Here is a 249,054-nt window from a genome sequence, read left to right as displayed (position 1 = left end):
CCGCCCGCCCCGGGACCAATAAAGAGCGAGCGGCGCCGGGCGCCGTCTCTTCTCTCCTGATTCCGCTGCTGCTCGGGGAGGCCCCGAGAGAGGCGGGCGGGCCCCGGGCGGGACTGTCGCTTCGCTCTAACAGGGACAGGAAAGGGTGTGAGACCTTTGTGCCACACGTGACCAGAGAGCTTTCTAGAAGCTTCCATCTCTGTCGTGCGCGGCTTGGGAAGGCGGGTGAGGTTGGCCTCAGCCCCTCCCCCGCCCCTCCCCCACCTCAGCACCCCCCCCCCCCCGCCCCCAGCTGCTGGCCTTCTCCTGTCGCTCAGGTCAGACTGGCCCCTCCCGCGTCCCATCTCTGCCCCCCAGGGTCAGCGTGAGCCAAGGCCAGGTCCACCAGTGTCCCCTGCTGCCTGAGCCCAGGTGGGACCCCTGACCGCCCAGACGTGACATTTGTGCCACCCCCGCCCCCTTCTCCGTGTGGGTCACTGTCTGCCCAGCATGTGTCCGCACACGGCTGTCCAGCCTTGGTGCCCACATACAGCCACGCGAGGCTGCCGGGGGCGCGCCCGTGTGCGCAGGTACATCCGGGGCGGAGCCCTGGCCCGGACACCCCGCAGGGCCGCCGCCCACCCGGGACCAGAAGGAGCCTGTGGCTGGGGTCCACTCCGGGTGGTCCGGGAGGGTGCAGACACGCCTCCACAAGGGGTGGGAGCCCCACGCCCACCCGCTGGCCCCTGACCGTGCCTGCAGCCACCAGGGGGCTGTGGTGGCCCCAAGAGGAGGGCTTCCACCGGGGAATGGCACGTCACCAGGTGGCCACCTGGGCCACCAGAAGCCTGTGTCTCAGGGGACGCCTCACACCGGGGTCTGCCGGATGGAGCTGTGCCAGGACCCGAAGCCACACCAACACCACCCACCCCCAGAGGGGACTCGGGGGAGGGGCGTCCCTGGCAGGGTTGTGGAGGCCTGGGCCCCCACCCCTGTGCCTCCTCCTCCTCCCTGGCCCGCGGGAGCTCCGGGAGCTCCGGGAGACCCAAGTGCCCATGCCCTGCTGCCCCCGGGAGGGGCCTTGACGGAGCCCAGCCTCCCCAGGGCCAGCACCACCTGAGGGCCCCACACCCACCTGGGGCCCGGAGCCTGCAACACGGGCCCAGCCCCCAGTGCACACAACACACGAGCACGTGTGCACACAGCACACGAACACACATGCATATGAATGAACACGCGTGCACACATGAACACACATACACACCACAAATGAACACATGCGCTCGCCCGCACGCACACCCCCCCCCCAAACCCCGTGCAGCTACTTGGGGAGACGTGGTGGTGGGAGGTCGATCCCCACCCGGCGCTGCCCTGCAGGGCCCCCAGAGGCCCCGGGAGCTGACACGGCCTCTGCCCGCAGTGACTCACGGGTCAGAGGACAACAGCACTGACCCCTCCCGCCGAGACTCACCGGCGGGCGGCCCCAGCACTTGTTCTGGAGCCCGCTGGCCTGCTCGGTGGCCGCCCTGGGTGCCCGCGGCAGGGGACCGGGCCCACTGAGCCGCCCACACCCAAGCCCCAAGCAGACGGCCACGCACGGCCACAGGGGGGGGACAACCGACAGACCCCCACAGGAGGAACTGAGGCCCCGTCCTGGGACCCGCGACACCCTCTGGCCCAGGCCCTGCTCCGCCCAGGCACAGACACGCCCCTGGGCGGGCAGGCTCGCACCCGCAGGGCCCAGCGCTCTCCAGGAAAACGGTCACGCTTAGCCGCGTGGCATCCGCTCTCTGCACGTGTTTCCTCGGAGTCCTCCCCGCCACAGGCCTCCCTCCCCCCACCAGACCGGGCGCTTTCTCAGGGGACGCCAGAACCGTGGCCCAGGAGGTGTGCGTGGGAAGCGGGAGTACAGGAGCCACGGGGAGCATCTTCCAGGAGATGCAGCCGTTTGCACCGGGTCTCCGAGACCAGCAAGGTCAAGGTTGCCATTCCAGAAGGTCACCGAATGCACGTCACAGAAAAGGCTTGCGGACCGGAGGGGGGGCGTGGGCCAGAGGGACGAGCAGGGGGTGGGGGGGTCGGGGGGCGGGGAGGCACCTGTGGAGCAAAGGGGAGGGTGGGGGCTGGAGCTTGAGCGCGGGGACCAGAGATGGGGGGCAGCGGCCCTCCCCAGCTGGCGAGGGGGCGGCGCTCAGCTTCTCGGGGCGGGGGGGGGGGGTGTCCCTCTCCCTGCGTGCGCCCTCCACTTCCTCCGTTAGAGGCGAGACGCCCGCTCGGAGCGGAGGCGGTCCAGACCCAGGCGCAGGCCGCAGGCCCAGTAAGTCACAGTGGGCCGCGGGGGGCAGCCCCGCCCCCGCCCGGTCTGAGCGGCAGGTTTTCCTGCTTCGGCCTTCTGGAAGGTTCACCGCGGTGGGCGGGTCCCTTCCCGGTGGGCGGGTGGGCGGCGTGACTCCAAGCCTGTCCGCTGCGTGTTCGGAGCCGCGGGGAACGTGGACCCCGGTGCCTCCAGGTCGAGGCCGGGGCGCCACACTCCGAGCTTCAGACCGAGGTCGGGCGGGGGGAGGCAAAGCCCGACGGCGGGGGCCACGGAGACGCACGTCCCCGAAGCGCCACAACCCGAGGTGACGCGGCGCTTCGCCGCCAGCCCCCAGGCCTCCAGCGGGCGGCGCTCTGGCCCTGGAAACGGCCCGGCCGGGAGGGGCGGGGGGGCGTCGGCTCCATCTCCCTGGGGGACGCGGGTGGCAGCGGCAGCAGCGCCCGCCCGGGGCACTTGGAGGCTCCGGGCCCCGAGTCCGAGGAGGAAGAGGGGGCGGGGTTTCAGGGCTGCAGTGGGCAGGGCCTTTCCTCGTGCCCTCGCCCGCCCGCCCGGCCCCGTGCGTGCGCCACGAGAGGGGACGCGGTTTCCCCGGCGGCCGGGGCGGGACCACGCTGGCCCCGCCGAGGGCTGGCCGGCGGGAAAGTCGGGCCTTCTCTCGGGACCGCACGCGGGGCGTGGCTTCCCGCCCTGGGGTCTGGTTCTTCTCACGGAGCCTCCTAGGCTCCGAGGTCTCCCGACGTGATTCCCGGACAAGAGACAGAGTGGGGGTCTCTATCTAGGAGGGGCCTGGGCCGGGAAGCCCCTCTGAAGATCCCCGCCCCGCCCCCGCAGGGTGCTGCAAACACCCCTCCCCCCACCGCCCAGCCTCCGCAGCCCGGACAGGTGCCATCTGGTGAGCTACTCGGCAGGGCCTCGGCGACGGCCTGCACCCACAGGTGGGTGGGGACCAGCGCAGTGACCCCTCGCTGGGCCCGGAGAGCCTGGAGCTCTGCAGCCGCTGGCAGGTGGCTGGCACCCAGGTGCGTCGGCATCCCCGCTCACCCGCCTGCCCCGCCCAGGTGTTTGTGTCTGTGCCCGGCACCGCCGGAAGGACACAGGTGGGAACCCCGAACAGGGAGCTCCTTGGGGTCTGTGGCTCGGGCGCCCCGAGTCCTGGGCAGCGGACTTGACGACCAGGAGGCAGGGACCTCCCTGTGCTTCTTTCCATCAGGGCCCTGCGGCCAGGGCCGAGGGGGCCCTGCCTGCTCCCCAGGGCAGACTCACCCAGGGCTGGTCCCAGAGGAGCGAGGGAGTGAGGGGGCAGGGGACGGCCTCTGCAGAGGGCGCCGATGCCACCCCCCCCACTCGGCCTTCCCTTCGGGGGCTGCGTGCCCAGCCGCGGGCAGCCGGGGCCGAGAGGAACCGGGTGGCTTTGGTCCTGGTGGTCCTGGTGGCGCCACACTGTCATTCTGGGCGTCAGCTGTTCCGGGGGCACGCAGGGCGGAGCGTCTGGTGGAAACTTCATCTGGGGCCTCAGGTCTCTCGGCTGCAAAATGGGGACAAACCCGTCTACCTCTGAGTCTGCCCTTCGTGCCCATGAACAAGACGATTGGTGGAAAGCGTCCCGTCGGGGCCCACGAAGGGGCTGTGCGGAAACCGTGCACGCGCAGGACGCAGGGCGCACCCGGGCCACGGCCCGCCTGCGCTCCCCGAAGGGACCCCGGACAGACAGATGCCCGACGCCCCGGCTCTGCTGCCGCGGTGCTGAGGGCGGGTGTGTGTGGTGGCTCGGTTGGCTGGTTTTTAGCCACGCCACGGGTTTAAGAGCTCAGAGACCTCGCAGGAGGGACCCTGTGCCTGTCCCTTCTCACGAGCTGCCCCCGCCCATTGGGTGAAGAAATCCACAGAACGTGCTTCTCACACACCCTCCGGCCCCCGCGGGCTCTCTCCTTCCTGCTTCCGAATGGGGAGCCGCTGTGGGCGGACGCCCGGCCGAGCCCGTGTCCTCGGCCCCAAACCGGTTCCCGCGGAGTGTCAGCTGGAGAGACCAGCAGCAGGGCCTGCGGAGACACGGAGACGCCCTAACTGCCCTGACTTCCCCGTGCGCCCCTCCCCCCTTCCCGGCACCCCTCCCCCGCCCTCAGGAACAGCCCAGCAACCCCGCAGAACCCCGCCGAAATGGAAATTAGGTCGTTTGCTAGTAATTGCCACACTTGCAGAATGTTATGGGGGGGGAGGAGAGAAACCTCCTTTGATACTTTGGCATCACGATAACCCACGTCACCGCGGGAACCGGGACGCCAGGAGTCAGGTCCCAGGGCCCCGGGCAGGCCTGAGGGTCCGCGCCCCCGCCCCTCTGGGGAGGCCCGGGCCTTCCGCCCCCACTGGTGGCCCAGGAAGAACCGAGAGGCAGTGCTGGGATCTGACAAAGCACAGCGCGGAAAGGGCCACCACGGACGCCCCGTTTTCCTCGCCGCCCCGTTGGGAGACGGGGTCCGGGAGCCCGGGTGTGAGCTGTCGGGGAGCGTGGGCCCGGGGTTCGCTGCCTGCCACCCCTGGGGGCTGGGCGGGTGCTTCCGGCGGCACCAGGGCCTGGAAGAAACCTTCAGCCTGCCTCCTCGGAGCCTGACCGGGAAGGTCCGGCTCCCCTCATGCAACTCAGGGTCCAGTGCCGACGGGTGGAGTGGACATTCCTCGGGCAAAGGCCCCGGAACCTGTGCTCCTGGTCTCCTGACCTGTGGGTGACACCCCACTGGGACAGCCCCCTCTCTCTCGGGAGGGTGGGGACAGCGGGTTCCAGCGGAGGTGGCCAAAACCTCGACTGTGAGCCTCTCTCGAACCCTACGGGTCTGCCCTCGGGGTGGACGGATGCCCTCGGCCTTCCGGCGGGAGAACGGGGGTGGGGGTGGGGGGCGGGGGTCCCACACACCCTCAGCCCTGGGCCGAGGGTTCACCCCGCCGCCGGCGTGTTTGTGTTTTTTTTTCCTATCGGACTTCCCACCAAACCGCCGGTTACTTTTCCTCTAGTCCCACTTCCGTCGCAGGCTCCTTCTCCAGTTCTGTTCAGACTGTGAAGAAAGTACATCGCTCTGGTGCCAAGATGAACAAAACCTGGCTCTTTACGATGCTGGGAATTGACTCAACAATTCACAGATTTAAAAAAAAATAAAGGCAAGGCTAATCAAATTGGAAGGAGCTGCACATTCTGTCCGCTGATGGTCTCGCTGACCCCGCAGGCCCGTCCCTCCCTCCACCCGCCCGTCCGGGGAGTTGTCGGAACGGATACAAACCAAACCAGGCCTCCCGCCAGCCCCCGTGGTTGTGTCCCCTGCCCGGACAGTGCCTCCCCGCCCGCAGCCCTTCTGGGTGAGCCGCCGTGTCTCAGCGGCCACCCCTCCCCCCCGCCGGCTGGGGCCGGGCGGGTGCTGGCCCAGCGGTGGTCAGCCGCCTCGCTGCCCAGGGCTGGGGCCCGGGGGCCCGGATCGGAGAGCTGAGCTGGGCGGAGCGAGGCCTCTCGGGAGTTGGGAAACACGGAGGCTGATCTCACTGGGGTGGGAGACGGCGCCGGAAGGATGCGTCTCTGAGGGCCAGCAGGGGGTGGGGGAGGCGTGGGCCCGGAGCGGGTGGACAGATACGCCGTGGGATGTCCCGGACGCAGGGGCGGGGGGCTGGCGGAGAAGCCCTGCGAAGAGGCGGAGGGGGCCCCGAGGAATCAACTGTGTTCAGGCGTGCTGGTAGCGGGCCTGCGAGCCCCGAGGCTAAAAGTGCAAGACCACCTGTCACTGCGCAGAAACCGCAGGCACGAAGGCACAAGGGTCGCCTCGTATCGAGTTGGTGCAATCCAGCAAGTGCTCGCGCGGCGTCAACGCGCCCCGTGGACACGCGCGGACAGCTCCCTTCCGCTCTCTCCCAGCGAACGAGGCCCCTCCCCCCGCCCCCACCCCGAGCGGGGCGGGCGGGGCTGGGGCGTCACCGGGTCGGGGCCCTTCTCCGGCCCCAGAATATGTCACAGCAGCAGCGGGGCCCGCGGCTCGCACACCGCCCAGCCTGGCGTGTCCCCCCCCACCCCCCCCCCGCCCCAGCGCGCTTTCCAGACCCTTCCTGCGTGCCGCGTGTCTGTCTGTCGCAACGGCAGGCAAACCAGGGGTCCCCTCAAAGTAAAAAGTGCGAGTAAAAATTAGTGAGAACGCGCGTGAGACAGTGTGGGCCGAGGACACGCTGCGGTGGGAGGAGCGGTGACCGACCCAGACAGGCCGGAGTCCCCGCGTGTGGCCGTATTTAGGAGGCTGTGACCTTCAAGGGTCCCTGACCGGCTCTGGGTGTCCCCGCCCTAAAGGAGAGATGAAAGGCCTCAAGATTTTAAAACCTTCCAAACGTTTTTCTTCTTTGGGGAAAGCCCGGGTTAGGGGCCTCTGCCTGCTGGCGTCACGGCAGCCTCTGCCACGGGGTCCGGGATCTCAACGCCATAGCAACGCCCTAGCAACGCCGCTTCACGCTGTTCCCTTTCCTGGTTCGAAAGGGCCGGGGGTGGAGCCTGGCGTTGCCCTTCTGTCCTGTCTGTCCGTCCGCTCACCGACTGCAGCCTAGCCCCGCGGGCCCGGCCACGCCTGCCCTGGTCGCCGCTGGCTCAGCTCGCCAGGCCCTGGCGCGGTGCGTGCCGTGCGGGGGCTGCTCAGTGCCGTGGGGGTCGGCCCGCCTGCGCGGCAAGTCCGCGGTGACTCGGTGCGCCAGCCAGCGCCGCCGATGCACGCGGAAGGGATGCGCCACGCGAGGGATCGCGACAGCCTGCGGGGCCTCCCCGGTGAGTGTGCCCGCCTTCCCACGCGACCGCAGCCCGCCCCGATCCGCAGGGGCGCGCCCGGATGTGAGGTGGACGTGGTGCGGGGGCCTCGCGGAGTCCCCTGGGCGCCTGTCTCACGTCTCCCCGCGTGCTAGTGTTTTGCACAAACGGGCAGAGTGCAGAGTGCGCAGGCGACAGCCGTGCGTCCCGGAGGGACACGGGTGCGGGTCACGCCCTTTCACCCCGCAGGCCCCTCGCAGCCCCGTGTCCACAGGTGCGGCGTCCGAAGTGCTTCCCGTGTGTTCTCCGTGTCGGTCCTCGTGCCCCGTGTCCGGCGGTGTCCGCCGCTCGCAGGCCCTGCCGTCAGGCCGCCCCGCCCTCCCGGGGGAAGCGCTCAGTGACCGCGTGGTTGCTGTACCGTCCGGGCTGGGGCAGAAGCAGAGCCACCGGGGTGCCCGCAGCTACATGCGCGCACATTGGCGGTAGGAGCTGGCCCCCGTGCTGGCGGAGCCCGAAGGCCCCGCGGCAAACTGCCCCGGCGAGCTGCAGGCCCAGGCGGGCTGGGGGCGGCCTCCAGTCCAGGTCAAGGGCGTGAGGACCCGCAGGCGGCGACCGAGACAGGGTGGAGCTGGTTGTCCCGGCTCAGGTGGGGCGTCCGCCCTCGCTCTGCCTCCAGTTCCGCTCTGGCCTCAGGGATGGACGCCGTGCCCCTGCCCGGGGGGCCTGGGGGCGAGCCCGGCTCAGTCTCCCGAGTCACGGCCGCCCTGCGCCCAGTCAGACTGCCACGGGGAGCCACCATCACGGTGGCTTCACCTGCTAAGAAGTTAAGACCTCTCTGTGACCGTCGCCTTTACCGCGGTTACTGTCCCTTAGCAGCGTGGTCACGGAGCCGTAAAGGGTTTGCGAAGCGTGCTCCCTCGGGGACTGTCCACGGTGTCCCCAGCGGCCCACACCCCCGTCCCCAGGTCACCAGCCTGCAAACGCCTCCTGCGGCCACGTCTGTCCGCCTCCCGCGCCTGGGCGGTGCCGCCCTCCCGTCCCGTCCCTGTTTCGGCCCCTGTGGCCGGGGACTCCCGCCAGCCCTGTCCGTGGGTAGGAAACCTGGATCCCACAGGTTAGGTAACAAGCCCAGAGCTGTACGATGGACGGAGTGAGGTTCGGAAAGGCCTCGCTCTTGACGCCCATGTGCTCCTGCCTCCATTTTTCTCACACACACGCACACACACACGCACACACGCACACTCACCCCCAGCCGTGAGAGGGAGCCGCCCTTCAGCCCCCCGCAGGTTTGGTGAACAGCCTTCCGCCGGAACAAGCTGGGTCTTCCCTGCACCCCGGCCGCCCCGCAGGGCGGAGACAGGGGGGCCCGTGTGGGTGCCTCCCGCTTCCTGCCGCCCACCAGGCAGGCCCTGAGCTCAGCGGGAAGGTTTGCGTGGGCGTGGGCTTGGTAACACGTGACCCCCGTCTGCCGGGCTCCAGACAGGGACCCTGGTGGACGCAGGCGCCCTCCAGGAGGCCCCGAGCTGCGGGCGCTCGGTCGCCCAGCCCGGTGGCCATCCACTCTGTAGCCAGTGTCCAGGCACGGCAGGACCTGCAGCCGCTTGAGGGGGGGGAGAAAATGCACATTTGGGAGTCTGTCCCCGTACGCACCCCGTAGAGACGTGTGCTGGGGGGCACACGGCGTCTGCCTGTCCCTGCTCCCCTCCTCCGAGTTCTGGGAGGGGGTGCCTGCCTGTCCCCTGCCACCCAGGCTTTTAAACAAATGCTCATTCAGCCGCCGACGCCTTGCATGGCCGGGCCAGCTGGCCGAGGAGACGCCCAGCCCGCGGCGGAGGCTGAGCTGCGGGCCCAGCAGCAACCTGGGCTCTGGCTTCTGGCGCTTCCCTGGGAACCTCAGCCCCGGAGTGTCCCGGGGCGCCGGCCATGTCCCGCAGCTCGGCCCGGCCAGAAGGCGCGCCTGCCAGACGTCCTGCCAGCGTGTCTTGGGAACACACCCCCAGAGCCTTGCACGTGTGTGCACACACACACACTCACTCACACGCCCATGAATCAGAGCCTGCCTGCGCTATCTCCCTGGCGCGGCCAGCCGGAGACGCCTTGCGCGGGGCGGTCCGCGGCGTGTGAGGGCCGAGGATGCTTTCCGAGGGCCGGGAGGCCTCTGTCCGCTGGGCTCCCGCCAGCGTGAGTCACCGCCCGCCCCTCCTCCTGCACTGGCGCCCGGGGAGTTGCTGGTGTGGCCCTGGTCAAGTCCAGGGAAATTAATCAGCCTGCGTCTCACCCTCGAGGCACAGAGGGACCACGGCCAACCCCCCCCCCCCCGGCCCTGGCACTCGGACAGTCGGAGCCTCCCCGCCTTTTTCTTTTTTTTTCCTTTTTCTCTTTTTGAAACGGGTCTGCGATTTCGCACATGCTCAGCACGCCTTTCTCCCTCCATCTGGCACGTCCCTCCCCAGTGTTTTCTTCTGGAAGCTTTCCCCGTTGTTTTCCCAACCAGTGCAGCTTCTCAGCCCCAAACACACCGTTCGTCTCCATAGAGCAGCTCTCACCAGCGGGCTCCCAGCAGGACTCGGGCACCCGCCTCCCCGGACGCAGCCCCTGCACCCCGGGCGCCCCTGTGTGGTCCCGCAGCCCTGACCCCAGCCCGCCGCAGCCCGCCGGAGACACGGCCCCTCGTCCACGGTGGCCAGTGCCCCCTACTCCCTGCCTGGAGTCTCTGCCCAGCCCAGTGACAGCCCCACCCCCCGCCCCGCCCCGTAGCAGCTCCGAGTGCACAGCCTCGTCTTCTCGTCTGGGTGGTCTTGGTCCGTTCCCACACCCTCCACATCTGGACGAGCCCCACTCCCTCAGACACGTGCGGGGCAGGCGTCCCTCGGGCCCTGGGCCCCCCGCCGCTCTGCCGGGTTCGTCAGGGGCCTGCTGACCCCGTCCGGGAGCCGTTCCGTGTCTCTGGGTGGCACGCTCCCGTGTGCCGTGCATCCCTCTGACCCAGTCTGCGACACTCTGGGGACGTCATCCGTGACTCTGTAGGTGACCTCCCTCGGTGGCTTGAGGCCAGACAGGGGGGACTCAGGCCCCCCAGGCTCTGGGTCCCCCTGGGCCAGCCGGGGCCCTGCAGAGCACGTGTGGCACTGAGTCCGGCCTCCAGCCCCAGCCTGGCCGTCCCCTCGCCGCGTGTGCCCAGTGGCCCCCCGCTCTCGCCTGCTGTCCTCGGCCTAGTCCCCCTCCTGGGATGGCCTCCTGCCGTTCGCTCCTGGCCACGCCCCACCCCTTCCCAGGCCAGCCGCGGTGCCCCCCCCCCCCCTTCCAGGGAGCCTGCCTGAGCTCCGGGCTCCGTTCGGCTGTGTGCCCACAGCCCCGCGCACTCTGCACGCAGGCGTGGGCGCCGCATGGCGGCCCGTCTCCCTTTCTCCCCACGAGGCCGAAGCAGCCCCCAGGCGAGGATCCCACCCCCAGCCCCAGCGCGTCCCGGGCCCAGCCGGCATCGCTGCACCGGACGGGTCTGCCACACCGGCCAGGGCAGACCTCGCAGCGTTTGCACGGAAGCGCCGTGATGCCGCCCGCTGTGTCGTGTGTCGAGTGGAGGGGACGGAGGGGAAAACACTGGAGGGAAAGGCAGGCAGTCTCATGGCCACCCGGCGAGCGGCCGGGGCCAGGCAGAGGTCGCCACGGATCTGCCCCGTCTGTGGAGTCTCCTCAAGATAGACAGACCCCCCGTGACCTGGGGTTTCTGCTCGCCGTGCCCTGGCCGTCCTCTGGGGCTGGTGCTCAGAAGGGCCCAGCGTGCCGGCTGCCTGGTGGAGGGTCGCGGCAGCGGGGCCCGTGGGTGCCCTCAGTCGATGGGAGTGAGCAAAGAGGTGTGGACACGGGGGTCACTGGGACAGTGGAAGGGACTCATGGTCCCCCCGGACACCGGCCACAGACGGAAACCGTGGGCCCCTGCCTGTCTGATCGCCTGAGAGAGAAGTCGGTGAGGGGCTCACCGAGGAGTCAGAGCGGCTGTGAGGACAGACGGGACAACCAGCTCTGACAGTGGGACCCCCGTCCTGACGCCGCCGTGCGCTTACGCGAGAGTGGGGCGGGCGGGCGGGCATGGGGAAGTGTGCCGGCCACGGCACGCACGGCACACACAGCAAGATGCCTCCCCACTGTCCCAGGAGCGTGCCATGCCTCCGGGGGGCTTCCACGGGCCAGGACGCCCAGACCCCCGGGGCTGTGGCCACTGGAGCTGGCGGTCTGCGGGAGCTCAGCCCGGCTCTGCCGCCGGAGCCCCCAGTCAGGCGTCGGAGCTCTGGGCTCCGCCAGCAAAGGCAGCCGGGAGCCTCAGGCCCAGGGAAGGAGGAGAGCGCGTCGGAGGGCCCCTCGGAAGACGACAGCGGTGACAGCCGTGCAGACAGACCCACCCGCACCGGGACCAGACGGGGCTCCGTGACGGAGTGCGGGTCCCCGCAGAGCAGGGCACAGGCAGGAACAGCTCCGGCCTCTCACTGATGGGGCCGCTCACTCCCAGCCACGTTGGGGTCACGAGTTCCCAGCCTTTCCTTGGAAATGCCATCAGTTTAGGGGGTGCTGTGTTGTGGGAGATTCTGTTGTCCTGACCCACTGACAAGAAACCGTTCCTTCCAGCTGCCGGATCTCGGAGCCGTGGGTCTCTCGCCAGCTGTGCTTGGAAGGAACCCGTAGTTACCAGCCGATCTCTGCGCATGCTCTCTCCATCCAGCCCGGCTGATCGCCAGGCCCCCAAATGCCGATCCTGTGCCCGGGGTCTCGGCAGGTTCACGCACCCACGGTCTGCATCTCCCGGAGTGTTCGGAACCAGACCGAGTGCTACAGAGATGACTTGTTCCTTCACGGGGTGGGGTCGGCACAGGACGCATCCCGTCCGCGGCTCCGAGGGCTCCTGGTCCTGTTCTAGAGCCGTGGTCCCTGGGGGCGGTTTCTCCCCAGGGACGTTTGGCAACACCCGGGGACAGTGTTTGTCATCACACCTGGTGGGGGGGTTGTGACCTAGCAGACGCGGGGTGGGGGCACTGCTGACACCCCACAGTGCGTGCAGGACGGACCCACAGCAGGGGGGACCTGGCTCAGGGTGCCGGCAGTGCTCAGGCTGAGACAGCGGCTTGGGGGGACCCGCGCAGCCTCGGACGAGCTGAGTTCCGGTGAGCGGGGGCGGTGGGGGGGGGGGGGCGTCGACGGCCGGTCTCAGCTCTGTCCCCGCCTCCGCGCCCCTGCCTCCGCGCCCCTGCCTCCGCCGTCACACTGTCCGCGTGTGTGTCTGCTGACGGGGGCTATTCCCATTCCCGTTGTTTCTCCCTGCAGTTTCCTCGGGCCTCTTCACAGTCACAGGTCGTGGACTCAGGGTGGATGTTGTTTGTCTTTTTACACGCCGGCATTTCAGACCTTGAGACCCGCCCCCAAGCCCCCGCCAACTGCCGCCACGGCCACATTGCTCCTAATTTTTTGTGCGATGTTTTCAACACCCTCCAGCCTGAGGCATATTCTGCTACTCTCCTCACTCCCTCCCCACCCCTCCCTCACCAGGGACGTGTTTTTCGTCACCCCACGGCCGGGCGCCTGGTGTACATTTTTGTCCCAAATGTGTGCTGGGCTGCCTGGTGGCCGGAAGGAGGCCTGTGGGCCGGCGGCTCTGTTTGCCGATGTTTGGTGCGTCCCGTGGACACTCAGCCCGGGGACGCGTCTCGTCCCGGTGTAACAGGGTGCAGCCGAGAGGGGGGCCTCAAACAGGGATCTGTAATAAGATCCAGAAGAGCCTGGAGACAACTGGCTCCACACCACAGGGCCTCACCTGCCCAGAATCCGGCAGCTGTAGCCAATTGTGAGAGGAGCCGGAAATGGGGCTTCAGAGGAAGATTGGCGCTGGGATTTAAACCGAGACACGGTAGCCATTGGGGGGAGAACCATGCGCAGGCCCTGAGGGAGAGAACCACGCGGCTCTGGCAGAGTGGGGACTCCCGGGGTCCGGGGAGAGAGGACCACGTGCCTTTGCCAGAGCAGGGACCCCACAGCTTTAGGAGATACGGTACTCTGGACTGGGCAAAGGGGGAAGGAAGGAAGGACTGTGTCTGTTTGTGGGTGCTTTAAGGGACTTTAGGATTTTTGGTGAAGACATTAGGTCCCTACTTGAAGTCTGTATAGCATTAAATAAACGTTTCCTTTCCTTTTCACAAATCTCTGGCATTGAGAGATGTCTTTCCTCTGGCAGCGGACATAACGGACCTGGGGGCTTCTTGCAAGAATAGTATATCGTCCCAGGTCCTGCTTGTTTGTTCTGTAACAGTTTCTGGCCATCCCAGATGGCACGATAGTTGTCCGAGGCAGACCAACCCCCTCAGGTGCGAGAGAGTGAGGCTTCGGAGTTTTCCCAGTCTCGAGGATTTCTCCACACTCCTCCTGAGGGCATCGGCCACCTATCACGCCTGGAAAGGTGAAAAGGAAACGAAACGGAGAGAGAGCAGAGACGTGAAAGTGTTTTGGTTGAAAACTTGGTATCTGAGTGCTTTATTTTTGGAATAATGGAGCGGGAATTTTGGATAATGGATCTGGAAATACCTGGTCTTTACGCCATCTGTAACCTTTGCTTGCTTTGTTTGAACTTCTGCTTGCTTTGTGGGAACTGTGAGAGTAGTTCTGAGCCAGTCCCTCAGTGGAGCCCATTGGGTAGGATCCTAAGGGATTGGGAGAACTGCTGTGCTAAGTCGACATCCAAGATTCCCTTGACTAAGCAGTTAATGGTTTATTATTGTATCACGGTGTGGCCAACTTATGTTTTGGGGGATGGGCTGAGATGGCCCGTGAATGGTTCTTTGAGTGACTGCATCATTGCTAGACTGAAACAGTATTGCGGGCGGTGTGAACTATCGGGAGAGTTACACTATCTTAATGCATTTATAATACTGAACAACAGCTTTGTGCCAGAGACAGAGAACCGTGGGATGGTCCAGAAGGGAAAAGTGGTCTCAGAACCCCTCCCTGATAGTCGACCACAGGAAGAGAGAGAGAAGGAGGAGATGAACCTCATTCATGCTCTGAACCCAGGGAACGGGAGCTCGCAGACAGGGGGAACTCCAGTGGTGCTGCGACCTCTCCAAGAGGTGGGGGCCGCCACGACTCCCCAGCCCTTGCAGGTGGGAGAAGTCTCCACCACAGATTCGCGAGTTGCCTCCTTTAGCTATCCTCAGCAGCATATGGGAGGGGACCCCTTGGCTCTCGAAACCAGAGCCGGCTGGCCGGCGCCATCTTTACAGGTGGGCGTATCCTGTGTTCTGCCGCCACCTTCACAGGTGGGAGGGGCCTGCACACCGCCTGCCTGTGGGGCACCCCAGCCCCAAGGGGTGGGGGTCGGCTCTGGAGTCCCAGTGCCCCAGCAGGTGGGAGGTGCCTGTGCTTTGCCTCTGTCCAGCCCCCTGTGGGTGGGGGGTGTCTCCGCGGGGCACCACCCTCTGCAGGTGGGAGGAGCCTGGCCCCCTCTGCAGGGCGAGGCCTTGGGGCACCACCCTCCACAGGTAGGAGGGGCCCCTGAGGGGGCACCACCTTCACAGCTGGTGGAGGTTTCTACACCTCCAGCCTCACACGGGATGAGAACTACCACTGCTGGGGTACCTGCCCCTGCACAGGCAGTGGGAGACACCTCAGTGCTGTCTCCTCCCGTAAAGCCAACTGCTCAGCCTCCACCTGCTGAGCAATGGGTCTCAGCCTCCAGAACGCGCCAGGGCACCTCCTATAATCGGGGAGCCTCCATAGGTGTAGCCAGCCAGGACCCTTTGGGGCAATACCCGATAGGCAGAATAAATGGAGAAGGCCAGCTGGTTACTATTGGGCCCATACTCCGTTGTCCACTTCCGACTTGCTGAACTGGAGGAATGCCAGTCCCTCATATAGGAGTGATCCTCAGAAGATGGCAGATCTTATTGCCTCTGTTTTTGCCACTCACCACCCAAAGTGGGCAGACCTACAGGCCCTCCTGAACATTTTGCTAACAGCAGATGAAAGGCGTTGGGTTCTAAGTAGGGCTGATCAGGAGGCCCAGCGTCTCCGCAATGAGGACACCGAGGGAATTCTTAACCCAGTGGAGGCAATGCCTCGGGTAGACGCCCAGTGGGGCCCGAATAGCAGAGATGGCTTAACCTCTTTAAGACACTAGAGAAAGTGCATATTGGAAGGACTTAGGAAAGGAGTGCCCAAGCAGAGGAGTCTGAATATGATGCAGACTCTGCAGCAGAAGCCAGATGAGGATGCTTCTGAATTTCTAGAGGGGATCTATCAGGCCTATAGGAAATACAGGGACGTTGATCCAGAGGCACCAGAGAACGTGAGAATGGTAAACATGGCTTTTATTGGGCAGGGCGCTCCGGATATCAGGAACAGACTTCAGCGTGCAGACGGAGTACTGGGGATGAGCTCCTCCCAGCGAGTGGACGTAGCCTTTAAAGTCTACAATGCCCGGGAAGCAGGGAAGGAAAAAGGGGCCACAGTGTTTTTGGAGTTAGCCCAGGGAAACCGAAAGCAGTGGGGCCCTGGGGCAGAAAAGGGAAACTCAGTGGGTGCCCACCCCTGGGCCAGAGGCAAAAGGGGCCCCACGGAGAAGAGAGGCGCCCTAGGCTGTAATCAATGTGCCTGTTGCAAGGAGGAGGGGCACTGGAGGAATGAGTGCCCCCATCGCAAAAGGGGAAAGGAACCAGGGTTAAAAGAGAATTATGGTTAAATCTGGATGCGAAAATTATGTGTAAAGGTTGTGAACGTTTTAAACCTGGAGGACGGGAAACCTGAACTACTTGTTTTATGGTTTCATGGAAAAAGAGCAAATTTCTCACATTGGTTTTGTTTCTGATCAGAAACCTGTACTTTGAGACCGAGGAAAGTTCCCTGTAACCGGTCGGGGAGAATGCCTTGGCCACTCGGGACCCAGGAAGGGTCATTTGGGGCTGACGAGTGCTTCAGCCAGAGGCAAAGGGGGCATGTCTCTGCCAAGAGACCGGACCTGAAGGAGCATGTCTCTGCGAGGCACCAGTGGAAGCATTGGGGCAAGAGAATGCTTCTACCTGTGTATTATTCTGGAACTCTGTGTGTTTGGGATTTCGCTCTGTATCTGCTCTGAAAAGACAATTGAGGATTCCAGGGAAGGTTGAAACTTTATACTCTGTAGGAAAGTTTTGAGAAGCCTGGTGGAGATCAGAAGGAAAAGGATTTTCCTTCATGCTTTGTATTTTTCTCCCTACCCGATCCCTCCAGAATTTGGCATTTTGAAGGAGTGAGCGATAATATAAGGTTTCTTTGCATAAAACCAATAAGACCAATCACTAATAGTGGTTTTGTTCACCAAGACTTTGACTGGAACGTCACACCTGAGGGAGGCATGTATGGGTTCTGGTCGTCCCCGGAAAGCCCTGGGGAACTGGGATTGACTTGCGAAGCTAGCGTAAGCCCACGAGAAAAGCCTGGTACTGTGGTTGGTTGTGTGGTTCCTGGCAGTCTTTCCAGGGAAGGAACGAAGGTTGCTTTCCTGAAAGATGGCCAAAAGGAACCTGTAGGCACAACGGAAGCCTCAAGGATCTGAGTGAAACAACTGGTACAGGCGACGCCAGATGGCGGATGTGTGGCTGTGCTTCTGAGCCCCGAGGGGTGGACTGAGAAGTCAATCTAAAGGCTGCCTGTGTGAGTTCCAGCAAAGCAGACTTAAAGATCATAAGTGATCCAGGCTGCTCTTGGTGTGTTTATGCAAACAATCAAAATTAAAAGCGGGACTCAAAGTAGTCCCTTTAATAACAGTGAGGGTGATCTTAAGGAGAAAAATTATGGTTTGAGGAAAATACAATACTCAGTATTAAACATCAGAAATGGCACAACTGTCTTGAAAATTTGCTTTTCAAGCTACAGGCACAAAGGATCTGTCAAAGAGCCACTGTTGAATATCCTTGCAGCAAGCGCCTTGTAACAAGATGTCTTCCCAAAAGACGGTCTCCCAGGCACCGAGACCGGCTTGGGAATTTTTGTGTAAATTAACCTGTGTGTTCTTCTGTGTGTGTAGGGCATATGCCTATGACCTCATGACCTGAGTGATTGACGGTCATACAGGCGTCACTTAAGGAGCCCATTTTCATCATCGCCCCCTGAGATTCAATGGTTTGGCTGAACCTAAAGGGCTGGGTTGGTGAAGGGTTTGGGCGGTCTGTGGGCTTCACTTTAGAACTGATTTCCCTTTTCTGTCTTGATGGCTTGGACAGAAGGGGCCCCGAAATCTGAAAGGAGGGATACCCCTCAGCCTGAGTGAAGTATGGTGGGCCACAAGGGTTTTGGATAGGTGGAGCATGCCTTGTACACCTTCCACCAGACAAGCCATTCTTTACGTAAGTCCCTGACTTTTATGATTTAATTGTGCTTTCAACTTTTTCCAAATCTGTCACCTCCAGAATATGACCAGGACGCCAACGGTCCAGTAATGCCAGCCTTTGGGCACCGAGCCTGAGACTTCCTGGTGACAGCCAACTGGCCAGGATTCTGTAAGGTCCTTCCCCTTACAGGAAGGCCTCCCTCCGTGCTGCACCCCCCACCCCCTTTCAGGGCACCCCTGACCCCTGGGTGGGTAGAACAACGTCCATTTCCAGCCGGAAGCAGTTACAAGAAGATGAGACCGTCGTCCATTGTCCTTGATAAGATTCTAAAGTGGGTGTAAATCTGAAAGGAGAGATTGGAACAGGGTGCAGCCAAGAGGGGGGCCTCAAACTGGGATCTGTAACAAGATCCAGAAGAGCCTGGAGATCATCGGCTCCACACCACAGGGCCACACCTGCCCAGAATCTGGCAGCTGTAGGCAATTGTGAGAGGAGCTGGAAATGGGGCTTCAGAGGAAGGTTGGCGCTGGGATTTAAACCAAGACGCAGCAGCCATTTGAGGGGGGAGAACCATGCGCAGCCCTGCAAGAGAGAACCACACAGCTCTAGCAGAGTGGAGACTCTCGCGGCCCTGAGGGAGAGAACCACGCGGCTCGGGCAGAGTGGGGACTCCCGTGGTCCAGGAAGAGAGGACCACGTGCCTTTGCCAGAGTAGGGACCCCCACAGCCTTAGTAGATACGGTACTCTGGACTGGGCAAAGGGGGAAGGAAGGAAGGACTGTGTCTGTTTGTGGGTGCTTTGAGGGACTTTAGGATTTTTGGTGAAGACATTAGGTCCCTACTTTAAGTTTTATAGCATTAAATAAACATTTCCTTTCCTTTCCACAAATCTCTGGCATTGAGAGACGTCTCTCCTCTGGCGGCGGACATAAGGGACCTGGGGGCTTCTTTCAGTCATAGTACATTGTCCCAGGCCCCCCTTGTTTGTTCTGTAACACTGGGTCCTTCTCGCTGAACATCTGCTAATTCGCCTCCGGCAGCTAATTTGGATTCGATGGGGCTGAGCATCATGGGGCAGAGACGGGGGGCTCTCGGCCCTCTCTCCCATCCTTGGGCTCCCCCCAGTGCCACTCGCCTGCCCCCCGCCAGGAACCTTGGGTGCCCAAGTCCCACCTGTCACATCGCACCACCCCTCCCGGACACACCACAGGCCACGCCCTGGGCCACCCCTCCCTTGTCACCAGGCCGGGGCCCTGACTGCAACCCCCCAAACCCGGGAGGGGCCCTCGGCAGCTCCCCTTAATGCAGCGGCTTGTTACCACTGGTCCCTGGGGGCAAGGCCGCCCACCCGGGCTGGTCCAGCGTGTCCCCACCAGCTCTGGGAAGTGCGTCTCCTACCCTGCTATCTTCATCTCGACACAAACAAGCACCACAGACGCACTCGCCAGCCCCCCGGCTCTGCCGCAGCGGGTGGGATGGTGGCGCCCCCCCACCCCCGATTCCCGTGCACCCAGAAACTGGGAGTGCGCCCGAACACGGGTGTCCCTAAGGCACGAATCTCCAGGGGAGGTCGTCCTGGACGCAGGCCGGGCCCGAAGCCCAGTGAGCCGCCCCTCCGAGGCAGAGGAGACACGGAGACCGGAGAGAGGCCGCGTGAAGATGGAGGCAGAGGTGGGGTCCCCCAGAATGAGGGGCGCCTGCGGCCCGGGACGCTGGAAGAGGCCGGAGGGGTCCTCTCCTGGAGCCCTCAGAGGGGCAGGTCCCTGAAATGCCCCGGTCCCAGACTTCCGACTTCCAGAAGGACGGGAGATGAACTTTCTGTTGTTTAAAGCCACGGGGTTCACGGTCATCTGCCGCGGCAGCTCCTGGTCGCCGTGGAATCAGGGGATGTGAACCCTACAATGGCCTCCCCTCACTTGTTTCCAAAGCGTTCTGGCCATTATATTGTGGGGCCTGAGGAACCAGCCGCCCGGCCCCGAAAAGCCGCCAGAACGGTTGCGGAGGTTCGCCGAGTCCCGGTCAGTCGGAGGGGACTCCCCTCCGAGCGGCGCCGAACCTCCTGGTCCGTCCAGGACGCCCAGGCACGGCCTGCAGCCGAGATGACCTTCTCTGACTCCCGTGTGTCGTGCGCTTCCTGCCGCGCTGGTCTCCCGCACTTTTGTCAAACTTACTGCAGGGCAGTTCGGGCCTCCCCGCCACCGAAAATCCCACTGGTGGGAGCTTCAGCGTCCCTGGGGCCCTCGGCCGCGTGCACGCCGGCCGACCCGCGGCTCTGTGGCCATGACCGGCACGCAGCGGCTCGGGCAGCTCTGCGGGGGGCTTTTGGGCCGGGGGTCCGCTGCCTGGGCGTCCAGTGGCCCTCCTTCCTTCCTCGCCTGTGCGAGCATCGTTGCTTCTGGCTGACCTGCCCGTGCTGACCTGCCCGCGGAAGGGCCCCGGGGATCCTTACGGCCGGGACGGCGAGCTGTGAACGGCCGGTGCCGCGGTAGCTGGGGGTCTGGCTTGCTGGCTCCTCTCTTCACCCATCCAATACTTCGGTGTGGGGGCCGGTTGGGGACCCCCAGCCCCCCACGTGGCTTAGCTCCCAGGGCCGTCCTGAGGCGTCTGGGGAGGCGTTTCCTCATCCACGGGGTCCGACACTCAAGCCAAGGAATCCCTGGGGGGGAGGAGGTGGGGGTGGGGCTGGGCATGAAGCCCAGCTTGGGGACCGCCTTAGGACCCCCGTCCCAGCCACTGGGAGCCAGGCCGTGCCAGCGCCCTGAAGGCACCTGCCCCTCCTCTCGGGGACCCGGGGAGGGGACAACGAAAGCCCAGTGTCGAGTCAGGTGACAGAGGCCTGCGGAGCCCACCTTACCGACAAGGGGCTGGCCAGGCCGTGGCCCCTGGTCCACTGCCAAAGGGACCGCTCCTGGGGGACATGGCCCCTGTTGGCCACAAGCAACCCCACTTGTGCTCAGACACTGCCAGGGTCTCCTGGGGCCCCTGTGGGTAAGGGCTTAACCTCCCCCACGTCACCCGGGTCCTGGGTCCCGGGTCTAGCCTGGGCCTCAGTGACCGGGGCCTCAGTGACCGGGACCTCGGTGACCGAGGCCTCAGTGACCAGAGCCTTGGTGACCAGGACCTCGGTGACCAGGACCTCGGTGACTGGGACCTCGGTGACCAGGGCGATCCAGATGCCAGCCCTTTGTTTAGTCCTGGGCCCCAGCTGCACCCAGGGTGCTCCCAGGGCCGCGAGGGCAGCAGGCAGGGGGCCAGCGGGTGCCCCCGGACCGGAGCCCTGCGCTGTGCTGCCCTGCGCTGGGTGGGGGGGGGGCAACACCGGTCCCTGCTCGAACGTCTCGTCTGCATGGGCACCCGGAGGTGCCGGCTCCTCGTCCTCTCCGACGGCCGGTCGTGCCCACGGAGTCCGGGCGCGCTCCCCTGAACGCGCCGACCTGCCCGCCCCCGTCACGCGGGGCTGGCTCTGCCAACGGAAACACGGCCGCTCACGGCCCCGCGTCCCACGTGGCGCTCAGCGCGGCCCGCCCACCCCCCGCCGTCCCGCCCACGGTGCTCACGCCCTCCTGGGCTCCCCGGGCTGAGGGCGCCCTCGGCTCCGTTTTCCCAAGGCTGGGCCTTCGGGTGGGGCGTCCCCACTTACCTGGTGAGCTTCCTCTCTCTGCCGAGGCGGCGTGGCGGGTGCGGCTGGTCGGCAGGGAAAGCACCGGAATGGGCGGGGCTGCCGGTCCCAGCTCCCAGGCAGACAGACACGGCTGCTGAGCCTCAGGGGCCCGGGAGGTGGTGGGGGGCGGTGGGCCCGTCTGAGCCGCGGCTGCGGGGCAGCGACTGCCACACGGTTTCGGTTCTGCACATGAAGTCACGACATCAGGTGAGCGCGACCCCACGGAGACGGGGGCAGCTCCTCCCCGTCTTGTGACCTCGGGGAGCCCCCGGCCCTGCGAGGCCTCCAGGACCAGTCTGTGAAGGGGGCACCGTTCCTGCCTCTCTTCGTTCACAGCGCGGCGGCGGGGCATGTGAGGGGGGGTGTGTCAGCCCGAGGCTCCGGGTCCAGCTGCGGGGACCCCGCAGGCTCCTGGCCCCATCACGGGGGGCTGCCTCCGTCCGCCCAACTCTGGCATCCGGCCGAGCCGTCCTCCACGCCGCCGCCAGAGCAGGACATCTGACCTCCTAATTCCTTTTCAAAACAGCCCGACTGTTCCCTGGACGAGGGTGCAGTGACGCTCCGAGAGAATTTATGTGACCAGGCCTTCCAGGGGAACCGGGGCTGTGAGGGTTTGTTCACGGGAGGAATCGTCAGGCGGGCCTGACCGCCACCTCGGCTGGGCTGGCCCGGCCCTGATGAGGCTCCCTCCCTGCCCCCCAGACCTGTCCCTTGGCACCCTGCCCAGGTGGCCCCCGCCCGGCCGGGGAAGACCGACAAGGACAAGGGACGTGCTGTCTTGCCGGTCTGTGCCGCCTCCACCCGGAGACCAGGTATTTTGCACGACCCGGTAAAGGTGCCTCCCAGACCCCCGGGAAGTGACTCGGTGACCTTCGCAGGCGAGGCGGGGAAGCGCAGCCTGCTCTCAGTGCTGGGGGGGTGGCCCGCGCTGGGGGGGTGGCTGGGCACTGCCGAGGAGCCCGGCACTGCGGCCGCACTCACGCGGCTGGGGGCAGGAGCGCTGGGGCGTTTTCAGGGGGCCTCGCTGGTAGAGTCGGGGGTTTGCACCCACCTGAGCCACGTCTCTTTGACGAGTTAGAGTCGTTCCCCAAGCTGCGTGGAGCGACATGGGGAGTGGGGGCCGGGCTCTGGGGGTCCGAGGGCCAGAGCACAGCGTGGGACCCGGACACGGGGGAAGGGGGGGCCCCAGCCACGTCTGCCCCTCCCAGGCCGGCCCCTCCCCTCTGCCCCCCACCGTGTTACCTCCTGGGGTTCTCCATGCTGCGTCTCTGCACCCCCCGCCTTCAGCACTGTGCAGAGGAGGGCTCCTGGCTCCTGCCGCGTCTGGGGGTCCTACCACCCCCCAAACCACCTCAGCGTTCACCAGTGGCTTGGTACCCCCAGCCACGCCAGCACCCAGAATGAGTCAGGTGCCACCAGGCTGCACAGGGGCTGACCCAGTAGCTCCACTTCACCTCGCTGGAGCGAGGCAGGAGAGGGGTGGGGGGAGGCAGCTGGCGGGCCTCGTCTGGGTGGGTGGGGTGGGTGGGAGAGGGACGCACGGGGTCCGTGCTGCCCCAGGAAGGCGGGCCCTCCTGTGTGCTGGCCTCGTCCTGCCCGCAAGCAACCCTGTGATTAGCTTCCTTGCAAAAAGAACTGCATTTTCCCTGAGCAGCCAGAGGGCCCGGACGCCCACCCCTGCCCCATCCATGGGTCCGTTGTACGTCTTTACTTGCACCTGTCACCCCCTCCCTGCAGGTCACCTGCCTGAAGAGGCCCAAGGCAGAGGTGGGGCTGCACCCAGGGTTCCCACGCCCTCCCGGCCAGGAGGCAGGACACTGAGCCACAACCCCCTGTGCTGGACTCTCCTGTGCCACCTGGTGGCTGCCGTCGGCAATAGCCGCAGGCCTTGCCCTCTGCCCTGGGGGCTGCCCATTGGGCCGCAAGGCTGACCTGGGCTTTCCTGCTCCCCGGGCCTGAGTGGAGGCCGTGCAGCTCTTCTGCGACCGGGGCCAGGCCCGGCTCTGGGTGGGGGGTGGGGGGGGGGTGGGGGGGCGGGGGGTGCTTGTCCTGGAGCTGAGACTGTCTATCTGTCTGGAAGGCCTCTGGCTCTTTCCACCATCTTGCTCAGCCCCTGGGGTGCTGGCGCCCCTCCCAGCCCTCGTCTGCCCCCCGCCCCCGGGGCATGCCCTGAGCAAAGGGGCCCCGAGTGCCGCTGCCCCTCGCACAGCTGAGCCCCTCCCTCCAGGCAGCAGCCCCCACCCCGGCCAGAGGGCACCGTGCTTCTGGGCCCAGGCTACCCAGGGCAGCCCAGAGAGACAGAGGGACATCACCCACCTTCACTCACACTCTTGTGTCTCAGCCAGCCGCCGGAAGCCATCCACCTCATCCTGTGAGGCCCCCGAGCGCCTGGCAAACACAGCTCCTGACCCCAGGCCACAGATGCCCCACCCTCTGGGGCAGGACTCCGGTGGGTGCACCGTCCCGCCCCCCCGGGGCCCTGCGGGGGGTGTGGCCACGTCCTGCCCAGCAGCCTCCCCTCGCCAGACCTCAGCAGCCATGCCATCCCGCAGGGCCCTCTGGGCGGGTCTTCCGCTCGGGCCCAGGGACCCCAAGCTCCCTCAGCCCCTCCAGGGCAGCTGGGGTCTCCAGTCCCCTGGCAGGGGCAGGGGCAGGGGCAGGGGCAGGGGCAGGGGCAGGGGCAGGGGCAGGGGGCAGGGGGGCAGGGGGCTGGGGGCAGGGGGCAGGGGGCAGGGGGCAGGGGGCAGGGGGCAGGGGCAGGGGCTGGGGCAGGTTCTGGGGAGGTGGGGGGGGCACGGCAGGTGCACAGCCACCAGAGCCAGAGGCGGGCAGGGAGATGCCCAGCACCTGGGGCGGGGCCTGGGGCGGGGCCTGTGTGCTCCCGTGGCCGGTGCTCCCTGTCCCCACAGGCGGGCGGGAAGCCCAAGCCCCTGGGATGCACCCCCCCCCGCCCCCGCAGGTCACGAGGCTTGTGGAAGCCGGTCACCTGACTCTTGGTGTCCAGCAGAGGAGCGTGTGACCCAGCTGGCATCTTCCAGGACCCTGCACGGTGCTGCCCGGGGCGGGTGTCGGGGAGCTGCCATCTCCGGAGGGATGTCCCCACACGTCAGCTGGGTGGGAGGGGGGTGATGAGCGCTCCGGCTGCCCGGGAACCAAGGAAGAGCACACCCCTCCGGTGGCCCCTCGGGGCAGCTGGGGGTCTGCCTGTGCTGACCAGCAGTGTCCCCTCCCTGCTGTGGCGGGCCAGCTGGAGGCTGAGGCTCACTCCTGGTGCCACAGACCCGAAGTCCACACCCCAGGGCACACCCAGCTCGGGGAGGGCCCTGTGGCCTCTGACCCCCAAGCCTCCCTCGGCCCCGAGGACAGCAGGATCACCAGGCCACTCAGCAGGCGTCCACGATTCGGTCTGCAGAAGAAGGCCACCGCCCACTTCGCCCCGGCAGCCGCAAGTCCCTCAGATCCATGATTCTGACCTTTAATTAAAGATAAGAAAGAGACTTTCTGCTCTGTGACGCCAGAGTGGCCTCCCCACGAGTCACCACGGGCAGGCACCCGTGTCCGCCCCACCCTGCGTGTGCGGGCGGTCGGGCGGGCCCCGCCTTTACGTGCGCAGACTCAGACACGCGTGACTTCGAGCGGACCACGCGCACCGAGTGCACAGCAGCACCCTCCTGACTCAGGATGCGCGGGACCCAGTGACTGACCTGGGCGCCCCCGGGCCCAGCTGGGCTCTGCAGTGAAGGTCCCCGGGGGGCCTGGGGACGCCCCGCCGGGCACACCAGGAGCGTGGTGCCGGCGTCGGGAAGCTGCTGCGGCAGGTGACTTCCAGAGCACACCCGCTCCGTCCCTCCTCCCGGGTCCGGAACCCTGAGCAGGAAGACATTTTCAGGAAACAAAAAGCAGAAGAGAAAATCAGGGTGAGTGAGAGCCACCGGGCTTCTGAGCCCAGCCGATCCGAGGGCCTCGTGAGCAGGGGGGAGGGGGCGGGGGAGGGGGCGGGGGGGGGGAGCGGGGCGGGGGAGCGGGGTGGAACGGGGCTCACGTCATTACCGGCAGGAAGGGAGCGCCCCCCGGGGGACGCGGGCATCCGTCACAGGCCTCCGTGACCCTGTCCAGACACTGAAAGATTCCTGGATCCCAGAAAGGCCGAGTAACTCCCGCGGCTTATATTTCATTGGAGACTCCACAGTTATTTACTGGAAAAACATCTTTTCTGCTCAGGGGAAGGAAGAGGACCTTTCTCCTCCTCCTCCTCCTCCTCCCTTGTCTCCGAGACGCTTGGCGAGGAGCTGCATTCCATCTGCATCCCAGGTCCCTGGGGTGCTCCTCCGGGCGGGCGAGGCTGGGACCGGCCCCCGGGCCCCCTCTCGGAGGACACCCCCGGGCCGCGTCCCCAGGGCCCCGAGCCGTACCCCGTCCGGCTCGGGAGGGCCACCCGGAAATCGTTCTTCCCCGCAGACATGCCGGCCTACTTATTTTTGACTTGGGTTCATTGCACTCACAGCAGAACAATACGATGACAAAAATCTAATTTAAAAACAGGCACAGTTCCCCCCACCCTAGCAAACTGTGTTCATTTTTCCCCTCCCTTCCGGCACACAGATAACTAACTGTCCCCGAGCTCTAACCGGGCACCAAGGGGCGTGTGCTTTGCTGCGTGAAGTGAGCCCCCCTCAACGCTGTCCCGGTCTCCACGTCGTCGTTGTGATTGTTCCGGAGAACGGGTGCGCGCCCCACCCCCCGTGGGGAAAGGCGGGGTTCTCGCCCTACCTGCGCCCTCGTGCAGGCTTGGGGCGATCCCGACCTCTTCCTGCACGGCGGGTGTTGGGTGCACGCGGACCCTTCGCTCGTGGGCGCCAGTGTCGCCGAGGGAGTTGGGGTCGGCTCTGCCCGGCCGTCGCGGCCCCTCTGCGCACTCTGAGGACAGAAGGACACCGTTTAGGACTTCTCTTGGGCACAGGAGGACACGGCACCGATGGTGTTTTCGTCATTCTTTCGCAAATGCAGACGGTGGTGACACGGGCCCCACGCGACATGAAGAGTAACCGCGGGGTGGTGTCCGTGGGAAGGCCGGCCAGCGCGAGGACCTCCGAAAACCGCCTCGACGTAAGCGAGCACGAAACTGGCCAAATGGTCAAAATCGGTTTTTCAGAACCGGGAAGTTAGTCAGAGACTTGCGGCGACCCAGGGGGCGCTTCTCCGAGGGAAGCGGCTGAGTCTCGGTAATGGCGGCAAACTCTGGGGGGTTTCAGGGGCCCGTTCCCGGCGCCCTGTCCCTGGCGCCCAGGCGGCCGAGAAGGCCGCAGTCCTGCCGGCCGGGGGAATGCGCCCTCGGCAGCCACTGTCGGTGCAGGGTGGGGGGCAGGACTGGGGCGGGGGGCGGGGGGGGGCGCTCTGAAACCCCGCTGCGGAGCAGCGTCAGCCCTCAGCCCGTCGGCCCGTGTCCTGGACAGCGTCTGCCGTCGCCGCAGCAGTCTGGGGTGGCGGTACCAATGAGGACACACAGCACAGTGACCGGAAACGTGGCAGGGGCAGGTGGAGAGGTGGACCTCCAGACAGGGCTCTGAGAGTCTCCTGTCCTGTTCCCGGGACCCGGGAGGTCACGTGTGGGTGGGGGCCGTGTGAGCACCTGGGGCGGGGGGGGGGGGCAGAGGAGGCCCGAGCTCTCCCCCTGGCTGGATGGGGGCCCCGTGTCCGCAGGAAGTGAAGGCTCAGAGTATGCGGGTTGTGACCCGCTTGCCCGACAGTTAAAGGGTGGCCCCCGTGTGCAGACACAGATTCTCAGCCAAGCCTGGGAGACCCACCGGTGCTGGGAAGTTCTGCCCACACCCACCCACACCCACCGAGCGCAGACTCGTGTGGTCCCACCCGGCCAAGCACACGGCCTTAGCTCGGGAAAGTCCCCAGACACACAGCCGGCAGCTACTGCGACGGGCCCGGAGGGAAGGGAGTCTGATTTCAGGAGCTGCCGCCGCACCATGCTATGCAGGAAGTGCTCGGTTTTCCACAGAAAAGGACGAGGCAAGCGAAGACTCCAGGGTGGCGCGTCCAGGGGAACAGAAGCAGTGGGTGGACCCTGTCCCTGAGGAGCCCTGGCGTTGGACTTACTGGACGAAGAACTGAAGTCACTACTTTATTTTTTTAAATATTATTTATGTATTTATTTTTAGAGAGAAGGAGGAAGAGAAAGAGAGGAAGAGAAACATCAATGTGTGGATGCCTCTCGCACGTCCCCTACTGGGGACCTGGCCCTCAAGCCAGGCCTGTGCCCTGACTGGGAATTGAACCGGTGACCCTTTGGTTCCCAGGCCAGCATTCAACCCACTGAGCCACACCAGCCAGGGCAAAGTCAGCTACTTTAAATATGTTTAAAGAACTAAAGGAAAACATGAAGACTTTGTCTCACCAAATGTAGAAGATCAGTTAAGAGAGAGATATTATTTTAAAAGAAGAACCGTATAGAAATTCTGTAGTTGATAACTAGAGCAACTAGAATAAAAACTTCAAGAGAGGGACTCAACAACACATTTGGGGGCTAAACTGAAAAAATCAACAAGCTTGAAGATAGGTCAACGAAGCTTTTTCGGCCTCAGAAACAGAAAAAAAAAATGGCATAAAAATGAACAGAGCCTGAGAGATTTCGGAGACACCGTCAAGCATACCAACATTTACAGAGGGGTCCCTGAAGGAGAAGAGAAAGAGGAAGCAGAAAGAACATTAGAAAAATAATGGGCAACACTTCTAAACTTGCTGAAAATCCTTAATCTACATGTATATGAAGCTTAATTAAGTCCAAGCAGCTTAAAGGAAAAGAGACCCACACCTATTAAAATTCAGTTGGTATTTACCTGAACTAGATCGCTGTCCATTAAGATGTTCATTTTTATCCTCACGACAACCACTAGTAAAATATCTTGAGAAATGTGTAAGAAATGTGGGACTGAAACTGTTAACTAGCTCTTTAATACACAAAAGAAGGCAGACATGGAGAAACAAAAAAAGCACAATATGGAGAAAGGGCTAAAACAACTCAACGGGGAAATGATGGTGACTTCCACAGATGGTGTGGGGACGATTGGACAACCGCGTGCAAAGAATAAAATCATACCCCTACTTCATCGCATATATAAAAAAAAATAAACTAAAAGTGGGTTAACCTAAAACGGAAGACCTAAAACTAGAAAGCATCTACAAGAAAATACAGGTGCACATCTTCATGACTGGATTAGGCAACGGTTTCTTAGCTGTGGCACCAAAAATCATAACCAACCAAAGAAAACGATCAATGGAACTTCATTAAAATTTAAACCTTTTGTGATTCAAAGTACACAATTAAGAAAGTAAAAAGGCGACCCACATAATGGGAGGGAATATTAGTAAATCATCTGCCTGATAAGAGACTATTATCTAGGATATATAAGGAATTCTTACAACTCAACAATAAAAAGATAAATAACCCAACTTAAAAACTGGTCAAAGGCTCTAAATAGATATTTCTCCAGAGAAATATGGCCAATAAGCACATAAAAAGATGTTCAACATCATAAGTCATTTGGGAAATACAAACAAAATAATGCTAAGATACCACACCTACAAGGGCGGCTACATCAAAAAGATAGACAATAATAAGTGTTGGCAAGAGTGTGGAAGAATTGGACTTCTGGCCAAGGTGGAGGTATAGGTAGATACACTGTGCTTCCTCGAACAATTCAAAAGGACAACAAATTTAAAAACAAAAAAACAACCAGAACTGCCAGAAAATCAAACTGTATGGAAGTCCAACAACAAAGGAACCAAGAAGAAACCAAGTTAAAGAAGAAACATTCAATCAGACGGGTAAGAGGGGTGGAGACAGGCAGCTGGTGGATTGGGTGATCCCACCTTCACCTGTAGATAAACCAGGAGGAACAACTGGGGAGTGAGACTGACCACACAACCCAGGGCTCCAGCACGGGGCAATAGAGCCTCTGAACCCTGACTGAAAACACCTGTGGGGCTGACGTGGCAGAAGAAACTCCCAGCCTCACAGGAGAGTTTGTTGGAGGGAACCACAGGGTCCTGGAACATACACAAACCCACCCACCCAGCAGTCAGCACCAGAAGGGCCCAAACTGATTGTGGGTAGTGGGGGACTGAAAACCGGCAGAGAGCAGAGCAAGTGGTATTGTTCCCTCTTAGACCCCTCCCCCACAGAGAGCGCCACAATGCAGACTCAAGGGCTGCCCCACCCTGGTGAAAACCTAAGGCTCCATGCCTTAAAACATAACAGGTGCACTGAGAGAAAAAACATATGGCCCAAATGAAAGAACAGATCAAAGCTCTGGAAAAAATGCAACTGAGCAATGAAGAGACAGCCAACCTATCAGATGCACAGTTCACAACACTGGTAACCAGGATGCTCACAGAATTGGTAGAGTATGGTCACAAAATAGAGGACAAAGTGAAGGCTCTGCAAAGTGAAATAAAGGAAAATGTGCAGGGAACCAACAGTGAAGGGAAGGAAACCGGGATTCAAATCAACAGTTTGGACCAGAAGGAAGAAATAAACATTCAACCAAAACAGAATGAAGAAACAAGAATTCAAAAAAATGAGGAGAGGCTTAGGAACCTCCAGGCAAACTTTAAACATTCCAACATCCAAATCCTAGGGGTGCCAGAAGGAGAGGAAGAGCAACAAATTGAAAACTTGTTTGAAAACATAATGGAGGAGAACTTCCCCAATCTGACAAAGGAAATAGACTTCCAGGAAGTCCAGAAAGCTCAGAGAGCCCCAAAGAAGCACACACCAAGGCACATCATAACTATATTAGCCAAGAGTAAACATAAGGAGAGAATCCTAAAAGCAGCAAGGGAAAAGGAGACAGTTACCTACAAAGGAGTTCTCATAGACTGTCAGCTGATTGCTCAAAAGAAACCTTATAGCAAGAAGGGGCTGGAAAGAAGTATTCCAAGTCATAAAAGGCAAGGACCTACATCCAAGATTGCTCTATCCAGCAAAGCTATCATTTAGAATGGAAGGGTAGATAAAGTGCTTCCCAGATAAGGTCAAGTTAAAGGAGTTCATCAGCACCAAACCCTTATTCTATGAAATGTTAAAGGGACTTATCTAAGAAAAAGAAGATCAAAACTATGAACAGTAAAATGACAACAAACTCACAACTCTCAACAAGCAACCCCCCCCCCAAAAAAAACAAACTAAGCAAACAACTAGAACAGGAACAGAATCACAGAAATGGAGATCACATGGAGCGTTATCGGTGAGAGAGTGGGAGGGGGAGAGAGGGGAAAAGGTACAGAGAATAAGAAGCATAAATGGTCAGTAGACGGGGGGAGGTTAAGAATAGTTTAGGAAATGGAGAAGCCAAAGAACTTATATGTACAACCCAAGGACATGAACTAAAGGAGAATGCAGGTGGGAGGGGCTGTGCAGGGCAAGGGGAATAAAGGGTAGAAGAAAATGGGACAACTGTAATAGCATAATCAATAAAATATATTTAAAAAGGAGTGTGTAAGAATTGGAACTTTTATACGTTGCTTGTGGGAATGTAAAATGGTGCAGGTACTTTGGAAAATAAAATATGAAGCATGTAGTCACCATATGACCCAGACAAATTTTATTCATATGTACATACCCGAGAGAGACTAAGACATGTGCACATGTAAAGTCTTATCTGGATATGTTCATAGCAGCATTGTTCATAACAGCCAAACAGTGGAGAAAGTGTGACTTGCCATCAGCTAAAGAACAGGTAAACGTCTCCAGACTTCTGACCAAGACAGAGGTGTGGGCAGACACACTGTGCCTCCTCGCACAACCAAAAGTAGGACAACAATGAATTTAAAAACAAAAACCACCAGAACTGCCAGAAAATCAAACTGTATGGAAGTCCAACCATCCAGGAGTTGAAGAAGAAACATCCATCCTTACCTGTAGGAGGGGTGGAGACCGGCTGCCGGGTGGGGAGGACTCGTGGCAGGGTGGTGGCCGGAGCACCAGGTGGTCCCGTGTTTGTGTGCAGATAAACCCGGAGGGACAACTGGGGAGCGAGACTGACCCCGCAACCCAGGGCTCCAGCACGGGGCAATAGAGCCTCTGAACCCTGACTGAAAACACCTGTGGGGCTGACGTGGCAGAAGAAACTCCCGGCCTCACAGGAGAGCTCATTGGGGAGACCCACAGGGTCCTGGAATGTACACAAGCCCACCCACCCAGCAATCAGCACCAGAAGGGCCCACTTGGCTTGGGGGGTGGCGGGGGAGTGACTGAAAGCCAGCAGAGAGCAGAGCAAGCGGCACCGTTCCCTCTTGGACCCCCTCCCCCCACACAGCGCCACAACGCAGCCTCGTGGTTTGCCCCGCCCTGCCGAAACACCAAGGCTCCGCCCCTTATTAGGTAACAGGTGCACTGAGAGAAAAAACTGTGGCCCAAATGAAAGAACAGATCAAAGCTCCGGAAAAAATGCAACTGAGCAATGAAGAGACAGCCAACCTATCAGATGCACAGTTCACAACACTGGTAACCAGGATGCTCACAGAAATGGTTGAGTGTGGGTGAAAAATAGGAAAAAGTGAAGGCTAGGCAAAGTGAAATAAAGGAAAATGTACAGGGAACCAACAGTGAAGGGAAGGAAACCGGGACTCACATCAACGGTTTGGAGCAGAAGGAAGAAATAAACATGCAACCAGAACAGAATGAAGAAACAAGAATTCAAAAAAAAAAAATGAGGAGAGGCTTAGAAACCTCCAGGACACCTTTAAACATTCCAACATCCAAATCCTAGGGGTGCCAGAAGGAGGAGGAGGTGCAAGAAATTGAAAACTTATTTGAAAACATAATGAAGGAGAACTTCCCCAATCTGACAAAAGAAATAGACTTCCAGGAAGCTCAGAGAGTCCCAAAGAAATTGGACCCCAGAAGGAACACACCAAGGCACATCCTAATTACATTAGCCAAGGTAAAAATGAAGGAGAGATTCCTAGAAGCAGCAAGAGATAAGGGGACAGTAACCTACAAAGGAGTGCCCATTAGGCTATCAGCTGATTTCTCAAAAGAGACCTTGCAGTCAAGAAGGGGCTGGAAAGAAGTATTCCAAGTCCTGAAAGGCAAGGACCTACATCCAAGATAACTCTATCCAGCAAAGCTTTCATTTAGAATGGAAGGGCAGATAAAGTGCTTCCCAGATAAGGTCAAGTTAAAGGAGTTCATCCTCACCAAGCCCTTATTCTATGAAATGTTAAAGGGACTTATCTAAGAAAAAGAAGATCAAAACAGTAAAATGACAACAAACTCACAACTCTCAACAACCGACTCCCTTAAAAACAAAAACAAACTAAACAAACAAGTAGAACAGGAACAGAGTCACAGAGATGGAGATCACATGGAGGGTTATCAGTGAGAGAGTGGGAGGGGGAGAGGGGAAAAGTTTCAGAGAATAAGAAACATAAATGGTAGGTAGAAAATAGACAGGGGGAGGGGGTGTTAAGAATAGTTTAGGAAATGGAGAAGCCAAAGAACTTATATGTAGGACCCACGGACGTGAACTAAAGGGGAGGTGGGAATGTGGGTGGGAAGGGGTGTGCAAGGTGGAGGGGAATGAAGGGTAGAAGAAAATGGGACAACTCTAATAGGATAATCAATAAAATATATTTAAAAAGGAGAGTGTGAGAATTGGAACTTTTATATGTTGCTTGTGGGAATGTAAAATGGTGCAGGTACTTTGGAAAATAAAATATGAAGCATGTAGTCACCATATGACCCAGACAAATTTTATTCATATGTACATACCCAAGAGAGACTAAGACATGTGCACATGTAAAGTCTTATCTGGATATGTTCATAGCAGCATTGTTCATAACAGCCAAACAGTGGAAAAAGTGCGACTTGCCATCAGCTAAAGAACAGGTAAACGTCTCCAGACTTCTGACCAAGACAGAGGTGTAGGTAGACACACTGTGCCTCCTCGCACAACCAAAAGTAGGACAACAATGAATTTAAAAACAAAAACCACCAGAACTGCCAGAAAATCAAACTGTATGGAAGTCCAACCATCCAGGAGTTGAAGAAGAAACATCCATCCTTACCTGTAGGAGGGGTGGAGACCGGCTGCCGGGTGGGGAGGACTCGTGGCAGGGTGGTGGCCGGAGCACCAGGTGGTCCCGTGTTTGTGTGCGGATAAACCCGGAGGGACAACTGGGGAGCGAGACTGACCCCGCAACCCAAGGCTCCAGCACGGGGCAATAGAGCCTCTGAACCCTGACTGAAAACACCTGTGGGGCTGACGTGGCAGAAGAAACTCCCGGCCTCACAGGAGAGCTCATTGGGGAGACCCACAGGGTCCTGGAATGTACACAAGCCCACCCACCCAGCAATCAGCACCAGAAGGGCCCACTTGGCTTGCGGGGTGGCAGGGGGAGTGACTGAAAGCCAGCAGAGAGCAGAGCAAGCGGCACCGTTCCCTCTTGGACCCCTCCCCCACACACAGCGCCACAACGCAGCCTCGTGGTTTGCCCCGCCCTGCCGAAACACCAAGGCTCCGCCCCTTATTAGGTAACAGGTGCACTGAGAGAAAAAACTGTGGCCCAAATGAAAGAACAGATCAAAGCTCCGGAAAAAATGCAACTGAGCAATGAAGAGACAGCCAACCTATCAGATGCACAGTTCACAACACTGGTAACCAGGATGCTCACAGAAATGGTTGAGTATGATTGCAAAGTAGAGAGAAAAATGAAGGCTACACTAAGTGAAATAAAGGAAAATGTACAGGGAACCAACAGTGACGGGAAGGAAACCGGGACTCACATCAACGGTTTGGAGCAGAAGGAAGAAATAAACATGCAACCAGAACAGAATGAAGAAACAGGAATTCAAAAAAATAATGAGGAGAGGCTTGGGAACCTCTGGAAGAACTTTAAACATTCCAACATCCAAATCCTAGGGGTGCCAGAAGGAGAACAGGAAGAGCAAGGAATTGAAAACTTATTTGAAAACATAATGAAGGAGAACTTCCCCAATCTGACAAAGAAAATAGACTTCCAGGAAGTCCATGAAGCTCAGAGAGTCCCAGAGAAGTTGGACCCATGAGGAACACACCAAGGCACATCCTAATTAAGTTGCACAAGATTAAAGATAAGGAGAAAATCTTAAAAGCAGCAAGAGAAAAGGAGACAGTTACCTACAAAGGAGTTCTCATAAGACCATCAGCTGATTTCTCAAAAGAAACCTTGCAGGCAAGAAGGGGCTGGAAAGAAGTATTCCAAGTCCTGAAAGGCCAGGACCTCTATCCAAGATTGCTCTAATCAGCAAAGCTGTCATTTAGAATGGAAGGGCAGATAAAGTGCTTCCCAGATAAGGTCAAGTTAAAGGAGTTCATCAGCACCAAACCCTTATTCTATGAAATGTTAAAGGGACTTATGTGAGGAAAACAAGAAGATCAAAACTATGAACAGTGAAATGAAAACAAACTCACAACTCTCCACAACCAAACCCCCTAAAAAACAAAAACAAACTCAACAAACAACTAGAACAGGAACAGAATCACAGAAATGGAGGTCACGTGCAGGGGTATCAGCGAGGAGGGCTGGGGGGAGGATGGGGAAAGGCACAGGGAAGAAGAAGCACAGATGGCAGGCCCAAAGTGGATGGGGGTGCTAAGAATAGCACGGGAAGCGGAAAAGTGAAATAACTTGTATGCACGACCCAGGGACATGAACTAAGGTGGGGAATGGTGGTGGGAGGGGGGTGCAGGGTGGAGGGGAATAAAGGGTAGAAAAAATGGGACAACTGTAATAGCATAATGAATAAACTGTATTGTAAATAAATAAATGAAATGAAACCACGAACAGGTCAACAATACGTGGTCTCCCCATACAACGGAATCTCAGGCCACCCTGCCCGGGAGGGCGTGCTTACCCGCGCTACAACACGCGGGGGCTCGGGGACTCGGTGCCACGTGAAACAAGCCAGGCACCGAGGGCCACGGGTGGCGACTGCGTTCCTGCAGGACGCCCACAGTAGGACGGCCCACAGTAGGACGGCCCACAGTAGGACGGCCCACAGTAGGACGGCCCCCAGAGAGGGAAGTGCAGTCGGAGGCTGCGGGGCTGGGGGAGGGGCATGGGTGTGCGGGCTCGTGTGTGTGAGTGTGAGTGTGAGTGTGTGTGTGTGTGTGTGTGTGTGTGAGTGATCGCCCGGAGGGTGGGCCCGGCCTGACGGCCGGGGCTCGGGCTGCAGGGCTCTGTGGGGCACGGAAGCCCGCGGGACCGTGGTGAGGTTGTTTGGGTGAGAACGTCCGTGCAGCACAGTCTCGCTGGGGGACAAATGCGCGTGTGTTACACATGTCACAGAAAGATCCGCGGGGACACGGGACGAGCCACGGACGGGGCAGTCCTAGGTGACGGGAATGTCACGCTCCTAGCTCCTTATTGTCATGTTCTAACTTTCTAGAGGGAGCATGCCGTGCTTTGTAAAAAATAAAAGAGTAATTCTAATTAAAAACAAATGTTACTGCAAAAAATAATTACCAATCTAATTCCTCTGTAACCAAACAGTGGAGCACTGTCGGCCACGGGTGTCTCCCTCCTGTCTGCCCGCCCGTGGGGCGGCCACGGCCCTCACTTCTGAGGTGGCCGTCCTGGCTTTCCTGCTCGGTCCCCGGACTGCACCGAGGGCCTGGTTCGGACTGCTCGCCGGGGGAGCGGCGGCGCCCGCGCGTCCCGGGCCTGGTCTCTTCACTCCTGTTTCCCAGCCACCCTGGGGCGGGGCCGCAGCTCCTTAAGTTTGTCCACTGAACAAATCCGCCGCGATGTATCCATCCCTTAGGCACCGAGGCGCTTCTGAGGGATCACGAAGAGTGCGCTGAGAAGGTTCTGGAACAGCTTCCCACTGCCCGGGGCACAGCATCTCTGGCGTGTAGGCATGACGTGGCAGTTCACAGGCGCGCACCCCTCCGGCTTCCTGGGACACCCCCACGGCGGGGTGGGCGGGCAGTCCATACTCTCAGCCGTGCACGAGCCCCTTTTGGGCCACCCCCTTGGGGACATTGGGCATCGTCATGCTCTTTTATCTCTGCCGCTCGGGTGGGGCCTGGCGGTGGTCTGAAAATTCTTAGCATGCTCCAGACACGAGTCCTTTGCAAGGTGTGTGAGTGGCAAATGCCACCTCTCACTGGGCGGCTTGTCTTTGGCTCCCTCGTGGCACCTCGGGACGGACCGCAGGGCCCCGCGCAGACTGCTGACACCCACATCCCGTCACGGCTGTTTTTCCGTGCATCGTGATTATTTTCTACTCCGAGGGCGTGCGCACAACCTCCTACACGCCCTTCTGAAAACTTTGCAGCCTGACTTCTGTTTCAGCTCCTGACCCGCCTGGAGCCGACTTCTGCAGGTGAAGGAGGCCGGGCTGGTCCCGGCGCCAGGGCTGGGGAACGGGTCCCCCGACGTGCCGGCCCGTGTGGCGCTCACCGACCTCGTGGGTGAGGCGTCCACAAAGAGCCAGTGGCTGAGGGTTTGTCCTGCCGAGCCTGGGTCTGAGGACCTCGAGAGGGCTGGCCCCTTAGACTGGCCACTGTGGGCGAGGGGCCGCGCCCCGGGCAGGCCACTGTGGGTGAGGGGCCGGGTTCCTGGGCCGGAGGCTGCAGGCCGTGGGTCCGAGCTCTATTTTCACGTGTGGTCCGGCCGCTGTGTCTCTGCACTTCAGTCTCTCACTGCTCAGCAGGTAACGGGAGCACACGTGGGGTGCACTTGGCCGCCAAGGGGGTTCATCTGTTTTCAGCTGTGGAACCCAGTCGGAACCGGCGTCCGGCTCGGACGGAGATGGGGCGGCAACGGCGGAACGACCCAGTTTGTTTCCACGTCTTCCCCGTGCCTTCCCAGAGGCGGCCTGAGTCGTTTCCAGAGTGGGTTTTTGTTTAGGGAAAGAACAGTCTCAAATGCTGCAGACTGAGGCTGGAGGGGGCCGAACCCTCGGGGTGACCGCAGCAGCAGGTTCAGCGCGGCCCACCCGGGTCGTGCCGCGGCCGTTCGGTTTGTCGGGAAAGGCCACCTTTCCTGAGAAGGGACGCCCGGGGGCCACCGAGGCTGCCCGGTGCGGGGCCACGAGTCTGCCTGTGACCAGCATCTTGAAAAACACATCTTTTGTGCAAACAGCGTTCATCTTCCGCTCCTTTCTGAACAAGATGCAGATCAAGCCCACTCACGCGAGCTTTCACCGACTTTCCCTGGGCTTTATCGGCCCAGAGCAGCCCCCTCCAGGCGCCCCGGCAGTACACAGGGGCACACTTCATCAGTATCAGAGGAGGGGACACCCAGAGAGGGCCCCCCGCCCCTCCTCAGGGCGAGCAGACCCAGCTGCGGGGCCCTCCCTGCCAGCTGAGCGCCCCCCCCCAGGCAGCTGCCCGGCGCTCGCGTGCAGCAGGTCCAGCAGGACCAGAGACGCAGGTCTGACGTTGGGGTTGGAACCATCGGTGTCTGCGGGGCTGAGGCCCCCCTGGCCAGCGACCTCCACAGCACAGGGAAGGGGCGGCAGAGTCCGGCCAGGCCTTCCCACATCCGCCATCCGGGAAAATCCGCCGGCCAGTGCAGGTGGCCTCACGGGACACTTGGGCAGGGGCTTGGCATCCAGAACCTAGCAGGCAGGTGGGGGACCGCCTGGCATGTGGCCCACTGTGGGGCCGGGACCCCAGGATGTCACCACGGAGAGGTGGGCAGTCCTGGGGGCCACACTCAAAGCCCACGTGGTCCTTGGCAGGGGTCTTTCTCAACCTGTGAGGAGGTGGGGGCCTCCGCATTTCCACCCGAGTAGAGCCGCCCGCCCCCCCTCTTGCCAGCCACACCACGGCAGGGGACACGGGGGTCCTGACCCCCAGGGGTCTCCAGGGGCTGGCCCAGGGCCCCGCTCCGGGAGATGCTGCAGCGCTAAACACTCACATTTCCCGGGGCTCCTCCTCGGGACGGCGCGTGTTTTGTCAAATAGGAATCGTCTAATTAGCCCTCTCCTCTCTCTCAGCTCCAGCAAACCTGGGAACCCATGAGCCCGCCTGCCCATGTGTCTGGAGGAGGGGCCCTGCCAAGACTCCCAGGGCGCGGGGCCTGGGGGGGGTGGGTTGGGTGGCCAGGAGGGGCACAGCAGGGGGCGTGTGCCCTGGAGGCCCCTCCAAGGCTCCTCTGACTCTGGGCACGTCTCGTGGGACTGGTTCCAGGCTGGTCCTTTTTGACTGGAAGCAGCTGCCCTCTGTCGTCTCCTGCCCCACACCCTGCGCCCCCAGCCCCCCAGCCCCCCAGCCCCCCAGCCCCAGGCTCAGGGGCGAAGAGGGTTGGAGGGAACTGTGTGGAGCCGGGCACGACCCTGAGGAAGTCGGTGTCGCCTGCAGGGGCTCGGGCACCTGTGGCATTTCCCAGTTGAGCCTGGGGACAGTCACCTGCGTGGGACCAGGAAGGAGGAGGCAGGCCATTTTATGACGCATCAGAGGCCCACGCGCCACCCCTCACCGGCCTGGTTTCCGGGGAGGAGGTCAGAGGGGCGGCGGGCACCCCCGGGGCGGCGGGTCTTCCAGGTACATCTTGACCCCCGACCTTGTGAAGTATGTCCACTCTGCAAAGCTGAGCATCGCAGAACGGTCCATTAACAAGGCCCCTCCCACCGCCAACACGACCCGACCGTGACCCACGGGGGAGGGGGAGGCCGGCCGGGGACAGCGGGGCTCAGGAACACAAGGGGCCGCGTGAGGCTGATTTCTGCGCCCGCTGAGTGGAGAGAGGGCCCACACAAAGAAAACGAATCCCAAACAAAATAGATGTTGCAACTGGAGGAAGAAGCAGTTTGCAAGCCCAACGAGAGCCTAATTAGAGACTTCAGCTGGAGGTTTGCAAATGAATTATTTACAATTCTTCAGAGGGAAATGGTTATAATAACAACCTTCGCAATTCCAAAATTAAGCTTATTATGCTCTTTTCCTCTGCTCTAGAAACTCTCCGAGGTCTGTCATCAAGCAGAAAGCGAGAAGGAGGGGGGGCGAACAGCGCCCGCCCCCCCGGGGGCGGCACCCTGGGCCAGCCCGGCCCTGGCTCGGCCCACGGTGTCCGCCGGTGTGGACCAGCGTCCCCGGCGATAGAAGGGGAGGGCGTCTAAGTGCCCCAGCCTCTCCCCTTCCTTCTTTCCCCTCGGCTGTGACTTAAGGTCACTGCGCCCACTCAGTCGGGGCTCAGAACGGCAGAGGCTAAGGAAGAAATCGGCACCTCCGCGCCTACCACAGGCAGGCCCTGCCGCCGCCGGGTTTCAATGCAGTGCCCGGGCGTGACAAGGGCGCCCAGACCCGCGGGGCGGCGCAGCGGCAGCTGTCTGGTTGGGAACGAAGGGTCTGTCTGTTTAGGGTGCGCGTCTGCAGAGCCGTGGCAACAAAGGGCCCGGGAAGAGCTGGCTTGTCCCACACGCCCCCGCGGGCAGCGGAGGGTCAGCTCAGCCCCCTGCCACTCAGCCCTCACCCTGGGCCCGCCTGTGGGCGGGGCTTGCTGGGGGCGGGCCCTACTCGGGTCTAGCGCCTGCCCTGGGCCTGTCCCGGGGCGGCGGGACCACTCTCCAGGTGGCCCCCCCGGCGCCAGCTCACGCGGGCCACCGGAGGCCGTCGGAAGGAGCGGGCACAGCACCACGGTAAGGGGAGCTGCAGCCAGAGCTGCCCGATGCCACCACCAGGGCCACACCAGGCCAGCGGTCCCCTCTTCCCTCACTCCCTTCCTGCCTTCCCTCCCGAACCTGCCCCCGCCCCCCCCCCCAGCAATCCCCCATCCAGGCTCCCTGTCTGTCCACCGGCCACACGTGGCCAGGTCTCCCCCCGACTCCGCGTGGCCTGCAGAGGATCCCGGAGAACCTCCCGGGACCCTGTCCGCTTCTCCGTGTCCGCCCCGCCCCCAGCGACGGCCTCCACGGGGTCACCCCCCGAAGCCCCAGGTGGGGGCGCTGGCTTTCCGGACTGCAGTTCTCCGGCGCTTGTCACGGATCCCAGCTCTCATCCTGGGGCTGTCCCCTGGCCCGGGAGGGGAGGACACCTGCCCACGGACACCTCCTCCCCCTGCCCCCCACCTCCACCCGCGTCTCTGAGCTGCCCTTCCCCAGCGCCGGTGCCGTCCCATCTTCCCGGCAGCGGTGTCCCCTGTGGGAGGGGTCACCCTGTGCTCCCTCCCGGGGGTGCCGTGGGGGTAACACGGGTGACCATGACGAGCGTGTGGTGATCACGTGGCCGTGCGGATGGCCGCGGTGAGGCGCCGGAGGACGTGGGGGGAATTGGTGCTGGTGCGGAGCTGGTGGCCCCCCACTCGTGAGCTCGTGAAGACGGAAACGGGAGGAAACGGGGACACGGGGAAGCCAGGGGCCGTGGCCTGGGGGCCCCTGAAATCCGTACGTTGACCTCTAATGCCCAGCGCGACGGGGTTAGGAGGCGGCTGGGAGGTACTTAAGCCACGGGGGTGGCCCCCCCACTATCAGGCCCAGCACCCTTCCAACAGCGGCTTCTGCGAGCTCCCGGGGCCCGGCCACGCCGGGAAGCGGCGCTGCTGCGAACCGGCAAGGGGTCCTCACCGGCTTCCCAGCAGTCCCTGCTGCCTCTCGGCCCCCCGCCCCGGGGCGTTTGTGATGACAGCCCCGACGGGCGGAGCGGACGCTGCCCGTTCGGCGCCCCGCACCGTCCGTCGCCGCAGCGCCCCCTGCAGGAACGTACATGCGAGGCCCAGCTCCGGCGCCGCTCAGCCCTCCGGGCCGCTAGTGGGCGCTGCTCCCTCACCCCCCACTCCGAGCAGCCTGGGTGGGCTCATTCCTTGTTTGTTTTGGGTTTTATTTAGTTTTGTTTTGTTTTTTTTTTTAACACAAGCCTCAGGCTTGCAGAGGGCGACCCGGGAGACTGGCGTTCACGGCGAGCCCCAGCCCGGCAGGAAGAGTGGGCAGCCGTCCCCTCCGGGGAACCCGCACGGGGACCTCGGCGACTCGAGGACCCTCGTGACCCCCGCTCAGCCGCACACTGGGACACGTTTCGGTGGGAAGCTTTCTTCGAAAACGCATTACTCCTCTCACCTCGAAGGGAAACCAGCCGAACAGTGTCCTTTTCTGGGAGGACCCCGGATCCCCAGCACCCACGCAAGCTGGACCGGGACACACCGCGGCGATGACCTCAGGGCAGACCTGGGTGGGGGAGGGGAGCCCCCCTCCCGCTCCGGATGCGTCTCCCCGGGAAGCGCACGGCGAGGTGTCCAGGTGGGCGACAGGAGCGTGGGGCCCTGTGGCAGTCTCTGCCTTTACGTACGTTTGTGAATTTTCACGAGAAGTTTTTGTCTTTCCCGCCTGGCGTGCCTTCCCCTGCTGCCGCGGGAGAGCCGCGGTGCCCGGCTGGTCGGACGTCTGCGGCTGCGGTTTCCAGCACCCCCGCCTCCCCGCCGGCTCCTTCCGGTCCCCCGGGAGCCGCGACTGGCACAGGCCACAGGCTGCCGAGGGAGGGAGGGGTCCCAGGGCCTCCCCCAGCTTGCAAGGACTCCAGCTGGGCCAGGTGTCCCGACCTCCTTCCTTGCGGCAGGACGGAGGGGCAGGGAAGAGGGAGTGGAATGCCCGAGGTCTGGGCGGCCTGGAAAGAATCCACGAGGCTCCCTTTAGAACCGCGGCGGGGAAAGGCTGTCCAGCCACCACCACACGTCCGGGTGCAGAGAAAGAAAATGTGCGATTGAAGGGAAGTTTTCAAGATAAATGGGAAACCGAGGGCAAATGTTTGCAACTCGGGCCGCAGGTAACAGACTGCTGGGAGGAGCTCTTAGAAATCCGAGGGAAAGAGATGCACAGAGCTGCTGGGACGGTGGCCAAAGAGGGGCGCCGCTACATCAAAGTGAAACAAATGGCAGTTAAAACTGGAGTAGCTGCCATTTCTCCTCCGGTGGACTGGGGGAGAGTTGGGGTTTGGTAGCCCACACCATTGCTGAGGCTGAGAGGAAACATGCACAGACACCAGTGGTGGGAACGCAGAGTGGGTGCCCTTCCACGGGGGGGTTGGGCAAATATCTAACAAAACTGTGTACCCCTTTACCTTTGACCCAGCAACCCCGATTCCAGGAATTCACCCCAAACAGCTGCCCCAACCATTCGAACATATATTTATAGAAACGTATTCAGTAGAGCAGGGCGTGGCTTTCTCTGTAATCGCGGATTCTCGGGAACAAGCCGAGTGCCCGCGCACAGTGGGTGAGTTGGGTGAGCGAGAAATGGAGGAGCTCTGCGCGGCCTCGGGCGGAGGGGGGTCGCCAGGAGCCGATGCGGGTGACTGTCACGGCGTCGGGGGCCGGGAGCCAAGTGCAAAGGAGCCTGTTTCGTGGAAGTGAAAACAGGCACATGCACCTATTTTTGCAAGAAGAAACGAAGGTGAACCAGGAACTAATGAAATCAATGTCCTAAGGGGAGGTTGGGCTGGGTTGGGTTGGGCTGGGCGGGGCTGGGGGGATGGTGTGGGTGGGCCTGGGGGGGCTGCCATGCCTCTGAGTGCCCCACAACCCTTTTGTAGAGTTTCTGACTTTTGAAATCAAGTTAACGGTTTTATGTACTCAAGACTTGAGTCAACCAAGAAGGAAGGGAAGCCCGAGACTGGACACAAACAGAAACGACGACCCAACTGCACACCCGGTGGGTGGCGGACTGTGCCTGCCGCACACGCCTGTGCCCGGCCCCGTCCCACACCCTCTGCAGCGGCACAGCCCCGCGGAGAGGGGACATCTGGTTCTCCACCCCGGCACCGGGAGGGTCCCGTGACTTCCCGGGTGAACAGCCTATGGGGGAGGAGACGCCGGGCCGGTGCCGGGAGCTGCCCCAACCGGCCCGGCAGCCTCCGCGTCCCCTCCCGGAGCCCCAAGCCTCCAGCACAGAGTGCGGGCTGCTCTGCTGAAGAGGTGGGCCGTCACGGGGACGAGAGACACCAGGCGCGAGTGACAACACCATCCCGAATGCCCAGCCCCGGTGGGGGGACCCAGCCCCGGCCCCCGTCTGGCGGGAGAGAAGCTGTGATGGTTCCGGGCGGGGCTGAAAAATGGCCCGGCCGCTCCCACTCTGTCCCTCTCGGGGCTCAGAGCTGCTGCCGGCAGAGAGAGGCCAGCAGGGGCACACCTGTTCCCGCCCTGTCACTGGTGCCATGGAGGATGGCCAGCCGGCCGAGCCTCTGCAGGACCGCAGCCTCCTCGGCCGTCCGACTGCATCACCCACGGAGACGCACCCCCCCGGCCCCGAGAGCTGCGCGGCTGAACGCAGTCAGCCCCAGAACGGCCGGTCGGGGGGAGTAGGAAACGCCGTCACCCCTCTGAGTGTTGGGGGCCTGTCGCACGGGCAGTCAGGACCGGCACTTGGAGCAGAACCGCGGAGAGGGAGAGAAAGAACTCGGTGACTCTGGAGGAGGGTGACCTCGGTCCGGAGAGGAAGACAGTTTTGCTGGGTATAAACCTTAAACATTTGGGGCTGGAACTACTGAGTGTGCATCCGCAGTTGTGGAAGTGAGTGGTTGTACCGATGTGGGGGGGAAGGGCAGAAACGAGTGTGGGACCGTGCGAGGCCAGGAAGAACCCCAGGGTCGGCCTGGTCTGAGGAGTGTCACCGTCCTGCCGTCTCCTGGCCAAACATGCACGCATGGGTCAAACCCAAAGGAAGCCGGCGGACAACCAAGACAGAAGGACATTCCACAGAACCAGTGGCTTGTACTTTTCAAAAATGTTCACGTCAGAAAAGACGAAGGACACGCCCATGGCGGCGTGATCGTGGACAGCACCCAGAGGTGGAAACAACCCAAGAAGCGACAAACAAAATGTGGCCTGTGCAGGGAATGTTATTCAGCCTTAAAAGGAGGGAAATTCTCTCACAGGCTGCAGCGTGGGTGAGCCTCGGGGACCTGAGGGGCGGGTGAAGTGCGCCAGTCACGGCAGAGCAGACACGGGGGCGGGGGGGGACCCACCCGCGCCCGGCTCCCGGGGCGGCCGGAGTCCTCAGAGACGGAAGGCACAGCCGCTCACCAGGGGCCGCCGAGCGGGGGCGGGGAGCCACCGTCAAATGGGGACGGACTGGCAGTTTGGGACGGTGGCAAGAGTCCTGGAGCTGGACGGCTGCAACGGGGGTGGGGCGGGGGCGAACCTGGGGCCACTCAACTGCTCAGTGAAAATGGTTAAGATGGTAAATTTAGACGGCCAAGACGGAGGTGTAGGTAGGCACAGGGTGCCTCCTCGCACAACCAAAAGAAGGACAACAACAAATTTAAAAATGAAAAACAACCAGAACTCCCAGAAAATCGAACTGTATGGAAGTCTGACAGCCAAGGAGGTAAAGAAGAAAAGTCATCTGGACCGGTGGGAGGGGTGGAGATGGGCAGCCGGGCGGAGAGGACACACGGCGAGCCGGCAGCTGGAGGACCGGGGCGGGCGAGGCGGCAGCTGGAGGAGCGGGCAGACCCACATTTGCGGCAGACAAACCGGGAGGAACCACTGGGGAACGGGACAGACTGAGCAACCCAGGGTCCCAGCGCGGGGAAATAAAGCCTCAAACCACTGATGGGAAACACCTGGGGGGTTGAGGCGGCAGCAGGAGAGACTCCCAGCCTCACAGGGGAGTTCCTCGGAGAGACCCACAGGGTCCTAGAACGTACACAGACCACCCACCCAGGGATCAGGACGAGAAGGGCCCACTTTGCTTGTGAGTGGCGGGGGAAGTGACTGAAAGCCCGCAGGGAGCGGAGCAAGTGGTGTGGTTCCCTGTCGGACCCCTCCCCCACAGACAGCGCCACAGCATACAGCGTGGGTGGCCCTGCCCTGGTGAACACCTGGAGCTCTGCCCCTTGCTACGTAACAGGTGAGCTGAGACCAACAACAACAAAAAAGCCCCAGTGAAAGAACAGATCAAAGCTCCAGGAAAAATACAACAGAGCAATGAAGAGACAGCCAACCTATCAGATGCACAGTTCACAACACTGGTAACCAGGATGCTCACAGAAATGGTTGAGTATGGGTGAAAAATAGAGGAAAAAGTGAAGGCTAAGCAAAGTGAAATAAAGGAAAATGTGCAGGGAACCAACAGTGATGGGAAGGAAACCAGGACTCACATCAATGGTGTGGACCAGAAGGAAGAACAAACATTCAACCAGAACAGAATGAAGAAACAAGAATCCAAAACAATGAGGAGAGGCTTAGGAACCTCCAGGACATCTTTAAACGTTCCAACATCCAATTCATAAGGGTGCCAGAAGGAGAAGAAGAAGAGCAAGAAATTGAAAACTTGTTTGAAAACATTCTGAAGGAAAACTTCCCCAATCTGGTGAAGGAAATAGACTTCCAGGAAGTCCAGGAAGCTCAGAGAGTCCCAAAGAAGTTGGACTCAAGGAAGCACACACCAAGACACATCATAATTACATCAGCCAAGATTAAAGATAAGGAGAGAATTCTAGAAGCAGCAAGAGAAAAGAAGATATTATCTACAAAGGAGTTCTTACAAGACTGTCAACTGATTTCTCAAAAGAGACCTTGCAGGCAAGAAGGGGCTGGAAAGAAGTATTCCAAGTCATGGAAGGCAAGGATCTACATCCAAGATTACTCTATCCAGCAAAGCTTTCATTTAGAATGGAAGGGCTGATAAAGCGCTCCCCAGATAAGGTCAAGTTCAAGGAGTTCATCATCACTAAGCCCTTATTCTATGAAATGTTAAAGGGACTTATCTAAGGAAAAGAAGGTAAAAAACATGTATAGTAAAATGACAGCAAACTCATAATTATGAACAACCACACCTAAAACAAAAAAAAAAAAAACAAAAGAAACTCAGCAGTCAACTAGCACAGGAACACACCCACAGAAATGGAGATCACATGGAGGGTTAGCAGCAGGGGGGTGGGAGGAGGAGAGAGGGGGGAAAGGTACAGAGAATAAGTAGCATAGATGGTAGATAAAAAATAGACAGGGGGAGGGCAAGAATAGTATGGGAAATGCGGAAGCTAAAGAACTTATGACACATGGACATGAACTAAACTGGGGGAATGTGGGTGGGGGGGGTGGGCAGGGTGGAGGGAGTGAGGGGGGAAATGGGACAACTGTAATAGGATAACCAATAAAATATATTTTTTTAAAAAAAGAACGCAAGTCATTGTTTTCTAAGGGTGACTTTCAGAGCTTCCTCCGGTGCTTTCTTTATCCTTGTGCGACAAGCCTGAGGTTTTATTTCCACCAGTTTCACCGCGGTGGGGGTGGTGAGGAGTGTGTCCCCGGGGTCAGTCCACTTTCCCCCTGGCTGGCTTTCTGGAGATGCTGTCACCACATCTCGAGGAGCACCTTGTCTGCAGACTCCAAGGAAGGGGTGCAGCAAACCTGTGTGTGTGTGCGTGAGGGGGGGGAGTCTCTAATACAGGCAAGGCCACTCATCACAGCTAAGGTCTGACTTCAATGTTGTACGTTTTCTTTACCTTCAGTTTTTTTTTAAATCTATATACATGTCTCTCACCCCAATTCCGCCCATACACGAACGATTTCAGGGGGACTCAGCTGAACCCCCCATCGAGGAGCCAGCCCTGTCCTGAGCGGGGCGACAGGCCCAGCTTGATGCCGATGGAGACGAGTTCTCGATGCCGCGTGGCCGTGGGTTTCTCCGAGGTGCGGTTCCTCTCCTCTGCCTCCCGGAAGCCTGAGGTCGCCGTGCCCTGGGGAGTCTCCGCGTGGTTCCTCAAGCCGACTGGCGGCCCGTGTGGCTCCTGAGGCTGAGGCAGGTCGGCCACCACTCTGGATGCTGCCAGGGAGGCCGAAGCGACGGGCTGTTTCCTTCCATGAAGCTTCCGCTGCCTCCCAGGATTCCTCCATTCTAGCGGGACGAGCTTCTGTCCATCCTGAAAAAAAGGTGTCAGCAAGGACCCTCAAATATTTTATTCCCACTCTCAGACCCTTGGCACCGGAGTGAATTCCATTTGCCAGTCCTCGAGGGGCACTGTCCTTGGCATTGCTTTCCTTCTGTCCTTTGATGGGGACCTGTCTCGGGGTGGTTCTTCCAGCACACAACACACCTAGCAATGACTTCTCTTACGGCTCTAGAAATCCCGGGACCCGTGAGCCACGGTTTGACGGAGGTGGTTAATGAGTCTCTCCCACAGTGTGTGGCCTCGTGCAGGTGCTTCAGGACCGGCTCCGCTGAGAGCAGGGGCTGAGGGGCGCTGTGGGCGAGGCGGGGGCTGCCCTCAGACCTTGGGGAGCAGCCGTGCCCGGGCTACGTGGGGTTCCGGACACAGGGGCTCGGAGGAGACCAGCTGAAGTGGGTCTCAGACTCTTCAGGAAGACATGAAGTCATTACTCTCAGTCTGTATAACTTTTAAATAAATAATTCCTTTCCTTTTCACCAATCTCTGGCATCGAGAGATGTCTCTCCCTGGCGGCAGGCAAAGCGAACCAGGTGTGGAGGGAACCCCCTGGAGAAAAAGGGGGTCCTTTCGGTAATAGTATGTGGTTTACCCTCCCGGGTCTGCTTGGTAACACACGTGCCGCCCACACCCCATTCACATGCTGTTCATGCACCGATCAGGTGCCGTTCACCCGCTGATCATGTGCCAATCATGCACTGATCACATGCCATTCACACACTGATCATGCGCCAGTCACCCACTGATCACGTGCGGTCCACCCGCTGATCACGCACTGACCACGTGCCGGTCACCCGCTGATCACGTGCCACTCACGCACTGATCACGTGTCACTCGCGCGCTGATCACGTACCATTCACACACTGGTCACGTGCCGGGCGCGCGCTGATCACGTGCCATCCACACACTGGTCACGCGCTGATCACGTGCCATTCACACACTGATCACGTGCCGGTCACGCGCTGATCACGTGTCACTCATGCGCTGATCACGTGCCATTCACACGCTGGTCACGTGCCGTTCACCTACTGATCACGTGTCGTCTACGCACTGATCACGTGCCATTCACCTCCTGATCACGTGCCGATCACCTCCTGATCACGTGCTGAACACGCACTGATCATGTGCCATTTGCCCGCTGATCATGTGCAGCCCATGCCCCATTCGTGTGTCGTCCATGTATGATTCACATGCCTTTCACATTCTGATCATGTGCTTTCCCTTCCCCTTCACACGCTGCTCACATGCTGATCTTGTAACAGGGTGCAGCCAAGAGAGGGGGCCCCAAAGAGGGACTTGTAATGGGGTCCAGAATTCAGGGTGTTCAGGAAATAGTAGAGAATAATACATATAGGATGTCCTCACCCCTTCCCACCAGGCTGAGCTGGGGGATGGGGCACGTGGAGCAGGGCCACTGAGAGCTGTTTTGCACAGGCACAGCTTTGCAGCTGACCGCTGGCATGGTCGTTTAACACATCTGCAGCCTTTAACTGGCTTCACGCATATGTGAAACAACTGTGGCCACGCTCTGAGCCAGGGGCATGGGAGTGACTCCCACCCAGGTTGTGTAACTGGGAGGCAACTCCCCCTGGCTACAGCGCCTGCGTGAGAGCTTGGAGCTGATTGGCCCCACGCCACGGGCCACAGCTGTGTGCACTCACTGCGGCAGCCCGGGAAAGCTGGACGAATGCGGGAATGCTGGCAGGTGTGACTGATTGTGGGCGGAGCCGGAAGAGGGGCTGCAGAGGAGGATTGGCGCGGGGATTTAAACCCAGGCGTGGAGGCCATGCAAGGGGGGACCCTGCGGCCTGGGCCAGAGTTAGGGAGCACACAGCTTGGGGGTGCTCCCTTTTGCCACGTGGGTTAGGCAGCAGGAGAGACTTTGCCTGGAAGAAAAGGGGTGAAAGGCTCTCGCTGGCGGGCCACGAGAAGGTGCCACGTGGCTCTGGATTAACTGGGGACCGTGGTGGTGACACAGCTGATGGTGCCGGGAGCCTGAATCACAGACTTCTACTTCCTTTCCTGAGACACGGTGCCCCGGACTGGGCAAGGGGAGAAGGAAGGACTGTGTGCGTCTGTGGGTGTTCCAAAGAACTTCAGTATTTTAATGAAGACATTAAGTCACTACTCTTAAGTTTGTATAGCTTTTGAGTAAATAATTCCTTTCCTTTTCACCAATCTCTGGCACTGAGGAAAGTCGATCCCTGGCGACAGGCAAAGCAAACCTAGTTCTGGGGGGAACCCCTGGAGGAAAGGGGGATTCTTGGGGTGACAGTTTATCATTCACACACACCCCCGTCTGTTCTGTAACACTCGTGCGGTCCAGGCGCTGTTCACGTGCTGTTTGGTGGGGCTGAGAGTTGGAGAACTTCCGTTTAGGTGGTAGCTGATAGGCTCCGTAACCCACGCCTGTACGAGCGCAGTTCCGGCAGCTGAGGCGGGACCCGCCGGGACTCCGGGAGCCCGCGAGCAGTGCCGCCCGTGTGCCCGCGGGCGCCGCAAGCCGCGGAGATGGGCTCCGAGCCGCCTGCTCCGCAGCGAGACGCCACCGCCCGGGCGAGAACACTGCAGCGTCTTAATCCAATGAACGTTTCCCTGAGTTCCAAAGCCCTTACCTACGCTTTGTTCTTATAAAAAGGGCCATTTTGAGATGGAACTTAGGACAGTCTGTGAGGGTACGAACCCGCCCTCTTCTCAGGTCGCCAGCCAGCAGCCTGAACACAGCGCCCGGGAAGATCCAGTCCCTGTCTCTGCTCACGGGGTTCGGGGGTGGCAGGCAGCCCCCACGCCGGCGTCTGTTCCGGCCTCACGAGGACGCCCAGCTTTGGACGAACGGTCTGGTCGGCCCGGCCTGTGGAACCTCGGCGCGAACACGCTCAGGCACGCGGTCCGAGCCGCGAGAGGAGCCAGCGCCAAACAGCCAGGCCAGCACTTCTGCCCGCGCGCCCGGCTGGCTGACGCGGGCCGGCGGGGTGGCGGAGGGAGCCCCAGCGGCTCCGGACGCCGGCGCGCACGTGGGCTCACCCTGCGGGCTCAGCAGCTCCGCCGCCCTCGGACCCGTGCGCCGCCGCCCTCCGGGAGCCCGGCCTGAGCTGCGCCCGTGGGGGGCCGGGGGCCCGGCCAGGTGGGCCGCGCCCGGTGCCTGCGGTGCTCCGAGGCCAAGGGCACGTGCCTTGTGGCCTGTCTGCTTTTGCAAACTCTTTGCTGACAGGCGCCAGGATTTGGGGGGAAGGAGGGCCTTGGACGGAGCTTCTGCGAGTTTCCGTAGGATTAGGGGGGTTTTGAGTCGGCGTTAAAGATACGGTCTCTCCAGAAGCACAGCCCCTGGAACCGGCCCGCGGCTCTCTTGCCCTGGGAATTGGGGGCGCGGTGGGGGGGGCCTGCACAGCTGGAGCCGAAGGCGACCCCAGGTTGGCAGCATGTGCAGTGCCCACCCCGCAGACGGCTCTCCTTCCAGGGCGGCCCAGAGACGCCGAAGGCTCGGGCACCCCTGCTGGGGAAGAGGGACCCCCAGAGGGAACAGCGGGCGCTCCGGCACAGGGGGGAGGGGCGTGGGGCGGGGGGTGCCCGTGCTTGGCCCAGGTGCAGTAGGGGCCCAGGTGGCCGCCATGAAGAAGGGTCTGATCCAGGAGGGGGGCCGGGTTGGCGGGGGGAGGAGCCAGCACAGGCCTGCAACGGATGGGGAGGGGTGTTACAGAACAAACAAGGGGGGGCCTGGGACCATATAAAGAAGCCCCCAGGTCCGTTATGTCCGCCGCCAGAGGAGAGACGTCTCTCAATGCCAGAGATTTATGAAAAGGAAAGGAAACGTTTATTTAATGCTGTACAGACTTAAAGTAGGGACCTAATGTCTTCACCAAAACTCCTAAAGTCCCTTAAAGCACCCACAAACAGACACAGTCCTTCCTTCCTTCCCCCTTTGCCCAGTCCAGAGTACCGTATCTCCTAAAGCTGCGGGAGTCCCCACTCTGTCTAGGCCACGTGGTTCTCCCTCTCAGGGCCGCGAGAGTCTTCACTCTGCTAGAGCTGTGTGGTTCTCCCCCCTCAAATGGCTGCTGTGTCTCGGTTTAAATCCCAGAGCCAATCTTCCTCTGAAGCCCCATTTCCAGCTCCTCTCACAATTGGCTACAGCTGCCGGATTCTGGGCAGGTGTGGCCCTGTGGTGTGGAGCCAGTTGTCTCCAGGCTCTTCTGGATCTTATTACAGATCCCTATTGGAGGCTCCCCTCTCGGCTGCACCCTGTTACATAGGTAGGCACAGGGTGCCTCCTCGCACAACCAAAAGAAGGACAACAACAAATTTAAAAATGAAAAACAACCAGAACTCCCAGAAAATTGAACTGTATGGAAGTCTGACAGCCAAGGAGGTAAAGAAGAAAAGTCATCTGGACCGGTGGGAGGGGTGGAGACGGGCAGCCGGGCGGAGAGGACACACGGCGAGCCAGCAGCTGGAGGACCGGGGCGGGCGAGGCGGCAGCTGGAGGAGCGGGCAGACCCACATTTGCGGCAGACAAACCGGGAGGAACCACTGGGGAACGGGACAGACTGAGCAACCCAGGGTCCCAGCGCGGGGAAATAAAGCCTCAAACCACTGATGGGAAACACCTGGGGGGTTGAGGCGGCAGCAGGAGAGACTCCCAGCCTCACAGGGGAGTTCCTCGGAGAGACCCACAGGGTCCTAGAACGTACACAGACCACCCACCCAGGGATCAGGACGAGAAGGGCCCACTTTGCTTGTGGGTGGCGGGGGAAGTGACTGAAAGCCGGCAGACAGCGGAGCAAGTGGCGTGGTTCCCTGTCGGACCCCTCCCCGACAGACAGCGCCACAGCATACAGCGTGGGTGGCCCTGCCCTGGTGAACACCTGGGGCTCTGCCCCTTGCTACATAACAGGTGAGCTGAGACCAACAACAACAACAACAACAACAACAACAAAAAAGCCCCAGTGAAAGAACAGATCAAAGCTCCAGGAAAAATACAACTGAGCAATGAAGAGACAGCCAACCTATCAGATGCACAGTTCACAACACTGGTAACCAGGATGCTCACAGAATTGGTTGAGTATGGGTGAAAAATAGAGGAAAAAGTGAAGGCTAGGCAAAGTGAAATAAAGGAAAATGTGCAGGGAACCAACAGTGATGGGAAGGAAACCAGGACTCACATCAATGGTGCGGACCAGAAGGAAGAAATAAACATTCAGTCAGAACAGAATGAAGAATTAAAAAAAATGAGGAGAGGCTTAGGAACCTCTGGGGCAACTTGAAATGTTCCAACATCTGAATCACAGGGGTGCCAGAAGGAGAAGAGGAAGAGCAAGAAATTGAAAACTTATTTGAAAACATAATGAAGAACTTCCCCAATCTGTCAAAGGAAACAGGCTTCCAGGAAGTCCAGGAAGCTCAGAGAGACCCAAAGAAGTTGGAGTCAAGGAAGCATATACCAAGGCACCTCATAATTACATCAGCCAAGATTAAAGATAAGGAGAGAATCTTAAAAGCAGCAAGAGAAAAGGAGAGAGTTACCTACAAAGGAGTTCCCATCAGACTGGCAGCTGATTGCTCAAAAGAAACTTTACAGGCAAGAAGGGGCTGGAAAGAAGTATCTGAAGTCATGAAAGGCAAGGACCTACATCCAAGATTGCTCTATCCAGCAAAGCTCTCATTTAGAATGGAAGGGCAGATAAAGTGCTTCCCAGATAAGGTCAAGTTCAAGGAGTTCATCATCACCAAGCCCTTATTCTATGAAATGTTAAAGGTACCTATTTGAGGAAAAGAAGATCAAAACTATGAACAGTAAAATGAAAACAAACTCACAACTATCAACAATGGAACCTAAAACAAACAAAAAAAAACTAAGCAAAGAACTAGAACAGGAACAGAAACACAGAAATGGAGGTCACATGGAGGGGTATCAGCGGGGAGGCGGAGGGGGAAGAACAGGGGAAAAGGCAGGGAATAAGAAGCACAGACGGTAGGCAGGAAATAGATGGGGCGGGAAGCTAAGAATAGCATGGGCAATGGAGAAGCCAAAGAACTTATATGTACGACCCAGGGACATGAACTAGAGGGGGCGAATGTGGGTGGGAGGGGGTGTGCAGGGCGGAGGGGAATAAGGGGGGGAAATGGGACAACTGTAATAGCATAATCGATAAAATATATTGAAAAGAAAAGATGGTAAATGTTATGTCATGTGTATGTTACCACAATAAAAAATACTCTGAAGGGCGAAGGAGGGCGAAGAAGACAGTAGCACCGTGTACCTCCGGACGGGGGGGCGAGGCGCTGAGGACATCACCAGGACACCTTCAGCCTGTGGCCGGGCCGGCGCCGCGCCGCGCAGGTCAGAGCGCGGCCCGCCCCCCGGAGGCCCCCGCTGACTCTGAAACGTTTCGGCAAATAATAACAATAACAATAATAAGTTTACACACACACGTGTGTACACGGAGGGAGTGTGTCCAAGCATTAACAGTGGAGAATACTGATGAACCTATACAGGTTTGTATTTCCTACAGGTTTGATGTTTTTTTTTTTTTCCAAAATAAAAAGTTGAAATGAAAACAAAACCCAAGAGGAGGAAGAGAGGAGGAAGGAAGGAGGGGCGGACAGGGCGGCGGGGCGTGCCCCTGAGCCCAGGCTGCCTTCCACGGGCTCGGGGCCTGGCGTCCGCTCCGAGGGCCAACCCGGCCAGGCCCCTGGGGGGCAGGGCCCCGGGCACAATGCCGCTGCCTCGGCAAAGGTGGAGGGCGGTCTGTCGGGGAGGCGGCCCCCCTGCACGAGGGGACCGGCCCCGACTGGATGCACGCAGATCGGGCAGGGGAGCACCCAGGGGAGAGTCACAAAAGCAGCGCTGGACCGCCAGAGCGGGCGGCAGTGAACTTGGCCGCGGGCGGCGAGGACCGGCTGGGCCGGCGGGAAGACACCACCATCCCGAGGAGAAGATGCGACGTGGTGAACGCAGGGGGCCTGCTGTCGTGGCCGTGTCCCCCCCACCCTCTCAGGGACAGAGACGCCCCGTGACTGGCTTCCCCAGGGTTCATGCCAGGGACGCGGGAGCTGGAAGAGGAAACCAGCTCCCACGGGGAACAGGCCCCCGGACTGTCTGCAGCTCAGGATACGCCCCGGGGCCTCCCCTCCCAAGCCAGGCCGGGCCCAGCAGGACAGCCTCCCCCGGCCCGCGTCCTGACGTGGTCCCCCACCCCCCCTCCCTGATTTGTGACCCCCCCAGGGGTCAGCAGTCAGCTCTCACGCTGGGCGCATCAGGAGCTGTCGTCGGGAGATTTTCCAGGGACGCTTCGGGTGATCCCTGGTCCGGTGGCCGCTGCCCTCGGGAGGCTGCTGCGCTGACACTCTCGTCTTTCCATCGGAGAAGGAAGGTCTGTGGGTGTCACCTGGGGACCCCGTTTTGCTCGTTGTTGCTGTTGTGCTGCCGGCTGTCCTGGCAGGTCTGTGCGCTTGGACGTCCCGACCCACCCTGGGTGGGGGGAGGTCTCTCTCTCTCTCTCTCTCTCTCTCTCTCTCCCTCTCTCCCCCCCACCCCCGATCCTGTCTGCCTAGCGGGTCTGCCTTCCCACCCGACCTCCCGGCCCGCCGTGTACCGTTCCACAGCCCCGGCTCCACTCCCGCCCCGAGGAGGAGGGGGCCCACCGCAGGCACGGTCACGGGCAGGTGGTGCGCACCGGGTCTTGGAGAGGGGGCTGCTCCCCGCACCGGCCTGGGTCTGCACCGCTGCGGAAGCACCCACCCGGACTTTAGGGCGTGGGGGGGCGGGGGGACATCTGAGCAGAGAGCCGGCCCCTGTCTGCTCCCCCCCAACCCCCAGGTCCCAGGCGGGGCTCTCTCGGTCACCGCTGGTCACCACCTCGGTCAGCCCCCAACCCGGAGCACCGCACCCCCCCGAGTACCCCCCCCAGACACACACACACGCCGCTCTGCGTCCCGTTTCAGTCCTGTTGTGCAGCGTGGCTGTGACGTTTAAACTACGTTTTACCGACTGGGCGCTCTCCGTCTGGGGGCGGGAAGAAGCCGCACTAATTCACAAGGCCACGGCGGCCAGAAATCCGGAAGGTTCCTTTCTTTGTTGTCTTAAATCACCTTAAACCAACTTTGAGCCCCACCCTACGGGCCGGCAGAAAAACGCGCCCCCTCCCTCCCCAGGATCTACCGGAACCAGACGCTCACGCCTGCTGCCCTGGGGCCCCTCCCCGCTGCGGCAGCCGCCACCCCGGGCCCTCGGGGATCCTCCCCAAGACGACAGCCCTGTGCCCCGGTCACCCCCGCCCGGGGCCCTGGTGGTCCTTTCTTCCCGTCCCCGGCCGCTGGGCCCGCTCCGGCCCTGGGCCCTCCGGGACCCCCCCTCCACCCCTGTCTCCGCTCCTCCCAGGCCCGCCCCGGGGGTGCAGGGTTTATGAAGCGGATTTAGGTTTTTACGAAAGACAGAAAGAGCCTTTGGCTCACGCGGCGTTGGCTCCTCACCTGGGCAGCATCCCCGAGGCAGGAGCTCAACCGAGCTGGCCTCTCCCGGGACTGGAGGAAGGAGGGACACACAGGAGACACTGCTCTGAGGTGAGCAGGGCACAGGCCGAGAGAAGCCCCATGCCCTCCCCGGGCAGCGCCCTCGGGGGCGGGCGCTCACCAGCCCCGGGCACCTGGAGTAACGCGCCTCACCTGCCCAGCGAGCGTCCTGCCGTTTCTTCCCCCTCCCCGGAAGTCCGGCTCTTTCCTCCAGTCAAGGTCAACCGTCAGGTGGCTTTCAGGGACCAGCCTGAAGTCAGGTCTGCCCCGGGACCCTGCCCACCCAGCGCCCTCCCGAAGCCCCGCCCCCGCCCCCGCCCCACCCCGCCCCCCTCTGAGGGTCTGGGAGTCCGGACCAGCTCACCCTGAGCCCCGAGTCAAAGTCGGCCAGAGCGGGCGGTGCGGCGGAGCCAGCAGAGGCTCGAGGGGGGGGTGCCCCATGAGCCTCGAGGACACAGTGGCCGTGGGCTGAGCCTGACCTCTGGCCTTTTGAGGACAGACGGTGGTTCTTGGCGGAGGGAACGGGCGAAGCCCACAGTGGACAGTGGGTCCCGGGGGAAGAGCGGGCTGCCCCCAGGGGCCAGGGAGGCTGGGCAGGCCGTGCCGTGGCAACGGTGACCCAGGCTCGGGACCCACGGCCGGGGCATCCTGGCAGCAGCCACGTGTCTGTCCAGCAGGAGCCCGAGGCAGACCCCGGGCCACCCCCTGTGCCAGGGGCTCCCTCAGGCTGCTAGTCGGGGCCCTGGACGGGGTGTGTGCGGCTGAGCCGGCCGGTGGCGGGAGACCTCAGGGTCCCTGCGCCCCGCTGGGGAGGCCTGGGGGCGCCTGCCCGCAGATCCGGGCCCGATGTCATAGCCGCCCTCGGCCAAAGCAAAGAGAGTGACCAGCCAGCGCCACTCCTGGGCAGAGCACCAGCAGGCCGCCCTGGGGGTGGACGGGGCTGGGGCAGAAGCTCCACCCCCTGCACCAGGCCACCTGCCTCTCCCAGCGGCGGCGGGAGGGCTGTGCCGCGCCCAGGGCTCTGGGGCCTCCCGTTCCCCACGTCCTCGAGGGCGAGCCGCCCACCCCGGCCACTGCGGGCTTGTCTCCCTCCAGCCGCTTCCCCGGGCTCAGCCAAGCACCCCCCGCTCTGGGATTCGGGGGGTCCTGAAGGAGAGAGACCCCCGCCCTCTGGCCAGGATGACTGTGCTGCCGGCCTGTGACTCGTGCGAGGAACTCCAAACCCCGGTCCCTTTTCCGCTGAAATCGGGGGTGAAGCGGGGGCTGCAGGTGACTCCCCGGTGCCTCCTCTCACCCCTCAGGAGCAGACGCGTGTTTGGCTGTTTTTAAAGTGGCTTTTAAAAAGTGATGGGGAATGCAGAGCGTCGCAAAGCTTCCACGAAAGGCTCACAGAGCGGGGAACCGGAAAGAGCGAGCCAGCAGCAGGAAGGGCCGGCCGTGCGGTGCGGACGGCGGTGTGGCCGTGCCAGCGGCGCCCCCCCACCCCGTCCTCGGGACGGGCCGCCGGGTCCACGGGAACCAGACGGAAACCCCCACGGGGGTCGGGCCCAGGCGTGGGCCCCCCGCCCCCGACCGCTGTCCGGGGGGAGACGGAGCTTTGCTCACGTGTGCGGATCTGAGGCAAACTCACTCCCAAGTCCTTCTGGAACTTTCAGGTCCGTGCTCCGCCGCAGCAGGAGCGCACGGTTGCGCCTCTCACCGGAGGAGACCAGCGGCCGGGACCCTGCAGTCCAAGGTGCCGCGGAACTTGCCCTTCGGGGCGGGTCCCAGGACCACGGCCTCCAGCGCCGCTCAGGGGGGCTTCCTGGGGGAGTCGGGTGCCCACTTGTCACCAGAGGACCCTGACCGGCTTCGATGGCCCTGCTCCCTCCCTGTGGACGAACCCCACACCGGCGACAGAGCAAGGCCACGGCCCCCCCACCCCCCGCCGGCCTGGGCCGTCAGTCCACGCTCCTCGGACCCGCGAGGGTCTGCCGGGAAGCCCCCAGGGGCAGCCCCTTGTGCTCCTTGACTGTCCAGCTGGCCGAGGCTCCTGTCTAAGGGGTGGGCCCCCCGCTGGGGCAGGGGGAACCCGCGGCCACGGCGGGACGTCGGCGGGGCTGCTCGCTGCCCCATGGAGCCCGTGCCTCCTCCCTGGTGACAGGGGGAAATGGGCGCGGGGACACGCTGTGAGCAGACACTGTGGTCTGCATGTCCACGGCCACTCCCAGCCTCTCTCCAGGGACGGCGGCTGGTCCCGGTGGCAACCGGGTCCAGTTTCCCCAGGAGGTCAGAAGTGTGGCGGGACCCCGGCAGCCCCTTGGGCCCGGCCCCGCCCCCACTCCATCCCATCGCATCACATCCGCCCCCCGGGCGGCTGAGTCAGGGCCCGGCTCTAATGCCCCAGCAACGGGGGCCCAGCCCCACGATGTGCTTGAACATGAGGCCTGGCCCTGGGAGGCGTCCTGCCCCCCCCAGCCACCTCCTCCCACTTCCTCGCCATCCTGCGAGGTTCCCGCCCAATCGGCTCTCAGCCGCTTATCTCTGCAGAGGGCTGGGACCGCCTGGCGGTGAGGTCACCGCTGGGCCCAGGCCTCCACGTCTGACACTCCCCAGCTCTGACCCTGCAAACACTCACGGAAGGGAAGGCCAGTCACATCTGTGAAGCACCCCCGTGCGGGGGTGGGGGGCACGCCTCCCAGGCCAGCTCCGCCTCCCACGAGGGAAGGGCGGGCCCGCTGCTTCCAAATGGCCCCTGCGCCCGCCCCGCAGCGCCTGCACCTGGGGGCAGACGCTGAGCAGGCGCTTTAGCTCCCTGGTTGCCGGGGTTGCCACGAGGCCCTCTCCCAGGGAAGCCGGGGACTAGGCAAACCCAGACCCGCCCCTGCCCCCACACCATGCAGAGAAGGGGGTCCGAGCACCTCTGGGGGGGGTCTCCGAGTCCGTGCCCTGGGCCCTGCCTTCTTCTGAGGGCCCCCAGTCCCACCGCAGAGAGAAAAAAGCCCCAAAGAGAGGGTGGGCCCAGCCCCCACCCGCTGCCGTGCCCTCAGCGCCAGGGTTCCTGCCCCGGCAGGGCCGGGGGAGGGGCGAGCAGGGTGGGGACACATGTGGCGGCTGAGGGGACAGCGAGGACAGCGTGGGGTGCGCGCCAAGGCCTCTGTTGCTGGGCAAGAGCTGTTCTCCTGGGGGGAGGGGCACACGGACCCCTCTCTGTGGGCAATCCACCTCCAAAGGCCCCGGGGGGGTGTGGGGGCGCTCGGGGGCCCGTCCTGTGGGTGGGGAGGACGGGAAAGAGCGCCCTTGCCCCGGAGAGACGAGCAGCCTCTGGGGACCTGTCTCTGCTCCTGCGGCTCCAGGGGCTCCAGGGAAACGTGCTTCCCTGGCAGGAGATGTCACACCCTCACACGCACACGCACACAGGCACGTATGTGCACACCGGCCTTCACATGCAGGCCTTCACACGCAGGCACACACAGGCACATGTATACGCGCAGACCTCCACACGCAGGCACACACAGGCACATGTATACGCACAGACCTCCACACGCAGGCACACACAGGCACATGTATACGCACAGACCTCCACACGCAGGCACACACAGGCACGTATGTGCACACCGGCCTTCATGCAGGCCCTCACACGCAGGCACACACAGGCACATGTGTGCACGCAGGCCTTCACACGCAGGCACACACAGGCACATGTATACGCACAGACCTCCACACGCAGGCACACACAGGCACGTATGTGCACACCGGCCTTCATGCAGGCCCTCACACGCAGGCACACACAGGCACATGTGTGCACGCAGGCCTTCACACGCAGGCACACACAGGCACATGTATACGCACAGACCTCCACACGCAGGCACACAGCGACATGTGTGCACGCAGGCCTTCACACGCAGGCGCAGGCACACGCGTGCACGCACTTTTCAGCGCGCCCTCACTCCCAGAAAGCAAACCTTTTCGGGTCAAAGCCCCCCTGGGCCCCATTCCCCCCCTTCCCGCCCCCGCCCCCTCCCCGCGCTGATTTATGGCTCCCGGGACGGCCCCCCGCAGAGCGTGAAGAAGCCCAGACTCCCCGCGTGTCCTCACGGACTTCGCTTCCTCGCCAGGAAAGTTCAAGGTGGGGTCAGATGCCTCCCGTTCCCACTCTGCGCTGAGCGTTCCCAGCCTCCTGCCCGGCGGGGTCCGGGGTGTCCCTGGGGACAGGCAGGCCCTCGGGGGACAGGGTCTCAGGACCACGTCCCCTGCACGCCCTGCGGCCGAGTCCCGTTCCCTGGGGCCGGCACACCCAGGCCGGCGCGCGTGTGGGGGGCAGGGGAGGGGTGGGGGCCCGCCCGTGAGTCCCTCAGCAGACATTTCTGAAGCCCCCCCGCGCCAGCCCAGACGAAACCCTGGGCACGAAGACGGACGGGCCGGCACGCGCGACCCCGACCCTGGGGCGTCGGGGTCTCTGCCAGGGACCACCCGAGCCCGCGTCCACCTGCCCCCCTCCACGGTGGCTGCCCTGTGCGCTCTGTCCCGGCCGCACCTGGCGGCCCCTGGGGCTGGAGGCAGGCTCCCCGGGCACCGCCCCGGTACGCGCCGGGGTCCGGGCGGCCGTGCCCAGTGGGAATCCTCCTCCAAGGAAAGTCCTCAGAGGTCAAATCCGAGAGCCACCTGGGGGCGGCCCGGTTGGACTTTGCCCGTGAACTTCGTCCGGCGCCAGGCCCTAGCTCCGCTGGGGCCTCGTCCGAACCCTGGTGGTTGCGTGTTCACTAGTATTCATTTTCCTTATTAACAAGTCATAGGTGCTTAGGAAGCACAATTAATAAGGGGCGATGAGAACCCTGGCACCGGCTCATCCGGCCCCGGGCAGGGGTTAGCGCCGTGGCGACGAGGCCCGCACACCTGTGGGTTTGGAGGCCGCTGGCTGTGACTTCAGTGTGAACCGGCCTTCGGTGGGTGTTTAACCCGCTCCCACTCGCTTACTCCGAGGAGCCAGGGGCCAGTAAACGCCCCCGGGGGCGGCTCGCGGTCCAGGTCCTTACTGGTTCCCTTGAGGACGGTCCCAGGTGCCACGCCGCCCAGCCTCTTGTCTCCCTTCCCGGGCGGTGAGGGGCCTCACCCCTGCCCCGAGGACGGACCCCTCCAGAGGCAGGAGGCTGGCTTCCTTAGGAGCCGAGCGCTGCGTCCCCACAGGCCCCAGGGAGTGGGCACTCAGGAGGGGAGGGGTCCCCGGGGGCGGAGACGGGGACGTCCCGTTGAGACCACCGTGCCTTTCCACGCCCCCCCTCCCCGAACCCATGGAGATGGCAGACAGCAATGCAAGTGAGAGCCAGCCCGTGACTGGGCTGGAAACCACCCCACGCCCGCCTCACAGGACCCCGAGAGACCAGAGGCAGGAGCGGACGGGACCGGCCTGGAGGATCACCGGAGTCCCCCACCCGTGTTTGGGGGTCCCCGGCTTCTGCTTCACCTTCCCCGGGGGGCCAGCGGAGCGTCCGCTGCCTGGGCCACCTGGGGGTCCCGGGACCCGAGACAGGCGCACGTCGTGTTGAACGGCAAGGCTCGGTTGTGTGTGCCCGGGCACCTGCTTCTCCGGGCGGTGTTTGGGGTCCGTTGTCGCTCGGCCCGTCGCCAGAGCTCGCCGAGGCCCCCCACGGAGCTCCTGGATCTTCCCGAGACACCGGGTCGACGGGCGGGCAGACGCACCTGTGACCAGGACTGTGCACGCACGCTGTGTGGGGAGACGTGTGCCCTGGGTGTTGGCACAGACCGGGAGAGCACACCTGTCCGTGTCAGTTACTTGTCGCGGAACCTCATCTCAACACCCGCGTTCCGGCCGACACTCACGCTCACCCGGACACGCGCGGCGAGTCCGCCCCCAAGAAGTGGAGCCGTCTCTCGAGAAGGCCGGCGGTTCCTCTCCCTCAGCACCGTGGTGAGCCGCGTGCTGACAAGTGGGGTTCAGAGGAGTTTTGCTGAGTCAAGGCTTTTCCCAGATGATACTCATCCTCACACGGCCTGGGAGCCCTGTGGTGCTTTCCCCGGACGAGAATCTGCGCCCGCTGAAGAGCACCGCCGGGAAGCCCCGCCCCCCCTTCCAGAATCATCATCTCCCACCGCACTCCGAGCTCCAAAAGGCCTGCCGGCTCCTCCTCGGTCTCGCGCGGCGTCCCCGGCAGCGGAACCCGGGACCCGCCCGCCCCAGGCCCCGGGGAGGAGGCTCGCAGGGCCCGAGTGAGCGGCTGCCAGGGGGCCGCCCAGCCAGGACCCCCTCCTCCCACCAACGGCGCACTCCCCACTGAGGGCCCCCTCCGGGGGCGGCTGGGGCCAGGCGGAGCCCCCCGCTGCGGCCCCCCTCCCGGACATTGCCTGGCCGCAGCTGGGAAGACACTGGGGCGGGGCGGGGCGGGGGTGGGGGGGCTCCGGCTCGGCAGCTCCCCCTGGGACACCAGCCCCGCGGCCCCCACCCCGCCCTGAACAGCTGATTCTCCACCGAGAGGGGTCTGGGGGCTTCTGGGCTCCCGCAGAGGGTGGGGGCAGGGCGGCGGCGCAACTTTCTGCCGCTTCCTGTGCTTTTTGTCAAAGAGCAGAACACCTCCCCACCTCCATCTGTTTTCCTTTCCAGATAAAATCTGTTTTAGGGCAGGAGTATTTTAGGGCTGTGCTCCACCCCGCGCGCCTCCCCCAGCGTTTAGACATTTGGATACGGCCCCTCCGTGGGTGGCTGCAGCTGCGGCCGCGCGCCCCTCTGCAGGCCCCGGGCCGGGCAGGGGTCAGGCCCCGGGGCGCCTCCTGCTCTGGCGAGCCTGGGGAAGGCCATAAAAACCAGGAGTGTGCCTGCAGGTGGCCTGCTGCGGCCCAGTGTCCCCACCGGTCTCCCCAAGGGCCCCAGAGCCACCCCGGCCCACAGTCCCCTGGGGAAGTCCCGGGGGCAGCGTGCAGGCTGGAAGCCTCCAGGTCCCGCCCTGCCGGGCCACCGTCTGTCTCTGTCCCCCCAGCACCCGTGCAGACAGGGCCAGGATTTCCAGTGAGTCGGACCTGGTTGTGACCGAAATCACGCGTCTTCAGGGCTTTGCGACAGGACAGACGGATGCCGTGGGGCCCCAGGCCAGAGGTCGGGTGCCCTCTGGCCCGAGATTTGTGGGGAGAGGCCGGTCAAAGCTGTGTGGAGAGCTGGGCCCCGCGGCCTCCAGCTGAGCCGGCCGCGTGTCCTGGCGTGCTCTCAGGACAGCGTGGGCGCGGCCAGGGCGCTCCCCCACTCCGTCAGCGCCCTCCCATCCCCACTGCCACGGCCCCTGAGCGGCACTGTGCAGCGAGTCCTGATGCTCAGCGGGCTCGCGCCGGCCACACTCAAGCCCAACACCCAGTACAGCCCTGACGCCCGCTCGGCCGGCTGAGTGGCCTGGAGCAAATGGGGACTGGACGGTGACAGGAAGAGGAGACGCCAGCTCACACGGGGCAGACGCAACGAATCCCCCCGTCGTCCAGCCCTGGGGACGTGCAGGCTCCCAGTCGGTGCACGAGGGCTCCCCTGAGCGTCTGGCCCCGGAGGCCATCAGCCACCGGAAGCGACGTGCACTCAGGGCAACGTGCATCCGCGCTGACCGGTGTGACCTGGCCCGGTCCAAGAGGCAGCGCACCCTGAGGTCGGGGTCGGTGCACTCCAGGGCCACCAGCCCACGGCCCAAGCAGGCGGCGTGTCCGGGCCGCTGGGTTGAGCAGTAACCCCCGGAGCGGCCCAAGCAAGCGCCGGCACCAGAACCCCCGAACCCAGCCCACAGCTCCAGCCCCGGGGCTCTGCGGGCGTGTGGCTGCCCCCCACCCCCGCCCCGCCAGGTGACTGTCCCCAGGCCCCAGAGAACAGAGCTGAGGGCTGCGGTCTCTGTCACACAGTCCCGGGAGGTCGGAGCGCAGACCTCAGGGCTTGGGGACCGGCGTGCTGGCGGTGGGGGCGCCGCTCTGCAGGGAGAGGCACCGATTTAAGGAATGAATAAGCTCTGTCGGTGTCGGCTGGCGGTCACTGTTCTCAAGGAAAACGGCGTTGTCAGTGAACTCTGCCAGCACCCCGCTCCCCGAGGAGGAACCCCAGCACGGAGCCCAGAGCAGATGGGACGGGGGCGGTGACACCCGCCTGTGGGTGTGGCAGGGCGGACGGGTGTTTGACCAGCGCCTGGAGCGTCTGTGATGCGGCCTGAGAGCGGCTGGCCGTGTCTGCGACGGGGCCGGGCTGACAGCCGCGGCCTGGGGACAGCGGCCATGCATGGAGGGGGGGCAGGGCTCCCAGTGGGCTGGCTGAGAGGGGAAGGCCAGAGAGAGACACTGGCCTTGGCAGCTGCGAGGACGCAATGCCCTCGGGCGAGCGAGGCTGCAGAGAGAGGCTGTGCCGCCCCTGCTGCCCCCGCCCCCCCGTGCAGAAGCACCCTGTCCACCCGGAGCTGGCAGCGGCGTTTCACCGCAGCCCCTCAGCTCCCCAGCAGAGCGCCAGGCTGGGCGTGGCGGTGGTCTGGGGCCCCCATCACCCTGGAAGGTCGCAGGGGTGATGGATGGATGAGGTCCTGCTGGGGCTGGAGACCCAGGCCCTTCCAGCTGCCCAGGCACGTCCCACCTGTGCAGGCCGACTTCTGTCCCCTCCCGGTGCCCAGGAGGATTTGTATCAGGAAAACGGGGTCCCACGTCACCTGGAAGACAAGGCTGGGTCTGCTAATGAACCCGTTTAAGTGTTCGCTCGGCGATCGCCGTGACAGGGCCTGGGAAACCTCAAGCGGCAGCTTTGTCCGGTCCTCGGGCCCTCCTCCCGGCCCCCTGTCTGGCCCCGGGCGGGGGACGCCCGCCTTCTCCGTGTTTCGTGCGAATGGGGTCCTCACAGCACAGCCTCCCGCACAGGACTTCTTCCACTGAGGGCGACGCTCACCGAAGCTGGGGCAGCAGGCAGCCCGCCGTCCTCCCTGTCCCCGCACACCGCCGTGTCGTGGGGACGCACCTGTCCCCACGTGTCCGATAACACGTCCGTTGGCAGACACTGGGTTGCTTGGGTCTTTGGGGAACAATGCCGTTTTGAGCATTCTTGCAGACTGGGGGGTGGGGGGCTTAGACACAACAGCTCTGCAGGCTGGAAGTCCAAGATCACGGTCCAGAAGCTTGGGGTCTGGGGAGGTCGTCCGCCTGGCTCTAGACGGCCATATTGCCGTGTCATCACACGGGGGGGGGCCCCTTTACTAGGCCACCGGCCCCACTCACGAGGGCTCTGCCCTCAGGTCCCACCGCGCCCCAGTGCCATCGCCCGGAAGTTTCGACTTCAACACATGCATTTCCAGGGCCCGTCGCTCAGACGGCTGCAGGCACCTGCCCGGGAGAGCGGCCGCGGGCTCCCTCGGGAGGGCGGCCGGCTGTTCCCACCACGGCTGCCCCGTTGGCCCCGGCAGCAAGGGAGGAGCCAGGGCTCCGGTCCCTGGCCACCCGAGGGGCCATCTCTCTGGGGACAGCCGTGCCGGGTGGACGTGACGGTGGAGTGCGTTGACCCCTGTGACCCTTTCCCATGCGTATTCGTCACCTGTGCATCTTCCGTGGTGATTATCTGTTTGCGTCTCTGACCCATTTTCAGTTGGGTTGTCGGCCTTCTCGTCAAGTTGTAGCAGTTCTTTGCGTGTCCTGGGTGCACGCTCTCTACCAGGCACAGGCCTTGTTTCTCGGTCCGGCTTGTCTCCTCATTTTCTTAATGGTTCCTGGCGTGCCAGCGTCTTTAACCTTGAAGGGCAACGTACCCGTTTTTCCTCTCATGGACCCACCTTTAGTGTCACATCTAAGGTCGCTTTGCCCGTCAGACGCCCCCAAGTCTCCTCCTGGGGTTTCTCCTAAGTGTTTTAAATCAGGCCCGCGACCCACTAGAGTCCATGTCGGTGGGCGGGGCAGGGTGAGGTGAGGGGCTGAACCCACCCTCCCCCCGTGCAGAGCCGAGGGCCCCAGCCCCATCTGCAGAAAAGACTCTTCTCCTCAGCGCCTTAGCTGAAGATCAGGTGGTTGAAATGGGAGCACTAACTCACGACCTTTGCCTTCTACGCCCTTGACCCGTGCGTCTCCCCGGGCCCAGCAGCCGCGGTTACTGGGGCTCCAGAGCAGGAGCTGACATCAGGCCGCATGGATGCTCCAGTGTTTTCTTTCCAGTGAGCTGAGGTGAGGTGAGGTGAGGTGAGGTGAGTGAGGTGAGTGAGGTGAGGTGAGGTGAGTTGAGGTGAGTGAGTTGAGGTGAGTGAGGTGAGTGAGGTGAGGTGAGTGAAGTGAGGTGAGGTGAGGTGAGTGAGGTGAGTGAGGTGAGGTGAGTGAGGTGAGGTGAGTTGAGGTGAGTGAGGTGAGGTGAGGTGAGGTGAGTAAGGTGAGGTGAGGTGAGGTGAGTGAGGTGAGGTGAGGTGAGTGAGGTGAGGTGAGGTGAGGTGAGTGAGGTGAGGTGAGGTGAGGTGAGGTGAGTGAGGTGAGTGAGGTGAGGTGAGGTGAGTGAGGTGAGGGGTGAGGTGAGGTGAGGTGAGTGAGGTGAGTGAGGTGAGGTGAGTGAGGTGAGTTGAGGTGAGATGAGGTGAGGTGAGGTGAGTGAGGTGAGCTGAAGACAGAGGCCAGCAGCTTCCGTGTCAGCCACCAAGGGTCTCTGCCCCCTGGTGCTGGTGCTGTCGGCAACTTCCTCCTCCAGGTGTGATGGACTGTCTGGCTTCTAAGTTACAGAAGTGGCAGGACTTCTTGGGAGTGACCCACATCCCTCCCCAGTTCAGGTATGAAGGGACCGTGGCTCTGTCTCTCAGGGGCTGTCCCTCAGGTGTCCCTGCATCACTGGCTCTAGGGGTGGCATCTGCCGGGCCATCGGGCCACCTGAGGACAGCACGTGTGGAGAGGGGGTGAGGGGAGGCGGCTGCACACCAGAAAGTGTGAGCCCAAAGGGCGTCCCTCCCGTTGAGCCGCTGAGCCTGATGGAACCTGAGACGACTTAAGCTGTTGTCATTGCTGAACCGCCCCGGCCCTCACCCACAGCAGCTTGTCCTTCAAACTGCCAGCTGTTGGGGTCACTTGCTATGCAGCAACTGAGCACTGATACACCGTAAGCAGCAAATACTCAAACCGAAACAGTGCATATTCCCACGTCGCTGCAAGTAGAAGTATGGTTACCAGTGCCTCCCTGCTCTGGGACACGGAGCTCCTTCTCCAGTCAGGGCTGGTGCAAGTGGGAACTGGCGCAGCCACTGGGGGAGCCACTGCTAACAGAACTGACTCTCAGAGACACAGATGAGCACCAGGAGACAAGGGCGGAGGGGGTGGGGTGGGGTGGGGTGGGGGGGTGCTGGTTCAGTGCAATTTGAACAGCAGCACCGCAGTGGCTGGATCATCTATCAGGAGGGCCGGGCTGTGGACCTGTGGTCAGCAGTGACACGGCACATGGCAGGGACTAACCTAGAGGGGTGAGCGTCTGTGTGGACGGATCTCAAGAGCACTCATCAGGGATCAGATGGCAAGAAGCAACATATTATTTATTGTGTGACAGACACCATGTACTATAAATATATACATGTCAGAAACACTAAGATTTAGTTTTATAAAGTTATGTGGCAAAAATGAAAAAACATGGACCAGAAGTCCACACATCGCTTTCAGGGCAGGTTCCTCCTGGGGTCGGGGGGAAGAGCCTGGGCTGTTGGCAGAGCTGCATCTGCCAGATGTCCAGTACCGAAATGTTTAAGGTGAGGTGTGAGACCCAGCCAGGCTCCATGGTGGACACACGGCCTGAGTGTCCCTCCTTGATGTGATTGCAGTATTTATTTTCAAAAGGTAAAAAAATAATCAATGCTTTGTAACATACATTTAAAAAGTCACTTTCAGATAGAATTATCCAAAAGATGTGGCAAACACCTTTGTTCTAATTAAAATGGAAGAAAATTGGCCCTCAGGAACCTACCTCCTGGCCCTAGAGCTAAATACTTCCATTGGTTTCAGAAATGAGACCTGTTAGAATAAGATCCTCTCCCTTGGGGTAAATTGATACACATATTCTCATAAATGTCCACCTTAAGCCCAAAGAGGCCCTGGGTACACTGTAGCCCTTCACCAGCTGCCATCCCCATGTCTGTTGGGTAGACCACATAACCACCCCCAGTCCCCCAACCCCCGACCCCAGCTCCCCATCTCCAGTCCTGGCTCCAGTTCCAAGCACTCTGGACTCCAGGTTTGCAGCTGGGCAGCTGTGCCATCTGGCGGTCAGCTTGCATGGCCATGCTCCCCACGCCTCATTCTGCAGCCCCGGCATGGGGGTCCCAGGAAACAGACTTGAAGGGGGTTGTGTGCAGGATGCTCACTGAGTGCCCTTGGGGTGGCAGCTATGGACGGAAAGCACAGACTTGGCAGAAGAGGCTGTGAAGGGGGTGGCCAGCACCTTGGACAGCCCCCCAGGAGTGGCTAGATCCCAGTGAGCCAGCCCCGGTGGCGGTCTTACCCATCTTTCAACCTAGTGACAAGTCATGGGACAGGGGAGCCAAGGACAGTGGAGTGGTCTGGGGGCGGCAGCATGTTGCCAGGACGGGATCGCTGCTGGGAGTTTGCGGACTCCCTGTCTGGGGGGAGCATGCTTGGCGGGGGGACGATGGCTGAGCCTGGGCCCTTCGGCCTCGTCCTCCTCCATGGCCATTTCTAGCCCCTGTCACTGAAGCTGCAACGTATTTTGGGGGAGAAGACAGTACAAGGACTTAAATTATTGGACATTTAAAATGAAGACACTGCTGTGGGACCTACTTGTACACATAAAGGGTGACAGGGCCACCCGCTGATGGTCTGGATCCCAGGGGCCATCCCCATGGTTCAGGGTCCCCACCCCAACCCGGGGTACAGGCAGAGTAGCCCCGCGGGGTCCCAGGTCCATGAGAGCCAGCGAGGACAAGAGCACACAGCAGAAACCGGAAGTGAGAGGGCAATGAACGCTGTCTTTATTGACACCACAAGAGTAACAAGTTGTACGAGGTACAAAATACTGGACTCCAGGTGCAGTGGAAGTGGGGTTGGCCGTCAGAGGACACCGTCAGCCGGTGCAGATCCACCCAACACAACAAAACAAGAAAACCAAGAACAAACCTCCAACCCCACCAAGCAAAAGAAAGACCCACTGGAAGTTCCAGACAATCGGACAACTGAATTAAATTACAGAAGAAACAGGCGGCTGCTACCAGTGGGAACCCACCCCAAGTGGGAACAGGCGTCAGGAAGGATGTGATGTCGTCACAGCTTGGATTTCACATCACCTGGCGTAAGCTCGGGTGAAGAGGGTCGGACCCCGTTACGTGTCTGTGCTGTGGGTGTCACTCTCATCAACTGGACACGAGAGCCTCCACCAAGGAGCACGTGCCCCCCCCCCCCAGACAGACAGAAACTGTCACTATCTTCTCTTTCCATAGGAGACTTTTACTCGCGTCAGAGATAAAGTGAGCCGAGCTAGCAACAAGCCCGGCTTCGTTGTAGGAAGAAATGGGTTGCTTTCGTTGCAGTGTAGGATCGGAAACCACAGTGCTCGCACAGTTCATGACGGCGTAGTGTGAAGTGAAATCTTAGCCATACATCATCTGAAAGGAATAAAAAGTCAACGCAGCTGTGCGGGAAGGGGCTCCTCGGGGCCCACTGGGTCTCCATCTGGATAGCCGGTCCTCAGGGCCGCACGGGCCGCCTTGCCTCGCCTCGCCCGCTGGCGCAAAAAAGATAAAGGAAAAAAGAAAACAAAGCAAAACAAAATTCCTCCAAATCAAATGAAGAGACAGGCAGTTCACTTGAATTCTGCTTAGTTCCCCTAAAACACTGTTTCCACATAAATACAATAAACTCTATTGTTGGTATGTCACAAGTGTTAAACTTTTTTTCTTAATATGACAAATGTTTAAGTAGTCCTTTTTATTTTTCTTACGAGAAAAAGTACAATTCCTTAAGAATAAGTTCATTAAGATGCAAACGTTCCCCCCCTCCTTCAAGGGTGTGTGTTACAGAAAAATCTCCGTCTCTTGAATCAGCAAATGTCGCGAGGGGACCGCAAAGGCATTTTCTCCTCCCCCAAGCTGCCGAGTTCGGCGTGCAAATCCGTATACAATAGAAAGACATGCCGGCCGTACAGTCATGCAACCTCCGGGTGTAGGAAACGTAAAAAAATAGAGTCATATATATTTATATGTGTATTTATATATGTATCAATGCCCGTAAAACACGTGGGCCCAAAAGTCTACAAAAAGAAGAATGGAATGAGCACGCGGCTGTGACCAGGAAAGAAGGAATGTTCTGATGGAAAATAGAAAACCACCAAGTCCAAGGCTGGTGCTCCAACCCAGACTCGCTGCGCGTCAGACCGCCACAAAACGGTCCTTCCTCTGGAAACAGACTCTTAAAAGAAAGAAAAGAAAAACTGAAACGTGTTGACAAAGTGGCCCTTTGGAAGGCGGGCGCGGTCCCGAACGGCCGCCTGCTGGTGGGGCTCGGCCGCGTCGTGGCGGGAAAGCCGGAAGGGCCGGGCTGACACCGAGAGCCCCGCGGCGTCACGGGGCTCCCCGTGAAAGGAGATAAAGTGCTCACTTGCCGACCCCCGGCCTGTGCCCCAAGGCCTTTGCAAAAGGGAAGAAAAGGCTGAGGTCCAAGGACCAGAGAGGGAGGTGTGAGGGGCCCTCCCTGACGCGGGGTGCCGCCCACACTGGGCGGGCCCCTGTCGTCTGCCCTGGACGGGTGGCCTGCAGAGGGGCCGAGTGTCTTCACAGGAAAGAAAGGCTACACGGCAATGCTTCCCGCACGTCTGTGAAGCTGGAGTGAGCTACAAAGGCCTGTCTGCAGGGTGTCCTGTGAGAGCAGAAGTCAATCAATCCCCCAGTGAGAAGGTGGCCACCAGGAGGCCCATGCCACCCGTCATCTGTAAAAATAGCAGATGATGGGTTCCTTCCCAAGAGCCACGGCTGACAGAAGCAGGCAGGCGGCAGGGGGTCCCTGCCACCCGTGGCACCACACTGGGAACAAGTGGCATTGTTCCCACAGGAGCCCCTCCGGCCACAGGGGCCTCAGAGCAAAGAGTGACCAGGAGGGAGGAGAAAGTCAGACCACTGCCCCAGACCTGAACAGCAGCATTCCGATGACCGAGCTGATCCAAGAATTTGGATTCATTTGGTCACTACCCAACTGCGTCAGTGGCTCTCTCGGAAGCTACCCTGTAAATGTCACCAAACTCCGAAACTTGGCTCGGGGCTCCCTCGGGTGGGCACGCTGTGCCTGAACTTCCTCCCACAAGTCTGAACTCAGTACACACTTTGGAATGAAGTAGGTGGCTTCAAGTGCTGAAAAATAAGTTACCAGTAAAAAGTGATGTTCATTTCTGTCAAAGAAGAGAAAAAGAGCAAAGGCTGGCTGTTCTGTCCGGGAACCTGGTGTCCCTGCAGGCTCGCCAGGCAGCAAGGGCCCTGGCTGTGCGGCTGCAGCAGAAAGACCCGGAACGGTGCCGGGCCATGCATTGCTGACATGCTCAAAGGTCTTTGGAAAACTGAAGCTAGAATTCTAGTCTGACGACGTGGTCAGAGAAGTTCAAACACAAGTTTCCTGAACACTGACAATCCGTGGTGTCTGGCAAGCCACCCAGCTCAGTGTCACGAGGGACCCTCTCTACCCCCACCACAGTGCCGGCAGGGCGGGAGGAAGCCCTCGCACCTGGGTGCTGCCCCTTGGCCAGCACAGGAGGGACACACCCCTGCAAGCCGACCCCAGGGCCACGACTCACGATGCTCTTTCTGAAAATAAACTCTGATGGCGACAGTCTGTACACACAGAAAACTGCTCACTGTACAAATAAACAAAAAGGAACACAATTAAAAACACCTCTGAAAGTTAAAAAATGTACAAGCAAGAATTTAGAAAGAAAAACGTTTTAGACATTATTACCATTCAGAAAACCGCTAAATGGCGAGAAAAAATGTGTAATTCAGAAAACAATGCATATTCAGGATCTTTTTGTGAAAAATTCATAAAAAAATCAACAGCAAATTTATATTCTTTGCTATAAAAACTCATCACGTATGTGCATGGAGGCATGGAGCAGGAGGGGTTGTTAGAAAACAATTAAAATGAAAGTACAAACTCGCGGTAGTTGCCAGCGGCGAATGCGCTGGCGATCTGAAAGCGACCCGATCTGGACCGCAGCAACACGTGCTTCCCACTAGATCCCTTTCCGTAAGCACCTTGATAGCTAATTCACAAGTCATCCGTTCGCCAGGGACCTTGACAGTCTGCATTTATTTTTTATATATATATATATATACTTTTTCTATAAATGCATTATAAATATTTTATCAAGATTTCGTAAGAATCAAGTTTCTTAGCTTGGAATACATTGGAATATATATTATACATATATATTTATTTATACCTAAAAATTTAAGCAATACTTCATGCTACTTGCTTTTAATAAAAGCATTCCGACCGTAACACTGAGTGTACCTAGGACATGCTTCAAACCAGACGGAGATGCTCAACTGGTGTGTGGTGTGTGAGGAAAGAACACTTTGGATTCATTTAAAATTTGTTGGACTTCAAACCCCCCAACAGTACTTGCCACTTTTTGGGAACTACCTCCGTTTTTCTTACACAGCAATGAAGCAGAGCGAGGGCTACGGTAGGCCCGCGGCCCCCAGAGCTGCCGGCTGAGGCCTGCGCTTGCTCACGGAGCCCCGGCCAGCCCGGCAGCTCCTTCCCGCGGGCACCGCCGGCCCCACCACCCACAGGCCACGGTCCCACCCATTCCTGCTGTTTATTTTTTTCTTAAGGCATTGTTCCTCAGACTTCAGAAAACCCAGCCACAAAAATCCATCAGAGCAATAAAAAAAAGGCACAAACTCGCATCTTCCAATGGCTTTGAGACGACAAAGCCGGCTCCTGCAGGCTCGCATTTCCATTTTTTGTCCAGTTTTTTCTTCAACGCCGTCCACTCGGTCCCCCACCCGGCTGCAAACCCTCACCGCACACCGCTCTGGTTCAGAGGCAGGCCAGAGCCGTAGAAAACGTCCTCCTTAAAAAAGTAAGCTACAAGATGAGTGGTTTACAACGGAGACTGTGGAATTGTGGGTAGTCATCAAACTTTAAGCACCAGTTTTTAATCAAGTTTGTTTTGTATTGTGAGATCTTTGATTTTCATTTTCTTTTCCTCGTGTCAACTAAATCGGGCGACTCTGCACGAGCTGCCACAGGCTTCCTCCCTCCGTGGCTGCCCTCGTGGGAGCCGAGAGAGCGCCTGGCACCCTGTGTGTCGGTGCGTCCGCGCATCCTGGCGTCCGCCCCGGGTTCCTGTGAGGCGGCCCCACCCGGTGAGCCCCGGGGTCGGCCCCGTGCTCCTGCCGACTCAGAGCGAGCCCCCGGCAGGACGCAGAGAAACAGGAACTTTTCTTGGCAGAACTCTGAGACGGACAAGCGAGAGGTCGCAGCTGCAGGCGAGGCTACAGGGGCGGCCCCTCTTCCATGGGCTCCTCGTCCGGCCTGCGGCGGCGCCGGGTGGGGTTGGGGGTGGCCGGGACCCACAGGTGCACGGCGGGGGGGAAAGGAGGCACGGTTAGTGGCAGCGCCGCGGCGGCCTCCCTGCCCCCGCCCGCTGTCTGTCCCTCGTCCTCCAGCACGACTGCGGCCACTCCTCCAGCCCCGCCCGCCTCCAGCTGCTGGCTCCTGGCCAGGTGTTCCCGGGACCACCTTACTCAGGGCTACACACTCCCCCCGTTCCAAAGGGTCCTGCACATTGGAAATACATGGCCACGATGCCCAGGCTACCGAGCTGTTTGGGGACACTTGCCCCCTCCAGGTGCCCTCCGAGGGCTTCCCACACAGGAGCCAAGATGCCAGCCGCCCTCGGCGCGCGTCAGTCAGGCCGGGCCGGCAGGCCGGGGCGGTGCCCCGGGACTCACCTCCTCTCCGCGGGCTTCACCCCCACAGAGAGGGAGGCCATGGCAGTGACGGTCTCGGCTTCTTCGCTCTCACGCTTCTGGGCCTCGACCAGGGAGTAGGCCGCGGGGGACGGCAGGCGCTGCAGGGAGCGCCAGTACTGGCCTGGGGGAGGGCAGCGCTCGGTCACGGGTTCTGTGGGGCCGGGCCCCCCGCAAGCCCTCCGGGCCAGCCCCCCCGACTCTGGGAGTGTGCGCGCACGGGAAGACCATCCCCCCCCCCGGTGCTGCAGGGGCCCTACTCGGACCCTCCAGGGTGACTGGGGGTGTGGTCTGGGGCCTCAGAGTGAGGGGACCGTGCTGCAAGGGGGGGCATGACCCATGGGCAGCCTCTCCGTGTTCCCTGGCACATGGGGGCTCCTCCCCAGGGAAGGGGATGCAGCTCCGAGGCTGAGAACCCAGACGGGACCCAGACTGCCACCCCCCTAGATGGGCAGCCTCTAAGATGTGGGCCAATCTGAGGGCCCCGGACAAACTGGGCTCTGTGACAAGGACCAGGCACTGCCGGCTCACCCGAGTCCCCTGCTGGGTGCCAGCTCCCTCGGCCCCCAGGCCTGCCGTTTGAGGGGCGGTGAGAGGGGACGGGGCCCGCACCCTCCCCTGGGTCTGGGGCGGGGGGACTCCCTGGCCAGGGGAAGAGACCAGACTCAGGGACATGGTTCCCACCCCTGTCAGCTGGGGACCTGGACCACGTGGCTTCACAGACCCCTGACACCACACTCTTCTGGCCTGTGCTGACAGCGCGTTCTAGCGTTGTGGGGAGCTCGTGGGGGTTCGCTGACAGTCCTTCTGGGCTGTCAGACCTTGCTGAAAGCGAGGCCTCTCCTGCAGGCCCAGGGAACAGCCAGCAGCGACAGAGAGAGGAGCCCAGGGCTGGGGACACGGGCGGGGGCAGAGGGCGCTCGGCCAGGCGACTCACTGTGGATCTCCACGACCTTCTCCATGGAGCGGACGGCATTGGCGTTGGGCCTCCGCTGCAACACCTCCTCCGGGAGAGGCTCGAGCTGCAAAGACGGGCAGGTGCCGGTCAGCGGCCACACAGGACGCCAACACGACCCCCGGGCATGTTCGGGCGCCGCTCACGGCCGGCACCCGCGTCCTGCACGCACTCACTCGCAGAGGAGGATGGCTTTACAGGACCAGTCGAGGCTTTGGGCCTCATCACACAGACTGGTGCAAAAGTAGGTTTACCCTCCTTGGGAGACTCCCGGGGACACGCGTGGCCCCCCGTGAGCAGGGTGACAGTGGCCAGCAGGGCCCGTGGAGACCGCCGGGGAAGAGGAGGGGCAACGACCGCTTGCACGTCCCTGGTACTGTGCATGGGGACGCTGGACTCCGCTCTGGCCGCAGCGTCCCTCTAACAAGAGACGTGGAAGGAAGTAGGCAGAGTGGAGGGGCCCACAGCACCAGGTGGCCCTGGGTGCCGGCCGCACACGGAGTCCGCCAGAGGGCCGAGGGGCAGACGGGGGTGGCTGCGACGCAGAAGGAGGACACAGCTGCTGACAGCCCTGCAAACCCCGGGAGGCAGGCGCGCAGTCGGCACGCCCGACCGCGCATCTGCAGCCGAACGGAAGCGGTTTCGGTTCCCAGCCTCGGCTCTGGGCAGCAGCTCAGCACAGTCACTGAGGCTCTGCCGGGCACCGAACAGTGCGCCCGCAGACCGCGTTCGCAGCGGCTGCGCTCTGAGACTCGGCACGGCAGCTGTGAGCCCTCCCGTGGGGCCCATGCCCAGGCCAGGCTGCCAGCTGGCTGCCAGCTCCGCTCCAAGCGGCAGGACTGCCGATCGTCAAGCCCAGCAGCCAGCCAGCTGCGCTGGGGCCCGGAGAAGCACCCGAGGTGCCTGGCACCGTCCTCTGGCGAGGACACCAGAGGCGGGCGTGTGTGCTGTGACCCCCACCCAGCTCTGTGGGGCTGCCCCCCGCACCCCGTCACACCAGCAGAGGTCAAAGGCGGGGCTGTCGGTGGCGCAGAGGCTCGTCACCCACTGCTGTGGGGGCCACGGGACAGACGCTCTGCCGTCCCCTCCGAGGCGAGGGAAGGTGTTTCCCGGGAGCCTCCACTCCCACCCCTGCTGGCGCTCACCCCAGAGGCCCAGCTGCCGTGGCGACCGCCAGCCCAGCCCAGCCCAGCCCTGAGAGTCCCCGGGGGACAGCAGTGCCCCGAGGGAGGCCGTCCTGGCGCAGGCCGAGAGGGGCAGAGCCCGGCGCAGCCTCCAGCACCCTGGTGCTCAGGTCCCAGCCCTGGCGTTTTGCTGGAATCTCGTTTCACCGCTTTTGAGAAAGAAATTGCTTTAAAAACTAACTCGTCCCGTGAGTGGTCAGTCGTTGTGAAGCGGAGGGCGCACCGGAGCACGTGTGTGTGTGCTTGGGAGGGAACTCCCGGGGGTCTGCTGACTCTGAACCCTGCTTCTGTCGCTCCCCCACCCCCCACCCACCCCCAGGGGTCTCTCCAGGACCCGTCTCCCCAGGGGGGCCGGCACACCGTTGGGGGTGGTCCTCCAGGGCCCTGTGTCACCCCCTTGCCAACACGCTCAGCCACGGCCGGGTCTCGGCACTGTGGCCGCGTCACTGCCCGTGCCCCCCCCCACAACCCCAGTGAGGCGCCCCATGGCTGTGAGCACACGTGCAAGCATGACCACGTGTATAAGCACAACTGGGAGCACGTGTGAGAGTGAGTGGGGACGCTGGCCGCGAGCAGACTGAGTGGGTCCAGGGTCTGCGTGTGTCTCCCCCTCACCTGACGGCTTTTTTCACCAAGGACCACACACACCTGACCAAGGACTGCACGTGTCCAGGCTGGGGATCGAACCTGCGACCTCTGGTCACAGGATGAAGCTGCTGTGAGCGGAGCCGCCCGGCCAGGGCCACACACGCAGCTTTCAACCGCCCCGCACTCCGTCACAGCCACACCTCTCCGGACGCTCAGCAACACGACCGGGTTGCTACGTTCCCCATGAAAACCCTTTCTCCTGACACCGCGACGCCCCCCCGGTCCTCCCTGAGCTCCTCGGCTAATCGCGGGGTCGGTGGAGCGAAAGGGTGGCCTTGACCCCTGCAAGGCCACCTGATTAACCAGAAAGCTGGCCCGAACAAAATGCTGCCTTGGAGGGGACAAGTGGCCCGAGACACGACGGCTCCACCGGCCCAGCAGTTCCTCCCGGCTCACCCCAGCGCCCCGCCCACTGGGCCCCCCGCACCCCGGTCCGCTCCGCACGGCTCCCGAGAGACGCCTCAGCGACACTGCACTGTTGTTCTCGCCGCCGGCAGCTGCACGCGCAGCTGAAGCCGTCACACGCAGTGGCCCCTGGGAGCAGCGCCGGCCTCGGCCGCCGTGCTGGTCTCCGACGGCAGCCCCATTCCAGCCCCCGTCGGCGGCCGCACCCGCCGCAGCTGGCCGCTCGCGCTGCGCGCCGAGTTGTCCAACACGCCGTCCATCAGCCCTCATCAAAGGCCGTGGGGCAGAGGCATGGGGCCCCATCCGACTTCCTTGCATTAAAGGGATTTTAAAAGGCCTTGATAAAACCACCGCTTCCTGCTTTTTGATGTACGTAAAAGAACGTTTTCTGTTACAAGAGCAGACGTGTCAGGCAGCAGGGACGGCCCTGGGTGAAAGCTCATTTCTCCGTTGTTACTTTAGAACGACTTGAAGAATCAAAAAGCTCCGGGACAATCTAAATACATAAGTCAGTTTGCTTTTAACTCCGGCAAAAGAGGGAAGACCGTCTCACGTGAAGACAAAACACCGGGAATGCGGTGGACGCCTTGAAAAGCACCGTATCCGGGGATGCGCGACCCAGCTGGCCGGACACGGGACACACGGCAGGACCAGCTCTGGTCTGCTTGTGACCCGGCTTCAGAAGGACACCACCCGTGACCAGCAGGACTGTGAGGGGAACAGCGCCGCCCGGTGCCACACGCCCACCGCTGGCCGGTGGCCCTGGCGGACGGCTGTGGGTGGGGGCTGGGCTGGCCGCCACGGGCCTCGAGGTTTGAACTGCAAGCCGGCCACTGGGGCCACGTCCCTGTCCCGGGGCCCTGAGCTCCACCATCGAGACTGCAGCCGCAGGAAGTGGACGCTGGGCACCAACCCCCACCCGGGACTGGGCTCAGCTGGTCACCGCCCTGCCTGGGCCCGCTCACAGGGAGGACACACACGGCCTCCCAGGGATCGGTCCCACGCAGGTCACTGTCACCCTCGGCTGGGCTGAGGCCCGGACCTGGCTGCAGACCGCACCTTTGCCTCTGCATGTCCCTGTCGTCCCCATCCCCAAGCCTGGCAGGACACTAGGCACACACCTCCTCCTCCTGCGCACAGCCCGCCTGCTGTCAGTTCACGCGAGTGAGGCGGCGATGCAGACTGGGAGCCGCGTGGGGACGGAGTGCTAGGTCACGTCACGGGAGACCTGTCCACACCAGCCGCCCCACCACAGTGTGGGGGGTGCAGACTGAACACGGGGCGTGGCTGCCTGCCCGAAGGCGCCCGGGGTCCTGCCGCGGGCTGTCCCCGTGGTGGGCGTCTCCGAGAGCAGCCGCAGACGGGCCAGGAGGGGACCCCACAAGGCAGTGAGCAGGTGAGGTGAGGTGCCGCACCCAAGACGGAGCTCACACTCGCGGTGTGACTGGCCACAGGGCGGGTGTGGAGACGACAGGCCCCAGACAGGACCCCCAGGGAGCCTGACCCGGCCGAGGGGAGTGAGCCCCAGGGGACGCAGGAGAGCGGAGCCCCTGCTCCCGCCCCAGGGCTCCCCAGGGCCCTGCCTGTGGCGGTCCGGCCTGTGATCCAGGGCACCTGCCCCAGCTCCCCCAGCGCCAGCCGGCTTGTTTCCAGAAGCCACACGTGACGTTGCAGCAACCGGAGAAAGACACGCTGGGGGACCCGGGGCGGCCCCAGGCACCTTTCACGGGGTCAGGGCCCCACAGCCAAGGCCTGCGGGTGGACTTCAAGGTTTCGGGAAGAGCATCTTTTTGAAACTGAGAACAGAAGCTGCCAAACCAGTTTCGTGCCGGGAAGTTCATACACTCAGGGGGCTGAACACCGTGCAGCCTGGGCAGCCCCGCCTTCCCGCCCTCCCCACCTGAAGCGGCGGTGGGAGGGAGCGGATGCTGCCCCCCCCCCGCCCCCCGCCAGGAGCTCTCTCCCTGAACCCTCGGAAGTCCCGCCCCACCCGGCCCAGGCCCTGGAGACCTGTGTGCGCGGCCACTGCATCTCCCTGGCTGTGCTGCGGCCTCAGAGAGGACAGCGGGCAGAGCCAGCCCAGGGTGTCAGAGGCAGAGGCCCCCCGCCTGGCCTCACAGACCCACACAGTGACCCCCTCCCAGAACTCTGCAGGACACTGGCGGCCTTGGAAGCAGGCCACTGTGAGAGTGGATGCTCTCCCGGTGACCCTCACGAGGTCCAGAACCCCAGGTCCTGAACCATCTTTCTAGGAGCAACTCCCTGACAAGCCTCGGCTCACTGCCCTCCGGTCACGAGGACCAGCTCTGCCAGCCGTGCACCGGCCTGCTGGCTGGGCCCGGGGACGTCGGACACCCAGTGGGCGGCTGGGGAGGCAGCCCACGCCGCCCTGGGCCTGCACACGGTGGCCTGCAGCTCCGGCCCTCCTACCTCATCCCCCAGCAGAGCAGAGACGCACGCTTCCGAGGCGTCACAGATGGCCGTGAGGTCGTGGCCCCCCTCCAGGGCCAGAACGATCCGGCCGCCAGCCAGGCCCATCAGCTGCTTCGTCAGGTACCCGAAACCTGCAACGGAAAACGGGGTATGAGGTGGAGAGCAGGGCGGGCGCAAGCCGACGCTGGCAACACATCAAAGCGCCCGGAGACGCATTACATCACACGCGGACCCCAGGGGCCGGGGCACCGCGGCACATAATGGAAGCCAGGTTCGGCTGCAGTGATTCGTCGAAGCATTTCGGTCTGCGATTCTGTTTGATCTGCGCGAGAGCAGGAGTTACGGCTTCAGGGCTTTGATTTTATAATGCCGCAAATCATCTCGTCTCGGGGGACGGGGCCCAGGGCTCTGGTCAGTGGGTGTGCTGGACACACGTGCGCGTGCACACGTCCCGGCACACACACCGACGCCGCACGTGCCCCTCCAGGACTCTGACACTCGTGTCTGGAGCGCCTGGCTTTCACCAACAGCCACGGTCCCGCCGCTGCACCCACGTCACCCTCCCACGGGCAGGAGCGCCTGACGGGTAACGGTAATCACCGCCCGAGGCCACAACAGCCTGACACTTACTAAAGAGCCGGTAAGAGCCCCGCCACACTGGCCAGCAGCCCCGTCGCCAGCTGGCCGTCAGCAGGCCAGCCCCACGCCGCAGGTGCTCCCCGGTGGCAGTGGGCACCGAGAGGCCGTCCCCTCCGGAAGCCCCGGCTGGTTTCTGATGGAAACTGGAGCCGTGAGGACCATGAGAAGGAGCCCAGCCTGGGCTCGGTGCTGGGCACCGAGGGGCTCTGAGCACAGCAGGCATGCCGGCCTCGGTCTGGTCACTTCCTCAGCCGCTGAGCCACACGGCCACACCACAGTGCCACAGTGGCCCTTTGCTTCTCTCTTTCTTCTAGTGACCCACCCACTTCCTGTGGGAGGGGAGGGACAGGCAGGCTCTCCTTGGCCATCTGTACCCTTGGGGTCAGCACTGGGGGCTGCCAGGGAGCCCCAGAGGAGTCCCAAGACTTGACTACGCTGACGGCTGTAGTGCTGGACGGTGGTGGGGCACCCAGGCCCTTCCTGTGGACCTGGGGTTCCATGCCAGCTGGTCTCTGTGTGACCTGCCCCGTGGGCAGGGCAGTTTTCACAGCCACTGCTTTCCTGTGGCAGCAGCAGGGCCGCCATCTGACACCAGCCCCTCGACATGGCAGGGAGACGGCAGCCTGGGGCTCCCCCGCGACTCTGAGCTGCACCTGCTCTCGGCTCCGTCCCCACACCGTCTCCAGCAGGGTCACGCCTTTGGTGAGACTTGAAGAAACAGTGTCCTCCTGCTGTCGCTGAGGGTGAGACCTGAGACACAGAGCAGGGCCCCGCGTGTGCTCCGGACACCCAACTCACATTTGGCAGAGAGGTTGTAGCCGCCCAGAGGCGTGGGGTGGCCCTCCACGGCGTCGAAGCCCGACGACACCAGCACCATGTCGGGGGCAAACTCGGTCGCAATCGGCATGACCACCATTCTGCAGAGGACAGGAGGAGGCGACACGGAGTCAGCGAGGGACACAGGTGCAGAGGAGGGCCTCGCGGTCTCCGACTGCACCGGCCCCGGCTCCCCTCGAGGTCAGAGGCCGAGGGCCTTGGGGGGCTGGGACCTCACAGTGCCTGAGAAGTCCTGACCAGCCAGCCCCGGGGGGCGCTGAGAGCCGCACCTGCAGTCCACAGCAACAGTGCACCCCACGGGGCAGCGGGGCAGCTCCCAAGGGTCCCACCCGAAGGTGCGGGCGGCTCCGCTCAGTTTCCCACTCACTCCCACCAGCCCTGGGCCCAGCAACAGGGCCGTGTGTGGCCGAGGCGGCAGCTGAGCCCTCTTGCAGCCCCCAGCCCAAGGGACTGAGCCCTCTTGCCCACCCCAACTCACCCTGGCTGAGCGCAGTGCACTCACTTCCTCGGGACGCGCCCCCCGCCACCCGGAGTCTGTGCTCTGGAACGTCCGACAGGCCCCGGGGGACGAAGCCTGGGGCCGGAGACTCAGTGTGTCGGGCTCCAGGCCACATGGCGCCTGCCGCCACTGCCCAGCACTGCGCGGCTGTGAGCGAGCAGACACGCACGGGGGCGGGGGGCGTGCAAGAGCAAAGCTGTGTCCCAGCACGGTGTCACTTAGAAACACCCGACGCATGTGGCCCGAGGACCCCACTCTGCCAACCCGTTGCAGACCCGTTGCTATGACTGTGGTGCCGGCCCCCGGCCTGAACACGTCCAGTCGTGCCCGCAGGGACGCGGCAATCGAGGCCACGGGCTCTGTGTACACAGTGCGCAGTGCAGTCCCCTGCACGCCTGCTCCCGCACAGACGCAGCCCACGTGAGCAGCCCCGGCCCGGCGCCGGGGGTGGAGGGCCTCTGAGCCCAGGAGAAGCCGGAGCCTCCGCCTCGGACGCTGGAAGGCGCAGGGTCTGCCCTGGGCTCCTCAGGGCCGCACAGGCAGCACGACCCACACCGGCCCTCGGCCTACAGCCCCTCGAGGTCTGTCCAGGGAGACGGGCGTTCAAGGAGCCATGCTGCTGCGTGGGCCTGGAAGCCGGGACACGCACGCTGGGAAGCACAGACACGCGAGTGGGCGCCAGCTCGCCCTGGGCGCTGCTGCGGGAGGGCCCGCCCTGTCTGGCCAGCCCGCCCGACTCACGACAGCAGCCCCACCCCAGGGCCCGCGGAAACACAGGGTGCAGGCAGCACGGCGGCCCCGTGAGTGCGGCTGCACGGGCACGCTGGGCCCCCACGCGCAGCCGGGCGGTGCATGGACATGTGTGCTCGCGGCTCGCCCTGGCGTGGGGTCTCTACGTGGTCATCCCAAACACTGGCTCAGCGGAGAAAACCCGGAGCGGCCCGAAGGCCAGGCCGGAGCCTCGAGGGTCTCCAGCACCGACCGCGGTGTCCAGCCCAGGATGTGCCGCTTCCCCCGGTGGACTCTGCTTCTGCCCGAGCCGAATGCCGCGACTCCTGAGGGCCGTCCAGCCCCATCACCACCCGCCCAACCCCTGTGCGGGGCGGGGGTGGGGGCGGGGGGGGGGGAGCTGAAAGAGCGTCCATCAGTCCTTCATGGACGCTGCAAAGGAAATGGCAAACTGGTCCCGTTTCACCTCTAGAATAAAATTGTAACAAACTTCGCCTATGCAATCGCCGCAGGCCTACCATCACCTCAGTGTTTCTACGGGGCCGCCCAGGGCCTCCTGCAGGGCCCTCCGAGGGCAGAGGGGTGGGCTGCACCAGTCCCACGGAAGCAGACGGTCTGTTAGCTATGCCCCTGGCGGTGAGCGCGCCGCGGGTCTCCGAGGGGAGAGACAGGCGAGTGCGTGTCAGCGGTGCGCCCCTCACGCAGGAGAGGTGTGAGGAGGCAGTTGCCGGGAGCAGCACCCCCGCCCCAGGGAGCCCGGCGCCCCGCAGGGCGCTGGCTCTGGCAGAGCCGCGAGGGGACGAGCAGGCAGACCGCGGGTCCAGGGCAGGGGCAGCTTCAGGCCCCATCTCTGGAGACAGCTGCCAGAGCCACTGTGTGCGCCCGAGTCCCCGGGCCAGCAGCCGGAGCAGCCGTCCCCATGCACCTGACCTCTGCTGGGGGTCCACACCGGAACCGACAGGCACCTGCCCTGCCCCCGTTGCTGCACCCCTGCAGCCCCCGCCTGTGTTCTGAAACTGGGGTCCCCCGTGCCCCCAGAGGTCACCCTGATGAAGTGGGGGCATCCTCCCTGGGCTGGTGCCTCCGACTTGAACCTGTTCTGTCCCCCCCTCCCCCTCCCCACCGTGTCTTCATGCCTTGCTCAGTCACTTTCACGGGTGTGGCCGCCTGGCTCTGCAGCTGCCACCCCCACAGGGGCCCTTGGGCCCACGCAGTGCGCCCCTCATCCCCACAGCCCCACTGCCACCACCCTCAAGGCCACCTGCACTGCTCTGGCCCTGCTGCTGTGGGACGCTGGCCAAGGCCCCTGCCTCGGTGTCCCTGTGCTCTCCGGGGCTCCCACCTCACTCCAGGCAGGTCCTCAGAGAAGCAGCACATCTGCTGTCTCTCGCCCCACCCCCATGCACTCTGCCCTTTCTGTCCTGACCTCCACCGACTGTCCCCCAAGTTGCCAGTGGCCCCCAGCTGCCCAAATCAGAGCAGCATTTTCCAGCTCCTTCCTGAAAATCGGCTCAGACACCACTGTCCCCAGCGGACCACACTCCAGGCCGCCCAAACCTGCTCCTGCTGTTTCTCTGCCCGGTACCCCCACCCCACCTCCCACCCTGTGCCCGGCCCCGGTCAGGGTCAGTCTCCTTCCCTGACCTCCCGGTGCCGCCCGCCCACCCACCCACTTCCGCTGCCAAGCTGCCCAAGGTGGCCCGTCCGACAGGCCGTGCACGGTGCCCGCTCCCCGGGTCACAGCCAGGGGCACGCATGCCCGTCAGGTTGCCATCACACTCCCTGGAGGCAGCCCCCACCCAGATGGCCCTGCACCGGCACTGGCTCCTGTGGGAGCGCCCAGCACCCCCGAGCCCCGTGGCCCCCACTCCTGGTCCGATGAGCAGGCAGGCCTCCTGGGCCGCACCGCCTGCTGGGGCCCCGGGGTCCCGGCTGAGCCCCCCGAGGGGGCAGGCGCTGCGTGGGCCGTCCTTCCTGGCCCCACCGCCACCAGGGCAGGTGCGCGGAGGGCAGTGGACACGAGCCCCCACGGAGCCCAGCTCTGTCTTCCGCCTCTGAGACGGCCGCAGCGGGTCCGCGGGTGAGACCCCCACGGGGGTGGCGTGGAGACCCCGTGAGAGGCGTGCTGGAGAGGCGGTGAGAACGCAGGGTGCTGCGGACATGCCAGAACACACGGCGGAGAGAGGCGAAGCACACCACACGGGCGCGCTGGCGCACCCCCACCTCCGTCACGCCCGGAGGGTGCCTCTGCTTTCGCTCGGCGGGGAGCGGCCTGTGGGGCGCGCCAGTCCACGGCCGCCCCAGGGCACAAACACCCCGACGCCGCCGTCCTCGCTGCCGGCAGGTGCCCACGCGGCGCAGGCACGCGAGGGGTTAAGGAAAGTGCGCCCTCGTCTCCGCGGGCACAGACCCCGGCCTCCTGCGCCAACTTCAAAGCCTCGCCCGCTGGTTTGAATTAAGCCCCCCCCCCCCCCGCCCAGGAGAAAGCGCCCGCTGCTCCTGGGTTTCATTAGGGGCCGCGTTCTTATCTCCTCCGCCGCCGGTCCGTCTCCTGGGACGGGGCTGGCAGGCTCCGAGGATCACCGCCGCCCTCCGAGGCGCGCGCTGTCCGCCGCCCCGGGTGGAGGGGGGGGCCCCAGAGAGAAGGGGAAACGGATCCTGACCCTCCTCCTCCTCCGATCATGCCCAAGGAACTGTAAATTGTGAACTTCAAAGGGCTATTTTACATTTAAATCAATATAAAACCCTGAAACAATTTTCCTTTTCAAAGCGGCGGCTCAGGCTTCACGAGGCTCGTGTGATAAGGTGTCATCGTGCTGTGCTTGGCAGGAGATTAAAACAGGACGTCGGCCCCGACTCCCCGGAGCAGGGCCACCTTAAAGGGACGAGCCGTCCCCGGCCCCCAGGTGGCCCCACCCCGCCGGCGCTGGCACAGGCCGGAGGCGGCGCTGGCAGGCATGCCCCCCCCAGGCCAGAGGGCCCCACCTGGCGGAACCACGGCCCGAAGGGAAGGCCTGCCAGTCTCACCCCTCCGACCCGTCTGAAGGAAGCTCCGCCCTCTCTGGTCTCGCCCACGCGGTGCCCCTTGTCCCCTGGGTGGCACCAACGTTCACTCGGGCACTGCCTGCGCCCCTCACCGCGGCACCGGGACATCCATTTGCAGAGGAGCCTCCTGGGGGGCCGGTCCCCGGGGGGGCAGCCAGAGTTCAGGTCTCACGAAGCTGACGTTCAGCCGTGCACGTGAGCACACTCTCGGACGCTCTGCCCGGGAGACGTTCTCTAACTGGGCAGGGCACCGACCCACGTTCCACCGCGTCTGATGGAGCACGCAGATTCAGTGTAAAACACGGAGACCAGCGGGAAAAGTGACTCAGGTGAACACCTGGGCGGGCCCTCCAGGAGGCGACCGACGAGTACTTCCACGGACCGGTCCCCTTGTTGGAGCAGCGGACCGAAGGGCTCCCCGGCGCAGACCCCGAGAAACTGCTGGGGTCGGAGATGGGGCCCCCTCCGGAGGCGAGCGAGCAGGTGCTGCGAGGGCCACGTGGCTGCTGCAGGCCGCACAGGAACCCGAGGCACATCTGCAGCCGCAGCCTTTGCGGAAGCTCGGCCCCCAGGATGGGCGGCGGAGGGACACCACAGGACAGGCCATGGGACTGGTTCCTGGCGCTCTCTCGCCAGGGCTCAGGGCGGTCAGACTTCACCCTGAACAGCCCCTGCCTCTCCCCCCGCCCACCAGGCCGCCCGCGCTGCTGCGGAGCGCCCGGATCAGGGCCAACAGTGGACCCGGAGTGGGGCAGCCGGCCCCGCAGCTCTGCTCTGGGGGCCCAGCAGGAGGCACAGGAAGCCCCTCAACGGGCACGGCCCGCCCCGCCCTCAGCAGAGGAGCAAGATGCCTTGCGGCTGCTGCCTCCTCGTGGACGTTTGCAGGGAACGGGTCAGCAGACGGCAGCCCTCCAGACCCAGGCGCTGGCTCTCCACGCACACCCCAAGCTGCGCTGCCAGGGCAGAGACGCCCCCGGTCTCCGGGGCGAGGGTGCACGGGCAGGGGCGCCGCCGACAAGCCGGGGTGGGGGGGGGGGCAGCCTCGGAGACCCCGCCTCCGGCTGGAAGGAGGGACTGGGACCCAACCCCAGGCCCCAGGGCGCCGCTCCTCCAAATGCAGCGACAGAAACCCCCATCTCTGCACGTGCACCCCGGGGCGGGCGGGGGGATGGGGGGCTCCCTGAGGCGGGTCTGAGGTGCTCAGACAGGAAGGTGGAGGTCAATGCCAGTGAGAGCGGGGGACACAGGGGTGGGGTTCGGAAAGGTCCCAGGGTGCCTCGGGGACAGGAAGCCAGACGCTCACCTGAAGGCAGCCAAATACTCGGCGTCTCCCATGGGGGGGTCCAGGCCGCCGGTGAAGGCCATGTTGACGTTGAAGCCCACGCCCGGTCCTGCGCCCACCTGTGTGAAGCAGAGACACGCACGTCGCAGACCCTCGGCCCGGGAGCCCCGGCACCCTGCGCCAGCCTCACTCGTGAGTCGCCAGGCCCCACAGCCCGACACACCGGCAGCGGCACGTCCCCAGAGCTCAGGGGTCCCCCAGCCTGTCCTCCTGACCGGTGGGAGCGGGGGAGGGCTGCCCCTTCCGCTGGCCAGGGCAGGGCCCGCAGCTCCCTGCTGAGTGACAGACACAGGCCACTCTCTCACCTTCCTTCCAGGAAGGGAGCGGGGTGGAAGCCCCACCGCAGGGCCTCTGCTCGGAGTGCGGTGGGCTTGCCTGGGCTCAGGGTCTCACGAAGGCTCTGAGCCGCTGTCCCCGGGGCTCAGGGGCGCAGGCACCCGGCACAGGGCCGGGGAGCTTGGCCCACGCGGGAGGGAGCCTGCACCGCCTCTGTCTGCCTGGAGCCAGCGCGTCAGGACAGCTGGCCGCTGGGCACACACGGGCTGGGACCGCAGCTGCCTGCCTCCAGCCGCCCCCTGGGGGCTCTGTGAGCAGGGGACCCCGCCTCGACCTCGTCCGGAAGCCCCCCCACGCCCAGGAGGCCCACACACCTCATCGGGCGCGCCGCTGCCCGGGAAGAAGTTGCCGTCGTCGTAGCGGTGCAGGGAGACGTAGAGGACGCCGGGGTCACTGTAGAAGGCCTGCTGCGTCCCGTTGCCGTGGTGCACGTCCTGTGGGCGAGGGCTGGCTCAGTGCCGGCCGTGCCGGGCCGTGTCCCAGCGCCCCTGGGGCGGGGGCCCGGGGCCCAGCAGGAAGTGAGTGGGGCCGGGTGCGGGTCCCCAGCACCGGAGCAAACTGCGGGCCTCGGCAGTGACAAGGGGCTGGCCTCTCAGCCCCACCTGAGGGAGGCCACGGTTTTCCAACCACGTGGCTGACTTCTCACCTGCTGTGTCCATGAAGGATGAGCCACCCCCTCCACCCTCTGACCCCGGCTGCTCGTTGTCAAGCACGGGGAAGGTGCCCGCTCCGCACCGACGCCGGGATGCGGCAGGGGACCACCCGCAGGGCGAGGGGCAGGCGCACCAGGCGCACAGCGCCAGGCCCTGGCTCCACGCCAGGTTGGCAAGCCACCTCTCCCAGTCCCACACAGGGGCAGCTGGGCCTCCCCCAGGCCCGAGACCTCGTGCTCTCGGGGCAGGACCTGGAGGGCCACAGGGAGGGGGCCTGCCCCCACAATGCGTGGGCGAGGCGCTGCTCACATGCCAGCGACCGGGGAGCCAGGGGGCCGCTCGAACCCTCCCGCCCTGTAAAGCCACCCGTGGCTGCGAGAGAACACGGGGCCGCTGTGGACGGGGCGGCAGGCACGCCCCGCTGCGCCTACGGGACGCGGCTCCACCTGCCTCGGGGGGCTCCCTGAGGCGTCTGGACAGGTCCCTGGCTTTCGCCAGGTGCTGCGGCCGCACCTGCGTGGTGCACACTGTCCCGCCGCGGGGCACTCTCACGGTGTGGCATCCCCCGCACGGCACCCGGCACGCCCCCGGTGTCCCCCATCACCCCTTCAGGAGCCACGGAAGGGCTCGGGGTGGGGGTGCCGGGCACACGGCCGCTGGCGACTTGCTCCAGGGGTGCGTGCTCCCTGAGTCACGCCGCCGGGGCCACCTTGGGGCCACTGGGCCTCCGCGACCAACACCCACCCTGGGTGCGTGCTGGGTGCTCTGCGCTGTGTTTCTGGGTTTTCTCTTCTTCACCAAGAAGAGCTCTGCATCAGAAATGCTATCCCCCTCCCAACCTCATGTTTTCCTTGAGGAATTACGAAGTTAACAGAAATACCAAAGAGAACGCCCCTCACTCCCCCCTCTCGAAAAAACGGAAAGTGAAATGACAGCCAGCCCCGCCCCCCACCTGCGGCGTGGGAACGGGGAGCCCAAGGGAGGCCCCGGGGGCAGCGGAGCCGTGAGGAGCAGCACCCCTGCAGGCACAGGGGCAGGCGGCAAGGGCAGCGCACGCTGTGTGCCCTGCGCGGAGGCCAGGGGGGCGTCTGCGGGGGAGCGAGGCCCAGAGCAGTGGCCAAGGAGAGTGTGGCTGCACACTCAGACGAGGGGGTGGCCACCGGCAGCCCCGCCACCTCCTGACCTGCCTCCCAGCGAGGCGTGGCCAGCAGTCGCCCTCAGCGGCAGGGGCACCTCTAGGCTCACATGTCGGGTGCGGACCCCACGCAGCAGCTGCTGTGAAACAGACCTGCCCTGCTTGGGGCTTTGTTTCCGCATCCTCGACGCAGTTCCAGTGGGGGAGGTACCCAAACCTCAGCGTGAGGGAGCCCGAGACCCCCGCCCGCCCCTCCACATGGGGCTCGGTGCACCCACAGGAACCGCAGCCCCAGCCCCGCCCCCGCCCTCGCCCAGGGGGCGGCGGCCCTCACCCAGTCCACGATGAGCGTCTTGCTCACGTTCAGCCTCTGCTGCAGGAGCTTGGCTGCGATGGCCACGGAGTTGAAGTAGCAGAAGCCCCTGCAGGTGAGAGTCGGAGGGAAGACACGGGTTCAGACCAGCTGTCACACACCTTCCAGCAGAGCCGCCCGGAGCCCAGGCGAGTCCGAGAGGGTCTGGGGAGCGCACAGCTTCCACACAGGGGCCGGGGAACCTCAGGGGACACTCACGACAGACGGACCCACGGCCCGCTGCGTGCAGACGGCCCCGCCCCAGTACGGACACCCGTCTCTCTGCACCAGCGCCGCCTCCTTGCTGGCCTCTGGAGAGACACCACGGGCCGCAGAGCACGGGCGTGGCCTACTGCGCTTGGCCCTGCCCACCTGTCCCTGTGCTAACGCGTGCCACAATGACACAGGGTCACCCCAGCGACTGCCCGCGGCTCCAGTCTCCCTCAGGAGAGCAGAAAGTCAGAGAAAGTCATCGAGACAAAACGAAGCTCTTCTCCGTCTGGACTCCCACAGAGCTGAGTGGCCTGCCTGTCCTGCTTCTGGAACCCAGGCTGCACGCCGGGAGCCCAGCCTGGCCCCAGGCTGTGCACCGCCGCCCGCGGCGCGGTGGAGGCGCGTCCCCAGGAACCCTCCCCCGCAGCGCACAGGGGCCTCTGCGTGTGCTGCTCAGAACGTGCGACCACTGAGGCCCTGGGGGGGAAGCCGCTCCGGAGCCACGGCACCCGGCCCTGCTCCCCACTGGCCCGGACGCGTGCTCTGGGCCCGGGGGTGCCCAGTGACGTCTGGGCGTGGCTGCAGAGACTGCACCCACAGTCCACCCCGGCAGTGGTGAGCGCCCTGTCTTCCTGTGACTCCTGCGGGTACCCGGGGCTGGCCCTGCCCCCGGGGTCATCTTGTGCTGTGCCAGCGTCTCGTGGCTTCTCCGTGCGCCCTCTGCACTTCCCGGCTCCACCAGACAGAGGTGTGCGCACGCTCCCCGCTCTGCCCGGTGACAAGCCACCCCGTTCTCCGGGCACAGCCCCGACGTCACCTCCTCCTGACTCTCCCGGCAGCGCGGGGGGGCCTGTCTCCCGGCCCGGGGAGCCCGTCGTGTCCCCTGGGGGGGCCTCCTGGGCCAGCGACACAGCCCCTCCCCCCAGGCAGCAGAGGCACTGGGCACAGCAGCCGAGGGCAGGAGTCAGCCCCGAGGCTTTGGGCCGGGGGGCGTGCACCTGCCACCAGCTGTCCACAGCCACGGCAGACCGGGGTCCCCCCACACTCCACGTGCTTCCCCGGCCACCACCTCTGACGTGGGCACGCACGTCCACGGGGTCCAGAGCCCGACGAGGGGTCCCGACGGCTGCCGACGCCGGGCTCAGCCTCGTCACCCCCGACCGCCAGCAGGTCCCCCACGAGGCCGCCTCGGAAAGCAGCTGAGGGCGGGACCAAGAACACGCGGTGCCGGCGCTGGCGGGCTCAGCTCCCTCCCCCGCGCTCTCCCAGCAGACCCGACGCCTGGGAGACGGACGGCTGGCACACTCGGCGGGGTCTGCGGACCCTCCCTTCCCTGCCCGTCTCCAGTTCTCCTCCGCGCCCCCACCCACCGGCAAGCCGGCCTCTGACCCCGAGCGGCCCCTGCTACAGCGCAGGGCACGGGGCACACCCTTCCCAGCGCCCGAGGGCGTCAGAGCCGGGCACCGGCACCGCCCCCGCCCACCCTTACTCACATTGGCGTGCTCTCCTCCGCGTGATGTCCTGGGGGGCGGACCACCGCAAAGCCGTTCTGCACGAGGCCCCAGGTGGGGAGACGGGGACAAGAGACAGGGGCGTGTCAGTGAGGACATCGTCACAGACGGACGTCCGCAGGTTCAGGGGGCCCACGAGGACGTGGCTTCACGCTGCGCCCAGGCCAGACCCGGGACTGGACAAAGGGCTGTCTGTGGGTGTGGCTAAGACGCGGCCCCTTAAAGTCGGCTGGCGATCCGTTGCTAAGGGAGCACCGTCCTTGACTTTCCACGTCTGCCAGCCTGCTGGCCGGGCAGAGGGGCTCTGGGAGGGCCGGGGGGAAGCCTCGGCCCCGCACGATCGGGACGGTCTCCCCAGGGAGCAACCTGACGGGGACCACGGGTGCAGATGAAACGGAGGGGCTCGGACTGGGACAGACGTCACGCCCAGTCCGACCCTAACGCGAACTGCAGCTCAGTGCTCAGGGAGAGGGCAGTGAGGCGAACAGACGGCCCGTCACCTCCCACGAGAAGCATCTTGGCGGCCACAGGGAGCAGCACCCGCCCACCCTGCCTGTGGAGGGGTGCCCTGCAGCTGCTGCGTCCAAGGGACGCGTCCAGCACACGCGCGCTGTACCACCGAGGGGGCTGCTGGGCCAGGTCTGCAGCAGCCCACCCCCCCGCCCCCGGGCCAGGGCACGTCCCCACAGGAGCCCCGCCCACCCGTGCCCAGACTGTGCAACGGCGCTTGGCATGCGGGCCCTGGGTCCCTGCTGTCACAGTGGCCCTCGTCTCCCACTGTGGGGACACGCCGGGGGTCCCCGGCGGTGTCGCGGCAGGAGCGGGGCCGTGGCCCAGGGACACACTGACGCTCAGCAGAGCTTTCGCCACGCGATCCAGGCGTGCGACAGAGCAGGGCGGCCAGCAGCCCGCAGGAACGCTGCTCGGGGGCGCTGCCAGTAAACCGGGTGCCCGGGTGCGCCTCAACAACCGCCGCCCCCACCCCCTGCCTGCAGAGCGCCCCCCCGGACCCGGACCTCTGAGGGCAGCCGGTGGTTCCCCAGCGTGGGGATGTGTCCTCGGGCGCAGCAGCAGCTGACAGAATAGGGGCCCCCTTACGCCCGGGCGGGAGCCGTCACCCCAGTCACATGACTGTCTCCAGGGCGTCTCGGTGGCTGTCCCCTCCCCGGCCCCACCCCGAGGCGCCCAAGCACCCGTCCTCGTGGGAGCCCACGTCCTCGGCGTCCGCACTGACTGACCTTCAGCTCCCCCGTGGCCACCTTGAAGACCAGCTCCACCACGCAGCCCACGGCCAGGCGGGCCGCCCCCGATGAGTGCACCTCGTTCCAGATGGTGTCGCTGTCCACCTGTGGGGGCAACGCGCTGCGGTGAGCGCCGGCCGGGGCCTGACCTCCGACACCCGCAGAAGGGGCGCCGGCCGCCTCTGCGCGGATTCTGGAACGTGCCCCATGAGTCCCCGAAGGCGAGAACAGAGCAGCGAGCGCGCCGACGGGAACACGCCGGGTGCCACCCCGTCCGCACGTGGAGTCTCCTCTCCGGCACCCGGCGCACCGGGGCCAGGAGCAGAGAGCTGAGGCCACCTGGCCAGCCCCCGCTTTTCACTCCGCACACCGTTCAGTCAGACTGACGAGCAGCCAAGAGAAACACCGGAACGAGGCCTCTCCGACCCCGGTCCCACTTTGTGCTGGATTTAACGAGGAGCAAACACTGGGTGGGCCCCACAGGAGCGGAGGGGGCGGCATGCAGGCGGACGGCGCGTCTGCCCGCTCGCCACTCCACTCCGAACGACGCGGCGTGGCCTGGTGACTTCTCCGGGTGTGAGGTTTATTTGCTGAGGCGCATCCGAGTTTTTAAAGCTCTGGTTATTAGTGCAGGAGAGAAAGCAGACAAACTTCAGCGACCAGTTCCGCGAGAGCGCTTCCTTGCGGGAGGGCGCAGGTGGGCGGGCGGTAGGCAGGAGCCTGGGCCGCAGGCACCCGCCAGGGACAGGCAGCCCGGTGGGGGTTTGGAGAGGCGGTGCGGTGAGGCAACTGCCTGCCTTTCATGGGGTGTTTGCACAGCCTGCCCGCGTGCCTCCTCCCCGAGTTCACCTCCTCTTCGGGGCGCTGGAGACACGGCCACAGCAGCTGCACTCGGCGTGTGCTGGGGGTGCTGCCGAACCTGCCCCTGCCCCTGCCCCTGCCCGGCGGGTGTGTCTGGGTGCACTGCCCCTGCCCACCCGACAGAGACGCTGACCGTCACGTGGGGCAGCCAGGCGGTTTGAAGCGCACAGACGCAGGGCTGGAGCCGTCGTGGGGCGGGTGTCACACTGTGAGGGGAGGGTCACTCTTCCCAACGACCGAGCCGCCGTGTCCTGTAAACAGTCCCCGAAGGCCGGAGGAGCGCCGCGCGCTCTGCCGGCTCTCCTCGGCTCTGGTGCTCCGCTCCCGCGGACGCCGCCCCCCGCTGCCCCGCACCCGCTCGCCGCGGGGCCCTCAGTCCAATGTGGGGAGGCCCCAGACGGAGAGCCGGCAGGGCGACTGCCAGCCGCCTGAGCCTCCCGGACACCAAGGCCACGGCTGGGCCAGCCCGAGGCTGCACCTCTGCGGACTGCCGGCTGTTTGCGCACCACCGCCCAGGCTGCCCCTCTTCCTCCGCCGCGGACCTGGGCTGGAGGGCCCAGGGGGCAGTGCAGGGACAGAGAGCGAACCCGCATGCCACGTGCTCGGAAGGTCTTTGTGCCCTCCCTCTGTGCACTCAGGGTCCCGTAACACCCTGCCCAGAGCCAGGGACAGAGCCTGCCCCAGAGGGACCCCAGGGAGCCCAAGACCTCCCACTGTTTCAGGTCTGGGCTCTGGGGAGGGGGTGCAGCCCAGACACAGGACCCACCGGGCGGCAGCCCAGCTCAGGGTGAGGCGGCTGTGTGGCTACTAGTGCAGGGCAGGGCCCGAGACACACTGTCCCGCAGTGAACACGGGCATGGACTGAGGGGACGGATGGGCGGCCTATGAGGAGGCAGGGCACCCAGGGCCGCCAGGGCACCCAGGGCCCGCCGGGCACGGACTCTCCAAGCCTCACTAAACGGGAAGCCTGTGGCAGTGAGGAACCGAGCGAAACAGCTTCTTCTGTGTAAGTCTCAAAACCGGGCAACCAGCGCACCCGCCCTCCCTCAGTGCAGGAAGGACGACCCCCACAGCGGAGCCTCGCTCAGGATGTCAGAAAGGGCAGAGCAGCCTCTTCTCGCTGCTGCATCGCTTTCGTCACCCGCACGGGTGTCCCCACCACCCTTGGGCTCCTGCGGCCTGCTGTGCTCCCCGGGCTGGTCCCCAGGCTGCCCCTGGGGCCCTGCCTCCTGCTGCAGGCAGCCACGGGAGCAAGGGGGAGAGACACGCTGGGGCCCCCACTTCTAGCTGATCACCCCGACAGCATCCCGGCCCAGGCCACATGGGGCGTTTCCCACGGCCGTGCTCGGCGCCCCGGCTGCGTGGTGCCCGGGTGTGGGGCGGGTGCTGCTCAGCCGGCGGCCGGTCTGCACTCACGCTGGGGAGGGCCCCGGCCGAGGTCCCTCTCAGCTCTCGTTTGCAAACTGAAAGTCCCACCGTGCCCGGCGCTGGCTGCAGGGCTGTGCAAGCGAGTCCGGGCTTTTTCAAGTCTGGCCAAAAGTTTGCCCTGAATTAGGAGACTGCAGCCCCCTTACAATTCAGGACGAAACAGCTCTAGAAGGGCTTGGTGGCGGATGAATAAATGCCGCGGATCCCCCTTCTGACGGGATAATTTTCAAAGCAGCGATTTTTGTAAAGACTCAGGAAGAAGACAATTTTGCTCCATTTCCATAACAGACTCCAGACCGCGGGCTTCGCCCTGTGATCTGTAATTACGCGCACACCCCGCGCTGCGCGCCGGGCCCCACGGCTTTGTGGTCCACGCAGTCACCCCCGGCCTCCGCTCCACCACGAGCGAGGGGCTCTGGCTGGGGGCACGGGCCCCTGCCCTGGGGGCGGCCAACACTGCCCGAGCGTCTGCCCGACCTCGCCTGCCCGAGGGCGCCGTGGCCCTGGAAACGCCGGAGCACCACCCAGCCGCCGGCTCGGCCCGCCTCACGCGGCCCCGGCACCAGGCTTCCGCACGCCAAGCCTCGCGGGGGCTTGGAGCTGGAGGGAGAGCGGGCAGGACCCACACTCGCCACCTGCGACGGACGCGCAGACCGCGGCCTGCCGTGAGGAGACCCGCCGCACACCGGACCCCACTTCCTAGGGCGGCCAGGGTGCCAGACGACCCTCCCCGAGGAAGGTGCCGGAGTGCAGCCATCAAACGCTTCCAGGCTCACGCGGCCTTTGAAGCCACACGTGTGAGTGAGGGGGGCGGCCCCACCGCCAGCCCGTTCATGGAAAACACCTGGCAGCCATTATCCACTCCGCGGAGAGCAAGGCGGCGGCTTCTGTGACCGCCGGGACCCTGAGAACAAACAGGACGTTATTTACACATTAAAGAGACACTTACCCCGACACCACCACAGGGCAGCCTGACGAACATGGACGTCAGCGAGCCTGCCGGGAGAAGGAGAGCCGGAGTCAGAGGGCCGAGGTCACAGGGCGCCCGAGCACAGCACGGGCTCTGGAAACGCTCGGGCACCACGGAACACGAGTCACGTGTCCACCTCGGAGGGCGGACTGGCTCCAAAGGTACAACCGCACCCCCCACGGCCAGCAGGAAGGACAGCACCCGGTGGGCAGTGGGCCCTGGGCTCGCCCTGCCCTCCTCTTGGGGCAGGGGAGGCCCCACAGGGTCTCCGCTCCCGGCCCGAGCAGGTGCACCTTGCACGGAACAACCCACGCTCCTGACGGCTGCGCCCACGCGTCCGCACAGACCTCGCCATCACCCAACCCGACCCGGTGCCACGGTGAGCCTCACTGCCAACCCTAAGCCTGGGGAGAGTCTGAGGGCCCCAGCAGCCCCCACACTACAAAAAAGGGAAAGGGGCCAGAACACGGGGAGCCCTTTGGGACACGAGGGGTCTTTCTGGAATGTGAGACGGGACAGGCCACCCCACTGACAGACGTCTCCGTTCGCTCGGACGGGGCGTGAGGCTGCCTGTCTGGGAGGAGACGCCGGGCCCAGGCCTCAGGCGCCAGCCTCCACGTCCCTTCCAGGTGTCACCATCAGAAGACAACCCCTCTGACTTCCAGGGACACTAGGGGGTGACCGACCAGCACCCCCTCCCCAAGGGTCCGCAGTGCACCCCACCAGCCAGGCCCCGTGTCCCCGCTCATCAGCTACGCAGGTGTTACGTGGGGCGGAGACACCTGCGGGTTCAGTTGGAAGAGAAAGGGAAGCACAGAACAGTGTTTGGACACCCAGCGAGGGTCGCTCCGTGAGAGGACCACCGCAGCCGATCTGGGACCCTCGGGCCGAGGGCGGCGGCGGGTCCTGGCTCGGCTGCCCCCGTAAGGTTTAAAAGCAGATCCCGAGCAGAGAGAAGGGAAAGCAGATCCAGTGCCCCCACAGCCGTGTGGACGGACTTGAAAAGAACCAACTCCAGCGGAAAAGGAGTATCCGTGGTGTGTATCGCTGACCTGCAGATGCCACGCGTGGGGCGTCGCCCTGTGCCTGCAGAGCCGCCCCGGTTCCCCGAGCGAGGACACTCCGGGCAGCAGGCGGGGCCCCCGCTGGAGGATCCCGGAGACCCCGGGGTGGGGCGCAGCCCGTCACGCTGCGCGGCTGTCGCCCGCGTGTGGCCTCCTCGCTTCCCTCCTCCCGCTGCCCTGGTCCCTGAAGGCTCCTTCCTCCAAGGCCCTGCTTGCCTCCAGGCCAGAAGCCCTTCCTCTGGGCCCCCAGCAGGCGCTGTCTGGCCTCCAGACACACCCTGCACGCTCCGCTCCAGCCTCCAGGCCCTCGGCACGCCCCGTGTCCACCGGAGCCCTGGTTCCCCACCCTGGCACGGACTTCCTGCCTCCTGCCCGAGCCCTTCTCTCCAGGGGAGGGGCCTGGGAATGCCAAGCGCCCCCCAGCTCGGAGACAGAGTTGCCTCCTGGGGGCAAGCAGGGGGTCAGCCCCACAGCAGGGTGCACAGAGCGCCCCCACCCTTCCCCAGCGGGGCAGTCCCTGCGCTGCCCTCACAGCCCCGCCCCCTGCGCCGCACAGGAACCACGGCGCCAGGCTTCGAACCCCGAGCCGAGGAGCAAGGGCAGCACAGGACAGAGGAACCCCAGGAGGGGCGGCCCGCAGACCGGGACAGCAGGGGGTCTGGTCCCACGCTGCCCGCGGCTCTCCCCAGCGTGTCCTGGGGAGCAGAGCTGTGGGTGGACCCAGGCGGGTGAGCCCCAGCCGCCCCCCACCCCCCACAAGCAGCGCAGGTCTGGAGCGGGGTGAGGAGCCGTGTGGCTGGGGTGAGAGGAAGTCACCGGGGCCGGCTGGTCCCCACCCGCCCTGGTGGGCGGGGAGCCGGGGTGTTCACCCTCTGCTGTGTCCGGCTCTGCGGGACCAGTGGTTCCCAGACCAGCTCCTGCCCTGCACACAGACACACGCAGGCCACCGGCGCCCCCCGGATGCTCCACCGCCTCCTGAGAACCTGTGTGGCCTGCAGAGAGGGGCCCCCGCCTGGCCACCCAGGCAGAGCCCGGCGGGCGACACTCACAGTTACACCCACAGCCTGAGGGGCCACGAGCAGGTGGTGGGGCTGCCCCGGGACCCCAAGTGGGGCTACCCTGAGGGAGCACGGGGCCGGAAACCGCCCCGGACGGGAAAGGTCAGAAGGCCTCCCAGTACCTAGACGCTTCTTACTGTCCAGTTTCTGCCGGTTGAGGGGGTTGGTGCCATAGAGCAGGGCGTGCGCCTCCGAGTGCACCGTCTGCAGCTCCTCTAGGGTGGCCTTCCGTCCGCGGATGCTCTGTGGGGACACAACGCCAGAGGTCGCTCGCATCTCCCGCAGGCACAGCCTCGGGTTCAAGGGAACCCCCCCAGCCCCCACGGAGGAAACTGAGCTGTGCACACGCGTGAGCAGAACGTCATGTGGTGACTGCAAGACAAGAGGCAGACACCCCCAATGCCCTGGTTTAATGTGTCAAAGCACACAGGGACGTCCAACCTGCAGCCCGACACAGAGTCGCGGGTTTACGTGAAACACTGAGTTTTTTTGTGATGACTTGTCACAATGTATTTAATGTGTGGCCCAAGACAACTCTTCTTCCAGTGCGGTGCAGAGACGCCAAAGGCTGGCTGCCCATTTTAGAGAGCTCACACTTTGACGGTAACTTTGAAACACGCCTGAGCAGGTCACTCCAGCCTTCGGTGCCCCAACCCTCACGGTCACACGACGACCTGGCACTGGTTACGGCCCCGTGGCCTGCTGTCGGGCGGGGGCTGCCTCCGTCGTCCCGCCGAGGGGAGCTGGGACCAGGGCCCTGAACGCCGCCGTGTCGGGAAGAAGCGACCTTCCCATGAGACCAGAGAAGCCCGAGGTCAGCCTCAGAGCTCCAGCTGCCTGGATCTTTTTTTGGTTTAAAAATTTCTCAAATCGAGATTCCTGGGCTGTTTCCTGATTTCCCCCAGAAATCAGCACACAAACTACTGTTCTTTAGTCGGCTCCACTCCACTCCCCTCCCAGCAGGAGGTGCTTTGGGAGGTGCCCGAGGCCGACAGCGCACACCCCAGTGGCCCTCCATCGGGGAGCAGCACGGGCCCTGGGTGCTGGGTGCCCCAGGCGATGCGTGAGGCCAGCAGCGGCGCTCACCCCTGCACCCTCCGAGGGCCGGGCTGGGGGCCGCTCCAACAGGGCTGCTCCCCCAGAGACCCTGCTGCAGCAGGAGTGAGAGCAGTGGGGGCAGGTGGCAAGCTGCCTGTGGCCCTGGGTTTGTGGTTCCACCCCTGCGGGTCGGCGAGGAACAGCTGGGAATGCGCGAGACAGAGACGGGAGGAGCCGGACGGTGTGATCCAAGTGCCTTTATTGGATGCTGCGCTTACAGGCGGGCTGAGTCTGGGCCAACTGCAGCCCCGGGGGAGTCAGGAGTGGTCTTGGGCAGGCAGGGGAGGAGTTAGTCTCTCGTTCTTCTGGGCGAGTGTCTCAGGGTTCCAGGATGTGAGCTGGGACAGTGGGTCAGGTAAAGGGCGGGCTGTTCCCAGGACAGGAAGGTCAGCCTGACCGCCGGCCATCGTGGCTGGCGCCCGACGTCTGCCGTGCGCGGCGGGGGAGTGTCAGAGGAACGGTAGACTACTGAGCGAGTGGGACACCCGAGTCGTGGGCAGTCCAGCGGGTGGGGACGAGCTCCCGGGACAGACACGCCCACTCCGTGGGGCGTCGCTCTGTGCTGAGCCTGACGTGGCAGCTCCAGGACAGGCACCCACCCTGTGGACGCCCCCACAGCCGTCCACCTGCAGCGAGGGGCGCCTGGGAGCTGGACGGCCCCTCGCACACCTGTCGGGAGCCAGCTGCTACAGCTGTGTGCTGTGCGGGGCCCCGTGCTCTGCCACCCAGAGACCCCACTGGGAGCCAGGGCGAGAGGTGGGGACAAGGTCACTGTGGCCCCTTGGGCTGCACGAGTGCCACACACCCATCAAGGGTGCGCCCGCCTGAGCCCCCGACCGAGTGTTGTGTGGGGGCCGTCCATTCCAGCCCAGCCTCCTCCCCACCACCCTGCCGACTCGGCTCCGACCCCAGGTCCCAGGGGCACCCCCGCAGCCATCAGCGCGGACAGGTTGGTGCCCCCCAGTGCCAAAGAAGGTGGAGGAGGATGGGGACCTGACTTCCCCCATTTTCATGCCTCACCCCACTTTGCTAGTTCCCTTTTCTGGCTAAGAAACTACTGTGAAGGCCTCGGGCCCCAGTGACCCTTCCGGGGAACAAGGAGAAGAGACAGGAAGCTGGTTGTGGAGCTTCACATGCCCCCATGGAGGAGCAGGGACAGGGCGGTGGCAGGAGGAGGCACCGAGGGTCACAGCCGTGTCCGCCAGGGCGACGCTGCCCTCCAGTGGTGAGCGCTGGTGGGCGGGGAACAGGGCCTGGACTCCCCTCCACACCGGCCAAGGGGTCCCTGTCCCCCCGGGGGCACTCCAGGACAGGGTTCTCTGCTCCCCTTTCTCCTCCAAAAGTCACGCGTCATCAAAAAGCTGGTGCAAACGGGGGGCCGAGGTTCCCAGTTCCTCAGCTTCCAGAGGAGGAGAAGGGAACTCAAGAGGGCCTCTGGGTGCCGGCTCTCTGGGGCGCGCCCGCCCTGGCGGTGACGCAGGGGCACGGACATCGGTCCTCACCTGAGGGTCTCGAGCTTTGCAGAGCCACCCTGCAGAGTGCCCGGTGTCATGGGTTTCCCCAGCAGGCGTAGGGACGCAGCAGTCCCCACCGAGTGGGCACCTGGGGGCTGGGAGCCCGCGTTCCAGAAAGCCCTGGAGGCAGGTGCGGCCCGCCCCACCCCGCGCACGAGGACACTGAGGGCGCCCCAAGCCTGGGCCACCTCTTGCACTCACCCCACCCCCGACGGCCACACCCAGGGCCCAGAGCACGAGCTCATCCCTTAGTGGAAACACCGTCCCCCCGCCAGGACGGAAGAAGGTCCTTCACGTCGCTCAGGACCTCCCTGTCCTCACAGGCCGGGGGCCGCTGCAGCCACATGTGGGGCGGCTGAGGACCAGCCGACCCTCTCACTGCACTCGGCAGGGCAGGGGCGCTGTGCTCCTGAGCCGGAGTCCGACCAGACCAAGACTCTGCTCCCCACACTCGCTGCTGCCCCGTGGGAGCTCGGCTCCCGAGGGGTGTCTCAAACCTGACCCTCTCCGCACCCTGGGCGGGACTTCGGGGAGGAAGTGCGAGAAGACGGAGGGAAGAGCAGCAGGGCTCCTCCCCCTGGGGGCTGGCCCCGTCCCCGGGCGGGAGCCAGAGCGAGGCCTGTGTGTGCTGGGCGAGCACAGCCTCAGAATGGCACCTCCCGGGGAGTGGCCAGGAGCAGAGTGGAGGCCAGGGCTTCAGCAAGCACGGCTGGGTAGGAGCTAACCAGCGTGCAAGCTGGGGTGCAGGAACACCGAGGGGTGCAGGGAGGGGAGAACCAGTAAGTGCAGGGTGGAGGCAGGCCGTGCCCCCGGGCGCCTCCTGGGAGGCAGGACCGCACCTCAGTCCTCACCATGGACCTGCTCATGACCCCTCGACGGCCCGAGCTCAACGCCAGACCCTGCAAGGCCCCGTGAGCACCGCCCCCCGCCGCCCCGGGCCCAGCCCTACCTCGCATTTGCCTCGGAGGCCCGTCTCCTGCAGCCGGGACCAGATGCTCTGGATCCGGCCGGCGTGCTCGGGGTGGCTGTTGCTGTTCCCGCAGACGCACTGGTGCTTCAGCATCAGCGTGTCGTACACCAGGCCTGCAGTGGGGCGGGGCACATCTGTCAGAGCTGGGGGTCCTGCTGCCGGGGATCCGCCCCCACGGGCTGCACACCGCCAGCCCAGAAAGCTGCCGTCTCGGTGCCAAACCCCCGTCTCCTACGGAGGCCCCGGCACGCCCCACGCTGCAGGGACGGTCCCTGAGAAGGCGGGAGTTCGCGGAACCCCTCCAGCGCAGCTCAGAGGAGCGACAGCGGGGCGAGGCCGAGCGGGCGAAGCGGCCCACAGCTGCAGTGCACACCTGGCCGGCGGCCAAGCCAAGACCACCTGGGAGGGGCGCCCAGAGTGGCCTGCGTGGCGGGAGCAGGAGGAGGAGGAAGACTCGGAAGGCAGGCCCCCCGCTGGGACGTGACCTCAGGGGGGCCGTAAGCTGTGTGGCAGAGGCCACAGGGACCTCCAGAAACGAGACTGAGGTCCGAACACCCCCGCCTACCTGCCAAGGCCCGTCCCTCTGTGCAGCGTGTGCCGTGACTGCGGGCCGCTGGGCCCGAGCCGAGGCCAGGCCGGCCTAGCCGCGCTCCCCACACGTCCTGGCAGGGGCCAGGCCTGCCGCACTGCCCGCTGGGGGAGGCCGGCCGTCTCTGCTAGTCTTTCTGAGAAGCAGCTATTCCATTATTTCAGGGTAATCACTACTTAGGTTTTTCCCTGAACGTGAATGCTACCCTCCCAGGAGCCGACGAAGAGGACTGAGCCCCGTTAGACACGACCAGGGAAACAGGAAGTGTGTCACGGGGACTGTCTGAAGATGAGCAGAACCGCCCTGGGGCGTCTAGACGGTCCCTTTCTCACACGGCACTGAAGAGACCACCACATGGGAACCGTGCTGACAGCCCTCCTGGCCGCCCACGCCCAGCACCGCAGACCCCGCAGGGGCTGGGCCCAGCCACCCAGGCCTGGTTCCTCGCTCGAACTCGGGGTGGGCAGCCTTCTAGGCAGAAACCAAGACCCCTGCCACGGACGTCCCCAGGTGGGGGCAGGGTGCGGGGGCCAGCACCGCGGCACCAGTCACGCCACGTGTGACTGCAGTACGCGATCACACCTGTGAGTTGGCTGGGCCCCACGGCCACGGCCCTGGGTGTGGGCTCGGGCCCACCAGAAGGGGCTGGAGGGGAGATGGCACATTCCCCAGCCCTGCTGACCAGGATGGGGCAGCCGCCAGCCGCACACTCAGGCTGCCCTGGCGCTGGGCTGTTCTTGGGGGACAGGGTGTCTGGAAGGGCAGGTGCGCCTCTGCACCCAGGAGAACCCCCAGGATCACGGGAGGGGGCAGGGGGTGGGAGTTTTAGGGGTCTGTCCATTTCTTTCTGTCCCGCCCCGCTCCCCCAGCAGGAGGCTGGGCCGTGTGGGAAGCTGGCCAGCCCTGGACAGGCCCGTCTTGGAACCCGCGTCTGGCCTGACACCGCCCTCTGGACGGTGCAGGCCCCAAAGCGCACGTCCCAGACCCCTGCCAACACCTGCCACCCTGCTAGGCAGCCCAACGCCAACCCCCACCCCAGCCCCCGCTCACACTACCTGTGGTGAACCTCGGTTTGCTGGGGGGCTCCTGCACGGACACGGGGAACGTGGCGGACGCTGGGGAGGACTGGGCCCGGGACAGGGGCCGGTGGCCGCCGAAGGACACGGGGATGCCGGCGGCCTCCATGGAGGCCTGGTAGTTCCGCAGCTGGTGGATGCGCTGCTGCTCCAGCAGGAGGGCTTGCTGCGGGGAGACAGCGTTCGCTGCGTCAGAGGGAGAAGCCACACTTCCTCCGCGGGCTGTGCCCGTCCTTTACACCACGCGTCCCTCGGCCCACCCCCCTCCCCACCCGTCCACCGCACGGCGTGCCTGGTGGCAGCCAGGAGGACCGGGACGGCTGCCCGGGGCCCCCGCGGCCCCCGGCCTGCGGGCCGTCCCCCTGTCCTGGCCCCCTGCCGCCCCACGCCCTCCTTCGAGGACGGGAGGGAGTGCTTTTGCGCAGATGTGCTGCCAGGCTCCCGAGGCCCAGGGCCCACCCAGCCCGGTAAGGGGCCGGGAGGGCTGGATGTGCCTCTGAGAACGTGGGGACCCCAGAGGTGACCCCAGGACCCCCGAGGGGCACCTTTCGGCACAGATCACCAGCGCAGAGAGGGCCGAGTCAAACACAGGCTGCCGCGGAAATGTCTCTGCAAGACTCGTGTTTCCACCCGAGGGCTGGCCCCTGTAAGAGCACGGGTACTGCCGGGGCCGAGAACCCCAAGGATGGCAGGTCTCGGCCCTCCCGGAAGGCCGCCGGGCCTGCGTGCCAGCCCCGCCCACCCGCTGCCAGGCCAGCCGGCAGGGGACGTGAGGAGGGCCACTCAGCAGGGACCGCAGAGGCGGACAGGACAGAGGCGCTCGGACCCAGGGCCACAGCAGGTCCAAAGGGCTGGGTCTGCGGGGCATGGGGCCGCTCGGCCGGGGGCTTGAGGGAGGCAGACCCTGATGGGACGCTGTGGCGGCGGCGCAGGGCCGGAGGGAGGACGGGCAGGTGTGAGCCGGGGCCGGGCCTGGCCAGCCCCACCGGGATGGCAAGGGGCTGGGGAAAGCAGAGCTCCTCGCCCCCGCCACACCCACTGCCAGCTGCACCTGAGCGCCAATGAACACATCTCCGTGCCAGAGGGTCTGCCGGCCCCTGGGGGTCAGGTGCACGGCAGGCTGGGGGGCAGGGAAGAACAGCCGGAGGCCTTGGGAGGTTGGGACAGGAGGCTCCCCTGACCCCAGGGCACTGACTCACCCCCAGCCTCACAGCCCCCGCCACCAACCAGCCCTCTTCCGATGCACTGTCTCAAGTCTGCACCTGCAGACTGCTCCTCGGGCCCCCGAGGTCCCCTGACGAAGGCTCCAGCCCGTCATTCTCCAAAGAACACGGAAGACACGTGTTTCTAACGGTCGTCTCGGGCTCGGAGCACGAGGCCGCTTTCCTTACGTAAATGCTGGTGGCTTCGCCACCTACGAGACGCTTGCCCTCGTGACTCCAATGGGCATGTCCCAGCCTCACACCTACGTGCGAGCGCCACACTGGACCCCGACAGTGGGAGGCCCGCTCCCTGCCCGAGCTCCCGGCCCCGCACCGAGGAGGGCGCAGAGCCCCGCGGGCTGTCGGGCAGCGCGTGGAGCGCAGCAGGCGGGGGCGGGGAGGGGTGGCCTGCTGCCCACCCGAGGCCTCTAGAGGAGCCCAGGGCCTGACTGGGTGTCCCAAGGGCCCTCTCTCCAGGCACGCCAGTGGAGGCGGGGGAGTGGCCGCATGCCCGGGCTGTCTGGAGCTGTGTGGCGCGTGGCCAGGTGGCCAGCACGACATCCAGTGAGGAGGGAGGGACAGGCAGGGCCCGCAGGCGGCCAGAGCGCCACTGCTGCGGGACACGGGCAGGGCCCGCCCAGGGCACCCTCGGGCCTCTGACACCCGGTTCCCGACCCAGCGGCCTGCCGGCCGAGTGGTGTGCGGACCCGGCGGGTGTGCTTCTCAGTGAGAATCAACACACTGCTCGTGAGATGTGCTCGCCAGCCCCTTGGGGGTCTGGTCCGTGTGCCGGCGCCCAGAGCCCTCCCCGGCTCTGGTGTCTGGGCAGCCCCCTTCTCTGGAGGGCCCCTGCCGCCGCCCAGGCCCCAGAGCTCCTGCCTACTTTTTGGATCAACTAAGAAGTTAACCTTCCAGCCCCACCTTTAGCGATCATGCTGAATCCCCCACACGCGTGGGGTTCCATCACTGACCCCGCCCCACCCCCCGCCAGACTTGAGAGAAAACCGGCCCAGGGGTCTGGGCGGTGACACGCCCGCAGGGGACGAGAGGCCAGTCCATGTAGACGCAGTGAGGGTGGAGTGGACGTGGACCTGAAGCCACCCCAGCGGTTCCCCAGGGAAGATGGGAGTGGGAAGGGGGGCCTTCAGGCCCCACCCACCGCCGGCCACGGAGCGCTGCCCACCCGGAGAGAGGGCCTCCCTCCTCCCGCCCGGCCCCTCCCCGACCTGTCGGAAGAGCAGCTCCTGCTCCGTGGGCGGGTGCGGGCCCGGCTCCACCTCCCGCGGAGCCGCCGTCTCCTCGTCGTCGCTCTCTGGGGGCTCCTGCTTCACCTGCACCCCGGCCAGCTGGTGCGCCTCCCTTGGTCCCGAGAGCCGGTCCGGGCAGGACTCCTCCAGGAGGGCCTGGTGCTCCCGGAGCTCCTCCTCCGTCTCCTCGGGGTGGCTCTCCGGCTGCCGGGCCGGCTCGCTGGGCTTGGGGATGATCTGCAAGGGGGAGGGGGAGTCGGCATAACCGAGGGCAGCTGAGGTCACCGGACAGGTGCGTCGCCAGGTCAGCATCCCAGAACAAACAGGGACGGATGGCTCTGGGGTGCAGCCTCACCCTGAACCCAGGCCAGCAGGCGCCGGGCGCCGTCCGCGGTGCTGAGCAGCAACACACCTGCGGCAGTCAGGCCTGTGTGGGGTCAAATTCATGGACCAGTCTGTGCCCCGGCAAAAGGACAGTGAGGACAGTCCCAGGCGTCCGCGCACCTCTGCACCTGGGCACAAGGGGGCGAGGCCAAGCTCCGCCCCCTCCCCCCTCAGCCCTGACCTCCGTCTGTCCGGGATGTCCCTTTTTCCAGTCCTTCCCAGCGGGGCCGAGGACCTGACCTTGACGGGGATGGGGCTGGACACCAGCACCTGCTCCAACCCCCAGCTTCCTCGCCAGCAGACCAGGCCCAGCCCGTCCCTGGTCCCCCCCCAGGACTGAGAGTCTGAGCGCTCAGCGCACCGACCCAGAGGCAGGGGGACGGAAGGCTCCCGCGCCATGAACTTTGCCCTCCAGACTACAGGCGCGAGAGTCTGTGTTGTCTCCAAGTGGGTGCCCCACCTGGCCTGTGCCACGGATAGGTCCCAACGGCCAGATTGAGGACGGAGACACTGGGAAGTGACTTTGGGGTTCGGCAGGACACAGCGGAAGGACCACGCTGGGGCCGCTCCAGGAACAGAGCAGTGGCCGTAGCAGGGCTGGCTGCTGGTGCGCACAGGAGCAGGAGGGCGCAGCTGCCCGGGCGGGAAGGGCAGGGAGTGGTGCCCCAGCTCCGAGGCGGAGCTCCACGTGCCCGGCGGGCCTCGGAGGGCGGCCGTGGGCAGAGGGAGGAGGCCAGGGCCGCCGGTGGCCACGGGCAGCTGAAGCCTCAGGCACAGCAGCAGCGCAAGGCTCACGGAGCCTGTCCACAGGGCAGAGAGGCCCCAGGGACACAGGGAACCTCGGAGAACCCGCCAGCCCAGGAGGGGAAGGCAGGGCCAGGGAGCCGGGGGACGCCGCCCGGGGCAGGGCTGGAGGGCAGCGGGCGCCTGCGGGCTCAGTCAGCTGCTTGCGAGGAGGCAGGCAGGACCGATGCCCACTCGGAGACGCCCCCACAATCCAGGGAGACAGCTGTGGGAAGGGCCTGCCAGACGGGGGCAGGTGTGAGGCGAGCAGGCGGCTGCGGCTGCCTGAAGGGGGAGATGTGAAGGTGGCCCCACAGTGGGTAACTAGGAGCTGGGCCTCTGCCCGAAGGACCCAGAGCCCACTCTGAGGCTGCAGGACGAGCGCCCTCCGAGCTCCCAGGAGGGCAGCGCGCAAACATGCCCGTCAGTCCGGGGACAGATCCGGGAGACCGCCGGCTCCCGCTCCTTCTGCTCCCGACGCGCCACCTCTGCACAGGTGCTCCCTGCCTCCAGGCCCCCCACCCCTACTCGGGGGACGCCCCAAGGAAACGCAGCGCCGAGCTGGCCAAGGAGGGGAGTCAAATGCCAGTGACACTGGGGAGGGGGCGGGCGTGGCGCACCCCCGTGGTGAGCAAGGCCCTTTCTTGTCCCAGCAGGGCCGTGTTCGGGGCTGCCCACGCCGACCGCTCCATGCAGTCCAGCCGGGAGAGCCTGTGGGCGGGAGCCCTGCCCAGCGCTGGGTGGGCAGAGGAGCCTGGGCGTGGCTGCCCCAGGCGGCTGCCCCTCGGGAGCGAACGCCCAGGACTGTCTCACAGGACACAGCGTGTACTGGGGCGGCACAGCCGCCGTGCCCGAGGGAAGCTGCTCAAGGCGCCCCACGGCCTGGATGTCCGTGAAATCCAGGCCTGTGGACCCCATGGGGGGCTGAGCTGGGGTCTGGGGCCAAATAGTCCCAGAAAGATGTGCCGTCACTTCGACAAGCAACCCCGACAAAACCTTATTGGCCACTCAGCTGGTGCTGTGGCAGGCACCTGGGCCCCCCAGGGAGCGGCAGACCCCGTCTTCGTGGGCGGACACCCCCCCGGGAAGTCCATGTGAACACAAGGGGTGAGGGGTGGGTGCAGGCACTGCTGACGGCCGGCGGGGTGGCCCAGGTGACAGGACTATGGGGCGCAGGAGTGTGGGGTGCAGGGCTGGTGCCCGCGGCGCAGGGCTGCCCAACCAGCTGCAAGCAGGCCTCGGCCCCAGGAGGGCGGGCCTCCCCGTCCCGTTCCTCCTTCACACTGGGTGGGGGGGGCGGACCTGAGTCCAGCCCCTGACCCCGGCCCGCCTCCTTGCTCGGGTGGGCAGACGGGACAGCCTTCCTGTGTGGCAGGCAGCGCGCCGGTGACTGCGATCCCCTAGAAGAGGAGGCACCACGGGTCAGCCTCCCCGGAAAGAGACACGGAGAGGGTCAGACACACCCGTCCCCGGTCCGCCGAGTTCCCTGAGAGTCGCCGCGGCCACCTCTGCAGGCCTCGTCCCCTTCTCCCCGAGCAGCTCCCCGGGGGACACCAACTCCCCCGGGGACACCGACTCACGGGCCTCGGGAGCCACCCCCCAGCCGTGTGACTCGCGCGTGGCTCGAGCGGGAACAGAGCTGCACAGCCGCCCTGGCCTCCCTCTCAGCACGTGCTCCTCGTCTCGGGAGGAAGCGCCGACAGCGCCGGCCACCCCTTTCCTCCCCTGCGCCGCATGCTCCACGCTGGTGGTGCTGTGTTGCGGGAGCCCGTCCACAGGCCGCGAGTGCCGGTGCCCCTGGCGCGGTGCCCCGGGGCCCGGCAGGGCCTGTTCTGGCCGACCGTCCCCTGCGCTGTCCCTGCACCCAGCCAGCGAGCCCCCGTGCGGTGTGTGCTGCCAAGGCTCCTGGCTGCAGGTGGGGCTGGCAGGGGGCCGCTGCGTCTGCCTCCAGGGGAAACGCTGGACCGTCGCCCCCAGACCCCCCTCCACTCTCCGACGCTGCAGACGCTCGTTCCGGAGGCCAGCATGGAGGAAAGATGCCGGGAACTGCCGATCTCCAGGCTTGCGCCCCTCCGCCCTCCCCCTCCTGCTGGCAGAAACCCTGCCACTGCCGTGACTCTGGGACTTCGCTGACGCGAGCCGTCGCCCGGCGGCCTGGGCGTGACCCTCCAAGGCCGTCACTCCGATGCACAAGCACACCGCAAGCGCCAGGTGACTCACAAACGTGGTTTCCAGGACTGCAGGGCACCGTGGAGTCGGGGGCTTTCTGTTGCGAGTCTGCTCAGAGAAGGTACGCAGCTCACGGAGCTCAAGACGACGGAGCTCAAGATGACGGTGCTGACCGAGGAGTCCGCACAGAGCAGCACGGACGCTCCCCGCACCCGCGCAGCCCCGGGCACCCACCTTGTTCATGTGCAGCTGCTGCTGCTGGAACTGCTGCTTGTGTTTCTCCAGGAACTGCTGGTGCTGCTGCTGGATGACCAGGTGCTGCAGGGCCTGCGCGCTCTGAGGCAGCGGGGCCGACTGCGTGCGCCCCAGCGGGCGGTGCTGCCGCAGCTTGTGCACGGAGGGGGACACGCGGTCCGCAGCGACCAGAGGCTGTGCGTGCAGGGGCAGCGCGCCCAGGCCTGAAAGATACCAGTCTGAAGATAACACGGAGGGAACAGCAGAAGGGAAGAGGAGGAGAGAGGAGGGAGAAAGGTGGTTGAGTGACGGACGGAGGCACCGGGCGCCTCCTCCCCGAGCCCACGCCAGCACCCGGAGCTGTCCCCTGGAGGCCACCGCCTCTGACCCCGGGGCCACTGCCATCGGCGGGAACTCGGCATGACAGGCCTCAGCGCGGCTCGGCCCGCGTCCGAACGGCACTGCGGCCGCACAAAGTGGCGGTGCGAGGGGGCTCCTGCGTCACCGAGACGGAGTGCAAGGACAATGAACTGTCCTCGGGCGTCAGACTCTTCCCGGGGCCTCTTAGAGCACTGACTCCACACGCAGAGAGCGCTGACACCTTCAGACATCCTGACAGATGCTGCCCAAGTCTCTTCCCACAGATGTCTAAAGGTCGTGCCCATTACAAGCCCACTGGCCACCAGGAGGGCAGCGGCCCCATGCCAGCACCAGGGCTGAGGGCCCCACGCCAGGGTCTGCACCCACAGGAGGCTGTGTAGCTTCACGTGACCTCTCCCTGAGGACCCAGGAAGCTTAACGTTTCCCCTTCCACAGGCTTTCCATCCACCTGGTTCTTCTCCTGCAAACTGTCCTGTGGGTCGCTTGCCACCTTCCCAAGGTTCTGCAAGCAAAGGAACTGGCAATCCCCTTCCCTGCCGGCTGGACACGTGCCCCCACCAACCCAGGGTGAGCAAGCACCCAGCACCCAGCACCCGTCTGGCTGAAAGTGGCCCCGGGTCACGGTGTCCGGCCAGGAGAGCGACAAGCGACCTGAGCGCACCAGCCCTCGGCGGGCCTGGGCGTCACCGGAAGCTGGAACGACCCGCCGCCGGCACCGCACCTGCCCTCTGCTTGGCCTTCCTCCCACCTGCCCGCCCGGTGCGCTCCGCCTCGGGTCTCAGCAGCGACGCCGCAGCCCCAGGCGGCCTTCCCGAGGCTCACCTGCCCGGGCGCCCGGCCTCTTGCCCATGCCTGACCACCCAGCTCTGGGGTCTGCGTCTGGGTCTGAAAGTGCCCCTCACCAGCCGCCGCGCCCGGCGGCGCGGCCGGGCCAGGCAGCGCCCACGGCTCTGTGTGGAGCGGCAGAGACAACGCAGGGCCCTGCCAGAGGCTGGCCTCCACGCGCCCCCCAGGCTGCCCACTTGGGCCCAGCCTCTGGGGTGCCGGCGCCCTGCTCTCCCAGGGCAGTGGCACGGAGTGCGGAGCACCTCGCCAGGCAGCTGGGAACTGAAAGCGGGCGAGGCGTCTGGAGGCCGGGCACCGCGAGGCCTGCAGGAGAGGGGCGGGGCCAACGGCCAAGACCCCCGCCTCGCTTGCCCTCCGGCCTGGCCGCCACTCCTCCTGCAGGGGCCTGTTTCCAGAGCACGCGGGAACGGAGCTGGTCTAGCTCGGTCGGTCTGGCTGCCCGTGGAGATCACCAGCAAGGAGGCAGGCCTGTGGGCCGACCGCTCGGGGAAGTGCCGCCAAACCGACACAGGAGCCACGGGACCCCCACTGGTGCTGCTCAGGCGCGGCCAGAGACTGCGCCCCCACTGAGTCCAGTCCGAGACGTGCGCCGCGGCCCTGCTCGCTGCGGGGAACGACAGGGCCTGGCTTCCGGAAGGGGGTCCGGCAGGGCAGACGGAGTGGCCACGGGAGCTGACGCAGAGCGAGCTGCAGGTGTGGGCAGAGCCCACGGGAGCAGAGGGCGGGGACGTGGGGACACAGGAACAGGGTGCCTTGGGGGGAAGGAGACCCCTGGCGGACGCCCTGGTGAGGTGCGGGGGGAGGGCCGGGAGGCCCAGAGAGGCCTGTGTCCATTGGGAGAAAGCCATGGCCTCTCAGGCCAGCCGCCCAGGCCACACCCACCACCACTCGAGCCCTCGCTGTGCCCCGAGGACCAAGGTGACCGCTGCCCCGTCCTGGAGGGCACTGAGCCAGACAGTGTGGGGACCTTCCAGGCCTCGGGGCCCCTGGGGGCAGCCCGTGGACAGGACGGAGAGGCGGGCAAGCTGTCAGAGGCGCCCCCCCACAGGGGCCCTGGGGCCCTGGAGGGACACGGGCCCGAGTCCAGCCCAGCCGGGGACCCTGAGAGGGACAAAGCAGCACAGAGAGAGGGAGAGGATGGAACACAGCCCGCCGGTGCAAAGCCGCCCGTGCCTGCGCCCACGCCCACGCTTGCGGCCCCGTCACCAGTAACCCCCGCGCGTGCCGCTGAGACTGGTGTCAGAGGTCTGGAGGGGCGGCTGGGACACTGCTGCTGGTTTTGCGTCTGCGCAGAGAAGCGCCCGGAGCCAAACACGAAGACGGTGCCCGGTGTGAAGGCGACCGCACAGCTCCTTAGGGAAACGGCGCACAACTGCAGCTGCGCAGACGCCACCAGAGATTCCGTTGTCTCCAAAGCAGAGCCAAGACTTCAGATGCGCACGAGTTTTATGAGATTCACCTCCGGCACGCGCGCTGACCGCCCAGCCCAGTCAGGGCTGCGCTTCCGCCACGGGCCCAACTGGACCTGGGTGGGGACTCGCGTCAGAGGGGCTGCCGCCTCCCCCGAGGAAGGACAGGACGTGTGACCGACGTGTCGTCACCCAGCTCTATGAGGGGGCCACGGCGTGTCTGGCCCAAGCGTGGGGGGCGGTGGGGCACGGGCAGGCGGGGCGCTCACCTGTGACGAGGGGCGTCTGCGCGGGCGGCTGCTCCAGGAAGACCATGTGCTGCAGGAGGGGGCTGTGGGCTGCCCCGCCATCGCGCTCCAGGGGCGCCGAGCTCAGGTAGGGCGAGAGGTGGGTGCCGGGGAAGAGGGCCAGGCGCTGCGGCAGGGCTGGGAGGGCCAGCCTCTCGGCGTCCTGCTGGCCGGCCGCCCCCTGGAGAGGCACAGCTGGTGACGCCCGGGCTGCGGGCCAGGACAGCCGCCCCTCCCACGGGGACCCCCCAACCCCCGGCGGCCTACTCACGGCAGAAGGGCCGGTGGCGGGAAGCCCCAGCGTGATGTTGGGCAGGGATGGCGACGTGTAGAGGGGCAGCGGGGCCACGGAGCCTTCTCGGGCCGCCAGTCTGTGCGCCAAGCTGGTCTGCGGGCAGAGCGCAGAGGGGCCGTCACGCCCGGTCTGCCCTGGCCCGCGTGGACAGCCACCGAGGGAAGGGCGGCGGGCACCCCTCCCGGGTGGATGGTGAACCAACTACACAGCAGGCGGGTGGGCGCACCCACCGCCTCAGAGAGGGCGGCAGGCAGGAGAACGTGGGTTCACGCTCCGTCAAACGCTCGTTTTCAATCCAGTTGCCTACTCACGGCAAAACTACCAAACGAGAATAGAATCTACGATAATGTACTTTAAAATATGTTCTTAAGGGTCAGGAACGTCTTTCCAAACTAACGTTAGAGGCAGGAACCAAAAAGGGTGACGTTGATGAAAACCCCTCACACACACAGCAGGACGCAGAGGGCGGGACTAAGGCTAGTGCGCCCAGAGCTCCGGACCCAACCACAGCCGTGGGGCGGGGGTGTGTGTGTGTGTGTGCGCCAGAGGCCCGTCCACACTCGGGACACCGACACCGGGAGGTCGGGAAGAAGCCCGCAGGGGCCTGCGGCCTCGTTCGGGGCGTGTCCCCGAGTCAGAGGCAAGGGGCCGAGCACCACACTTGGTGAAAGGCGGCCTGGGACCGTTCCAGGGCCCAGCCAGAGTGCGGCGCAGGGCACAGAGACGGGGCGAGCGGCCGGCGGTCTCCTCGGGGTTGAAGCACTGAAATGCCAGACACCCTCTGCTGCTAGAACGAACCTTCTCTGATACAGGAGGCTGTTTTCCCTGCACTGCAGACGGCAGGGCGGGCGTGGGGAGATAGTCTCCCCCCCCCCGTCCTCCCTCTAAAAGTGAGTGAGTGACCTCTTTAAAACACAATACAGGGCATGGAGCAGCCAGCGGCGGGGGGCCGCGGAGCCCCAGGAGCCCTGGGCTGGTGTCCTGCTCCTCAGCCTCCCTCCCACGACCCAGACAGGAGCTCAGGACCCGCGGGCTGCAGTTGCGAATGGCCGGAAGGCAAGACACTGACCTCGACCGGGAGGCTGGGGACGGCGGTGGGTGGGATCCCGTTCTCCGTGCTGATGCTCCCGGAGCTGTTGTTGGGCGAGCTGGGCGCAGAGCCGGGGGCGCTGCTGCAGGCCGAGTCTGTGGGCGGGGAGACAGGCGTGTAGGCCCTGGCCGTGGCCCCCAACAGCGCTGTGCGGCCCCTCCTGGCCAGGCTCAGCTCCGCCCACCTCCTGGCTGCATGAGGCCACCCCTGAGCACCAGCCCTCTCACCCCCGCTGACGCTCGGACCGCCCAGGGCCAGGACTCCTGGAAAAGGCCCCGTGACTGACAGCAGGGCAAGGCCCATGGGGTCACCAGGAAAGCCACTGCCGTCCATGCCCACTCTGAGCTGAACCCTCTCCGCCTTCCCGAGCCACGCCGAGGTCCGGGGAGAGCAGGGCGAGACAGGCCAGACCCAGCCCCGGTCGCCGTGCAGACACGAGTCACTGCACCTGCCCATGGGGACCGAGGAGAGGACGCTGTCCCGCCTGGGTGGTCTTTTCAGTCCCAGGGGGGCGGCCACAGACACAGGGTTTGCCGTCTCTGCCCCCACCTCTGACCGTGGCCACCAAGGCCCCATCTCGGACCTTTCTGCTGCCGTCCTGTCCCCAGCCACACGCAGAATTCCTGCAAGTCTCCCTTTAGAACACGCCCCTCCCAGTGCTGTCGCCAGGCCAGGGCTCCAGTCAGTACTGTGGGGACACCGGGACGGCTCTCTGAGGGGACAGGGGAACACGTCCCTAACTGTCCGCCCCTTTACAGCTCGGTCATCCTGGGCACCCCCAGGCCGCCCCCGGAGCCCGGTCCGAGGAAGCGCACGCAGGCGCAAACTCCCGGCAGTGACAAGTGGAGTGCGCTGCACGGGCCGCACGGTGCGCGGGAGGAGCGCCCAGGGCAAGGACACGGGCGTCCGTGAGGTCTGGGCTCAGCCGTGCGCAGGGGCAGAGGAGAGACCGCGTGCGCGGCTCGTGCACCGACAGCGAAGTCCTCCGGCCGCGTGCAGGCAGCTGGGAGCGGCAGGTGTCTCCCAGCCACATCCCAAGGGTCTCGGGCCCAGCCCGGCCTCCTCACCCCCGTCCTCCGGGCTCCTTGCACACACCCTGACCGGCTCCCGCAGGCCAGGGCTCTCTCCCGCTCCGCTGGAGAACTTCCTGACCGGCCCCTAGGGCGGGCGGGGTCCCCCTCCTGGGAGAAGCCCCTTCCTAGAACGCCTTCGTGTCCTCCGCACGGAGAGTCGGCTCTGCTCCGAGCACTCTCCCCCCACAGCTGGCGGGGCCTGCGCTGCCCGGGCCACGCGTCCCTCACATCTCTGACGCCTGCACTGTCCTCCAGCTTTTCCTGGCCCCACACAACCTGCCCCCACCCCCGGTCCCAGCTCCCTCAGGTTCGCTCTCCATGGAACACGACCTGGTGTCCACCAGGTGTTGCACCTGTTGCGAGGGTGGCTGCCTGTGTGCGGCTTCTCAAATTAGGGCAGGAGCTCCAGGATGACAGGGACCGAGTCGCTCGTGCCCAGCCTGGTCCTGACTCCCAGCCTGGTCCGGACTCCCAGTGGCACCAAGCAGTCACCGCCGACAGCGTGACACTTGCTCCAACGCCCAGAATCAGCCTGGAGACGACTCCACGTCGCCAGCAGCATAGCTAGAGATGCACGCCAGGGCTCGCCCCTCCCTTAGTGCCCCCGCCCCCAGGTGGGCAAGTGCTGTAACGCATAGGACCCCCAATTCACACGGACACCCCAGCTGGTGAGACCCGGGTGGCTGCAGATGACACTTCCCCGTCTCCCCAGGCAAGGCCTCTCCACCCCATGCCAGCCAAAGGCCCTGTGCTGGGAAAGGAGGACGGAAGTGGGGTCCCCAGACTTCTTACACCGGCCCCGGGTGTGCAGGGGCAGGCCTTGGGCTGGAGCTGCCCCAGCCGAGGGTCCTCAGGCTCCATGGGGGGATGGGCGCCGGCGGCACCCATCTCCCACCGAGGGTGCTGGGACTCGGAGTGCGTGGCTGCCCACACTGGCACGGCCGGCACCGAGGCCCTGCTCCTGCTCCGACAGCCTTAACTTTGAAACCAAACACTGAGCTTGGTGCAAATGTCTCCCCCTCCTGCTTCCAGGCCTCCTGAGCCATGCCTTTGCCCCGCGCTTTCCAGGATGCAGACGCGCACCCTCGTGACACAGTGCGCCCCGGAGAGTGGAGGTGCCCTCAGGACGAGGTGTGGCTTGGGGCGGGGGAGGGCCATCTTAGGGGAGGGGAGGCACCCTTGGGGGGGTGCTCCTGAAGACTGGGGTGCACTAGGGACATGGGGTACATGCCTGTGAAGAGGGTGCTCCCTCAGGAGCAGGCTCTGCCCACTGGGCACGTTCTGCATGTCCGCCACTAGGTGGGGGCCAAGAGCAGCACTCGCACTGGGAGGCAGAGGCGGTCCTGAGCGCCCACTCCCCCCGCCCACCTGCGGACCCTTTCAGAGACAACTCTGTGCCCCAGCACTGGGCCGGAGCAGGGCACACACGTGTGACTGACCGCTGGCAGAGCAGGTCAGTGAACCCCCCTTCAGAGCAGCCCCGACCTGAGCTCCTGCGCCAGCCGGGGGCCCTGCGCCGGAGCAGGAGGGCTGTTCGGGGACGGGTCCCCAGGGTCCCCACACTGCTGGCACCTCGGGGACCAGGGTGCAGGCCGAGGGGCCATGTGGGGCCAGTGGGCGCGGGCCTGACTCTCCTCTAGCGCACCTGTGACATCTAGGGGACGCTTCTTGAGCGCGGCGACCACGGGCCCATCTTTCCTGCGCAGGAGGGGACTGCTCCGCCTCTCGGCCACTTTCTGCTTCAGCCGGGACCGTAGCTTCAGGTTGGGCTCCGAGGCTGCGGGAGGAGGAAGCGCGGTTACCGGCCGGCAGACCCACCCAGGCCCAGGCCGTGCATCCGGAGGTGGTACTGCCCCAGGGCTGAGCAAGGGCACGGCCCCCGCGGCCTGTGGGCAGAAATGTCCTCTCACAGAGGGTGCAGGAAAGGCAGCTGACGCCTTTGGCTACTCTCTTCCGACAAGGTCACAAGCGCACGGCGGGGACCTCGGGAACAGTGGCGTCCGTATGCTGCACTGGTGGACAGGAGGTAGTGGCCGGAGGGGGCTCAGGGTTTTGCCCCCTGGACACTGTGACCCCCCATCTCCGGTCCGCCTGGCCCAACCCAGAGGTCCGGGGGTAGGTGCCGGCGTTTGCCCCTGCCAGGCCTTCCCCAGGGAGACCTGGGGTGCCAGGTCTGGCCAGAGCACGGGGCTGGCTGGGGGAAGATGGAGGGCGTCCTGAAGCTCCAGAGGACGAAAGCAGAGCCTGTCACAGGCGGCAAAACCAAGGGAAGGCGCAGGGGCGGCGCGCCCCGGGGGCGAAGAGCTGTCCTGGCAGCAGGGCGTGGGCGGGGCGCTCCGACCCAGCGTGTGCGGGCGCTGGGGCAAATGAGCCCTGTGCTCAGAGGATGGGTGGGGGACGGACGGGGGCCGCCACCCCAGAGGCCCCCAGAGCCCAGGCAGCGGGAGCGGGTGAGCCTGGAGAGCAGAGAGGGCACCGGGGGTGCCCGGGGACCCCGACAGGGCAGTGGAGGGCGGGGTGGCAGAAACAGGAGGACACCACGGGGCTGCTGAAGCGCAGCGCCCTCATCTAAGGCGGTCACTTAGTTCTCCCGAGACGGTTATAACCGACTGTCATCCCGTGAGTTCCCTCGGACCGACCCCAGCAGAAGGGCGGAGGGCGGCACCCCCCTGCGCTCTGTTCCCGCCAGAGCTGTGTCTGCCCCGAGACCCGCGCTGACTTCAGTCGCCTGCTGCCGCTGCCCCTCCGCCTGGGAGTGCGGCCCTGGTGCAGCCAGCTCCTCGGGCGCAGGCGGGGCCTCGTCCTGGGCTGCCTCCCGCCTGGGGCTGCCTCCCGCCTGGGGCGCTGCTCACCCTGAGCCCCAGCTCTGGGGATCCGGGTTCAGTTAAGGACAGCCCCCGAGGGTGCGTGGAGGGCACCTGGAGGTCGGGCTCCGAGACCCTGACACACACGTCCTGCTGCCCAGCTGGAGGGCTCCCGACTGTGGACGGGGAGTGAGCAGCACACCCTCAGAGTGACAGGGTCAGAGGCACACACCCCCTTTCAGCAGGAAAGGGCCCGTTGGCCTTTGCAGGACCCCACCCCACCCCGCCTCCTTCTGGGTGGGGCTCTGCCATCCCCTCCCACACCCAGTCAAGGCTTTGGGACCCGCCCTTCTCCCTGGGCTGAGCTGAGCTGCGACCTCCCTCCTGGCGCCTTCGGCTCTGGCTCCTGGTCTCCCCAGAGGTGGAGCCCATAGACCTGCCCACCGAGGGCCGCCCCCACCCCGCTCTGTCAGGTGGGGGCAGGGCTCCTACCCCCAGTGCCCCATCCCATCCCTGGGGAGAATCACCTGGGGTGTGACTGCTTTACACGTTTCTGCCCAGAATCAACCGAAACCCTCGGGACGACGCGACGCCTGTGTTCACGAAGACAGAACAGCGCAGTCCTGTCCCCACCACCCAGGGTGTCCCCGCACGGCCCACACTGCCCTGCGGCCGGGCTCCCCTGCCGCCCAGGCCCTCGCCTCCCAGGGCAGCTCTCCGGCCCCGGCCCTGCCCTTGCTCAGCCCCCGTGCAAAGTCACGGCCACTCTCATCTGCCTCACACGCTGCTGCCCTCTGAAACCGCCAGCACCGGACGAGGTCAGAGAACCCGCTCTCCTGGAAGCGCCCCTCCCTCCCCTCCAGCTGGCGACGGAATTGCCGTGTGGACCGCCACGCGGTCCCTGCAGGGCTCGGAGCTGCTCCCCACACAGCTCCCAGCCGCAGGGCCCACCGCCCTGCCGCCCAGGCTCTGCCCACGGCTGGCACCGAGGGCCGGCGATACAAGACCTCGAGGCCCACCACGGAGGCCACCGCGTCCCCACCCCCACCAGGGGACTCTGGGCCGGGACGGACACAGTTGCCCCCTGGAGAGGAGCCAGTCCGCAGGTCTACAGACGAGCTCTAAACAGCAGGCGTGCGCCTGTGAGGTCCGTGGCCCCTGGCGAGATCACGCACACGGACCGGCGCACTGGCGAAGAAGCCCGCACCCCACACAGGCGAGGGCCCTCCTGTGAGCGTGATGTGGCCCCAGCCGCAGAGCCCCTGCCCTGCCCCGCAGCCCCGGGCCACTGACCTGTCTTTCTGAGAGGGAAGTCGTCCTTGGCGTCATACATGCCCAGCACGGGGTGGTTGTAGGAAGCCGACGCCCCGCTCTGGGGCGGGGAGCTCTGGTCCAAGGAGCTGTGCTGTGTTTTCCTGGGGGGGACACGCAGAGACACGGCTCGGTGAGCGCGAGGCCCACATCCCAGGCTGCCCCCCCACGAACAGTGGTTCCCCTCTGACACATGAGCCCCGGCCCAGCTGGAGGCCTCGAGGGCCGGCTAGCGACCTCTCTGGGACGAGCCTGGAAGGGAGCCAGCAGCAGCGCTGACCCAGGGCCAGGCACATGCGGCCGCGCCTCGGCTGTCTGACGTGGTCCCCGGCCACTGCTGTCAGGTGGGCCCTGGGTTCCGCCTGCCGGGTCAGCACCAGCAGCGAGGGGCCTGTACCGGGGCCCACAGGCCAGAGGCAGACAAGTGGGCTCCAGGTGGAAGAATCCAAAGCTGTGGCTGGGGGTGGCCTTTGGGAACATCTGCTGGTGACGCCTGGTGACATCTGGGGCCTTACGGGCAGGAGCCTCGGGGTACTTCCTGGCAGCAGAGACTCCAGCCACAGCCCTGTCTCCCACAGGACAGACTCTTCCACCGGGTGCCCCCCTCCTTCCACGAGGATGGCCAGGCCGCCTGGGGGCTGATCTGTGCCGGCGCTTCTCTTGTGACCGGCCAGGCGGGACTCGGAACCCTCAGAACCCACCACCGGCTAGTGGGGGCAGGAGGGGCGGCTGTCACGCAGAGACTTGGGGGAAGGGGCCAGCGGCCCTGGACGCCCACCAGCACGCTGTGCTGCTAGCAGGGACAGTTGGCCGAGCCTCAGGGACACGCCAGAGGTGGAACAAATGCTGGGAAACGCAACTGTGACCTGCTGAAGGACTGGAAGTAAACTCGCCGACTCGCTGGACTGCTCACCTGAGAACAACACTCCCTGCCCGTGCCCCCGGCGCTACCGAGGGAGGAGCCGGGCCCTGGACGCGCCCAGGGGCACCCGAGTGTTCGGGAACAGACGGCAGGAAGGAGGTGCTGCTCACGGAGACCCCATCCATCGACGGGCCCAGCCCCCCAGGCTGCACACCGCCCCCCGACAGAACGACACCCGCCGGCCGCTCTCGAGGTCCCAGGGACGCGTACGGCTGGGTCAGGCTGGGCGGGGGAGCACCGGCAGGAAGCCCGCAGGTTCTCCTGCAGCTGCGCTGGGACCCCGCCGGCCCCGCCCTGGGGACCGTCTCCCACAGCCCAGCTCCAGGCCGGGGCGCTGACACCCTCCCTCCACCACGCCCGGCGTCCCAGCGTGCCCTCCGGGGGGCGCGGCCCTGACGGCACAGACCTCTCTCCCATGCCCAGTGCCTTCACCTCCTCCCCACGAGAAGCACGAGGACACCTGTGTGGGCCTCGTGAGACGTAAAAGCATCAGTTCTCAGCAGCACGTGAGCTAACACATTCCAACGGCGGCTCGCTCACTGCCACCACCAACCAGTCCACTGCTCCCGGCAGCGCCTTCCCGGGTGCCCGTCCTCGGGGCAGGCCGCACCCTTCCTGTCGCCGGGTCTCGGCTGCACCTCATGGGAACCTCGCTGCCTGGGGGCACACAGGCACGAGAGCTGCACCAGGAGGTACCGATGGAGACTCGGCCCACGTCCCCAGCCCACAGCTCCGGCCAGGGCTGCCCCACATGATCCCAGCCCTGGGGTGGCCCAGTGGGCACTGTCCCGTGAGTCCAGACTTGGGGGAGCCCAGACTCTGGCCCGCAGCCCCAGCCGGGCGCCGCCCCGACACGCCCCACCAGGGAGCAGGAGACCAGAACTGTGAGCAGGTCCCCATGCGTCGGCGCCTCCAGTGTGGCCGTGCGGACCCTGGGCCTGGGGGCATGCGGCGCCCGCGCCCAACCTGTGCCCACGGGGTCAGAGCCCACTGGGAACACACCTGCTGTGCACCCCCCTCCCGGTCTGTGGCTTGCCTGCCTGTTTTCAGAATGTACCTTTCAGAGAGCCGAGGTCACAACTTTGACCGAGTCACACTGAGTTTTTGGTTACCAGCTGATGACTCTGGCGTCCTATGACCTCTGCCCACCTCCCCCCACGGTCACGAGAACCCCCTCCCGTGGTGTCCTCCAGAAATGCCCTTGCGTCCACGTCCCCGGACAGGCTGTCACCTGCACCCACCGTGCGTGGTGCAGCACCAGGGCCCAGGCACGGTTCTTTCCCGTGGACCCCGCCTCTTGGCGTGTCTCCTGTCACAGAGCCTGTGAGCTTGACAGGCCGCCCCGCGACGCTGGCTCGGGACGGAAGGAGAGCGCGGCCAAGCACGCCCTAGACGGAGGAGTGGCCCAGCCGCTTGTCCCGCTCCAGCCAGGCCCCAGCCTCCCAGAGCACAGGGCACCCGCGCCAGGCTGGGCTGGGGGCCACCACGCTCCACTCCCTGGGAGCCTCATCAGCCCCGCCTGGACCGGCAGGCCCCCGCCCTCGGGCCATGGGCCCCGGCATCCTCCCCTCTCCCCTGCCGGCCCCAGCCCCACCTCACAGGCCCTCCTCCCTGGGCGCGCTACATACACCCCACCTCACGGCCCACAAGGTGGCGTCGCTCCTCCGAGCCTCGTCTGCCAAGGCCACCCCTTCCCCGCAGCCACCAGGGTTGCAGGGGACACGCTGTCCCCGCCCATGGGGACCATCACCACCGCCACAGCCTCTGCCCGCACGCCCCACGGTCACACTCCCCTCCAAGCACTGCAGCCGCCACCCAATGGCCGGCGTGCTTGAGCCGTGACTCCCACCTCCCACCTCGCCGGCCTCCCCAGGCCCACCTCCCCCACGCCATTCCTCTTCTGGAAGGGTGCCGGGGCTGCCCCACCCGCCGGTTACAGCCTCCCCCCAACTGTCGCCCTTGCAGGTCAGTGGTCTCGATTCCTCTCTGTGCCTACTGGTCCCTGAGACCAGCCCCCCGCCCACAGCCTGGGCTGCTCTTCCTGCAGTCCTCAGCTCAGCCCTGGGGACGCCACTACAGCTGCTCTCACTCTGCACGCACCAGGCTGCCCCACCGGGGACGGTGGGGCTTTCCCACGACAAAGCCTCGTGACGGTCACCAGTGGGGGGAACCAGTTTGGACTGGTGCCACATGCATGGGGGCTCTGAATGCACGGCCCCCAGCACCTCCAAGGAACCCTCCCTGCCACAGGTGGCTCAGGGCTTCATGATGGCTTTGCACGGGCCTCCATGGACTTCCCTCCTGCGTGACCATGTCCCCGGCGGGGCCGCACGGACCCCACCGGCAGGTCACGGCACGAGCGCCGCCCGGGGCCGCAGCGGGGGCAGCAGCTGCGGAGAGCGCAGGGGTGGAACAGCTGTCCCGTGGTGACCGGCGTCGCCCGTAGGAGCATGTGGGCCACCTTGACAGGGTCTGGGGTTTCAGGACTTCGGGGCTCAAGGGCGGCCCCATCTCTTCCCGATGAAGTAAATGGTGACCGCGTTTCAATTCGTAAAGCCGACCTACGGGTGTCCCCCAGAGACGGAGTGAGCCCACAGCAGCAGGACGCTGGGTGGAGAGCGGACGTCTGTGAGCCCCCTGGGTCAGGGTTCAAGGCCGCCAGCTCGCCGTGCCCTTCCAAAGCCAGCTCGCGTCAACGGCCAGCTCCCCCGAGGTGTCCTCGGCTGGGCGCAACCCTGCATGCGGCGCCACCGCCGCGGTCGGGATTCTCGGCTCTCGGCGCCAGCCGGGCTCCGGCGGCTGTGCCCTCACGTGGGCTCAGGGAATGGGCTCAGCGCAGCCCGGCTCACTGCCTCCCCCGGGAATCAGTGCCACGTGGGGAAGAAGTTGAGAAGGGGCTTGTGGGCGCCTGGGACCACAGTTCCAGGAGCGGCTCCTCTCGTGGCCTGAACAGATGGACAGGTGGGCAGGCGCCAGCCCTGGTGGCCCTCAAGCCCTTCGCAGACGCCCAACGCCCCGCTGGTGCCACATAAGCCTTTGCCGCCAGGGTGGGCCGCTCACCGCGTGCGCTGCGTGCCTTGGGGGCGCGTCACACCACACACCCTCACCCCGCTTTGCCGCCGGAGAAGGGGTGCCACCCGCACCGGCCGTGGCCGGCGCCCAGGCCCCGCCCACTTACCCGTACCAGTAGCGAGGGTCGCTGGAGATGCAGTGGTTCAGGCTCCGGTGGGCCAGCGCCTTCTTTTTATTGAGGACAAACTCCTGCAGCTTCATCTTCACTTCCGTGCTGGCCACGGCACCTGGCAGGGAGGAGACACAGGGCAGTGACGCGGCGCTCCCCCCGGGGACGGCGGGGTTCCCCCACAGGAGGCTCTGACACCGCGGGCCCTGAAGGGAGCAGAAGGCCCGGAGGAGGGTGAACGCGAGGTCTTCCCGCCGAGGTCTGCACGCAGCTGTGTTCCGCCAGAAGCGCAGACGCGCACCCCCCCACGCAGGCTCACTGTCCCCGACACAAACCCACTCCGGAGGGAGTCCCAGTGTTCTTGCACAGGAGAACACTCTGGATTGAGCACGGGCAGCAGAGTGGGTTCCTCCTCGCCACAGCGGGAGAGGTGGGGCCTCCAACCAGGGCTGCGCCCCGACGCTCCCTGCTCCCTCCCATGGCGACGGCGGCGGGGACGGGGCCTGCGTCCCGGCCGGCCGCTGCCATGCCCCCAGCCCACCAGGCAGCCAGCCCCTCTCCAGTCCCTCCCAGCCTCGCGGCGACTGAGGCAGAGAGCACGCCACGCGAGGTGAAGGCATGTGCTCCGTGGACTTGTGGTGATGCCGGTTAGTCACAGACCACTCCCCGCCTCGAGTCGGCCACGGGGCCTGCAGCTCCCCTGGGGGCCCCTCAGCCCTGCAGACACCCCTCCTCCTGTGAGGATCCTTCTGGCAGGACGGGGCCTGTGGACACACGTGTGCTCTGCGGAGGGGCCATGGGGCGTCCCTGCAATGGCCATCCGCAGAGAGCAGCACAGAACCCACGGGGCGGTGTGGGGGGGTGCAACCTCAGGCACCCCAGGCTGCTCCCCTGAAGCCGCGTCACCACGCGGGCCCACGGCACTCTCTGTCCCGGCCCAGCGGTCACCCGAGGAGGCCGTGGCCTCGTCCCCCAGGAGACTCGGGAGTTCTCCAAACGGGGAGGCTACAAAGGAGCCGGCAGGGCGAGATCAAGCCCGGGTGTCTCCCAGGGCGGCAGACCACACCGGCCCCCAGACGTGCAAGCACGGGCACCATAAGGCAGAAAGCAGCTTGGTGACGGTGCCCCCCCTCGACTGCGGGCGGCCTGCACGCCCACGCCGGCCTTCCGGGTGCTTGCTGAAGGCTCTCCGAGGGACAGGACTGGGAACCGCCCCGGGCCGAGCTCACGGGCGGGGCAACGCTGCGTGTCTGGCAGGCTCCGCGGCTTTTCCGTCTACCGGGTCCTCCAGGTGCTCTTTAGAACGCCCGGTCAGACCCGGAGTCGTGCTGCCTGCCCCCGCAGCCCCCGAGAGGGGGGAGCCCCCCTCCAGGCGGAAGCAGAGGGAGGCCTGCCACAGCCACCTGCGGGGAACCTACGGGGCCCCACGTGCTGTGACCCGGGAGGCGGCTCCCTCGGGCACTGCCTCTGGGGCAGGGCACAGGGCACCACCCCCCGCGACCCCGCCCCCCACGTGTCCCCGGCAGGACTCACTCTCTTTGCCTTTCTCCTTGTTTTTGAGCTGCTGCAGCTTCTGCTCCCGGTGCCGCTGCTCCAGCTCCTGCTCCTGGCGGTGCCTCTCCAGCTTCCGCTGGTGCTCCAGCAGCTCCTGCTGGTGCTTCATGGCCAGCAGCTCCTGCTGCTGCTGCAGGAGGGGAGAGAGAGGAGGGGAGGAGAGAGGTCAGAGCTGGGTGGGACAGGAGGACACACCAGGACAGAACCAGAGGGCCCGCCCCCGCCCTGTCACCACAGCCAGCACCGCCTGCGACGCTCGCCCGACTCGGCCCAGGGCGCAGGCCCACCGGCCTGCTCGGGGCCCAGGGGTCTCCGACCTTGTGTTACAAACGAAAACGAAGACGGCTGAGGTCCTGGCAGAGAACACACGAGAAGAGTTCTACCACCCTGCGAGGGGAATGCCTTTCTGAGAAGAACACGGAGGGCGAGGAGCACGCGCCCACCCTGAGGCGCAGCCGCCCTCCCCCGGGACTCACCCCGGGGACACGCACAGAGCCCCGTCCGAGGGCGGCCCAGCCTGACACGCCCCCGTGTCCCTGCACGCCCGCACACACTGTGCGCCCCCCTCGGGGGGCCACTGCTCTCGAGCGTGAGCACGGGATGCAGAGGCGTGCACTACAGACACGGGAAAACCACGGGCGGGCCGCAGAGCGCGCACGGACGTACGCCCACGCTGACGGGGCGCAGGCCTGGGAGGCACGGGCACAGGCAGCGCTTCTGTGACGCCCCACCACAGGGGGCCCCGCGGGCTGGGGCAAGGGTCAGAGGCCGGCCCAGGGCTGAGGCAGGCGGAGAGGCCGCCCCACGGCAGGGACACAGCCAGGAAACAACAGTGAGCAGGAGCAGCGTGGCTGGCGACCAGCCCACGGCGATGCGGCCGCCACCACCGAGGGGTTCCGGGCACAGTGCGACGCAGGGCGGAAATGCCATGGGGCCAAGGCCGGCTCGACCTCAGGCCGCGGGCAGCCACCTGGGCCACGCCCGGCCCGTGGGGCCCCACCCCGGACGCCCCGGTAAGTGCCACCCGCAGTGGTCACGAGTGCCGTCTGTCCACAGAGTCAGCAAGCCGTGTGCACGCGTGTGAGAGGGAAGCGTGGAGGGAAGTGCCGGGAACCTGCTCGCCGGGGGGCGGCAGCGCCGTCCCTGTGTGGTCTGGACACGGGCACGCGGCCTGCGCACGAGGGAGCTGGAACACGGTGACCTGAAAACACCCTCCCGCCCAACTGCTCAGCTCCCAGTGGCTGTCCAGTCACGGCTCGCTGTGCTCCTCCCGCAGCACCACCACCGCCGTCACGGTCTCCGAGCGGGCGGGCGGCTGCGGGAGGAGCTCACGGCATGGGGAACAAGCCACTGGGAGCTCGGTCGGTGGCACCCCTGCAGCAGCACGGACGCACACACGCATGGACGCACGTCTGGTGGTGGCCCCGAGAATGGCCGCCTGGCTCACGCACAGGAGCCCCCTTCTCTTCTCTGCAATTTCCAGCCACTTGCACCTTCACTGTCGGGACCTGCGCCGTCGGAGACACAGCGGTCACGACGACAGCGTTCCCCGTGAAACGGCGCAGCCCGGACACCGGCGCTGGCACAGGCCCGGCTCTGCGCACACACAGCAGCTGGGGAGGCGGGGCCCGGCCCGCCCTGCCCACCGCGGTTGGGGCAGGTTCCCACTGGGGGGCTGGCTCGGGAGGAAGGGCCTGGGGACAGTCTTGGGAGCCCAGGACAGAGGAGGAGGGCAGGTGCTTGGGGAAACGTGGCCCACGCACTCTCCGCCCACTAACAGGGGCGGGAAAGAGCTTCTCTTAAAGAGACAGGGATCCACAAAACAAGGGCCGCAGGAGGGGCGGGCTGCAGGTTTGGGTCGGGGTCTGCGAGGCGCAGAGCGAGGGAGAGAAAAGCCCGGAGGCCACAGGCTGCGGGCGCTGCCTTCGGGGAGACAGGACAGCAGCCCTCTGACGCCCTCGCCCCTCCCGCGGCCCATGCGCCCGCGCTCCGCCCGCGTAGCTCCCGTCGGACGTGAAGGAAACTCGCGTCCACGGAGACCTCACGGCTTGTGGAGGCACCGGGCCGGCACCTGAGCCCGGCACCGGAAGGTGGCCACAGCGGTGATCTGGCTGGCACTGCAGTTTCCAGTGTCCTGTCCCCCTTCTTCCTTGTGCCCAAGTCAGGGCAGGCCAGGCCCCTGCTGCCGAACCAGAGTGAGGAGCCCACAGGGACGCTCCTGGGCCCACAGGCCGCAGGCCCCAGCACCTGTTCCCGCGGGCGTGTTCCTCCAGGAAAGCGGACCTTGGCCCGAGGGTTGCTCCGGCCAGTGGGGCAACAGCATCCCAACCCAAAACGCACTTGACCGCCTGATGACCTTGGAACTCTGCCTCTTAGAGCCTGCCCACCACCAGCCCGGAGGGTGTGGCCAGTCCAGGTCACTGGGCTACTGCCGGGCCGGACAGCCACTCGAACCACCAGGAACCGGTCGTAGCGACACGTGAGGACAGCCCTCGCGGCGCAGTGGCAGCTGGGGACTCGCTCGGCGGCTGGGGCCATGGGGCGGGAGCGTACGCCTGCGGGGCCTCACCTTGATGTGCTCGTGCAGCTGGGCCTCATGCTGCCGCGACAGCTGCTCGTGCTGCCGCTGGAACTCGGCGATGAGGAGCTGCCTCTGCAGCTGCTGCTTCTGCTTGAGCGCCAGCAGCTCCTGCTGCAGCTGCTGCTCCCGGAGGGCGGGCTCCGCCATGGGCAGCGGGAACTGCTGGTCCAGGCGCAGGTCCATGGGCACGGCTGGGGGGGCCACCTGCAAAGGCAGCGTCGAGGGCACCTCCACTGCGGAGAGAGCACAGCATAGGCGGGGTCACTGCTGGCCACGGCGGCCCCACCCAAACCCCCGGTGAGCCGTGAGAAGGCCACGCTTGCACCGAAGGGTGAAGGGCGGCTCTCGTTCCCAAGGCCTCTCCCCGCCCCTGCCCGCAGGCCCAGTGCAGGCCCTCGGCCCCGGTCGGCCCGGAGGAAGGTGCGCGGAAGCCCCGCCCCCTCCACAGAGCGGCCCACGTGCGTGCTGGGGGCCAGAGCGCATCTCCCCTGGAGGCGAGCGCCCTCTCTGCACAGGTGTCTCTCGGATGCAGCCCGCAGCACTCCCCCAGCTGGCCGGCCAGGCGCACACCACAGCCGTGTCTCCACTGCCCAGAACCCGCGGTCTCCCGGGCCCGCGTGCTGGCCGAGGGAAACGCGGGTGGCGGGGACCAGAGGCGGCAGCTGAGCCCGCCCCGACGCTCCGAAGGCGGCACGGTCAGAGCGCAAGGAGCAGCACGGGAAGAGCGTGTTGTCAGCGGGACGTCTCCCGCAAACCCGGTGTGAGGCTCCCGCCTCGACGGCTCCTGCCTGGGGACGCAGGCCCACACGGTGGCCCCAGTGGCCCTTCCGTGGGGTTCAGACACGCGGGGGCCACCCCTGCAGGGGCTGAGGTGAGGGCTCGGCCCCGAGGCCCACGGTCCCCCAACCCTTCCAGAAAGTTCCCCCACAGTCTGCCCTCGGCCCATCTCCCCACCAACTGACGAGCACCAGACTGGGGGCTGGGGCAGACAAGGCCTGGCCCTGTGGCGGTGCCGGCTCAGGTGGGGCTCCGCTCCACCGAGGACCAGCTCCCTCGCCTCAGGGCCAGTGCTGCCGGAGCCCAGGCAGAGACCACGCCACGCACTTCGCCTAGTCCTGCAGCCTGCCGGGAGTGCCCCCCACGTGCCCAGACCCTACCCCCAGGCCACAGAGCCCTCCGGCCCCCGACGGAACAGTTCCTGGCACACCTCTGGCACACCTGTGCCCCCACAGGTTCTAGTAAAAGAGTCCACCCATGCGTGGAACCGCCCCTCGGGGCAGCATTCGTGTGGTCGTCGCCAGGTGGCAGGCCCCACGCTGGCCCTTCTGAGAAGCGGAGGCCAGCCCCGCAAGGCCTGCGCCCGGACCCCACGCCAACGCAGCCCCCGCACTCTGAGCCCCGCCGTCCCAGCCGACGCGCGTCAGGCTGCTGCACGTGGCTCTCGCGGGGACAGAGTGCAGCCCAGGACGCGGGCTCCCCGGGGCCTTCCCGCCCCAGAGCCCGAAGCCCGCGGCACACCAGGGGGCCGGCCCTGGGCCACAGGAGAGGGAGAAGAGGCAGATCTGCCCAGAGGACGCGCAGTCGTCACACAAACCCCCGGCTCCTCCCGTCACGCCCTGAGGAGTGGGGGCTCGAGAGCGGCCGGCGTCCCCTTCTGTCCCGGAATGGGTGACTGCAGCCCCGACGCTCCGGGCGCGCACTTCCGAGTGCGGGCTTCACCCGGCGAGAGCTCCCGCTGCAGGTCTGCGCGAGGGAGCCCGGCGGGGCATCTCTCCAGCAGCCAGGGCCGGCGCAGCCCCGCCCCCGCCCCCGCCCCCGCCGGGGCTGGTGAGACTGCACTTCACTAACGCGCCCGCCTTTCTCTTTTCTGGTTGTCTTCATCACGAAAACTACAGCCAACTGGGAAGACTGGGTAAACAAGGATTTTATAAAAGCGCAGGGCCCCCCCCCACCACTTGCTTCCGACTTTCTCTGAAGGAGGACGATGGGGTGTGGGGAGGGGAGGAGAGCCCTGCAGACCAGCTCGGGGCAGGGGGAGGGGCGGCAGGAGGACCCCCACTGGCACCCGTGGGCAGGCTCCCTAAACCTGCTGTTAACTGTGACGGGTCGCCTGGTGTCCACAGGCGCGACCCAGAAGCGATCCTCTGTGGACCTGGGACCCGGCTGCTCACCCGCAGCTCACCGGCTGGCGTGCGCAGGCCTCCCCGGGCGGGTCTGCCTTTGCCTTCCAAGGCCAGGCCCAGCCTTGCCCTTCCGGGTCATGCACGCAGCCACTGGCCCGTGGCAGCGTCTCCAGCACACGTCCTTGCTGCGGCCACGGCGGCACTTCCTCCGCGCTGGCTAACCGCTGGCAGAACCTCTGCTGCCACAGAAGTCAAACGCAGAGCAGAGAGATCGCGGAGTCGAACACTAGCTGCGTCCGACGCCAGCGCCAGCTCCCGCCACTTCCCCACCTCTGCCGAGTGTGCCCGGCCGCAGCGGGACTCCGGAGCCTGCGCGCTGCTCCCACGGGCCGAGGGGGGCTGCGCGGGCCGAGGGGCTGCCTGCGCCCGGGTGGGCGTCCCGCATCGAGCCGCCCACATGCTCCGTGTCCTCCGCCCCGCCCTGCACAGCAGCTGCAGAGAGACGTCACAGCCCCCATTCATCCCAGCCCCCAGCGGGTGCGTCAAACGTGACTCGCTCTGACTCGGGATCAAAAACTGCTGGAAATGCCACGAGGGCCTGACAGAGGCTGCTGGTGCCTTTGACCCAAAGGGCCCTGAAGGAAACAATCGAACCTTCTCTACTTGAAGAATGCGGCGTCGGAACAGAAAGCCTGTGTTCTCAGGAGCGCTCCGCGACACGGGAGAAGCCGCTGTACAGGCGGTGCTCCCACGAGCAGAGGGACACAAGCAGACGCGTGACGTCAGTGGGCGCACAAAGGGTGCGTTCAGAGTCGCGACAGGAGACGCGGCCTGCGCGGCATGACGACTCCGCGAGCACAGGGGGAGCTGCCTGGGAGTCCCCCCTTCTGAGCAGAGACTGTCACAGCAGGCGCCGTCGCTCCCACCCTGCTCGTGGCCAGGCCCTCCTGCAGAACCCGTGCCATTCCCACCATCACACACGTGCGCAGCACAGGGCAGCGCCGCGCCCCAGAGCCCAGGCCTGGCCCCGAGAAGGAGCCTCCGCCGGGTCCGGGGGAGACGGCCGACACCCCAGGCCCGTCCCCACGCCTTCCTCCCGCTGCGGCGTCTGCCTCCTGCGGGTGGGAGGGCGTCTGAGCGGGCTGGCGGCGAGACGTGCCTGCACTCGGAAGACACGTGGGGCAGGCACAGCCGTGGTGAGCGAGGGCCACGCACCTGCACCCGCGTGCCCGCCCGGCACTTCGCCGCGCAGCCCCTGTGTCCTTTTCGGCTACACACCCCCGTCGTACCCTGACCCAGGCACCGCGTGTGAGGGCGGGCGCCAGTGCCAGGTACGACAGGGCGGGGACGGTCCCCAGGGAAAGGCTAACAAGTCCCGAGTCTGGTCTGCCCGCAGCCCCCAGGACAGCGGACACCAGTGCCTTCCGGGGAGAGGCCGTGAGCGTCCCCAGGAGACCAAGGGCCCCCCCGCCATGGCACCTAGCAGTGCAGCCCCTGGGACCCGCCCCGCCCTGCACGCCCACGTCCACCCCACGTCCACGTGCACTGTGGCCGCCTCCCGCTCTGGGGCTGCAGGGACGCGTGTCCTCGGGGCAGGGGGCTGCGGGAGGCGCAGGACAACGGGGTCGGGCCGCTCCGCAGAGGACGGGAGTCTGGGGCGGGCGGGCGGGCAGCAAGTGCAGATGCACGGGCTCCATTTCCAGGGGCCGGTGTCTGCAGCTGACGAACCGGAGGGGGGCGGACGAGGGAGGAGGAGGGAGGGTACCTGCAGATTAGAGGGCTCTGAGAGGCTGAGCGTTTGCTGACGGGGCCGGAGCACGGAGCGCACGGGCTCCCTGCCCCGGCGTCTCCTGTAAAGTGCAGGTGGGGCCCGGCGGCCGGGGTGCAGGCCCCAGCGTGCCTCCTCGGGGGCCCCTGCACCCACAAGGCCCCCCCCCCACTGTCAACCAGACCACTTCCGCGCGGAGAAGGCCCCAGGCCCCTCAGACAGAGCTCTTGGGGGCAGGCGGGGCGAGTGCCCGACCCCCCCACCCCGGTACTCGGCGTCAGAAGCTCCTCCTCCTCCTCTGAGAACGGCCCCTCCCGTGGGAAATGGTGTCCGCGGACTGCAGTCTGGGTCCTGGCCGGCGCAGCGTCTGACGGGCCGGTCTGTACCGGCGTCTCTGTGAGCTCGGGGGAGGCGGGGGAGAGCCACATGCCCCCCTGCCGTCTCGTGTGGGACTCCAGATGCTCAGCTCACTGGAAGTGTCTGTCACAAAGCTGAGCCGCCTTGCCTGCCAGGCTCTGTTCAAAACACTGGTCCACAGTGCAACATCACTAAGGACGGGCAGACAGGCTCACACACAGACAGGCGGTGGTGGAAGGCGGATTCGGGGCCGGTGCGAGTTCACATCCACCAGTGACCGAGGGGGAGGCGCCTGGCCTTGGTTCTCCTCCGTCATTCGAGGAACATGACAGGTGCCAGCACGCAGCTGGGGTGCGTGTGTGACCTGGTGTCCCTCTGGGACCAGGACGGTCACTTGGACCCAGACTCATCTGTTGCAGGGCCGTGGGAACGGGCCGAGCAGGTGTCCAGGATGGGCCGGAGCCTCTCTCATCTCCAGAGCAGAGCTCCTCGTCCCTCCTGCGCCCCTGAACCCCTGAACCCTGCCCCCCGGAGCGCAGGCCCAGGGGGTGCTTCCTGTGCTGGGGGTGGTGCTGGGGGTGGTGAGCGGGCCGTGAGGGGCCTGGTGGTCAGGACTCTGGGGGCAGTCCCAGGAGGGTGCCAGCTGACCTCTCAGTGAGCATGCGTGTGAGGATGAGGCCAGCCCCCCGCTGCGGGGCAGACTCGGATCCTCCAGAGGACGAGCCCAGTCTGACCCAGTCGAGGTGCCAGTAGCCCTGCAGACCTCAGGTCGGCCGGCACTGCTCCCCCGGGCTCCCCCAGTCAGAGCCGGTGGGAGCGCGGGGAGAGGACCGCGTCAGGCCAGGCCCCGGAGCCCCTTCCTTCCCCACACACAGGGCTGGCCCATGCCCAACACCCGACACACTCCGCCACCCCCAGAGCGGGCATGGCCGGAGCCCACCCGGCACGGGGAAGGCACACACACACACAGGGCCAGGGGCGTTCCACCATGGGAGGCAGCGCCTCACCGGCCGGGGGGTGCAGCAGCACGGCCAGGGCCCCAGGAGGACAGCTCCCGTTGAGGGGAGCAGACGCTTTGGAGCAAAGGAGGGAAACGCAGGTCCGGGAGAGGTCCATCCTGCACCTCTGCCAGGAGCGGGGAAGTGTGGCTGGGAAAGGGGTGGCGCCCCCTTCAGGCCCCCAGCAGGAGGACTGGCACCCCCGCTCCCCGCTCCCCTGGCCTGACCTTACAACCAACACGGCTCGTGGGGCTTCTAGGCAGAAGTGCCACGTAACCAGGACTGACCGGGGCCGCAACCGAAGGGCTGGGCTCAACCGACCCGGCACTGTCTTCTGTGGGAGCACGTGCTCACTGCTTGGAGCCGGAGCCACGGAGCCGGGGTGGGGGAGGAAGACAGAGTCCCCGCCCACCCCCCACCCCCCCGCCAGGCCCTGTCTGCACGAGCTACGGCTGAGCAGGGCGGCACCATGGCTGGACTGGCCTGTCACCTCCAAGCCCTGGGAGCCTCCCTAAACCCTGAAGGGACCGTGCTCCTGACCCACGGGCATGGTCGACAGGCCCCCAAGCCCCACCCCGACGCAGCACAGACCGGGAGGCGCCCCCCTGCTGGCCTTCCACTCTTCCAAACAGCAACACAGGTGACGGCGCTTCGGTAATGACAGGCACGGAACCAAAGTGCAGGTCTCAGCTTCGGGCGACGCCCACGGGACCCAGAGGCCCTGCAGACCCCTGAGGCAGCAGTGCAGTGAAGGCCCCCCACCCGCTCACATGGGGGACCGGGGCCGGCTTCTGCCCTGGGGCTGGGCTGAGCCGCAGCAGTGCTGGCACAGAGGGAGGGCGGCAGATGCCCCGCGGGGAAGGAAAAGCTCTCTGAAGCCCCGGGGTAAGGACACAGAGGTGCTGGAGCACAGTGCAGGCGAGGGGATGCTCTGCCCGGCCCGCCGACCCACTCGCCTCTCCACGCCGCACCCCCTACCCCACCCCCCGGGAGGAGTCGGGGCGGCAGAGCCTGCCCTACCCCTGCAGACTTCCCGCACCAGCGTTACAGGGACGGTGTGTTGCAGGGACGGTGTGTTGCAAAGACGGTGCAGGGGCCCCGAGGCCTCCACCCGGGCCTTCCCCACACCCGACGTGCTCCGCAGCCCACACCAGCCCCTGCGGCCCCGAGTCCCTCCCCAGCCCGCCTCGCTGCCACACCGCTAGGTCTGACTCTCTCCCAGTGCAAGCTTTTCCAAGTTCTACCAGATGACAAGCTGAAGTTACTGCAGTTACGTGGGCTTCTAAGAAACAAGACTTTTCCTAACAGATCGAGTAAGTTCTTCCAAGATCGGAGTCATGAGCTGCACAAACAACACCGGAAGCTTCACTCGCAAACAAGCCCCAACCTGACTCCACAGAAGAGAGTTCCGGAAGCCTGGACGGGGGTCTCACAGCTGCCCCCGTGTGGCCCGCACCAGGTGCCAGGACGCCACTGGCCGCGGCAGCTCCCGTCCAGAACACGGGCCTGTCCCACTGCCATCCCGGGGCGCCGCACGCACACACCACTGAGCGTGCCGGGCCCGCCGGGCTCTGACCCGGGGCAGCAGAGCCATCTGCACCCCGCGCCACGGGTGTGGTGAGGGGGCGAGGGCCAGAGCCCCCTCCCGAGCTGAGAACCGTCCTCACAGCACTTTCAAAACCCCTGGCACTGTTTCTCGTGCGCCCCGTGTCCCCCGGGGAGAAGCACCGCTCTGGAAACGCCGCCAGCCCCACCGGAGCGAGAACTGCAGAGAGGCCTGGCACGGGCGGGGAGCTCGGCTTCCCAGGAGTGCGCAGACGTGTTTCCCAGAAACCATAAACAGAACCGAGAACGAGGGACGGCTTCACCTTCTCCCAGACAGGGGCAGCTACCGCGGACGAACCGGACTCCGGACGCGGAGACGGAGCAGCCCGCGGGAGCCTGTGCCGCCCCGACTTCACGAACAAGGGGTTACTGGACAGGCACCCCAGTGTCACACGGTCACAGGCCGCAACACGGAGACGGCAACAGGAACCCCGCTGCCTTGCTTCTGGGGCCGGGATGGGCTCTCTGCCGTGGACTTCAGCCCTCGGGACCCCGGGAGGCGGGGCTGTCGGGGATCCCACACCCAGAGGGGAAACTCGGGAGACTCATCCAGAGCGCGCAGCCGGCACCTGGGGACCCCTGGGTCCCGATCCGGCTGCACCCCAGGCCAGGCCTGCCCCACCGCGCTGCCCTGCCTCCCTCACCTGCGGCCCATGCCCAGGCTGCGGCCGCGCCCACGCCAGCGTGTTCCTCCCCGAGGGCCGTGTGGATGGCCCGGCACTCACTGGGTGAAAATACAGTCTCCGAAATCAGAAACGGTCCCGGAGGTCTGGGAAGGCCACAGGTCTCCCAGGCAAGTGTCCCTGTACTTCAGTTTCACGAGGTCAAGTTTACATAACACAGAGAACACATTTCAGAATTTCCTTCTTAGCAACCTCCAACGTTTGGCTGTGTGTTTTACCTAACAGCTGGGTTGCAGTAGGAACCAATATTACTTAACAGCAGCAGTTGAAACATTTAAAAATAGAAGGCGCCTCTTCCACCCCATGAGGAGAGAGCTATGTGCGAGGCCAACCCGAGGCTGGACGCCGTCTCAGCAGCGCGGCCTCTGCAGCGCGGGGCGGGGGTGGGGCCGCCCCGGCCAGCACCAAGCGTTCCACCTGGGCTTTCTGGACCCCACGTGTCCAGCGAGGAACGCAGCCCCTTCCAAGGGCTCGGTGTGCCGTGGGGTGGGGTGCGGGCGGGAACCTGGGGCTCCACTGCATGTGGGAGTGGACAGACGCTGCGTTCAGTGTCAGGGTCTGGAGGAGCACACGGGACACGCGTCCACAGTCCAGCCACGCGCTGCGTGTCAGCTCCGTCCAGGGCTTGGCCTCTCGCAGCCAAGGGCGCCTCCCCTGCGGCCTCCCGGGAGGACGGGCAGAGCTGGATGGACGGCGGCCGGGCAGTTCTCACCGCATCACCACGGTGACCGTCAGAAGGCCAGGGCTCCGATGCTGTGCTGTCCTGCTGCAGGGGTGGGGGCTGCCCCCGGCTGGACGCGCACTCAAACCACTACTCGGGGAGCCCGGGACAGCAGCTCTGCGAGGGTCAGCGGCGCTCTGCCGAGCGGGACTCGGTCAGAAGGGCGCCGGCGACTCTCAGCCCGCGTTGTGAAAAGAAAACTCACAGACAGACACTAAGTGAGGCCCGCCCCCCGGCAGCTCGGACTGTGGGGCCGTCTGTGTGCCCCGCCCCGGTGGGGGCTCCCGCTCACAGCCGCCCCCCGCCGGCCCTTGCCCGCCTCACCAGCTGCATCCACGGCCCCCTGAGGGCTCGGCCTCCAGGTGTCAGACGCGAGTGTCCAAACCGCTCCGTGGGAGGGTGGGACAGGCCCAGCTGCGCAGGCCGGCAGCGCTGCCCGCCGACCAGAGCCCTTGGACACTTGAGGTGGTGGGGCCGCCTCGCCCCCTGCCTGCGGTCCTCCCTGGACGCTGGCCACACGCAGGGTGCTCCGTGGGTGGGTGGGGGGCTGAGGAACGCCAGTCTCGTCCCCCTGGGCTCCTTCCCACTTGTGCCACTACCCCAGGACACCGTGGGACGGCTGAGAGCCACCCAGGAAACACGGAGGGCCTGTGGTGGGCGGCTCCAGGAAGGGGGCCCCTCCCGGAAAGAAGGCACTTCACCCTCCCACAAGGCGGGGTGTCTGTGTGACGGAAACCTCACGTTACCTTAAAAGGTGACCACAAAAACCGCCTCAATGGGATGTAACGAGAAAGCAGGGACAGGAGAGAACACCCTCCCTGCTCCCACCCGGGTGCACATTTAGACACCACGTCCAGGGTCCCCGCTGCGGGGTCCACAGACCCCACATGCACCGCGCAGCCCGTGGTGGTGTCTGCGCACGAGGCTGGTCCGCAGGGAGACACGGGGACAGGGGTCCTCCTCTCTCAGCGGGTGTCACGGCGGCGCCCGGGCCCCAGCCCCACACGGGCAGAACAAAACCCCGCCTTGGAAAACACGTCTGCTCCGCCCTGACCATCACTGTGACTTCACATGTCCCACAGGGACGTGAAAGGACCTTCAAGCCAGACCTCAGGGTCACTGCCCCAGTGGCCACACTTGTCCCGGAAGAGGGAGGAATGACCAGTGGCAACCCCAGCCCCCGGGCTCGTGTGACCACGCGGCCAGGCTCAGATAGAGCCGGGCACGGGGAGACCGCTGTCACCCAGGCACCAACGCCCCACGATGCCACCTCGAGCCCGTGTCTGCTCCCCAGAGCTCCTGCCCCTTGTCCAGGCCACACGGCCGTGGGTGCTTGTAGCGTAGGGGCAGTGACAACACAACATTTAACAGGGGCACAGCCTGTGCTGAGCACAAATGACCCGCATGATCAGACTCCCACCCAGAGGGGGCAGCCCTCCTCCTCCTCCCTCCCCCGGCCACAGACGACACACCTGGGGCCGACGCCACCCTGTCACTGCGCAGAGTGGCCTGGCCCAAGCAGTGGGGGCACGCTTGGCCCTGTGGGGGCCCAGGAGGCAGAGGCCAGGCAGCCCGAACACCCCTGTGTGCCCCATGGTGGTGGGGAGGGCAGGGCCCAGACCCCCGCAGCCCAGGAGGTGGAGGCTCCGTCCCCGTGCGGAAACAAGGGGACTGGCCTCAGTGACCCCAGGGAAGCTTCCCAAGGCCCAGTCACAGCAGTCACACACTGGTGTCTTCAGGGCCACAAGCCAGGTCATACTGTCACCAGAGGGCAGGTGGCCTTCACGTCCCCACTGGGCCAGGTCACCGCCCCTCAGGAGAGAGCAGGGGGCAGCGGGTGACAGCTCGAGGGCACCCAGCCAACACGCCCGTCCCCACCCAGCTCACCACCCAGCTCACTCTAAACGGTGCACTCCGGGGGTCACCACAGAGGCTCTGGGCTGTGGGCGTGCGGGACCGTCGTGTGGGGACCGTCGTGCAGGGGGAGCGGCAGAGCCAGCGGCGGGGACGTGCCAGAAACACGGGCAGGGATGCCCACTGCACTTCCCCGTCCCCGACCCCCCTGCCGGCTGAGCAGCGACCTGACGCCAGAAAGCCAGCCCAGGCTCAGAGGACCAGCCACCCGCTCCAAGCCAAGGGGCCCTGGAGGCAGGCGGGCCCCGCTGCCGCGGGTCTGCTGGCTCCTGGGCCTTGCCGCAGCCCCGCCAGGCCCGGCTCCAACGTCTCACTCACGGCCCGAAGTCGGGGGCGGGCGGGCACAGCAGCAGGAACGGAGTGCTCCCCAAGAGAGGGGGGCGAGGGGGGCGGCAGGCAGACAGTCTGCGTCTGCGCCGCAGGAGTGCGCACCACGGTGTGCCAGGACATGGCCGCCCATAGGGGCTCCCGACTGGGGAGGGCTGGACCAGGGGTGCTGGGGCCCGGGGTGCTGGGGCCCGGGATGGGACCTTGAGAGGGAACACCCCCTGCAGACCCTGCCTTCGATCTGAGGGCTCCTCGGCACCCCCAGGCGGTGACCGGGCCAGCAGCCATTCCTGGCCGTCAGGGCGCCTGCTCCCCACGGTGACTGAGGTGTCTCCCAGCAACTCAGAGGCGCCCGGCAGGTGCACGGCCTCCCCGGTGAGCCCAGGGACGCGGCACTGATGACACTCAGGCTCTGCAGCCGCGAGCCCCACCCACGCGCAGGTCGGGCCCGCAGGGGTCTCGGGGGAGGGAAGGGGGAGCCTCTGGACGTCCACGGCGCAGAGCAAACCGTGATTCTTTTCCGGTTCCCCAGGGGCCGGGCTTGACTTTGACACCTTTGTGCTTTGGGCTCCCTCCATTCTTCTCCATGGTGCACGACGGACGAGCAGACGGGGCGGCACGGCAGCCGCCGGGCCGCCCACAGCCCCCAGAAGGCGATGGCCCAGGGCGGCTGGCCTGGCAGTGGGACGGAAGAGCCGCGGGGACGCCCTCCCGCCACCCTGCCTGGCCTGCCAGCAGGAGCTGCCCTCGGGAGCCAGCGAAGGTGGCCGCCAGGAGCAGCTCCCAGGGCCTGTGCAGGAAGGGCCCGAAGCCTTCCCTGGGGCCACGCGTCGCCATGCAGCCGGGAGGCCACAGCAGCTCTGGCGAACCCCCCGAGGCCCTGCGCAGAAGCTCAGGGAGGGAGGGCCCGGAAACCCCGCCACCACCTGGACAGAGCGGCCGTCACACACCCTGTGAGGTCCGGCAGCTCACGGCTAAAGCCAAACCTTGCTCTTTTTTACCGGTTTGGGTAGTTCTCTCCAGGTTCTGCAGTTCGAGGTTCCAGAACGTTCTCACAAAAACTGCACCTTCATCACACAGCCTTGGACAGAAGGCTTCCCAGCCCAGACACGACACCTGTTAGTGGGCAGGTGGGGGCAAGGGCGCCAGCGCGGTGCCCCTGAGCGACCTGCAGATGGCGCTGTCTTCGGTGCAGCCCACCGGGAGACCAGCCACCTCGAAAGGCCCCTCTGGCGCAGACGGCCAAGCCACTCCCTGAGGCTGTCTGCTCCCCAGCAGCCGTCTGGGGAGCTGGTGGGCTGAACCCCTGCTTCATACGCCTGCTGGCCCAGGGACTGGACGTGCCCTGAAGGGCCCCGCGCCCCCAGCACGGCTGCGGTGGGGGGGCAGGTGCAGTGACGAGGTGTGGCCCCGGCCTGCCCTCTGGCCACAGTGAGGACTTCCCATGGGCACCGTCCCTGCTGTCCTTGGGGGCTGGCCAGGAGAGCCCACCCCTCCCGGGCCCCGCGGAGTCCAGGCCATGGGCACCACTGCCACCCGGAGCCCCCTCCCCTGGAGAGCAGCAGCCCAGGCCTCCCGCACAGTGTGTCTTTTCGGTAACAAACGGTTACTTCTGTAACTAGGAAAAACGTCCGTCACTTCACAGAGTCACGATGACGCAGAAGTGACCTGGCCGTTCCCCCCAGTCCCACAGCCCAGCACGTGGCATGGGCAGTGTGCCGCCCCAGACGCACCGCTCTCACCGAGCTCTGGGCTGACCGCCTGGCTCCCACGGACACCAGCCCAGCCAGGCCAGCCGCACCGGGAGCGCAGGCGCCTGCACCCACGGTGTGCCCTCTGCTCCTCGGGGCCCGGGGCCAGGGTGAGCCGCAGCCTGGGAGCCGCAGAGGCCGCACGCCTGCTGCGGCTCAGTGCACACGCGTGGCCACAGGCTTCTCTCACGGTACAGCCGTGTCACACGTAAAAATCCCAGCATGGGGGGGGGGAGGGAACGCTCACACAGAAGAAGTTCCGGGGGAAAGCGAAGAATCGGAGCGACCCCCTCTGCCCGGACGCCAGTCCGCGGTCCATCTCCCCAGGGGCCGGCCCCGCGGCAGGTCTCAGCCGGCGCGCCACTCCCCGAGCCAGAATGCCCATCTGAAGCCACCTCTGCTGGCTCCCCGGACACGACCCACATTCACCACCTCTCACGCTCCATGGAGCTACCTGAACACCTCCTCCCCCTCTGTACCACACCTGGGCGGGCACCAGGAAACTGTCTCTTAACGCCTGAGCGCACGAGGGTCCGTGTCGAAAGAGGGACACAGTGGGAACCGAAAGTGTGAAAGCCGGCCCCTTCACCACCCATCTAAGGGACCACCCCCGTGCCAGCCGGGAGAAAGAGGTGGGAGACCGGGAGACAGGAGACTGGCGCCCCAGCAGCGGCCTGCACTGCATGTGCCCATCTGGCGCCACAGCAGGGAAACGGCCCCGCCCTGCGTCTGGGGGAGGCGAGGGCACCCCGGCAGCCCCCCGAGCACTGCCGTGCACCGAGGGGGCCTCTGCTCCGGCCCTCGCAGCCCTGCTTCCAGCCTCACCATGGACAGGCTGGTCTGACGGGGCCCAGGCAGGGTGGGGGCCCGTGGACCTCCCTGCCCAGCAGGCCCTGCCCGGGAAGGGAGCCCGCAGCGTGGACGCAGGAGGCCTGGGTCCACGAGGAGCCACCGAGCACAAACCACGGGGACGGGGGCCTTCAGGCCCCGGCGCAGCTGAGTGCGCGCAAGGCCCAGGGGCCGCAGCCCCACCCTGCCCAGCCCGAGGGAGGCCGGCTCCTTCCCGGGGAGGCCGAGTGGCCTGTGAAGGACCAACAGGCCCCCTGGGGGCTGGAACCCTGGAGGACACCACGTTGGGGAGGACTGTTCACAGAAAAGGAGAGAAGTAAGTTTCTATGTGTAGATGGGAAACTTGGCTTAAAGCAAACTATCCAGAAACGCCCCACGTGGAGGAACAGATTCATAACCACAGCTGATGCTTCTGTGTCAAAGACTCCAGGGGGCTCAGACAACAGTGTCCTGGGCTCAGTTCGCCACGGAGAAGCCGGGTGTCGAGGACCAGCGCCACCAGCCGCAGTCCCGGGGCCACCCGGCCCGGAGCTCCCCGCCCTGCTCAAGCTCAGCACACAGCCCCGCGGCACCCCCAGCAAGGGTCAGCGCCCCTCTGCCGCCCAAGTGGCACCTACTCCACGTCCCTCCCAGGACGGGCGTGGCCTCTAGCCCCAGGAGAAGGCCACCCAGACGCTGAGCTTTCTGGCCAGGCTCCTCCGCCAGACCAAAGCCTCGCCACAGCCTGCAGGCGGGCCGGGCCAGGCGTGGTGACTTACCAGTGCCGGGCACGTGGTTCGCACGGGCAGGGCTCAGCAGCTCCACAGGCTGGTCTCGGCCGGGAAGTCCATCTGCAGGGCAGAGAGAGCGTGGGGTCTGGCGTTAGGAAGGCTCTGGTTTCGGCGAGAACGCTGCCCACCCCGACGCTGCCCAGAGCAGGTCCTCGCGGACCCTGAGAACACACCCCTCCTGCCTCACGGGAGCTGGACTCCAGTCCCACGCGGACCGCCTCGCTCGCTGCAGCACAGATGGGACAGCCTCCAGGCGCAGGCCTCGCCCCGGCCAGCGCCACCTACTGGCCCAACCTCTGGCTCAGCTGTCCCGTCCCCTTCTGCCAGCAACCACCCGCGCGGCGCCTGCTGCGCTTGTGGGAAGCCAGCTCTGCTGCAGCGGCATGAGCACAAAGGTCACACGGACGGACAGACCGGACAGATGGGCCAGCTGAGCTGCTCGCCCAGGCCCCACCCTGACACACGGCCGGTGTGTGCAGGGGCAGCGGAGAGCAGCACACCTGCTCTCAGGAACACCTGGCCGGGACTCTGGGCGACAGACAGGCCTCCCTCCCGGACCCGCCTTGGGGGTCCGGGCCGACCGCAGGGCTGGCCCTGCGAAGTCTGTGGCAGGCCGCAGGGGCCTGGGAGTGGCCACATCCTCTCCGACAGAACAGGAGGAGGACTCTGGCGGGACTTCCAGGAATCGTGCCTCTTTAAAATCAGCCTCCGACAGGCGTGTCCGACGGCCCACGCCAGCCAGGGGCACCCTCGTCCCGACCCCAGGGAGCACGCTCGAGGTGCCCGGGGCGGCTGTCTTTCAGATCAAGACAAAAACAAGCAGCTCCAGGCCTACCGACGCTAACGGAACCTGCTCTTTACCCAGCACGGGTGCACTCGGCGCAGCCTTCACGTCTCGAGTTACACGGTGCCCCCGGCGCGTCTGTGGAGACGTTGGAGCCCCAAGCACAAGTGCAGCGACCCGGGAAGGCCTAACGGCGTGCTCTTGAGAGCTGGCTGAAGACCATCCGAGGAGGGGGGATGGCCTGCATGGCCCCGAGGCGCCCGTGTCCACCACAGCCTGCGTGAGCTGCCCCGCTGCACCCGCTGGGGAGGGGTGGACAGCTCCGACCGTGCACCTGTGGGACAGCCACTGCTGGGCCCCTCGGAGAACCAGACCCCAGAGTGGGCAGTCTCTTCCCCAGGCAGCAGCCCCTCCCAATGCCGGCCACTCGAGGGGACCAGCATGGTTACAAGAGGGCAGCATGTCCGGAGGTCCCGAGAGCCCATGCTCCTCCCCGAGCCAGGGGACGGGCTGCAGGCCCCGAGGGCTCTTCCCCTGCAGACCCGGACACAGCCCTGCGCCCCGAGGTGCGAGTGCCGCCCCTGCCACGCAACCAGCGCCCCCAAGACAGTGCTGGAAACCTGTCTCATGCCCTTCTCCTGAAAGCAAGTGACATGAAATGGAATTCATTTACAAATGAAACAACTCATTTTTGAGACTGACAAGTCCAGGAAAGCACACACATGCTGACCTCTGACCCACTGTCACCACCGTCAGAAACCGGCAAAGTGAAAATGGCGAATGCTCTGGGTTTCCCCACCACGCTAAAATTCAATCCAACGAGACTTCCGGGCCGAGAATGAAGGTCCCGGGAGGGAGGCATGGGCCCAGCGTGCTGGGAGGCACTGGGGGTGGGGGAGAGCTGCAGGCGCACCCACCTGACAGCGAGGCCCCCAGCCGGGCACCGGCAGCGGAGGGACGAGTCTGCCTCACCCTGGGGTCTCCCGGGAGGAGGTCGGTACTCGGCGGGGGGCGGTGTCTCTGTGGGCAGATGACCCCCTGCGCAGGGCGGCGGTCCCCAGGTGGCACGGCACCAATCCGCGTGTGACCTGCGAGGGCGGTCCTGCACGTGCGCCCGCCAGAACGGTCCTGCGTCCGTCCCCAGCGGAGGCCTCCGTTCCCGTCACCTGGCTGCCGCGCCCCCAGCGCCAGGACTCCTGCCTTCCGCACGGGACAGCGGCACACAGCCCAGTGTGCCCCGCCGGGTGCCCGCCGAGCAGCCCGGGAGTGCGGACTCACGGACACACGCGCGCGTCCCCGGCAACTGCCCTCGCAGCGCCCGGGCCACGGGGCAGCCCAGGGTCCCGGGCGCAGGGTCTGCTCCGGGTGCCAACGGCAGGAGACGGGCACAGGCCCCACGAGTGCTGCTGGCAGGTTTCGCTGTGGGGGGCGGCCCGGCGCGCCCAAGCCTGAGGGGCAGCCCCCGCCCCCCCCCCCAGCACCTTGGGCTGGTGTGGCGCTGTGGCCGACTCCCAGGCCACCTGCTCTACGTGGGTCCTGCCCAGCCAGGCCTCCCGTCTCGCCCGAGGGCTCGGTCGGGGCAGACGGGGCCGAGCGCCCGGGCCGGGCGAGCGGGAAGGCCGAGGGCAGCGAGGAGGCGGCCACGGTTAGCGCTGCGCAGAGGGGGATGGCGGCCGGCTGCTGGGCAGCGCTCCGCAGGAAGGCCGCCGCGCCCACACCTACTTGAGACGCGGCCCACAAGACCAGAAAGAACACAGGGCAGCTCCGGCCGCAAGCCGCGAGGCGGGTGCCGCGGGAGCGCCCCGAGGGCACGGGGGTCCGCCCATCCCCGGCACAGAGTGCACAGAGCGGGAGGACTCTGGGCGGGGGCACGGGGGGGGGGGGCGGGGGGGGCGAGCAGAGCCCGCAGCCTGGCGGGTGGGCGCAGCTGGCAGCCGGCCAGCAGGGCTGCGGCAGCTCAGACAAGCGGGCCCTGTGCTCCCGTCTGAGGGGCACTTCCTGCAGGGAGCTTCTCGGCAGGTCTCCAAGCCGGTAGGGGCGGGGGCAGGGACCGTCCTCCTGCTCCTGCTCCTGCCCCCTTCCCTCCCTCCTTCCCTCCCTCCCTCAGTGGCTGACAGCTTTCAGCCATTCCCAAAGGTGATCCTGCCCAGCTCAGCCACTGAAAGCTTCAAAATTCTAAGGATTACAGATCTACCCACATTTTTAGACGACTGCTCCTTGCTGTCTACGTTCTGTGATGGAGTGATTTTTGAATTAAGAAAAAAGCAGAGCCCTGGCTGGTGTGGCTCAGTGGGTGGGGTGTCGCCCTGCAAACCCCAGGGTCGCCAGCGGGACCCCCGTCGGTGCTCAGGCCCCGGCTGCAGGCCAGTCCCTGCTTGGAGCACACGTGAGAGGTGACTGATCAAAGTTTCTCTCCCTCCCCCTCCCTTCCCCTCTCTCTAAACGTCAACAAATAATGTCTTTCTCTGCCCCGCCCCCACGCGGACACGGCACCTCACTCCCCAGACCACCTCGCCTGCCCGTGGTTTGCCGACGTGGAGCCTGCTGCCCAGGTGGCCAGCACCCCACCCTCCGGCTAAACCCCCGCACCTGCACCTGCCTCACAGCGTGCCTGGACGGACGGCACGTGTTCAGCTCCCCCGAGACACTATGATTATCGCAGTAAACCTTCTGGAACTGGAAAGAGCGGATCAGACGTGGCTGAGGAGAGAACTCACGAGTGGGGTGGCAGAGACCCGACCTGCAGGCAGCCCGGGAGGGCGCGGAGGACCGGGTGCGGTGGTCCGGCCCAGGCTGGCGTGGCTTCCTGAGCTGGGAAGGGGGAGAGGGGGCAGGAAAGGCACCGGGGCCCATGCCAGAGACACAGGCGTCGCCAGGGCTGAAGAGCAGGCTGAACCCCGAGCAAGCACAGGCCGGCACTGACTCCCTGCGGCGGAACAGCGGCGTGTCCGCCAAGGGCGCGGCAGGGAGGACCCAGAGCGGACGACCTGGGCCGAGTGCGAACTCTTCGCCGCCCCGGAAACAGCGGGGGGCAGAGAGCGTGCGAGTGAGACACGCGCCACTGGGGTTCTTCACGCAGCCGAGGGCCCTTCGGGGAAAAGGGCTCTTTTGGGACAGGCACCTACAGGCGTCCAGAAAGGCCCAGCATCGGACCAGCCGCCGGAGGCTGCCCAAACCCCCCGGGGCCCAGGACGACTCCCCTTTGTGCCGACAGGGCAGCGAATAATGCACCGCAGTCTGCCTGCGGCGTGCGCCCGGGCCGCCTCTGTGGAGCCGGCGCTGGGAGCCCCGCAGTTCTGGTGAGGGACCGGGCCGGCAGGGACCGGGCCGGCAGGGACGCCGTAGGCCCGCACGTGCTGCGTGTGTCTGGGAGAGGGCTGGGGCGCTTTCCCTGCGGAGGGCAGAAAATCGGGGTGAGGGTGGCGAAGGCACCGGGCAGTCGCGAAGCGGAATGTAAAACGTGTGCCTCTGAGAGATGAACACCGAAGTCACGAGAAGAACAGAGGACGGAGCCCGGGCCCGGTGGCTCCGCGGGCTGGGGCGCTGTCTCGGGCCCCAGGAGGCTGCGGTTCGATGCTGGCGTGGGAACCACCTAGGCTGCCAGTTCAATCCCAGGATGGGGCATATACAGGAGGCAACCGATCAACGCTCCCCTCTTGAATCAACAGAAACGTATCCTCAGGTGAGGATTTAAAAGAGAGAGAGAGGACCTTTCTGGACAAAAACCGAGAATGTTCACCACTCAGACACCATCACTGAAGTGACAACTAGAGCATCCCCTCGGAGAGGGGCTGCGTCTGGTCCCGGTGAGAGAGGGGGACCCTGGGGCAGGGTGGGGCACGTGCGCTGTGGGACGCCGCGTCCTCCACGGGCGTGTCTCAGGGTCGCCATCTGGACCGCCCCGTTGGTGTCCCAGGAGAACGACGTGAGTGCGAAGAAGGAACCGCGCTCTCTCCTTACTTGGACGGGAGGGCGCTCTGGGCACACTTCCGCTCGCCCCGGAGGAGCCACGCAGGACGCCTTCCTGCAGGCTGGGCCGCCGCTCGCCAGCGGACACCGCTGCTCCTCTGCTCCGACGCCCGGACGCGCACCGCCTCGGGGACGGGGACGGGGATGCGGGGACTGAGATAGAAGTCCCCCCAAGCTTCTCCTCGTAAGGAGGGCGCGTCCACTCCGGCCTGCCGGACCCCTCACGGAACCCTCTGCCCTGCACTTCTACGCACGAGAGACCACCCAGAACACGACCCACAGCACCGCTGCCTGCTGCCCTTGACACCTCGCTCACACCCTGGGGGGCCCTGCCCCGAAATCGGCTACCCCGAAGCAACTATTTTTGAGAAATCATCAGCGAAAGATGGCTTACCCTTCCCCACACCCAAAAATTAGTTCCCACTAACCAGCTCTGGGAAGGGGTAACCCTACGGGAACACTGCTGCAGAGGCAGAAGCACCAATGCACCTGTCGCGCCTGTCCGTCCGAATGCAGACAGCGTCTGCGGGCCGGCCCGGCCCGGCCACCCCTCTGCAGTCTGTGCGGTGCGGCCAGAGTGGAGCGGCGGCCGAGGCAGCTCCGGGGCGGTCCAGCCACTGCAGCGGCACGAAGAGGGTGCCCTGGGAACAGTGAGGGAGCTGGGTGCGGTCTCTTTGCTCTTCAGGTGAGACGGGGACAAATCCCAGCGTGACATCCACCTTCACTTCTGGAGAGGTTTGGCTTTGTGTGGGGGACCTCCTCTTCAGTCATTCTCATGAAGGAGAGAATTCGGATTGCTTTCCACATACTCCTTTGCTGGGAAAACGGACCCAGACAAGCAGGTGTGGCGAAGGAAAATAGGGCAGCGCCAGGCTGCCCGAGAGCGCTGGCCGGACTCAGGGTGGAGCCCCCCTTCCGAGACCCCTGGCCTCGCCCACACAGCCCCCTACAGCCCGGCCAGGGTGGGGGCCTGAGGGCTCCTCACCAACACGGCCGCCCGCCTGAGACCTCTGCACTGGCAGTCCTCTGCCTCGGACAAGGCCAGAGTGCTCCTAAGGGGCAAAATCTCGACAGTCTCTCTGTGGCGGTGATCCTGAAACAAGCCCAGTTCAGGAGTGACCGAGACCAGACGGACGGGTGGGTGGAGGCGCCGTCCCACAAATAAGGAGACAGATCAACTAAGAACTCAACCTGAGGTCCCTTCAGACCGACGGATTCCACCCCCAGACCCCGGCCCTGCAGAGAGCGCCTGGAGACACTCGGACCCCGCCTGTGGGGGGCGCAGGCGTGCTGCCCGCCGGGGCCTCGGGCCGAGCACCCTTGCGGAGCGGCTGCAGGGGAAGGGTGACTTGGACACTTGCAGACAGCCCTGAAAATGAACTTGTCATCGAAACTCCAAGTGCCTATTTGAACAAATGACTTTTTGTGTAAGTAACAGACTAAACGTCTAAGGACACCCTCTACCATGGCCATTAATGTTGCGTCAGAGTGACCGGTCTGCCCCGACTCACCGCTGGCCGCCTCACGCTGGCCCGCAGAGCGGGGCCTGGCCTCCGAACGAGCTCGCCGCGCACGGGGCATGGGGCGGACACACTGGCAGCTTCCAGGCGCGGAGGCCGCAGGGGAAGCCGCACCGGGCCCTCCGACCCGTCTCACAACAGAGAACAACCCAGAAGCTGCTGCACGCGGAGAGGAAAATGGCCTTCAGGCTCACATAGGGAAGTTCTATTTCAAGGGCTTAGAAAGGAGCAGAAAAATAAACTCAACAAAGCAAACCCAGTCACAGCGAGGATGGGGAGCAGCCAGGGTGGAGGGGGTGTGCATGGGGAGCGCCCAGGCCAAGATCCGCTTCCGCATGGGGACGGCCGGCGCAGGGGCCCCAGTGGGGCGGGCGGAGGGGAAAGGCTGACCGTCACGCACGGGGCGGGGGTGCCCGTGGTGCTGCCCCACGGGGACGGCGGGGACTCCGTGTAGGAGCGTGGCCTCCAGGGCCGCACGCCGGCTCCCCAGCAGGCTCCCTAGCTGTTGGCTGCCCGCTGCAGCCCCGTCCTGCCCCACGGGACGGGGGTCTCGTCAGTGTCCAGGGCACGGACTAGGTTTCCACCAAGCCTGCCGGCCTCCCGCCTCCCCCACAGCCCCAGCACGGCGGCCAGAGCTGCCGGCACGCAACGCACGCTGCGCAGGTCGCCAGTGCGAACAGCTGTCACGGCTCCCCGGCACCTGCAGGGTCAGGTCCTGGGGTCCGGGAGGGCAGAGGTGGCTCCTCCAGCTGCCCCGACCCCTCCCCGAGAGGAGGCAGGGAGGCGCTGCACCGTGCGGGCGGCATCCCTGAGCCCTGGAGGCGGCACAGGCGCCCTCCCAGGTCAGGGCCACAAGGGTGGCCCAGCTCCCGGGGGACAGCGGGGCTGCTCAGCCATCGGCAGAGAGCCGGCCCGTCCGTGCCCCGACCTGAGCACACGGCCCACGGGCTGAAGCTCCGTGCTGGCGCTACGTAGTCCTCACACGGACAGCCCGTGCCTGCTGGGAGGGGCTGGGTCTGCGAGGCGGACCGCCGTGACGCCAGCCTCTCGGAGGTGAGCAGGAACTAGAGGTGTACGCGGTAGGCCGGGACCGGCAACGCAGAGTGTGGTTTGCAGGCTTAAGTCCCTCCCGGGCGCACACGCATTCAGACCCCCAAAGTGTGCCCGAGGTGAGGACGGGGCTGGGGGGTGGGAGGGAGGAGGGCAGGTCTCAGAGCAGACGGGGGCAGGGGCCCCAAGCCCGGGACCCCCGCCCAGACCACCATCTCCACCGCTGAGAGAACAGTGCCGACCCCACAGCTAGGCCCCTGGGACCACCCTGAGCCTGGGCACAGCCCCCAGGAACCGGGGAGTCCCTCCAGACCCGACTTCACGCGCCCAGGGAGCACCCATGGCGCACGATGCAATGGTTTCCAGCTGCGGCCCACGCCTGCCAGCTGCAGCGCTGACGTCGCTGCGGCTCCCGCAGGACCGGGACAGGCAGGCCCACGGGCACCTTGGGTCCCCTCCGGCCTGAAGGGCACAAGCAGACAAGGCCAAGTGTGAGCGTCCCCGTCCTCCCTGCCTGAGCACCAGAGCCCCGGCTGCCCCTGCTGTCCTGCCGACAGGTGACCCCCCCCACGCAGGCAGCACGCGGGCACAGGAGCCAAGTGTGCGCTCCCTCGAGGACCACATGGGGACGGCGCCCTCCCCTTGGAGGCTTCCACACAGAGGGGAGCCCGTAAGGAGGAGCCACGCTCTGGGGCGCGGGCCCTGCAGCCCCCGTGGCCGCCAGGGGCGCAGCCGCAGGCTTCCAGGCAGCGTTTCGCCGAGAAGCACTTCCTACCCGGGCGTCTCCTGGGGAACCTACGTTTCCAAGATGTGGGTGAGAATTTTCATGGAATCACTGTACAAAAACTGGTTTAGTAACACTCCTCGGAGCCAGAGTAGCAATTTGGTTTTCTGCGTAATTATGAATGGAAGCACCGTGTTCTCCTCGCGCCTGTCAAGCCAGCGAGGCGGAAGGGGAGAGGGGGGCGCCCTGCGAAGGCTCAGAGTGCCTCCAACACAGGCTGGGCCTCCCCGTGGCCCCGTCCCGGCTGGGCCCGTCGGGCCGAGGCGATGCCACCCTCGCACGAGGCCCACCGCTGCCCTGCAGCGCCCCGACTCTGGCACCACAGCACCAGCAGAGGTGTGCCCCGGCCCGGGTGGCAGCCACAGGAGGACAAGAGGGGGCCCTGAGGCCTGCCCGGACAGCCTGCTTCTAGAACCATCTGCGTTTCTTCCGGGAGCCGGTGCTCTGGGCAAGCGGGACAAGGGCCGGGTGAGGGAGGAGACCCCGTCACTGGAAGGTCTGTGCACAGCGAAGGCGCTACGGAAGCCTCTGGCTCCACCAGTTCCGGTGCAGACAAACCCCCGAGACCGAGGCTGAGACGACAAGGCCCCGCCCTGCGGACAGGCTCCCACTCCACACCCACAACGAGCAGCTCAACACGTCTCCAGTCTCCACCACTGCCAGGGCTGCAGGCGGCACAGGGGCCGCCGAGCAGCTGTCCGGAGGCCTGGGGCTCTCGCGGACAAAGCCTGCCCCTCGGAGCGTGGGTCGAGGCGCCCCCAGGAGCACCCAGGCGGGGCAGCTCTTGGCACCCACATCCAAGGGGCACCACTGAGTCTGGGGGCAGCCTCTCACGGCGTGGTGGGAAGACAGGGGCCCTGTGAAGGGAGGCAGCCCGCCCGCGTAGCCCGCGAGCGTGTGTTCTGGAAGGGCCCGGGGAGGAGCACGCAGACAGCCGCTGGAAGGGTCCGCGGACGCAGGGGGTGGGGGTCACGCAACCGGGCGGGGGGGGCACGTGGTCAGCCGGAGCTGGCCTGCGTCATGCGACGCTCAGCCCCTGGGGCGGCCCCGGGCCCCGGCGGGGGGGGGCTGTGCCCAGCCCGGGATGGGGAGGAGTGGCCCGCTCCCCAAACTGCACAGGGCCACTCTCAGGGGTCAGCTCGGCCTGGCCGAAGGACCCTACTGGGCCCCACATCCCCCGAAGCCCACCCCAGGAGCCCCCCGAACCCCTGGCTGGACCGGGAGAAGGAACTCGGGAACCGGCAGCCATGTGCCCCTCGCCCCCGTCGATGCGGCCTCCACGGGAGCTGTGCCGGCTCGGGCTCAGGGCTGCGACTCTGGCTCGGGCGTCTCCACGGGCAGCTCACGGTCACGGGCACACGGCGAGAGGGCTCGGACGGGCACAGGTGTTGCTGGGCCCGTTTCTATTGGGCTGGTCCAAAAGTTCGTTTGGTTTTTTCCCATACGATGGCTCTAGTAGCGCTTAGTTGCTTTAACTTCATTCAAAACAATTTTGTTAGATTGTGTTGGGACAGCTGTCATGTCAGTGTGTATTTAAAAAAACTTACCAAAATCGGTGAATTTTTGTGTAGCCACTGTAACACTGGAGACGGAAGAAAACAGGCAACGCTCTCAGCCTGTCTGCTTTATTATTCCGAGAGCGGTAACAACGCAGCTGAAACACAGAGGGAGGCTTGCAGCGTGCGTGCGCGGAGAAGGGGTGTTTCTCCCGGACGACGCTCTGCGGCCGGGCAGACCGGCGAGGCGGAGGGAGGTCCCGTGGGGGCCTGAATGGACAACGGTCAACGCTGTGCCACGCGAGGCGGAGCCGGCACACCCAGAACATCCCCATCACCAGTGACTGGCAGAAACGAGAAACCTGTCTTTTGTTTCACGGAAAAAACTCAACAATTTCCGGGCAGTCCCATCGGTGCCTATTAAGAATGGGCGACGTCGAGACTCCCTAGGAAGCGGTGCAGGTGCTGCCCCAGTGCACCCCGGAAAGGGGAACGCGGTCACCGGGGTGCACACAGCCTGGGGACGCCTCCCCTCCCGCCCTCTCTGGCACGACCGTGAGGGCCCCCTGGGCTCTGTGCGGCCCGGCTGCCTTCGCATGCCCCACGCTCAGAGACACGGGGGCTGGGCCTTCTGCCCCCACCGCGCAGCAGAGCACAGGGCAGGCAGGGGCGCGGGGCCTGGCAGACGGGGCCCACTGGAGCCAAGGACCAAAGTGACCCTAGCCTGGCCACCCGGCCCAGCCCACAGGTGACAAGTGGCACTTCCCACACAGGTGCACTGACCCCAGGGTCAGCGGTTCTCTCAGAAGAAATCACAGCTTCTGACGCCGCTCCAGAGGTTTCATAAGCCAAGCCGCAAAAGGCTTCCTTTCCGAACTTGTGACTTCTCAGTAAATACAGCAACAGACCTTTCTTATCAGGAAGTCACTGAGACCATCAGTGGGTGTGCTTTCAAAACAGTCACTCCTCCCAAGAAGCCAGGGCCCACACTCACAAACAGGCCTCCTAAACACACAGAAAGACCCCACCATCAGCCACCTGGGGCCCAACCACCGGGCTCTCTCACTCTCGCTGGCCTGGGGGGGACCCGCGACCCGCTCCGGATCGGAGGTGACCCCACACGTGGAGCTGATCAAGTCCGAGAGGCCTCCGAGCCCCACACCCCAGCCCGGCCACCACGCGGGACCCCACCGGGTCGGCCGAGACTTCCCGAGTCCCTGGGGACCCTGGGAAGGCGGGGGAGCCTGCAAACGTGCACAGAAGGGCTCCCCGCGCTCCGGCAGCCACAGAGAGAGCTGCACGCTCGGGAAACCGGCCACAGGCCGGAACAGGCAAACCACAGCTCAGGGGCTCTTCCTCAGCGGGGGCCCGGGGGCCGCAGGCGGCGGGCGGGCCCCCAGGGCTCTCGCACAAAAGGGCCTGAGCCCCAGCAGCGCTCGCGACGGGGCGGCGGGGAAGGAGAGCACAGGGAGGAGCTGCCGGCAGCCGGGCTTCCAACACCAAGTCCGCGGCTGCACGTTGCCCCGCTTACGGTGTTCCAGACCACTCCAACCCACGGTCTTTGGAACGCCGTCCCACCGCAGAGCGACGGCGTGTCCCTGGCAGGACGGAGGGCCAAGCAGTTTCCAGAGAACTGCACATCACCCTGCAAGCAGGCTGCCCTTGAAATCCACGCACGTCATCAGAGTCTTCCACCTGACGTTTATCAAGACCAGAAAACATCTGCTCCACTGCCGATGGCCGCTCTGCCGAACTCCTCCCTCTGCGAGGCTCCTTCTCACAGTATGGCCACGTGCCAGACTCGGCGAGCCGACAGTGCCGGTGGCCCCGGGCCGGAAGGCAGCCCCAGGCCAGGACAGCAGCCAGGGTGGGCCAGGTGCAAACATGGTCCCTGGCCCCTTCTGGTCCCTGCAGAAGCGGGTGAGAGCCAGGAGGACCCCCGGCCCAGGGTCCTGCCTCGTTCCCCAGGCAGAGGCGCGGGCCCACGAAGAGATGGCGTCACTGGGAAGGGTGGGGTTGGGGGACGGCAACACCCACCTGAGCCGCCACAATCACAGCCAGGATTAGCCAGGAACTGGGGTATCGGCTCTGATTTAAACTGCCACCACAATGAAAATCTCCTTTACAATACAAGCAAAAATGAGCTTGCCCACTCCCAACAAGACAGAGCTAAGCTGGTGAGGCCAGGGGCATCGGCAGCCCCGCCCAGGGCTGTCCGGCTCACCCAGAGAGCGCCCCGCAGCGCAGGAAAGGCCGCCGCACCAGGGGCGTGTGTCCAGACCGACCCCGTCCTCTTGGGCCTGCCCTTCCCACCCCGCCTCCCTCGGCTGCCCACGGTGGGCAGCAGTGGGATCTCTCTACAATTAGTCCTGCTCGCAAGGACTCTTTCCGAAGAGCCACATCCTGAAATGCCTCTGAGAACAGGAGGGAACCGGCGCGGGCCTGCACTGCCCGCGGCGGCCCTCGGCCCTGGGCCGGGCCAGTGTGCAGGAAGCCGGCAGAGCGGGGAGAGAGGCGGGCAGGCAGGCAGGGAGGGGGCAGGCCCTGTCCTGACCGAGGAAGTCTCGGGCGGGGAGAGCAGGGCAGAGGCCTGGCGAGGGGCCGCCGGGCCTGCCGCTCAGACCCCTGGGACAAGCAGCTGGCCCTCTGAGGCCATCCCTGGCACGCGTCCCCACCCCGGCTACCCGGCTGCCAGCAGAACCTCACTCCCTGCCTCCTGCTCCGTCTGTGGTCTGACTGACGCACATTGGGAAGCAAGCCGTGGTCCGGCCAGGCCAGGATGGGCCGTGCGGCCCGCCCGCCTGCCTGCCGCCAGGCCAAGCTCCCAACCGCCTAGTCAAGGCAGGCAGCGCCCGGCCCGCACATGTGAGCTCCCCAGCACGCTCACCTACCAGCTACGGAAGGGGCGGCAATGGCAGGGATGAACCACTGAGTGACGCAGGGACACCACCCCTGCCCACAGGCATGGGCACCGGCACCAAAACCCTCCAGCGCACCGGAGCACTGCACCGCGGCAGCTACAACAGTAGTGGCAGTCCGGCGCTTGCGTGCGCATGTGTCAAGCTTGTGACCCTGGGGCGTGGGCACCCCTGTAGGCCAGCTCCTGTCTCAGCCCCTGGCCCCCTGGCCACCCCCTGGAGGGCCATGCTCAGACCCTGGAATCCCTGCTTCCGGGCGCTTGTGGGGCAGGGAATGCAGGAGACAAGCACAGGCCCCAGGAAGGCCCCACTGAGGGGCAGGTCAGACAAAGCCTCCCTCACCTGCTCAGTCGGAAAAGCATGCCAGGGCGAGTGAGGCTGGAGGACGAGCAGGGACCTAGGTGATGGGGGGTCTCCTTCCGAGCGGGCGGAGGGTCCTGTGCGAGGCACGAGGCAGGGCAGAGCAGGAGGCCCAGCTGGACCGCGGGCGGGCTTGGCCCTTGAAGCCCCCAGCCTTGGGCTGGGAAGGTCGCTCTGAGACCAGAGCCGGCAGACCAGGCGGGGTGGTTTCCAAGCTTCCCTGGGAACGGGTGCCAAGGTTCCTTCCCGCTTCCCACCACGTTAAGCCCACTGGAGGAAGGCACAAGGGCGAGGGACCGGGGCGGGCGAGGTGCGCAGGGCAGCAGGGCCTCTGTCTGCGCAGGGGGTGGGCCCGAGTGGGCAGGGGCCCCACACCCGAGAGGCCCACGCAGGTTGGGTAGAAAGGAGCACACACAGTGGGGGTCGCGGCAATGTTGACACGAACACCACAGGGGTGCTCCCCCCCTCCCCGATCCCTCCACAGGCCCGCTGGCCTGCACCCGATCACACTGAGGGCGCCGCTGGGGCCGAGGAGCAGACCTGCCCGCGCAGCTCTACACGGAGGGCCGGCGCACAGCCCCGCCCCCCCACCCCACCTCCAACAGAAAGCTGTACTGCTCTCCCCAGCCACCGGCCCAGGCGGGAGGGTCCCCAGAGGTGCCGGCCTGAAGGAGCTCCAGGTTCTCAGGGCCAGAGGACACAGGACCACTTTCACACCGAGTCCCCGCCAGCCAAGGCCGCCTGGTGCCTGGGGTTTCTGGGCGGTCGGTGCGTGCTCACCACGGCTGCCGAGCATTCCCGTCATCACCAGGGGAGGGAGAGAGGGGGGAGGGCTGCGCAGCTCATGTCACGCTGGGAGCCCTCCCCGGCGGTCTGTGACAGGCGCTGCCCCCCCCCCCACCTCAGCAGGTATTCCTGGCAAGGCTGCTGCCAGAGCGTTTACGGTTCTTTTAAAAATACTTGACAGTCTAACTTGCAAAGAAAAAAGAATTTACATACGGAGACATATCTCCCACCATGTATCAGAGTCAGCTGCCGAGGGTTTTGGCTTGCCTTAGCACGCTGTGCAAGCAGCATCTCGACCCTGCCTGGAGGACCAGCTCCCGGCCCAGAACCGCCCCCCCCACCCCCCCCGCATCACTCCTGCTCTTCGAACAGGGAGGGCTGGAGCAGAGCAGCCGCACCGAGGTCTGGGAACCAGGGGCGGAGGGCAGGGACGGCGTGTGGCCACCAATCCCAGGAAGGGAAAGGAGCAGGGGCAGGGGTGGGGGGAGGGGGTGACTGCCTGAGATGTCAGAATGACGGCCCCAGAACACTGTCAGATGCAGGAGCTACAATAGCCTTCGCCTGCAAAAACAAAGCCACGATCTGCAGCCCCCGGGAGAGGAGCCTCCGACAGGGCGAGGCCGGGGAGCTGTGCCTGCAGAGGAGACCCCGCTGCTGTGTGCCGGAGACAGTGACTACATAAGTGAGTTATTAAATGGATCAATGAATGAACTGTCTACCGTGCACCGAGCTGCAAGCTCACACCCACCCCGAGCCTTCGGATAACCGCCAGAGGCGGGCTCGTCACGCCCACCCAACAGGCGAGGAAGAGCCGGGCCCAGACACGCCGAGGGGTGCTCCCACGATCTCGCGGCAACACTGGGTGCAGCCCGGCTGTGCTGACGCCGGGGTCAGACGCCTTCACTGACCCAGAGAACACCGCGTCCTGGCTCCCGGAAGCCGCGTGGAGGGAGGGCCGTGCTCCAGTGTCCCTGGTGAGATGCCCACCGTGCCTGCTGCCCGGGGACGACAGCGGGGCCTCGCCAGCCGGCTCAGGGCAGAGACGGGAAGGTGATCCCGCCCGCCCCAGAGGGGACACGGTGGCGCGCAGGCAGCAGAGCCAGGCCGCGTGACTAACCAGAGGCATCCCTTCTGGGAAAAGGAACAAAGGCGGAGCCGTCCCACCGGGCCCCTCCGGCTGTTTACAAACATTCTCAGCGCTCCTTCCAGTGTGGGAGCGCACAGTGTGAGGCGTATGATGCAGAACAGCCCGGCCTCAGGCCTTCGATGCCCACGATGCCGAGAGCAAGGGGACTCGGACCAGAACGTGACGGCTCTCAGGGAGGAAGCAGGGTGACGTGGTCACAGGGTCAGGGGACAAGGAGGAGGGGCTTTTCCCCACCTTCAAACACGTTTGTTCTTTCCAGCACCTCCCCCCATGAACAGTCCCCATCACTCTGCAGCCGCCCTCCAGGATGGCTGCCCTCCCACGCCGGCCCCCAGGCTGCTCCGCCCAGCGTCGCTCGCTCGCTCGCTCGCTCGCTCTCTTGCCCGCTCTCTTGCCCGCCGCACTTCCCGTCTTAAGAGACCTGTCCCCACCAGCACTGAGAGCACCGGCCAGGCCCCTCCCCACAGCCCCGCAGGAGCGGAACAGAGAGAGGGGCCTGCAGCTCCCAAGGCGGCCGCCCTCTGACCCCAGAGAGGAGCGTCTCGGGGACCGGGGACCCGAGGGCCAGGGGACGCTGCCCTGTCTGTCGCACACTCCTTCTGCATTGGCTTCCCCCGGGCCCCAGGGCCCCCTCAAGGGACAGCCAGCCCAGCCGCAAGCACGTGCACCCATGGACCCTCGACTGAGGGCCGAGCGTGCCAGGGCCCCGGGCCCGTGTACCGGCGGGCACAGAGCGCCCAGCGGGGGCCCAGGTGGGCTGCTGCGCCCCCACGTGCTCTGCTCGCCCGGTCGGTCACACTCAGAGCACACGTGTACGTGCAGCCCCGTCCCTGCCACACACACGCACGAGCCACACTGGGCCATGCGTGTGCACACCTCAGGAGCAATGCCACGGTGGGCAGGCGGCAGCCCTGTGCTGGGGCAGCCCCGCCCTGCACACTCTCTTCTTCCCGTCACCAGGTCACGGTCTCTCCCCGAAAGGCGGGCAGAGCACCGGTCCTGAGAGTCTAAAGGTCACGACAGTTCCCGCCGCCCGGATGGCCTGCAGGGTGGCCTGGCACCAGGGTCACAGTGCTGGTTGGCATTTAAGAGAACTGTCACAGTTTTTTCAGCACTCACCGTTGACCTGAGCATTTCCGGCTCTTTTTCCTTGAACAGTCATTAAATGGCGAACCCCAGCAGTCCGTCCCGGTCCGCCTGGGGACCGGGAACTCGGTGCTTCCCCGACACCGCACCAGGCTCTGGAGGGGAGCTGCCCTGAGGCACGGGCGGGGCTCGAGGGGGCGGGGTTCCCCTGAGCCGGGGACCGCAGGCCGCAGGTAAACTTAGGAAACACGGGACTAACGGCTCACCTCACTCACCAGGCCTCCCCAAACCGGACGATCTTGGAACTACTCGCTCTAATCTCCCTCCATGTTCAATATCTGACTGTTCTTGCCCAAGAAATGAGACCGTGATCCAGACAGCTGCCCCAAGGTGTCCCCTGGGGCCCAGAAAAGAGTGACGACGCTTACTGTTTTCTCGTGCTGAATGAAGGAACCAGCTTTACGCTTCTCAATCCGAGGGCAGGCTGCACCCCCACCCGGCCGGCCGCTGTCAGGCTGCCCCCCACCCCCTGGGCCTGGTCCGGCTGTGCTGTGTGTGTCCTGTGCCCCCAAATCTCCAAAACAGGGACAAGGAGCGTTGCCACTCCGCCACGGCAGTGGCCTGCTCAGAGGGCGGACACTTCAGAGAGGGGGCCCACGTGTCCTGGAGACCTGGGCTTGTCGAGGAGCTGCCGCCAGGCCCCGGGAGCCCCCCACATGAGGCGGGGGCCCACCATGGCACTGTCGGGGCTGCTCCACCTACACCCTCCACAGCAGCCTCCGGGCAGGGGCCCAAGTGGGAGCGCCAGGGGCCGGCCTGTGGACTGGGCCCAGTGGACACACTGGGACACAGGTGGACACACAGGTGGGGGGTGGACCCACACAGGACGCTTGGCTGGCCCCTGGGCCCGTGGGGTCACTGTCACACTGAGGGTCCTTCTGAAGCAACAGCGATTTTACTTCCTAGAAAAAGCTACCCTTCTTTCCAGCAGCCCACGCTGCCACTGGTGGGGACCCACAGGTCACACCTGGTCACCTCCAGTGCAGGAGCAGCAGGTCAGGCTGCAGGGGGCCTGGAGCACGCCCAGAACGCCCCAGCTCGGACACCCCCAGGGAGGCGGGAGCAGAGCTCTCCCGAAGTTTCAGGTGATGACCACCACACACACCCTCTGAACACAGAAAGCCAGACCTCCCGCTGGGGAACCCACTGTCCGCAAGCCCCCAGTCCCCAGGGTTCACAACCGCGATCAGGCCGGCGCCCTCCCCGCTCCAGCCCAGTACACGCAGGCCGTGCCGCGTCTGCTCAGGCCACGTCCTCAGAGACACAGAGCAACACCACCCGTTGGAATTCTGCTCACTGCTCCAGAACTGTGCAGAAAATGGACCTAGTGGGTTTGGGTGACAGCTGGTGCTCACAGCAGAAAGGTGAGCGGCGTTCTTCTGAGGAGGCCAGCTGCTCGGCCGCTCCCATGGCGCGCCGCCCCACGCCACGGCCACTGCTTGTGCGGCGAGGGGGCAGGGTGCAGTGAAGGGTCAGAGAGCTGCCCGGCAACACGGGTCTGTGGGTCTGCTGGAACCACCACGGGCGAATGCACACACGCTATCTCCTCTCTCTCTCTCTCTCTCTGTGTGTGTGTGTGTGTCTCTCTCTCTCTCTCTCTCACACACACACACACATACACACACACACTCACACACCCCAGCAGGATGAAACACCCCAGCAGGGCCGGGCCGAGCAGCGCCCCTGCCCCAGTGCCTGCAGGAGAGCGAGCTCAGGCTTGGCGGGGGACGTCCAGTGCCCTGGGAGCACACAGACCTGGGACCCGGCCCGGGCCCCACACCGACGTGGCTGGTCTGCCTGGCCTGGCGGTGGCCCCTCGGAGGCTGGCGGACCCCCCGGGCATCACGGGGAACATGAGACGGAGCTCCTGGAACCTGACGCATGCCTCAGGGAGCCGCTGGGACGCCTCCAGCCCGAGCACGCCCGCCCCGAGACACCCCGTGAGCGCGGCCGCCCCGCCGGGAGTCCCATCGCCACCGCCGTCTGCGGAGCTCGGGCCTTCCGGTGCTGAGAGCTCCGTGGGAGAGCCCTCGGGCCGCCCGTCCCCACCTCCCCCATCTAACTCCCCTCCCCCTGAGCCCCAGGGACGGCGCACGCGGGCCCCGTGCGCACAGAGCCCAGGAATCGAAGAAAACCCGCTTCTCTGGAACCCTGCAGGGCGGACGTGGCCCCGCTCCGGACGCGGCACCTCCCTCAGCCACACGGGACACGGCGGCGTCACGGCCGTCTCATCGCCAGTGCCTCCCAGACACCTAACCGGGTCTGGGTCACGCTGCGGATGACATGCTTCCCTCAAGGACTCGCCGTGTCAGGAAACGCCTCCTTGGTCAATATGTAAAAATAAGGTTTGAGCGACAGGCTGCCACCCCCAAGGGTCCCCCAAAGGTGGGACATCAGTGACCAAACTCCTACCCTCCAGTCGGCAGAGAGGCCGCCACCGAGCCACACTGCCCCAGGGAGGCACTCGGAGGGCGAGGCCGCCCTCGCGGGAGGACCACGGGCGCCTGGACACTCAGCACCACCCGTGCACGGTCTTGCCCCAGGCGACGCTCCGGGCTTGGGGGCCCTGGGTGCAGCCACAGGGGAGCTGAGCCCTCCAGGAGGGTGCCAGCACCACACGGGCGCAGCAGGAGCTTCCCAGGCCACTGACCGGCACCCACCTCCCTGCTAAGTGACGGTGCACAGCGTGCGTGATGGTGAAGATGACGGGCACCCTGACTGAGGGAGAGGCCTGTCTGCACTGCCGGCTCCCAGTGACTCTGCAGGCCCTGGACCCAGGCCACTTGTCTGGGCGCACCCCCACCCCCCACCTGTGTCTCCAGCCTCCTCACCACGCTCTGGCCGTCTGCTCCTGGGCATGTCCCACACGAGGGGCATGCAGATAAGCCAGAGCAGTTCCAGACACAGCCAAGGGCCTGCGGGGACACAGCTGAGGGCAGGAGGGCAGAGAGAGGAGCAGAGACCTCCCGCAGTGCACCCGAGTCTCCCCCAAACCCCGTCCGTGAGCCCGCTCACTGGGCCGCTGTAAGTCTGCTCCCTGCGCCCCCTGGGCCCGCCCAGAGCGGCCCGGGCACAGGGGCTGTGGAGGTGGCATGGGCCAGTGCTCAGCCCTCGCTGAGGGTCAGGCTGCAGGCCACTGAGAACCACACTCCGCTGTGAAGACAGAGCACGCAGACCCTAGCAAGTGCCAGTCACACTGGGTTTGTACTTTGCCCACAGCCGAGGTATGGGTGCAGCGCCCACGGACCCCCTGCGCCGGTGCCCAGGACACCGAACGGTGACAGGGAAGCCAAGTCCGGGCGTGCCCTCGGCGCCCCCGCAGGAACTCTCCGCTGCCCCGCCCGAGCTCAGGCTCCTGTCTCACGCCGTGTTGTCACGTTACACGCGAGCAGATGGCACTCGGGTCGGGACGCTGCCGTCTCCACCGGCCCGGGGATGCTGGCCCCGCCACATTCAGTGCGGCAACCGCCCCATCCGAGGCCAAACCCGGCTGCAGCGCGTGCCCGCGGCAGTGAGACACCGCCGGGCCCGGGCCTTCGGGCCGTCCCTGTGCGAGCCCTGCTCTGCTGCCACGGTCACACGTGAGCGCAGAAGGAGGGGAAGAAGCCACAGCCTCCAACGCCCGCAGAAAGGTGGCCATGTGCTGGGCGGGGGAGGGACCGGAGAACGGTGGCCAGGAGCCCCTGCCACCCTGTGGTCACATGCGGTCCCAACCCAGGAAGAAGGGGTTGGCAGGGCACCCGAAGGAAGCCCACGGCAGGGCGTGTTCTGGGACCTGAGCCAAGTCTGGGGGTAAGCGCCCACCTCCCCTGGGATTACCGAGAGGGTTGCGAGGGCGGCCGCCAGGGACACAGGCCCAGCACGCTCCAGCCACGCACAAGGCTGCCGAAGCACGGCAGTTGGGATCCCCACGAGCACATGTTCCTGGGCAGGCAGCCCCCCGCCCCCGGCTGCCTATCACTTGCATCTCCCCGCACCCGAGCCTGGGGGAGGGTGGCCAAGGCAGCCCACCCCACTGGCCAGTGTGAGGCATGAGGGGACCAGCAACCAGAGACTCTCCAGAGTCGCCTGGATGGCCCGCCCATCAGCCTGATCAAGAAGAATCCGACCCCACAGTGGAGGCAGGTACCCCACAGCCTGGCCCCTGGGGGCTTTATGCAAGACGGAAACCAAACCACTAACCACAGCCTGTCTCATCCACCCAGAGGCCAAGAGCCACGACGGGGCTGCGGGGCGAACAATTCCGCCCGAGCGGAAGTGAGAGTTTAATGTTCTCTCACTGACACCAGGTGCCGGTGGGGCGGGGTCTGGGCTGTCCAGCTGTGGAGTGCAGGTGCTCTTTCTGAGAACAGAGGGCACTCCCACTCAGAGCTGTCTGGGACTCGCTCCCCCGGCCACACCAGGGACCAGGACGATCGCTGGGAAAGGAAGAGCTGCTTCCGGTGTGGCACAGGAGGGGCGAGCCAACAGCGGTCCCAGACAAAGCCGGCTCTGCCACCACAGGGTGGCGAGAAAATGCGCCGGTGAGCAAGGAAGGGGCTCGGAGAGCGACGCGGCTCCTCTGGGAGGACAGCCGCACCCGGCCAGTGGCCGGGGGGGCTGCCGGGGACGCACGTAAACGTGTCTGCTCCTCCGGGGTTCTCCCTGCGGCCACTGTGTTGTGCCTCCCTCCCCGTGTCCATGCGAGGCCGGCCGGGGCTAAGGGGGCAGCCACGGAGGATCAAAACGAACTCCGGCGAAGAGACCAGGCTGGGGCCACTGCTGCACCACGGGGACCCTGAGAAAGACGGCCTCTCTGACATGGACCCAAGACGCCGTGCTCTCGCACCACCAAGGACCTGACACCCGGGTCCCTGCCGTCCTCTTGCAGGCAGCCGCATCCAAGGCCCTGCCTCCCCGAGCCCCAGCTGCCTGTGCCAACGTGCGCCGCAGGCTGAGGGGGCCCTTCGGCACTCCGCGGGCCTGGGCTGCCGACTGGACAGGGAGGTCTTTCCAGCGACCTGCCTGTGGCTTCATCAACGCTCTGCGGGCACAGCCGAGCACCAAGGGTGCAGGTCCCGCTCCGATGGAGCTCCCAGCCTGGGGCGGCCAGACCCAAGTGGAAGTCCTGCTAAGGCCGAGAGCACACAGACCCTCTGCCCCTCCCAGGCAGGGTCCCGGCGCAGCCCTGACGCACCCACTGGACCCTCAGGGTCAACTCAAAACTTGTGCCTAAACAGCAGAGCGGGCAGATGGGTCCGGCAGCCTGCCGGCACCCTGCCAGGCGGCCCACCCAGGCCTTGGCCACCAGCTCCCCGCTGCCGCCCCGCAGGCCAAAAGTCCCACCCACACTGGTGGGGGCACAGGCCACAGACTCGCCCTCCCCTCAGTCCCGCCCCCAGCAGGTTAGATTTCCTCAGAACACGCAGCACGAGCCCCAGCCCTGTCTGCTAACTGGGACGGGGGCGGGGCTGCCCCTGCCCAGGCCACAGGGAGGGCTATCTGCACGGCCGGCCGCGCCGGGAGACCAGGGAACCCCATGCCTCTGCCAGGCAGCCCGGGAGCCTCGAGGACCAGCACCCCCGAACTGCGCAGGTCTGTGGCCATCGCCTGTCTGCCTGCCCACCTCTCCGTCCCCGGTGCTCGGACCGCAGTGGAGCAGCTCCTGGGCCTCGACACCCCAGTCCAGCCACCAGGGGCACAGGAGCCCCTCCCCGGCTCCAGTGGGAGAGCCCCAGGCAGGGGCGGTGCCCTCTTCCCTGGACGAGGGTAGGGGGTCCCATCAACACAGAGAGAAGAAACCAGTGCCCACAACGGGCCCTCTGAGCCCGAGGCGCTCAGCGCCAGACAGGAGCTGCGCCCGAGCCCTCGGGCCAGGTCCCCCCACAAAGCGGGCCCCCGGCACTGCAGGTGGCTGACCTGCGGCCTCTCCCCTGCCACTGCCTCTCGCCAGCGAGCTGGGCTTGGCCGGGCCACCCGGCAGGGGGGCAGTCACCGTGCTCACCACCGCATGGACTCAGCCACGGAGAGAGAGAGAGGCCCCCCCACGTCCCATCGCAAGCCGACCCCACGCTTGCCTCCGCCCCGGGTGCCGGCAGTGTTTACCTACGTTGACAAACACCTCCCAGGCCTGCTGGTCCGAGTCACAGGGAAGAGTCCCCCGGTGGGTGGCCACTCAGCAGTCTGGGGGCCACAGCCCAAGAGCACCGGCCCGCCCAGCGCTGCTCGCACCCTGAGGCGCCCAGTTGCCTTCCCGGCTGCGAGTAAACACGCCGGTGTCAGCGGCACACTGGGTCTGCCCGTGTCGCAATGCCTGGCACTGGCCGTGCGGCACGGCCTGCAGACAGCCGGCCTGGACCGTCACCCCGGGCAGCAGGTCACGTGCCAGGCCGCCCAGGACGGCCTGCTCTGGGCCCGCGTCAGCTGTCGGGACTCAGACACGCCACACCTAGAGCCACACTGTGCTCCGTCCCCGGCACCCGGGCGTGCGAGCACCGAGGGGTGGCGGCGAGCTGCTGCCAGCAGAGGCGAGCAGTGGGCCGACGCTGGTCCGGAGGGCTCTGGGGGGCGAGGCCACTGCAAACACTCCACGGGGGCGGGGGGCTCCAAGTCACGCGGGGGACTCGGTTCCTTACAGCGCTCCACGCCGCTATTCTCAACCAGCGTCGAGAGACAGCTTCCAACGGCACGTTCACACAACACGCCAAGACCTGTGCCCTGCGGACTGCCCCACAGATGAGGACACGGCAGGGACTGGGCCCCCGGCCTCACCCCACCGCCCCCACCCCCCTGCATAGAGCTCGGCAAAAGTCACTTTATTTTACGGGTCCCCAGAGCTAAGGTCCTGCTGGCGCCCCAAGCAGTAAAATAACAGTGGGGGGCGGGGAGAGCTGGCTATTTTGATAAAATCAATAAAATTCTGACAGAAAATCCCAAAGTCACAGCCAGACACTCTCGGGTTAGACTTGAGGGGTCTCAGCAGCGAGGTGAACCTGTCGCATGGAAAGGCCTCAGAAGCCAGTGCACCCTCCTTGCCGGCCTCACAGGTGCTACGCAGGGAGGGCCCCGTGGGGAGGACCTCGAGGGTCGCCACCAGGCTTGGCGGCAGGCCACGTCCCCAGGCAAGCCCCTGAAGCAGGGGGCGTGGCACCAGGAGACTCGCCCCAAGGCCTCAGCGATGGCCCCGCCCCTGTGACCTCCCGGCAGCCAGACGCAGCCCTGCCCCGGAGTCCCTGGCTCCTGCAGGGTTCTGCCGCGGGGCCAGCAGACAGCCGTCCCTCCCCAGCCGTGGCCCGGCACCTCACCTCCGTGAGTGCAGAGCTCCGACACCGGCCTCTGCACCAGCTCTCGAGACCCACTGACAGACACGACTCACGGTTCTCCACCGCACTCAACGGCGCGGGCCGGCCCGCACCCCGGACCCTCCAGGCCCCCCAGTGCGGTGATGGCGGGAGGACTGTGCGGGCGGGACGTAGCACCCTCTGAGCGCAGAGCTGAGCGAGAGCGAGGGAGCAAGGGGCCCTCGAAGGCAGGCACTCCCAAGGGCCAGGGCCGGTCCTGAGGCACCTGCCTCAGCCGCGCTCACCGGACTGGCCCACCCCACTGGGGCCCAGCTGGGGGACAGGGCCTGCGGCCCGTGTGAGGGCGCTGGGAGAAAGTGCTGCGGGCGGGGGCGGGGGGGGGGGGGTGTGACGCGTCCAGGCCTGGGTGCGGCCCCAGCAGGAGGGGGCCGCCCAGAGAGGGACGGGAGGATCCAGACAGGCCCGGGGTCTGACGGACTCAGGCCAGCGCACCCCGAAGCGTCCCCCAGGCCGAGACGCCCGGGCCCTGCTTCCCCGGGGGCAGAAAGCGGTGCCTGCGTCGGCCCCGCGGAAGCCCCCAGCCCCGAAGAAGGTCCGAACGGCACCACCCAACCTGGAGTCACAGTCGAAGATCACAGCGCAGAGAAGACCCAGGGAGCGGGAGTCCAGCCAGGACAGACTTCAGTCCCAGGAAACCTGATCTGACACCAGACTCCTGTCAACAGCAGGCTCAGGGCACAAACAGGCTGGCACAAGGGTCACCCTGGAGCTGGTGGCTGTCCGGCACTGTCACCCAGTCACTGCACAGCCCAGGTCCCTTGACCTCTCTGTGCCTGCACCCCTCACCTGCCACAGGGCGACTGTGACGGCCACACCGCCCCGGAGGGGCCTGTCGGGAGCGGACGAGAGTATGTGTTAGCTGTTACCACTGACATCAAAACTCGTCAGGCACGCTTGAAAATGATCCTAAGAGAAGTGGTAGAAACAAGAACTGTGGCGATGAAAATCTAAAACTAAATGCAGGCGTTGAATCACCCACGAGGAAGAGCTGGGAAGGGCCCCGAGGAGACGACCGGAGGGCCACACAGACGGGCACGGTGACGAGGAGTCCGCGGGGCTGGGGGCAGCGGGGAGGGGGTGCGATGCAGACACACGCCTGCCGGGACCCCCAGGGGGGGCAGTCGTAGGGCGGGCGCAAGCTCTGAGGCAGGAACACTGGGCAGAATCGAACTCAGGTCTCTCCGCTCATCAGCTGGCGGTCACCCCTGTGAAGGGGTCTGAGACGCAAGCCAGACAGCAGGCAAGGGCACTGGTCTCGGCCCACCCCTGGGGCCCCAGCGGGGCACAGTCGGGGTCCCGCCTGAGGCAGAGGGCTGCTGGACGCAGCGAGGGGCAGGTCTGTGCAGGGAGCGGGGCTTCCAGGACGCGCTCTGGGCAGGGCAGCCGAGGACAGAGGCGCCCGCCTGCGGTCAGCACCTGCTGTGCAGGAAAGCAGCCCTGTGTCTGCTCAGCTGTCCGGGCGGGGGCTCACTCAGGGGCCACGGTGGGCTGGGGTGGGGGCAGAGGGGGGCAGAGGGAGGAACAGCGCAGAGGCCTGCAGCTTCCCCTCAGGCCAGTGGCCAGAGCCACGTCTCCAGAAACAGGCCAGGTGGACACACGGCCCCCGGACGTGGGGTGCTGGGAACACAGCACTCTGGGCTCCAGCCCCAAAGGTGCCACCTGAATCTGATCTCGAGGAACCAGCAAGTCCCGGCCCCAGGGACGGCTCATGGAGCAGCCGCTGCAGCCGGAGGCTCTCTGCCCTGAGGCGCACAGACAGGCGGACTGAAGGACTCGGGGCTGCTCCTGGGTCCAGAGGCGCGGCGCCCTTCCCGTGCCACGCAGGCGGCGTCAGCACCACCTCCAGTGACGCCCTGGTGCAGCTCAGCCCTGACCCTCTCCCAGTCCTTGCAGCGGCTGAGGCGTGTCCTGGCCCTGGGGGGCGCCTCCCCAACCACCGGCCTCCGGGGGTCCCGGAAGCTCCCTTGTGGGAAGGGATGTTTAGAGCAGCTCTTTCACTCCTCTTGCAGCTTTTCCGTGAGTCTGGAATCATCGCACAATTGAAGTTCAAGGAGAAATGGAAAGACCTAAGGGTTAAAACTTCTCCAGAATTTTTGAAAGACACTAATCTCCAGAGTCAAGAAGTCTTTTAAAAAGAAAACCCAGACGGACAAGTGAAGACAGTCAGCGAAGACGCTGAGGGAACCGAGACGGACCGTAGAAGCACCGGCAGGGACGTAGCAGGGCCACTCGGACGCACACTCGGCGCAGGACAGCGGCACCAAACGAGTCGGTGTCACCTTCAACGGGAAAAGCGGCTGTGCACGCAGAGCCCCTGCCCCGTGGCGGCAGCCAGCGGTGCGAGCCACAGAGGGCTGCAGCAGACCACGACACACGGGCAACCGGCGGCCGCAGAGACTGCTAAAGGACGCCACTCTCAGCAGATAAAATCAAGGACAGCGGGGGGCCAGCGCAACATCAACGTGACAACGTGTGTGCGCGGAGAGAGCCTCGAGTGAAGACGGGGGACACACCCCTAAAAAGCAGCCAGCACAGGGTCTGGCACGAGTGACGCCCCTTTTTTATAACGAAACCTTTCCTCACAAAAACCGTAAGCGTGTCACCGTGACGCAGCAATGCCACACCCCAGCACACCGTGTGACGTTTCACGTGAAAGGTTCAAATCTAAACCAAAAAGTATCACACCCACAGGGCTGCCCCACCAACCACACAGAGCGGGCCTGGCTTCAGCCGGGCCCCGTGCACTCAGCCAGCTGTGTGCCTAGCCGCTGTGAGGAGGCACGCAGGCAGGCGTGCACACACGCGCACCCACGGAGATCAGGTCCGCAAACCAGGAAGAAAACAAAACAAACCTCCAAACGGAGCGACGCACACAGCACACGAGAAGGTACAGTGGCCAAAACAAGACGCTCAGGTTCCCTGGCGGTCCCGGGCCAGCACAGCGAGATCCAGTTTCACCAGCCGGTCCACGCGGCGTCGGCAACCTGAGGCGCTGGTGGGGGCTGGGACCGGGGCGGGCGGGTGGCCGGCTGGCGTGGCACCGGGAGCAACGCGTCACCTGCCTGGCCAGGCACCCCACACCCGAGGAGGGATGGCCCATGTGCCAGAACACACCAAGGCAAATGCTCACAGCATGACGTCTGCGGGAACCCCCTCTGCCAACAGGCCGTGTGCCGCCTGCAGGGAGAAGAGCTAGCCGCACGCCCAAACGCAGGCCCTTCCCCAACGCGGCACTACTTTTAAAGCAGTCCACACTAAAACACGCACCGTGACTCCATGCACGTGAACTTCACGACCACACAGAATTGACACCATGTTACTGAGGAACACACACGTATGACTCTCATTAAACCCCAGGAACAACAGGCAAACACACAGACGTCACGTCGTGGCCCCTGTCGTGGAGGGGCGTGGGCACACGGTGGTGGTTCCACTTTGCTTCTTTAAGTGACGCCTTAGGGTCTATCTGGTCTTTGGTAAGTAAATGCTTCATACTCAAATTTAAAATAAATGTGCAGAAAAACCAGAAGAATGAGCACAGCCAGCCGAGAAAGAAATTGACACACATCTGGAAAGACCTGCAGAGCGCCGCCTGCCACACCCACCGCCGTGGAGGCCACGCCCCACACTGCAGAGGCCACGCCCAACACCGCTGCTGGAGGCCAGTGGCAAGTCCGGATGTGCTCAGAAGGGAGACGGGGGACAGATAACCTGAGAGACTCCTCCGTCCCGCAGAAACCTGGGATTCTGTGCAATTGAAACTATCTTCTTCGGTATTGAACTTTCAGTTAATTATTGCCGAATACAAAACAGACCAACGAGAGAGGGTTTCTCATACGCCATGCGCTCACTCAGCCTTTGTGGCTCTGTGTTGCCCCCAGGAAACCGGGGGCATCTGGAAGGACACGGAACAGACGTGCTGAGTGCACAGTGACAGCCCATCAGCCCGAGGCCTCAGCTCCCCAACCGTGGGAAAGACTGGCTTCCACTTCCAAACACTGTTTAGCCTACTCACAAAGGCTGCGCAAGGGGGGACCCCCAAAACCAGAATCACCTCCTGGAGGGCGGGCCCCTGGTAGGACAGGCTTCCCCTGCAGGTGAGTGTTCTAGGAGCCCATCTGTATCAGTGTGCCAGCTGGTGGTGTTGTGAGAGGCTGCGTTTGGCTTCAGTGAATTTTTTGGAAGACTCCTTCAACGTGTTTGCCCATTTCATGACGGCGACTCACGAGCGCACCTGCCCACACCACACTGAGTGCTCGGCAGTTCCAGACCAAAACAGCACGACCCCCACCACCCACCTTCCCTGTTCACCCGGTCTCACTCTGAGCAAAATTTTTTTTGTCTCCCTGGATGAAAAAAGTCCTCAAAGGGAAACGTTTTGCCGCTGGGGAAGAGGTGAAGCAAAAGCAGCAGCAGCAGCAGCAGCAGTAGCAGAAGGCATCAACGTGGATGAGTTCACACACTGTTTGGGGCGGTGTGCCGAATCAGATGGAGAGTGTGCTGAAGGTGACTGAAGTTTAAATGTGGAGGAATAAACACGATTTTTATTAGTAAATTCCAGGATTTTGGGGGTCCCCCTCGTACGTTTCCTCAGAGGTTAGGGGTATTTTTATCTATGAAAAATTGGAGTCCTTGTTAACCTGACCTTCCTTCACCACTCTCCCCGGCTACAGGAATCCCACAGCTCCCCCATCCAGCACGGCGCCAGCCACAGAGCCCTCAGCAGCAGGGACCACGTCCGCACAGCACCATGGGCCCCGTCCCCCTCCCCGGGCTCTGGTCAGGGTTTGATGCCTCCTCCCGTAAGCGGAACCGGCCTACAGTCTGCGCCTCATCGCCGTCTCTCGGCAGGTCTCCCGCACCCCGGCGCTGTCAGCCTCAGGACTCCACGACCCCGGTCTGGGCTCAGAGGCGAGGTTCGGGGGGCAACCCACACGCCTGGGGACGCACTGAGAGGTGCCCTAAGGGTGGGCGCTGGGCTTGGGAGAAGCAGCCCGTGTGCCCCTCACCAGCAGGACCCAGGCCCGCAGACCCTCCCGGTTAGGAGCGGCTCACACGTGCTCTCGGCGGCGGCGGGGAAGGGACTGCTTCTCCCCGTGGGAGGTCCCGGCCTCGTCTCGGGAACACTCTGGCGCTCTCCTCGCTGGGCAGCCTGACTCCCCGTCGAAGAGCTCAGGCCCTTCAGTGAGCGCGTGTCTTTCAGGTCTCCCTGCAGTCTTTCCCCGGGTCGGGCTCCCGTTCCTGCAGAAGCCCCTGCGGGGCGCTGTCTGCAGGTCACTCCGGGCTCCTGGCGGGAGGGCCCTGCCCGTCTCCAGGCTGAGCCTGAGCCCCCCCCCCCCAGCTGAGGGACAGCTGCCCGAGGCAGACGTTCCCACAAGGCAGGAACACCCTTGCATTCAGGCACCTGCAGTCCAGAAAAACTATGGTTAAATTTCTAAGGACAATGTGCATTTTCATTTTTAGGACCCCAAAAAGGTTTTATTGAGAATGTTTTTTCCACCTAAACTTATGAATGGACTTTCCTCTGTCCTCACATCTGTTCTGGCTCTTCCTCAGGGCTGTTTTTCTCGATCACACAGCCCACACCGCCACGGCCAACTTGCAATGTGACAGCCCTGACCCCGACCCTGACCTTGACCCTGACTGGCACGTTCATTCCTCATCACTTAGAACTTATCTACTCAATGAGCCATAAGAGTTTATAATTAAATGTAACACAAACACAATGCAGACATAACACCGCCCATCACCGCAAACAGCTGCCAAGTCCCGTCGGGCAATGCCTGTGGGCTCCTGCCCGCCGGGGGGACCACGGGGAAGCCCTTGGCCCCGCCGAGACTGGCACGTCTCCGTGCCCGCACACGACACCACCTCCTCGGCCTCCTCAGGGCCTGTGGGCGGGGCGCCACTGACACAGCCTGTCCAAGTGCTCCTCACCACGTGCACGCCGGCGCCGGGCCTCCGACCAGCAGCCCTCACGGTGCTGCCTCAGGGCCCCTGCACCGCTGGAAAACACTCAGGACCCCAAAGTGCTTGTATTTATGCGGCGATTACGATCAATATCCGTCAGAAGCTAAAGCTGGAATGTCTAAAATTACTGACTTAATTCATTTAAAGATGGTGACGAAGGTGGTTGAACGTCAGCGTGAATTACTTGTTCTCACGACAAAGCACCTCCTGCCCACACGGACGGTGCCTGAGCAGGCGGCTCCGGAGAACGGGGCAGGGGAGGACGTGGCGAAGCGGGCCCTACTGCTCAGCCGGGAGACTACGGACGGCAGGACGGCCGCCGTGGGGGGCAGCGGTTTTCCCAAAGCTACACCTGGGACGGCCGTGTGACATGGCAGCTCCCCCTCCAGGCGCACACACGGGGACCGGAGGGCAGAGACGCTTGTGCACGCCGCGCGGGGCGGCAGTGTCCACAGGAGCCGGCGAGAGACCACCCAGTGCCGGCCCCGGACAGCCGAGCATAGCGCGGCCCGCTGCCCAGCAGAGCAGCGCTCGGCCTCGGGAAGGAGGGGAGCGGCGTCCCTGCCGCTGCAGCCAGGACGGGCCTTGGTGCGCGGTGCCGGGCGGAACGAACCGGTCACGGGAGGACACGTGGAACCCCACACTCTGAACCCCTGGGGGCCGCAGAGTCAGCAACCGGCAGACCGGGGGGTTGCAGGGGCTGAGAGGAGAGCAGAGTGCGGCATATTGGCCTCCGTCTGGGGTGACAGAAGGTTCTGGAAGTAGACATGGCAAGGATTACACAGCATGGTGAGATACTTAATGCCACTAATCTGCACGCTTGAAAGCGGTGAAAACGGTAAACTCACGTTACTTATCTCTTACCACAATAAGAAAAGACACGTGGAGAAAAAAGACACAGGCACGTGTGCTGGTAAGGAGAAACAACGCCCAGGCCCCGAAGGGAGCGGGCCACTTGGCCTTCCGGACGTGACACGGCCCCACTGCGGGCCGACGGGCAGAGGCGCTGCTGGCTGTCAGACGCGGACAGTGTCCCCAAGGGGCCGGCCTTCCGCAGGGGCCCAGCGCAGCCAGCAACCCGTGGCTCTGCAGCCCCCGAGCTCCACACCCGAAACCCAGGGTTCCCAATGCCGACGGGGGGCAGGTGAGCAGCCGGCACACCCAATATCCGCACACGAGACACCCCCGGGGTGCGTTCTGAACCCTGGATCCTGCCTCCTCCAGCCCGGTGACTTCCAGGCAGAGACACAAAGCACAGAGAGACCACATCACTCCTCAGGGCTCCCGGCCACCCGCATCTGTTTCTGGACACGCCGTCCCGGGACTGGAACCATCAACGGACGGCCCTCAGGACCGCCGGTCTCGGACCCGACACGCCCGCCAGTGCTGCCTCGAGCCGCAGCCCAGCCCCGCCCCCGCCCCCGCCTGGGACGGGAGGTGAGCTGAGCACACAGCTGCGGTGCTCTCGGGCCTCGCGAGCACGGTCTCCTTGCTGAGGGGCCGGGGACAGGGCAGAGAGGCAGCATGTCCGCCCCCCCACCCCCACCACAGCAGAGGACGCACTGGGGCCAGGCACCTGCTGGGCTCCCAGCTCCGTGGAGCCCCAGGCCCAAGGAGCGGCCGGCTGGGCCCGGCCCCTCCACGGCAACAGGGCAGCCTCCTCGCACCCGGGCACGGAGCTAACGTCTAAGAGGTTTCGCGTGCGGTTTTTACTCATGGGTCTTCCTTAAGATCATGACACTTACCACAGCCTGCGTGCACAGGTGGAGAGAGAGGGTCCCGAAATGTGACCATCGGCTCGCTCCCTGGCTGGCCGTGCGTGGCCGCGGCCCGGAGGCCGCCCCCGACCGTGACGCTCTGTGGGGAGCTGTGCCTGGTCCACGGGCCGGGCTTCGCCACCCCCCCCCCCGAGGGGCATCCTGTGCCCTGCAGGTGCGCAGAAGCTGGAGCAAGACTACCGACCCACCGGCCGGGTTCAAGGGCATGGCCAGGTCCCAGCAGCCCAGCCCCCACGCCCTGCGTCTGCCAGCTCACACCCAACAGGCCTCCTTCCCCGACGCCTCCGCCCTGCCTCCACATGGCTTCTCCCACTGGCCCACCCCAGGGCCAGCCATGGGTGCCCTCACCACGTGCCCCTCGGCATCCACCTGAGGCGGCCTCCGGGGCTGGGCTGTGCGCACACCTGCCCGTCTGAAATGCAAGCCCCTGGACACCCTGGAAACCAAGACTCCTGCAGCATCCACCTTAGTGGGGCTTGATCACCATCTGCCAACGGCCTGAGTCACCCACGAAAAACCACAGGCACAAGCTGTTTCTTCCGGAACCCTGGAAGAGCCGGGACACGGAGATGCTGGGCTCAGTTTTGGTAAACTGAGGACTGTGCGGACAGCAGGTCCCGTTTCTGGCCTCTCCTGACGAGACAGCCGCACAGAGCGCCGCCAGACGCCTCAGGCGAAAGGGTTCTACAACGAAGGGCGAGGACAGACTGGGCCGTGGGCAGCCCCGGCCCCGGGCAGAGGTCGGGTCCCACACCCCGCCCAGAGCCTCTGCACACCCCGAGGGAAGACCAGACCAGACCAGACCAGGGGCAGAGGCTGGCTTCCGAGTGGGGGAGCAGCACTCGCTCCCAGCCGGCCGCCCCCACCGTGACGGGCTGCGCGTGTGCCCAGCAGGCCCGGGAGAAAGGCTTTGTCGTGGACAGAGAGGCACCGGCCCCTCCCTCTGCACTGCCTGCCAGGAGCACCGCGGGAGGGCCAGCGCTGGCGGGGCGGGCGGTGCAGCTGGGCCGGGTGTTTACGTCCAACCCAGACGCCAGAGGGCTCGTGACGACTCGCTGACGCAAGGGGCCCGGCACCACAGGCCAGAAACCAACCAGGGAGGAGGCTCCTCTTCAGAAGCCGCGGCGGCTGCGGCCGGCCTGCAGGCCCTGTAAGCCGAGCTCCTCCTCCTGGCCGGGCTGCCAGTGAGCAGCCGCCCCCAAGCTCACAGCCGCAGGGCCACACGCAGGCGGAGCCCACCCGGGGAGACCACGGACCCAGCAGCACGGCGGGCCGTCCTCCCCCAGCTGCATCTCCCCAGACGGAGGCCGGGGCACGCATCCGCCCCCCCCCCCCCCGGACCCAGGCCTCTGCAGAAGTGCCCCGGGACTTCTGTCACCTGAGGCAGAAGTCACTAACCACCCACGGGAAGCAAAGCTAAAGCACGAGGGCCTGGCCCTGGTGGCTTGTCTCAGGGCGCCGGTGGGGGGCGCGGGAGCTGGGGTCTGCGCCCTCGGGCGGGGGGGGAGTCCGCGTGGGCTTCTCTCCCTCGGTCTTCTCTGCAGCCCCCTCTCCCTGGGCTCCCCCGCACGCCCACCCCATGCGGCCTGCGCCCAGGACAGCAACAGGTGGGACCACCGAGACCAGGCCGGCAGGCAGCTCCGCGGCGACAGGGGCAGGCTGCCTGTGTGTACACGGCCCGTGCGAGCTGCTGGAGCACTGGTGTCCCTGTCACTCTGGAACCGCTAACCCAGAGGGGCACAGGGCACGTCCCCCTCTCAGAGAGGGCACGAGGCTGGGCCAGTGGGCAACACCAAGACTTGCCAGGAGCCCCAAGACTGGCCCTGGGCTATGGGGGCCTCCGCACCCCCGGGCCTGACAGGGCGGCTGACCATGCACGGGCCTGGCCCAACCCTGACACGGGCCCCTCTGTGAGGCCACTCCCGGCCACACGGTTCAGAGAAGTCAGCCCAGACAGAGGCGGCGCCACTGCTCGCCGGGGAGGGCGGGGTGAGCCCGGCACCCTGTTCCAGAGCCTGTGGATCAAAGGGAAGAACAGAGGAGGGGCCCCGAGGGCCCCAACTGTGGGCTTTCCATGGCGCGGAGCCTCGCCCCACAGCCCTGCGTCTCCGCTGCCAGTGGTGCCTCATGCTCACCCCCACCCCCCACGCCGCCGCCAGGAGGACCCCAGGCAGAGGCAATGGCGGCTGCAGAACAGGAGCTCCTCCCGCACCCAGATCTGCGGATGGTCACCCTCGGGCCCAGACAGACGGAACACAGCTCTGCAACCGCACCTGCGCGGGGCAGCCAGCAGCCGGGCACCGCCCCACCGCTGCCGAGGAGCAGCCCGCCAGGGATGTGCTGCTCCGGGTCGTGCTGATGGGAAGGGTGGGCAGCAGGGGCAGGAGAGCAGGCCAAGGCGCCCGAGAGGCCGCGGGGGTGACAGGGTCCATCGTCCCCACTCTGTGGGCCCCTGAGCCAGGAGAGGGGACGTCACGCCTGAGTGACCAGGGCACAGCTGTGTTCTGCCTGGCTCCAAAGGCCTGAACAAGGACCACTGGGGCCCCTGGCCAGCGGCCTCCATGCCCGCCCCCTGCAGCCAGGGCCGCGGGGCCACAGGGAGATGGGCAGCTGAGCGGAACTGAGCTCGGCCCTCTGCCACCAGCGGCACAAGCAGACAGCCTTGAACCCCGCGGGCGGATGGAGCGGCACAGGCCACCACTAGCGAGTGTCTGCAGGTCAGCTCCTCATCACACTAGACTTGTTTTATGTCCAGAAAGGACGGGGATTCCGGAAAAACGAAATAATGGTTTTCCTGCAATACTGAAATGGTCTTCTGGCCTTAAAGCCCGGTTTCCTTAAAAGTCAGTAATCCGTAATTGAACTGCAAGTAAAACTGCATTTCTTTTTAAATCACATAAATTAGCAACTATATCACTAAAACGCACTTCTAAAAGTAACAGACCAAACACGGTATTTACAGCCTAACTATGCAACGCAATGCACGGGTTAGAAAAGAGAAAAGGTAAATTTTAATGCAGAAGAACAGTTCCCACCCGCAGCCTCCCCACCCCAGAACAGCCCTTGAGGAGGAGAAACTGTCAGCACCCCACCCCCACGCACAAACTCTCCTGGAATGCGCACTGCGGACCTGTGGCTTCCATCCAGCCTCCCCCACGGCTGCCCCGTGGACACAAGGGCCGCGGAGCCTAGGTGTCGGAAGGAACTGAGCCGTCATTCACCACGGCCAGGCCCCGGCTCCACCCCGATGGGCAGGAGGCCCAGAAAGACCCAGTGTCACGCCCGCACTCCACCCACGGGTGGGGGGGGGAGCCAACATGGTCCCGTCGTGACATTCATGGCATGGAAAGCAACGTCCTACAGATGAAGTGAACCCTCCATTCATGTTGGGGGAAGGAAAAAACAACTTGGTAGAAGCCCAGGGGGTGGGGGAGGGGAAGGGCAGGGAGGCAGGAAGGCGCAGAACAAGTGCGCCCTGCACACGGCCCTGCAAAGCCGGCCGTTTACAAGGTGTGACCGACACCACCTCGTAAACTCTCTGCAGGAAGCGCTCCGAGAGCAACTCGGGGCTGCAGGCCCCCCTCAGCCCCCCTCCACGCACGCCAGCAGGGGGCTCGGGGCCGCAGAACGGTCCGCAGGGACCCAGACACAGGAAGGATGCAGACAAGGGGCCCGTGGGACCCCAGCAGGGGCCCTCCCCTTCCCCTTCGGCCACAGCACACGCCGGCAGCCCTGGCGAGACCTGGCGTGCAGGCTCAGATGACGCGCTGCAGAGGCCGGAACCGGCTGCCGGGACTCGGGGCCGAGGCGCCAGCGGACAGGAGCCCAAGAAGGGCCCTTTGGAGCCGCTGCTCCCAGACGGGCGCTGGAGGTTAGGCGCTGGAGGCCGCGCGAGCCCCTGCCCGGCCGGAGCGTGAGAAGCTGAGCCCGGGACCCGGGGCAGACCCGCAGCCGGCGGCAAGGGGGCTTCCAGCACAGGCAGCGACAGGAGGAGAGGGGCGGGCTGGCCGCCACAGGCCCCGAGACCCGCGTCCCGCCAGAACCCCCCAGGGAGGTGCGGAGGCTGCGTCTGTGTGGGCCTACAACAGCTCCGAACACCCAAAGGCAGACGCCGGGGGGAGACAGAAGGAGAAACAATGCTGATCCGTAGATCAGGAACAGGCAGAAGCAGCAGACGGGCATCGGGGAACCACAGGCCAGACCGTCGCCCGGGCGGCACTGAACCGAGGCTGGGAGGCCTGGCCGGCCATCGGCGCGGCCCTTCCCACGCACAGGAGGGCGCTCACCCGACAGACCAGCGCCAGCGCAGCAGGACCAGAGCCCACCCGAGGACCGAAATGTGGTGAATTCAGTGGCCACGGCGAAACTAAACTGGGAACCAATAAAAAGAGCAAAGTACTAAGACAGTCATAAACAGCTGAAGTAAAGAAACACTGTTTTAAGTGACCCATGGGTCGAAGAAGGAATCGGAGAGGAAATCACGTGTCACTCCAGCCGTAGTGCAGTGGAAAGGGACATTTAACAACGCGTACACTCCAGCTGAAGCCGCACACGGGCGAGCACCGCAGCCTGCGGTGCACACGTCACTCACCAAAAGAACGCCTGAAAAAATCCAGTAATTTAAATATTTATTTCAACTAGGTTTTTAACAGCCAAGTAAATCCAAGTCAAATAACTAAAGAAAATAACAGCAGTGAGAGCAGAAACGGATTTGTTTAAAGTCCCAGGGAGTGGGCCCGCGGGACTGAAGATGGCTCCTCGGGAACACCACGTGGCCGCCTGCCCCGCAAGTCCACGGCGGGAAGGAGAGAGAGGGTAGGTGACGGGGCGGGGGGAACCCCCCGCAGGCCTCCCTCCGGCAAACTGACAGCGAGGGGGCAGGCCGCCAGGTCCACGTCGGGACTTGCGACGATTCAGCGGGAACTAAAAACTCTGGGGAGAACTAAGCCCATGAGCACTGACACGAGGGGAAGCGGGCATTCCGAGGAGCACCCATCAGACGGGGGTGCGACCCGTGGCTCTCCCCGCGGGCTCACTGCCCGGCGGGCTGCCCAGCGAGTCCCTGCGTCCCCCCCCCCATTCCAGCGCAGAGCAGAGCGGCATCTCCCCGCACAGACCCCGCCCGAGAGCCGGGCGGGAGCCGCTGCGGACGCGGCCTGGGCGGCCTGCTGGGAAGCACGGGCTGCCGGGCTCCAGCGGCTGCACTCGAAACGTTCCGAGGAGGAAGCACACGCAGCAGGAGCCAGGCGGGGCCGCGGGGCTGGGGACGCTCACCCTCTGACTCTACGGCACGGGGGGCACAAAGCCCGCGGCCGCATCGCCCCTCCACCTGGTTTCCTCTGGCCCGGCACCTTGTTTCTGCCCGGCAGCAGCACCAAGGTCTCACTTAAGGAGTGGTCACATTTACACCGTCCCAAAGTTACATGCGGCCCGTTGAAGGCCACCGCGAGGCCCATGTGGCCCCGGTGAAGACGAGTCTGACACCCCTGCTCTACAGAAAATGCCATCAGCCCGGGAACAGAGGAAGGGCCGACACCCACACACTCACGGCCGGCACGACCCTGACACCCAACCCTCAGGGGAAGGTTCCGAGGCGGGAAACGGCAGGTGGACCTCACTCCTGAGTCCACGCTGGACAGAGGGAGCCATGGAGCGGGCAAGTCCGTGGTGCGGAAGAAGAGCGGTAGCGCATTAAAACCAAGGTAGGATTACCGAAAGTTGTCAGATTGGCTGACCATTCAGAAACCCGTCAAGACAGCTCATGATGGGACTCAAACAGTGGAGGAAACTTACATGACCCGCAGACTCGGGAAAGACCCCACCCGTGTGGGCCAAGCGGAAGGGCCAGCTCCGCAGACAAAAGAGACCCGTGTCCGCACCACCTCGTGGTCCTGCCTGGTCCTCTGATGCCTCCCAGGAGGGCAGCTCAGCGGCGCGAGGGCAGGAGAGGGCGGCCGGCCTGCCAAGGCCCGCAGAGCACGAGGTCCCCTGGACACGGGCGCGACGCTGAGAACGCACCCTCCACACCCGAGACAACGGCGTCCACGTTGCCGGGACCCTGCATGCGCAGGCCCCAGACAGCGGGGCCGAGCAGGAGCGGGACATAAAGGGTGAAGAATTAGCAAGACGGAACTGCAACGATCACTGCCGATACAGACCGAAGCCAAGGGCAGCTACGGACAAGCTGGCAGAAAAACGAGCGAACCCCACAAGCTGTCTGGAGACAAGATGGCTACACAAAAACTCATCACCTTGCTACACACAAACACACGAACACACAAGACCGTAAGAGCAAAGCAGCATTGAAGAACTACCTAGAAGCAAACCTGACCAAAGAAATGAAAGCCCTCCCCCTCGACCTCTAGTTTGCGACTGAAGACACTGCAGACCGGCCACCCACACAGAGGCCCACGGGCGGGAAGATGCCCGTCAAACCGACGGACAGGCGCCCGACGCGCTCCGACCGGGGCCCAGCGCTGGCGAGGCAGCAACACGGGCGGTAAGACCCGCCCGGAAGTGCACAGGGCCGAGAAGGACGAGGACGACCTTGAAAGAGACGGTCGGGTCGCAGGGCTCCCACTGCCAGGAATCGTGGCCGACCCCACAGCCACAGGCGTGGAGCGGTGCCGTCCCGTCTCAGGGGCAGACCACACATGAGCCCAGGAGAGGGGGAACCCCACGCACGGACACCCGACTCGTGAGACGGCGGCGCAGCAGTGCAGTGAAAGGCTGGCATGGCCGTGACGCCCAGACCCAGGGAAGGGAACGGATGCCTGGCCCTCGTAAACACCAGCGGGCCAACGGCACGACCGGTGAGGAGAGCAGCCCTCAGTGACCGCGTCGCACTGAGTCTTCTTAAACGCCAGCCCCCAGGGACCAGCCCCTGGAGCTGCAGGGCAGCACTGCAGAGGGCTCCCGCCTCCATGGAGGCGCAGGTCCGGCTACCGACCGGCAGCAGGAGCATCCGTCCCTCAGAGAGCACCGCTGGCAGAGGGAGTGGCCCCACAGGCAGAGGGAGCGACAAAGGAAATGGCTGAGAAAGGACCCAGCCCCCAGCCACACAAGCAACTCCTCCGAGTGGTGACACAAGGCAGCACAGCCCGGTTTTTTCAAGGAGCAGGAGCCCAGAGCGGGCACCTCCCCCCCCCCCGCTGTTCAGCCCGCACGCGAGAGCACGGCCCGCGTCTCCAGCGCCCGGGAGAGGCCACAGGACGAAGGCCGGCAGCGCACAGTGCGGCGGGCGAGCCCGCGGGCCTCCCGGCGGAAACCCAAGGGGCGCATCCTTCCTTGGGGGGAGAAACGCCACTCACACAGGCCCCAGACACACCCGAGACACTGCAGCAGCAGACGCACCCCGCAGCCGGAGCCCACCCAAACGTCCCCCACCACTGGACAGACGGACACGTCCAAGCAGGAATGAGCAGACGGCTGGACACCATGCCACCAGGAGCCTGCAGAGCTGCACACCCGAGTGAGGGAGGCCGGGCGGGAAGACCCAGCACTTCTGCACCAGCTTGGCCGGCGGCCAGAGGTGGGGGGCAGTGCCCAGCGGCCAGCCGGGGCTGTCGGTCCGAGAGAACAGCTCGGGTGGGCAAGGAGGTCTGCGCGGCCCCGGCCACCTGCTGGCCCTGGCCCCTGCAAGCCCACGCAGACACGGGACGCTCACAGCCGCAGGTCACACAGCAGCGGCGGAAGACTGTACACAAACTCAGCGTCCAGCGATGTGCAGCCATGTGAGTGAGGGCGCATCCACACCGACCCCGAGAAAGGACAAGACGCTGCCGTTGCACTGATCTGGAACACTCTCCCGGGGAAAAACTTAAAAGGCTGCGAGCCGAAGCCTCCGCAGGCCACTGCCATCGCGGACAGAGCCAGCGAGAGAGACCCCCTGCAGCCCCTTCGCTGTTCCAGCCGGACGTGAGCGGACAGCGAGCTCAGCGCGCATCTGCACCCCGCCACCACACACACTGCGCCCGTCCCCCAGGTCACAGCTCCGGTCACCGCCGCAGTCCCTGAGCCGCCAGGGCTGACGCACCACGATACACTCAGGTTTCCTCAGTTCCTCGGGTCCTTGCTCCACCCCAGGACCCACCCAGGACCACACGTGGCATTTAGCTGGCCAGTCCCGAGGCTCCTTTGGGCTGGGACGGCACCTCAGACCACCCTTGTCGTTGGTGGCCCTGGCGGGACCGGGGGGACCCTCTGGGCACGACGTTTGCGGCTCTCCCTCTGCCGGGAGCCCCCAGCTCACTTCCATGGAGAAGAGTGAGTGAGCAGCACGTCCCAGACCCGCGCTGAGCCAGCTTCTGCTCCCAAACACACGGCGGCCCCGGCTGCACATGACAGAGCTCCCCAGGAACAGCCTGAGCCGGCCGCAGGACGGCTGCTCAGCGGAGGCTGCAGCCTGCTGCAGGAGAACAGGCAGCCCGGAGCCACCCGGGCAGCGACCAGCAGCGCAGGAGGGGACGGAGGGCTGCCGTCCGGAGAGAGAGGGAGGGAAAGAGACACGGGAGGCGCGGTCTGAGCACAGGCGAACACGCAGGAGGGCACCCCACCCCACGCGGGCCTCGGGGGGAGGTGCCAGGGGCCCAGGCAGCTCGAGGACAAGAGACAAGCGCCAGGGAGGAGCCAAGTGCAATGCCAGCTCTCAGCCGGGGGCCGTGCCGCCCGCTGCACGGGTCCCCTCTTGGCGCCCCTGAGCTTCTCCATGACCCCCAGAGCACTGCCCCGGCAGCCCAGAGTGGGGACACGCCAGGGACCTGACATCGCCGCCCTCGGTCCAGCCTCCCACTCCTCCCCGGCCCTCCCGGCCTGGTCACAGGCCCCGACTGGCTTCTTCCAAGCAGGGCCCAAAGCCCCTTGTCTGAGACACCTCCCCCGCTCTGCAGAGCGCCCCCGGTCTTCTGTGTGGCCCTCTAGCCCTCCCCGCCACCCAGTGCACATGTGACTCACTGACCCACACACCAACGACAACGGCAAGTTCAAATCTTACTCGTGTTTGTTTTTTAGATCCCACACTAGAATTCTGATGTCACTACATGAAACGGGAGAACTAACTTCGTGCCACGCTCTCGGGCGTCTCCTCGCTCTGCCGCAGCCCTCGTGGGGCTCCCGTGGGGTCTGACAAGCATGTGCCAGAGCTGACCGAGACCCTGGACTCAGTGGTAGGCCGAGTCAGTCAACCCTGGACAGTCCGCAAGCATCGGAGACCAGAGTGGGGTGGGCCTCCGCCAGAGAGCCCCCGGCAGACGGCTCCGGAGCGGGAGCCCCGGTCTCACGGGCACGGCCCGAGCCTCGCAGCCCCAGTCCCCAGAGCTAGCTTCAGCTCCCCAGCGACACCGCTCCATTTGCAGCACGAACATGCACGTGGAATCCACTTGAAAGGTGTCCAACAAGAGCTGCCAAGGCACAGGAAACCTGTATTTAACAAAACTTGTCAAAAGTGTGTGTTTGGTTTACATAAAACCGGAACTGCAGAGTCTGGCTGGTGGAAAACAATGGTAAAGATGTTGTCTCAGCGGGCGGTTCCAACCAAGGTCTCAGAAGGACAAGGGGACCGGTACAACGAGCTGCTGTCCACCCCCATCCCGGTACAGACCTGGACCCACCGCCTGCCAGGGCAGCCAGAAGGCCAGGTGCGGCAGGCCGGGACCGGGTCACGCTGGCCGTGTACCCCCTTTCTGTTGTAGAGGGTCAGGGTTCTGACCGTACATACAGGGCCACCCTACCTGGGACTCTACCCCCCCACTGCTCCAGCAGAGGCCTCCCGAGGGAGGAACCACCTAACACCACCCCCCTTAGCTTCTGTCGAGCTGCAGCGCACAAGCTAAGCCTCAAAGCCAGGTGCCCCCCTGGAAGGCCAGGGCCTGTGTGAGGCGACCTGGCCCCCTCTCAGGAGGCAGCCCGGCTGCACCAAGCAACCCCAGTGACACCCCTTCGGCCGAGGTGGCCTGGTCACACACGGAAGCCCACAGACACAGGGCTGCCTCTGCCCAAGGGCTCACCCAGCCCTGCCCCCCCCCCCGCCCCGCAAAGCAAAGCCGAACTCTCTCAGAACTAGACACTGTTGAGGACATCCCTACAGCAACGTTCTCGGGCAACGAGGGCGCCGAGCCAGACCCCAGCGGCTCTTTTCTTCTCACAAATAGTGCTGATGCTGGAAAGGAGCCTGCCGCCCCATGCAGACCCCCCCCACCCCATCCCATCGCACCCAGGCCCGGCCCAGGGTCCCCACGGCTGCCTGGAAAGAAGCAGGTTGGGCTGAATCTCCTTAGGATCCAGGGGGGCTGAGGCCACACCCTGCAAGCCCGCCCACCAAGGCCACGCCCACCAGGACCCGCGCGGTGTTGGAAGAACCAAGGACAGCCCCGACCACTGGCTGGGATCTCCTGCAGCCCCACACCGGAGAGCGCGAGGAAAGCCCCCCAAGGACTAAGAGCCACGCCCACGACCAGACTGGGGCCCCTGGGCCGCATGCACGCTCCCCCTGGACAGCCGGGCTGCGGCGGAGCACAGCCAGAAGCTTGGAGGGGGGCCTGGAGGGCTAGACCTGCCCGAAAGCCAGCGGGGCCTCAGGGCCGGGAGAGTCACTGCAGCGTCCAGGGCACTCGGTCCTCGGGTTCCGAGCAGTAACTTGTTGCCAGGCTGCTGCTGCTCTCCCACACCCAGGACACCCCAGCCCCAGCTCAGCCAGCCACAGAGGGACTGACCTGTGCCCCTCTCCCGCGAGAGAGGACACGCCCCCCCACAACACAGCGAGAGGTAATGTGCACAAAGCCAGGCCACTGCGGGTAACGGGAGGAGCCGGGCCACAGACGGTGGGCCCGTCCAACTGGGAAGCACTGCCCAGGGCCACCGGTACCCAGGAAGGACACCGAGCCCCCCCTCCCTCTCCCTGACCCCCACCACGAGGCTGAAACGAAGTGGGCTGTGCCTTGGACCACACAAGAATGTCCACAAAGAACACGCGGTTCCCTCGCGCAGCCCCGGGCCCAAGGGCATTCGCCCCAACCCAGCGCAGGCCGGCACCTCTGCCCACACTGAGAAGGCAGGCAGGTGCCCAGCTGCTGGGAGCCCGAGGACCACTGTGTGTGGCCGGAGGAGGCGGAGCATCAGCACTGCGGGGCCACACCCGCAGCACTGCAGGCCCGCCCCAAACACGCCCCGGTGCGCATGCGCAGCCAGGTAGACCGGGCTGGGACCCTCTGCGGGACCGCCCTCGATGGCCTCGGCCCCGCCCGGGTCCCGGCGATGAGAAACTCGCCGACCTTAGAAGTGCACTGCCCACAGAGGATGCCTAGGGCCAACAGCTAGGAATGCAAACGCGGCAGGAGGGAGCCTCAGCTCCTCAAACACTGGGCGTTCTCTCGGCTCCACGTCCGAATGGCGGGCTCAGGGGAAGCAGCCCTCCAGGAGATGGCCTCAGAGTTGCAAGTTCAAAGGACAAACCACGTGCGCCACCCACGAACGCTCCGCCGCGAAAGGCTGGCGGGGCCACCACGAGGCTCCGCGTGCAGAGTCCTGGCCGCGCGGAAGAGCTCTGCGCCCGCGCAGTAGGGGCCCAGCGCCCGCACTGTGGCCGCCAAGGCCGCGGCGCCGAGACGTGCCGACCAACTGCCCGGATTCTTTACAAATGCCATTTCAAGTCAACGGATGTCGAAGTGGTATGTTTTCTTTAAAAATATACATACGCACATATATCACTGTTAGATAAGCCTCAATACAGCTTTTCAGAAGCATGCAGTATTAGTAAAAGTGAGAAAATGGTTGTAAGGTTGGACACTGTTTTTCGAGTAAAACTCCCAGAAGTCCCAGCGGACCCCATTTCCACGCGACCGCACCAGTTCCCGGCCAGGGCCGCGGCACTCAGTGACGGCCGCGAGCCCGGCGGCAGGAGGAGGGGCACCGAGCCTCAGTCCCGCAGGGACCCGACACCCCAGAGCCCCACTCGGACGGTCTTCCCAGAGGCCTCCTGCCGCCACAGCGCCGGCCAGGCTCCCGGCAGCCAGCACCGCAGCGCCAGGAGGCAGAGCCGAGGGTCTGCGCACGGGGTGGGAGTGGGGCGAGAAGGGGAGGCAGGGCAGGCAAACAGGGGGCGCCGGGACAGGCGTGTCCTTCGCCCGCACCCCCCCTTCTGCAAGGCCCCGCCCCACCACCTCACTGGTGGATGGAGTGCCGGAAGCCAGCCGGGGAAGAACACATAGTCGGACACAATCCTAGAAAGTTCGGTTTTTTGTCTCACTTGATACTTCATCATTATGACTCCGTACAGGTGTCCATTTTTTATCATGTTCTCGGGGAATAAGCAAATAAAAGGCTCTTAGGTGGAAACACAGTGAAAAGCTTCAGCCCAAACCTCCCAGACAGCCCAGCTTCCTCAGGGCGGGCGGGGGTCAGGGAGAGTTCACAGTGTTCCCACACACATCCCAGCAGCACAAAGGCCGAGAAGTTCAACAGCAAAGCCGCGCTCCTCCACACTGAGGGGACACACCTCCTGTGTCCCCGCCGAGGGCGCGGTGCGAGGGCAGGGGATGCGAGGCCCACAATCCCTTCTCCGCGCTCAGGGTCATGGGACCACGTCAACCTGGGTGGCAGCGGCTCCCCCCAGCCCTTCCCGACTCAGCTTGCCGTCCCCTCGCCTGTCCCGTCACCACAGGAGCGACACTGAACCAAGGGCCCTGGGGCATCGGAGGTCCCTGCACATCGACAGGTCAGCTCCCAAGCGGGCCCAGTGTGCCCCGAGTTTGCCCTCCGGACAGGCGCCCAGTTCTGCTCCAGGCCGGCCTCTGGCTGACGCAGCCGTGAGGACCGATTCACTCAGCTACAAAGCGGGAAACGTGGCCCCGGAGCTCCCCACGCAGGGCATCGTGCGAAACAAATGCAGTAACTGCAGGCCCCAACTCGGAACAAAGTCACCATTCATCCGGCCTGGACGCCCCGGGGGTGGGCCTGGACTGGGGGCGAGCGGGTAGCGGGCGGACGTGTCGCTGCTGCCAGTCTGAACCGCCTCTGGTTCAACAGAGCCGGGTCGACCGCACCCCCGGGCCCCGCACACCTGTCCACGCAGACCTGCCCCCTCCGGGGGCCCACCCAGCGCCAAGCTGCTCTCAATGGGCTCTGATGCTGGGCTTGTGTGTCAGATCCCTGCCGGGAGCTCATTCTTAAATCTCAATGCCATTAATCATCCAACATTCAGCCTGGCAGAACTCAGAAATTTGCATTTCTACAATGGTGGCTTTGAAAACAGGACATACATGCAAATGTCCCACAAACTGTACAAGAATTTTCAGAGAATTGCCAAAACAAACCATCAATGCTTCATTGACAGTGAATTTTCTGAGCTCTTCAGAACGACTGAGTATTCGTGATTTTTAAAGACAAAACACAATTTGGGGATTAAAAAAAGTAGGTTGAAAAAGAAGTCGTTATGTCTCTATGATTTGCAGAACAAACCTTGACTGATTAAGCTCCCAGATAATGAAGGCCGACAGGGTGCGGGGGAGGGCGCTAAGCTGCAAGTGCCCCCCTGGGGCTCGCCAAGGCCCCTGGGAGGCAGTTCTGAGCCTGCTCAGCTGGGGCAGTTCCGGCCCCACCACCCCGACACACACACTCACACCTGCCTGGGTACCTGCAGCCTGGTGTCGGCCCCATCTCTCTCCCTGGTGCCTAAGGGCTCAGCACCTCCAGCCAAACACTGGGGACTCTCCTGCCTTCAGGGAAGGATCTGGAAGCTCTCCTCCACCTGCCATGCATCCTGCTGGGCGTGAACGAGGCTGCCCTCCTGGCCCGAACCCCCTGCGCCCCCTGCCCCATGCCTCCCCAGCCCAGGGGCAAGGCCTCACAGGGCTCAATCCAGGCCCAGAACCCATCTGTCACCAGCAGCTCGAAACTGATGTCTCTGTGTTAACTGCAGGTCCTCAAAATTCATTTTCTCTCTTTAAAGTCCCTAAAACTTGGCAATATCCCTGAAACATCCCATTATTGCAAAGCACAGTGTAAAGGACACAAAAATATTTCTTTCTGATATAACTTCTATCTTAAAACATAATGACCTTGGCGGCCAAACTGGTTGCAATAAAAAGACTGGAGATCAGGCCCAGGAAGCCAGGCCCGAGGACAGAGGGGGCCGTCTGGATGACCTACGGAGGGCAGACAGCCACCTCTGGGGAGGCCTCCAGGATGGAAACCCGAGGGAGACCTGAAGAAATCAGACTCTGTGGAACTCCACCAAGCCCCTGCAGGCACAGGTTCTTTGGTGGCCACAGAGTATAGTGACTGGAGTTCAGTCCTTTCGTGCAGACAGGGTATTTCAGCCCCTCAGAAATCAGAGGGTGGTCCACATGAAATCACTGATCGCACGTACACAAGCTTTCCTCGGGACGGCTAGTCTGCTGTTCCTGAGACACGGTCCGTGCCACCCTCCAAGATGCAGGGTGAGAGGGGACACCTGAGTTCCCACCCTGACCAACCAGTTTTCTATCGAGACTCAGGTGCACATGACCACACACCAGTCCCCGAGTGCCTGCCAGGTGGGCCCTGAGACTGGCAAGGTTCCTCCGGCACCACTGGTACCAAGAAGGCACCCTGCGGGGCGCGGCAGGGCGGGGAAGGCTCCCTAGACGCTGGCACTGTCGGGTTTTCCTGTGAGCGGGCTGGGTCATCCACCCCCAGGCGCAGTCTGCTGGGGGTGGGAGGGACAAAGGCAGGGAGGAAAGGACTTCTGCTGGTCCTGCAGGCGGGTCGCACTGGGCCCCTCCCCGTCTCACCCAGGGACGCCCTGCCAGGCGGGCCCTGTGCCCTGTGCGCCCTTCCTGACCCGTGTCAGCACGTCCCGCAGGGAAGGGCTGGAGCATGGGGCTGGGCAGCAAGCACACTATTTCAGAACCTCTTCCCCTTCTTCTCGCCGTCAGAGAAGGGTTCTTTGAGGCTGAGTCCACCCGGCCCTTTCCGCAGGCTGCTCGCATCGGCGCAAACACTGATTCAGAGCAATAAAACCCAGCAGCGAGCGGTTTTACGTCAGAGCGCCGGCCGGCTCTGGCGCGCTCGTAAAGAAGGGCCATAAAACCCGGTGCACGCCTCGCCACCGGAGGGAGTGTGGAAGGAAAACAGGGAGGGAAAAGCAGACACGTCAAACACAAAGGCCGTGTTATCGTCCGGGCTGAGCGCCGCACTGCCAGTGTGGGTGCGGCGGGGCAGCCGGGGCCCCAGGGGAGCGGCGGGGTGGGGCACACAGCCTCCGAGGCGAGGGGCCTCCCACCCCTGCCCCCAGGGCCAGGGGCCTGGAGGGTGCGGGTGCAGGGGGGCTGGGACAGAGACAGGCTCCTGCTGGGGTGAGGGCAGGACAGCAGAAACCCCGAGTTCGAGAGAGCAGAGTGAGTGAGTATGAAGGACCCCTCTCCCCCCCAGCCCACTGAAGTTACCAGACACAAACAGAAACACTCAAGGGTGTGCTGCCATGCTAGACAGCGGGAAACAGCACCAACTGACCAAAAACTTGGAGCAATTTCCCAGAAAATGCAAGTCTGACGGGACCCAAGTGACGAGAAAATCATCCTAGAGCCCAGCCCGTCGCTGGGGCAGGCCAGACCGCCGCGGTGCTCGCGCAGAGGGCACCGCCCCACGGCTCGGCCCGGCCCCCCGCCAGTGCGGCGTGCGGCCCCTCGCCGCAGCTCGGAGGGCTGCTCGGGGCGGGGAGGGAAGCCCTGGAGGACACCTGAACACCCGAGGGTCGGGCGTGTCCAGGGGCTTGGGCCCCAGGCGCACCACCACCGCGGCCGAAAGGAAGAGGCTCAGGCCTCCCAGAGACACGCGGACAGTCTCTGAGCACCACAAGAACGAACCCGAGGTTCCGAGCGTGCACGGCCGCCTCGCCCGCCGGCTGCGCGGTTCCGCCCGAACGCCGATGCGGCACAGAGGGACACTTAGAGAAGTGCGTGCACGAACCACGGTGCGACCGCGGTCTGACGCCAACCCGGGGCTGCTGCACACACGTGGGGCCGCCCCCACGTCCACACCCATCTACCAGCTGTCAAAAGTCAGCTAGACTTATCCAACAGCAAGTGCTCACGATACATTAAAACATAAAACATAAGACAGAATCATCCCCCACGGGATGACTCCGCATCATGAAAACACTTGTGCAGGGCCAGGGCTCAGAGGCAGGGCGCAGGCCCGCCTCCCACAGGGGAGAGCAGGGGAGCAGGGCACCTTCCGGCCTCTGCGGACACGCCTCGATGGCGATGCTAGAGTCTGTCCTCCGCCCCGTGCCCCTCCCCGAGAACGCTCACACCCGTAAAGCCTTCACAGCTGCCTGCGCCCGGGCCTCCTGCCCTGCCGGCTTCCGGCCATGCCCATCAGGCCGAGGGGAGGTTCAGGAAGGTCCCAGGAGATCTGAAGCAGGAGACCCGGACGCCACCGCCAGACTGACAGAGGGGTGGGCGTGTGAAGGCCGCCCCCTCCCTGGACACGGGGCGGCTGGAAGCAGTGAAAGGGGAGAAAGAAATCCTAAGGCATGTGCCCACGGCACACTTTTGAGGGTCTGAAGGTAAGGGCCACACAGACGTGGGTCCCAACCCAGGACCCCAGACAAGCCCCTCCTTCCATCCAGGCCTGAGAGCACCTGGGCGCTGTGAGGACTGGCCCACATGGCACCCCGAGTGTAGGGCCTCCGAGGCACACCGCAAGGGGCTCCTGAGCCACACCCAGCCCCAGCCCCCCACAGCCTCCCCAAACAAAGAAGCTGGATGAGAAATCAACTTTCCAAGTCACAAAGTGACTTTCAGATGTCACCTCCCACAAGCTCCGTGCCTGAGCCCTGGCACAGCAGCCGGGCCTGCCTTCAGGTGAGCCACCCGGCCGAGTCTCCCGCGGGCTGGCTCCTCCCGAGATGAAGGACAGGCGGCCGGCGCTGCACCGAGTGCAGGCACGACCAGCAGGGCCACTGTCGAGGAAGACACGTCCACAGCCCGAGACGAGCCGCCGCCGCCAGGGACACCCCCTCTGCCCAGGGCAGCCCCGCCAGCCCTTACCTGGGTGGCTTTGGGAGCTCATCGCTGGCAGCGTCTGCGCCTCGCTATGACTCAGCGGCTGGAAACTTCCACGGGGATGATGCTCCACGCAGCTCCAGAGTCCCGGGGACACATGCAAGCCCAGCGGTGGGCCGGGGCAGGGGCACGTCAGCGCCGCGGGGTGAGGCGGGGCGTCCACCTGCTCAGGGGAGGGCCTGCGGGGGGAGGGGCAGAGGAGACAGCGCAGTCAGTGGGTGTGCCAAGGAGCCCCAGGTCTGTTCTCGCTCGTTCCCACCGCCTGGAATGGACCGACGACCACCTGGGCGGCTCTGCTGACAGGAAGCACTGTCGGGGGGGCAGGGGGCTGTCAGTAAACCGGGCAAACACGGTGAAGAGGTGAGAGCGACCTCACCCCGTCGCCAGAGAGCGCAGCACAGGGACTCCATCCCGCCCGCCCGGCCGCAGCCCCCGAGGGCCAGCTGCACGCAGCAGCGGCCGCACTCCAGCTGCTCCCGGCCCATCTCCAGAGTGGCTGTCTCCTCGGCTGGCTTCTGTGTCCTCGTTGTGAAGTAGCACACGTCTGTCACAGGGGAGTGATGACAAAGTCACCTGTGATGCCGTCACAACGGGGCCAACATGTGTAACCTCCTGACACGTTTTCCCTTGACCTTTGCCCAAACTGCCAGCTCCCAGCCACGGCCCCCGACTCTGCACTGCGCTGACACCGGTTTTCCAGGGTCCTTAACTCCCCTGGCCGCACCGGCTGCAAGGCTCGGTGAGGACGCCGCCCCTCCGCCATGTCGGGCGGGCATCTGGGACCGGGCAGCTCATCACCCCTTCTCCCCAGGACCAGACCCTGGACACGGCAGCCCCTGAGCAGAAGAGCCCAGACGCGAGTCCACGAACCCCCACCACCAAGCACCCGTTCCTCGCCACGGCGTCGGCAAGGGCTGTTTAGACTGTGTGATGAGAATGTGTTACTTTTATAATCAGAACATAAAAATACCCTGAAAAGTGGTCCTTATGAAAATCTTCCCATTGACCCTGGCTTCAGGCCCATCTGAGGCCTGTCTGCCATCTCGTCCTCTGCCAGTGTGATGAATCCTTGCTCCTGATGAGATCACTCGAGGCCACTATTTCCCGATTCCTCACAATCGAAGAACCTGGCCCACACAGCTTGGAAGGGGTCACTCCCCAAGACTGGCTATTTAGGTGGTTTCCAAGTTCAAATTCTCTGTAACTCTGTGGTTAATATCTGAATGACTGCAGTTCTGTAGTTGGTTACTTCCCCATGAAACACAGTGGCATAGTTCTCAGGCTCAGAATTCTTATTCACGTCTTGGTCAGAAGGAGCTTTTCTTGAAGGCAGTGTAGTGGGCTGGCCAAAAGGTCCATTTAGTTTTCCTGTAGAATAAAAGGCGCATTCTTCATGTTCACCAATAACTTTAATGATGTGGATATTCTGAATATGACGGCTCTCTCCCGCGTGGCAGAACATTGATTGTTCTCAATTACTGTCTCAATTTGACCGCCGTCAACTTCAGCGGGTCTCCCCGACCGTGGAGCACCGTCCAGCAGGAAATCTCCAGCACGAAACTGCGCAAACCGCCTCTGACACGTTCTATCAGGCACAGCGCCTTCCCATGCACGGCTCAAATCCTTGCTTGTGTCCCAGTTGTTTTTACCTTTCTTGAAATAATAGAGCATAATACACTGAAAATGTTGTGTATTTTCTCTCATCTTCAATATTAAAACGGCTACACAAAAATTCACCAATTTTTATAATTTTTTTTTAAATGCACACTGACATGACAGCTGTCACAACACCGTCTAACAAAACTGTTTCGAATGAAGTTAAAGACGACTAAGCACCACCAGAGCCATCTTACTGGAAAAAATAACAAAATGAACCTTTTGGCCGACCCCACAGCTGGCATGTTTGCAAAGCCTTGCAAACCTCAGCTGGCTCTCCACCCAAGTCACCCCTCACTGGGTATAAAAGCCGCAGACATTCCCCCCAACAGGTCCATATGCATGCCCCGCCCCCTGCTCTGCAGGACACGCCCACCGGTGGGGCAGGGCTTCCTCCCAGGGAGCTCTGGGGGCTGACGGTGCTGCTGCTGTTCCCATCACTGGATTCTGTCTGGATCGGGCCAGAATTTTTTCAACCTCGAAACAAAAAGACGTTTTCAGAAGAGGTACGGGAAGAGCCTCGTTTCTTTACCGGCCTCTCTGCCGGGGCGGCGCTCCTCCGCACCGTGGTGATGATCGCTCCGTTAACGGGCTCTGGCTTCTCCGGGGCTCCCCGGACGTCCGACTGGGCTCGCTCCGTCACCACGGCACGCCCGCCCTGGGTCGTTCTCCCACCCAGGCCCCTTCGCCGGCGTGTGATCCGCGCGACCACTTCACTCCTCACAGCTTCTACTGCAGGCTTACACCCGACTGCCCGTCCCCAGCCGCTCCCCTCACAGCTCGGCCTTCTCTCGTCCTCCCTGTGGTTCCCTCCCTCCTCGCGTCCTTCTCCCGTGTGTGCGGGGTCGCGTCTTCTCCCAGCCAGGCTCGTGAGGTTCTCTCTGACTTCGGCAGTACTTCACTCTCGGAGGTAAGTTCACCTTCTGCAGTTCGCAGCAGGACCCTTCCCTCATCCCGGGACACCGTTCTGAGGCCCGCACATGAGAACAGCTCTGGCCCCGGGCTGGGTTTTGCGCAAACGCCATGCGCGCCGGCCCCTACCCCATGTGTCCACCGCGACGCTGGCTAGGGGCCTGCTCCGGGCTCTGCTCCGGCGGCTGACGGGCGGTCGGCTCTCAAGACACGCTGAGACAGCAGCGGAGCAGCCCTCGGGTGCGCGGAGGCTGAAAACGCTCGGCCGGCAGACCCGCACGGAGCGGGTCCTCCAGGCGGAGGGGCAGGACCGCCAGCCGGGCCGCAGCTCCTCGCGGAGGCAGGAGAGGAGGAGCCTCGGAAACGCGAACCACGGATGTGAACTCCGAAGTCTCCTCTTAGGTTGACTTTCTAGGAGAGAGCTGTCTGAAGCAAGAATAATAATGTGCTGAGAAGTTTACGTCACAGGGACCGAGAAAACACGTCCAAAGTAACCCAGACCAGCGCACCAGGGGCGCGCGGGCCCGGGTCCCCACACTGGACGTGGAGCGCGGCGTGAAGCGGCCACTTGGGTTCTACTTAAGGTGCCAGTAAAAAATAACACAATCACAAAAACGACCCAAAGGCAGGCGGGAAGGAGACAAAACGAACAGCCGTGACAGACAGAAAGAGGGCCGCTTCAAACCCCACTCCATCGGTCACCATGTCAGCGGCCCGCCCCCGCCCCCGCCCCCGCGGCCCGGGGAAAAGGGCAGACCCCGCTCCCACAGAGCTCGGGGAGGAGGACGCGGGGCCGCACGACAAGGGTCCAGAGAGGGGCCGAGCATGGGACGCGGGGACATCAACCTTCCCCAGGTGCACACACCCCGCGAAAATGCTGCCCGCCAAGAGCCCGCTTTCTGCATAAGGATGTAAACAGACGACACGGAAAAGGCGGGAAGAATATGTATCACGCAACTGCTAGTCGAGCGGAGGCTGCCGCCGGCGCGCTAACGCCGGGCAGGGAGCGCGGCAGCCCGGCTCCGGCCTGGGGTCGCCGTCGCCGTCGCGAGGGAGAACAGCGCCTCCCCCTGGAGGAGACACCGAGCGGCGCTGTGAGGAGGAGGAGGAAGGGGCGGCCGTGCAGCCGGAGCCGGCGCCTCGGCACCCGCTGTCGGGCGCGGTCAGCACGCGCAGATGGACACCCGGCAGGAAGAACCACCGAGGACATGACCGCGCCGCCGCCGCCGCCGCCGCCGGGACGAGGGCAGGACGCTCTGCGGAGGGCCGAGTGCACGCTCCCCGCACTCTCCCTGGAGGCACGCGGAACGCTCGCCGCGACAGAGCGCTCCGGGGCCGCAAGACGAGGCCCCCGCACGTTCTAGAGGACTCGAGCCCAGCCGTGCAGGCGCGTCCCCTGACGACGGCGAGGTGAAGGTGGAACCCCAGCGTCTGGGCGCCGACGCGCTCCCCGGGGCCGAGGAGCAATGGGAACGCGAGCCGGAGAGTCTCGGAGCGGAGGCCTTGGACGGGAATGGGAACGCAACGTGCCACCACGTGCGTGTGTGCGTGTGTGTGTGCGTGTGTGTGCGCGCGGCAGGGGACACTCGGGGCGCCGGGAGCCCGCCCCGCCCGCGCGGGTCGCAGCCAGCGCCCCCAGGCGCCGCCTGGAGGAACGAACGAACGAACGACCGGGGCGAATCCGGGACACGCGAAGAGGAGCGGACCTCGAGGCGCTGGAGGGAAAAGCGCCGGGACTGACAGCGGACTCCCCGGGACGAGGAACACCGCGAGAGCTCCGGCTGAGCTCGCGGGAGGGCACGGAGAAGACAGGCCGGCGTCCGAGTGAGAGGTCGCCGGGGGCCGTGCGGGACTGGACGGCGCGCACGGAACGCCACCAACACCCTCCCGCCAATAACCGTGACCCTCTGGACGGCGCCAGCAGATGCCTCACGGACCCACAGGACGGAGCTCACCGAGGGCCAGCCCCGGCTCAGCGGGCGCCCTGGCGTCTTCGGGGCGCCGGGCCTCCGGCCACCCCGCTGCGGCGGCTCTGCTCCCGCGTTTCCGCCGCTCCTTTCTCCTCAGAGCGTTTGCCGGGACTGCACTGCGCAGGCGCAGGCGCGCAGCCACGCCCCTCGGCTCTCTGTAGCCAATCCCCTGCCCCCACGAGCAGCGCGGGCGCACCAGCGCGTGCTGGTTCTGTGCGGTGGGGTCCGACGCCACCACCGCCGCCAGGGGCCCCTCCAGGTCCGCCCCCCTGTGCTCCCGGCAGGCCCCTCCCCCACCTCTCTTTTTTTAAAAGCCTTCTTTACTTTCCCGGAACCAACCAACCGCTTCTCTGGGAGTCTGGGCCCTTTCTCCGGAGCCGAGCGACCTGCGCCGCCCCCGCAGCGGGCCCTCCCAGCAGACCGTGCGCAGGCACCCACTGCACGTCCCAGCTCCACGTCCGCGTCCAGCCGTCCGTCTGCGTCTCTAAACTCCCGAGCGCACACGGACGCCTCCGACGGCAACCCCACGTCACAGGGCGCCTCTCGCCCCCTTCCCTGGGGTCCGGGGTCCGGCCTGCTCCGGCGCCTGCCAGCAGCCTTGGCTCTCACGTCTCCGGTGCGTGTACTCGTGTGTCCGACGCCGGTGCAGAGCCGCTGACCTGCCCACGCGAGCAGCCCCTTCTCCCACACGGCCCAGCCCGCGGGCTCGGTCCAGACGCCGGCTCCCCGCCCGGTCCTCTCCGCTGCGCCCCCAGCTCGGTGAGCGACGCACTGGTGGCAGCACTCGAGTCACTGGGAGTGTTTGTATTTCACGTGGGCGCCCCCACGTCCTGGCTGCGTTTAACTGTTTGTGTATTTTTGGATATGTGAGGAGTAAGAAATACAAATTTTGTTTTAGTGGGAAAAAATGTGCTCATGTTGATATCTGCAATTTAAATTTAAGATTTCAGAGTTTCGATGTAAATTTCTCTTCCTTTTAAAAAACCTTCCCGTGTCACGGGCACTTCAAACGTAGGCTTCAAACATGCACAAAATAAACTGGGGAGCGGGGTGGGGCCCCGACACCGGCCGCCCGGCACCCATGCCCCGTGAGTCTCCTTCCGCATGCTCTGAAATGCCCCAAATACACATGCACGGTTGTGAAAATCTAGGGTGCGTCCGTAGAACCCTGTTACCTTGTGAGCTTTTTCTTACTTTCAAACACATGACCAAACGAGTCAGAAATAAACGTCCCTGCTATAACGCACTCGGAAGCCGGTTCTGTTAGGAACAGTGCGGCTGGTCACCATAGCCTGTCCTCCAAACTGCAGGACACAGAAGACCCTGAGGGTGTCGGGGCAGGACAGAGTCTGGGGTGGGCTCTGGGGCAGGCCGTGGGGGGCACCAACCACGACATGGAGGGGCCCTCCGCAGAGCCGGGGATCCGGCCCTGGGGAGAGCGCACCCTCCACACGGCCCTCGCCCAGCGTTGGGGCTCCTTTGTGCCCCAGGCAGGCCCGGGCACCCCTGACACAGGCTGTCTCAGACCCAGGTGGTGCTGGGGTCCACAGCCTCCCGAGAGGAAGGCAGGGGGCTAGGGGCTGGAGAAGCAGAGACAGATGACCTGGAAGACAGTGGACCTGGACCAGGAGGCTGAAGAACCAATTCCAGAATCTGGCAGACAGACAGAACCTCAGTGCCCAGCCTGGGAACCCTGGTTTCTAGAAGCAAGTAACTAGAGTGCAGTGTGGGAGCCCACGGAGGCAGGAACCCATGCTCCAGGGGCAGGCCTCTGCGAACAGAGGTGTGTCTGCCAGGGGTCTGTGGCTATAAGCCACAGAAGCCATCTAGGCGAACGAAAAAACCACCCAGAAGAAACGGGGGATCCGGAGAGCCCCTGGAGGGCTCCTGAGGCAGAAGTCACGGGCAGCCCGCAGGGACCTTGACCGAGACTCATTCCCAGCGGCTGCACCTGCGTGGCCAGGGCAGGACACCTTGACCAGCAGACCCACTGTGGTGACTCCAACAGGAAAGGGGTCGTTCCCAGAAGAAAGCAAAGAGCTGGCCAGGGGAGGAAGGAATGGGACTGGGCGGACAAATGCCACAGAGAGCCACGACCCAGCGACCCCAGCACCAAGGCCGGAGCTGCGGACATGCTCTGTGGGGCTGAAACAGCAGCTCCCCTGCAGCCTGACGACCCAGGTCTCCCCAGTTGCCACCTTCCCCACGGGACCCACGGGTGGGACGGCACCTGTGCTGGCTGGTGGATGGACCTCTGCCCGCTGTGGACTGGCCCCAAGCTCCCGAGACCCCACCGCCCAGCCTGGGAGAGAGCCCTGCCCTGCGGGGTGTCCAGGCCCCGGGTCGCCACAGCAAACTGCAGGCCTCGGTCCGGTCTCTGCCTTCTGGAAAATACTGGGTTCCCTAAAGCAGACGCCCTGCAGTGTTTTCGGGAACTCACGGTGGGGCAAAGGCTCGGGGGCAAAGGCAGCTGGAACGCCAAGGTCTCCAGACTGGCTCACAGACGTGTCCCCAGCAAAGAAGCTGTGACTTTCCCGTGCCCTTCTCCCCCGGAACCCTGGACCCTCGCCTCATGGGCTCACTCCCCAAGCCCGTCTCCCCGGAAAGGCTTCTCCTGAGCTCCCAGCCAGCGGTCCCCCTCACCCCCGCCCCGCTGTCTTCCCCTCAAAGCTCCGGGCGCTGGGTCACGCACAGAGGAGAGTGCACCCCTCCTGGTCCGTCTCGTCCCTGTCAGCCCCGCCCCGGTGACAGGTGCGCGGAGCGGGATGAACTTTTGAAAAGGGTCCTGGGTGTCCCTCAGGAGTCAGCTCCAAAGGGGCTGAGGTCCACAGCGAACTGCAGAAACGGTAGGCTCCGCCCCCGGGAGGTGGCAGGAGGGGAGTTGCCGGGGCCACCGCTATTCTGGTGAAGACGCCTCCTCGCTCAGCCGCGTCCAAGTCACAGCTGAGACGCAGAACCGCCGGCACTCGGGACCGTCAGAAATCGAGCTGAATGGGGGTCCCACACCGCAGGAACTGAAGAAAAAACCACTTCAAGACTGGTGGGGGCGTAGAGACGCGGCCCAGGCTGCTCCCACAGCCACGTGGGGTGGGCAGGAGCCGGGAGGGATGTCGCGGGAGCAAGACCCCCCCAGCCCAGGGTCCCGGCACCAGGAAGACAAGTCCCCACAACTTGTGGACGCCAGAACCAGCGGGGATTGAGGCTGCGGAAGACAGAAAGTGCCGGAATCCCAGGCAGTTCCTCTTAAAGGGCCCACGCATGGGCCTACTGGACTCACTCCGTCTGAGAACCACATTGAATGCAGAAGATTCCAGGAACCCAAAAGCATGTGGCCTCAGGATGCCTCTGCTCAGAGGAAGGAGGTCAGGGCTACCGACAGAGCGACAGGTAATGAACACCTGGCTACAGAAGGAACCTGCATATTTTAGTGGAAGTGGTGGGACAGAGCAGAAAAGTTGAGAACACACCACTTCCCAGCTGAAGCTGACACGCCTGACAGAGAAAGCAACGCCACCAAACTCTCCAGGACCCGGTCTGAGAGGAGAGCGCTCGGGAACACCCCCGACTCGTCCAGCCACAGTCCCCGCCCCCGCGTGCAGCAGCACCCCCTGCGGAGAGGGCCCCTGAACAGCCCCCGGCAACACCACGGTGTGAAAGCACACCGGAGAGCTAACGGCCAAGTAAGACAAGACGCGAGTGTGGCAGTGTGACACAGGTCCTTCTGCCCTGACGGAGACACCCGAGGACACTCTCCTAGCAGCAGGTCACCCCTCCTCTAAGGAAACGCACGCGGCACACGGCACCGGGACATCGGAAATCACAGGAGCTGGCGGTGTCAGGAGCCTCCGCGCCGCCGCGCAGACGACGTCCGGCACCTGTGTCTGCGCACCTCCTGCCACCGCGAACAGTCCCGACGAGCGCGGGACGAGCGCGGGTCGTGGGACTGGAAACACAGCCGCCCCCACGGCCGCGCCCTCCCCCCTGCCCCGGATGTGCGGCACGCGCCTGGAGCCCACGCCTGGGAGGGTGAGCCGTAGGGAAGCGTCTGTAACTCCGATCGACAGGCTCCTTCTTAGGGGGCACGGTCACCCGCCAATCAGGCAGGCTCCGACACCGAGCGTCTGTTTACATGAAGACACCGCCGTCTGTGTCTTTATTTCCGCCCCATGCAGAAGAAATGAAACCAAACGCATCACTGAGGTGCGTGCTGGCACCTCCCCCTCCAAGGGGCTGAGTCGCCTACAGCTCTTCCTCCCTCGGCTGCCCTTGGGCATTTCAGCTGACCCGATTTCACGGAATAAACCGTAAACCTCCCGAAGAGTAAGAGTCTTATAATGATAAATCCTTAAGAGAACACGCTTCTTAGACTCTTGTAAAGTGGCCACAGAGAACGTGGCAGACAGCGAGGAGGACACACCCGCCCGCTCACCGCAACCTTCTACATCCCGTCACGCCGGCAAAGAATGACCACGGCTCGAGGTCCACACGCCTCCCCTCCACGGCCTCGGCCCGCCAGGCTGGTGGGCGGACGGGGCTGCGGGCGCAACCACACAGCCTCTGCCCCCCAAAGAGGGAGAAAGTGAGCCGGTCACCAGCAGAAGGCACCAAGGGGCCTTCCCCGAAGGGGAAAGGCCGGGAGGCCCCTCTCCCCAGGCGATCACCAGCCTGCGGGAGGTGCTGGCGGGGGCCACGCGGCAGGAAAGAGAAACGGAAGGCACAAGGGATGAAGACGGACGCGCAGCTTCGCTCACAGACCACACGTCCCGTGCACAGAGCGCGCAGACGGTCTGCCAGGGACCGGCGGACTCCTGTGTGGACGTCACGCATCACCAGGTGCAAGGTCGATACACAAGAAGCTACTTTACTCCCACACGCCAGCAACAAGCAGAAAATAAGACAGATACTGTGCACAAGAGCACGCAATACCAGCAAGCCAGCAAACATCCAGGCCCAGATCTACCCAAAGCTGTGTGAGAACGTAACACGTCAAACTATGAGATGTTAGAAGTGAAATTAAAGGTCTGAGTAAACGAAGAAACATACAGTGTGCATGGACTGGAGGTCCAGCATGATTAAGATATCGGTATTCCCCAAATTAATCAGTGTTCCCCAAACTAAACGCAATCTCAGTCAAATCCCCCCAGAATTTCCTTAAGAACTGACAAGTTAACTGTGAATGCTACATGGACATGCAGCATCCCCAGGGTAGCGATCCTGAGGAAAAAAGACCCGGAGGACTTCCTCTACTAAATCTCAGGGTTTCCTATACAGCTGTGTACACAAGACATAAGACTAGACAAGTAGAACAAGAAACAGAACACTCCGGAGTGAGACCAGCACAAACCCAGCCACGTGGTGAGGGCACAGGCTGCCCTCTGACCCACAGGGAAGCAGCCACAGGCCAGGCCTGCTGCCGCCTTCACGAGGACGAGCGAGCCCGACCCACCTCCGGGGGCGTCAGTGAGACAGATTGCACACGCGGCGGGTCAGACAGCCCAGCGGGGCCCGGAGGGCAGCAAGGAGAAAGATGTGCAGGCAAAGGTTCTTAAACGGAGTTTTCAACCTTCTTCTGAGGCACTGACCACAAGGGGAAAGAAAACGATACCTTGTTTTCTACATCAAACTCAGAACCGCCCTTTGTCAAACCCCCAGTGTGCAGAGCTCCGGAGAAGTTAATCTGCCCAAAATACGTCCTGCAAAGGACCGGGATCCCAAATACATAATAAGTCTTACAAACCACTACATTTAAAAATGCAGACAACACAAATAAAAAACGGGCAAAGGGTACGAACAGGCACTTTCACACTGGAGGACGCCAAATGGTCTGTCCGATGCGAAGGAAAAGGCGCTCAGCTGCGCACTCGCAGGGAAACGCAAACTGAAGTCACAGCCTGGCGCGGAAGCGGAGCTGGCGCTCACACGTGGCCGTGAGTGTGAGCGGCACCACACTGCGGGAACCCGCCTGGCGACAAGCACGGAAGCTGCACCGCACACACCTGGGCCCAGCAAGGCCACTCCTGGGCGCACGCCCCACAGAAGCGCGTGGATTTGCTCACCAAAGTCGTTCACAAGCAGGACGCAGCAGCATGACCGGTGGCAGCCAGGCACTGGACACGTCCCAGCTGGCCCCGCACTGCAGAACGGACGCACAGACCATGGCCGGTCCTACCGCGGAATGCCACCAGCCTCGAGAGCAAACAGCGGCACTGGAAGCGGCGGCCGGGTGCGTCGCACAGACACCGCGCTGGGCAAGGACGGACACGAGGAAGCCCGCGCTGCACAGCCCCGCGCAGCAGGGCCTGGACCGGGCGGAAGGAAGCGGGCCACTCCCACGCCGTCAGGAGACAGGTCGCCTTGGTGCGGGCGGAACAAGGGGCCTGGTCACCCTCTGTTTCCTGATCCAAATGCAGAGTGGTGGGGGTCAGTGGGCGGTTTAGCTGGTGGAAAGTCACCCACTGAACACTTCGGGCTGGGGGGCAGGGGAGACAGAGAATAAATCCATTCCTCAAAGACCGTCCTGCATCAGAGAAAGACCCGAAACTGACACCTGCACAGATGACCCCACCCACAGCCGCCCCGCCCCACAGCCGCCCCCCCACAGCTGACCCCACCCCACGACTGCCCTTCCCACAGCTGACCCCGCCCCACAGCCGCCCGCCCCGCTGCACTGCCTTCCTCACACTGCTTGTCGCCCAGGCGAGCCGCACAGCCCTGGCCAGTGCCCTCCCACAGCCGCCAGGCATGGCACAGGGGGCACGCACCAGGTCGCCCCTCTCGGACCAGCTGCAGTTCACAGACGGCGCGGGCCGCGGGCTCACTCCCTCGGAGGCGGACGAGGGGTGCGCGGCCCGAGCCCGGTTCTCAGACGGAAACACGCACATCAAACAACTTTCCGTTTGAACGTGCCCCCGTTTAGTAGCTACTGTAACTGACACTGAATTAACTCAAATTCATTCAAATTTTAATCAGGAAACGAACTCCTGACTGTGACTTTTCTGAGTCCTATTGGCACGGTGAGCTTTTCAAACGGGCGCTGTTCTGTCCCGCAAACACCCTTACCGAAGCCCACCCCGTCGGGCCCAGCAGTTGTGCTGGGGAGTGTCATTCTGCGGCAAGTGGCCATGTGGCGGGAGACTGAAGGCTCCTTTCCCCGGGGTTTGTTGGGGCAGGTTCACCTTGTAGCTCCCCCGTGGGCTCTGCACTTGAGCAACAGCTCTCAGCACGTCCCAGCAGGGAGCCGCCCAGTCCTGCCAAGTGACGCCAAAGCAGGCTCCCCTGCCCCCCGACCCCGGCCACTCTGGGACAGCCGGGCCCAACGCTGGGGCACACGGGCACGCGCACGGGCCGCAGGCAGCACCGGGCCACGGGAGCGCCAGTACAGACACACAGCACGCACATGGGAACCGCCGGCGGCGGCAACACAGCACCGGTCTCCCCCCAAAACGAAGCAGCGCCCGGCCCTGGGCCCCGCTCCCCGCTCCCTTCGGCTGCACGCCGATAACCAGCGGCACCGTGGTTTTTGCAACACGGCTAAACTTCTCGATAAAATAAACACTCTCAATGAAGGGTCCAAACGGATCAAGTGTCCAGATAAAACAATGCTTGTTTCCTTTAGCTGCTAAAGAAAATAAAAGATTCTGGCAGGCAAGGGCCTGGAGATGTGACTTTTAAGTGTGAAATTCTGGGCCGTTTAACATCCAACAGCCTTTTCACACAAGGCAGCGAGGCCAGGGGCGTCCTAGGCGGAGAGACGGCCGCAGCCCCGAAGGAACCCGGGGCCTAGATGGGCGCCCCACACAGGACACCCCGGGCCCGTGACAAGCAGCCTCACGCCCTCCGACCGCTACCACCGCAAACCCAGCACACGCCAGGTCCCCGCCCTCGCGGGACTCGCCCTCGCCGCCAGCCCCGGGAGAAGGGACGCCAGCTCAGTGACAGGAGGCTCCGTGGACGGGGGCGAAACCGCTCCCCTCCTCCCCCACCACACGGAGCGGCCGCCTCTGAACCTGCTGGTGGAAGTGTGTCCGGGCAGCCCCGGGACGGGGACGGGGCAGCTCCCCAGGGGGCCGGGCGAGCTGAGCCGCCACAGGCGAAGCGCTGAGGAGCTGCGAGGGGCCGGGCGGGCCGCGGAGCGCTGCCTTTCTCGCCGCTCGCCCCCTAGTCTGCCTCCCGGAGTGATTCCTTCCCGTGGAAGAGCGCAGAATCTCCACCACTGTGGAGCGGGTTCAGTTTCCAGAGATGAAATGTTCTCCAACTTCTGCATCCGTTGCCCATACAGTGTCACCAGACAGGAGCCCCCGAAACGACAGCTCCGTGGGGACCCCACACATCCCGACCCCAGGGTGCGGCCCGGGGTCACCTGCCCCAGCCCAGGGCCGGGCCCTCCCGGCCGAGCGGGCTCCTCCCCCTCCCAGCACGCAGCAAGGCGACACCCCGCGGGCCTCCCACCGGCAGGGCGCGCGCAAACACCCGGCGTGGCCCCTCACCGTCGTGCCCGGGCCAAGCCGCCCACGCGTGGCAAACTCGGGTCTCCGCTGCCCGAGTGTGGGCACTGCCTGGGGCGGGGGCCGCTCGCCCGGGCACTGCAAGGCCTTCCCCTCAGGCCACCAGGCGTCCGAGGTGCTGAGTGAGCTCCCCGGGCTCCCCTCCGCCCAGCCCAGGCCGACCCGCCGGAGGGGAGGGGGGTGCACCGGCCGCTGGGCCCCCGGAGGGCAGGTGTCACTGCGCCGTGGTCACCGGCCCGGCTGCCGGGCCACCGCTGGGCCCACAGCCTCTCCCACTGTGTCTTTCCCACGCAGCCTCAGTGTGCGCCCCGACGGCCCTGCAGCAGGGCTGGTGACCTCGGGACGACGGCCCCCACGGAGGGCGCGGTGCGGTCAGGGCCCCGCGGACCCCGAGGAAGGGCTCCGGGCTGTCACTGCACACCGCGAGGACCGGGAGCGGCGTGCTGTGACCACCTGGCTCTGGAGGACGTGTCCACGGCTGTCACTGGTGTGGCCTTCCGCTGGCCATGCCCAGGACCGGCCACCTCCCCACCACTGCGCACAGCAGGGCCCTGGCCCCGGCGGCCGCGGGAGCCACAGGATATGTGGGGGCCCCGCACCCTCCCGGGGGTGCAGAGGCCCGGGGCAGACCCCTGAACACTCGTGTCCTGCCAGCTAAGCCTGGCCCCGGGTTCCCCCCCACGTAGCCGCTGATGTGTCCCCACACCTGTGTCCCCCCGTGTGGGGCACCCACTGGCCCGGCAGAAGGAGCCCGGAGCCGAGCCCAGGAGCCCAGCCGTTGTCCCCTCACATGAGGCAGCGCCGACGGCACGTCTGGGAAGGTGCCGGGGTGCGGCAGAGGTCCCAGAGGCACGGACGCCGAGACTCTGGGAGAGGGACCGTGCCTTGGGGCAGGTGTCCGGCCGAGAAAGTCCCCACCGTGCCTTCAAGGTTTGAGCGGGAACCGGCCTCCGGAGAACGGCCTGAGAACCGCGCCCACCGGGTCGGACTCACCCTGAGCACCTCCGATTGCCCCTGGAGGTGAAGTTCTGTGGAGGCCGAACGCCTGGTCTTCGGCGCGCCCCGTCTCACAGAACGACTGTGGAGGGGCAGAGCGTCGGACGGCGGTGGTCGCTGCAGGGAGACTGGTCCTGGGGCAGCACCGCGGCCCGGTGAGGCCCGGCACCCTCTGCCCAGCCAGCAGCAGGGGCACCAGAAGGGACACGCAGCTCCCACGGCTGCCCCCCCCTCGCCATGGATCTCGCCGGGCCACCGCCGTGTGCCCCGCAGCCGCTGAGTCAGCCAGGCAAGGCGGCCCCTGGCCCCTGCTCACTGGCAGCGGCTCTGGGCCGCACGTGGTGGGAGGAGACCACCAGGCAGACCCAGCACGTCGGGGTGGCGGGGCCGGGGGGAAGCTAAAGCGGTCAGGAGCGGGCAGCAGGGGCCGGGGGGTAGGGGCCAGCTCTGACCAGGTGACAGCTGACCAGCAAGAGCAAGGGAGGGAGGAAGCCCTGGGAACCCGGGGGGCGAGGGTCCAGGCCCAGGCCTCACTGCCCCCAGGCCCCTCCTTCCTGAGGAGCGCACCTGCAGCTCTCGCTCTCCTGGGCTGAGCAGAGTCGCGCAGTGTGGCCTCAGGTCACACGCTCCCTTTCAAAGGCGAGAACACACAGAGCCCCTGCAGACGTCCACCTCTGTGCAGGCACCCAGGGTTCATCCCGCCCCCCCGCCCCGTTGCCAAAGGAAAAGACCCCCACCCCACCGGCCCCGCCCCTGCATGGGGCGTTCGCTCAGTGTTCAAACGCACACAGGTGTAGTTGCTGTCCGTGGGAACGCCTTTTCCCTTAGCGCTAGCCAGCGCCAGTGGCCAGCAGAGCACCGGGGACAGCCCCGTGCCCCTCAGAGCCAGCCCCTCCCACGGCCGGCAGACCTGGGGCGTGCACACAGGGCTGCCGGTGCGAGACGGCCGGGCTGAGAGCCGCTGCACGGCGGAGCGGACTCACCCCACAGCACCTAGCGCCCTGAGCCAGTTAAGATGGGGTGTTTTACGTGCCGTGTTTCTCTCCATGTCAGTAACAGTTTTCAAAGTCAGACACACACTCACACACCCCAACACACCGACCGTCGGCCCCGCAGACGGCCCCCCGTCTCCATCCCCCACTGCACAGACACGTGGGGAGTGTCCTTCTCCACTCGGCCTGGCGGCCCCGCCGGGGACGGGGCACCGCGCCCTGCTGAGGGGCCTCACGGAGCTCAGCAGCCCCTCCCGCGGCACCACCGGGTGCCGTGCGGCGGCGCCTCCGGGAGCGTCTGTGCCGCAGCCACCGGGGAGTGAGTGACCGGAAGTGACTGGAAGAACTCCGGGCCCCCCACACTCATCAGGATGGTTGGAGCGTGTGCGTGGTGAGGAGCCGTGCCCCACACGCGTGACCGCCACGCACTGGGACGGCACAGGAGACCGGTTCCAGGAATCGGCAGCGAGGGCGCCGCCTCCCACTCCCCGACCGTGGGAGCGCCACGCTGAGGACGCGCAGCGAGCGTGCGCTGGGGGACGGGACACACGGCCGGCTCCCCACGGCCCGGTGCAGCCCGTCCTGGAGATGTGATTCATCACGGCTCGGCCGGCCCCTCTCCTCCGCCGCCGCTGCCGCCGCCGGGGCACCGACCTGCCTCCGTGTCATCCCCCGCTGCGTCTGCACGGGCACCGGCCCCCGCGAGGACGACCTGAGTTCGGGGCACTGCGGCCCACGCTCCCGGCTCGGAGGAGACAGGGAGAGGACGAGGGCAGGCTTCACCCGGATGCAGTCACAGTAAAGGAAGCCGACTTCACTGCCTCCCCCCGGCCACTTCATGACGCCTGCGACTCGGCCCGGGGCGGTTTTGGAATCGCTGCTTGAGGTGCAGGACTGGGCAGCGGAACCAGGTCCAGCTGGGTCCAAACGCCGCGTGGCCGACTCGAGTGCCGAAGCCCGGGTCCACGGCGACAACGGGGTGTCAGCCTCTGAGCCGGTGACAGTGAGCGCGCCCTGAGGGAAAACCCCTGAAGCAGCCGCCCCCCCCCCCCCATGCCGCAGGGCTCCGGGCTCCGACCCCAGACCGCCTCTCTGGCCACCACAGGAAGCTCCCCGGGCCCCTCAGGCCTCCAGCGCGGCAGCCAGACAGTGCAAACCACACAGAGCCCTGCAGGGGACTGTGTCACCGACGGCGCCCCGGATCTCCTCAGGCCACCGCTGACGGCACGGAATCACGCCGACACCAGCGAGTTCCCCGAGGTAGGCAGGGCGCGCACCCACGGCACAGATTAAAATTAGGCACCCTAATTATCAGACTGTCACAGAAAAAGCCGGAAAGACCTCTTCTGTGAAAATGAACAGAAGTGACGGATTTCTCTATGTGCTTGCGTGTGTGACCCACGACCTGTCTCTTATTATCAGGGCAGTCGTTAAAAAACGCTGTTGCCACATGTGCAAATTAAATCATTAGTATTTTCCCCAATTACAGTAACTGATCATTCGTATTGCTGATCTATTCTCCCAATTTCCTTCCTTTAATATTAATGCCATCGGAGACGCTTTAATAAAAAACACTCTCAGGCAACACAGAGCAATAACTTCCCTTCTCTTCCCCCCCCCCCCCCCGATCCTGTAACTGCAGCCCCCTCCCTCCACCCCACGAGCACCTGATTGGTCCCAGAGGGCCAGGCCCCCCCCCAGTGGGAGGTCCCCCTAGGCCCAGGAGGACACGCCTGCTTCCTGGGGCCCCAGCTCAGCAGCACAGGTGGGGCGCCAGGGCACCCCCAGCACCCGCCCGTGCTGCCCGCACCCCAGGAGGCCCCTGGCGAGGGGCACAGCCCCCGGGCAGACCTGTGCCATTCACACTTGGGCTCTGCGAGCCAGCTTCCTGCCTGGGGGTCAGGGCTCGGAAGGGGGACACAGGCTGGCTGTCCCTGATCGGGGCTGGCCTTGCGGACAGATGAGACGGCGCGGGGGCCGGCACCGGCAGCCAGAGAAACACACAGAGAAGTGCACGGTCCTCGGGGAAGCCACGAAGAAAAGGTCCTTTTCCAAACCCACAAAGGGACAGACCGGACAGACCGACCTCCCGACAGGCTGTTAGTTACAAAGCGCTCCTTCCTGGAGCGGATCGTGGGGCCGAGCACCACCAGGCCGAGACTTCGCGTTCATCCGCAGACGCGGAGCCGGGTGCCCAGCAGGGACGCTGAGGCAGAGCGGCCGGCGGTGCGGGGGGGAGAACGAGGGGAGCGCAGCGAGGCTGAGGCCACCACCCGGCCTGCAGAGCGCCCGGGCAGCCCTCTCGGGGCGGAGCAGGGAGGCAAACTCTGAGGGCTGCCGCAGGGCGCCAGCCCGGAGACCCCGGCTCCCTGGGCCACGGGCACCGTGAGCCCGGGGGCAGGAGACAGGCAGAGATGCCCAGCACCCACAGGCCACGGGGCATCCAGGGAGCCTCTTCCTCGCACCCCCTCCTTAGCCCAGCGCCTTGCCCTTGCCACCCAGCCTCCCGCGCTGCGGTCGCCCGGCCCCTCCGGCCCCTGCCGTGGGAGGAAGCCCTCTCCCTCGGGCTCTGAGAAACGCTCTGCAGCAGGCCGCCCGGGGAACCCTGGGCCTCGGCTCCCCTCGACCTGAGGCCCCCCAGCCTGGTCCCTTTGGGGCCTGCAAGGAACTGAGCTCGCGCTCTGCACACTGGGCTGGGGGCTGCTTCCAGCACGACGGTAGGAAACGGGGCTCTGCCTCCCCCCAGCCCCTGGGCTAGGCGCCAGGAGGCAGGGGGGACGAGGCCCACAGGTGCCAGCTGCTTCCTGCGTCTCAACCTCAGGCGCTGAGAAGCCTGCAGCTCCCACAGCTCAGGCAGGGCCGGGCTGGGCGACAGCCCCGGCCCATTTCTTCGGAGTCTGCCCTGGGGACCGAAGGTCACGGCAGCACTCTGAGACCCTGACTGCGCCTTGTCCACCACCCCTCACCACGAGGCACAGAGCGGCCAGAAGCCAGGAGACATGGTCCCAGCAGGGACTCCCAGGAGGCTGTGAGCCTCGTCGCTAAGGAATGGGAAGGGGGCCGCTTCTCCTGCTGCGGACCTAGAACGGCCCCCCCCCACCCCCCACCCCACTTCAGTCAAGCCTAGGGCTGGAGAACCCAGCCAGGCCACAGGGCACAGGCCACAGGCCACGGAGGAGGAGCCTGGGCGGGGCAGACCCGCCGCAGGTGAGCCAGGAGGCCCAACTGCTACTCCAGACAGCAGGGGCCTGGCCGTCTGGGGTCTGGGTGTGGCCAGGAGAGGAGGAAGGCCAACGGCGCAGGGCCTGGGGCAGGCGTGCAGGGGGCAGGGCTCAGGGAGACTGTGGGTGCGGCCCTGACCACATCCACGGGCATCGAGGCCGCAGGCACTGGCCCAGGTGTGCGAAGAGGGGGTCAGAGAGGCATCCTCGTGAGGAGCAAAGGCTGGGGGGAGGGGCTGGGGGGGCTGCAGTGGGAGAAGGGGGGACCTTCATTGGAAGGGCCTGGAGGAGGAGTGCCACCCGAGGAGGCAGGGCCCCTGGGTGCCCAGGGAAGGGGGCGAGGCTCAGGGCCTGGGTGACTCTGAGACAGGCCGAGCCCTCCACTGGACGGTGTGGACACGCCTCCGGCGCGTCTGTGCCCCGGAACGCCACGGCGCTGTGCCACGAGACCTGTCGACACACCAGCGCCAGGGGCACCCGCGGGACCTCCACGAGGAGCCCCGACCCGAGTCTGAAAGGGGAGCCCGTGCCCCAGGGGCTGTGCGGAGGCCGGCCGCAGCCATCCGGGCCCAGCCCGACCTGCGGCCCCGCGGACAGGTCAGTGCCCGACTCCCACGTGAGAAGCCACTGTCCTGCCGTCCTGAGGAAGCCAGGCCCGTCAGGACTCAGACGCCGGGGGTCCATCTGCTGCTCCCTGCTCGGCCGCGGGCGCCCAGGCCGCGCCGAGCGGCTGCAGTGAGCCTCCACACACCCGGGTGCGTGTGTGCACGTGAGTGCGCGCCTGTCGGCGGTGTGGGCAGCGCTAGCCGGGCGGTGTGCCCACGGCCTCGCTGGCTGAGGCGGAGGGAGAGGGGGCCCTGGTAACAAGTGCCCTGGACGAGGTCACCGCCCGCTCCCCCGCCCCGTGGACACAGGGACTGCAAGCAGGGCTGGCCCCCAGGGGAAGCAGAGGGGTAGGAACCTCTTCCCGCCCACCCAGACCAAGAGGCCACCTGCAGCCTAGTCCCACCATTCGGGCTTCGGGTTGCTCACTGTCCAGCTGTGCCCCAGCCGGCAGGGGCCACGGGACCGGCCACCAGCAACAGCAACACGACCCCCAGGAGAGCCTCCCCTCCCTGCCAGTGAGAGGCCCCGCCCCCCTGAGAAGGCACCCTCGGGGTGGGGAAGGCGAGGCCTGAGGGTCTCTCCTCTCCCTCTGGCTGGGACACCCCCACACCGGGGCACCACCCAGCCCTCCAACCCAGGGTGCACCCCAGAACGAGCCCCGCACCCGTACTTGGGTGTGGACAGCTGTGCCTCCCGTCCCCACCTGTGCAGAGGGAGAGACAGGCAGGGGCCCGGGCCCAGCGAGCGCCCCCGTCACGCCGCCTGCTTCTGCTTCGGTGTCCGCGGGAGTGAGTGCGGGTCTCCGAGCCACAGGGCTGCTGAAGGACCGACAGCAGGACTTAAAGACGGGGTGCTGCGGGTCCAGGAGCTGAGCCACGGCCCCCCTGTCTTGCTCGATCCTGACAGCAGGCGCCCCCAGAGGGAATTCTCACGCCCACCCTGCAGGTGGGAAGACTGAGGCACAGGGACGTCGGGTGACTGACCACTTACACACCGGGGGCTGTGAAGCCCGAATTTCCAGCCCAGCTGCCTCGCCCCAAAGCACATCCCTTCCCACGGAGCCCGTGCTCGCCGGGCGGCAGGCGGGCTGCCAGGGTTTCGGGAACCGCGGCACTCGCACTCGCCCTTCCCAGGACACCCTCGGCACCTGCCCCCACCGCCCAGGGCGGGGCGCTCCCCGGGGCACCCTCGGACAGCTGCCTTGGTCCCCTTGGGTCCCCCAGGTGCACAGCCCCGAGGGCAGCGGGGCTGGTCAGGGAAGCCGACTCCGCCGCCACTCGGCACATTCCGTGCCCCGGTCACGGTGATGGTTCAGAGGTGGACAGGTGGCCCGAGGCAAATGAAGCAGAGTGAATCCGAGACTCTTGTTGGGACAGAGATACTCTCTTTCCTGGTGGCACAAACGAGCAGGTGTGTAGCCCTGAGGGCAGCTGGCAGGACCATCTTAGGACCGGAAGTCAACTCTCCCAAGACAGGGGGAAGAAACAAGCCCGTCTCGGTGACAGCGTGGCAGAGCTGGATCAAGCCGTACCTGGATTCCTTCACTTGCACTTTCCAAAAAAGCCAGTCGGTCAGTGCCCAGCAGAGTGCTCCCTGACCCTGCCGTGCAGGATCCTTGCGGACGCAGAGCTACCGGAAATACCCTCCCGCCCAGGACTGAGAGCCGCTCACAGAGACGTTCCCCTAGAGCACCTTTCCCACCATCCAGGGGGACGCAACCTGGTCTCCTGCCTGGTGCCCCTCCACTCACCAGAGGTCACCGGTCCTGTGACCCAGTCACAGCTGCCCCGCACACACACCCGCAGGGCCGCCGGAGGGGGCCCTGCCCGCAGGGCACACACAGCAGCACCCAGCCTCTCTGATCTCAGTCCCCAGGCCTGCGGCCCCCAGGACCCAAGCGCCCAGGCCATGCAGGTCCCCCCAGCCACGGCTGCCTCGGAGAGCGCCCCTGCCTCGTGTCACCGCGGGAGGAGCCAGGGCCCCGTCCCTGACGCTCCCCGCTGGGGCGTGACACAGAGCAGGAGGGAGGCAGGGCAGAGGCACCTGCGACCGGCCCGCGGCACGCACCCCGTGTCCGGGACACCAGGCAGTGCTGCAGCGCAAAGACCCGGCAAGAAGTCTCCCTCACACCTGCTCACGGTCACCCTCAGGGCAGGGACCGCAGCCGCTCTGCCTAGGGACGCCTGCACCTCGGCCAGGCCAGGCGCGGCGGGACGGCGTGGCCGAGGGCAGCCTGTGGGCGGGACACAGGGCAGCGCCCCCCCCACCGTGCGCAGCACACCACGCGCTGTGCAGGGTGCCGCCGAGCTCCCGAGAACGTCTCTGGACACAGCGCCTGCGAGGACGGCGGCAGACGACTCGCTCCCAAGTGAGGCCCCGCAGGGGGGCTCTCGCCCTGCCGGACGCGGGCACCCAGATGTGGGCAGAGACGCCCTGAGCTGGCACAGGGGCCCAGCTTCCACCCCCCCCCCCCCACGGCCCAGCAGACCTCGGCCAACCCAAGACCCACCCTCAGAGAGGAGTGGGGAAGGGCAGGGCCTCCGGGGGTGGCCCCCCACGCAGTACCCCCTCTCTGCCTCCCCGTGGCTCCCAGGAAGGAGCCCATCTCTCACCCCGCAGACAGGACCCGCAGCAGCAAGGCGACGCCAGCCAGCCGGCAGGGTCACGCAGCGGGGCGGGGTCCCCGCCCAGGTCTGCCTCCTCACCCACGGGCAGCCTCGGCTCCCGGAGCCACGGGGAGGCAAGATGTCGCGGCACGGACACCCTCCTGGGCGCGACAGGGAAGTCGGCGCCACGGCGAGCAGAGCCCGCACCCCCGCCCTCTGACCCGAGCCCACCGAGGAGCCCCGAGGCGGAGAGAGAGCTGGGGAAGGGCGGAGCCCGCGCCTCTCTGCCCCTTCAGCTCCGTCCTCAGCTTCATTAAAGAATTCTGAAAATAATAGCTTCCCCCAAAGGCAGCCCACACTTGGCTTGGTGCTGCGCATTCTGACGCAGAAGGACATTCTTCTTCGGGCTGGGAGCCGGGACGCAGCTCACACTGCTGTTTGTCGGTTAACTCCTCGTCCCGGAGGGCTGGCCGCCATCAGCCCGGGGAGGGGCCGGGGTGACCTCGATGCTCCGCCACGGCAGGGGGCTGGGAGAACGTGGCTCTCAGCGCTGTGGGCCAGGAGGCCACTTCCAGCTGTCCGGGGTGTGGCGGGCCACCACCCCACACGCCCGCAGCCACCTGGAGAAGACAGAACGGTTAGGAGGTGGCAGGTGGGCCGCTGCCCAAGCTGACGATGCGGGACGAGCTCAGGTGGCCACACGATCCAAGGCGGACACCCGCGTCGGACGAGGTGCCCGCGAGGAGGCCACAGGGGGGACCGAGGCGCCCCACTGCCGTGTCCCTCTGGCCAGAGGCCCGGGGACAGTTACGGCCCAGCCCTTCGGCTGGCAAAGAAAGGTTTTCCAAAGAACAGGGACTGAATCCACCTGTTACGACCTTTTCGGTGCAAAATCTGCCCTCCATTTACGTCAGAGTGGGTCTGAACCCACGGCAGGGCCTGCCGCCCGGGCGGCCGCACTCCCGGCACTTGTCAGTTAACCTCGGCCCACACCAGCAGGTGGCACAGCCCTCCTGGCGGTCGAGGCCCTGGTGGGTGGCTGCAGCGCCCTGGGTGTCCACAGCCCCAAAGGTGGGGTGGGGCGGGGTGCAGACCAGCCCCCTCAGAACTCTCTAAGCCCTTCGCCCTGGCGGGTCTCGAACCCCGGTCCTGAGGGGACGGCCGTGGGCTCCGCTGACCTGCTCGGTGCCCACCTCACAGCCAGCAGACCTGCAGGGTCCCGCTTTCTGCCTCGACACTCGAGAGACGCCCTGCAGGGGCCTGGGGGGGGGGGGCCGCAATCAGCTGTTGACTCCAGATGCACGAAACGAAGCTGGATCAGAAGCTGCTTAGGACCTTTCCAGAATGTTCTCTAGAATGACTCCCAGGGCGCTCAGGTCCTGACAGCCACGCCAAGGAGTCCAGGACCTAGAAGGGGGCTCTCAGTGACACTGGCTGAAGGAAGAAAGGACAGAGACAGCTACCACCTCCCATCAGGCCGCGGCCACCCTGGAGCCCTCGGTGACAGCGCCACGGTCCCCACACATGCCCCAGAGACGCCTGGCCCTGCGCCTGAATCCCTGACCCCGTTCCCTCCTCCAGGGACAGGGCCCCTGCTGGGAAACAGAAGAAATGGGAGGTGTGTGCTGGGGGCAGCAGGGGCTCTGCAGAGGTGAGCCTGCCCACCAGCCCGCCGGCACCCGGCCATGACAGCCCCACCGCCCTGCTGCGGCCCACAGCTCTGGCTGAAGAGGACCCCACCCTGTGCCCAGCCCCGCTTCAGCCTCCCCACCAAGTGGGCCCCAGCCTCGCAGCCTGGGGCACCTGCATGTGTGCCCTCCTCCTCCCCGGCCCCCCAGCGGCTGAGCTCCCTGCAGGCAGGGACCAGGTGTCCCCCATGGAGACTGGGGTCAGAGGACCTGCCAGTGCCTCTGCCACCGAGACCCCCTGCAGGGAGCATTTCTCTGCTCAGAGCCGCCCACTCCCTGTCCCTTCACTGTACACTGGGGGTGGTGTGCGGGCGTAGGATTTGCCAAATGACCACTGTCCAACGAGAAGCTCCGGGAGACACTCCCAGACGCCACCAGCGCCACCCTGCAGGGAAGCGAGGCCGCAGGGGTCGCAGAACGGCCCTCGGGCCTGGAGAAGACGCTCCGGCAGCTGGACCCGGAAGCAGCCGGCGCTCCCGGGGGAGGACGCAGCCCCACCACCGCAGCCCTTGCCCACTCGGAAGGCCGGCCGGGCTCCTGGGCCTGAGAACTGATTTATTGTTTCACGCACCAACGTCAACCCAACAAAAGCACTGGACTCGCAGCCGGAACACTTCATCAACAATAGTAAACTCACGCAGCCTAGCGTTCACGTTTCCAAAGACAGCAGACTCCCAAACGCTTACGTACACAACCAGGTTAAGGCACCACATTGAAATCAGGAGGCTAAATGAGAAGTAACCAAACAACCACTCCAAAGGGAAAAATGAGAAGGTGCCGTGAGGAAACGCGGTGGCCGGCCGGCCACCCGGAGCCCTGGGGCCGGCCAAGGACCGGCCGTGTGTGCCCTGGCCTGGGGCTCAGGGCCCCCTGTGCCACTCCACAGCTGTGTGCCGGGGGCCCTCCCTCCTCCTGTTCCTCGCCGGGGCTCGGGGCCCACCGCATTTGCATTGCTGGCATCTCCTTAAAAGCATACCATCTCCAACAGAGCCCCGAGGCTCCCGGACGGAGGCCGGGAGGAGACAGGCGAGTCCAGGGCCCAGGCAGCGGCTCCGAGGGCGGTAGGGCCCCAGGGCCCCAGGGCCAGGCCTGGGCCAGCCTCTCTCCCCCAGGGCCCACGCGAGCCCTGCCCTCAGCGACGCACTCACTCACGGGGCACCTGCTGCCGGGCCCTGGCCCAGGGCAGGCGGCAGGCCCTCAGCCCCAGGAGCCCCAGCGAGTGAGAGAGGTGACACTGACCCACTGGTGTCACAACGAGCCATTGAGATTGCACAGCTGGCCCCTGTTCAGGAGGAGAAAAGACGTCAGGGTTAGCGCAGCAGGGGGACCAAAGGCTGAGTATGGACTCGGGGTGGGACGAGAAGGAGGAGAGAGGTAGTTCCAAGACGTGAAAGGGCGTGTGCAAAGGCCCTGGGGCCACGGGGGCCCAGGGAGTGCAGCGGCCAGCGGGGAGGGCCGCGGGGAGGGCCACAACTCGGCCGACGGCCCTGTGCCAGCAAAGGGGTGGCGGACAGAGGCCGCAGCAGAGAGGCCTCCCGGTCCTCGCTACAGCAAGGGGCCGCGACAGGGCCAGAGAGAGGGAAGGCGGACCTGCTCCTCGCCCGGACCACTTGCGAGACCGTGTGCAGCACGGGCAGTGCTGGGCGCGCCCAGGCCCAGGAGGCCGGCTCTCTGTCCTGAGAGCTCACGAGCTGGTCAGAGAAACAAATCCCCGGGATTCTCCTGACGCTGAGCATGCCTTCCCGAGAGCCGGGACCTGGTTTTTCTCCTTCACACGCCGTGCCGTCGTTTCTCCCCAACGGAAACACCCGCTTTCTCTGTAACGCACTGCGTGCTTGGAGCACAGAGCTACACGAACACCACTGTGCAGAAGAAGGCCACCAGAGTCCCTCACCACCCATTTCCCGGAGACCCCCGAGGGACCACCGTCATCACTTTGGAGACCCAAGCACTTAAAAAAGGGGGGGCCCTGGGTACCACTCAGGACTCGCTTTCCCAACACCCCACCCTTTGTGGCCGGGATCCTGCACCCCGACTCACCCCAGGACCGAGGCCCCACAACATCTTTCACGGGCGCCGCCTTTGTAGATAACGCGGTGGAACGGCCTGTGCGCTCCGGGGCGGCCACGCGCCCATCGCCGCCTCTCCTGAGAACAGACGCTCCAGCCAGCAGAACGCCGGGCAGGGGTGCGACCTCCCGCCGCCGGACGCAGACAGCTGTGCTGCAGCGGGACTCAGGAATCGCGAGGACCTGCTCTCCACACAGCAGACACCGAGCACCGACACCCTCGCCGTGCCCACGACACGCGGGCCCTGTTCTGAGCACCGTGCGGACATTACCTCACTTCCGCTCCGCAAAAACCACGGGAGAGAGAAATTGTCACCACGGCCGCCAGCGGGGGTTATGGAAACCTGACCTTTGCTCGCGGGGCGGCACAGAGGGGCCGCCGTCCAGCTGAACGTCTCATCAGCAAAGCTCAAGGCCCTCACGCCGCTGCCATGTTCCTCGGCCCATCACGGGCTCCGCTGCTCCGGCCACAGGGAGGCTCGCCCTTTGCTGGCCGGTTCCCGAAGGCTCTGTCCACGCTGACCGGCACGTTTCTGAATGTTGTCTCTCCCACGGTCTCTCCACCTCGCTTACGGAGTGTTTTGCCAAGGAGAATTTTCTGTAATTCTTACAGCGTTGAACCTTTCAATATTTTCTCTTCAAGATTTCTGGCTTGGTATTATAATAATGCGTTAAGTCAGTGGTTTTGTTAAGTTTTAGGTCCTTAAAGAGCTTCCTTCCAATGAAACCTTCCACAGGAATCCCCCGGACCAACACGGAGGGCCCTGGAGCTCGGCCGAAGCGGCCGTGGGCACCGGGCGTTGTCCCCCGTCTCACCTGCCCCGGGCGGCCTCGGGGCCTCTCCAAGCACACCATGCAACCACCTTGGCCCACCAGCTTGCTGAGCCACCCCGCCCCAGCTCTTCAGCCCACATGGGGCAGCAGACGCCCTGAAAGAGCCAGAGACGCCGGCTGCATGCTGCTGCAGCCCCAGCACCAGCGAGCACGACGCTGAGCCCACGAAGGCCTTCCCGCGGCCGTCTCATCCGAGAAGCCGTGCTCACCGCACGGGCCCCCCTACACTGAGCTCCGTCTTCGAGACCGTCCCCGGCCTGGAAGCAGAGGCACGAGGCGGGACCGGCACTGGGGACGTGGCGCGGAACGGCGTGGCAGGTGCCACATCTTCACCTCCGTCCCAGGTCCCTCCCCCGCGAACTGGGGACGGAGTGGCAGCCACCTCACAGGCTATGGGGAGAGAAGTGGGGTCCACGTGGCATGCGGCCCCAGCAGACGCTCACTGAACGTGTCAGCTGCTGGGCCGTGTGAGCGGGAGGGTCTCCTCCCAGGAAACGCCCTCTGGCTTCTGCGCCGGCGGATGCAGAGGCCGACCTGTCCCCTCCGTTCCAAAGGAAGTCAACGGGCGGCAGAGAGGCCCTGAGCCGCGGCAGAGGCCGTGCCCCCGGGGCACCCCAAACAAGCCCGCACGGCCCTCCTCCCCACCCACAGAGGCTGGAGAAGAAAAACATGACCTCACGAGAAGAACTCACGCCTGCTACTTCGGCGACACCCTCCCCTGAACGAGTCCCTCTGTAAACGTCCGCCAGTGAGGTCCACTAACACGCAGCAGCGCTTGTGACCCCGGGCCCCTCGTCCGAACTGAACCAGATGATGCTGCACCCGCCTCTAAGGTCAAGGCCCAACGCGCTGAGCCCACGGCAGTCCACGGCGTATGCTGACCATCTGAGGTCAAAACAAAGAGCCCCTCCAAATTCAATCCCCGCCCCCCACGCCAGGACCCAGGTAGGGGCTGCAACCAGTGGGGCAAGGACTTGCCCTCCAGCCACAGCAGCAGGGGCTGGGGCCCAGCTGCTCAGGCTGCAGGACCAGGTTCCGAAGCCCAAGTTCCCTCGGGGACCGGGCGCTCGGATCCCCGGCTGCACAGCCGTGGATTCTGGTCTGGGGCCCCAAAGGCCAGCACGGCCCATGGCCGGCGGCCTCCTGGCAACGACAGTTGCCCTTCCTCCCCTGCGCCTGGCTGCCTCCCTGCATCAGGTATTAATCTACTACTCATGGCAGCTTCTGAGCCATGAAAGCCCAGCCGTTTTCAATAGAGGACGGTATGGACGAATTCTACAGGAGTGACGAAATGTTTCTTCGGCTCTGGCAATTAGGACGGCACAAAGTCCCCTCTCCTCTGGTGCCACCCCCAACATCAAAGGATGAGAATTCAAAGCCATTCATGCTGCATTGAAACCTCACAATGAAGCTGGAAAATGGAAGTCGATTACTGGGCATAAATATGCAGTAGTTAAAAGGAAAGAGTTATAACGAAATTAAACTGCAGCAACCCCACAATGTGTGGAAACTTCCAGAACTAGAGTCTTCCCAGTACACGTCAGGAGAGGCACCCTCCGAAAGCAGGTTCTGAGCACCAAAAAGAAAGCCAGGTTGGGCCTCTAGCTGCAAGGGGCCGGGGGCCACGTTCTGTGGGTCTTGCTGCAGTAACAGCCCCCGAGGCCTCGGAGAACATGGCATTTGGAGGTTTTTACTTTGCACAGCTGTGAAGCTGCTGACCACAGAACATTCTCTCTGGCTCAGGGCTGCGAAGGCCACATCTGTCCTTGGTCCCTAGGCCTCGCAAGCCTGTGAGCAGCCTAGTCACCCACCCCACCCCCGGCCCCATGGCTCCCCCTGGGGGCTCTCCCGCAGCCAGGCCCCCCCCCCGCCCCCACAGGAGACAGAACCCCAAAGAGGGCAGTGTGACACCCGCCTGCCGCAGAAACCCTGCTTCTCTTCTGATTGATCACTGCTCTTTTCAGGAAGGCATTTGATCTTTAAAATAAAAGCCCAGAACCCAGAACACTGTGGAAGCCGTACAATGTGACAGGGTGTGTGTGTGTGTTTAAAGCAGGAAAACACTTCCCTCCCACACGAACGTGAGTGCTGGGGAGAGATGCCACAGATCCGAGCGAGCGGACTAGCTGGGAAGGCTGGATCGGCCTTAAAAATAGATAACTGAACACAGATTTTAGAATTCTCAGAAGCTACCTGAAAAAAATAAATAAATCTCACATATTTTCAATATCCCAAACTCCATTCTGATGAAACTTCTAGCAGGGTGGCATTTTGCATTTCCAATGATAATAGAGTAATTGTGTTGCCATAGTTACAGCAAAATTCTGCAATAACTTTTGTTGCTCTGCAATCGCCGTCATGTATATTTGTGTACCAGCAGCTGAGTTTCCTTAATTCACTGTCTCTCCCTCTCCCCAGTCACCAACCACCACCCCTCCTGGCTGGATTGTGAAACCGCCGCCGCCGCCGCCACAGCCGGTCCTTCCCCGAACGCACGGAATTATCAGAAGCAATTAAAACTCCAGGTAACCTCGACCGTGAGACGGAAGAAAAAGTGAAACCAGGCCCAGGTGCAAACCCCCCAGCACTGCCCCCTCCCGCCGGGCTGGCGCGGGGAGGGTGTTTACATGTTTTCTCCCAGGCCTTCCATGCTTAGGTGGTTTGTGGGAATAAACAGAAAAGCCCGGGTGGAGGGGAGAGGAAGCGAAGTAACTGCCAGGCCCTTCCCTCCCGCGCCGGGGGCAGGCAGCGCCGGCTCGCAGCAAGCAGCGAGGTAGGTCTCTACAGTCATGCAATTAGGATTTAGTTAAGAAAGTCATTAGTTTTAAAATAACTTAAGTTTAATTTCTACAACGCTTTATTTGAAAATTGTGTCACAGCAGGTCAATTTACAACATGCAATAAAAAAACACTTGTATCAGCTGCTGCAAGTTATTACAAATTTCTGATGTGCATTAAATGAGTACACTGGGCTCCACCCCCGGCCTTTCGACGGATCCGCACGGTCTCCCGCTGTAACAGTGTCAAATAATTCAACGTTAAATGTAAATACGAGATAATTTGCTTGTAATTCCGTAGTGTGTTTTGGCAACGCCGGAAAACGGGGCTCACAGCCTCGGGGCAGGACCGGCCCCATCTCAGCCGGTGCAAACCCTGCGGACACCCGCTCGGGGTCTCGGGCCGGGGCACCCACGCGGCGCGACGGCGCACCCCACGCCGCGGGCCCCGGGAGAGACGTTTTTCTGCAAACTCACAGCCCTGACAAAGTTACATAAACGGCGCCCGCCGGGCTCGGGAAGCCCCCGGCCCACCTGCCGAGGGCTCGGCCTGGCCGGGCGGCGGAGGCGCCCCGCGACCCCAAAGGCCAGCGGCCGGGCCGGCCCGGCCCCTCCCGGCCCCAGCGAGCGGCCGTCGTCGCGCTTCGGCTGCAGGGAAAGGTCCAGCCCCGCTCCGGCTCCCGCTCCGGAACCCTCGCGCTGGGCGGCGCGCGGCCTGGGCGCACGGGCCGGGGCCGGGCTGGGCCGGGGGCGCGGACCCGGCGTCCACCTGCCGGGTCGGGCGGCGGGCGGGGGGGCGTGGAGGCCGACGGCCTGCCGGCGGCGGCGGACAATGGCCCGGGGCCGGGCCGGTGCGCTTACCGCGGCGGCGGGCGGGGAGGCGGCGGCGGCGGGCGCTCCGAGCCGCATCTCCTCAGCCTGCGCCGCCACCACCACCGCCGGCGGCGAGCGGGCGGGCGGGCGCTCGGGCGGCGGCGACAGCGGGGACGCGGCCGCGGCGCGCCGGGCCCAGGCGGCTGAGGCGGCGGCGCGGGCGGGCGGGCGACGGGCGGGCGCGCGGGCTCGGGCGCGGGCGGCGGCGGGGACGGTGCTCCGCTGCGGCGGCCCCACAACCTCCCCTCCTCATTCACAAAAAATTGACCCACGTTGAACCATGATGCTGCTCCCCCCTCCGGCACCGAGCGGGGCTCTGATAGGCCAAGTCCAACGCCTGTCAGCCGTTAAGGCCCCGCCCCCTCACCGAAGACTCTGCAACCGTTGGCTGCGGGAACCTTGCATCACCTCCCCTCTCGGGCCCCTCCCTCCTGCCCGGTTTCTAATGAAGAGCTCGTCAATTACGGCTCGGCCCCGCCCTCCGCCCTCCCTGCCTGAGCTCCCGGCCGTCCTTCCATTGGTTGTCTGGCATTCAGGGTACAGCCCCGTCTGCTCCCGCCCCTCGTCCCGCAGCGGCCAACCGCCAGGCCAGACGCCCTAGGAACGGCAGAGATGCTCCACCCCTGCCCGCCTTCCCGCACACGTCCTGTACCCCATTGGCTGCCGGAGCTGCCAATCCCAGAGGGCGGAGCGACCAAAGGACGCTCCAGGCGCCAGCCGATGGGGCGCTTCGGCGTTCAGAAAGCGCACAGAGGTAGTTCCAGCAGTGAATGTAAACACTGGCCTTCGCCCTGGCCATCCCCTCTCCGCAGCCCCAAAGAGCTGTCCCGCGCCGCCCCAGCGGTCACAAGCGCGTGCCTGCGCGCCTAGCGGGCGCACGCCAGAGCTGGGGCTGACGCGGGGAGCCTACGGGGCCTGGCCACGGCCTCCATCTTGGATATTGGCAGGGGTCACGTGCTGCTTGCTGCTTGCTCCCAGATTCGCTGGGGCTGTGCGAAGGAGTAGCGCGCAGGCGCGGCGGGCCCCGCCCTGCCCCGCGGCGGGAACGCGGTCGGAGGAGCGCCGGGCCCGGGCCCGTGGGTCTTCCCGGCGGGCCTGTAGCCGGCCGACCGCGCCTGCGCCGACGGGGCCGGGCCTGGCTGCGGGAGGTGCGAGCACCGCGGGCGCTGCGGTCGCGCCTCCGGGGTCAGAGTGCGGGAGACGGCGGGCACTCTCGGTAAAAGCAGCCTCATCCGTGCTTCTCGGGGATCACCATCGGCTCGCTTGCCCCAGTGCTCAGCATTTTAAGGCTGCTGGTGGGGTGGTTTGTGCTGTCCCCCACGAAGGCCCTTCGGGGGCCCCGTGAGGTCAGGGAGGCACCTGAGTCAGCGGCCTGTACCGGGTTTCCGACGCACCCCCCCCCCCCCCGGGCCCTTTCCTTTCCGCGCACTGCGACCCAGCTTTTCGGCCTCAGGGCCCCGGTGTGATTCAGAACCCCGAGTGTTCAAGTGAGCACGTGGACCGACGCGGGGCTGTGATCCCGGGAGCTCCAGAAACTGAGTTTGGCTGGTCTCAGCGTGTCCTGAGTGTTCAGACCTGCGTAGTGAAAGCACTGTGGGGAGTTCCTGGAGGGAGTCTTGCCAGAATAAGTCATTGGTATTCAAATTGCAGCACTTTGTAATTGTTTTGTTTATAAAACACTTCCTTTAATCAAAGTGGTGTGTGGAATCTATATTCTAAATTAAAAGGGTTGTATAATTTGCTTACGTAAAACCTATACCTTCAGGATACTTTGAAATATCTCGGCACGTTTCACAACAAAAAAAGGTGACTATTGCTTGAAAGACTTGAGATCTTAATGACCAAATTTGGTTAAATATGTTGGCGCCTCACTAAAGCAGCGTTTTTCCTAGAAAGCAGAATCTAGGTAGATCATTTAAAAACTCCATCCAAGGGATTCTTTTTCTCTCTCAAGTACCAAAATGTCCTTACTTGTCAGGCTCGGATAACACGAACCACACAGTGTGGTACTGAGCGGCGTGGACACGGGAATACTCGTGTCCTCGGGCAGGACGGGCGGAACAGGAAGAAGACTAATCTTGAGAACTCCGTGGGCAAAGAAGAGAAGTCGATGGAGAAATTACCAGAGGTGACTAGGTTATCTGAAATTACCTGCTGGATTACAGGAGGGGGGGCGAGGCCGGCCAAGAATCGACACCCACAGCTGCGTCAGGAAGAAAAGACGCTGATAAGCCTTCATCACTCATTAACCTGCGCTTGAGCGCGTCCGAGTTCTGCGGCCCAGACGCCTCTCCAGGAGAGAAGAGCAGCAGCGTTTCCGTTTCAGTCGGAATCCGTCCTTTGTGGTGTTATGTCCTTTCGTTTTGTAATGAGGACTTGGAATTGTCCTAACTGCAGCACAGAAAAAATCAGAGGCCAGGTCAGTTTAATCATCGATCTCGGGATAACCCCAGAGGCAAACGGCGCTGAGCCCCCACTGCGTGGCTGAGGGAGGCCGGCGGGGTTTGTGATTGCTTGTCTGTAGGCCTGTTTTCTTAGAAATGAAGAGAGGTAGCTTTTAATATCATTCCTGCTCAGTGACTCTTACAGGGGGAAAATGTAGACTAAAATACAATATGCAAAATAAAAATCCACAATTCTACAGCACTTTAGCTATCTTGAGATAAAGAATAAGCAATGACCGGAGAACCTAGGCATCTAAGTATAAAGACCCGCTCTGAGATAACGTGGAAGCAAATGAATGATAAACGGCAGAATGCTGTAAGACACAGCTGAGGAAAATCTCCACCAGGGGCCTGGCCGGCAGTGGGGCCGGGCGCAGGCCGACAGATCGCACACAGTGGGAAGGACCCGTGGCTGAGGAACGCTTAGAGGATGAGAGCGAAGACACAGTGTCATTTCACAAATTAGTGCAAGTGTGCAACAGTCAGGAGAAAGTGCGTCTTCTAAGTCCAGTCCGGTTACTTGTACATGCATGGGAGGAGAGAGGCCTGCCTGAGGGTCACGGGAAGGAAGGAAGGGTTCTGGGGTAGAAGCCCAGGACTGAGGAGAAGGTGGGTTTCCGGCTGGGGCGCAAGTGGGCCCGCTGCTGTGTGCAGGCGGGGCCTCACCCCGACTCCCTGGAGCCCCTCCAGGAAAGGGGTGCCTGGAGCGCCGGGCCCTGGGGCGGGGAGGAGCCCACTTGCCTTTTCTAGACGAGGAGCTTAGGGACCTGCACGGCTCTCCGCCTCCGGGTCCGACGGTCTGTGCGGCTGGAGGAGACTGTGCAGCCCGAACGCAAGCGCCATACGACGTACAACGGTGCCGCACTGGGAAAGGAAGCCCCGACGCCGAGGCTGAGCGGGAGGGGGCAGGTGGGCGCACCGCCCAGCACCAGGGGACGCCCACCTGGGGTTTCACAGGAAAAAGTACTTTACAGAGTCCCAAGCTCGGAGGGTTTTCTTTCAGGGAAAAAAAAAAAAGAAGAATCTGGGTGTTCGCAGAAAGAAACACATACTTCCGGCAGAAATAAAGACAGCTCCGATGATTCGAGCTTTTTAAAAATCTAGGATTGTGAGTGCAGCTGGCCCCCGGGGCAGTGGCTGGGGTGGAGGGGCAAGCCAGGCAGGCCCCCCACACAGGCAGCCCAGGGGCCCGTGTCCCGGGGAAACCGTCGGCAGCACCCCCGCAGGCTCGGGGGGAGGCGGGGGTCTGGGTGTGGACCATGAACTGCAGGCTCGCTGGTCCACGCCTGGAGTGAAGAGGGGCGTGGGGGAGCCTACGAGAAGACCTCCGGGGGGAATTTCTTTTCTCCCAGCAGGGGATACTCACACCTCTGGGTCCGGGAAGAGACGCCAGCGGTGGTCCCCAGGGTGATGTGGAGGACCAGAGGGAAGCCCCACAGCAGCCGGAGGACATGGGACCAGAGGCCAGTGCAGGCTCATGGGCGTCTAAAACTTGACAAGAGAGGAAACCAAGCTGACCAGCAGTTCAGTCAAAGCTGCCCTGTGTGCCCTGCCCCCCGACACGTGCTCTGAAGCTGCTGGACTTCGGAATCCCTCCCCCGGGTGCCGGGCCGGAGTGGAGGCCGCCGAGACTGGCCCCTCCTCCCCCCTGCCCCATCGCACACCCACATACCCGCAGACACCCCGGCCCACGGCCCAAGCCCCCCCCGCCCTTCAGTGCTGACGGGCCTGGAGAGAGAGGCCCCCGTGGGAAATGGGTCCGGCTGTTCGCACAGGGAATCCTGGGCCCTGGCTCCCTGGGCTGGGGTCTAGAGCAGGGAGCCTGGGTCCTCCCGCCCTCCCCCGGCTTCTCTCTGGGGGAGGATACGCCGGACGGGAGCAGGGCAGATCCTGGAGAGCCTGGGCCCAGGCGAAGGTCCCTGCCGCTCAGGTGTAAGGGAGGTGCCGACAAGCCCCGTTGGGCCAGGCGGAGACTCTGCAGCAAAAGGGTGTGTGGGTGTGTGCTGCCAGCAGTGGGGACAACAGGCCGAGGATGGCACCTCACCTTCGTCACAGACACGGTCCCACTGAGAAGCAGGAGCCAGGGCAGCCCGGTGAAAATAACACCGGCAGGGCGTAAAGTGCCTACTATGCACCAGGAGTGTCACCAGCCGCTCCAGTGGGGGTCTGAACAGAGAGCCAAGCAGGCGTATTGGGGCCGCTGAGCGGGGCCTGGGGCCCAGCCGGAGTCAAAGGCCGTGCGCGCTTTCTGGCGGCGCCCAGGGGCCCGCGTGCGAGGACTTCTGTGCTTGGACGGAGGCGAGGTCAGTGTGGGGATGGAGGACAGAGGGGCGGAGAGCCTGAGGGCGCCCGCTCCGTGACGGTTGGGAGTCACACGCCCATCACAAAGCTGCCCATCTTCCTAGACACAGGACACTCACAGTCACCGCAGGGACGGTTTGTAACCTCAGGGCCTGCCTCGGTCGGCGCTCCAATGGCCGTGCTGCGGCCGCACTCCTGGGCTCGGACCCCACCCCCTCCCATAGCCCAGGAGAGCTTCGGAGCGACCCCTGCCGTCACCGCACAAACACAGTCACAGGGCACCTGTTTTTTTATTTTAATTTTGTTTTTTTCCACTAAAATATTCAAGTGAGAAACATTTGGAGATTTATATTCAGGGCACAAGGCCAAGTGGCATCTGAAGCGTTTCTTTGTTAAATATAATTAATTTTTCTTGGCTTCTCCCTCATGACAAAGCCGGATCTGTACCGCGGACCCCGTTTAGGGGTGAGTGTCACCTTCCCCGAGGACTCCCGGCAGCGGCCACCGGGACGCCAGGGGGCTGGCGGCTCTGCCTCCTTTCCCATCTTCGGATCGGGAGAGGAGAAGCAGCCTGAGCCGGGCAGACGGGCACACAACACACAGGCAGACAGCAACACGCGAACAACATGCGAGCAACGGCGTAAACAAGCAACAGCGCCACACACGGCAAGCAACACACAAGCAACACACGGAGAGCAACAACTAACGACCGCAAGCAACAGCACATGGCCAACACACAAACAAGTGGCAATGTGCAAACAACACACCCACAGGTGGCAACACACGGCCAACACACAAGCGACACACAACACACAGGCGACACAACACACGAGCAACACACGAGCTACACAAACAACAAAACATGAACAGACAGCAACGCACATACAAGCAACAACCCACACACGCGTGTGCGTGCACACACACACGCGGAAAGCCACTCTCAGCCAGCATCGCCTGCTCTGGGAAGGGCCCGGCGAGCCCCCTGGGTGCGTGCGCACGGGCGGGGAAAGGCAGCCCCAGCGATCCGGTCCGGGGGCAGTGCGGGTGGGAGCAGTTTGTGTGTGGGGGGCGAGGGGTGGGGGGAAACAAAGAAAATATTGCTTCTTTCTTTTCCTTATTTTTTCCTAGAGCAAAAAAAAAAGGCCTCTTTCTAACACACACACTCAATTAGAATCTAAGGAACTGCAGAAAGGAAGCTGTGTGGAGAATGTTATTTTTCCAATAAAGATCCCTGTGATCTGGCCCCTGGGTGTCGGTTTTAAGTGGAGATATTGACTTCCAGCTGACTGATGAGGGGAACATCTTTCTCCTGAAATATTGATGGTAGATTACACGAAACCACAAACTATCTCCATAAAGCACACCATTTCTAATCCTAATGGTGTTTTCTTCCCTCCGGATGGCGGCTACATTCATGATATGATGGCTTTATTCTATCTGGGGGGAAAACTTTTTACCATACTGCTAAATTAACTTGTCAGAAGGCTTCAAACTTCGGAAGCTTTTACAGCTCAATTCAGAGCCATTATTCAAGATTGAATGGGAAGGCCGTGGACTGTAAAAGCTTGCAAAAAATAAATTCCATGGGCTTTCAGAGACGGAGTGAAACAGTTACCTTTTGTTCAGGTTGTATATCTTTATTGAAAAGCCTCAGAATAGCTGCATTTTGCCTATAAATCCCGCTCTTCCCCCGACAGACGCTGTGTTTTGTCGGCTGCCCTCGGAGGCCCCATCCAGCTCTCGCGCCCCTGGTGACAATTCATTCCCGTGGAGCGCCGTGGGGGCTGGCGGGCTCTCCGGATCACGGGGCCAGAGGGCAGGCCGCAAGCCCGGCTCCCGGAATGAACCTCGAGTTTCTAAAATCCTTTTCTTCTCGAAACAGACCCACACGGGAACTGAGAGCCAGTTGTCGCTCCGACCGAGGGCTGTGTCCGAGGCTCAGGGAGGAGGGGACCGGACGCCGGGGCGGCCGCTGACCTGCGTGCTCCCACGCAGGCTGGGTCCCCGGGTGCAATGCCGATGTCCCACCGCAAGTGTGGCGTCACGGCCGGCCTCCCGCACACCCAGCTCGCCAGGTAGTCGGGCAGGTGCCACAAGCCGGGCGTGGATCCGCTGGCCCCGGGCGTGTCCCCGCACACCGGGCACCGAGTGGAACGGTGCGCTGGGTGCGACGCTGAAGCCTGGCCTCTGGGGGTTCTCATTGTCTCTGAGCCACTGACACCAGGAACCGCCGACAGCCTCCGGGCTGGGCCCCGGCAGCCGCCCCAGCGCGACGGCTCTGCCGCCCAGAGCGGCCCGTGTCTCCTGCGCCCCTGATGACCTAGAGCTTCCGGACCCACCGGGCCCTGGACGCCTGGATGCCTGGGTGCCCGGGAGAAGGGGCGTCTTTTTACTTTGGACCACGAGGCACTTGGGGAAGCAGAGACCTGGGGCCTCGGGGTGTGGGAACCAGCATGGGGTTGCCGGAAGTGGGGTTCCATGGCCGGGTACGAAGCAGGAAAGACCCAACCTTTGGAAAGTCCACTCCCACCCATGGCCGTGGCTCCTTGCTCCTTGGGGGCAGCTGTGTGTCCCCCTCCCCTCCGATCCCATCCACAGGCGGGGGGTGGGGGGGTCTCCCCAGTGGTCCTCTGGGGCCTCTGTCCTCCCTGGAGCGGATCAAACCGGGTTGCAACTCTGGTTCCGTGACTTCAAGCCCACCAGCCCCTGGGCATTGCGGCGCACTGCCATCGCGCCCCCTCGTCCCGCGCTCCGAGCTTCAGGTCCTCCGCCCGCCTCCGCTCAGCCGCTCGGGCATCTCCTGGGCGGAGTCCTCCACGGGCGGCGCGGCACCCAGGACCCCAGAGCACAGAATCCGGCCGGCCGCAGGCCCCTGGGCACGTCCCCTGGGAGGCTGGCCGTGGGGAGGCGGACCCCATCTCCCAGACACCCAGGTCTTCCCTGCACAGTGCCGCCCATCAGTATCGGGGGCCTGGAACAGCACCCCGTGACGTGGCCCTTCCACTTCCTCTCTTCTTCCGAGGTGGGAGGATCCCCCCCACCCCGTCCCTGGTCCCTGGGGACAGCCACCCACGCCCAGGCCTCCCACGTCTCACTCTCTGCCTCAGCCCTCTGCGGACACACACAGTCCCCGGCCTAAGAGTCCCGGCGAGTGCAGTGCCCTCTCCTGCTAGCTAGGAAGCGTCGCTGCCGCCGATTGCCCCATCGTCCCGCAGTCTTCTCCGGAGCGGTGACTCAGAGTGACTCAGCAGGACAAACGCCTTTTGTGCAGTCGCCGAGAAAACCAAGGCGGTGCCCTGCACACACCTCAGGGGCACTCCAGGCTCCTCCGTCGGAAGCTCGCGCTGCACCGATCTAACCGTTCCCCATCTCTCGGGCGCCCGGTCCCAGGGCAGCCCTGTGCCGACAAGATGTCGGTGTCACTCACCAGGGTGCCCTTGCTTTCTGGACAAAAAGGGGCACACATGCCTGCCATCCCTCCTCCCCTCTTAGTCCTCCCCTGTGTATGTGCTTACTCGGATGTGGGCGTGATGGCGGTGGTGCTGCAGCCTGCCGGATCTAGGAGGCAACACGCACGAGGACGGAGCTGATTTCCTAAGGGAGCTGGAGCAGAAAGCGCACAGCACCTGCGCTCCGGGACGGCGCCAGCGACAGCCCCGGCGGCCGTGGGCCTTCTGCCTGCACACGCCTCACGGGCGAGAGCCACACACCCAGGGAGCCTGAGCTCCTGAGGCCGACAGTCCTGACCTGCAGCCTTCAGCATCGGGCCATCCTGAGCGATGCTAAGTGCAAATCAATCTTTTTCACACGTGCTCAGACGTGACAGGACTGGGGAGGACACGAAGCAGCTGTCTGTAACCTAAAAACGTCCTACCGCATGCAGTCGCGTGTTTGTCCAGTGGAAGGAACGCCCGGTGTAACCGTCAGCCGAGGGACCGGTCCACGGGCCAGATGGACACGGACCCAGGTCTGGCCCCGAGGACCACAGCACAGCTGAGGTGGAAACAGACACTTTAACGCGTGTGTTTATGAGCCGTCCTTGTTCACAGAGTGGTGTCAGTGTCATTCGAAAGGGAAACACTGTCGGAAACTGGGATTTTACGTCTCAGGTGCAGACACAAACCCCAACCTTTCCGGAAAAGTTGCTTTGGGTCATTTTCCTTGGAATAAAAAAATGGTCATCTCGGAAAACTTCTGACGTTCTATAATAAGTCCCGTGGCGGGAGTGAGGTGCTGTGGATCCGCGAGCAATGCACACTTTGTGTGTGTGTGTGTGCGAGGGAAGCGTGCAGCCCCTCACGACTTCGGTTCCCGTTTCCCTCGCCCGGGTTTGCGTAGAGACGGTCTGCAGTTTCCAGAAACATAAAGCTCTCACCCTAACTCACGCAATGCGTGCCTCTGCACAGAGGTGTCAATGCACCTCTGTTCATAGGCGGTCAGCCAGGTTCAATAATTCAAATTCAAATTCAATTGTTACTGGGACGTTAGATACATTCATTGTTACCTGACACTCTGCTACTTGCTGGTTTTCTTGTCCCTTTTGGTTTTCCCAGGAGAGAACACTTCTGACTTTGCTTTCCGTGGCCGGGAGCCCGGCACAGGGCGGGGGGCACCGGGCAGGCGGTGCGTGCGCACTCAAACTCGCGTATCATAGTTACTGACAGTGTAACTGCTGTCTGGTATCGTTGTGGCCTCTTCGTCACACCGCATTAAATGTCAGGGTCAGTGCTTTTTATTTAAAACGCTTGGCTTTTGCTGGAGCTGCAGCGTTCCCCAGAATTCCCTGGCTCCTTGGCCCCAGCTGGGTCCTTCCCGGAGGGTCCCTGTCCCAGGCGTGGTCAGCACGAGAGCCCGGGGCTGTTCGCGCGGCCCCTGCCCGCGTCTGCGCCCGGAGCCCGCGCCGCCCGCTCGCCGGCTCCCTTCCCCGGGCTGCGTACAGCTGCCAGTGTGTTTATTTTGGTCGTGTGTTTCAAAGGGCCGTTTCTCCCCGAAAGTAAACAAACAGAATGGAACAGCTGTGACTGATAAAAATCCCAGGCATAATCATCACCCTCTTGTACGTATCCTGTGGTTTCAGATTTAATTTTAAAAATCTCCCTTAACTCTTGATTCACGACGGGAACAGTGGGTTCAGCGGAAAGCGATGCAAAGCTGTTCTCCCGCGAAGGAAGCAGCTGGGACAGCGACCGAGCCGTCCTCTCCCTCCCCCGGCATCGGGGGGCGAGGGGCGGGCTCTGCGGCTCCTGCCTGGGGCCCCGGTGTAGCTGGAAAGCAGGGAGCGGACAGGCGTGGACAGGTGCCAGGTCTGGCCCCGAGCACCCTTGCGGAGGCGCCCCACGAGGCCGGGCCGTGGGGAGCGGCCTGTGGCCGCCGTCCCCCCATCCTTCCGCCCCATTCACACCGCAGGCCGCCATCACCAGCTCCGCACAGTGGAGCAGGTTGCTGCGATGAGAGCTGTGAGATCCCTGAGATTCCGCCTGTCGTACGAACACCGCTTCCCGCCTCACTGTGCCCGGAGAAAGTGTGCCTCTTCCACCCACCCCAGGCTGTGGGACTCTTTCTAAACCACCAGAAGAATCACGTGGATACATCTGTGTTGGTAGGGCTGACACATCGTGGTAGACTAGCAACGCTTTTAAACCGGAAACAGTCCTTAAAAACTAAACACAGAGTTGCCATAAGACCAGCAACCCCTCTTCCGGGCACGTACCCCGAAGGCTCGAGAGCAGGGTCTCCCAGGGGAGTCTGCACCCCTGTCTGCGCACCGCAGCCGCGAGGCGGAAGCGGCCCAGCGTCCACGGGGGGAAGGGACACGAACTCGGCCGGTCCGCACGCGGGGCTGTGGCTCCGCCTTGAGAAGGAAGGACAGCCTGGCACAGGCTCCCTCGGCGGTCCCCAGCCTTTCCGGCACCAGGGGCCGGTCTCCCGGGAGACAACTCTTCCACGGACCAGGGACGGGGAGGGCTTCGGGAGGATCCAAGCACGCTGCACTCAGTCTGCTCTCTGTTTCTATTCTTGCTACGTTGCGACAGACGATGAAATAATTACGCCACTCACCAGGTGCCGGGGCTGGCCTGGGGGCCCGCCAGGTCGGCGACTGCACAGACGTGGGGAAGACGGGCCGGGCGGGGGCGGTACGTGAAGTGACGGGCGGGCCGGGCGCGGACTAAAGCGGGTGCCGCGTTCCGAGGTAAAGTCCGCCTCCCGGTGCAGCCGCGCAGCCGAAGTGCATCAGCCCGCCGGCCCCTCTGCAGCCCGCCGCCAGGTGCAGCGCGGCCGCCACCTGCCACGCACCGCTGAGCGGGTCTGACGTCCGCCTGCCAGCCACCGACGCACTGCGGTCTCCGCGCGGTCCGACCTCCCTGCTCAGGGCGGTCTGGCTTGCAGCCGGGCCCCAGCGCCCGCACCCCCGCCTCGGCGGCACCTCGGACCCTCAGAGTCTCACCGGAGCGCGCAACCCGGGTCCCTCCCAGGGGCAGCTCACAGCCGGTCCACGTTCTTCGCTGATCTGACCGCAGGCGGGGCTCGGGCGGTCACACCAGCGAGGGGTGGGGAGCAGCTGTAAACACAGATGCAGCTTCTCCCCCGGGCCCGCCGCTCCGCTCCTGCTGTGCAGCGCGGTTCCGAACAGGCCTCGGGCCGGCACTGGGCCCGGGCCCGGTGTTGGGGGGCCCCTGGGCTGCACACGAGTGAACCTCGTGGACATTGTGCTAAGTGAAATGAGCCGGTCACAAAGGACAAATAAATACTCCTTGCAAACTCTGCTCCTAGGAGGTCCCTCGGAGGGTCCACTCCCCGGAGACAGGAAGCAGGTGGTGGCCAGGGGCTGGACGAGGGGTGGGGACAGGGCTTCAGCTGGGGTGCTGACAGAGTCCCCGAGCGATGGCAGCGGCACAATGAGGGGAAGGTAGTTCGTACCACTGAGCCGTGCACTCAAAACGATTAAAACGCTCGATTTTTTGTTAAGCATATTTTACCACGACAAATCTTTTTTTTTTATTTTAAAATACAAACACCGTATGTATTTGTAAGAAAATCCCGCTAAACTCTGACGACGGTGAATAGCAGTCAGACGACTGTTAACCCGATGTCCTCGTCACGGGTCCCACGGCGCCCTCCATCGCGTGGAACGTGTCCACGTGTGCTGGGGCCCCGTTAGGGGGGAGCTCCTGCCCTCTGCACCCTTCCGGAAACGCCCCCGGAGAACCCCACCCACCCGCACCCTGATCCCACGTTCTGGAAAAGCCCGGCATCTTCCACAGGAGTTTGGAGCAGCCTGCAGCCCCCACCTGTGACTCAGCCTCCGAGTCTCGTCCCGGGGGCCCCAGGAGACGCGCTGGGGTCCGGTGTGCCGTTCAGCTGCCTCGGGCAGCGGGCCCACCCAGCGGCCCACCCAGCGGCCCACCCAGCGCCCCGCCATCTGGCTGGCTGGCGCCCCCGCTGTGCTCTTCCCCCCATTCGAGGGCCTTATACTGACGGGGAATTTTAGGAGCCGTTTGCCCGGGTCCATGTGAAATGCTGTCGGGACTGTGGTCAGACTTTCATCGGCCTTTTAGGTCCATTGAGGGGAGAGCTGGTGTCTGTGGGGGTGGAGTCTTCCCCTCGGGGTGCGCTGCTCGTCCCCGCTCCCCGCAGGTCGGGTGGCAGGGAGCGCCCTGCCCACGGCCCGGTCCTTCTCCGTGGGCGGGCGTGGCCCCCTCCCACCGGGTTTGCTCCTGGCCTTGCGCGGCTCTCGGGCACACTGCGAGCGAGGGCGTGTACTTCTTCTGACGTTTTCAAGGGGCGCGTTCTGCGCTTGGGCCTGCGGGCCCGCCTCCTTGCAAATCCGTCTTCGCCGAGCTAGTTCGCTAGTTCACCGGCCTCTGGGAGCGTAAACTCAGGGAGCCCGCAGCTGCGCCCTGCGGCAGCGCCCACCCAGCGGCCTGGTCTCCGGGTCTTCCCGCGCACACGGTCTCGGTCCGCGAAGGATGACTTTTCTCTCCTCCGCGCGCGCCGCTGCCCTCCGCGTTCCCCTTCCTCGCCGCCGCGTCGGCCCACGCGAGCAGTAAGACGCCCCCCCCCAACCCCCAACCCCCGCGCGAGAGGGAGCGGCACAGGCACGGCCTCCCTCCGCCCGACTTTCCCGAGAAGCGCCGCCACCTCCTCCCCGGTAACTGCGCGGGCGCTGCTTCGGATTTCTGGTCCTCGCTTTCCACCGGAGTGAGAAAGTGTCGCCCCCCCTTCCCTGAGCGTTGTCGTCAGGCGCGCACATGTGGTTTGAGTTGGCCCAAGCGTTTTCATTTGGCAAATAAAAGCGGAGGTTCTTTTCTCATTAATCTGCTAGTAGAGAGAGTGTCGCTGATAGATTTTTCAAGCGTTCGGTCACCTCTGGATCACTTGGCTGAAGACGACGTGGCCGTGATGTATTATTTTTTTACTTTCCTCCCCGTGAAATGTCACGTAAAGAGGCACAAGCCACACAGCCCTGCCTCACCGCCCGCCGCGCACAGAGCCCAGAGCCGTGGTCAGCCGGAGTCGGAGCCTGGCCCGCCCCCGGCGGCCCCGTCCCAGCCCTTCTCGCCCCGCAAACCTGGCGCAGCGCAGACTCAGTTGGACTCACTTCCCATTTTCTTCATACTTTTCAACCTAAACGTGCATCTCGGAACGCTTTAAGCTCATCCTGCCCTTTCGACCTTTATCCGAGCAGGCCCCACCGCCCCTCCCCAGCGCTGGGCGGCGGCTTCCTGCGCCTGCTGCGTCCCTTTCTGTGGTCTGCTCACCCCTCTGCTTAGTCATGTGTGGCCAGCGGGGCTTTTTTTTTTTTTTTTAATTTCAGAATAAAATGGAGAACTGTGGTGTATGCCCCTTCTGTCGGAGGAGTGTCGTGTACGGGTGAGTCACGTGTGGGGCCCCCGTGAGTCACGGGCAGCCTTCGGCCGCGTTCATCCGGTCTCAGGGTCGGAGAGGTTTTCTGCGCAGCGCCAACGATTCAGAGCCGGGAGGCTGCAGGAGGAGGGTTACGCACGCTCACCCTGACTTCTAGGAAGTGCTCGTGCCTGTGTTCGTGCGTCTCGTCCTCACCGCGAGTCCAGCGAGGCCACGTGGGGAGCTCGAGGTTGGTGCCCACGGAGGATTCAGACCCCGGGAACTGACGAGCGTCAGAGATCAGGACTTCCGACCTCAGAGAAGAGCCGCGTTAGGAGTCTATTGCCACGCGCTCGCTCGCTCCCAGGGCCCGGCTCTCTGGGGCCCCTAGGCGAAGGGTGCGGTCGTTTCTCAGGCCCCTGCCCTTCGCGGGCCCCAGACTCCGTTTTCTCCCCGGAGCCCGAGCAGACCCGGAGATGCGCAGCCGGCCTCACCCTTCCGCCGCGCAGCCGTTCAAGCCCCCGGGCGCGCGGAAGCAGCCGCGAGCGCTGGGCCCACGGAGGTTGTTTCCCAGTTTCGGCGACTGCGAAGAGAGCTGCTCGCTCTAAACGCTGGTGTGTCGGGCTGCAGGCGCGCGCCCGTCTCCCCTCGCCTATTTTTCCTTCAAGGGTCTTAAGGGGTCCGGCCAAATAAGGAGTCCCCCGACCCAGTGCCAGAAGAACACGAAGGTCGAAGGTCACGTTCCGTGAAGGAAGGTGTGACGTCACCACCTGGACTGCCCGTCGCTCTTCCTAACCCCGCACCTTCCTTCCACGGGCGTTCAAGACCCACGGCCGAGCCTGAGTTTGGGTGGAAGACCCGTCGTTCTGACTCGTCCAAAACTGCTTGGTGCTGACACCTCCTCCTGCTTTGCCCTCCTGCGAGGGAGGACGCCCCGCGGGGGCGGCACCCCGAGTCTGTGCTGTTGAGCACGAAGGCGCCAGAGGAGGGTTTGGACCGGAGCTGGCGAGAGCGGTCACAGCCACAGAAACTGTTGTCTCGCGAGGTCTCTCTCTTGTGCGCTCCATGCTCGCGCTCTGAGGTCCAGACTCGTCCACGAAAACACGGTGGTTTCGACTTTTCCCGTTCGCCTCCGCTTTCACGGCTGCCCTGCTCTCTCTCTGCGTCAGCGGGGTTCCAGAGCGCACGCGGCGTGCGCATCTGACCAGCGCTCGGTGAACCCTGGTCCTCGCGGCACAAACCTTCTCTCCACGCTCGTTTAAAACCCGCAGCCGTGTTTACACTGTGCTGTTTGGAAACCAGGAATACAGTGCGACAATCAGGCACGAGTAGAAGGGCAGAATGTTATTAAGTAATGTCTTATTACGGCTGTAGACTACGGGTTGTGGGAAAAAATGCCCTGATTATGAAGAACATCTTATTTCTGTGACGAAGACGATTCTTCCTGGAGAACTACGAAGTGTGAGCAACGGTCGGAGTGATCGCTGTCTCTTAGCGCACAATTCCACAGTGCAACTGTGCAGTGAGTCCCGATAATTACATTCCAGTTGAACTAAGGTATTATGGTGTCATAGACTGTTTTCAATATATATGCCTACTTCAGTTTTTCTCCCCTGGAATCTCCAGGAGAGCGCAACATTGAACTAGTTACAGCCGTGCGTTCTATTTCAATCTGAGATGGCGCAGGAGTTTGTGATTTTAGAAATTAGTGAGCTTATATACAAGAGGGTGAACTCTGTAAGGTCACGTGTTAAGATATGGAGTTCGTGTCTCTTTCAAGCGTTCAGAACGTGTCCAGTGGGCCCGGACCTGACAGGGCTCGGATGACACCAGCAGCCCCCGCGACCGTCCCACCTGCGCGCCACTGGCTGCCGGCTGCCGTGGCTGCTGGAAGTCTCAGTTCTTCATTCATAAAACTTGCATGAGTGAGAGAATAGCTCTGGGCAGATCGGGAGCACAGAGAGAGACTGTATCAGCTACTCATTTCATTCTGAATAATTTCCCCAGAAAATTTCCAATGTTTCTGTCAATGTGGAACTAACTGGCTTAATTCAGAATGTTCTGGGGAATTGGGTATTGAGAGTCAGAACATCCATGCTCTCTGAACACAGTGTTCTGCGTTTCACCCCCTCGGGGGTCTTCTCTAATGACTGCAGTTTGAAAGTGAGAAAACGCCGAGTGGGGGGGAGCAGGGAGAGGAAGACAAGACCCCCTCTCGCCGGCACCGCGTGCCGCCTTGGGACGCTGTAGTCAACACACATTTCTAGAGCTTCGAGTTCGCAGCTGCGCCCGGAGAGCTGAGCCGCGCGAGCCGGAGCCTTCGGAGGCGCGTGCCCGGCGTGCAGCACAGGCACACGCACACACACATGCACACACACATGCACAGCTGCGCCCTCATCACCACTCTCTCTGAGGGTTTAATGTGTGGACGATCGGGGATGCTGGTGGGGCGCTCTGCGGAGGGACCCTCTGGTTCTCCGGGGACAGTGAGAGCTGCGTCCCTTTTTGCAGCCGGGCCAGAGAGGTCAGGGACCTGCCCAAAGCAACAGACCTTGGGCTCTGTGCCCATGGGCCCATGGACTCACCTGCCCGCAGCCCCACAGTGGTGGCTGATGGCCCTCGGGACCCCTCTGGAAGTGGTGGAGAGGGACCCACAGCCTCCCTCAGGAGACAGTGTTTATGTCGCTACGTGTGTGCGTGATGCCTCAACGCCTGTCCTGTGCTGGTCGCCCACTAAGCATCCCTGTGGGGAGCCGGGGTGCTGGGCCCACGTGGCCCCCCGAGAGCGGGGACATCCGAGGTCCTCATCCTGGACGCAGGGCACGAAGAAGACCCGTTCTCCAGGGAAACATGACTCAAACCCCAGGAACAAAGGGCTGTACGGAGTGGGGGCTGGTCCCCCCAGGACCATCCTGCCTGCAGGCAGCCAGGGGCCCTCCCTTCTCCGCCGGGGGTGCACAGACCCACTTCCAGAAGAACTTGGGGAAAACGAAATTCAGAGACTGGGATGTAAATCCTGACAGCTGGGGCCAGATGCGTCCCTGTTGGGAACTATCCTGTGTACCTGAGGACAATTATGGCATCCTGCCCCCCCCAGCCCCCCAAGAGGCCAGAGCACTCCCCTGTCCCCGGTCCTGACAATCCCGGACACCCCTAGCTATCGCCAGACGCTGCCTGGGGCCCCGTGGCTGACCTGGAGACGTCCTGGGTGCCCATGTCTCATGCCCAGTGAGCAGCCATGAGAGCCCCCCAGGTCCTCTGTGGGGTCCCACTGCACCCTCGGCCGCCGCTGCTTCCTGTGGACCATCTCCCAGCCGCCTGCCCCCTCCTCAGCGTGGCTATTCTGTGGGCACAGGCTTTACCTGCAACTCCCTCCCTGCCCCTGGCCTTGGCCTCTGTCACTCTTTGACCTGGGCTGCCCTCTCCTGGTTGGGCCAGCTCTGTCCCTGAGCCCGGGGACAGGACCTCTCACCCGCTGCCCCGGGGGGGTGGGGGGAGCAGGGAGCAGGCTGGGCTGGCGGAGCAGCTCCAGGAGAGCTTCAACGGGGAGCCTGGGCAGGGGCCTTAAACTCTGGGGGGGGGGGGAGAGGGACCCTGATAAACGTAGGGCTCGCCAGAGGAGCAGGGTTGGGTGGCACACCGCCCACGTAGAGCTTCCTGGAGAAGCCCAGCCTGGCCTGTCCGGGGCAGGAGCGGCGGTGGCGGCAGCCGGCGGGTCTGGCAGGCCCCAGGGGGAGACGGGCAGAGGCTTCCTGCAGCGGGCTGCCACTGAGAGGGTCGGGAAGATCCCGCCGGGCCACCTGTGTTCTCCAGGGCCCCGCGGGCTGCGGGGCAGGCCGGCTGCAGACCCGCCGGGGCCAGAGGCTGCTGGCTGCTGGAGGAGGGGCAGGAGGAGTCGTGCTTCGGAGGCCACCCCCCAGTGGTGGCCGAGATGGGGCTGTGGAGCGGAAGGAAGCCCCCCTGGGGACCTGGCTGCCACCTAGAGTGCAGAGAAGTGGCCGGAACCCAGGGCCCATGGAGACTGAGTTTTAAACCAGAAATGATGGAGTCCGGAGGCTTCAAACCAAAGTTAAACCCGGTCACGATGAAATAAGGGCGACACCGCCCCCCACCCAGTGGTGCCGTCCAGAACGCAGGGCCCTGCGCCGGCGTGGGTGGGCAGCTCGGCCCTGAGGCGACTGTCCTGGGTGTGATGGCCCGGCCGGCAGCCCCTCCGGCATCTCAGGACCCTGGGGCGGAGGGCTGTGTCCAGGGCTGGGGTCTCTACTGAGACACGGAGGGACAAAGGGACAACGGCCAGACCACATGTGAAAATGGAACTTTGACTCACAGCCTGCAGCCGCCGGCCCAGGAACCTGGCCCCTCGCCCACAGTGGCCAGTCTAAGGGGCCGGCCACACTGCCTACAAGCCAGACGTGTGTCACCGTCAGAAGCCAGGCCTCTGTCTCCAGGAAAATCCTGGAGGGGGGACAGCAGTCCTGTGACAATCAGCCCCAAACTCCCCAAACCTGATCAATCACTGATTTTTCCCTAATAATCTGTGCTCACTTCCAACTGAGGACCGATCGGAAAATGTCCAGCATGCACCCCGACCAGTCCCGGGGGATGTCCCGCTTCCAGCCGGCTGTCCCCCAGCTCCCCTGGACCCCCGGTTCCCACCCACCGGAGACCCTGAGCCTCCCGAGGTCCACCACGGACCCCCTTCCCCGACCCCACCTGCCTTGAATCTGCCCAGCCCAAAGCCAGCCCCGTCCCAGACCCCCTGCGGGAGTGGCTCTGCATGTACAGCCTGGACTTCCCATTGGCTGCTCTGCGTCCACGTGCACCCAGTTGCTAGAAGGCTGTGGGGGAGGGGGGAGGCAGCCCCAACTTCCCATTGGCTGCTCTACGGCCACGTGCACTCAGTTGCTGGAAGGCTGTGGGGAGGGGGGAGGGGCGGCCGGGCCAGGTGCCCTGCACAGTTGCCCCAAGGGCTCCGGTTTGCAGAGACCTGGGAGCTGCAAGAGCCCTCGGAAGACCGTCAGCTTTAACACCAGGAGGTGGGCCTGGGTCTCAGTTCTCCGTGGCACCAAGGAGCGGGCGCCATCGGGGGCAAGTCCCGGGCAGGACTGGACATGGGCAGGGGCTCCGGGCCCAGCGTTTCCTGTCAGGCACGTTTTGCAAATGTAGTAACCTCCTGGAGCCTGTGTCTCCCGGCTCAGAAATGAGAACCCCGGCCTCTTCCCCAACGGGACGGCGGTGCCTGCGGTAACCTCCTGGAAGTCTCCGTGCTGTTGTTTCCTGGGCTTCCCCGGGGTGGGAGAACAGGCACCCGCTGGCATTAGCACACGGCTTCGGACCCCTGTGGCTGCCGGAGCGCGGGGTCACTGCATGGAGTAGGCGCAGAGGCGCTCGCCCCTAAGACTGCACCACTGCCCCGCCCCGGCCCGGCCCCATGGCCCCTCTGCCCCTCGCCTGTCTCCCCGCGGACGCCAGGGGCCCCTCCTGTCGGAGTCCCAGCTCTCCGCTCAGGGGTTGAGGGCCAGGACCTCTGAGTACCGCCTGATCAACCAGTGGCCGTGCTGACTGCCCTCCGGCGGCAAAACCTTGCCTCCCCAGGCCGCCACCCAAGGCGCGTCTGCGCGGCATTCCCCAGCGGGTTAACAGCAAGCTGGGAGCGCCTCTTCCCAGGGAAATGGCCAGGCCCTGATGCAGCTGTCCTGGAAAATCACTGCGCTGCATATAAAATAACTGTCTGAGTCCCAGATCCGCCATCTCATTGCCCGCCAGTGGCCCGGCTCTGGGAGAGGGGCAGAGGCAGGAGCGCGAGGGTCGGAGCGGAGACCAGAAGACCAGAGGCCGCTCCGCGCCGCCTCGGGGCCCCGCAGGGACTGTCTTCGGACCGAAGCCAGCAGCAGAACTGTGTTGCACCCTGCAGTCGGTCGTGTACGCGGACGGCCGCCTATCGCACTGCAGGCTGCAGTGCGAGGCCGCGAGGTCGGCACTTGGGTGGGCCTGGCATCGGAGGCCAGGCCGGGAGCGCAGCCAGTCTCTCGTCCCTGCTGGGTGCTGCCCAGCCGCACTCGCTCTGAAGCCGAGTTTTGGCTGCCCCGGTGCCTCTGCTGGGAAAAATAGAGGCCGCAGACCCCCTGGGGCTGAGTTGTCCAAGGCCCCTGGGCGCTGGGGGCTCCCCTCCCCCACAGGGCTAGACTCTAAGCTGCCCCCTCTGGCAGAGGACCTAACAGGAGCCACCCCAGGCCCTCCGGAGGTGCGGGGGCTGGGCTCGGTCTGGTTGGTGGACGAGGCGCGCACTGGTGCAGTGCGCCCGGAACTTCTTTCAGCTCGGGAGGAACCTGACTCTCCTTGGATTACGCCTCCCGGAGGCGGGGGGCGGCGGGGGGGTGGACAACCTATTTTTAAAGACTCAGCTGGAAAAGTGTCCTCACAGCTGTGAAAACACTGCCTGGCTCTTGCTCCTGGCCGGTGCGCAGAGGCTCTGCGACCGCCAGCGGTGCCCCTGGCGAGGTCGGGGGCTGGGGGGGAGGCCCTGGTGTAAACACTGCCCGAGGCCCCGAGGAGTGGAGGGCTTCTCCCCCTGCCCCCGCCCCCCGGTGGACCGTTAGGTGAGGCCAGCGTCTATTTTCTGAGAGCGATCGCGTCACAGGAGAGCCGCTGACGCTGGAGGCGACGTGGCCTCCCACCCGACAGGAGAGAGGGCCCTTCTCTCTCGCTTGTTTGCAGAGCAGGCTCCGTGAGTCAGAAAATGGGCAAACCTGGCCCCGGCCTCTGGGCCCAGGTTCGTGATCAGGCGGAGCCCAAAGGGGCCCTTTGATCCGTGCGTTTGGGTTTGGAGCATCTGGAGGGTTCCAGTGCCTACATTTTCCAACCTAAACTACTCACCGCCACTGCGGATTGCCTGGCAGTAGCTTCAGTGAGCTGCTCAGAGCGGCGCGGGTGCAGGGCTGGAAATCTGCGCTCGGTCTTCATCCACACTCTCCCCCGCTGGCCGTGGTGCTGTGGGGCGAGGTGTGGGTGGCAGTGCCCTGTTTTTGCAGCATTACTGCACGTGAAGCAGCAGGGACGCGGTGGGGCTGCGAGGGTCCCCCCTGTGGCGTGGGACAGCGCTGGGGGAACCTGCGTGGGGCAGCTGGCCGAGCTGGCGAGCCCAAGCAGGCACAGCGCTCGTCTCAGCTGCTGGCGCAGGGCGGGCACTGGGGGGTGTCTGCTGTCTCGGCAGACGGCAGGAGTCACGGAAGGGGTGGTGGAGGGTGGCGAGTCGGGGGCGGCAGAGCCCTGCCCAGCTGCCTGAACGAGGCTGAACAAGAGCTCACGACGCTGGGTGTGGATGTGGACAGAGCTCTGGACAGGAGGTGGGCTGGTGGGTCACGGGGTCCCATCACTGATGTCCTTCACCTGCTATTCCAGGCTCTGCTACTTTCCTCACCTGCTTACCCGTTTCCAGGGTCAGGGTGCTCCCCACCTTTCCCAGCTGCCCCAAAGTCCTCTCCTCCGTCCTCACAGCCAGCCCAAGGCCCAGCTCTTTCAAAATCCGCCTGTGTGCGCCAATCTCCCACAGCTCTGCGCTCCCAGCAACACCCGTGGCCCGCAGCCTGTCCTCGCCCCCACTGCTTCTCCAGCCACATCACAGGGCAGACCGTATCCCCAGCTGGGCTGACGACAGCAGGGGCAGCCTCCTTCCTCCCCATCACCGTGTCCTCGCTCCGCAGGGCTGGCCTGTGGGCCGCGGAGTTGAGGCGGGGCCGGCAAGAGTGGCCTGTGCGCTCCTGGAGCTGAGAAAACCGTCCCACGGCGCAGCCCTGGGGGGTGGCTGCGCGCGCGCGTTCACGCTCCTTGCTGCGAGGCCCCCGTGGAATCAGCACTAGCTGGGCAGGAAGCACTGGTTTGCTCAGGAATCCACACCCTCGGGCGTCCTGCTGCGTCCTCGGCCTGTGCCCGAAGTCCAGGACCCCGGCCGTGAGCACGTGCGTGCTGGCTCCCGGCTCCTCCCCCCGTGCGCTGTTCCCACCCTGCGGCTTGGGAAAAAACACACTTAGAAAGATGGAGGAAGCGTCGACGCAGAGTCACGTGGGCTGAAGCGCGCGGGGGTAGCAACGGAGCAGCGCGGAGCCCCAGAGGTCACAGCTGATCGTGGTTTCGGTAACACACAGGGACGGGAAGGGGCTCGACCTTCCTGCGGCTGTGCCGCGTCCGAATGTTTCCGGCCACCTTTGTCCAGTAGTGTCAACCGGCGGTCATTGGCATCAGTCTCCAATCTGGGGTGCCGTGAAGAAGGAAGCTTGATTTGGCGCCGACAGCGTGGCTTTGGGAACCGCACCGCTGTGGAACAGCTCCGTAGCGCTCCAGCGCAGCTGCGCAAACGGCACGGCTGCGGGGCTGCCCTGAGGGCCAGGTGGCGGGCGGGGTCAAGGGTGGAGGGTGTCGCGGGGCAGGCCCCCCTCCAGCAGCTCAGTTCAGTGACGGGCTCAGCAGTGGTCCGCTCTGCTCTCGGCCTATAGAGCTCTAACCGGCGCGCGTTGGCTCACGCTTCCCTGTTATATAGCCAGCAGTCCCCGCCCCTTGTCCCTGATTGGTCAGAATAGAGCCGCACTGATTGGCCAGAGCCACACAGCTCCGCTCGGACTGGGAAAGCGTCATTCCGGAAGTCCTTTGCGAGGGCGGCTCGGCCTGCAGAGCACAGTGCGGGCAGCAGCTCAGGGCAGAGGCTTCTGGGCAGAAATGGCTGCGAGGCTCCGTTTCTTTAAGAATTCAATTTAATTTAATTTAAGCCCAGTTAGCCAGCAGGAGCCCCCCCCACGGTTCGCAGTGAGCACTGCCTCAGTTTCCCCGTCAATCACAGCGTCAGCGGCTGTCACCTGCTCCTATCGGGGTGGGCAAGTCCCCTGAAGCAAGAGCCGTCCCGGGCGCGAGCGCCGAGGCCAGGGCTTGTTCGCGGGTCCGCGGACGGTGGCCCCGTGGGCTGGAACAGCAGAGACACCCCCGGGCTTCAGCGTCTACACCAGGAGGCTTGTTCCCGGCACGCTGGGTCCCCACGTCCTCGAAGGGCGCTGGCGTCTCGGCCCCGCAGGCCTCTCTGGCTGGGCGCAACCCGGCCCGAAGCGCAGGTAGCGGAGTGGCTGCCGTGTGGGCCGACGGCGTCCTTTGTTCCCGGGAGAAAGTCTCCGCGGAGTGACGGCGGCCTGTTCGGGCACGACTGCGCCCGACAGCCCCGACGCAGGCCCCGCCGAGCTGGGTCTTTTGCCACGTCCCGCGGAGGCCGCTGCGCCCGGGCGTAGGAGGAAGAGGATCCGCGTTCCTGCGCCGACCCGGGCGGCCGCTGGGCCGGCTCGTTCGCCCGCTGCCTGACGTGGGCGGTTGTGAAAGTGCCCATTGTGTTCGCAGACGCCTCCCGCCCCCTTGCCAAGGGCGCCTGTCGCAATGGGCTGGGCTGCCGGGCGGCTCCTTGCAGCTGGAAGCTTTCTGCTCCGAGAAGCTCGGTATTTGCACAGCAATCAGTTTGTCTTCCTGCAAACATGTTCATGGCTCCAAGTTCTCCAGGGGGGGTACACCGCGCCCCGGATGAGAGGGCTCGTGCCAAGCAATTCTTTGGACGCTTTCTGAAGGCTTCAAACCGTCACTATTCGGCACATTCTCTGAAAAGCCCGCAAGTAATCGTTTATCCCCAACCGATTTGTACCTCTCCTCTTAGCAAATATTGGTTCTCCCCCGCTCCAGACTGGGTCCGGGGTGCAGCGGAAACGAACAGGCTGCTTTTGTTCCCCGCGGCGAGCAGAGCAGAACCCGGCGGCAGGCCCGCGGCCCGGCCCGCGCGGACATCTGCGGAGGCCCAGATGGCCGGGCAGGGGGCCTGCCGGGGACTCTCTGCCGACTCAGCAGACGGGGCGAAGATGCTGAATTTTTATAGGCCCCACAAAAATAGTAACTTCTGAAAACTTCTTGGCAACAGAGGGCTTTTCTTTTTTAATCCGCCAAGAATGCGGGACTTCCCCATTAGACCACTAAGCAGAGAAAAGCCCACTTGGTAATCAGAAGGCTGCTCCTCGTAGGCTGTGACTCTTGGCACCGCAGGCGCCTGTGGACGGGAAGGGCGGGGCGCGGGGAGACACCGGGGTTTCCTGGTTGTTGACGGCAGAGCGCTCTGCAGCCCCGGGGGCCTTTCCTTGCACCCAGAGGAAGCGACCACGCTCTGCCGTGTGTAACACACACATTTTCGCCCCAATTGTTGAGGGAAAAACAAGGATGCACATTGTACACGGGCAGCTCTAATGCTGTATGTATACAAATGTCTTAAATTATTTTATTTATGCTTATGCATTAAAAGTGTGACTCTCGAGAACAATAACGATATCCGCATGCAAAACGACACCCTGGGATACGATGATACAAAAAACCAAGTCTCTAAATATAAATTAAAAATTTGAGTTAAAAAATTAAAAGATTTTTTTTTCCTGAAAGTTTGGGCCCAAAACATGAGTGCGCCTTATACACAGCAAAACACGGTACGAAGAGGGACTTGGCCTGTCGGGAACTTCACGGGGGGGGGGGGGGCGGGGGGGTTCTGTGGAGTGGGGTCTTCAGACAGTCCCAGGTTTATTTCCGGGGCCCTGTCCTTCCTCCTCCTGTCCCAGGCCTCCTCCCTGACGCTTTCAGCCTCTCGGACGGGACTGACTATGGCTGCGAAGTGGAAGAGGCCCTCCCGGGTTTGTGTTTTTTCAACCAGAACTACTGTCCTGAGGGCCCACTGTGTGCCAGGCCCGGAGTCCAGGGCGAAGGACCGAGAAGGCAGGGTGCTGACTCGTTAGGTTACACGCCATTCGGTTTCGCGGGCGGTTTCCCGCGCTGGGAGTCACTGCGTGGCTCGGTTCCGAGGAGGGTCCTGTGCCCGGGGCACGCGTGCCGCCCTTCCCAGAAAGCCGCTGTGCTCCGTCCCCAGCCCTTCGTGACCGGGGCGGCGCCCCGAGGTTCCAGCCCGTGGCCGCTTCCCGGGGGTGCACTTCCGCGGCCCGCATCCTCGGTCCAACACCTCCTTCGTCAGCTTCCCCCCAGGCAGCTGCTGCTCCTTCCTTCCTTCGTGCTGCCTGGCGGAGCCCACGGCCTGGAACCCGCAGCGTCGCGCGTCTGTCTTGTTTTGATTGACTTCTCCGGCGGTGCTCTCTAGACCGGGAGTCCTTCGGGGGAGAAACGTCCCCCATGATGCGATTCTTAAACCGATGGTGGGCTTTCCACTTCATCTGAAGTTTTGACAGATGTTTAGAAATTTTCTGTTTCATCTTTTACATTTATTTGCAAAAGTTATTGGAACATTTTTACAATGTCCCCTTAGTACCTCTCTGTACCCTCAGGGTCCGTAGTGACGACCCGTTCCCGTTTCCCACACTGCGCTGGGGCCTCCTCTGTGTGCTTCCGGCGAGGCTCCCGGGGACTGGCACCAGGGCTAGTGCCCCCGGTAACCAACGTTATTGTTTAACCGATGTGTTTATCTGCTCTGATAAATGTCTCCCTTTTATTTTATTTATCTGTGACCCTATTAGTATTATTCTTGCTTGATACTTTTGTTGGGTTTATTTGGGTTTTCTTTTCCAGATGTCCCGGGATGAATGTTCAGCTCCTTCCTGTTTAATCTTCTTCCCCTGACATCGCCCCGTGAGTCTGTGTCTTCTCCTCCAAACACGGCGTTGCCTGCGCCCTGCAAGTTCTGTGACGTAACACTTGCTATTGTTCAGTGCAAATAATTTCTGATTTCCCTTGTGATGCTTCGAATCCAACTCAGAAGCATATTAACTTCCAAACACATGGGGATTTCCAGGGGTTTTTTGTTATTATCTCGTAGTTTCACCTCTGTGGTGACAGAACTTGCTCTCTGTGATTCGGCCCAGCATGTGGTCAATTGTTTTTTGTAAACATTCTGTAGGTGTTTGAGAGAAATGTGTATTCTGCTCTCGATGGGCAGAGTGCAGTATTCCATGTGTGTTCATGAAGTTTGTTCATTTTATTGTACAAACCTGTATCTTTACTAATTATTTATATGCTTCTTTCATATATTACTGGTGGAAAAATTCTCTGTTGTGTTTTATTTTAAAATGCATTCACTTATTTCTTGTTCTCAATATATTTTACAATTCTAGAGTCCGAGACTGCCGTTCTCCCCTCCACACACTGATGAGGTCATCCCACTGTTACTGGCTTCCACGGTGGCTGTTCGAAACCAGGGCCCTCTATTCCTTCGAATAGGCCGGTCTTTTTTTTTCTCTTAGGTTTTAGATTTCCCCCCCTTGTCTTTAGGGAAAGACAGTCTCATTAAAGAGTGTGTTTAGTGGTGATTTATTTTTTAGGCAGTTCACTTTAGATTCAGTGGGCTTTTTGAGTCTGTAGTTTGGAGTCTGTCGGCTGTTGTGAATAATCCTGGATGTTGTTTCTTCAGTGTCTCTGCCCCGCGCTCTGCTCTCTGTCGAGACTCTGACTTGGGAGGTGCCAGGCCTTCTCACTCTATTGTCCACATGTCAGCTTTCCTGTCACAGGCATATTTGTCATTTCTGTTCCTCCGCAATAGGTTCTGGGTCATTTCTTCTGAGTGTTCTTCCAGCTTACTCATTCTCCCCTCAGCTGTATCTAATAACTTGATAATTGTATCTCTTTGTCACAGTGATTACTGTATTTTCAGTTTCTATAAATTCTATCTGAATATTAAAAAAAAAAAAACAACTGGTAAGTCACATCCTGTAGTTTCCTGTGCGCTACAGAGAGTTTGGAGCTTGTGTTGCATTTCTGTAAACACAGTACAGATACTTGTTTCTAAATCAGTGGCTGAAAATAGTACCTGAACATTTTCAGATCCGGTTTTGCAATTTGTTGTTTCTACTTCTGCCACCGATGGTGGCTTGCTCTGCTGGTTTGATCAGGTGGTTTTTGTTCTGTTTTTGTTTTTTGTTTTGTTTTGGTGGGAAGCGCTCTTTCCTCAAAAATCTGTGTGGGTATTTCTGAGGCCTAAGGTGAAGATGTACTCCTCCAGAGAAGAGAACAGGCATTTACGTCTGTCCAGTATTTAGAAAAATTCTAGTACAGGAATGCTTTAAAATAAATCCAAAACTTGAGGTTTTCTCAGCCACATAGGTGATGCGAATTTGGGCTGAAAATTCTACAACGGTTGGTGTGATTATATTTTCTCAGGAGCTGTATTTCCCCTGTTTTGATGAGGATTAGGGTGGTTTTTCCGCTGTGTCCTTCTCATTTTTCCTTACCCAGGAGGACAGAGCCCCCTCTGGTCCAAACCTGAGGACATGAGAACGGGAGTCTCCAGCCCACACTCCCTCCTCGTGGGGCTGGCCTCTGAGGTCATCTCTCCACCTCGCTCCCTCTCAGCTCTTTATTTCCATGTCCTCAATTCTCATCACTGTGTTTTTTGGACCATATGATGCACCTAGGTTTTAGAGGAGGAAAATAGGAAAAAAAAAAACTGTGGAAGCAAAAAATGTGGTACAATATTTAATAACACAAACAACACACTATTTCACCAATGTAAATGTCAGCGGAACTCAACAGCAGCATTAACAACCGTTATCCCTCCCAAATCTGGTGGGGGGGGAGTTCGTCCACCTGAGACATCTTCCACGGGACCCCGACGACTGGGGACCGACGCGGTGTGTTCGAGAGCCGTCCGCTGCTCACCCTCCTGAGACATGGCATCGTCACCCCCGTCCAGGAGAACGGAGGGCTGAGGCTTCCCTCGCCCCCATACTCAGCGGGCCCTAGGGCCAAATTGTGTGCCCCCGGCGCCCCCCGGGCTGGCCAAGCAGGGGCTCCAAGTGTGGGCCTCACCCCCCTGGGGCCTCCCCTTCTCCCAGACCGTGGTCACAGCTTGTCACCACCGTGTCATCCGTGGTCACCATCTTACCAACGTCTCTAAGCAGATGGTTTTCTTACGTTTTATTCAGACTTTTAATTTGTCCTCAGAGTGGAGAATGTTTAGCTCACTTAATTTGCCATTTCCGGCCTTGTGAGTCATTGTATCACTCAACATATGTATCTTTTAGTTAATGACTTCTAACTTGATGCCTCTGTGCTCAGGAAACATTATCCTTGGGCAGTTTTCACAGTTTGGAGAGACCCACTCCACGACCTAGCTCTAGCTCGTGGTCAGTTTTCCTGCGAGTGCTCCCGTGGGGCCGGGGCCAAGCCATGTCTTCTCCAGTCCTTACGGGCAGGTCTCCGTGTGCGCCTGCCAATGCAGCACCCTCGTGGCTACGCTTAAATATTCCACACGCTTACGAAATTCACTTTTATTACCCCCCCAACACTCAAGAAAGGGATATTAAAGACTATTATAAATTTTATCAAAATTTCCTTACAGCTCTCAAAATATAGAAAGCACAAGGTAATAGGCTATTGTATTAGATCCTCGATGCTCCCCGCCTGCCGCGCTTTCAGGATTAGCCTGTCCTCTCAGATCTCTGGGTCACGGTGAGATGGGCCTCTGAACCGGCTCCGGCCTGGCGCCTGCGTTGTGTGCGCCTTTCTGGGGCTGCCGCTCCTGCCGTGCCCCTGCCTCCTGTCACCCTGAGGCTGCACCTGGGCTCCCGGCGGGGGTGGTGTCTGCCCGCCCTGCCGGCCAGCGGGGGCTCCCCTGCGCTTCCCCCGCAGCCCACCGTTTCCCTCCCCCCAGCACAGTGGCCCCTCCATGGGGCTGCATCCAGGGTGCCCAGGGTGGTGGGCGGGCTAGCTGCAGACCGCCCCCCCCCATTCCCGGCCTGGAACAATCCGTGAACAAGCTGGGATGGTGTAGACGCCCCTGGCGGCAAAGCCGTCCCATCGCACCCCGTGCGTCGTTCCACGTCCTGCCCTGGCTCCCCAGGAACTGCCTCCAGGACCCCCTTCTGTGCCTTCTCCGTGCCTTCTCCGCAGCTGGCACAATCCGTGGGTCTTCTGTGCCCCAAAGGAGACACTTCCGCAGAGACACAGAAGGCAGGAACGGCCACCCGGCCGGGGCACGTGGGACATCCTTTTGTCTCCCCTGCCTGTGGTCTGGCGGCCCTCCCTCAGAGGGCACGGCGCCTGCTCTCCGGGCGCGCACTCGGCAGGGGCTACAGACCGGCGCCCCTGCTGCCTGGCGCGGCTTACGGCCTGTCCACGTGGACCACGGGAACCGCCAGGGCTGTCCCCAGCCCCGCCCCGCTCCGGACCCTCCCGCTCCAGGCTGAGGGGTTTTCCGAGTTGCGTCCCGATGCCCCCATCTGGGCTGCGCTAGGTCCCAGGGCAGGCTGCCCGAGCCCCCGGTGCTCGGCCAGCCCGCGCACGGCACCTGCGGCAGCGCTCTCTCCGTCGGCCCACCAACAGCCCTCCTCCATCTCCATCATCTCCATCATCTCCATCCCCATCTCCATCATCTCCATCATCTCCATCTCCATCATCTCCATCTCCATCCCCATCATCTCCATCCCCATCATCTCCATCTCCATCATCTCCATCATCTCCATCCCCATCATCTCCATCTATCTCCATCTCCATCTCCATCTCCATCTCCATCTCCATCTCCATCTCCATCTCCAGATTGTATTTTAGTTCGCCTTGACTGGGTCTGGTTGGAGAGTTCTCAGAAAACAGAAGCGAGCACACGGCCCAGGATGGTGGTGGAGGTCCGGCGCCATCTTTGTGGATCAGAAAAAGAACAACAGGCGACCCCAGCCCTGGTCCCTGACCGGAGCTGAGAAGGGGAGCACGGCTGCCCTCTTGACTCCGTGGGTGAGAACGGGGCCGGTGACCTGCCCAGCTCCCCCCACCCGCCCCGAGTCCCTCCCTGGAGACTCGGTCTACCTGCCTCCCCACCCACAGACACGCCCAGAAGGAGAAAACATAATTTAAAGCAAACCCACACCGGCTGGTTTCAACCCCAGATGCACCTGCCGGGAGGTATTTAGTTGCAGGGACGTGGGAAAATCAGAGAAGCAATTCCACAGGAAGAAAGTCGGGGGTTTTGCAGGGGCAGGGCGCTTGGACTGCGCATGTCCGGGTCTGACGCCGCGGTGGCCACGCCTCCTCAGGGGAGCTGGGCGTCGCGGGGAGGGGCAGGCCTGAGCGAAGTGACCGCAGGTGGACACAGCCTGTCTACACACGACTCTGTTAACCGTGGGCGGGGAAGGAGTTTGCGCGCGGCCCCGAACCCGGGACACAGGCCACGGTCAGCGCCGGGTCCTCCGACCGGGTGGTTACAGCGGAGTGCAGTTTTCTAGATGGGTGTTTCTCAAACCCGAGCGTGCACACACCCGCACACACCCATTTTGGGGATCTTATGGAAGGGCAGGGTCTGACTTGGTGGGTCTGGGTGGGGCCCGAGGTGGGGTCCAGAACCCGCCTTCCCACCGCGCCCCAGGCGATGCGCAGCCCCTGGCCCAGGCCGCGCTGAGCACCAGGCCGCGCCCCCACTGTTTCGGTCCGGCCGCCGGGGAACGTGTACAGCGACACCTGGCGGTTCTGTTCGGTCGGGGGCACCGACCTCCTGCCCCTAGACCGTCCGGTGGAAGCAGGACGACAGCCAGCACAACAGCTGTCCAGCGTGAATGAGCCAAGATTATACCTGTTCTTTGCCAGACTGACAGAAAGTGTATTTCTCGGTGTGCTGCAGGATTTTAGTAATTTGCACGCCGCCAGAGCAAAAGGGGTGACGGTCCCTGTCCCGCAGGAGCCCCTGGTCACCAGGTGGAGCCACCCCGATTCTCCTGGCCCCCCGGGTGCGGACGACCTGGTGTGTCTGCTTGAAAACAGCCTCACTGCTTTTTGACACCCCTCCGTCTGGGCGACAGCACTGTACGTGGGTTTCCTCCCGCAGTGTCTTCACTGCCTTGGGATTCTCAAAGGCGTCCGCAGCTCGGAGTATCCCGCCGATGTTGGCGTCCTTACTAAATGTCTTTGTCGTAAGCCCTGGCTGGCGTAGCTCAGTGGATTGAGCGTGGGCTGCGAACCAAAGCATTGCAGGTTCGATTCCCAGTCAGGGCACATGCCTGGGTTGCAGGCCACAGCCCCCAGCAACCGCACATTGATGTTTCTCTCTCTCTCTCTCTCCCTCCCTTCCCTCTCCAAAAATAAATAAATAAAATCTTTTAAAAAATTAAAAAATAAAATGTCTTTGTTGTTTCGGAAGTCACTCCTCCTCTTCAGAAGTAACAGCAGGTCGTTGTAGAGGGACGGAACACACCCGCCCCGGCGCCCCCGGTGGCCTCCCTCCGGTCACCCTGCCCCATTCACCGGGGACAGCGATCGGAGGCTCTCGCCCGGAGCTCAGGGAGGAGCCGGCCCATCGATCCGTTTCCGCCCCCGGACCGTCCGGGCTGCTGCGAATCCCGGCGGACGGAAGCTGCAGAGAAGCCGGGGCCCGTGCCCAGGTCGCCCCAGGACACGCCGGCCCTGCTTGGCCTTATACGGTGTGAGGAGAGGTCACGGTGCAGTCATTCCAATCGAGTGACCTCGGCCATCGGGGACTCATCTGTGACAGGAGCCATTTCCCGTTTCCTGGCAACGTGGCCGGATGACACGACCCGCTCCCAGCGGTCCTCCTCGTGCCTGCCCCTGGCCCCCGCCCCCGCCACCCCCGACTGTCTGTCTCTGCAGCCGCTGGAGTCCACTTTTGGGTCCCGCGGCGGGCTGCTCACCCAGCGGGCGAGGGGCTGGGGCGGCCCGCTGAGCCAGTGCTAGGGGAGGCCAGCGCCGCCCGCCCATGCCCCTTGACCTGCCATCCGGGGGGACCCAGAGGCCCGCGCGCTCCCCTCGGGGTTCGGTAGGTTTCCCAGATCCTGAGGGAGAGGGTGCGTGGGGCAGGGGTGAGGCTGTGGGCAGCTGCCCTGTCTCGGGAGACCTGTGGACACCCACCGTTCCCCCAAAATCAACAGGGAGTGGCCATCTGTCTGTCTAGTCCTGGC

At 64.4% G+C, this 249,054-nt stretch overlaps 1 protein-coding gene across 7 annotated transcripts; it reads right to left on the bottom strand.

Moving 5' to 3' along the window:
• Nucleotides 1-68,353: 68,353 nt before the first annotated feature.
• Nucleotides 68,354-217,818, bottom strand: HDAC4 (histone deacetylase 4). Of its 7 annotated transcripts, none has more exons than XM_045845560.1 (27): nt 217,551-217,818; nt 187,845-188,038; nt 139,758-139,829; nt 125,892-126,136; nt 123,302-123,452; nt 121,766-121,886; nt 117,648-117,769; nt 115,196-115,327; nt 112,457-112,572; nt 111,364-111,480; nt 111,075-111,273; nt 108,170-108,408; nt 104,579-104,836; nt 102,130-102,316; nt 100,465-100,598; nt 97,026-97,146; nt 94,761-94,807; nt 91,520-91,627; nt 90,264-90,319; nt 88,540-88,627; nt 86,732-86,851; nt 86,043-86,140; nt 80,428-80,546; nt 78,988-79,121; nt 74,303-74,387; nt 73,348-73,489; nt 68,354-72,928 (listed from the first exon to the last, which is right to left on the bottom strand). In XM_045845560.1, exons 2-27 carry the CDS (start codon nt 187,864-187,866, stop codon nt 72,889-72,891), a joined length of 3,273 nt encoding a protein of 1,090 aa, XP_045701516.1. In that variant the 5' UTR covers nt 187,867-188,038; nt 217,551-217,818; the 3' UTR covers nt 68,354-72,888. The 7 variants fall into 7 exon arrangements, with proteins under 7 accessions (XP_045701516.1, XP_045701519.1, XP_045701518.1 ...); XM_045845563.1 differs by having other exon boundaries at nt 97,041-97,146; XM_045845562.1 differs by having other exon boundaries at nt 108,170-108,393.
• Between the last annotated feature and the right edge of the window lie 31,236 nt (nt 217,819-249,054).

This window comes from Phyllostomus hastatus, unplaced genomic scaffold, assembly GCF_019186645.2.
Source record: "Phyllostomus hastatus isolate PE091 unplaced genomic scaffold, TTU_PhHast_1.1 phas_contig_477, whole genome shotgun sequence".
Taxonomy (NCBI): Eukaryota; Metazoa; Chordata; class Mammalia; order Chiroptera; family Phyllostomidae; genus Phyllostomus; species Phyllostomus hastatus.
The sequence above is the reverse complement of the archived record's forward strand: the minus strand, read 5'-3'. Positions and strand labels throughout refer to the sequence as shown.

Bases quoted from the DNA above. Each gene is read 5' to 3' on its own strand.
- HDAC4 (XM_045845560.1), bottom strand. From the start codon at position 187,866: ATGAGCTCCCAAAGCCACCCAG. The intron at 115,328-117,647 runs GTCAGTGGCCCG...CTCCTCCCGCAG, and splicing joins CTTCCCTCTCAGAAAGACAG to CCTCGGAGCCCAACCTGAAG. The intron at 104,837-108,169 runs GTGGGTGCCCGG...TCCCCCTTGCAG, and splicing joins AGCAGCTGCACATGAACAAG to ATCATCCCCAAGCCCAGCGA.